This window comes from Eschrichtius robustus, chromosome 13 (genome assembly GCF_028021215.1).
Source record: "Eschrichtius robustus isolate mEscRob2 chromosome 13, mEscRob2.pri, whole genome shotgun sequence".
NCBI lineage: Eukaryota > Metazoa > Chordata > Mammalia > Artiodactyla > Eschrichtiidae > Eschrichtius > Eschrichtius robustus.
This window is the reverse complement of record NC_090836.1, coordinates 89546382-89825481: the sequence shown is the minus strand read 5'-3', so window position 1 is coordinate 89825481 and position 279100 is coordinate 89546382. Positions and strand designations below refer to the sequence as shown.

The 279100-nt window shown below is 40.3% G+C and overlaps 3 protein-coding genes across 8 annotated transcripts; 1 reads left to right on the top strand and 2 right to left on the bottom strand.

Moving 5' to 3' along the window:
- Nucleotides 1–68399: 68399 nt before the first annotated feature.
- C13H12orf75 (chromosome 13 C12orf75 homolog) lies at nt 68400–106669 on the bottom strand. Its single transcript, XM_068561047.1, has 6 exons — nt 106393–106669; nt 92073–92097; nt 74234–74269; nt 73333–73412; nt 71949–71984; nt 68400–69251 (listed from the first exon to the last, which is right to left on the bottom strand). The coding sequence occupies exons 1-5, from the start codon at nt 106436–106438 to the stop codon at nt 71980–71982; spliced, it is 192 nt and encodes a 63-aa protein (XP_068417148.1). The 5' UTR covers nt 106439–106669; the 3' UTR covers nt 68400–69251; nt 71949–71979.
- Nucleotides 106670–164907: 58238 nt separating this feature from the next.
- On the top strand, nt 164908–234892 carry APPL2 (adaptor protein, phosphotyrosine interacting with PH domain and leucine zipper 2). 3 transcript variants are annotated; one of them, XR_011075974.1, is made up of 24 exons: nt 164908–165152; nt 171680–171778; nt 182457–182516; nt 183069–183140; nt 187827–187914; nt 191021–191062; nt 191179–191237; nt 192382–192528; nt 195405–195487; nt 197594–197752; nt 199233–199421; nt 200713–200755; nt 200839–200895; nt 200996–201084; nt 205893–206051; nt 206214–206266; nt 207914–208088; nt 211834–211870; nt 212088–212228; nt 213033–213080; nt 214352–214706; nt 215523–215703; nt 233853–233962; nt 234569–234892. XR_011075974.1 is itself a non-coding variant. In XM_068560715.1 (21 exons), exons 1-21 carry the CDS (start codon nt 165099–165101, stop codon nt 214592–214594), a joined length of 1881 nt encoding a protein of 626 aa, XP_068416816.1. In that variant the 5' UTR covers nt 164908–165098; the 3' UTR covers nt 214595–215499. The 3 variants fall into 3 exon arrangements, 2 of the variants coding, with proteins under 2 accessions (XP_068416816.1, XP_068416815.1); XM_068560715.1 differs by lacking the exons at nt 215523–215703; nt 233853–233962; nt 234569–234892 and having other exon boundaries at nt 214568–215499; XM_068560714.1 differs by lacking the exons at nt 215523–215703; nt 233853–233962; nt 234569–234892 and having other exon boundaries at nt 214352–215499.
- Nucleotides 207951–278899, bottom strand: WASHC4 (WASH complex subunit 4). Of its 4 annotated transcripts, none has more exons than XM_068560713.1 (34): nt 278776–278899; nt 275451–275590; nt 274470–274523; nt 274308–274373; nt 273508–273553; nt 272978–273045; nt 269654–269736; nt 267973–268015; nt 267416–267519; nt 266698–266818; nt 265139–265262; nt 264907–265034; nt 263911–264071; nt 258767–258893; nt 254689–254814; nt 252752–252859; nt 252091–252237; nt 251887–251966; nt 250431–250536; nt 249749–249865; nt 248417–248585; nt 247647–247801; nt 245869–245943; nt 244050–244154; nt 238381–238515; nt 236360–236468; nt 232512–232578; nt 231955–232041; nt 229873–230020; nt 227442–227538; nt 226653–226849; nt 226231–226330; nt 224219–224294; nt 207951–208159 (listed from the first exon to the last, which is right to left on the bottom strand). In XM_068560713.1, the coding sequence occupies exons 1-33, from the start codon at nt 278834–278836 to the stop codon at nt 224227–224229; spliced, it is 3522 nt and encodes a 1173-aa protein (XP_068416814.1). In that variant the 5' UTR covers nt 278837–278899; the 3' UTR covers nt 207951–208159; nt 224219–224226. The 4 variants fall into 4 exon arrangements, with proteins under 4 accessions (XP_068416814.1, XP_068416812.1, XP_068416813.1 ...); XM_068560711.1 differs by lacking the exon at nt 207951–208159 and adding an exon at nt 221643–223880; XM_068560712.1 differs by lacking the exon at nt 207951–208159 and adding an exon at nt 221643–222991.
- Between the last annotated feature and the right edge of the window lie 201 nt (nt 278900–279100).

Below are 279100 nucleotides of genomic sequence, written 5' to 3'. Positions count from 1 at the left end.
AAACCCATGTCCCCTGCATTGGCAGGCAGATTCTTAACCACTGCACCACCAGGGAAGCCCTTTTTTAGCCTTTTGAAAGTATACTTTTACACCATACACAGAGAAGGCCCAAAGGGGGTCCAAAAAAGGTCTTGAAGGAAACCACATGATTCCTGGCTGCACAAAAGCATCCCAGCAACACCGTTCAAGCTTGAGTTGGCCACTGAGCAGCCCTGACCCTGGCCCCTGGCTCAAGCACAGGCAGCATGAGAGCTTTAGGACTTTACTACCAAGCGAGGCAAGTGGGACCACTGAAGAGCTTTCCTCCCTGCTTCCAAACACCATTCCTGGTCAGAGCAGAGGCTGGACCAGCCCCCTGGGGTTTACCAATTATTCGGTAAAGTACAGAGATTAACACTCTGTACAAATTTCCTCACATTGTCCTGCCTGGCTCTAAATGCTCCCACATGGGATAATCTAGAGATAAGTGACAGGAAAAGGATGGAGTATCTGGGTCTCCCCGTACATACACCCCAGTCATTCTGCTATTACCTCCGAACCACTCAAGATGGATGTGACCTTGTCTCACTTTCTCATTCTGCTACTTTCTGGCAAAAGCTAGAATTAGAAAGTCCTTTACCTTCTTCAGAATCCCAATGGAAATCCCTTCCTACTGGGGGTAGAATATAACCTTGGGGTTGTCCAGTGGAGCTTGTGGTAATGAGAAGCTGTCTTTGAGTTCTGCCTTTGTGGTGCCCAGTGATGAACATTAAAAAGGGAGCCACATTCTGGTACCGTCTTCCTTCAGCCCAGCCTGCAATCTGCTGGTGGAGATAAATGGGATAGATTCAAGATCTATATTGGGTAGAATTATTAGGACTAGTTGATGAATTGGATACGGGGGATTAGGGAAAGGAAGGAATTGAGATTGTATTAGTCAAAGTTCTCCTGAGAAACAGAACCAATAGGGTAGATATAGACATAGATATGTAGATAGCTAGATATAAACAGATATATAGAAAGAGATTTATTATAAGGTATTGGTTTATGCAATTACGGAGGTGGAGAAATCCCACAACCTGCCATCTGCAAGCTGGAGATCCAGGATAGCTGGTGGTGTATTTTGAAGGCCTGAGAGCTGGAGAAGCAATGGTATAGATTTCAGTCCAAGTCCAAAGGCCTAAGAACCAGCGGTACCAAGGGCAGGAGAAGGTAAACGGCCCAGCTAAAGCAATCAGGCAGACAGCAAATGCAACTTTCCTCCACATTTTGTTCTATTCAGGCCCTCAGTGGATTGGATGAGCGCTCCCCACATTGGGGAGGGCCTTCCACTTCACTGAGCCTACCAATTCAAATGCTAATCTCTTCCGGAAAGAATGTTTACAGATATCTGGGTAACCTATGGCCCAGTCAAGCTGACACATAAAATTGACCATCATAAAGATGATACCCAGGTTTTTAGTTTAGGTAACTAGATGCAAGGTGCTCTCATTTACTGAGATGGAGAAGACAAGGAGAAATAAATCTGGAGGTAGGAGAATCAAAGGGAGAGTAGCTAATCTCCCAGTTCCTGTTACACTGGGGAGCCTTTGGTACAACAGGGGTAGAATTACACAGAGGGGAAATTTGATTCATTTTATCAATGCAGTTTTTGGTGGTAGACCTCTTTCATCTACTAAAATCTTTGCATTTTGGAAGATCCATTTGCCTTTTGCTCACCTTACAGGCAGCTGAATGCCTGAGTCAAGAGTGACCATGGGGTCGTTTTCTGCAACTGTACAGTTAGCACCTGTTTCACCAACTTTCCCTCTCAGAATCCTGATGCTTTGCTCGTTTACGAAGGATGCAATCTTGTGCCTTATGCCTGGTGATATCAACCTCTTCAGAGTGTAGTGTAACTCTTTGCTTTAATTGGTTTGTTTCTTTTATCACTACTGCTCTGTTTGGGTTTGTTTGCTCTAAAGATTGAATTGTTTAAAAATTTAGCATCATAATTGTAATTCAAGAGCAAAATCTTAAAGTCTTCATTGTGCTTTGTGTAATGGATTAATGAAAGCAAGTAAACAGCCAGTATTACGTGGAGTAACTGAGGAAGGGCAATGCTTTGTTAGGCTAAGTTAACAAATGAAGTAATTTCATTTGAAGTAATTTTAATGGGATTTGGCGGTTGCTTTTTTGTCTTTGTTTTGGTTTTTTAGCAGAATGGAAGTCAATTTGAGGACTGAAAGTAATAGTGTTTTTCAACTTCAGTTGATCTGCCCTATGATGAGGGATTTTAAGAAAAGATTTGCTCTTATAAAGTGGAAAACCGTATTGGCTGTTAGAGGTTGTCAGTAAGGGCGGCCCCCAGGTCAGGTCCCGGAGGTCTGTCCCACACCTCCTGGCAGGGCTAGGACCAGCTGCTGTCCCCACCTCGTACTGAAGAGGTCAGGCAAAATCCCAAAACACTGAGCCTCATGACAGCTGTGCCTTGTTAGCATTGGTTCCAACTTATCCCTAGACTGTAAGTTCCCAGGAGCTTAGTGACAAGAAGTAGAGCTTATTACAGTGGATCTTTCCAAGCACTTAGCACAGTGTCAGTAAATGCTGGCTGTTCTCGTTCAAAAGAAGGAGAGGAAAAGTTACATATTTAGATGCGAATGTAGATATGGATGACGCAACACTCACGAATGGAAAAAAAGACTAGAGGAAGTAAAAACAAAGCATTGGCAAAGCTTCCCTCTCTGTAATAGGATGGCACTCTATTTTTTATTTTTTGCTTTTCACTATTTTCTACAATGAACGTTCGTTCATTCAGCAAATATATTTTGCATGCATACCGCATATTAGGCATTGTGCTAGGCCCTGGAGGATAGAAAAGTAAAATAGACACAGTCCCTGCCCCAGAACTGATATCCAGTGTGGAAGACAGACAAGGACAAAGGCAAGGTGCAGTGTACAACTTCAAGGTCATCATCACCATCATCTACTTCACAGACCTGGATATTTAGTTGAGTTTCCTGCAGATGAAAGTACAGAGTCTTGGGAAAGGGATGCCTTTTTGAATTCACATAAAACCATCAAATGGGGTCTCAGTGGCCATGAGCTATGATAGTGCAATATGATACGTGCAGTGATGAAAAAGAAAAGGTATTGTGTAAACACATCTGAAGATAGGCTTTAGAAGTAAAAGAAGGTTTTCCATAGGAAGTAACATCTCAACCAAACCTGAAAATCGCTATTACTTTTATAACCAGAAGAAAACAAAAGGTTTCAAAATTAGTATTGGCTATTACTGGATGATCAGCTGTTGAATACTGAACGTGAATGAAAGAATGAATGAATGAATACATGAAAAAATGAATACAAGATTTTTAAAAAGAAGAAAGATCAAATGACTGATCCACTCTACCACGAATTCAAAGAAGAATCACAAGTGGAAAAACAACTGCCCGCCTGTCAGTCCGGAGTTGTTCCTTTAAGCCCTTGCTACTCAAAGTGTGGTCCGTGGACCAGCAGCAGAAGCATCACCCAGAATTCGTTAGAAATTCAGAATCTCAAGCCCCACCCCGACCCACCGAATCAGAATCAGCATTTTAACCAGAACTAGCATTTTTAACACAGATGATTTGTGTGCACATTAAAGGTTGAGAAGTGTTAGTGATTCACAATCTCAGTTGCATATTAGAATCACCCAAGAGACTATACAAATCTAATTGCCCAGTGTAGCTGGGTGGTTAAAAGCACAAGTCCCAAATCTAGTTTCCGGGTTCTCTGGTTTATTAACTGTGATCTTAGGCCAGGTCCACGACGTTTTGGCACCTTGGTTTCTCCATCTACGTGGTAGCTCGTGGTATGTTCCCACTGGTTCCTATCTCCTGGTTTCCACGTGCTGTGTAATCCCTCCCCACCTTGGGTGTGGCTGGATCTAGTAAATAGAACACAGCAAGAGTGATAGGAAGTCATTCCAAAGATTAGGTAACGACTTCATATTGCCCACAGTCTCTTTCTAACGCTCCTCACTTGCTCTCTTTGATGAAGCAAGTTGCCATGTTGGGAGCTGACCTGTGGAAAGATCCACGTGGCAGGGAATTCCGGTCAGTCAACAGCCAGCAAGGAACTGAGACCATGAGTTCAGCAGCTGCAGGAACTGAATCCGGCCAACAGCCGGGCAACTTAGCTCGGAAGTGAGTCCTCCCCAAGTCTAACCTTGAGATCACTGCAGCCCTGTCTGACCCCTTGATTGCAAACTTATCAGAGACCCTGAGCCCAAGGAACAGCTAATCTACACCTGGATGCTTGATCCAAAAAAACTGGGAGAAAAAATGTTGGTTGCCTGAAACCACTACGTTTTGGCTACACAGTAATAGAAAACTAATATAATCTATAAACTAGCGACGACGGTAGCATTGCAAGGGTTATTGCAAGATTAAATAATTCCCATAGAGTGCTTACAACAGGTCCTAGCATATAATAAGCATTATATACATTTTGTTATTAGATATTATTAGAAAGCACTGATGCCCTCGGTACCTACTAAAGAATGTAAGTACTTTCTCAATCACCAAATGGTCCCAGCCTCCTTTGCATCCTGAAAGTTTCCCTCTCTACCTTCCTTGTCACTTAACTGCCACTCCTAGATGGCTTCTGGCAGTTCCTCCTCACCCTGATAAAATAATTTTTTTAAAAGCTGTTTCTAATCTGCGATAGGCTGGGAAAGTTAACAAATAAACTTGTTATGATGTGACTAAACTGCAAATCAATGGGCTCTGATTTAGGGTCTGGGGAGCTCTCCAACGAGCACAATGAAAGGTTGTTTTTGTTTGTTTTCATAACATCCTTTTTGATGCTCCAAGGCCCTTGCTGCTTCTAGTTTCTCAGCTATGTTGTAGTCAGTTGAGGCCACTAGATTTAGGAGATATCTCTGACTTTCTACCGCGAGATGAGTACATTCTGTATCAACGACGTCACTGATCGCAGCTCTGATTTTATTCATCCCCAAGCTCAGCTCCGCTTAGCCTGATCCAGAGTTTATTTACTTCAGCCAAAGAAATCCTTTGTTTTTAATGCCTCAGTTTAATCAAATTTAATTTCTGTCATTGGCTCTCCAGAGTCCTCATTTATACAGGGATTAAGGGAGACTTCCTTGAGGAAGAGAAGATTAAACGGAGATCCTGGGGATAAGCTGGATGTAAATGTGTGCAGGAGAAGAGAGGGGAATGGAAGATGGTTTACAGCAGAAGGAACAACTTGTCTGAATTCCCCGAGGTTGGAGGGAGCAAGGCAAGTTTGAGGAACAGAAGTGAAACCAGCATGGCTGGAATACCCTGTGTAAGGGAGGAAGGCACTAGAAGTGGTAGGGCCAAAGCATGCTGGCCCGACATCCTGGGTAGGAGTTTGGGGTTCAATCTAAAGGCACAGGCAAAACAATAAAGGGTTTTAAGTTACGGGTTAGCAAACTACAGCCCTGAGCCCTATCTGGCTCCCCACTTGTTTTGGTAAATACATTTTTATTGGAACATTAGCCACAGCCGTTCATTTACATAGTTTCTGTGGCTCCTTTCACACTACAATGGCAGAGCTGAGTGGTTGTAACAGACATCACAGAGCCTGCAAAGCCTAAAATATTTACTATTTGACCCTTTACATAAAAAGTTGCCGAGCTTTGTTTTAAGCTCACAGGTTCTATGATCAGAACTGCGTTCTATACAGATCCTGGCAGCTGGTTGAGAATGTTGACGTAGGGACAGACCCGCTACCACTTTCCCTTCCTTTCCACCCCAGATGGGGCTGGAGCACAGTGAACCATCTTTGTGTAAGAAAGAGCAGGGGGAAGACAGAGGAGAGGCCAATGGTTTGGATGATCCGCAGACAGGTAAGTTGGATCTTAACTTTTTAATAAACGGAAAGCATTTTGGAGAATAAGAGGGATGAAATAGAGATATGGGTGTTTTTTTCTCTTTCATTGATATATCAGGAAATGTGGTGGCACATTAAGTATGAAAAATCTAAACCGGGTGAGCAGTTTAAAAACACAACAAAAACGAAAAATCCATTCCTCCCGGCCGGACGTCTGTGTGTGCAGTGACCCTCTTGCCCTGGACAATCTCCAGAGTGGTACCAATCTAAGGGTGCCATGCTTCTGTGATCAAAAGGAAGAAAGTCACAAAGATGTGAAAAGACTACACTGGCTTAGGTCCTTCTTGGGTTTCCTTAGGAGCAGTTATTTGCTAAGAAAACAAAACAATTATTATCCTCTAACTTTGGTTGGGAGTAGTGGGGGTGAGAGAGAAGATGTGAAGCCAAGGGGAGTTGTTCCTTCAGGACAGCTGGCAGAGACCCAAAGTACAAAGTTGTCTACAAACTCTCGAATCAGTGTGAGACTTGAAAGAGAGCGATGTGCTGGCAACGTGGACCGGCCCGCCTTGCCAGAGTGGAATTGAAACCATCCGTCCATCTCATGCAGACATCATCCACTGGAAGGATGTTCTTATAAATCCCAGCCTTGGAGGCCATCTCCTCTGTAACTCCCTCCCCGTTCCCCTTCTCTTTCACTCCCCAAACCAGAGGAACTTAATAAAAACAGAAGGAACACGTCTCTCCAGAGCTTCCCAGAGCTGAAAGAAGGGGAGAAACAAAAATACACAGAGGATGACCATGACCCCTCTGGTCACTACTGATTAGGCTCCAGTGGACCCCACCCTTGTGACCCATTTGATCCAGGTCCTATCGTGTGGTGCGAGGTCCATGGATGCTGGGTGTGGACTCCACAGTGCCTGCAACAACAGGAGATCTCTGATCTAGCCACCCTTTACCTGAGCTACTCTGCCCACGTCCTAGCCAAGGAATTCCAGTTTGATTTATGAAAATCTGACCTCAATCCAGAGAACCTCCCAAATTAGCCCACAGAGAACACAGATAACTACATCCTGGATTGCCGCACTTGCACTGAAAACCAAGGATAAATCACAGCTACAGAAGTGGAGAAAGGAGTTTTTGTTCTGAGACAGATTCCACTGATTCCACTGGGGGGTCCTGACCTTGATACTCAAGGTTCTCCATAATCTGACCCAACTCTCCCAACTTTGTCCTTTTCAGTCCCTACACAAACACTGTCAGACAGATTTTGTCCCTCATTCATGCCACCTATACCCCAGTCCCCATCAATGCTCCAACCAGAATGTACCTTACCCTCATCAGGTCCCTCCATATCCAGGAAAACACTTCAGGGAAAGGCAGAAAGTACCAACATACCTGTAAAGAGAAAGAGACTCTTGCAAAGCTAGGAACGGTTTTCAATCCACTAGGCAACCAGAAATTTCATTTGGTAAATACAACAGGGTATTTTTTGCTAAAGCCTTTTGCCTCACCTGCTATCTTAAAAGAAACATACTGTTAAATCTTTTTCTGAGTCCACTGATATTGCTAGATGTTTGTGGCCTTTTCTATATATTTTTAAATTTATCTCCTTCATGGTAACATCATTCTGCCACAAAGGCATCAAAAGAAGGGGGTTGTTTCTAAAATGCAGCTGCAAGTCAAGATCCAGGACTGTATTTTAGTTCACTGCAAAGATGAAGGATAAACTGTTACTCCATAAATATTAAATCTTAGTTGGAAAGATACAGGTGATAAGCTTGAGATTGTCTCCACAAAAAAGGAAAGGAAAGAGCCCAGAAAATTTCTAGGTCAACATATATGTATTTGTCTGGCTGAACTTTCTCTAAAGTTAACTTGGAGTTCTGGTTAAAGTTTAATCGAGAAAAACTAAGATAAATTTATAATATTAGCCCTAGATCAGTTGTAAGCACTGCTCTCTCCCTCCATCTAGAAATGCACTCTTCCCCTGACTTCCTCTTCCTAGTGTTCCTTCCACCACACTCTGGCCTCTTCTTCTTATTCTACTTTGTAGGCTCATCCACTTCTACCCAACCATTGCATAATGGAGTTCTTTAAGACTGTGCTCTGGGCCTTCTTTTCTTTTCCTCTGTGTTCTCTTGAGGTAACTGCATGCATGCTCCAGGGTTTGGATAGCACCTCTAAATTGACAGCACCTGTAGAAGACTGAACAGTGGTCCCACAAAGACATGTTTGAGTCCTACCTGGTACTTGTGAATGTGACCTTATTTGGAAATAGGTTCTTTGCAGCTGTAATCAAGTTAAGGGTCTCCAGATAAGATCATCCTAGATTTCAGTTGGACCCTAAATCCAATGGTGAGTGATCTTAAAGAGAAAAGGAGAGGTACAGCAACACACAGAAGGAAAGGCCACGTGAAAACAGACACTGGAGTTATGCAGCCCGAAGCCAAGAATTGCCAGCAGCCACCAGATGCTGGAAGAGAGGCATGGATTCTCCCTTGGAGCCTCCAGAGGGAACCACCTCTGCCAACACCTTGATTTTGGACTTCTGGCCTCCAGAACAGAGAGAGAATAAATTTCTGTTGTTTAAGATGCCAAGTTCATGGTAATTTGTTATGGCAGCCCTCAAAAACTAACACAGCACCCAAATGTGTATCTAAGCTCACTGGCCTCTCTCTGAGTTCCAGACTAATACCTGTAACTGCCAACTTTACATCTCAGAGGAACATAAACTCAACATGTCCCTGATTTAATCCCACGTTTTATCCACCTGTATTAGTCAGGGTTCTCCAGAGAAACAGAACCAACAGGATAGAGAGAGAGAGAGAGAGATAAGAGGACATTTATCATAGGAGTTGGCTCACAGTTGTGGAGGTCGGGAAGTCACACAGTCTGCTACCTGCAAGCTGGAGAATGAGGAAAGCTGATGGTATAATTTAGTCCAAACCCAGAGCCCTGAGAACTGGGGGTCCGCTGGTATAAGTGCCAGAGTCTGAAGGCCTGAGAACCAGGAGCTCCGATGTCCAAGGACAGGAGAAGATGGACATCCCAGCTCAAGAAGAGAGAGACAGAGTTTGCTCTTTCTTCACCGTTTTGTTCCATTCGGGGCCCTAACAGGTTAGATGATGCCCACCCACATTGGTAAGGACAGATGTCTTTACTCAGTCTACTGAATCAAATGCCAATCTCTTCCAGAAATACCCTCACAGACACATCCAGAAATAATGTTCTACCAGCTAGCTGGGCATCCCTTAGCCCAGTCAAGTTGACACATAAAATTAACCATCACAAATCCACCCCTTGTCAACTTGACACCCACGTGCATCTCCTTAAACCATACTTCATCTCCAAATAAAGACATTAACAAGGTCATAATTCCACCTAACAACTGAAAATGCACTAACCCATTCCCCAGAAGAGAAGATACATCCTCGAGTGATGTCTACTTCTCTCCTTGATCTCCTATAACTTAAGGACTATGATGTAAAGTTAACAATACTTAAATACCATGGCATAAAGTCAATACATCTTATGTGACATGATAAGGGAATACGAAAGGAAAGAAAACAAAAATATTTGCTTAATACATGTATATAGACCCAAATGTATTCATAACAAAATAAGGCGGAAATACTCATGACAATCACAGTTCTTGTTTCTTTAACTGGTCATGTGGTCTTAGCCGGCATTTATAACCACCTTCTTCTACTATCCATTCTGTATTCCCTTTGCCCTCAGCAAACACCTCAGCTGGTCGTGGTTCTTCACCCCAAAACTTCACTCCTAAAGAGTTTGAGTCATTAGAAGTCCTGCCTGGATCGAGTTGCTGTAGTTTTCCATTGACCTTAGTCACAGGGCATGGTAATACTAAGAGACACCTTCAGGGATCCCCTGTATTCCAGATATACCCTTCCTCCCCTCCACTGTGCAGTAGCAGACCAATAGCCCCTTGGTCATCAGGATCCATCACCCCAGCCAGCAAAGTAACTCCCTTCCTTGCCTGATTAAAGAGGCATGAGGAGCCCGAAGCCGCCTGGCAGCTGTCTTAACTTCCAGTTCAATGAATCATTGTTGTGTCTCCTGGTGGAAACATTCCTCCCTCTGGGACTGTGACCTCTAGGCCAGCAGGGCATAAAGTCACAAGAACAGGAAGCTAAATTTTGCAAGCGGGTCACTAAGGGTAACAGTGAGAGGTGCCACTCCAATTTTTGCCCCCTGATTCCCAAATCTGTGAATCCTGGCTATCACAGAAACATATATGGGACGCTGATTCACAGCACACACTGGCTTCTGGAGAACCTTACCCCAACGCTGCAAGGTTCTGCCACCTAGCTGGTGCTGTAACTGAGTCTTCAAAAGACCATTCCACTGTTCAGTCAGGCCAGCTGCTTCAGGATGGTGGCAAACATGGTAAGACCAGTGAATTCCACGAGCATGGGCCCCACTTCTTTTGCTGTGATATGAGTTTCTTGATCCAAAACAGTGCTGTGTGGAATACAAAGATGGTGGATAAGGCGTTCTGCGAGTCCACAGACAGTAGTTTTGGCAGAAGTGTTATGTACAGGGAAGAAAAGTTTGTATACAGAGTGTCTATTCCGGTTGGACAAATGCAGCCCCTTCCGTGTTGGAAGAAGTCCAATGTAACCAACTTGCCACCAGGTAGCTGGCTGATCACCCAGGGGAGTGATGCCATGTTGCGGCTCAGTGCTGGTTTCTACTCTCGGCACACTGTCTAACAACCAAAGACCCTGACAATAAAATGGCAATAATGTCATGCTCTCCCTGATAGCAGTGACTGTGGTTTTTATTTCCGTATCCTCAATATCTAGTTTACAGCCAGTCTCATAGTCACTTCTCCGTGAGTGTTTATTGATAGAGTGATTGGATGTTTTTAGATACCAATTAGCCACACAGCTGTTCTGCAGATAGTCCTCAGAAAGTACTGCCACTTGACAAGGATTTTAAACTGAGGCCTTCAGGAAACGTGTAATTACTATTCCTGTGTGGTGGTTTGGGCTTCCAATAGCTAGATTTCCTGATTTTCCTCTAGGGAAATCAGGAAATCTCTCACCCCACTCGCACGCTTTGTGATTTGGGTGGGACGTGGACTGGATGTCCACCCCTGGCTATAAGCTTGGACAGTGACATAAACCTTACTAATCAAAGTGTCACACCCTGGGCTTCCCTGGTGGCGCAGTGGCTGAGAATCTGCCTGCCAATGCAGGGGACACGGGTTCGAGCCCTGGTCTAGGAAGATCCCACATGCCGCGGAGCAACAAAGCCCGTGAGCCACAACTACTGAGCCTGCGCGTCTGGAGCCTGTGCTCCACAACAAGAGAGGCCGCGACAGTGAGAGGCCCGCGCACCACGATGAAGAGTGGCCCCCGCTTGCCGCAACTAGAGAAAGCCCTCGCACAGAAGCGAAGACCCAATACAGCCATAAATAAATAAATAAATAAATAAACTAATTTTAAAAAAAAAGAATCAGATTTATATTTTAAAAAAAAACTACATTAAAAAAATAAAATCACAGCCTCCTGGACACTGTGACTGGCCTGATGACCAGAGATGGGCCTGTGATCCAATCCATGGTATCAGACCAATTAGAGCTGATCCTGAGACTTTGGTTTGAGCAACCAGAAAAGAGTTGATGAGAGCTGAACCCTTTTCCGCTGGTCTTGGGGAAAGGAGGTTGAAAGCCAGGTGTGTCCTGATGTCATCAGAGGGGAAGGATTCTGACAAGGAAGTGAACCCAGAGGAAGAAGAACCAAAAGAAAAAGGGAGACCAGGTCTTGATGACATTTTTTGAAGCTGCTAGAGCTAGCTATACCTGAACTCACCTTGCCTAAGGGCAGTTGCCATGTCACCCAACAAAGTCTTTTTTTTTTTTTTTTTTTTTTTGCCTAAACTATCTTGAGTTGTGTTTTCCATCACTTGCAGCAAAGAGGGCCATGACTAAAACTCTGAATACCTCTGCATTTTTTGATGCTTTGAATGTGAGAATTCCAACTGCGATACATTATACTGAGTAATTAATGACACAAGGCTCAAGACACCAAAGCAAGGGTTCCAAGTATTCAAAGACCCCTAGGGTGACATGTGAGGATCTAGATGGGTCAGAGAGTCATCGTGATATCTGTGAAACTTCCAAGGACTCAAACGGTTAAAGTTAATTGTATCTGAAATTCAGACATCTTGGGAGAGAAGTCACATTTATTATCCATACAGTCACCCCCGTTTCCATGATAACACCTAGTGAATCCCCATTCATTGACCCCTATTTATCCTCGATCACTTGTTGCTGTGAGATATTTGTGCTGGCGCTTTAGTCAGGAAGACATTAGCTAGGCCTAATTGCGCAGACTGTATTTAACAGACAGCCTGCGCCATCAGATAGCTCTGGAAAGAAAACAATAGAAGGCTTACCCTGCAACTCTGGGAATTCAGGTATGTAGTCATAAAATCTAATAATTTCAGAGCAGGGCGAGCCTTAGATGACCTGCTAACCTTCTCTATGGCCTGAAACGTTAAGTGCCCCCAAAGCCAGCTAATGAAAGACTAAACTCTTTTCCAACTGTTAAAAGATATTTTTTGAAAAGATAGAAATCACAACTCTCATGCAGATGTAAGATAAACACGCATCAAAGATTCTATTGTATTCATCAAGTAATGACGGAACCCTAAGGTATTAAATTGGTTCAAAGGAGACTGTCAAACAGCAGACACACATGTATGCAATCAGAAGTGCTGATTGCATTTCAGAAAAGCTGAAGTGCATTTGTTAAGACATGCAAGACTGGCTTCCTCCACCAGACGTTCATTTGCATTGAATGTGGACAAGAATCATTTACATAACTTGGGTTTTTTTCAACTTACAAAGTTATGAAACAGATCAAAGACAATGAAAGGTGCAGACCCCTAGAAAATTAAAGAACTCAAAGAACTGGGGAACGCCCAGCATTTCTTATAATACTCGTTAATCCCTTTCTCTCCACCATTCAAAGACTTGTGCAATTTTTCCTCTTGCTATATGACATTTTTGCTAACCGAATATATGTTGCCCATGCTATTTGAGCACTCTTGTGGCTTCTGAAAAACCTCACTGAACCTCAGTTTCCTCACTTGCAAGAAGGAAATTATAGTATTCATTCTGTAGGGTGCGCTGAAGATTAAAGGCACTGTCTGGGAAATGCCTGAGAACCGTCCCAGATACCCAGCACCTAGTAGTTTAGGGAAGAATTTGTGCTTCAGTAGAAAACTATGCATTGTCTAGAGCACATCTTTTGGGGCATCTGATTTTGATTCTATAGAGGAATCTGCCACTTTCATTGCCTTTGAGAATTTTTATGGCTCTGTACATTGTATATAACTGAGAGTAATGCAAGTAATTTTTGTCTACAGACATGCAAATAAATTGTCTGCTGGCGGGATAACCTGCCCCCTCCCTTTAAAAAAGGCAGTTTTGCAGTCATTTGCAAATTCATTTATTTCTCATCTGTCGAAGTCTCTGCATTTTGACGTCTCCCTGAAAGTGATTGTGACACCCATCAGAAGCTGTCTCCACAAAGATCACTAACACAACCCCTTGATAAGACAAAGCTGAGCTTATTGCTCACTGAGGCAAGGGAGAATGCCACCTTGCAAAACTGTGGCAGTGGGTCTGAGGAAGAGAGGGAAAGTCCGACGGTATTAAGAACTGGAAGTTTGATGTCAGGCGGGTTTTCAAAACAGGGCATTTATTAGGAGTGAGTAAGGATCATGGTTCTACAGTTCAGGGTTGAAGGACCTCAAAGCAAAGCATTCAAGGAATCTTCAGGACGAACAATCCATTTGCTTGGGCAGCAGGCTCCTGGAAGATCGTGCTAACGAAGACTTGGAAGAGCACAGAGTAGTGAATGTGCAGAGTGAGGTGCCGGTTGGCTCTCAGTGCCCTTATTAAGTGTGAGGATAAGCAGTTTGGTACCCAGCCTCTCTTGATGTCATTCTGCACCCTGAGCTGAAAGATAGACCATGAATAACTGGGCTGTAATTAATCCAGGTCTTTGCTGCTGCTGTTTGAAGTGTCATAATTGCGTGTCAAAATTCCATCAATAGTTCCATCCAAGTTTCCTGTGGTGGTTGTTTCAAACTCGATAAGTGTCAGATATTCCAGTTCTTTCTGCTGCACTTTGCGAGATCATTTGCTGCAATAACAGCTGAGCAACAGTATTTACAACTCTGGAGATGATGCATGTGAACATGGCCACACAGACAAATACTAAGGGAAGAACGATGATCAGAGTTCGTTATTCACTTCTTGGCCAGGAGCCCAGGACACCCAGATTAAACTAAGAACAGATTCTATCCCCCAGTCTGAAACATCTACAGAACCAGATATGGGGTCTTTAACAGAATTACCTAATTTTCCGATTTCTTTGTTTACTTCCCAGATGTTATTTTAGTAATATTAAAGATCCGAGAGAAGTCTGCAGGGATCTAAGTATGACATTCTTCCCCTCAAACAGAACACATCCCTCCTAGAGAGGCCAATATTATATTTAAGGCAGCTCTGTTCTGAACGACCACCTGCCCAATTTCATAATCCTGTTGGATGAGGAAGTGTATGATGTAGGAGAAAAAAATATTTGTCCTCTACCCTCTTAGGGTTAGTATCTGGGGCCTGCTAATTAAACTGAAAAAAGACAGATTAAAAAGAGAAAAAACATACCCATTTTATTTGATGTTAATATATTAACTTTTACATGCATGAAGGCCATCACAGAAGTGGTTAGACTTGGGAGCTTATATACCATTTTAACAAAGGGTGATAAATTATGGAGAAGTGACAAGACAAAGGAAAGGGGGTTGGGGAGCTCCAAGGGGTGATAAAGTGTGGGAAGTTTACTAGGAAATATGTGGTTATGTATTTGTTATACAGACAAGAGTCACTTTCCTCTTCCTGGTATAGGAAAGGGGAACACCTTTACAAATGAAAATTATGTCAGCAGGTGTTGGAGTTCTGGTAATGGGGTTATTTCCTATTCTTGTCTCTGCTTACATGTTAAATACACAATTTCTGGCCTAAAACCAGTTATAAAAAGTGAGGGAAGACCTGGGGTCACATCTGCCTCTTGATCTTCTCCTGAATGCTATCTAATGTTATAAAGAACCTATCCCTGAAGCCTCCCAAGTCCCCATCCTTTCTTTACTTGAGACTGGATTAGACTCTAATCTACTTTCACAGGGAAGACTTTGAGGATAGACTCCAAAAGACCTTATCCAACATTTATAGCTTTTCTAAACCCCTCTGATTTCCTATGAAATTTGGGGTCCTTTAAATCATCCTTGAGAGCTTCCAATCTTGCTTTCTTCATCCATTTCTTAGCATCTGAGGTTCCCACTAACACTCATTGATACAGACCAGTGAGTCAGTCCTGCATTACACATTCATAAAATTATTCTAAGTTCTTCTGCAAATTTCTCCCCACCCTGTCTGGGCTCCCAGCTCAGAGTGAGACCAGGGCTTGCAATCCACAGAAAGGAGGTTTGTCTGTTCTGCGGGAGGTTTAATTTTAAGAGACAACTGAGCTTAAGAGGATTCTGGCAGGCGAGGGAAGAAGAGCAAATCAGAGGGAGCCATAGGGCCAGGAGGAAATGGCAGAGTATAGAACTGGGGAAGAATGGTAGGACAAAGGCTTTTATTAGTTTCAAACTGTGATTTAGGAGGATTATAAGAGAGACTTTTTTTCTTTTGCTTTGGCCAAGGAATTCATTAAGAAAGTCATTTTGGAATCTGAACTTTCTTTATGCCAATTAAGAAATGAAGACCATTGGAAGTTTGAAGTTTTCTCCTTTTTTGAACTGATCTTCTCAGTCTTCAGGGCCAGCTTGAGGAAAGGGCTTATTTCAGGGCCTACACCTCTCCTCTTCCTTATAAATTTCTTCTTATTGATGGACAACAAAAGTGACAAAGACAGAGAGACAAACAAATTTCCACCAAGGATATATACATTGTTTTTCAAATTTGGACACTTAAGGAGGGTTTCTTAGGAAAGGAAATAAACTCAGCATCTAGGAGCACAGTGAAAGAGGTCAAAGTTCTAATCAATGCAAGGTCTACTTACCTGCCCTGTCATCACAAGCAGAAAGTCCCCAAACAGAAGGCTCAAAGGGCCTCAGAGGGCGTTCTGTTTCCCATTCCGGGACATTGGCCACGGCAGTGAGAGGTTGGTCCTGACTGGATCTCAGTGGGACCTCCAAATCTGTCAAAAGCTGGCTCCCCAAATATCACCAACACAACCTCTTGATATGTCAAAGCTGTTTATTGCTTACTGCATTAAGAGAGTGCCACCTCTCAAAGCTTTGGCAGTGTCTCAAAGAAGGAAAGATGAGGTCAGACTTATTGAGATTTGAACATTTGATTCAAGTCAGGTCTTTCAAATTCTCAGTTAGGATTGGGTAAAGATCACGATACAATAGTCCAGGGTTGGTAGAAGCAGCAAGGTGAAGATTTAAAGGTGAGGGATTCAAGAATCTTAGGATGGCTTTTTAGGGAAGTTCTTGTGATGAACAATCCAACTATTTGTTTGGGCAGCAGACTCCTGGAAGAATCAGGTTATGCTAATGAAGACAGAGGAACAGCACAGAGTCCCGTTCCTATAGACAGTGACCTGTGGCTTTGGTTTTCAATGTCTGATCTAATTATAAGGGTAGAGAGTCTGCATGCGCCCATCTTTTCTGTTATTCTCATTTAATTTAGGAGTTAAATAAAATCTTTGTCGTGAATTTATTTTACATCTGCATAAGAGTCATGATTTTACCTTTTTGGAAAATTTTTGTTAACGGTAGATACTCACTAATGGTAGTTGGAATTGTCATCATTGTTTATATAAAAGTCATAGAATGAGTGGACACAGATCACCATGTCCTGCTGCATATACAGGTCCAATCATTGCTTGTGTCTGTGATGTTCTTATCCTTTATAAACCTCCCAACTGGTTGGGTATTAAAAATCACATTGCTACACATTCCACATCTTTTTTGGCTTCCAAGCAAAATATTACATCCTCGGCCTAAGTCATGCCTCTATAGCAGGGGTTCTTAACCTTTTTTGTGTCACAGATCCCTTTGACAGACTAGTGAGGTCCCTGGGTCCATTCTCAAAATCCTGTTTTTAAATGCTTGGGAGGAGGGAAAAAACATAGGATAATTAAGGAAACCAACTACACTGAAGTATTATCAAAAAAATTTTAAAAACAAATTTTCAATATAATAGTGTAAGTTCATCTTTGTTAACACTTTAAATAACATGTTCCAGTAGCAGATCTGATCATTATTGTAATATAAAGCATATAGGATGTTTTGAGATACCTGCAAAACTGTAATGTAATATGGAAATATCTGCAGTTCTTGCAAATATGACTCTGGTTGGTTGTCTATCTCCTAATTAAAAGATGCACTACATTTCAGGGAAAAGTGAGTGATAATCAAGATGTAATTTTTTTCCCAATCAAGTTCATGGACTTCATGAATTCTACCCACAGACTTTTAGGTGTCCACAAACCCCAGTTTGGAATACTTGCTCTATAATCATTGACACTAATGGGAAATTTTAACAGGATTTTGAAAAACCAATTTAATGTGAGTCAATTGGAAAGCATGTTTCAGAGTAACGTACACAATATAACCTCACTGCTGTAAAAACAAAAACACAATGTGCCATGTGTTTGTATGAGGAAAGAAAAGATGTGGAGAGATACACACCAGCTGGTCACCTGGCTAGACAGGCAGAAGTGGGAGAGGACAGTTTACGTTTTCTAATTATAGTTCAATATTGTTTAATGTTTTACAATAAGTATATTCTTTCATAGTTATTATGGACTGAATTGTGTCCCCCCCCCAAAATTCATATGTTGAGGTCTTAACCCCCAATGTGATCCTATTTGGAGATAGGATCTTTAGGGACATAATTAATGTTAAATGAGGTCATAAGGGTGGGGCCCTAATCCAACAGGATTGTTGTCTTTAGAAGAAGAGGAAGAAACCCCACAGATAGCTCTCTGTTTCCACTTGCACAGAGAAGGGGCCATGTGAGGATATAAAAAGACCACCATCTACGAGCCAGGAAGAAATGTCTCTCTGGACACCAACCCTGCCGGCACCTTGATCTCGGATTCCAGCCTCCAGAACTATGAGAAATAAATATGTATTGCTTAAGACACCCAAACTGTGGTATTTTGTCATGGCAGCCTAAGTAGACTACAATAGTTTAGGGGGGGAAAAAAACATAATTTTTCAAATAGTCGATTTGAAATCCAAACCCAGAGTATTGATTGGCAATAAAAACAGTTATGCTCTGTGGTCAGGATAGCTTTGGTATCCTAAGAGAAAGCTCCCAGAAGGCTAGTCTCAGTCATTGCCCCTCTATATCCCAACCCCATACCCCATGTCAAAGTCAGAATCTTACAAAGCTGTCTGATACTCCAAAAACTGGGTTTCCCAGGAGGATTCTGACTGGTACCATAGTCTCCCTTATCTGTGGTTTTGCTTTCCATGGTTCCAGGAACCCACAGTCAACTGCAGTCTGAAAATATCAGATGGAATATTCCAGAAATAAATAATTCATAAATTTTAAATTGCGTGCCATCCTGATGAATTCTCATACCATCTCACTCTGTCCACCCAGGATGTGAATCACCCTTTTGTCCAGCATATTTATGCTATTTATACCACCCACCCATTGGTCACTTAGTAGCCTCTAGGATAGTAGCCTAATGCTACGTCACAGTGCCTATGTCACTCACCTCACTTTATCTCATCACGTAGGCACTGTATCACCTTACATCATCACAAGAAGAAGAGTGAGTAGAGAGCAATAAAATATTTTAAGAGAGAAACCACCTTCGCATAACTTTTTACAGTGCATTGTTACAGTTGTTCTATTACTAGTTATTGCTGTTAATCTCTCACTGTGCCTAATTTATAAATTAAACTTTATCATAGGTATGTATGCTAGGAAAAAGCATAGTATATATAGGGTTCAGCACCAGCTGCAGTTTCAGGCATCCACTGGGGGTCTTAGAACGCATCCTCCCCACAGATAAGAGGGAACTACTGGATTTTCCAGCCCCATCTTCCCATCAGCAATCCATGAGCCTTATTGACTGCATCATAGTTTTTTTCAAAAACAGCCTGTTTTTCTCAGCAAAAGAATAGTGTAAAAACTATTCCCAGCAAAGAGAATAGTGGGGGGAAAAAAGAGATTTGCCAAAGAATTTCAAAAAGCCAAGAAACTATTGTGTGGCATCATTTAATCTTTGGGTGGTCTCCCCCTCCCCACCCAACTTCTGCCTTCCTGGCCCTAAGTACTCTTGACTTAAGATATCTTGAAGATCACCAGAAACAGAGTCCTGTAGATCATGCATGAAGCCTTATCTTTCCTGGTTATGCTTTTATTTCAGAGGTCACCCATCCATGGCGCTCCAGGAGGCTTACGGCGTTAATGAATCCCTTACTGAATTTACAGTAGCAGCTTTCAGCCCACACATTAGTGCCACTTAGACAGAGATCAAATTTCCTTTTTAAGCGAAAACTTCAATAGCTCACAGATCAGCCAGCTGAACTCTCTCTCCCCAACTTCCAGTTTGAATAGTGGGGGGTCTCACCAAGCAGAAAGTAAAAACCAAATTCCAACACAATACTTCTCACATTTTAAAAACTTCCCACAGCTCGTTTGCAAAATAATATCTGTTAGCTTTATGAAGAAATGGGAGGTCTTTGCTCTAGGTTAAATACGGAATGCTTCTTAGCACGGTCACAAAAGTGTTTGATCAGTTATTTACAATTAAATAATCATTTACTAGCTGAGAGACCCAAAGAATCCATTTCTCTGACACCAGTTTCTTAATTTTAAAAAGGGAATAAAAGTACATGGTCTGCCTACCGCCCAGGACTGTTGTAAAGATCAAATAAGATAATAATATATGTGAAAGTACTGTTGGTGCTGGTGGCTGTGTTTGAGACTCAGGTGAACTATTTTGTTGGGCAAACTTAAGGCCACATAAGTGACCGTTTTAATAAATTGGGGGAATTATGTCAAGTCAATAATGGCTGAACATGAACTCAAAACACCTCAGTTTCTAATAAGACTAGAACTAAGATTCCTTAAAATCAGATCTGCATAGATCTGATAAATAAAGGTGAATGGACACAATTACGTCAGTGGAGGAATGAACCCCTCAGCTTCCTTTTCCAGAAAGAGAGGGGCAGAAATGGCCCCTACGAATATAACTTGTTAATGGTAATTCCAAAGCTTCCTGGGTCCTTGTGAAGCTCAGGGATAGTCACACTTTGTATCCCCATCAGGCTGGACGGGGTGTGATTTGAAAGCAAGTTGAGAGAGGTAGACAGGAGCGCCATCACGAGAGAGATGCTTTATAATCATATGCGTTTCGACTCTACTCTTATTGAGAATTCACACTGGTCCTTGGCAGGGGGGGATGTGTGTGTGTGTTTGGATATGTATGTGCTGTTTGGAGGCGGGGAGGTGCCAACAATTCCTAGCTAGACAATTAGAAGAAGGAAAGAGTCCAGGCTACAGCTCACACTGGTGTGGAGACTTTCAGCAACAGCTCACTTGGGCGCCCAGGACCACCACAAACTTCACTGTGAGGCTCAAGACTCAGCCAACCCAACCACACGCCTCTCTTCCCCAGACTGTACAAAAAACACTGCAGCAAAGAGCAACTGTGGACTGACCACTGGAGCAACACTCCGGGGCAATTTATCTCAAAAAGTCGGACTTAGGAAATGACCCACTTGCAGAGGTGGGATCCATCCTGTGGGTATAAAGAGGTTTTTTTCTGAAAGTTGGACACAGAGCACACAACAGAGGAAGAACGTACTCACAGAGGTGCCTCCACCTGGGACAAAGGACTGATGTGAGGAGGTGGGGATGCCCACGAGAGACCAACAGCATGCGAAGCATTCGAACTCCCTGGGGGCTCTTCCCTAAAATGGGAATATTAATAATTAGCACATATTTTTTCAATGTCTCCTTCTTACTTATCCTCAATCCTGCACTAAAGTCTGATGCTCAGGTAGAAACTTGAATGTTCAGGCTTTGCAAAATCAAGAGAGGGCAGGGACGGGCTGCATGGGCTGCCCATTTTGACCTTCCTGCTGCCATTGCAAGAACACAGCAGCATCCTAGCGAGGACATTGCGTCCTGTTGCTCAGACAGGAACCAGCACAACTGGGACCAGCAGAAGAACACACGGTGACTGTGACCCCGGAGCAGTTAAGAGATGTCCGATCCCTGTTTCCACCCCATCTTCTTTCCCCAAAACCCTATTATCAAAAGATAATCCCTTAAGACAGAGAGAAAACTGGAACTTTTGGTGGGCCAGAGGTAAATGACCTGTAATTTACAGTAATTATCGACCTGGTGTACACCTGGGTAGGTAGGTCTCTTCCTTTTCATCCAGGTGGACACTTGTGTCAGCCCTTACATTCTCCAGCCCTCACAACTGGATTCAATTCCATTCAGTCTGTATTGAGGGCTTATGTTAAACATGGTATTCAGATCTGAGGCTACAAAGCTAATGATGATAATAATAAATGCCATCCTATCATATTGATTCTACAGATGAGGAAACCGACACTCTGAGAGGTGACCTCTGCTGCTGCAACAGAATAAATGGCAGAAGAGGAATTTAGAGAAGGGCTGTGTGACCCTACAGAGTTTATCTTCATGTCATCACTGCATAATAGTCCTACACATCAAGTCCCATTCTCAGATTTACAGGATGCATCACTACAGCATCTGTATGCACCCCAAGGCGTCAGCATCATCCCCAAAGTTGTCTGTCCCATTGTCCCAGGCCCACCTTGCCCCGCCTCCTCTTCTCTGCCTTACATTCCAGTCCTCTTTGAGAGCCAGGGAGCTGACCCCAACCCCAGTCTGAGCCACCCTGCTTGACTCTAGCCAGGTTCCTGCCAAGAGCTCAGACCGCTGCACCCCCAGAACTCAGGTCCCTCTGCCCGCCATTGGAGCAGCACAGAAGTACTTACATCTGGGCTCCCTTCTCCGAGGCTCAGAGAATCCTAATCTATGAGACGAAGGTAGTATTATCTCCCGCTAAGGTTGGATGAGGTAATCTATGTAAAATGCTCAGTGCAGGCTTGATTCCTGGGGCTCCCATCTGCCTGAGTCTCTCGAGATCGTGCTTGGCCGAGAAGATTAGACCACCCTCCCCGCATAGCATTAAGGCAGCTACACTTGAATTTGGACATTCCTGGGATGCTATGCACGGCCAGGTCCAGGGCCTACCTCTGAAACCCAGCCAGTTTTCCCCAGCCTGCCTCATATCAGCCAAGTGGGCAGGGCTCTGCTTTCCCCCTCGGGAGCCTTGGCTGAGGTCCCAGCATGCCCACTCCTGTTGCTTTTCAACAGAATTTTCTAGAGTGATGGAACTGTTCTGTATCTGTGCTGTCCGAAATGGAAGCCAGTAGTCCCAAGGGGCTACTGAGAACTTGAAAGACGGTTAGTATGGCTAAGGAACAGAAATTTTCGTTATTTTTAATTAATTTTAATGTAAATCACCACATGTGGCTGAGGCTAGCGGCTAGCATCTTGGATGGCACAGGTGCAATGCATGCACACCCAGGTGTGTTCCTTGTGTCTCTGCTCCCAGCCACTACTTCACCCCACGGTGAGGTTGTAGCAACTTGCAGTGAAGTCCAGCCCCACCAGTAACTCACCAGACACTCATTAGCCCCTATAGATAAGCCTGTGATTACATCTAGTGTATTCACCTCTGCCTGGAGAAATCGACCTCCCAGGTAACAATGCTTTTAGGGGTCATTGAAAGGTGAGGAGGAAACAGACAAGCAACCCAGCAGCAGGGCTGCAGCAGCCAGAGCTGAGAAGGGGTGTATATAATTACAGATCCCAGAGCTGGAGAGGATTAGAAGTGCTACAGAAGTGAATGTCAGGCAACATGATATTCCACTGGTGCGAAAGGAGCATTTCTGTAGAGTTAGCCAACACTCTCTAAATCAAAAATATCTGCTGCCGAAAAAAAAAAAAAATGAGGGTGAAGTGAATCATAAACTAGAGTAAAATGGGATAGGAGAGATCATGCAGGGTACTTAAGCCAGCAGACCATACCTGCAAACCTGAGTGCCCACACACTACTCTGAAGACTAGATCCTTCATCAAAGGGACACGTGATTTAAATGGAAAATAGACATTGAAAAAAAGCAGAATAGGTTTTACAGATCAGGAAACCGGGGCGTAGAAATGCTATTTACTCAAGTTCAATGCAGCTTATAAGATGTGTAACAAAGTTATGACATCCAGGCGGTGGGACTCCAGAACCTCATCCTCAGTGACCCAGGGTTCACAAGAGGGTCAGCCTGCACCCAGCAGGAGAGGCCGTTTTAATGATCCTGAAATCAAGTGAGAGTGGAAATGGATACAAACTCAAAGCAATTTTAGTGCCTGGTGGATGTATGGGACCCAAGGGCAGAAGGGAGAGATTCAGGAATGGGAACCTGATTTAAGGATCAAGAAGATGACTTGGGTTTTTGATGTGTTGAGATAACTAAGTGGGAATGAGGAGGGGTCAGTTGGAGACATGGGGCTAAAACTATGGAGAGAGGTCGGGGCTGGGGATAGTTGCAAAGTGAACAAAATCTCAAAAGCACAGAGTATAAAGAGAAAGCAGCAATGTCCAAAGCATTGCCAGACAGGAGACACTGGAAGAAAACAGACATTAATTGCCCAGCACATGCCACTTTGCCAGGTGGGTGTACCGTTCATTATTTCACCCCATTATCCACATCATAAACCCTTTGGAGAAGCAATGTGAGAGCAAATAGTTGTCATGTGCCTCCCTCCCAACACCAGTTTTCTCTTTCTCTAGCAACATCCAACAGTTTGGGCTTGGGGGGTACCCCTGCTCCCACCCTTAATGTAAGGTATCCAGGGGAGCTCAGCTCCCAATGCAGGGATCGGTCATGTGACCTAGCCTAAGAAAACCAGCACTTCCCATCCCCATAGCCATAGTGATTGGTCCAGGGATTTGTGCAAGACCCAATCAGCTGCAGTGAGACCCTGTGACACTTTTGCTAGGAATTCTGGGACAGAGGCAGAAGGGCTTCCTTGGATTTGAAACCTGCGGGGTATAGAGGAGGGGGCACCCACAAACACCTTGCCTTCACCTGAAGTCTGAGAATGGAGTCAAAACTGAAGAATCAAAAGGGAGAGGAAGAAATTGGGTGCCTTCGAGTCCTGAATCAAAATATGCCTAAAATGGGAACCCCCAGCTTTTCCACTATGGGAGCCAGTAAATTGTTTGGCATGAATTTCTTAGCATTTGCAACAGAAGGACTCCTACCCGATGCAGACATGATCCCCATTTTCTAGCTGAGGTAAAGGAGGCTCTGAGAGATTAGCGAACTTGCCCAAGTTCACATGTTTATTTATTAAGTAATCAAGCCAAGATCTGAAGTCACTTCTTTACTTAGCCTGGCTAAAAGGAGCTGCTCGGGGGAGACAAACAAGATTTTTTATTGATTGCAGTGTGACAAACACGTGAAAAAATACACAACAGAAAGACAGGAGTGAAGGACGGACAAAGAGTGAAGGACGTTGTAAATGCCGCAGAACTTTTAATGATTTCTGAAGATTCTGAAAATCTGAGTTTTTCCTGGTTACCCCATCTCTCTTGCTGACTCCACAGAGTAGAAGACCATGGATGACTCTGAATACCTGGCTGACTATTTTATTTATTTATTTATTTTTTAACAGTTGATGGGAATCTTTCTTTCTTTCTTTCTTTCTTTCTTTCTTTCTTTCTTTCTTTCTTTCTTTATTTATTTATTTTTGGCTGTGTTGGGTCTGCGTTGCTGCGCGCGGGCTTTCTCTAGTTGCGGCGAGCGGGGGCTACTCTTCGTTGCAGTGCGTGGGCTTCTCACTGCGGTGGCTTCTCTTGTTGCGGAGCACGGGCTCTAGGCGAGCGGGCTGCAGTAGTTGTGGCTCCCGGGCTCTAGAGTACAGGCTCAGTAGTTGTGGCACACGGGCTTAGGTGCTCCGCAGCATGTGGGATCTTCCTGGACCAGGGCTCAAACTGGCTGACTATTTTAAATGCCAGCTAATTATAGGGCACTAATTAGAAATCATTTCATAGAAAACAAACTTATGGTTACCAAAGGGGAAGTAGGGGAGGGAATAAATTGGGAGTATGGAATTAACAGATGCACACTACCATATATAAAATAGATAAACAACAAGGATTTACTGTACAGCACAGGGAACTATATTCGATATCTTGTAATAAGCTATAATGGAAAAGAATTTTTAAAAAGAATATAGATATATACATGTATAACCAAATCACTTTGCCATATAACTGAAACTAACACAATATTGTAAATCAACTATACTTCAGTTAAAAACAATCATTTCAAGTATAACATCTCTTTGTTGATCTGAAAAAAAATTGATATTGGCTATCTATAAAAATAATTTGCATTCCATTACTAGGAAGAGTCATTAGTGCTGGGAAACCATGGGAAGCAAACCCAACCCATGAAGACCCTTGGTTTCAGAAGACAAACTAACCACTATGAATCAATCGAATTATTCAACCTCTTCCCATCAGAATAACCCAAAATGACTGGACTTAGGTGTTGAAGTAGCTCATCCACATCAACCTTCAAGAGGTATCCAATGGTTGAAGTTCCATATTTTCAAGGTCATGTCAGCTTTACATTCTTCTCCATAATATATGCATTTGTTTGCATATAAAAATGTTTTTAGGTATTTGTCAATTAAGTTACTTAATTTTTTTCAACAAAGTTTACTACTGACATCTACTCTCTGGTTTGATGCACCACATGCATCTTGCAACTTCTCACACATTTAACCCACCACCAAACACCCCAGGGTCTTACAGATCAGAGAAACTGGTATAATGATGCCCCGAAACTATGGGTTCGGCTGGCTGCTCATCAGGCACCTGTTCTGGGTACTTTACAACATTAACTCATTTAATTATCACAACCACCTGTGAATTAGGTACTAGCCGTAGTCTCATTTTACCCCTGAGAAAACCAAATCACAAGAGGTTAAATGACTTGCCCAAGTTCACATAAAGTGTGCAGAGTAGAATTAGGATTTGAACGTAACATCTAGCTCTGGACTGCTAGGCTAGCCTGCCTCTCAAGTCCATCGGTTCATGACAGAGAACCAACCTGCCATCTGTGGACTATAATAAAAGAGTGTGTTAGAAACAGACAGGAATGTAAACAGGCACAGACTTTGGAAGCAACTTGGCAGTATCTGTCAAAATTTTAAACGCTCACCCCCTGTAACCTGGCAATTCCATTTTTAGGCATCCATCCTAAAGATTTGTAGATACAGACAACAAGACACAGGATATGTGTCTTGCAGAGCAGACACAGCAGAGCTGCTCTTGCAGAGCTGCTTTTAAAAGGGGGAAATTGGAAAGAGTCTAAATGTCCATCCATCCGGAATTTCTTAAATTAACTCTGGCACATCCATACAATAAATTACCATCAGGTTGTTATAAAGAACAAGGTCAGTTTTTACATGTGGCATAGGAAATCCTCTAAGGTACGGGGTTAAGTGAAAAAGGCAAACTGTGGAATGCTATGTACAGGATGAGGCAGGGATTTAAGCATTTAGGTTGAAAACAACATAAAACAAAACCGTATTTTTGTACATGAAGCCAGGCTCCATGGCAAATAGTAGTAGGGATTTCTGTGTTTAACGATGGTTAATGATAGTTCCGAGAGGCTCCTAAGAGGCAAGGTAGTAAAGGTTACAATTAGTCACAGGCACGCCGGGAGGGTAGGAAAATGTCCCCCTTTTTCCAAGATGCTAGAGAAACCAGAAGAATATCCTGCAGGATAACGGGCAAATCAAGAAGGACTTTGGGGGGACGTTGCAGGGAATATGGAATAATGATAATCCCCATCTCAGCCCTTCGCTCCTAACTGTTCCGAAGGTTGTCTGCGTCCCACAGACAGATGTTCCAGTGGTTGCTTAAAGTCACCCAGCTACTTAGGAACTGAGCTGGCATGAGATAGCCGATGTCCTGTAAGTCCAAGGCTGCTCCACTTTCAACTCAGTCAACTCTGGATTGTTGATTCTTAAGTTGCATTCCAAGTGTTTTCAAAGACTGTCTTCAACTCTGGCACAAATTATACAAACAAACTAGAACCCAGGTTATCAGACTCCAGAGGCCCCCGAGACATGTTCAAGGAGAGCAAAAATGTCCTTCTCAATAAGAAGCTTTGGTTTTGCATGCTCAACCTGTGTGTGGGCTTTTAATTTTCAATTCTTGGTATTTTTCTCCATTCTGTTTCATTGCAGCCATCCACCAATAAATACTTTTTTAAACTGTGCCCACTCTCCTGGGCCATCGCATCTCTTCTGGTACATTCTGTCATTTGGTCACTCTGCTGCACTTTGTAGACCTTGTTTTTTTCCGCCTGAAACTTGAAAGGCCCAATTACATTAGCCCAGAGCCCGGTCAGATTACTGCAGGGATGCTGCCCTCTGCCGGCCACCGCCAGGCATGACCCTTTAAGAGGGACACCTGACTCTAGAATTCAGGCAAATAACAACAGCTATTATGTTCTGCCTCCTTTACATGGATTATGCCATTGAAGTCTCACAACAGCCCCATGACATTAAAAATTATTATCTACATTTTCAGGGAAGAAATCTGAATCCCCAAGGAGTTAGGTAACTTGCCCAAGATCACACAGCTAACAAGCAGCAGAAACAGTATTTGAACCCAGGTGTATCTGCCCTGCTAGCCATTATTTTATACTGCCTCCCAGAAAGGAAGATAGCTAACAATTTTTGAGCAACTGAAAGGTCAGTTAGTTAACTTAAAAAAACTCATTTTCTTACCTGTGGCCACATGACCAGTAAGGCGGATCTTCCGGGGTCCAAAGCATTGGCTTCGTCTCTGTCACTCGTGCAGATGCGCTGGCCCTAGGAGGTCGCTGGCAAAGGGCGCAGTGGACTGACAGCCTCCAGCTGCTGTGCCTTCAGCGTGTGCACTGAGGCCACACTCTTCTCGGGTTCACCCCACCAGTGACTGAGACCAGGCACGGACCAGATCCCGCCATTTCTGCCCAGTGCAGGACTCCTCTAAGGCCACCTCTGCTGGACACTTCCAGTCAGCCTGCACTGCAGCCTGAGGCTCTTTCCTACCCAGTCCCCCTTCCTGCCCTCATGTCACAGGTGTCAGACCCGCACTGTGGTCTGAGGGTCCCCCACCCACTCTTGCTCCCTGCTCCTTTATCCCTCACAGCTGTTACCCCCAGTAAATTCCTTGTACATCTCATGTTTGTTTCTCAGAGGACCCAAACTGACCCCATTTGCAGCTCCAGTCATCCAAGGGCACGTTTCTCCTTCAGTGGAACCACCGGTACTTATTATCGTTAGTTCCTGTATACTCTGAAAGAACAAAGTATCAAGAAAAGAAAACATCAAAGTTCCACGCAAATGCCGGATCTCTCCATGTGTACGCTAGGAGCTAGTGACGGGCCCATGGAACACCCCATGCCCAGATCAATCACACACACCTGGGGGTGGCCACTGTCTGTGGAGGTGCCAGGCTCTAGGATTCTTGCCCCATCACCCACCATCCCACATGAGGTGGTCCTGGCAAAACTACGAAGAGAGCACTGTTTGTTTTCACAGTCTGCCTACCTGCCAAGAGCCAAATTCCTTACATGCGTCCCTCCTGATCACCGTCTCCGAACGTGGAATCCCAAGTGGATCTGCCCACCTGGCACAGGAATTTATCCTCCACGGTGTTCTCACCTCCCTTCCCATAAGTAGATCTTACACCTTCCATTTAACTACCCATGTAACATGGATCAGATGCCCCAGTGGTCAGGCATCAGTTTGGCAATTTGGCGACGTCCCCCAGGTGAATCCAACACTAATCTTACCCTCACGTTGGTCGCATCAAGTGGAGGAGGTTAGCTGTGAACATCAATGACTATGCAGCAGGATAAACAGCCATGAGAAGCAGCAGTGGGGGGCGGGGGGAGTCTGGGATTTGTAATCGGAAGGCCTGGACCAGAGTCCTGCATCTGCATCTTAGGCAAGTTCCCCATCCTCACCCAGCCTCGTTTCCAATTTTTCTATAAGTAGAGACCCAGAGAACAGTATGTCCTTACCACGGGCCACATGCTCTGGTAGATAAGAAGGCTTTGAAGTCAGGCAGACCTGCATTTGACTCCTGGCTGGATAAACCTGAGCAACGGATCTGGTGTCTCTGCACCTCAGTTCCTCCATCTGTATAATGGGTACTAACACACATCTCGCAGTGCTGCTGTGACCATTAAGAGTGGCATGTATGTAAAGAATCTGTTCATAGTAAATATGAGATACATGGCTGCTATTCACCAAAATCTTTTGGTTAGAAGAAGAAAAAATCATAAGGTATAACTCGCCAGACAGAGGTTGGTTGTTACTGTTATTATAAATGCCGCAGAAGGAATGGAATTAAGGGGTCTGGAATCCAAGGAGAGGGGGACTTAGCTGAACCAGGGAGAGAAGAGTCAGGCTCTGGACAGGCAGAGGCGGAGGGGACGGCAGCCCGGGTGTGGGGACCAGCAAAGGCAAGAAAGCACAGGGCCTGCTGGGGAAGCTGCCTGGAGCCCATTCCCTGGGGGCCCTGTTGGGTGAGGACAAAAGAATCAGAGAAAGGAAGCCAGGACAATGCCTTCATGAGAGGAAAGTGTGGCTTGAGAGCTCATGAGAGGAAAGGAGGCAAGAGAGGTGCCTCATATCTCAGGCCCCTGGCAGCTTCCGAGGAGTTTATAATCCCACGGGGAAACAACACATGCTGTGGGCCCAATTAAATAACATGCAAGACACTGCGGGAAGGAGGGGAGAATGGTAGCGTGGCTACAGGGGCTCCAGAGTCACTTGCCCGGGGACAGGGGAATGAAGAGAAGATTCTATCAGACAGGAGGGAGGAGGCAGGTGTCCCAGGCCCAGAGAGCCAGAGCCCAGGAAGCAGCAGAGTCACACCAGGCTGCTCTTTCTATTTACATCACACTCGCCAGAACTTCCCATCCACTAGCCTGACCGCCGTGGGGCTGAGGTGGGACTAAAGGACGGCCACCCCTCAGCTGGCTCCACCACCACTTCCCCACCAGCCCGGGTGCGGCTGTGCTGCTGCGATGGGCTTTAAAGGTAGCAGGTCCCCTGCCGTGAGTGTTCCGACTGAGAGCCATAGCGAAGGGCAGTTTCATGCTGAGCCCACAGCGCGCATTTATTTTTTGCAAGTCCCTGCACAAGCCCACACTCCTGACTATGCCACAGACAGATAAATGCACATAACCACCTCACTCCCTCTGGGGCTGGCTCTTGCTGGAGCAAGCCTTGCACCTGGGAGGTACTCACGTGTGGGATAAATGAAGAAATAAGCAAATGAAGAAATAGATGAAAAGGTAGCCCTACTTCCAGTTGGGCGGGAGGTGAACTTCAACCTCCTTATCATGACCAAGTGTTGAGGAAATTCTACTGAAATTTACAAAACGTCTGGTGTGAGGGAATCTCTTGTGAAAGTGGGGGGCGGGGGGTGTGTTTAGCCTCCTGGAGGTAACAAGAGAGAAAACAGAGACAGCATCTGGATGCAAGCCACAAGAGCTTATGTCCTCAAAACTGGTGAGAATCTTGATAACAGCTGCCTATTTTCACCAGTTGTGGGGATGGCTGGGACAGGGGCAAGGGAGCGAGTGGACAAATAAACTGCAAGCTCAGAGAGACAAGGGGGCCCAGGCTACCGTCCACTGGCCTCTTAGTTCCCTGCAGCCTGACCTAGAAAAGCCAGTCGAAATGGTCCCAAAGAGCCGGCTCCCAAGACCCTGGGAGGAGAAGGAACCACCTGGCGGTTGGCAAATGGTCTCTTCCACAGGTTCAGCAGCTGCGCCCCACTCCCTGGGGAAATGGCAGGTACCCGCAGGGATCCTTTCAGTCTGGTGAAGCAAGACACCGGCAGTGATGTCAGGGAAATGCAGAGAGCCTGGCAACAAGGAAGGGCACCTCTTGGCAGCCGCTCTACCTTTATCCACTCAGTGGGGTTCAAGGCACTAGAGATGGCATTGGGACCACACTTAGCAGAGGAGACGCTGAGCCCTACGTGTTCCGGCGGGGGCATTTTAATGCGGAAGGTTCTTCCCGAGACTTTGGAAGGACTCTGCTCTGATGGTCAGTTTACCAAGGAAAGATATGAGGCCCACAGCAAGCCAGGGTGTGTTCTTGGTTACATGACAATTGGAACAGATCCCATGGGCTCAATTCCTGTTTGCGGACTGGACCCCTGTCATGTCTGGCTTTCCATGTGTCCAAAGCATGAGGGTTAAATTGTGTCTGTCAAGTTGGCTAGGCTCTGGTACAAACACTAGTTGTTGGTCAAACACTAGTCTAGATGTTGCTGTGAAGGTGTTTTGTAGCTGTGATGAACATCTACAATCAATTGACTTTAAGAAGATTACTTTTGCTAATGTGGGTGGGCCTCATCTCATCAACTGAAGGCTTCACAGCAAACAAATGAGGTTTTCCGGAAAAGGAATTCTGCCTCAAGACTGTAATGTAGAAATCCTGCCTGAGATTTCCAGCCTGCCAGGCTGGCCTACAGATTTTGGATTTGCCAACCTCCACAATCACATGAACAAATTCCTTAAAATAACCCTCTTAGTGTACACAGACATATACTGTATTCTATTGATTCTCTTTCTCTGGAGAACCTTGTCTGATACACAGGGTGGTTATTAACATTTCAGGTGTGAGGTGAACAGAGCAGTAGGTGTCAGATAAAGGGGTGAAGCCAAGAATACGATGCTCTCACACAAGTGCCCTGGGAGGTAGCTTGGGGCTGGAATTAGCCCCATTTTACAGATCAGGAAACTGACACTTGTCAGCGATGTGTCCCAAATCTCACATCTCATGGATGGTAGAGAAGAAATCTAAACCCTAGTCTTCTTTCTCCAAATGCCTTGTGCTCTTTCTAATACATCTCGGAACCACTTATAACCTATAACCAGTCTCTCTGTGCCACCCTCTCCATTCAGAGCACACCCTCGGGCCCCCTTTCACAGTGGAGCACCTAATCACAGACAGACCTCCATCACCTGAACTCCGGGCTGGCTCTAAGTATGATACTCCCTCACCCTCTCCATGCTGATGGCATGTCAGTTCTCCAGTACCCAAACACAAAGATACTCAGCCATCTTTTACTTCATCTTTTTCTTACTCCCCATATCTAATCACTTAAGTTTTAGAGGTTCAGCCTCAAAGATGTCTCACAAATCTGCCCCCTTTTTTGTACCTCCCCACCGAGACCACACATGCTCATGCCTTGGGTCCCTTCTCACCCATGGGCTGAGCACCGAAAACAGATTTTGAGAACAACTGAGCTCTTGTGGGATGGAAGAAACCAGTGGAAGAAAGTCCAGGTGCTGATTTTTGTGACCAAAGTCTTGGACTCCTTGGACATTTTTAAATGCCTTTGCTCCAACAATTCTCCTTTTATTGTCAAGCAACCAAAAATCACTTATCTACTATGTTTCAGATGCTAGGTGGGCTTGCTAGAGCATTTCTAAATGGGGACCATATCTCACTCCCTGGGGAGTATTTGGGGGATTTCCAGGGGCATTTTTTGGTCACAGTGCTGCGGGTTTGGGGGGATTTGCTGCTGGAAATTAGCAGGTGAGGCATAGGACAGTTCTGCACAATAAAAAATGATCCCCATCCCACGCAATTTTCAAATGTCCTGCTGGAAAGACATATAGATAAAAAGCTTGTTCATAATTTTCTGATTATAATTTTGTCTCACATATAAGTATCAAGGTACTGTTTGCACATTTTTAATATATAGTCAATGTATATTGTACACAAGGAATACAACAAGTCAAATGGAGATGGCATTGATGTGCTTGTTTGTGGAAAATCACTGATGTCAACACACTCAAGGAACAGCATGGGCTGCGTCACACCTGCACATTGGTCTGTGCTTGTGGGTACGGAGTAGGCATGCAACCGCAGTGTTGTGTAACTTTGTGGTCCGGCCCCAGCATTACATTCTGAAACACTACATGCCATGTAATTACAGGTTACTTTCCTGTTTTCCTCCTTTGTAAAACAGTTATGCAGGCGGGAATGTAAAATGCTGCATCCGCTATGGAATACGGTATGGAGGGTCCTCAGAACATTCAACACAGAATTACCAATGATCCAGAAATTCCACTTCTGGGTAGATACCCCAAGTAATGGAAAGTGAGGACTCAGATAGACATTTGTACATCCGTGTTTCTTGCAGCATGATTCACTATAGCCAAAAGGTGGAAGCAACCCAAGGGTCCATGGATGGATGAAAGGATAAACAACATGTGGTATAGACATACAACAGAATATCATTTAGTCTTGAAAGGAAGGAAATGATGACATATGCTTCAGCATGGATGAATCTTGAAGACTTTATGCCAAGTGAAATAAGCCAGTCCCAAAAGGACAAGTACTGTATGATTCTACTTATATGAGGTCCCTAGGGGAGTCAAATTCACAGAGACAGAAAGTAGATGGTGGTTGCCAGGGGCTGGGGCGAGAGGGAATAGGGAGTTGTTGTTTACTGGGTACAGAGTTTCAGTTTGGGGAGATGGAAAAAGTTCTGGAGCTGGATGTTGCCAATGGTTGCAGAACCATGTGAATGTATTTAGTGTCACCAAACGGTACACTTAAAAGTGGTGAAAATGGTAAATTTTATGTTACGTATGTTTTACTACAATTTTTTTTTAAAGTTATGCGTTTTATTGGTTTTTATGTGTGTATCAGCAGGATAGTAAAGAGGGCATTTCAAAATATTTGTTTTTAAAAGGAAACATTACAGGGAGAACAAGGTGTCTAGAATTTTATGCCCTTAGCGTTTTACAGCATATTTTATTTTGTCTGGAGACTTTCTGGCACCCCTTGAAATGTGTGGAGACACCTAGGCATCGCTAATGAAGGGCTGCGGATTGTTGGGACACAGAATGTAAGACCCCAGGGGACTCAGAAAATACATACTTGAGCTTAGGAGAATTAGGGCTGAGAGAAAAGCTACTCAGAATCCATTTAAGTTTGATGTGAGCTAGCACGTCTGGGACTGCAAGCATTTTATATTTATGGAGCTTGTCATGCTTCATGACCCAAAAGCTCTCTACCTGTAGAGTCCATTAGCAGAGGTAGCTACGGCAGAGTGCAAGTCATGTCTGCCTTGGCCACGTGAGAACTGTCCGTGTGATTTAGGACAAATGTCTTAACTCTGAGTCCCATTTGCCACAATCTGTAAGACAGGAGTAATATTTACCCACCTTATTATGAATACCTCCTATTTATTGGATACCTACTATGGGCCAGGTTCTTGGCAGACATTTCATCATTTCAGACATTTCATCATTTCAATCATTTAATCTTCACAGCTGCCCCGTGAGTTAGGCATCATCCTTATCATATAACTTAGGAAACCAAAGCAGACGCTGTCGGTCCCCCAGCCAACTCCTCCTGGCTCATGGGAGGGCATAAATGTCACTTCCTGTGTCTCTCTGGCTGCGTGAGCCTCCTCTGCCTAAAAACAGGCAGCCGGGAAGGGCCAGGGAGATGAAACCCCATGAGCAACCCTCAGACAACGAAGGATGGGAGTTGGTGGGTAAACAGTCCAGCACCCTCACGCGGCAGTAGAACAATCCAGGGATGTGCCCTGCTAAGTCTCCCAGAGGCCCCTGTGGGATTGAGACCCACTATTGGTTTTCCTCCCTTCCCTGCCTCACTCCCCACACTCCCCACTCTATGCTTCCTGGAATCAGCTCCCAAATAAACCACTTCCCTCAAACACTTGTCTCAGGATCCGCTTGCTGGGGAACCCAAAGGAAGACATCAGGGGAGGCTCAGAGAGTGAAGTTACTTGCTCGTGATCCCACAGTTAGAAAGCTTGGCTGAGCCCCAGTGGCCAGCCCACTCCTGAATGCAAAGCCCCTCTGCCTTCCACCTTCCCTGAGAGTTGGGGATTGAGCGAGATAAAGCCGATGAAGAGGAGGCCTCCCTGCACAGTAAATGATCATCATGTTTTCACCTGATCTTCATTATAGCCCTGGGGCCTGGATCAGCAGGTTAGCTCTAGGCCCACTTTATAGGAAATGGAGGCTCCTTGCACAAAGTTACTGGCTATTAGTGACCAATGGCAAGATGATTCTCTGCTCCTCCCAGCCCGTTCTCCATGTTTCTCTGCCTTTCTCTGTGACCAGGAGGCCAATACTACTGGACTTCATCCTCCAAGCCCCTCACCCTCTGGCTTCCAGGTGGGGTCAGCCAATATAAGGCATGGGCAGCAAGAGAGAAAAGGGGTGGGGGGTGAGGTCCCCTCTCTCCGAGGAGCTATAATTTTAGCAGTGACTGCATTCCTCTACCTGAGCCACAGCTCCTATCCAACCACTTTAATTTTTAAAAAACACTTGGATTTTCCCAGGTTTTATTAGAAATCTAGGATCCTGAGAAAGAGGGGAGGAAATGACAGATGTCTGCTGAGACCCCAGGACACCTTCCAAGGGCTAGTTTGCCCTGACCCTGTATCATGGCTACAGCTCTCATGCCCTTGACTTGCCCTTCAGCAAATGCTATGGCTTCTGGCTCTTGCTGATCCCAGGGTGTTTCTCATCCCCTACACACACCTCCATAAATCTATAGATAATCCTTTCATTACACCCTCTCCAGCTAACCCCTTTGAGGTACCATTCTCTTCCTTTCTGGGACTTGGACCTGAAGGGCTTAGCAACCAATAAGAGGGGGAGAAAATATAATCCTTATGGAGCAAATACCATTTTCCAGGCCCAGGACAAAGCTCTTTTCATTCATGACACTCACGGGAAGGCTGTGAGGTAGGTATAATTATGAGTCCCATTTCACAGATTAACAAACTGAGGCTCAGTCATGATACATGGACCAAAATCCCGGTCAGTTAGAATTGACAGTCCACATTCTCTCCCCTTCCCCACAAAGACTACACTGTTCTCTAGCCTGACTTGCCTTTATTGTAAATAACTGTTGGGACCACAGCCATCCAGCCTTGACCTGGGCATGTCAGGAAACCCGAAACACCCTGCCTGTGGCTAGGGTGTAGCATCTTTGTGGCCAATGAGCATTCCATGAATGGAAACAGCCTTTCCCTTCTGTGAGGAAAGGCAGGATTTCATATGAATGTGTGATGGCTGGCAGGGGGCCAAGAATAAGAGCAGGAAATGGGAGCCCGAGTGAGATAACTGCCATGAACATTAAGGGGAGGGGGCAGAATAAACAGAGGACTTTCAATTTTGCAAAGCATTGGAGAGCTCGTTGGATTAAGGAATGGCCCTTGGAGAGAACTGGGGGATATTAGGAAAAGGGGGAGACAGCCTTGGCAGGCAGCAGAGACTAAGTGCTGGTGGAGCAATTAAAGGGTGGAGCGAATGACTAGGAAACCACAGAATAATGCAAAACCCAAAAGCAGGCATCTGAAATGTGCAAAAGAAAAAAATAAATTATAAGGCAAAACATAGCCGACCAGAGTTTGTGCTTAGTAGCCGAAAATACTCAAAACAACATCTTGGAATGAGAAACACATGGATTAAGAAGCAACTGTCATTCGATTTAGCAGCTTGAGAAATGTGACTTGTCCCCATGGGGGTTTGGAGGAGGAACTAGTCAGAAAGAAAGAGTTCAGAATTCTAAATAAAGATGTGGGGCTGAACGGGCCCACAGGGGTTGCCCCAATACTTGACAATTATGAATAAAATCCAAAATACCAGATTTCACAAGGTCCATTAGAATATACAAAGTTTCTTCTCCCTACTCTACATCAATCTACAACTTACCCATTATAAAATACTGTCTAGCTATTTAGCACCTACATTCCAGACACTTTACATATATTATCCCTGATTCTCCCAACAACCCTACAAGTAGTAGTATTGTCCTCTTATACAGATTTGGAAACTGAGGCACAGAGTGTTTGAACAACTTGGCCCAGGTCACACAAGAGGTTGGTGAGAGGTTGAAGAAGGAAGGAAACCCAGATCACTCTCTCCCAGCACACTCCATTACCCCATGGAGAGTCTCAAAACCTAGGCTGTCTAGATGGCCCAAACCTCTGTTTTCAGAAGGAAAAATCAAGGAATGGAGAGGGGATAGAGGTGCCTATGGAAGTGGTGGCCCTAGAATTTGAGTGGAGATCTATGGGGTCTGGGAAGAGAAACCTTGAGATCACTGAACCCAACTCCTCTATTTTATGCCGACTTGATCCCAAGATCTCGAAGCTGTGGCAGCAAGGAAGCACATTTGTCAAGCACAGTAGCACATCCTCCTACTATTCATGTATTCATTCGTTCATTCAACAAACATTTTTAAGTGCCAAGAACTATGTACTATGAAACTATTTTTCCAATAAGCAACTGGAAGGTGCTCGATTTGCATTTTCTTTTGATTTGATCTTTCTTTTTCACTTTAGCACATTTCCACTGAATTCTCTGCATCAGGTCCTCAAATGCTCCTCCAAAAACTTTCTGCAATGAATAATCAGCAGACTGCTATCTTTAGAACATTTATGATCAAATAGCAGTCCCTGGTTTTCTCCAGTCGTGATTGTGTTTTCTGTTCAGTAACACTGACAGCTCTGAAAGCATGCATTTTTCTTTAGCAAATATGAATGGTAAAGGCCTCTTATATTCCCTTTTCTGAGCTGAGGAGGGTAATTGAAAGGGTGCTTTGTAAAAACTCTGAAAAACACATGGGTTTGGCTAGAGTTTTATTAGAAATCTAGAAACCTGGGAAGGGGAAATAAAACCATGTATGTTTGCCAAATCCCAAAACATTTTCCCCATTTGGTCAGATCAAGTGCCAAGTTCATGCTGGTCTACTCATCAGTAAATTTTTGCTGTGTAACAAATGACCCCTAACACTTAGTGACTGAAAGTAATAAACACTTATCATTTTCCCTGATCCTGTGGGTCTGCTAGGTTGTTCACCTGGGCCTCTGGCCTGGCCTTGGATGATCTAGGTTGCCACACTCACGTGTCTGGGACTTACCCGGGTCGAGTGGGGCCCCTCTCCTCTCAGGGGGCTGGCCTGGACTTCTCCACGTACCAGTGAAAGAGCTCTCAACAGCAAGAGAAGGGCAAGGCTCAGTGGACAAGCACTTTTCAAGACTCTTTTATCACGTGTGTTCCTTGTCCCATTGGCCAAAGCCTGTCGTGAGGCCAAGCCAAATTTCAAGGGGTGGAAAAACAGACTCCACTTCTTAAGTGGGTGGATCTATAAAAATACTGTGGCCATTTTTTTTCATATTCCCTCAGCTGCTGGGATTTTTGCTGGCTGAGGTCCCTCAACTATCAGCCCTCTCAGAAACAGCTCATGTTTTCCTGAAGAAAGCCACCTCACTCAAGGACGATCCTCCTTCCCAGGGGCAGCAGCCTGCAGTGGTAACTTGTCACTACAGGGATATAAAGGCTTAGCCCCTTGCCCAAACTTGAGACAAGTCTGACGGGTCATCCCAGCTTCACAGCTTCCCCAGTGGTCCGCTGAGGCCTTTATTGAACCTGAATTTCAGTCGAACTCCTCTGTCTGGTCAGTCCTGCTGACTTCCCTTCCACCACAGTTGTCCATCCTGATCACATCCCCCAGAAGACCTCTCACAATCTAATCTCTGTCCCACTGGTTGCTCCCTGGGGACCCCAACCTGACAGATGATGCCAGGAGTAGTCTGAGAAAGCAGATGCTAAAATGGACTCTGAGTTTGTATCACCTGCCAGCCAACAGGCAATGAAAACCCCATTACTGTTGATACGCAGAACTAATTTAGCCCCTGACACAGATGGCAATGAAACTGGTAAAACTTCCACCAGTGGTGAAATGGAATGGGATACTGGTGGAAGAAACGGTCCTAGAGGGTGTGACATATCAGGCTTTTGCAAAAGATGGAGGAAATAGTCATTATAAGGGCAATGGAATTGAATGGCCATCATTGGAAAACAATGTATGCTTTGGAAAAAAGGTAACAAAAGATTGTGAAAGACTAATAGTAAATAAAATTTTAAAAATAAGCACAAAAGCACAAAGCCCTCCTTAGCCTCATATAAAGAAAATTCTTATCTCCTGCAACCAAAGACTAAATTCTCAACCAAAAAATGGAAGGAATTGGGCTCTTGATGCCTTTGTGAAGCACAGCCGCTGTTGTCAGCTCAGATGTTTACATGAGAGAGAAATCAATTTCTGCCTAATTGAATATATCATTATTTGGGGTCTATTTCATATATAGTCCAAGTTATACCCTGCTACAGGCTGAATACTTGTCCCCCCAAATTCATATGTTGAAGCCCAATCCCCAATGTGATGGTATTAGAAGGTGGGACTTTGGAGAGGTGGTTAGGTCATGAGGATGGAGGCCTCAGGAATGGGATTAGTGCCTTATAATACAGGTCCCAGAGAACTTCCTTCTTCCTTCCACCATATGAGGACACAATGAGAAGTCGGCAGCCTGCAACCCAGAAGAGGGCCCTCATTCTTAATGTTCTATCAGCAAGTACCAACTGGGAAGCTCTCCAGAACAAACATCCAAGTTTCTTTAAGAAGTAAAGGGGAAAATAGAGATAGAGACAAAAATCTAGAGATTTTATCAACAAATCACAATATGGGACCTTATTTGGATGCTGACTCAAAAACTGTTAATAAAAAACCTTTCAAACGTGTGAGACAACTGGAAATACAAACATTGGCTGGATTATTTGGTGATATTAAGAAATCGTTGCTAATATATTTAGGTGAATTAATAGGCTTGTGATTATGTTAAAAACAAACTTCTAGGGGCTGCCCTGGTGGCGCAGTGGTTGAGAATCTGCCTGCCAGTGCAGGGGACACGGGTTCGAGCCCTGGTCTGGGAAGATCCCACATGCCGCGGAGCGACTAGGTCCGTGAGCCACAATTGCTGAGCCTGCACATCTGGAGCCTGTGCTCCGCAACAAGAGAGGCCGCGATAGTGAGAGGCCCGCGCACCGCAATGAAGAGTGGCCCCCACTTGCTGCAACTAGAGAAAGCCCTCGCACAGAAACAAAGACCCAACACAGCCATAAATAAATAAATAAAATTAAAAAAAAAAACTTCTAATATTTCAGAGATGTATACCGAACTATTTACAGATGGAATGGTATGATCTGAAATTTGCTACAAAATAATATTGAGGGAGATTAGGTGGAAGTATCGATAAAACAAGTTTGGCCATGATTTAATCATCATTGAAGCCAGGTGACGGGTACATGAAGATTTATCATATGAGGCTGTATATTTTTGTGAATGTTTGAAATTTTCTACAATAAAAGTTAAAAGAAAAACATGCAAAGGGACCTGATTTGATGGGTGGGTGGCTGGATGGGTGGGTGATAGCAGAGGGAGTTTATGATTCAGAGCCTTATGTTTAAATTAGGACAGGACCTCACCTAGTGGTTGGGGGCCCAGGAAGTGGGGAGGAAGTGGTAAGATAATCTGGGTTATTGAAGTACCATCCCAAGAACAAGGCAGGAATGTCATCAGAAAGACCTAGCAAGAGGTGGGGGGAAACCAGCATGGTAAACACATAGACACTTGCTGCTTATGACTGCCAGACTAATTTCCAGATCCCACCCACTGGCAGACACAGGGCACTCAATGTACTGCCAATACTGTGTAGATGGATTCCAGAACTGGGCAGGACTGAGCTTGCCAGTGAAGATCCCCCATGCCTACAGCCAAGCTCAGCAGGAGGAAGGCAGACAGTAATACCTGCAGTGGCTTAAGTCTCTGGAGGGAACACTGAGACAATTTTAGGATTGGAATGGGATTGCATAATAGAAAGGTTTGATTGCCTACCTTCCCTTTCTGGGAAAAGTGCTCAGTCTCTATGTGGTTTAGGCTACCATGTTGGAACCACATGACCCGACCCCTCTGGTCACAGCTGACCGATCCAAGAATACACACTTAACCCAAGGGGGAAAATATCCATAGACTGAGCTTAGTCCATCATATTTCTCCTCAAGAATGCAAACTAGTAAACCAAGAAACCAAGATGGAGAACTGCAGACCACACCATCCGATAGTAGAGGCATTGGATTTAGAAGGTCATTGCTGTGAACTGAATTTTTGCATTCCCCCCCACCCCACAAAAAAAAAATTCATATGTTGAAACCTAATCCCCAATGTGATGGTGTTTGGAGGTGGGGCCTTTGGGAGGTGATTAGGTCATGAGGGTGGAGCCCTCATGAATGGGATTAGTGCCTGATAAAAGTAACCCCAGAGAGCTCCCTCACCTCTTTCTGCCATATGAGGAATCAATGATGAGTTGGCAGTCTGCAATCTGGGAGAGAACTCTCACCGGAATCCAACCACGCTGGCACCCTGATCTCAGACTTTCATCCTCCAAAACTGTGAAAAATAAACTCCTGTTGTTTATAAGCCATCCGGTCAGTGGCAATTTGATATAGCAGCCCCAACAGACTAAGTCATGTGTTCCCAAAATATGCATGTGGGTTTGGCTCCTACTTACCTGTGTGACTTGGGGTGAGTTGCCTGTTCTCCTCGAACCTCAGTTCCCTCATGGATAATGGGGGGATAATAAAGGTAACTGTTTCAATGTGATTTTCAGGATAAAATGAAAATACTTATGAAATACTTATACAGCAAAAGTTTAATAACTGTGAGCTATTGTGACTCATACTAGCAGGGTTAATGCTACCCTAGGCTGTGGCTCTGTTTGTCCACGTGAGAGCAAAGGAAGCCAGTCACAAGAGACAACCACACTAACCTATGCTGAGCACTGCCTGGCACCAGGTACTGTGCTAAGTACTTGACAAGCGATAACCCACTGAAACCTCTCAGCCACCAAGAGTCTGACAATGCTCAGTTCACCAGCGAGGAAACAGGCACACACCGATTTGCCAGAAGTTCAGGAAGTGGCAATGGCGGGGATGAATATCCAGCTCCTGCTTCCTGAGCCTATGCCCTCAACCACTCTGCGACTCTTATGCAGATGAGGAAATGGGGCTCAAAGGAGATTATGCAGCCCCAAGAAATTGGAGGAGAAGGGAACCCCTGCACTGAGTGAAAGCCAGAGAGTGTGACTTGTGGCCCGAAAGTCTGGCCCCGGTTCCTCTGAGGCCCAAGCGTCTTAGTTTTCTGATGAAATAACGGTCGTAGCCCTTGAGTGAGCCCCCCTCATTTTTTTTAAACTAAAGTCTACACTTTATTCAAATTTCCTTTGTTTTTAGGTCATGCCCTTTTTCTACTCCTGGATCCCATCCAGGATACCACATACTTTTAGTTGTCATGTGTCCTTAAGGCTCCTCTTGGCTGTGACAGTTTCTCAGACTTTTACTGATTTTGATGATTTTACAATTGTGAGTACTAGCCAGGTATTTGTAGAATGCCTGTCCATTGGGATTTGTGTGGTGTTTTTCTCTTGGTTAAACAGCGCTTATGGGTGTGGGGAGGAAGATCACAGGATAAAGTGCTATTTCATCACATCATATCAAGGCTACATGCTATCGATGTGATTTATGACCATTGATGTTGACCTTGACATGGTGCTTTTTATTTATTATTTAATGCTGTTCTAAGTAAAGGAAAGTTGAAAATTTTAACTATTAGCATAAATTATAGTCCATCTTTATATTGTACAAAGATGTACAATCTAAAGAGCAAGTAAAGAGCACTTGACTCGTGCAGAATTACTAAAATTGCGTAATTCATATTTTGTAGCTCATACATGCATGTGTATTTATTTCTTCCCAGAACAGTGGGAATGCTGCTCAAAGCTGGCTCAAATGTTTTTATTTTACTTCTTGGTACGTGCACATGTGCACATTCTGCACGTGTAGAATGGAACTGGAACTGTGGGTTGTTCTATCTTTCCTTCTTTGTCATCATTTTCAACATAAGTGGTTGGCAACTACAAGGAAGTAACACATATCAGAAAGGATATGATTGGGTTTCTTGGTCATTTGTGTTTCTTGGAATGTGCCTATGGGTTGGAAGTTCCAAGTGGAACAAAAAGGGTGGCCTCTCCCGAGCCCCCGCTCAGTTGAGTGAAGTGTTCTGTTCTGCGTTCTGACTAAAACAACAGGAATCTCGATGTGCTTCAGTCACCCACAGGAGAATCCTCTGTACTAATCTGCTGCTTAAGGGGTCCCGGTGCCAGGAAAAACATAGTGTCATGGGTTTAATCACTCAAATGTCTGGCTATTCTAAGGGAGGTTCATTCCATCCCTACCCCATCTAACGGTTGCTCCTATATGGCATCCCGTTCACCAGAGTGAAGCCTCCGCTGCCCCGCACAGAGAGGGCCTTGACTGAGAGACAGGGGGCAGTACATGGCCAGAACAAGATGTAGTGTGGGGCATTCTCTTTTGAGAACATGTCCCCTCAGGCACGAGTCACAAAATAAACTGAGACAGGGCAAAACCACTAACAAGAGAAAAGTTGGAAACCCAAAACGTTGAAGAGAGTGCAAAAAGAGTTTTTTAAATGAGACCAGACTCAAAAATAAAGACTTTCTCCTCTACCCTGCCTGTTTTTCCACCCATCACCTCCAACCCTCAAATTTTGTAAAAAGCCATTTTAAAAAAACTATAAATTTTTCCATCTGAGGCAAAAGTTGTTAAATGGAAAGAGAAAATGTGGCAGAGAATACCAGCTGTCAAACATCTGAAGCTGACGGGTAGACCTTAGCCATCTCCAATTTCATCAGAAGAGAAACTGCCAGAGCCACAGCCAGACCCGAGAATTAACAACTGGGAAACTATATAATTGCCCATAAAACTCGAAAAGCCAACATGGACTTTAAAAGACAAAAGAAACGTGGATGATCCTCTTTAAATAAGGCAATAGCTAAGAGTAATGAAGGCATGCTGGTTGCGTGTGGAGAGAGAAGTACAGCAACTCCAAAATCAGAGTGCTCTGGGGCCATATCTGGACACCGCCACCAAGCAGCTAGTGACCTTGAGCAAATCCTTAGCTTCTCAATGCCTCGGCCTCTTCACCTGCATAAGGAGGGTGATAAAGATAGACCCTACCTCAGGGGGCTGCTGTGAAGATTCATGCACGGTGCCATAGTGGACACATGCCATAGGTGCCTATTACTCTTTATAATAAATGTAATTATAAAAAGAATGAAATAATGCCATTTGCAGCAACATGGGTGGACCTAGAGATTATCATACTAAGTGAAGTAAGTCAGAGAAAGACAAATATCATATGATATCACTTATATGTGGCATCTAAAAAAATGAACTTATTTACAAAACAGAAATAGACTCACAGACATAGAAAACAAACTTGTGGTTACCAAAGGAGGAAGGGATAAATTAGGAGTTTGGGATTAACAGATACACACTACTATATATAAAATAGATAAACAACAAGGACCTATTGTATAGCACAGGGAACTACAGTCAATATCTTCTAATAACCTATAAGGGAAAAGAATCTGAAAAAGAATATATATATATATATATATATATATATATATATATAGACAGAGTTTTATATACATATATCTGAATCACTTTGCTATACACCTAAAACTAACACAACACTGTAAATCAACTATACTTCAATTTTAAAAAACGTAATTATACAATTTTTTGCAATTATTATGACATAATTATAAGTAAGGAAAACCAAAGTTGTCCCCAAAGCATATGCAGCATATGTGACCATGGGAAACCTGAAAACAGAATGAGGGTAATTCCCAGGTCCTCAAATTCCAGAATCATGGGCATCGTGAAGGGGAAGGAGTGGGGCTTCTGCTACAGCTCCCCTGGGTGCTGTGAGGTACACTCCACAGCAAGGGCGCTGAATAGATGAAGAAAAGTGAAGGGGAATTAGGGCAGAGGGCAAGCGTTAGAACTGGTCGAGCACTGCCTCGGTGCCAGGCTCTGGACTGAGCGATGCACACACACACACAACCTCGTTTAATCCTCATGACTCCACAAGGAGTCAGGCACTACTGTCATTCCCATTTTACAGGAGACAAAGTCGAGATTTAGAGACACCTCATGATTTACTCAGGGTCACAGAGTGAAGGAACCCGGATTTGAACCTGAGTCGGCTTCCTGACCAGCCTGCACTGTCTTCCTGTAACACACAGCCATCTCCCTTCTACTGGCCTCGGTTTTCCTCCTCTGTAAAATGGACTTTGCGCTGCAGGCCTTTGTAGCACTCACATTCCATGGTTCTCAAGATTGTGAAAATCTCTTTCAACCAGGATCACCATTTTCCAGCCAAGGGAAAGAGGAGATGGGCCCTTTCACAAGCATGATCTTGTCTCTCAGGTCATTACAAGTGAAACTGCTTGGAGGATGATAATGTCGCCAGCACAGCACAGGGGCCCCACGAGGGGTCATGTCGGTGTCACACACTCGTGTCCGAGGCGCGGAGCTGAACGGGGAGGGCGGGGGGGGTCTCACCAGGAGGATGAAGGCCGGTGTTGAGCCCACTGAGTCCTCAATGCTAAGTCAGACCCTGAAGCCCGTGAAGGAAGTGGAGAAAACCGAAAAGGGAAGCACCTGTGAAACAGCACGTAAAACACTGACCAGCTAAAATGAGTTTTGCCTCCTTAAATAGGGTGATTGATTAGTCAAACTTGGAGTTATTTTTACCGAGACAGCACTGCACATGTGCAAGACGGGAGGCCGGGTCTCCAGGATGACCCGGGAATCTTCAGTCTGCGGAGCTCAAAGAATAGAAATGCTGCCACCAGAGCCTTTTACGAAGCAAGAAGTGCTTCAATAAGGAAAATCTGGCCTCCAGCAGCCCGAGTAGCTAATACGGACGGATTGGAGACTAGCCAATCAGCCTCCAAGTTTGAAATTCCCCTGACCCTGTAAATTTCTCCCTGGACCCTGGATCCGGGAGGTAGATTGGTGAGCCTTGCCTCCTGCCTCTTCGTCAGTCGATCTCACAATACAACTCCTTTTCTCAAAAGCTGGCTCCGTCATGTTGGCTTCTCTGAGTGTCAGGCAGTGAGCCCTTGCTGGGTAACACCCGGGTTCACCTGAAGCCACAGCCTGTCCACAGTCTATGAGAACCGAGAGCCCTGAGGACCCTGAGCTGCTGGAACATATTCCCACTGACTTCAAGATATGATAGTGATAAAGAAATGATGATGTTTGAATTAAGGAAAACATAAAAAGGCATCCGTTTCCTAGATGATGCTATCTACTAGCGCTTACGTACTTCATCTCAGTTACTCTTCACTGCTAGCAACGGGATGGGTACCATGATCTCTACTTCACAGATGGGGAAGCTAAAGTTCAGAGGGGTTAACCAACGTGCCTGAGGACACACAGGGAGCAGGGAGTCAAGCCAGGAAAGCAACCATGGCAGCCTGACCCATAGACCCTTGCTGAGCACCACACCATCCTGGCTCTGGAAGAGGGGCATTCACGCTCTCCAAAGGCTGGTAACTGCTAGAGGAGGTCAGCAGAGACATAGATATGAGGGGTCCCCCTCAAAGCTTTAAAGGAGAATGCCCTGTGCTGCAGAGTGAGTGAAGGTATTGGCAACATCCAATGGGAGTGGCTGGCGTACCCAGGATGCAGAGCACTATTGCAGGTGGAAATGATGGTATCCAAGATGTGCCAGGGACAGGGCCGGGAGAAAGGAGAACTAGCTGGGATATTTGAGACAAGGCCTCATATATGCACCCTCACACTCAGACACACACACACACACACACTCCCCAAGATGATGCAGTGCATCAAGGCTCCTCAATACGGACTTCCCCGAAGGAAGACAGAATTTGCTGAAAGACCTTTGTTGTTGTCATTGCAGTCATGGGTGTACTGATCCGTTTTTAAGTCCTTCCAGGTGGGAAAACAATGCTTGGTGTCGGGTGACCTGCTAAACCCCCTGGGTGAGGGTTTGGGCCAGCAGGTAGCCTCTGCTCTGTTCCCCTCAGCTTTTCCAGATGCCATCCAGGCAGAAGGCTTCCTGGCATAGCAGGGGTGGCCTCCTGGTGCTGTGTCAAACAAACCAGCTTTAGGATCCCACTGGCCTGGGGTCAGTTCTCTTCCCCTGCACTGACTACACGACCTCAGACAAATCAGTTCACCTGTCAGTGTCAGCTGCCCCGTCTACAGCACAGCAGTGGTGGTCCTCACCACACAGCTTTGTGGTGGGTTCGATAAGATAATACAAACACACCACTGAGCATAGTGCCTGATTTGTGCCTGACCCAGAGTGACCACTAAGGAAAGGGCGACTCTTATTTTTATTGGAAGACACAGAGCATTTTAGCACAGAAACTATCAAGCCCATCACACCCCCCTAAAACAAGAATATCAAAAGTAGAGACTGAGATCAGTTGGAGATTAGAACCTGCACTCTCCTCACATAAAAAAAAAGTCCAGATGTTGAGGCTAGGGTGGGACAAAAATGCTAATCCCAATGAACATAATATTCCCAACCATCAAAAAGGAACAACTTAGACAAGCATTTCTGGGTGTCCAGTAGAACTCAACAGGGGACAGCCTAAAATTCAAGAGGAAGGACACAAGTTCATTAGAATGTCCTCAAGTCGCCAAAAGCCTCTTCTAACAGCTTGACTCTCAACCACACATCCTTAGTCGAAAGAACATCATTTAAAAAGCCATCTGAGGGCTTCCCTGGTGGCGCAGTGGTTGAGAATCTGCCTGCCAATGCAGGGGACATGGGTTCGAGCCCTGGTCTGGGAAGATCCCACATGCCGCGGAGCAACTGGGCCCGTGAGCCACAACTACTGAGCCTGCGCGTCTGGAGCCTGTGCTCCGCAACAAGAGAGGCCACGATAGTGAGAGGCCCGCGCACCACTATGAAGAGTGGCCCCCGCTTGCCGCAACTAGAGAAAGCCCTCGCACAGAAACGAAGACCCAATACAGCCAAAAATAAATTAATTAATTAATTAATTAATTTTAAAAAAATTGTTCTGCCGTAAAAATGTTCACCATAACATATCTGATAGCAGCAAACACAAAACCTTAAAAAAAAAAAAAACTGAATTTCACATCAAAAAAAAAAAAAACGCCATCTGAGCAGACACAGGCCAGGAAAGGAAAGTCACTGTGCACGGGTCGGCAGAGAAGAATCTCCTCTCTGCAGCCAAAGCCTCCCCGCTACTCCTTTCCCCAATTAGTGGAAAATGCCTTGATCTTAAAGCCAAAATGAGCTGCTTCCATTCACATGGCTTTCACCAGTGATCGAGCAAGACCAACACGTCAGTCTCCTCAGGTACACCCTCCCAAGGGATGGGCTCCCGGGCCACATTTAACTCTGCACGTTAAACTCCCTGTGCTGTATCTTGGGAGAAGAATGAACCAGTAGTTTAAAAGGATCTTTCTGTACTGAATCCTTCCCTGAAACAGGCAATGGCAGAAAGGGCTCAATAAAGGCCAAGAAATGTCAGCCGGGGAAAGGATTCAACTACACGCATGCGCACCTGAGAGCCATATGAAGGCAAAGGGGGGAAAGAACTTAGGAACTGAAACAAGGATAGAGAACAGTGTATTTACATCTATTGCAGCATAACAAATGACTCCAAAATTTAGCAGCTTAAGATGATAACAGATGTTTGTTATCTCACAGTTTCCGTGGCTCAGGAACTCTGGGGCACCTTAGCCGGTAGTTTTAATTTATCTGAGCATGTGGTCCTCTGCCCCAGGCTACAGCAACCTCCACCTCCACCTTCCCCCCTTCCCCACCCAAACCTACAGTTCAAAGCAGCTGTCCATCTCCCAAGAGCTTTGGGTTGGATGATTGCTGTTGTTTTGTTTGGGGTTTTATTTTTCATTTATTTCCTGTATTCCGTGTTTTCCTCTAAAATTTTTTCTGAATTGATTGGGGTCTGGGTTACAGGTAGAGCTTTTGAAACCTGTGCTAATTCACTATCTTGGAAGGATCTGGAAATCTCTTGTAGAACTTTATATTTACAGTAAAGACCCTACGACCTGAATGACTCCAGAGACTGTCAACCAAAAAAGATGGCTAAAGCAGGGAATCTTTTTTTTTTTTAATGATACATACATACCTTGAGTATTTTATTTTAACTTAAAAACCAAAAAAAAACACACAAAAATTCCTGAAATATTCTGTTATTGCTACTGAGAGGAAATCAGTTCATTTCTTTTTATCATTAGAAAAGAAGAAAGGAAGGGAGGGAGGGAGGGAGGGAGGGAGGAAGGGAAAGGAAGAAAGGAAACAAACTAGTGCAATGTTAAGATGTTTGGGCCAAGGGTTTTTCTTTGAATATGGATGGGCTGATTGGAGTTCCATTCTTTCTTTCTGGCATAAATCACCACCGTTTTGCATTAGCTAAGATATCCTATTTCTGTTTCTTTAAAATGGAATAAGAACTTAAAGGTGCTTGTAAGTAATCTGATTGAAGAGTCCTTCTAAATTTTTGATAAATTTTTTCATCCCACAACTATTTTAATGAGTTTTTTTTTAGTATTTTTTAAAATTTATTTTGGCTGTGTTGGGTCTTCATTGCTGCACACGGGCTTTCTCTAGTTGTGGTGAGCGGGGGCTACTCTTCGTTGTGGTGCGTGGGCTTCTCATTGCGGTGGCTTCTCTTGTTGTGGAGCATGGGCTCTAGGGCACATGGGCTTCAGCAGTTGTGGCACACGGGCTCAGTAGTTGGGGCACGTGGGCTCAGTAGTTGTGGCACACGGGCTTAGTTGCTCTGTGGCATGTGGGATCTTCCCGGACCAGGGATCGAATCCGTGTCCCCTGCATTGGTGGAGGATTCTTAACCATTGCGCCACCAGGGAAGTCCCTTGATGAGTTTTTTAAGCATCTCATTTTTACGTTTTGAAACAGTCTAATTTTCATAAAACAACCCTTTTTCTACACTCATGTTTCATCTATTTTTAACATTTAAAAAATATTTTATTGGTAAAGAATTGCATTAAGTATAATTGGCGGGATAGTTCTGGAAACAAACACAATTCCCTCTTGGTAAGAACACAATAAGTTGGGAGAAAAAGTGCGGGGTTCTGTAGAGTAGCCCAGTAGCCACGGCTATTTAACACACCTTGAGCCTCATTCAGTAAGTTTTAGAGAGAGAAAGGAGAGTGTGGATGTACTCACATCCTCTGGCATGGTCAGAGGATGGCAAGACCATTAAATGGACATCAGTTACGAGAGGGTCTACACTACCTCTACCAAGGTATGATTTGGTAATCAGTTAATAAGTTAGAGACCTCAATGCAAGACAGTCACTCCTGTAATTGAAATACTTATCCTCTATTACAATTCAAGCACTTCTGGGGAAAATGATACATTAGGTGACTATCATCCAGAAACAACTTAAGTCAAACATCAGGGACTGGCCACAGGTGAGTTCTGAAAGCCAACCTCATCTCCTTTACAACGATGCAGCGTCCACTCTGTCCACTCCAGTCTTGCAGATGCCCATCAATTGGTACAGGATTCTCACCCTAGTTACTCAAATACAATGTCACTTTAACTACACTGGACACGGTTGCTCCCCTGTCCAAGACGGCATCAACAGAGGCAGCCTGGAAAGCAGGTTTCCCTCCTGGGAGGCAAAGTAATAAGAACATGGATTCCAACACTGGCTACACTGGTTGCTAGCTATGCAATCTTGAGCAAGATACTTAGCCTCTCTGAGCTTTCATTTCTCCATATTAAATGAGGATTTATTTGTTCAACAAGTGTTTCCTAAGTGCCTGCTACATGTCAGGTACTGGGTTAGGGCTGCACATCCATAATTAATAGACATAGTTCCTGCCCTGGTTAAGATTACATTCCAGTGGGGGAGACATAAATAAGTATAATTTATATTATATAGAATTGAGGTAAGTGCTCTGAGGGAAAGTTACAGAACATCATACTAGAGTATGGGAGAGGCAAATTCAGCCTGGAGAGGTCATGAGCGATAACTGTATTTACCTCATGGATTCCTGTGAGGATGAAATGAGATTGAGAACCTGAGTAGTGCCGGGCATGTGGCCGGAGATCTATAAATGGTCACTACTTCTGTTATTCAGCCACGGAAGATGTCAGCCTTGGGCGGGGGGTTGATGAGGGTATAGATGCCACGTTTCCTGCTCAACATGCCATTTCCGTCCTGTGTGTCTGTGGTTCATTCTACCTCAGAGCTGATGGGGGATGGAAAACCAACTGCTCTCCAGAGAGAGCAAGTAGAAAGAACAGCAAGTAGAAAGGCCTCCTGGTGTTTAAATGGAGCCAATAAAGGAAGGCTTCAGAAATATCCTGCTCATGAGAGGAAACCAGTTCGTTTCTCTTTATCATTTAAAAAAAGAAAGAAAGAAAGAAAGAAAGAAAGAAAGGAAGGAAGGAAGGAAGGAAGGAAGGAAGAAAGGAAAGAAAGAAAGAAAGAAAGAAAGAAAGAAAGAAAGAAAGAAAGAAAGAAAGAAAGAAAGAAAGAAAGAAAGAAAGAAAGAAAGAAAGAAAGAAAGAAAGAAAGAAAAGAAAAGAAAGAAAGAAAGAAAGAAAGAAAGAAAGAAAGAAAGAAAGAAAGAAAGAAAGAAAGAAAAGAAAGAAAAGAAAACTAGTGCTGAACAAATGAGCATACCTGTCCTTTACCAAACAACTCTTGCCAAGAAGAGAGCTCTGAGCAACTTGGGTAAGAAGTAATATAAAGGGGAGCATCTCAAAAATCTCCATTTATATCCTTCCAAAAGTTCTTCTGGCCATTTTCCCTGAGGATCCATCCCCACCTCAGGCTCCAATGAATCCCTGTATTCCCCTAAGGGGGTCTCTTCCCTGGCTGCACAGTCCACCTGAGGACCAACGCAGACTGGTTAGTTCAGAAAAAAAACTAAAGGAGACTAACATTCCTTCTCCATGAGATTTTTCTCCTTTTTCTCTCTTCCATTCAATCTAGAGAAGGATATTTGAATCTCAAAATCTCAAGCCTAGGAGAGCTGTGAGGAATGACCCAATATAGTCATTTTCAAATCATTTCTAGCAAGAGAACACTTTTTTTTTAATTTTTTTTTATGGCTGTGTTGGGTCTTCGTTTCTGTGCGAGGGCTTTCTCCAGTTGCGGCAAGCGGGGGCCACTCTTCATCGCGGTGCGCGGGCCTCTCGCTATCGCGGCCTCTCTTGTTGCGGAGCACAGGCTCCAGATGCGCAGGCTCAGTAATTGTGGCTCACGGGCCCAGCCGCTCCGCGGCATGTGGGATCTTCCCAGACCAGGGCTCGAACCTGTGTCCCCTGCATTGGCAGGCAGACTCTCAACCACTGCGCCACCAGGGAAGCCCAAGAGAACACTTGTGTCCAATGAAATTTTATCCAAAACCATAATGCAGAAAATGGGTAAAGTAGTATTTTTTACATAAATGTATTATTTTATGTTTTTCTTCCAGTTTTATTGAGATATAATTGACATTCAGCACGGTATAAGTTTAAGGTGTACAGCATAATGACTTGACTTACATACATCAGGAAATGATCACCACAGTACATTTAGCAAACATCCATCTCATATAGATACAAAATTAAAGAAATAGAAAAAAATATTTTTTCCTTGTGTTGAGAACTTGAGGATTTGCTCTCTTAACTTTCGAATATAACATACAGCAGTGTGAATTATATTTATCATGTTGTTAAAGGTATCATTTTAATTTCAAGTTATCTGCCATTGAATTTGATTGAGGTTCTTTGGATTAATCCAACGAATTATACTGTGGGATTCTGCATAATGTAGGAGAGTTCGGTCCTATATTAGCTTCAGCATCTAATTTGTGTTATTGCTGTTACACAGTTCCAAGAAGATCTTGATTTTCACAGTTAGGCAATGTGCCAGTAATTATAATTACAATTCGCCATCTTTACGTTGCACATGACAGAAACTCAGTTCAACTCAGATCAAGGAAAACAAAATAGAGGGAGCATTTATCAGTTCCCATAAGAAAGAGTCAAGGACTTACAGAGCTTCAGCCCTGGCAATCTTTTCATCTCCCCCTCTCTCCACCTCTCAACCCTGCTCTCCCTCAAGGTGGCTTTATTCTCAGAGAGCATCCCTGTATTGGAAGGAAAGGTGGCCTCAATAGCTGTAGGCTTACATTATAGTTAAAGCTATGATCATAAAGGGAAAAATTTTTCCCTAAAGTTCTGGAGAAAATTTCAGGGCAGATGCACATGCTCTTCTCAGAAGGGATGACTACAGATAATGAAAATAGGGAACTCTTCTTGACCAGGTTAGGGTCACATTGTCATCTCGGGATGAGGGAGGTTGTGAGGTCAGCCCTTCCCATCCATGAAGAATGGGTTTCCAAGGGGGAGGAGGGCTTCTGTTAGCAGAACAAGGGGAAAAGGAAAGGGTGCTAGACAGACAAAACCCACAGTACCACGGCTCACTTAATTTACATAAGTAGCTATACAGGTTAAAGCTTTCATAGCTCACCTTCCAATCTCAGTTTACTGGAACAGACTCAGAGCTTGAGAGATAGTAGGAATTAATTGGTCTAACAATGAATCACTAACATGAACAATTATTCACGTTCCTTAACTACTAACTGTTGTCTTAGAAGGGATTTGATGAACAAGTCTTCAGCCAATTTTGATTTTCCTTGTTTTGAAAAACCAGAACACTTTTCAAACATACCTTGAAACATTTGATGACAACATTTTTAATTACTAGAAATCTCAATTCCTGTCCTGTCAGATTGTTACGGAATACTTCAAAACTAATTTATTTTGCTTTGAATGTTCAGTCCACAATTGTGTTACAAGAATTTATCCACTAGCAGTTTCAGGCAAGTAGATGAGTGCTGGCCTAAATTGTTTCTAAATTTTAGTGTAACACTCCAGCTCCGTCAGTTAATGAGACTTCCACCAGAATTTTAAATATGTGCAGAGCTCTGGTCCAAAGTTGCATAAACCACGCAACATACGTTAAAAAGCAAAATGGTGGCGACCCCCCCCCCCTTTGCTACATGGTAGGATATGATACATTTGAGTCTTCCTGTTCTTTTTAATCAATTTTATTGAGGGATAGTTAACATGCAATAAAATGAACCCATTTCAAGAGTATGTTTCAATGAGTTTCCTAGATAATTAAAATTAACTTTAATAATGGTATTCTAGATTATAATCTTTAGCATTTACATGAGATTTAAACTTTCCCATCTTAAAAATAAGATCCCTGGGATTAACATGACCAGATATTTTTAAATATTATAAAGCTATAATTATCAAAACAGTTTGAGACATTGAAGCACTGTATTAGCTTGCTAGGGCTGCTATAACAATGTACCACAAACTGGGAGAAATGTATTGTCTCACAGTCCTGGAAGCTAGAAGTCCAAAATCAAGGTGTTGGCAGGGCCATGCTCCCTCTGAGACATTTTGGGGAAGGGTCCTCACCTCTTACTGACTTCTGGTGGTTCACAGGTACTCTTTGGCATTCCTTGGCTTATAGGTACATCAACCCGGTTCTTCTTCTTCGTACGACTGCCTTCCCTCTGTGAAGGGAGACATCTATCTCTGTGTCCCAACGTCCCCTTTTTATAAGGACAAAAATTATATTGGATTAAGGCCCACCCTAATGAACTCATGTTAACTTGATTACCTATGTAAAGACCCACTTTCCAAATAAGGCCACATTCTGAGGTCCTGGGGGTTAGGACTTCCACATGTCTCTTTCGTGGGATACAGTTCAACCCATAATAACCAGGAATAGCAGAGGAGGTAGAATTTTACCAGAATGGACCCAAACACCAAAAAATTAGAATGTGATAAAGGTGCCATTTCAAACCTGTTGAGAAAAGATGGATTATTCAATACATGATGCTTGAACAACGAGGCAGCCTTCCAGTTCTATCAACAACTAAGTTGTATACTTTGCACTGTGTACCTGATCGCTTCCCAGTTCCTGGCTCTAGTCCCTGGAGAAGCCTCACTGGCCTTGGGTTCTATGAAATACTCCATTGTCCCTCCAAAAAAATTCACGTTTTTACAAGGACTGGCTTGAGTTGGGTTCTGTAGCTTGCAACCATTTCAGAGGCTGATGGCCTCCTAACTGGGCCTTTCTTCTCACAATGAAAAGTTTATATGTCCTTCATTAAAAAACAAAAACAAAAAAAAACCCTTTCCTCTCTGTCACCCTGCCTCCTTGCCAATTCCATCTGGCTTCTCACCTCCACCTGGAAGTAGGCTATTTGAAGTCAGTTGGTTCCTTCTGCGTCTTCCATCATTCCAGGCCTCCCAGGAGAAGTGATCAGTCCCAGCAGAAGCTGTCCTTTGAGGGCCACTAGAAGTCTGCAAAGCCAGCTAAGATCGCAACTATTTTAAAACCCAGACATCAAAGTATTTGGATGGGATCCAGAGTTTCCTGCCTCCCCAAGACCTCCTTCCAGAAGAGAATCAAACTGCCGAGGGGGAGGAAAAAAACACCTTAATTGGACCTCTGATTCCCAAAACTGCTATTGGACTTCTTACTACAGAAAGGAGCTCCTTGGTAGCTGGCTTATTAAAATATTTTTCTGAAAATTGGTGAGATGGAGGGCAGCCCTAAAACCAGACAAAGCACACTTCACGCCAGAGGCTTTCTCTCTGTGAGGTTTCCTCTTACAATGTCCGGTTTTGCTTTTCAAACAGCAGCAAGAGCCCCCATCTATTGGGCACTTACAATGTGTCTGGCATGTGTAAGACTCACAAGATTAGATTCTTGAATCCTCTCCATGGCCCCATAAGGTAGGTTCTATTTTTATTCCCACTTTACATACGAGGAAACTGAGGCTCAAGGAGGTGAAGTAAATTGCCCAAGCCCACACATTTAGGAAGTAAGGAGCACAAATTTGAACCCAGGGTTTGTCTGACTTGAGTCTGCTCTCAACCACTGATCTGAGAATCCTAAGCCAAAATGTCTAAAGGCGCCAAGTGGGAGCAGAGAGGATGGTGTGGACCAGGTGGTAAGACATGGGGAGTGGCAGGCAGAATGGGGAGCCAGAGGGCCCCCATCTGAAGAAGGCACCAACTGGCAGCAGCAGCCAGTCCTAGCCCCATGGGAAAGTAGCCCAGTGTGGCCAGATTTTCCATTTTCCAAGAGAAACTTGAAATCTGGATTTTATATGAAATCTCCCAACTTATTTATTTATTTATTTATTTATTTTTGGCTGTGTTGGGTCTTCGTTTCTGTGCAAGGGCTTTCTCTAGTTGCGGCAAGCGGGGGCCACTCTTCATCATGGTGCACGGGCCTCTCACTATCACGGCCTCTCTTGTTGCGGAGCACAGGCTCCAGACGCGCGGGCTCAATAGTTGTGGCTCACGGGCCTAGTTGCTCCGCGGCATGTGGGATCTTCCCAGACCAGGGCCCGAACACGTGTCCCCTGCATTGGCAGGCAGACTCTCAACCACTGCGCCACCAGGGAAGCCCAGAAATCTCCCAACTTTTATGGGAACTGATTCAAATATTTTTAGAAAAAACATGGTGCAGCCTGGAAAACTGGCATCCGCAGTCCACTGTTAGGCAGGAACTCTTATTCCCCACTCCTCGTGTTTCCTGTGGGAAGAAGTTTACCTGGACTACCCCCAACCCCCTCATCCTTCCCCTCTGATTGGTCAGTTTCCAGGAAGGAACGGGGCTTGCTCAGCTAATCTCCATCCTCCTCCTGAGCCAGCCTGCCCTGGGGTAAAGCTTCAGAGAAAGGCTGGGTGGGAAAGTCCATCTATTCAGGGATGCGGCACTTACAAACCCACTTCCTTGAGAGCAGAAAGTCGTGTTCTCCAAACTGCTTTTGTGGTGTTTTAATTTCCTGTGGCTGCCATAACGAAGTACTACAGACTGGTACTTAACAGAAATGTAGTCTCTCACAGTTCTGGAGGCCAGAAATCCAAAACTAAGGTGTCAGCAGGGCCATACTTCCTCTGAAGATTTTAGGCAAGAATCTTTTCTTGCCCTTGCTAGCTTCTGGTGCCTTAAATGGATTTAAGGCCCATTTAATCCGGTGTGACCTCATCTTAACTAATTACATCGGCAAGGACCCTATTTCCAAATCAGGTCATGTTCTGAGGTGCTGAGTGGACATGAATTTTGGAGGGAGATGCTATTCAACTCAACAGATTTTTTTTAAGAGTGATATTTTAAGCTCCACCTGTCTGATTCCTGTGTCTAGCTCTACACTGGTTCCAACTGGGAGAGGAAGAAAAGACTGTTGTTTCTTTATCTCCTAAAAGTCCAGCTGTCGTATCTAACACAAATGTTGCCTATTTGCAATCTCTAAACCAGCGGTCCCCAACCTTTTTGGCACCAGGGACCGGTTTCATGGAAGACAATTTTTTCAAGGATGGGGTTGGGGGGGGATGGGTGGGATGGTTCAGGCGGTAATGTGAGCAACGGGGAGCGGCCGATGAAGCTTCGCCTGCCGCTCACCCCTGCTGTGCGGCCCGGTTCCTAACAGGCCATGGATCGGTACCAGTCCGTGGCCCGGGGGTTGGGGACCCCTGCTCTAAACCACACAGTAATGAGGTCATTTCTCTCCTGCATACTTTTTTCTTTTCTTCCCTGTCATTTCCTCTTACCTCTCTTTCTTTTTGCTTTTTAACCACTCTTTTGTTAGTTAAGTCTGTGACAAATATTGCCATGCTGTAGTAGAAAGTCTTTGAGGTTGTACAAACCTAGACTCAAGCCCCACCTTGCCATCTACCAGCCCTTCGGGCCTGACTCCTCGTGGAGTCAGGGAAGGCTTCCTGGAAGAGGTGGCTGAAGACGGGCAGCAGTGGCAAGACTTCTCGTATCCAGTCTCAACAGCATGAGTGTCCAGTTCCATCACCATCAGTGTCTGCACTGAGTGGCAGCAGCAGCGGTGGGATCTTCACTGGGGCAGCCCCCATGGGATGGCCTGGGCGTTGCTTCTGGCTGAAATAGCCTCAGAGCCTGACACTCTCTGCCTTCCTTCTTCTCCCTCACCCCGGATTCTTGCATTCCTAATATCCTTTCATTAATTCATTTTATGCTAAAATTAGTTAAGGCAGACTCTGCTGTTTCAACAAAAGCCCTGACTGTTATAGTAAATAGTGTCAGAGGTGGTCACCAGCCACGGACACTCGAGGACAAGGGCATCAAGGATGGATTTCTGGCTCGACTGGCTCTGGAGTTGGGAGATTACAGCTAAAATTGTAAGATGGGACTCTGGTAGTGCATGGCATTTCATGGGTAAATCCAGCAATTAAATTATCACCTGTGATCTCTGGAAACAAAATGTCCTTGAAAAGTGAAGCTTAAGCGGGGGGCCAGGGTTCACATGGCCATTATCCTGAGCAGTGCGATGGGCTTGAGGGATTCAAGGACTGTGGGTGGTAGAATGGATTATGGTCTCCACTTCTGTGTTCCTGTCTAAAAGGATTCCCCATCCTGGCAACTATAAGAAAGAAAGGATGGAGGGATGGAGGGATGGAGGGTGGAGGGCGGGAGGGAGGGAGGGAGGGAGGGAGGAAGGAAGGAAGGAAGGAGGAAAGAAAGAAAAAGAAAGAAAGAAAGGAAGGGGGGAGGGAGGGAGGGGGAAGGAACGAAGGAAGGGAAGGAAGAAAGGTAGGGAGAGAGGAAAGGAGGGGGGAGGGAGGGAGAGGGGGAAGAAGGAAGGAAAGAAGGAAGGGACTTAGATTCTAAAGTCTTCAGGTTAAGTTGAAAGACCATGGGTGAGACTTCACTCTAGGCTGGGTAGAAAGCTGGACAGATTCAGTATGTACTTTCCCAGCAACAGTATTGGTAAGAACTGGCAGTTTTAGGTAACAGGCATTGCAGGGCAGCTGCCTGTTTCCCATGAAGCAGCCATTCTGTCATTATACCACTCATCTTCAAAGTGAAATGGGCACCAAGCCCATCTTTCCCTGGAACGTCCTGTGTGCTGGTCATTCCCTAGCACGTTCTCTTAATACTCCCTCAGCTTTCTATGTGCTGTCCTCTAGTGCTCTATTTGTTTTTTAAAAAATCAAGTTCCAAAATGTACTCCCTCCCACCTTCAATTATCTGCCTCCATTAATATTGGACTTTATTTAAATTGTCAGAAGTTCAATTTTTAATTTCGCATGAGCAGCCCTTTGATCAAGAATCAAATGTGGGACTTCCCTGGTGGTCCAGTGGCTAAGACTCCACGCTCCCAATGCAGGGGGCCCAGGTTCAATCCCTGGTCAGGGAACTAGATCCCACATGCCACAACTAAAGATCCCTCACGCTGCAACTAAAATGATCCCGCAAGCGGCAACGAAGATCCCACATGCCGCAACTAAGACCTGGTGCAGCCAAATAAATAAATAAAAGATATTTTTTTAAAAAATCAAATGTAATGTCAGTTGTTGAATGTTCAAATGTTCACAGTACATATATTGAATTTCTTGACACAATACCTATTTTTTCTTTTTAAGATGCAATGTAAAAAAATTTGTCTGGAACTTCCCTGGTGGCACAGTGGTTAAGAATCCGCCTGCCAATGCAGAGGGCACGGGTTTGATCCCTGGTCTGGGAAGATCCCACATGCCACGGAGCAACTATGCCTATCAGCCTGTGTGCCACAACTGCTGAGCCTGCGCTCTAGAGCCTGTGAGCCACAACTATTGAGCCCACACGCCACAACTACTGAAGCCCGCGCGCCCTAGGGCCCCCGTGCCGCAACTACTGAGCCCACGTGCTGTGACTACTGAAGGCCATGTGCCTAGAGCCCGTGCTCCACAACAAGAGAAGCCACTGCAATGAGAAGCCCACACACCGCAATGAAGAGAAACCCTCACTCGCCGCAACTGGAGAAAGCCAGGGCACAGCAACGAAGACCCAACACAGCCAAATATATATATAAATAAATAAAACTTAAAAAAAAATTTGTCTATGAGAAAATCCATATGTTGGCTGTGTTCTCAACTTGATCTGTGTCCCCAGGTCTTTAATTTCTGTTGGTATCAGCAGCACAATGAATTTCGCAAAGGAGAATTGAAGGAGAGGCCAGTGCTTAGAACAATACAAGACATGAAGGGACTCAGTACGTATTTTTTGAGTAGATGAATACAGCAATGGGCAGCATAAGGAGCTACATGAATAGCTTTGGGCACCATCCTGGTTCCCTCATTCTCACTCCCCATTCTCAGACCTGGGAAAATACGTGGAGATCCCGTTTACCTGCAGACAATCACAAACTAATATAAATACTACATCTGCCCTTTTATCCTTTCTTCCCCTCCCCTGAATTTCCCAGGGCAGTCAGCAATGAAATAGGCTGACCTCACATCAGCCCCTGGAGAAATGAGAAGGAGTTATGTCCTGACTTAAGAAAAGTGTCTAGAAAAATATGTATAAATAAACACAGTTTACTCTTTGATATAGTGTATGTTTCATTATGCAAGTGATTGGCATGTGTTACAAATGGGAGTAATCCAAACATAAATAAGGATCCATGTGGTCCATGGCAATGTCTTTGGCACAGATCCAGTCTTGTAATCCTCATAATGTTGATGACGTTACTGAACACTTACTCCAGTCAGGCCATCTTCAAATCACTTTACATATATTAACTCACTTGATTCTCACACCTCTGAGAAGTAGAAACTATTTTTCTCTGGGCCTTTGGTTTCCTTGTTTTGTAAAATGGAAATAACATTTGTTCCTATTATGATAGGATTATTGTGGAAATTCAATGAGTTAATGCATGGCATGTAGGAAACACTTGATACCTATTGCTTTTTAATATTTTATCATAGTTACTTGTCTCCATTTTACAGATTAGGAAACTGAGACACAGAGAAGTTAAGTAAATTGCCCAAGATACATAGCTAGTAAGTGGCAAAGCCAGGGTATAAACTCTTGGCCATTATGAAGAAACTGATGAATCCTTGAATCCATGAATATATTAAGGAAAGTAAGATAAGGATTACTTCCCACCAGCAATAAAGGGGAAAAAATTAAGCTGCTATTAGAATTTGATTCCACCAGAGGGCAGTAAATGTATGCATTACATAGGCATGATCCTAGCCCATGGAGTTTGTCTTTTTTTTTTAAGACGTTAAACTCTGAAAGTTATCGCAGATTTTATGCCGATTGTTAAGGAAGAAATCAATTCAAACTATGTTCCTATCACCTTAAAGTGTAGAAGATTGCTGTGAGGGTTAAATATAATATAGTTTAAAATGTCTTATAAACTGTCAAGATCTGGTAAACTGATGAAAGGACTTCATCCATCAATATTCACTTCATTTTTTATTCACGCCTGTGAGCCTAACACTGCACTAGTGCTAGGGGTCAGGGTGTACCCGGCATAAAGGTCACTGAACAGTGAGAGACAAGGACCCTCCCCACCACTGCACTACCCCTCACTCACCCTTATTCTGTGTGTACACACACACACACACACACACACACACACACACACGGGATAATTCTGTATATAATTTTAATCTCTGCTTTCTGAAATATACTATGCATATTTTCCCATTGAGTTACATATTCTTCAAAAGCATGATTTTTCTGACTATGTAATATTCCTGTGTAGCTGACTCATAATTTTTATGTATTCCTTTATTGTTGAACACAGCAAAGGAAACAATCGAGTGAAGAGAAACTTATGAAATGGGTGAAAATATTTGCGAACCATATATCTTTCTGATAAGGGGTTAAAATCCAAAAAATACAAACTCAACTCAAGAGCAAGAAAACAAATAACCCAATTAAAAAATGGGCAAAGAACCTGAATAGACATTTCTCAAAAGGAGACATACAAAAGGAGACATACAAAGTACGTGAAAAGTGTTCAACGTGACTCATCATCAGAAAAATGTAAATCAAAACCACAATGAAGTATCACCTCACACCTGTTAGAATGGCCATCATCAAAAAGACAAACAGTAAGTCTTGGAGAGGATGTGGGGAAAAGGAAATCCTTGTACTCTGTTGATGGGAATGTAAATTGGTGCAGTCACTATGGAAAACAGTAAAGAGGTTCCTCAAAAAATTAAAAATAGAACTACCATAGGATCCAGCAATTCTCCTTCTGGGTATATAGCTAAAAGAAATGAAATCACTGTCTCAAAGAGGTATCTGCACCCCCATATTTACTGCAGTATTATTCACAATAGTCAAGACATGAAAACAATCTCGGTGTCTGTTGATGGAGGAATGGATAAAGAAACGTGGTGTACATATACAATGGAATACTACTCAGCCATAAAAAAGAAGGAAATCCTGCCATTTGCAACAACATAGATGAACCTGGAGGACATTATGCTAAGTAAAATAAACCAAAGAGAAATGCTGTCTGATCTCACTTGTAAGTGGAATCTTAAAAAAAAAAAAAAAAATGAACTCATAAAAACAGAGAGTAGAACAGTGGGTACCAAGGTCTGGGAGAGTGGGGGAAATGGGGAGATGTTGGTTAAAGGGTAAAAAGTTGCCATTATGGAGGATAAATAAGTCTGGACATCTCATGTACAGCATGATGACTATAGTTAATAATAATGTATTGAATACCTGAAATACGTTAAGAAAGTAGATTTCAAGGGATCTCATCACACACAAAAAAATGTATGGGAGATAATGTGTTAGTTTGACAGTAGTAATCATTTCACTGTGTATATCAAATCATGTTGGACACCATAAATATATACAAATTTTATTTTAAAATAAATTTTAAAAAATTAAAAAGCGAATGGTCTGTAATAGTCTTGATCTTCCTCCAAAATCCCCCTTCCCAGCAGCCCTCTAACCTCTACTATGACTCTCCCATTTGCCATCCTTTTCCAGCCACACTGAGTTCTTTACTCTTCTTCAAATATTCCAGACACACTTTTGCATGGGGCATTTTAACTTGCCAATTCTCCTTAAAATGTCCTTCTGCTGGAACCCACACGGGTAGTTACTTCTCCGTCATTTCTTTGCCTTCAAATGTCATCTTTTCGGTGAGTAATTCCCTGATTGTCCTATTTAAGATTAAAATTGCAATACCCACCTTCCCAACTAGCTCTCTATTCCCTCTTCTCTGGTTTAGTTTTCCCCATAGAACTTATTACTCTGACAACTACATATATATTTATTCACTTAGTGCATCTCCCCTCTGTAAAACCTAAAACACATGATATCAGGGACCTTTGTCTGATTTGTTCACCACTGCATCTCCAATGCCTAAAACAATGCCAGGTCTAGAGTAGACACTCAGAAAATAATAGTTTGATGAATGAATCAATGAATTAATTAATTCTGCTAATAATCCTAGAGAAAAATTAGAATAGATTTTGTCCCATTCATTGAAAATTTCCAAGGCACAGAAAAGCCAAATGATTTACCAAAGGCCTTAAATCTGTTCCAAAGATACTACTGCTCTAGAGAAGACACCACAGTCTGTCCCTGTCTGAGAGTCACAAATTATCTTGCTTTCACACCATTTCAGGCCATTTCTTCATAGTACGTTCCTGGGACCCAATTCTAAGAAGAATGGAAAAGAATATACAAGGCACCTGCATTCTAGGAAGTCTGCAGTACTTTGCTATTAAATATTTAGGGGATAAGCAAAATAGGTAATCGAGTGCTAAATTATCTAAGTGTTACAGACTCTACTGGTGGAGAAAGAAGTTTGTCTTCATTTAAGGGATTGCTTTAGTGGAGAGAGAAGTGGGAGAGCAATGTGAAGCAATAGGATGGCTTCAACATTATCAAAAACCCAATTACTAAGCACCTGGTTATACCTGGTGCTAGGATAGGCATGGCCCTGCCCTATGGAATGTTTCTGACCTTCCTAATGGAATGTTTTGTTTGGAATATACACTTCTGTTTCTTCATTTTCCTTGACTCTCTGTGTTGGTTTCTATGCATTAGATTAAACAGCCAGCCACCTCTCCAGTCTGGAAGGAGTGTCTCGTACAGGAGATGGACCTCATTGTTTGTCTAACAAACGTTTCCACAAATTGCGCTGTGTCTGAAAACTCCAAGTCTTTTGTATTATGGATTAAATGGGAAAGGCCCACCTTCACAAAACAGAACTGCAAGTATTGGTCATGCTTCCTACAGAGAGAGACTCACAAACCAGGAGTTGGAAGAGACCATAAGACAAAGCCTTCTGATGGCCCCCAGGTGACAGGTGAATGGGGGGACCCAGCAGGTAAACCTCACAGTTGCTTCTCTCCACAGTGGTTTCGCACAGGCTTCAGGAGAAGCTCCAGCACGGCCCATGATGCTCCCCGCAGCTCACCTTGCCCACCTCTCCCACCCCATTCCCACCTCCTCCCACCCACCCAGGATGAACGCCCAGCAGTTCCCCGACCACGCTGAGGGTCCTCAGGGCTCTGCGTCTTTGCACCTATGGTTCTCTGCCCAAACTTTTCTTCTTCTCCTGCCTATAGTTGGCTACCTGGTGCTCCCCCTTGTGGCTCTGCAGGGGACTGCTCTCTGGGGAGTCTTTCCTAAGCCATGAGTCTGACATAGGTGCCCCTACGCTGTGCTCCCAAAGTCATCATGGTCCCCTGGGCGTTGCTCTGTGTTTATTACAGGTTAACCAGTGTAACCCCACTATTCTAAAGAGCCCCGAATGCAGGGGGTGGGTCTTCCAGCAGTACCCTTGGTAACTAGTGTGCCCCAAGTGGGGCACAGCAAGAACTCAAGTGGTGACGATCGATAAACAACTAAAAATCAGAATGGGGTATCAGAACCCAATCTATGGAAAAGCACATCATTTTGTACTGCTGGGATTTATCATGTGCATTAAGTAAAAGTAATGTAAAGAAAATGTAAAATGAAATGTAAGAAAATGTAAACTATCTTCCTGGGAATGAGTTCCTTACATAACTTTTCCCTGCTGAAATTCTTCACAACTTTGGGCATAGATATGACATGACTACATAAAGCTCCCATTTGCAAAACGGAACCTGTTTTCTCCTCCTCTTCAAGCTCTTCCCAATTCAAAAGCCCAGAGAGATAACTTCCCAGTTGTACTAACTTAGCCCCTTCTATCATTCTGTTCCTCTCCCCAAAGCCTAGTCCAGATCACTTTTGAGAACTCACTTCATCAAGCCAGCCACTTTTCCATAAAATCCCAGAAGTTAGTTGTACTTGCCAAAACCAGATTTCTACATTCCAGAGACTGAAACAGTTCTTCCAAAACTAAATTCTAGCAGTCTCCTTTAACCAAGTCTAGGAATAAATGTCTCCTGATTTAGATTTCTTAAGAAAACCTTTTCTAATCAAAACAAACAATTTTATTAATCAGAAATTCTCTGAAACTCAGCTCTCCAGTACACATACATTTCAATAACAATCTTACAAAGAACAAGAATATAGTTTGAAAAGCTATTAACTCTTAAATTTCAGGCATTTTAAAGGCTTCTCCAATCTCTCACTTTTCTTTTGAAAGCTCCTAATGTTAGTAATTATTCTTCTCTAAGACTTTCACTCAAAATCTTTGTAATACTTAATAAAAATTATAATCATTAACCTTAAGACATAGGTAAGTGGGTGGTAAGTATTATTAACTGGTAAGAATCACGAGGTTCTAAATTTAAATGATGTCTAGTTGAAGGAAAATGGTAAGACTTGTCATAATATGGAAAACACTATTCATTTATAATAAAATTTGATGAAGTTTTAGGAATGCGTTTTAACTAACTTTTGAATTGGATTTTTATTCTGCTTGCTATTAAAAGTCAACCTAAGAAGAAAAAAAGGATGGGGTTTGTCAAGAGCCAACATGAAAAAACTACCAATGGGCAAAGCTTGAACAATTTGAGCAATAAAATAATGACTATAGTGTTGGATTATAACCTAAAGAAATTAATATCTATGAGTCCATATGGATATAAATAAATGATTGAATAAAAAGTAAATTGGGGAGATAAGACAAATATTCCTTAGAGAAGAATTCCAAGTAACACATGTAAAGGAACAAGGGAAGTAGAAAATCAGCATTGGAACACCACAGTATATGCTACAGGCAAGGTCCAAAGGTGAATGCTAAAATTAGTGGACAAATCTTTAAGGAGAAACAGGACATGTGCAGAGTCTCAAAGTATCTCCCCCAAAATAATTAATAATTACTGTGGTGCTTGGGTTTTCCCCTTTCCCTCTTGCTTTGAAGTATAACTGACCTACATTTTGTTAATTCCAGGTGCACAACATAGTCACTTGATATTTCTATACATTTCGAAATGATCACGAGTCTAGTTACCATCTGTCACCGTACAAAGATGCTACATTATTATTGACTATATTCCCCACAATGTACATTTCATCCCCGTGACTCCTTTTTTTGTAACTGGAAGTTTGTACTTCTTAATCTCCTTCAGCGATTTCACTCCTCCCCCCACCCCCTCCCCTCTGGCAAACAGCCGTTTATGTCTATGACTCTGTTTCTGTTTTGTTATGCTTGTTCATTTGTTTTGTTTTTTAGATTCCACATATAAGTGAAATCATACAGTATTTGTCTTTCTTTGTCTGACTTATTTCATTTAGCATAATATCCTCTAAGTCCATCCATGTTGTCACAAATGGCAAGATTTTCATTCTTTTTTATGGCTGAATAATATTTCATTATATACATAATACATAATGCTTATATATATAAGCGTGCGCACACATACGCACACACACATATATAAAAAATGCTTTTAACAAATTCCAGGGACTTCCCTGGTGGCACAGTGGTTAAGAATCCGCCTGCCAATGCAGGGGACACGGGTTCGAGCCCTGGTCTGGGACGATCCCACGTGACACAGAGCAACTAAGCCCGTGCGCCACAACTACGGAGCCTGCGCCCTAGAGCCCGCAAGCCACAACTATTGAGCCCGTATGCCACAACTACTGAAGCCCGCTCGCCTAGAGCCCATGCTCCGCAACAAGAGAAGCCACTGCAATGAGAAGCCCGTGCAACGAAGAGTAGCTCCCACTTGCCACAACTAGAGAAAGCCCGCGTGCAGCAACAAAGACCCAACGCAGCCAAAAATAAGTAAATAAATATTTTTAAAAATGGCTAAGATAGTAAATTTTTTTAAAAAAAGACAAATTCCAGAAATTTCTTGATACTCTTTCTTCCAGGAGGTTGAGCTTAATTCCCCTCTCCTTTGAGTGTGGTCTAAACTTATGATTCACTTATAAGGAACAGAGGATGGAAACAGTAAACAAGAAACCTTACAGTGGAAAAACCTGACAGACACCCCTATCCAAGTGATCGTGGTTAATATCACCAACAAGAAGTTATGTTGAAATCATGAGATATTATGATATGATGTGATGAGGGGGGCACTTCACCTCTTGGTGAAAAACAAAGAAAGACTGAGAAAAATGCCAGGAAGAGGAGACTCAGGAGACAGGATGACTAAATGCAGCAGAATGCAGTGCGATCTTGGGTTGGATCCTGGAACAGAAAAAGGACATTAATAGAAAAACTAATCGAATCCAATGAGAGGCTGCAATTTAGTTTATAGCATTGTACCAAAGTTCAATTTCTCAGTTTTGACAAATGTGCTATGTTTTGTAAGATGTTATTTAACATTAGGGGAAGCTGGTCAGACATAGAAAGACAAAGAAGGACAAATATCATATGACATTGCTTATATGTGGAATCTAAAAAAAAATGGTACAAATGAACCTATTTACAAAACAGAAATAGAGTCACAGACGTAGAAAACAAACTTATGGATACCATGGGGGAAGAAGAGAGAGGGATAAATTGGGAAATTGGGGTTGACATATACACACGACTATATATAAAATAGATAACTAATAAGAACCTGCTGTATAGCACAGGGAACTCTACTCAATACTCCGTAATGACCTATATGGGAATAGAATCGAAAAACGAGTGGATATATATGTATATGTATAACTGATTCACTTTGCTGTACAGCAGAAACTAACACAACAACATTGTAAATCAACTAAACTCCAATAAAAATTAATTTTTTAAAAATGAAGGGCATATAGGAACTCTCTGTACCATCCTTACACTCCTCTGTAAATCTAAAGTTATTTCAAAATTAAAAGTTTTCAAAAAGTTAATCTGTTATCTCTAATGGGATAAACTGCTGATGCTTCACCTAAATTCCATTATGGACACGTGGATATGGGACAGGAGTAGGTGTATCGTAATCATTTCTCAGTGACTCTAATCTCCAGCTTTATTTTTCAGATCAATTGGATGTCCCTCTAGAGGGTTGGGATAGGGAGGATGGGAAGGAGGCTCAAGAGGGAGGGGATATGGGGATATATGTTTACATATAGCTGATTCACTTTGTTGTACAGCAGAAACTACCACAACATTGTAAAGCGATTATACTCCAGTAAAGATATAAAAAAAAAAAAAATTGATGTCCCTATGATAGTTGTATGGACCAAATATATAAGATAATGCTTTCCTTCTTGTGAAAAATTTTAGTTTTTCATAGTAATCTATTTATACATTATTATTTTTATACTGAGGTATTGTATCTATACATCACAATGTGTGACTTATTTGAAAGTGTTCTTTTGAAAAATAATGAAGAAATCCAGGTAAAGAGGGATAAAAATGTTTTAATTGTTGAAATACACTGGTAAATTGAGTGATTTACATTTCAGTACTAAGTGGATACACATGATCACCATCAAATTAAGAACTTTCCAAATATCCGACTAACCATCAGTGACAAGTCCTTGAAAACAGTGTAGAATTAACATGATGAGATGTTCTGATCACACACAGGTAGAATGGGAGAATCAATGGCTATTAAGTATTTGTGGTTACATAAGCCTTTGACTAAAGAAAATAGGAAATTAATCAAAATGTACATACGGCATGCAAATCTCAACAGTTTAAGTATTGCCATGTAGTACATCGCTCCCAATAAAGAAACTCCTCTGATATTTAAATAAAGCTGAAAACCAAATAGTAAAAAAGGAAAGAGATAACAGTAAGAATCAATTTAACAATTTTACAGCTAAACATTAACATGAAGTAGAAATAGTGAAAGATAACAGACAAATATATTACTTTGGGTAATTCATCGATAGTGCCTTATTATTGTAAGTTATAAATAGATGAAGGATTTTGCTATATAAAAACTATCAAAAAAGTATCAGTGAAAAGACATGATCTTCATGAGCATGTGGGGATGGCCAGGGTGAGAACGCAGCTGGGGCACAGCAGCCAGCTGGGCAAGAACCCTTTGTAAGCTTGCCTTCCCCGCAGGTGGACCAAATATAGTTCCATATACGTGTGTTGTTTAACCAATTCCTTTCTAGTACCACAACATTCAATATGTACCCATGGTTTTAACTATAAACTAAGAATTTGGGGCGGGGGGTGGGGGGGCGAATGCTTAGAATTTCCTTGGAAATGTCTGTGCACGTTACAAAATCCCACGAAGCAAAAATTCCATCCAGATCTTGATGAGGAGGCTATGACGGCAGCAAACAAAAAAGGGAAAAGAGTTATTAACAAGAGCGAAAAGGCGCCACTTAGATGAAAACATATCAGCGTTAAGCCTGCAAATTATTTACTGATTTTCTTTTCAGTAAAACACACGTTCAACATCCGTCCAGTATTGATTTGAGACTGAATACGTGGCCAGCACAGTGTGACGCACTGATGACACTTAAATGAAGAGACAAAGTCAGGTGGAGAGAGAGACTTCTAAACTTAGAACCAAAATACAACAGGAGGATGCCTGAACCAAGCTACATGGCAACAGCACAAAGATACCAACTGCCCAGCCACAATCTGTCCCTTCCTTGTTTGGTCAGACCCTCTTGGGAAGAGGGGCGAGTCACCAACTTCACCTCGAGCTCTCCCAGGGGATCTGATGCAGCGAGCCCATCCACTGGCATTGGACAAGCATCACTGTGCTGGCAGCACTCCGTATACCTAAATGGGCATAACTTTCACCCTTGGGTCATCTAGGGAAGAAACTACACATCTGTATCGTGATATAAGTAACCTCGATTCTGAAATCATTCCTCAATTTGCTTCAAAAAGTAACCAAGTCAACTTTGAAGTTGGGTCACTGAGTGAGTTCGGTGGCTTTATTTCTAGAGAGGTTTTATATGTTAGGTCAAAAAAAAAAAGTGTCTCCAATCTTTTCCATAAAATGTCTCTTCTCATCGGGGTTTCTGCCCGATAATTTAAGCTCAGATGCCATGCATCCAGATGCCTCACAGATAAGTACCACAATGGACGCTTAGCAATTGAGTAAATGGACAGCCTATCAACTTAGAAAACTTTTCAGATAATTCAAAAGAGGCAAATGGATTGTTTAGCAACAGAGGTAAAGAATGGCGGAAATTGAGAAGAGAGAGGGATGGCAATAAAATAGTTTTTATTTTTACATTGATAGCCATGAGCAGTAGGGAAATATTCTACCTAGCTGTCTAATGTTATGCGGGCTGACTAACCAGCAATAGTGCTCAACTGTTATCAGGAAATTTTAGATCCATATACAAAGCTGGACAACCATCTTGTCTAACTCTGTCATGTAAAAACTGAAATTGGGTGAAGCTGGGAGAAGGTAAGGGATTCATCTAAGGTCCTGTGTTAACAGCAGAGCTACCGAGTCTCCAGATATCTATCTACACAGCACTTCTTCCCACTCTATTCAGATGCTTTTTGAAATACACCCTGTTTTCAGGAGGGTAAACACTAATATATGCTTACTTTCAACTAGATTGTCTTTTCTATTTGATGCAAATAATAAAACTACTGTTGCATCAGGGAAAACTGGCAGGGAACTTAGAAATCTACATGAGAGTTAGAACTCTGTTAAAAATACTAGAAATAGAAAATCTCCAGCAAGTTCCTAAAGAGAAGCTCAACACCCTAATGTGGTTATGGGCACTAGGGATTAATGCTCCATAATGTTGTAGCCTTGATGAGAGGGTCTTTGAAAAAGCAGCTGCCCAATACTGTTGTATTTCTTGTCCAGAAGAAACCAGTTACAGCTTCCATGTCCTTTTTCTCCAGTAGGAAAGCTTATTGGTCTCCACCTGTGAGCTTATTCTGCAACCCATCCCATCCCAGACACCAGCATCAGTACTGGTCCTCAGCCAGAAGCTGGTTCAATATCAAATCAGTCTTGCTTCTGATCTACCAATGGCTGGATTCTGGTTACAAAAGAGGATGATGGTGCAGTGATGATGATATTGATGGTGATGATGACAATGACAATTATAGCAGAAGCTACCATTTACTTCACATTTAATCCAACAAGAACCCTTCAATAAGCATCGGGGGAAGAAACTTGCCCAGCTAGTAAGTGAAAGAGCCTGAATTCAAACCAGGGTTGTTTGACTCCCAAAAGAGAATGGGCTATCTCAGGAGACAGAGCATTCCTGACCACTGGATGTTCAAAAGAGGTGGGATGTCATTCAGCAAGACTGAAAGACAGTGGGGATCTAAGCATTGCATGCATTTTGGTCCAGGTAAACAGAAACTCTTTTCCTCCATGGAAATGCTGCTCAGGATCTTTTAGAGACTAGTACCCAGACAGTAGTTAATAAATGAAAGCTATTTTTCTTCTGTCCTTGTTCTTGTTTGTCTTATAATTCTAACTCCAAGCTCTTCACCAGGTCCACAGTGCTTCATCTTTTAAACTTGGTCTATGATTTTACTATTCCTTCCTGAAAAACTGCATCTTTGCACACTGATGATTGCCTATCTCTACTGGAGTTCTGGTACTGGTACATCTTCTCTCTGTATATCAACTACCCCTGACTACTGTCAAACATTTAATATTGATCCTAATCTAATTCCCAACCTCTCTAGTCTCTCCTTGTCTGTCACTTCCAAGGTCCTAGCCCCTCAAAGACTTTGGCAATGAAGAGTGAAACCCTGGTAGTCTAGGCAAACAGCTTGTTCTTATTAAATGAATTAAGTTACATTCGAAAAAATATTAATGAAAAAAAAAGTAACTGCAAAGAAAATTGATCTAATCATTAAAGACCTCTTTACAATAAAATATATTGGGTTCCATAGATTTAACCACAAGATGAGACCCCTCCTCATACTCAAGTTCGAGATTTCTTAGAAATATAGAGCATTAATATCTACAGTTCATTCATCCAGGCTAAATATATAGAATTATTTAGAAAAATATACAGTACCTCTTGATTATTGTCATGATATTACTTTCTTCTAATCTTAAAAAAGAGAAAATTAAGAAAAGTTAAATGTTCAGTTATAAAGAATATATTCTAGTTTCCTACAAAACTACAAACAGTTGTGACATATATGTATTTGCTAGTCTAAATCACCGAGTAGAGAAAAACCAATGAGGAACAAATAACCATAGTATGTTAAGAAAAAATAAAGGCTTGTGTACAAATTAAATCAAATATTACATATATATAATTGTATGTGTACATATTAATAGTTCTTTAAAACCACATTATCAGACAACTGTACAGTGATTAGTAAGTCAGCATTCTTCACCACGAGCCACACTTAAAAATTTACTTAAGGGACTTCCCTGGTGGCGGAGGGGTTAGGAATCCGCCTGCCAATGCAGGGGACACAGGTTCGAGCCCTGGTTCAGGAAGATCCCACATGCCACGGAGCAACCAAGCCCGTGCGCCACAACTACTGAGCCTGTGCTCTAGAGCCCAAGAGCCACAACTACTGAGCCCATGTGCCACAACTACTGAAGCCCATGCACCTAGAGCCCGTGCTCCGCAACAAGAGAAGCCACCGCAACAAGAAGCCCGAGCACCGCAATGAAGAGTAGCCCCTGCTCGCCGCAACTAGAGAAAGCCCGTGCGCAGCAACAAGGACCCAACACAGCCAAAAATAAATAATATAAATAAAAATAAATTTTTAAAAAAATTTACTTAAGCAAGAAGCTATCTACAAGGCTGCAATCGTACCTATTATCAAAAGAACTTCATTAGCCCTGCAATTACTAACTACTAAAACTCAGAAAAAGGAGCCTCCACTTCATTTCATTATACAAAAGACAGTTAATTTTCTTCTAATCACCAGACTACTTATCAGTCACATTTATAATATATTATAGGAATGTACCTTTATGTTCTACAAAAACTCCATAAACTTACTGAAATGTTTGCTTTCATTTTCACACTGATCATCACTGAAATTAACAAGAAATTTAAAATCTCCATGGAGAATAACCAGGAACAGAAGGTAACTTTTGCTCTGGAATTACTCTCATCATGTGGGTGGCAATGTCAACAAATGATTACAATGAGCAGATATGGTTTTTCTGGGTTTTTTTTTTAAGGCCGCACCAAGCGGCATGCGGAATCTTAGTTCCCCGACCAGGGATCAAACCTACGCCCCCTGCAGTGGAAGCACGGAGTCTTAACCACTGGACCACCAGGGAAGTCCCAGCTATGGCTCTTATACACAGGTCACTGCAAGTCAGTAATATGTAGGGTGAGTCAGGCAAGCTGAAATATACATTTCATACGTTTTTCACAAAACAAAAAAATAAACATGTAGAGAGAGTAAACATCACATGGTTCTACTTACTTTTTCGCACAGTCCTTGTTTGATTGGACACCATACTGACAGCTTCAGATGGTAGACCAACATACACCCCTCCATAGTTTCTTGATGAAAAGAAGCAGAGATAGAAAAATCAGACCAACTACATGGTTACTAAACATTTGCAGAAAATGATGAGAGCATGGGGCCCTTCAAACAATTATAGAATTATTAAAATAACTCATGACTTTTCAAAAGTAGAATTCAGAATATTATTGTCCTTGGAGAGATCATTGTTTTTCTATGTTAAAAAAAGAAGCTATATATAAAAAAAAGAAAGCTGTGTAGTAGAATTTTTAGATATTTTACTTGCAATGAGAAAGAAGAGAAGTTGGGATTTTTAGAATTTAGTAGAGTAATAAATATCAGTAGCGTTGACATGTTACAGTTCATCAGTCAACATTTATCAAGAATTCAGAGTGGTCAATGTGGTATGAGGTGCTATGGACACACAAAAACACTTTACCTGTAGGTAGATATAAAGTGAGGAGGAAGAGAGAGAGATAAGGAGTAATGAGAGTGGAGTGCTGCTAATCAGAGGATGGAAGGACGGAGAAGGCGGAAGGAAGGAAGAGATGTCATCCAATTTGAGAGACCAGCACATCCAAAGGCCAGAAGATGGAAACTAGCACAAGCCGTGTGCACAGGACAAACCAAGCTTGTTTGGAAGAAGCAAAGATTATGGTCCCTGGGCAAGATATTTATCACACTGCATGCTCCTCCCTGTATTCTCTGTGCCAAAAGTTTTCCTGGTGGAATCTGTATTACTGGCAATGTGCTACAGTGGTCGATTAAATGCATGAGTTAAATTAATTCATGTTAAATTAAATCCATGAGGTGGGACCAAAATTATTCAAATTAAAGGTAGCTTCAACACCAAACATACCTCCTCTTGTCATCTTCTGTTATTGATTCTTCTGTTCTAAAAGATCAAAAACATTTGCTATGAGCCGTTTGGTTACACAGTCAGAGACTTCATTTTTGGCTCTGAGAAAAGAGGGACTGATGAGTTAAAGCCAGTTTTGTTTATTTCAGGTTCTTCCATCGAGTATTTCTGTAACACAGGATTCTCTCTTCACCTCAATCATTTATACACTAAGAAATTGGCAGTTTTCTACTTACCAAAAAGCGCAAATCCATCAAATGCCAACAAGTCCAATTGCTGAACAAAATCAAAAACTGAGGTAACCATAATGGAAAAGAATATAAAGAAAAGAATGTCCATATGTGTATAACTGAGTCACTTTGCTGTACAGCAGAGATAGGCACAACACTGTAAATCAATTATACTTCAATTAAAAAATGTTTAATTTAAAAAAAACAGAAAACACTCATTCAAGGGACAAAAAACAAAAAAAACAAAAAACCTGAGGGCAGCCAAGACTGGAAAGAGCACATAAATTGGGTGTCAGGAAGCCTGGGTTCTTGTCTGGCTGTGCCACCGCTCCCTGTGTGACAGGCCGTGGGCAAGTTGCCGGCCTGTATCTCATCTATAAAATAACGGGGTCGACCAGATAACGCCCAAGGTCCCTTCTAGTCCTAACACACTATGAGTTTGTGTCTCTTATGCCAGTTCAGCAGCACAATTCTAGGTATGAAAGATTTCCTTAGTGCAAAAAGAGTTAAAGTCAATTTAACTTTCTTTTATCTAAAAAAACAGCCGTTTTATACATGATCTACTGCAAACAGAAGAGGGAAATGTTCAAAAGAAATTTCTAGAGGGAATCACTACTTTAAAATGCAGTCTCTTTCCTTGAATAAGAGGACTCCATATTCTACTAGAATTCCTTGGCATATTTTTAGGAGGATCAGGAAGCTTACCTTCAAGTACTAGCTAGCATACATTAGTTATTTTTCTGAAAGAAAAAAAAAAAAAGACTCAAATGTATCTCGCTGAACTCAACATGTAATTATAAGGGGCTTCAGTTAAGAAGAAAGCAGACTGAAAACATCTAAACAGCTTCACTGAATCTTTTAATTGCAGGGATTGGCATATCATGGTTTCACACATTTAAAAGCTGTGAATGTATATATGTACATGATATTTTGCTTCATTGCAACAGCCCGTAAATCCGAAGTCTACAGAGAAAGGAAGTGGAGATTTGGAAATTATCTGTTAAACACTGGCCATGCACACAGAAAATACTCCAATAGAGGGCAAAAACCACCCTGCAATCTAATTTGTCCAAATTGAGCCCATAACCTACTTTTAATTATCAACTTCATTTATCTCTTGCTAAAGTTGGATCGTTTTTTAATTCAAAGGTGTCAAAGTCATATTGTATTAGAACTGGTGCTATGCTTATTGAAGTGGTATAACACTTTCAGGTGTTGTTTACCAGTTTTAATTAAAATGGATTTATAACCTGTTAGTACAGATACTAGAAAAAATGATGGTGACAAACTCGTTCAAGGTTATCAGAACTGTTTACTCTGGTTCTGAATGGCCAACATTATAATGAAATTGTTCGTGAAGCTGTAACTGGCAGATTTGGACATATACAATGTCTCATTTTTTCTCACAGATATTCTTTTCATATCCAATGACATATCTGTGTATTTTAAATCTTTCCCCTTTTGCCTAATCCAGCTTAAGGATTTATTCAGTGTTTTAAAATATATTTAACTTCCCCAAATGTAAAAAAATAGTGAATTATTTTTAATCTATTATCTCATAAATTATTCAATGCCCTAAAACCCAACTGTGTTCTCCTTGATAAAATTAATCAACAATCCTACGCATCTAATTTGCAGGAAATGATAATGTGGCTGACATATTTATTGGATAACAAATTAAGCTTCAGAGATATTACTAAATCTTTAAAAATACCATTTATAAAGACTTTTCAGATGTCCGTTCTTTTAAACCTTTAAGTAAGTTATAATGCCTGTCTTTGTCTACATGCTCCCTTCCTTCCACAAACAATTATTCTATGATACGAAGACTGGAGACTAAAGACTACATGGGTAAAAACTGCATCATCACTGAGTCCTTCCTGTGTGTCAGGTACAGTGCCAGACACTTCACATGCATCAGTGCTACTCCTCTCAACCGTTCTGAGAGTTTACAACTGAGGAAATAGGTTCAGAGAGCCAGGTAATTAACAAATATGCAAGACCAACATTGAAACCCCATCTATCTGACATGAAAAACATGCTCCACATTCGAATTCACCACTCTGCCTCTCAAATAGGAAGATGTGAAAGTCAAAAACACTTCCAGTGACAAACCAACATGTTGGTTTCCCCTAGAGTGGGCACTGCCTCTGTACCACTCTTGCAAAAGCTTTGAGCCTCACCTCTGTCTCACAACCTGCTTGTGTAACTGCACCAGGCACTTTGCTCGTAGGATTCTACTGTTTCCTTTAATCCTCATCACAATCCTGCCAGATGGGTATTAGCCACATTTAAAGATGAAACACTGAGGCTCTGAAAGGTGGAGTAGCATGACCAAGGTTACAAGGCCAGGTAATAGAGCCAGAATTCAAAACCAAGGTTGTGTGCTTCTAGCTCCTGCTTCATAAACTGTGAGCCCATGCTAATTTGTATCAGAGAAATACCCCCATCTCCCAAGCTGGATCTCTCTGATTTTTACCATCCCACTTGTAAGAGGGAAACAAGATGGCAGAATAGTCTTAGTCAATGTTTCAATAGCATTAGACCTAAACCTTTATGCTGCCAGGGACAATCAATCTTTGCAGAACTTGTTGAATGGCTACATAAATCATTTTTATCCCAATAGAAAACCTCTCCAGATCAGCAGTTACATTAGACTCTATTCATCTGGACAACCAGTTTGAAATTGAGGTGAAGTCAGAAAACCGCGGTTGGTCTAAACCAAATCTCCTTGCGGACAGAGAGGTCCAAGCCACAGTGTTTAGCTGCCTGAGAGACAAGTGCTGCCCTGTCCTGTCCAGGAAGACAGCATCCTCCCAGCCAGGGTGATGTGGTCCTGCCCCGACTGAACAGGCTGTAGCATTCGAAGAAGAAATGGTTCATCAAGCAGCAATAAAGATTCCTGGTAAAAGGAAGGCCCAGAGATGTTAAGCCACAGGCCCTGAAAAGCTGGCAAAATTGTCTCATGATTACTAGTGACTCCAGATGGGCATCCAAAAAATATACCTTCTGGTGTGGGGACCAACTTCTCTTGAAAGGGTGTTTCTTGTCGATAAAAAGTGGGCATTATCCCGGGACAGTTCAAAACTGGGGTGATAAATTTATCTGACAGCTAAGCAACTTAGCAAGAAGCTTCAGTCTTTAGGATTCTAATCCCTGGGGAGATTTTCAAGTTTTGAATAATGGCCTGGCTGTCCAAACACCTGGGCTGCCCCACCTGTACACCACTTTAAAGAATCACTGTACTTGTTTCCCCTCACGAAACATATTTTGAAAGATTTTGTTATCAACTGGCCTTACTATCTCACTTGCTGATAATTTTCTTAGACATACACGTGCCAAAGGGAGCCTCTGATGTGCACGGGATGGTTCCCACAGGGTGTTTGTGTAATGTGAATCCAAGGCAAATAAATCTTATATTTTGCTAATGTAGAGCCTGTGCAGCCTCGTTGTAGATTTCCGTTCAGTTTCTAAAGTAATGAAAATAGCCTGTGGTCCTCCTTCGACCCTGCCAATCCAGAGCATCGGGCTAGGAATTGCGCTCGGGCCAGATCACTCCCCACCACGGAGCCCTTGGATGAGCCACTGTTTTTCATGAGGGACTTGATTATTTTTCTTGTCTGGTCACTACAGCTTTAGTGGAAGGGCAGTGGCTATTGTGCAGCCTGCAGCTGTGACTGCTGACGGATCACAAGATTTGTTCCTAAAGCAGGGAAGGAAGTGGGGAGGAAACGCGGGACAGAAGGCCACATGGACTCCGCCTTGGCGAGAACAGCAGCCGCTGACAGAGTGTAGAGGGCCCTCGGTCACGGACATCGTGGCCCTATTTTCTGCTGGTACTAAAGACAAAGAATGAGATGACTTCACCCTGGAGTCTTCCCTTAGAAAACAGAGACTGAAGATTGCATTAGTCCATGCTGGAGACGACAAAGTGAAAAGGAGGCCGATTCACAGTGGAGGAGCTGGAAGAGGCCAGACCGCACTGCTCGGGAGTTAATTGGTCCAGATATCTCCACAAACTCGGCCTACCCGTACTCTTGCTCCTTTAGACAAGAAGCAAGTGGACATACCTCAACCAGGAGAAATCTCCTAGTGTAGCGATCCACTTCTAAATAATAGTTCTGAAGCCCAGTGCAGGAGTCAATGCCCAGGTGCCTACAGGCAGAGGCACTGAAAATGGGAAGTGTGAATGAAGGGATTCAGGGACGAGAACACCCCTGAGTCTACCATAAATAGGGAAGAAACCTTGAGAATAAGGCTTCTGCCAAGGGAACCAAAACACGGGGTTATAGGAGGCAAGGGACCAGATACCATCAATCAAATCACCTAAAAACAAAAAGTGAAAGGTAACTTTCACCAGTTTCTCTCCCCCCCTCCCCTGCTCCGGTCCCAATTTCACCACCATGCAGGCTGATGTCAATAAGGGGAAGGAAAACAAGCACAAATTACCAAGGGGTCGACAACTGGAAGCAACTACGTGGCCTAGCAGGACAAAATCTGCTCCGGCCAGGGAAGCGGTGCTGGACTCGCCCTGCGCACGTTCTGCAACGCAGGGGCGAGGACTCTGAGAAACATCCCCCTTTGCCACCCGGCTCCCTGTGAGGTTCTACCAAATGGGATGCTCAAGAGACATAAAATGCAAAAAGAGGGGAAAGGGCTGCTCTTTCCAGCTCTGCGTGCTGCTCCAGCCTACAGCACCCCAGCAGCTGGTTCCAGTTTCCAGGACAGGCCCTGTTAACACTCCTTTTCTGGTCACTACAGCTCAAGTGGATGGGCAGTGGCTACTATGTGGCCTCCAGCTGTGGTTACTGCTGGATTACAGCGCTCAGCTGTGATTACGCCAGCCTGGCAGTGCCCTCTCCCCAGAAGGCAGCGTCCCAGCCCCAGAGAACCGCTCCTCTTCCAGCTCCTAGATTCCAATAACCCCAACTTCCTTCCTTTGTCACTCCTGCCCTAGGAACGGTAGCCACTTCCTGTTATAACTCTCCCTACGATCTCAGTCTTCCTTTCTTACATCCTCAATCCTCCATGACCTGTTTAACCAATTCCTAATAGTAATTTATCTCTGCTGAAATATTTAATGTGGTTTCCTTTACCCTGACTGGACACGAACTGACACATTACTTGGTAGCAAGAGTGGGGTTTATCTCCCAGCCCTGGATTGAACGTGTCTCACTAAAGCATTTAAAGTACCTGTTATTTCCTGTTTATCAGGCCCAATTACTATGTCATCAGTGTATTGGACCAGTATGACGTGCTGTGGGACATCAGTAACATCAAGATACTGCAGAATAGAGGATGAACGGCAAGACTGTGATGGTATACTGTTGGCCTTGCCAGGTAAAAGCAAACTGCTTCTGTTATCCTCGCAAACCAGTTCAGAGGTAAAGTACTCGCCAAAGGTTGCGTAACAGGAGCTAGGGGCTATGTTGAGTGTTTTCAATAAAGATACCACACCTTGAACAGCAGCTGAAATTGGAATCACCATTTCATCAAGTTTACAAGAATCCAAAATCACTCTCTAAAATAAATCTGCCTTCCACATGGGCCAAAGAGGCAAGTTAAAAGGAGACATGAGAAGCGTCTTCATTTTTTCGAGTCTTTGGTGAGGGCACCAATTTCTGCAACTCCACCAGGAATGCAGTATTCCTTTTTGTATATTATTCTGGTATAGAAGGGAAATCCCATAGACTTCTACTTGACCCTTCCTACCAAGATAGCCCTTCCTTCTTCAATGTGGAGATTCTTCCAGTTGCCAAATACATCTACTCTGATTATGAACTCACAAACTGAGGAAATAACCAGAGTATGGGATCTGCATACTACTAGACTCACTGCAATTTTTAGGTTAGCCAAAATTCCAGTTTTTACCTGACCACTATAAGCCCACACATGGACTGATCGCCCATAGTGGCATTTTGGGTCCTCAGGTGTTAACAGCAACTCAGAGCCAGTGCCTAGAAACCTCTAAAAGGTCCAGGTACTTCCTTTTGTTCTGGACACAGTTGCTCTAGTAAATGAACACAAATCCTTTGGGGAAGACGTGAAAGAATATCTACCGTACATACATGTGACCGTGTTTAAAATTCCCTCAAGGGAATGTGGCCTTAATTACTCTGAGTCTGACGTGGGTCTGGAAACTGGGTTAAGAGGCTATGCCTTTCCATTGTGATGACTCAGCTTAGCTTTCTGGCTCACAGACCAGAAGTCTTCCTCTTATAAAATATACAGAGGGAGAAAATGAACCCTTAGATGCCCATCCTTCTCATCTATCCCTAGGGAGATTGTGATCAACTAGCTCTCATCAAGATTCCTTCCAGGATGAAACATTCTGCCTCTTCATCCCTGCTGTCTGTTATGGCGAGTGTGCCCACCTTGTCTTAGGTGGTTCAGTTCTTGGCCTCTGCTTCTCTGGGATCCTGTCACACCCAAGGAAACATATAACCCATCTCAAGGGCAGCATCTCCCAACTGTCATAGCCATGTTATAGAGGACAATCATCTTGGATGCTCCCTTCACTATGTGTTTCTCAATTGGCTCAGTCTCCTAGAGAAGGGGGTCTCCTCTGCAGTGGGGAGCAGCTCACACTTGAGAAAGTCACACCAGCTTTCCTCTCTCTTCAAGCCTTTGGATTCCTTCCTCTCCATCACACCAGAAAAGTTCTGACATACTGCTCCCCTGGTGAGAGCATAAGTTCCTTCTGTTTAGTTTCATCAACCAAGTTGACTAAACTGTTAAGAGTCCTAGCTATGCACCTAAATTAAATTAGATCTGGAATCTCTGTTAAATACAACAATATCAATAAATTCAGTCTCAGCATACACTGCTTCTCCTTGGTCTCACACCCTTAGAAGCCATTTCCATACATATTCCTGAGGATTCTGGTAGAAGAAAATGCACAAGCCTGCAATTACTTTGCAGTATAAGCTCTTTCCTCCCAGGTCAGACATTGTGCTTGTCCCGTGGCAGCACCCTGAGATCTGATTCTATTTGTGGGTCCCGTAGCAATAAGGGGTGGTTGCAGCAGGTCCTGCAGAGGACAAGCACCCCCTAGCAAGGCAATCACCCAGGCGAGGGGACCCAATTCCATGCCTCTTACCCAGCTGGTCTACCCCATTCTCAAAGGCCCTGCCAGGAAAACAGAAAGTTTCTGGCTGGCAAAGATGGGGAGAGAAAGTCAGCTCTTCATCATTAGCTTCACCTCAATTTTAATTTAGCCCAGTCTAGTGCTCTTGAAAGAGGAAATGGGAAATAGACGAGGCTACAACAGCTGTCTCTAATCTAACCAGGGACCAAATGGCCACAGACTACTCCCTGCAATGTGTACCTGAATCTAAAACAGCTAACAGAGAAAGCCCGGCCACTTAACACAGTCTTAATGCCTTAATATCACGGCAAATGCAACAAGATGAGAAAGTCACGGCCCCCCCTTGATTTCTGGAATCCCCAACTAGGTGAAGAGGAGGGGGGTGGGGTGTAGTGTAAAGAGGCAGGTAGGCTGGCTTTTTTTATTCAGTGGTGCAAGCAACCACCCATTTGAATAATTTTAAGGGTCTGGAAAGGCTAAGATTTAAATATAGTTTAATTTTACCTGTTGGCTAAAGTTACAAATTCAGGTTCTCTATTATCCATCATGTGTGCCTCGGTGTCAATTAAGGGAGAGGCACGTGAAAGAGGGGGCCGGGCCCCAGGGGAGGGGCTGGAACTAAGAGCTGGGGTTCAGGTATAAACAGCGTCCGTTTCACAGTTGTGCCCAGGACACATTTTAGAAGGAAGACTTACTTCTCAGGTCCAAAGAGTAAAGGAGCGAAGAGGTACTAAAAGACCTAGATTAAGTTTAGCAAGTAGTTCCTCCATTTTTAAATCCCCATGAGCCACTACTCTACAGAGTAAACTTGTGTAATAAACTTGTTTTTTTCCAGAGAGAGCATGACCGAAAGCCTCTTGGTAAATTGCTTTCTCTGGTCTCAAGACAGTGTCTTATTTCTGGGCATATACATCATCTGAAAATTTGTGGAAAGTGATGTCACATTTAGAAAGAAAATGTAATAGTGCGATAATTGTTTAATCAAAAGGTCACATCACATCTTTTGAAAAAAAACTTTTAAACCGCAAGAACATTTCCTAAGAACCATGGAGCATATGTTAACAATTTGGGACCAGGGTTAAAAAATACACTGGGCATTTAATTACCATCGGGTCTCTTTTCGTTAACAAAGACTTAGCTTCTTTTATCAAAGGACAGGTGTTGGAGGAGAAAGAATGTGTCAAAGTTAAAGCCACCCATTGAGTCTCATGATAATCTCCTAGAGTGAGATCACATGCTCCCAGTCTCTGACTCAGATTTTCGGCCACTGCATTCATAAAAATGTTTGCAGAGCCAAGTGTGATTGAGGGTAGACCACAAGTCCATCCTTTCCCCTCACTTTGGGGATTGCTGAAAAGCTAAATCCTCAGTTGATAGTTTAAAAATGACACATCTTGTTATAAAGCAGAAACTAACACACCATTGTAAAGCAATTATACTCCAATAAAGATGTTAAAAAAAAAAAATGACACACCTTTGCAGAGCGATATAGCGTTCAGTGATCCCTATCTTACCAAAGTTGCCCCAATTTGGGGCGATGTCAGAAAAAGAAAAAGAAAAAAAAAGCAACCGTTGGTTTCAAAACTGCTTTCTTATATCTCAGAGTTTCCACCAAATACTTCTAGCCTACTTCCTGTGAAGCCAGCATGGTGCTGTCCTCACACTTCTCACATTGAGTATCTATACTGATCCAGATTCTCTAGGTCACTGCACACCCATCTGCTTCCTACTAGCTTTGCAGACCTTCTCCTAAATGAACCAGAGACACTGAATTTCTCTCTAACCATAAAGCTCTGACTTCTTTTAAGTCAAGGTTCCAGAAGGTTAGCCACTTCCAAACCAGCTCCATGTCTGTGGTTGCTCTTTGGGGCTGGCTGGCTTTCCTCTGCCTGTCCTTCCTTCATTAATGTATTTTGTGCATATACCTCTTTAAAACTAACTATCCACACAGAACACATAAACCTTTCAATCAATTTATACCACTATGGTTACCATCCTATCAATAACAATCACTTCAATGAAGCGAGACCTTATTCAGAGTTACTATAGTAAATATAAACCACAACTTTTTTCTTCCTCAGTAGCACATGGTAATCAAAAATATTTTCATCACAATATTTGCTTAGTTTCTGGGTTGTATAAAATAGCTGTCCCAAGTGACCTACAAAAAAGGTTTCAAAGGTAAAATAATGGAAGCACGGCATGGATACATTATGTGCATTCTCTAGAACAAACACAGATGATAAACATCAGGCAGCCGCTAGTCGCTCTAATTAATATCTCCTCACGCATGGTGGCTACAGGTGCCTTAAAATTCAGAACGTTCTCACTGCCCTAGACTTCCAGAACGACATAGTTCTGTGGCAAAGAAAGGATTTATTTTTCACTTATTCATCAACAAAAATGTTCTAAATATAGAGCTATTCTTATTAGCGATGATCTAAGAAGCAGAAAAACAGGCTGCAGCCTTTTCTTTTTCCATATTTGCAGTGTCACTACAGAGGCCAAATTTATTTTGATTTGTAAACGGTACAATTTCAATATGGAAACCTCAGGAGATCATGCGTGTAGCTCCAATGATCTATTTTTAGTTACCATTCATGATCATCTTTTGGAATAAGCTTATTAATTGACAATGTTTACTTCCATTGACACTACCATCCTCCAGATAAAGTGGAATCATTTAATTTTCTCTATAATATGTTTTTATGATGACCCCTCCTTTTCACGGAGGTTCCAATCGATTCTACCAAGCATTTAATTACATATGATATTGGACAGAATTAACATTTTATCATTGACTGTTAGGGCCTATATGTAATCTCATTCATGTCTTCACAATTTCAAAACTTCTTAGGACAGTTAGCTTTAAGTCTCTCTCCTTGGATGGGCCCCTTTCTTTCTTCCAGGATGTACTACCGGAGAACATGAGTGACATTTGCTCTTTGTATGGGGTAATAGATCAAGAATTAAATTGCAATTTCCCTACCCCTCTTCTGTTCTCCTTCTAAGAAGCACACAGTGCTGGATTACTTCCACATTGGCTGTAGAAGTATCCTTTGCTACAAAGCAGGCAGGACTGTTCTCTCCCCTTTAAGAAACCTTGTTTTTCCCAGTTGTATCACTTTTCTCAAAACCTTGAGAATAAGCAGCTTGTTTTCCCTTGTCCCAGGGTCTTCAAACAGGAGACAGAGCCAGAATGCTCCCAACCTCCCCAAAGCACTCTTTCAGATGGGGCCAATTTCATTTTCACTCAAAAACTCTCCTCTTTGGCATCAGCCCTGCCATAACAGCCCCGGACGCACTAAGCATTGTGGCCCTGACTCAAAGGTTTTCTTCCTAACCATCATTACCTTGGACAATTTTAAATCCCAGGAAAACCACCTAAACGACCTCTTGCTTCACATTTTGCTGACTTCCTCTATCCCAGCAACTTTTACTGCTGCTCTAAGAACTTAAGCCCAGGGGTGCTCCATGGAGCTTAGTTCCTGCAATTATTTCACCTCTGATATTTTAGAGTAGACAATCCCACTCCTTAGGGAAAAAAAAAAAATCCTTCTTTCTCCCCTCCCCACAATTCCCAGGAAGCCTCCAGCCCATCCATGCGCCCAGCTCTCCCCATTCATCAGCCCCTTCGGGCTTCCCCTCCCCCCCTCTCCAGCATGTGCCTTGCAGTCAAGCATTTCAACCATACTTGCTGGTCACCACCAACCCCTCTCTGTCCCTGAATGAACCCACTCAATTGCTTCTCTGCCTGCTTTTATTCCACTGGGTCCCACCAAGGAAAATCTGACCATGTGTTGATGGGCAACCAATGGGAATGTGAGATTTCTAACCACAGCAAGGCCCTCAATGCACTGGGTCTTCTGCCATCAGGGGTTCATAACAGAGGCACTGCCAAATCTTTTCAACAACCCTTAAACCACCTAATAATTCTAGCTACCATTTACGGGCGGGGGGGCAGGATGGGGAAGCAGGATAGCAACACGTAATACCAAGTATTATCCTAGGAACTGAATATACTGTACTAATAACCATCACAACCATTAAGCAGTTACTTAACCTCTCTGTGTCCCATCTCCTCATCTGTAAAATGAAAGAGCACTACTGTCTTCATCAGCCTGTTGGGGGTACTGAATGAGATAATGTACTTAAAGTGCTGGAAATCACTCTATGGTATGCAGGTCTCAATAAAGATGAGCTATTAAAATTGAGAATGATGATGATAATGATGAAGATGGTTACCCTGAACGGTTATTATTATCCCAATTTTACGGATAAGAAGATTAAAGACACAATATCACACAGCTAGTAGAGGATGGAGAGCAGTTTAAACACAGGTCTGTCTGCTTCCAAAATGCATGCTTTTTCAATGCTACTTCCACCCCAGAAGACGGGTAGAATTTTTCAATGCTACCTCACTTCAGAAGACAGCCTTGCCTGCCATGTCACAGAGGAGAAACAAGGCTATCAGATACCCTCAGGCTTGTAATTAGGAGAGGGCTCAGCTGACACGGGTGTATATGACACGAGAAATTTATAAAGAATTCCAAGGAAACTCAAGATTAGAGATACATAATTTCATGTTTTAAAAAAGACAGAGCTTCAGCATGTTTCTGTTGTTGTTGTTGTTTTTAAAGATTCTTTTTTTTTGATGTGGACCATTTTTAAAGTCTTTATTGAATTTGTTACCATATTGCTTCTGCTTTATATTTTGGGTTTTTTTGGCCTCGGGGCATGCGGGATCTCAGCTCCCCAACGAGGGATTGAACCCGCACCCCCTGCCTTGGAAGGCAAAGTCTCAACCACTGGACTGCCAGGGAAGTCCCTTCAGCGTGTTTTATGATAACTCATTCCAAGATATTTTTCTCTATAGCTGTTACCTTCCATAACAATAAAATTACTTTGCCCAGAAAAAAACCTTAATGAAATATCACTTTACAAGTTTTAAGTGAAAGAAGTATTTGAATTACCTTGTTTAAATTGAGTGGCCATGAGCTTTTATGTTCAACAGCAGACATTAAATTTGAGTCAACTTGTTATTCAACATATATTTGGAAAATTCATATACATAGAATATATGTATTCTTAAAAATCAAGAGATTTTTCTGAAATAACATGGAAGGTGACCTACATGGAGAAGCTGCTTCTCTTCTGCCTGCCCAGTTATAATTCTCTCCTATTCTGCTAACAGCATCACCACTCTCCCACTGTTTAGCCATGTGGTTAGGTGAGGTTAATGACACCGATTGGCTGCAGCAGTGGGCACGTGACCCAGGCCCGGCCAATGAGAGCCCACGTTCCCCTGGCCCACTGACTGGTTCAGGGAGAGGCACCTGACCCCACGTCCTAGCCAGGAAAAGCCTAGCCCTAGGACTTTTGATCAAACTACGGGGAAAGAGAAGCTCTTTTTCTACAGGAATTATTAAGCTGATGAGATAGAAACTGGCCATCTCCATCACGACTGGGGGAAAGCTGCCTCAGCATGGAGCCAAAAACAGGAAAGGAGAGATGAGAGAGTTTCTTCCTGTCATTCAATCACCTGGATCCAGCTGTGACTAAGGCCTAACCCCTGGAAGTTTTCCATTACACGTGCCAATAAATTCCTTTATGTTTGTTTGTTTAGGCCAGTTTAAGCTGGGCTTCTGCCATTTCCAACCAAAAATATCCCAACACGACCTATTTGTGCCAAGTAGCTAAGATAATTCGCTGAAACAAAATAAAAGCATGGTTGATTCGCAGGTTTGTGAACATAGCCAAATGTCATCACATTGAATTCACTTCTGTTTTGTTCTGCATGTTAGTGTACTGTATTTATTTTTGAAAAGAGAGGGAGAGAAAAAAGAAAGTCTCACTCCCTGATATACATGTGGGTCTGTCTTATGATGATTAAATTTCTATATATCTTCACCCATGCTTTCCTCCTTATCTCAAGTTGCTAAGGGAACCCTTCTATGTTTTTAATCCTTCTTGCATGTCCTAGGATCTATGTACATTGATTATTCCCTCAGTCACACAGATAACCCCTCCCCAAACTACCCTCAGCTCTTCTTACTCAACTTACTTCTACCCTTTTGCCTATGGGTACACCTACCTCTCCTCCATGTAAAAAATAAATAGAAAAAGAAAAACAGACTTCAATATACAAAATCATCCATACACATAACTAGGCAGAAATAATCACAAAGAAACGGAAGAAAACAGTGTAAAATATTAATGATGATTGTCTCTGGTGGGAGGATAATAGCTGATTTTTTCTTTTTAAAAAAAAAAAATGCTTTTCCATACTTTCTGAATTTCCTTAGTATTCCTTTTATAACAGATATATTTCTTGGGACTTCCCTGGCGGTCCAGTGGTTAAGACTCTGCGCTTCCACTGCAGGGGGCATGGGTTTCAATCCCTGGTTGGAGAACTAAGATCCCACAAGCCACATGGAGTGGCCAGAAAAAAAAAAAAGAAGAAATGTATTTCTTAAAATATGCTTCCTCTTTAAGCTACTAACATCCTTCCATCACTTACTGCCTTTTTGTTGTAAAACACTCCTAAGTTCACTTTCACCCTGACTCCATCAGAGAACTCACATCACCCAACTGAAGCCACAGTCCCCCAAGTGACCAGTGTGGCTGTCACGCTACATGCACTGGCTTCTCTTCTCCCTTTAGCCCATGTGATCTCTTTGGATCATCAGCCATCCCTTCCCTTGGCTCAAGTTTGAAACCACAGGGTCATCTTCGCCTCAGATTTTCCTTTCCTTTACTTCCCCATTCAGTCATTCAACGGGTCTTATCAATTGTATTTCCGAGTGCACCTTGAACACACCACCTCTGCTCCTTTCCGGTGTCCTGTCTGCTGTCTAACCCTCTCGTGGCCTCAGCGCCATTAATCCCCTGTGCCTCCACCCCTCCCCCATCTCACATATCCCACTGCCTTGGGAGTCATCACCCTAAAGCTCAAACACAGTCATGTAATTCCCCACCTTAAAATTCTGAATGGCTCTTGAATGCATATAAAAATCAAGTACAATGACCGGCCTGGCACCAAAGGCCCTCCACAAGCCGGCTCCAGCCCACCAGCCTCACCTTCCACCTCTGCTGAGCCTACACCACAGGCTCAGGGCAGACTGGGTGACTTCCCAGAAGAGCTGGGGCTCTCCAGTACCCATGTGCCTCTTTTCGTGCTCTTTCTCCTGCCCTGGGTTGCCATTCTTCTCCTTCCTACACAAACTCTTGCTCACCATTCAAGACCTAGACAAGCATTAAATTTTGACTATTTTAATAATTAACACTTAAAATCACACTGTATTTTGGTCCCCAGTAGCCACTGACCTACTTCAGGGCAGAAATATCATTTTATTTGTTATTAAGTCCTGGCTTCTTGCCTATAGAAAACAGGCTAATAAACAGGTAAGTGGAGACATAGTAAAAAATCCCAAACCTTCCCTAGAGAACTGATTTTTATTATATATTAAGGGAGTAATCATAACGTTTCTGACTTCTAAAAAACAATTGTAATTCCCCCCCAAAGAATTTTATGTGGTCTGTACATTATGGTGGTTGCCCTATTTGAAGTTCTGTACTCTTAGCACCCATTATGTGAGTTTGGCCACTTCTTTTGCCTTGAAATCAGTGTCTTCAAATTTAAAACAAAAAGAAAAAATTTAAATCTTCATAATATAAGTTTAAATTGTCTTAATTTCTTAGCTCCTTTCATGGCACCCCCTAATTTCATAGCACCCCCCTAATGGTACGGTCAAGATTTATAAATCTATAGCTTCTGATTTTTTCTTAAAAAAGGGTTTGAATATACCTTTTGTGCAAGGAAAAATAATACTATAATATTCTTCAACTTTTTCCAATTAAATTTACCATATTTATTTTTTAAAGGGTCATTTATTGAGTAAAATTACGTCTTTTTAGTTATAGAACCTATGAGGTACACAAAGTCACAGAAAGTTTAAATTCTAGAGAATTCAGGATTTTAGAAAGTAGTTAAATGGCATCTCATGTCCTGGAGTAGTTAATGTTGACAAAATGTCCACAAAGGTATCACTAAATCTTCTTAGAAATTTCCATGCTTCTGAAAGGAAGAGGAAGTCATGAAATCAATCTCTCCTTAAAGAGAAATGATGGAATTCATTTGTTAAACACTATGTCCACAGCACGATACTATTAACTAGAGGGGACTTCTCTCAATTCCCAAGGGAGAAAAGACAAGGAGATAAATAACATTATAAGCCCAATATGACATATCATAAGACAGGTCCAAGCTGCTGTAAAAGTTCAGAAGAGGAAGACATATCCAGTAGAGAGATCCAGGAAGTTCTTCTCGTAAAGGATAAGATATAAACCCAGGAGAATAGATAGAATTTTCACAGACAGAATTGGAGAAAATGCCATTCCAGGCAGAGGGAACAGCAAAAAAAAAACAAGGAACCAAGACAGGAAACAGGAGGTCAGTTTGAGACCCTGAGAGTGGTCTCAGAGCAGGACTTCAGCTCACCTCTGGGTCCTTGGCCTCATTCACTCTCTAACTGCAGGCTGAAAGGCTAAAGGCTGAAACCTAAAGGGCCTTCCTATTCCCAAAGGATTCTGGGCTCAATCCCGTGGGCAGTGGAGACTAATCAAAAGTTGGGAGTGGGGCTTCCTTGGTGGCGCGGTGGTTAAGAATCCGTCTGCCAATGCAGGGGACACGGGTTCGAGCCCTGGTCCGGGAAGATCGCACATGCCGCGGAGCAACTAAGCCCGTGCGCCACAACTACTGAGCCCGAGCTCTAGAGCCCGCGAGCCACAACTACTGAGCCCACGTGCCACAACTACTGAAGCCCGCGTGCCTAGAGCCCGTGCTCCGCAACAAGAGAAGCCCGTGCACCGCAACGGAGAGCAGCCCCCGCTCGCCGCAACTAGAGAAAGCCCGCGCCCAGCAACGAAGACCCAACACAGCCAAAAATAAATAAAGAAAATAAATAAATTAAAAAAAAAAAAAAAGTTGGGAGTAGAGGGCCTAAAAGGGCAGGGGATTAATCTGGCAACAACATATAGAAAGGGGAGGGAGAGACCGAAGAGAGACCCAGATACTGCAATAACAGGAACAGGTAAGGATGCTGAACACATTGTTGCTAAACGTTTTGGTGATAAACTCAACCACTGCAACCAGGACACTGAAGCATTCTATACTGCCTCCTTTGTACCTAAAGTCCCATATAAAAAGCTTATTTAATTCCCACAAAACTTTACAACCCTATTCTAATCTCCGGATTCCTTTTTATAATTAAAAAAAAAAGTCCGACTCTGCTTTTGACGAAAGCTTTTAAGGCCCACCCCTCCGTTTGCCCCACAGCTGTGAAAGCCTTTAAGAAAGCTGGGAACTCGTACATGTGCGCTGGCGGGGGAAGATACAGACAGGCACTCCTCTGCCCATGCGCAGAAGCCCTCACCCCAGTCTCAGTCCCAATAAAAACCAAAGCTGCTCACCCCCTCCTTCACTCAGACTGAATGGACCAGTTCGGGAGCCACTCTGCTCTCCCCAGAAAGCCTCATTATGTGAGCAATACACCTTTTCCTACCCTCTTGGTGTGTGTGTGGCACCATCGGTCTTGACATCCAAACCAACTGGGGTGGCTTGGGCAGAGGTTGATTCCACAATCCATGGAGTGACCGCAAACACTCTTTTTGTTGTTGTCGTTCTTGGGGTTCTCCATCCCCACCTTCTCCCTCCCCCAATCCCAATGTCCAGCTCCCTAATGGCACTTTATTTTTTTTTCCAGAACTGCTGATTTTTATTTTTATTTATTTTTTTCATTGAAGTATAGTTGATTTACAATGTTGTGTTAGTTTGTGGTATACAGCAAAGTGATTCAGTTATATATTTTTTTCATATTCTTTTCCATTATGGTTTATTACAGAATACTGAATACAGTTTCCTGTGCCACAAACACTCTTAAATAGTGAACTACTGCAATGTCCTTACTCTACCTAGATTTGAGGTAGGAAGATGCAAAGAAGGGGCATGACGGAAACACAGAAAGGGTCCTGTGGTCTGAAGTTCAACTCAATGTTGATTACCTTGAATGGTCATATACATTCACTCAAACGCCTAATTATCGACTTTAAAACGATTCAGTGTGCATTTGGTAAATGCTTGGCTCCAGGCCCTCCTCACGGGCTAAACTCTAAGATGTTGCATAGTCATAGGAACTAGGTGCTTAATTCTCCCATAATCACTTGCTTGCAATTAGAAGAAATCTCTACACAAGCTGGTATAGAAACAGAGTTAAACATTTCCCTTTCTTAAAGTTCTGAGTTAAAATGCTAGGGTAAATGAAATGCTAAAATGAAAAGTCACAAATAAACCCATTCTTCAAAGAGCCCTTTAGTTATAAACCAAATGATAATCTTAATTTGTGCTCAGTACAGAAAGTACTTCCATGTCTTTTCAGCCAAACCTACACATCTAAAGGTCATAACCATGAAAACAGTGTCTTCCTTAGAAAGAGTTTAGAAAATCATAATATTAAGTACTTACACATCTTTAGCTGCTCCTGCAGGGCCTAGAAAAAAAGAAAAAGATAACTTTCCATTATCTTGATAGTATTGCTACAAAAATCTTAAGCCCAATACCCAACTAAAATAATATTTTATAAGAGATGAGTTGAGAATATGATTTTTTGAAAGATCATCTTAAAAAAAGAAAAGGAGAGCAGGAAAATCATAAAATCCAAATCTTCGGTTTAGAATTTATTCTGCCCATTTTTAACAATTCCTATAAATTATAAGGTGTTGTTTCTGAAAGGGATTTTACAGACCGCCCAAACTAATCTGCTCATTTTACAGATGAGCAGATTAGGAAACTGACAGATTTGAGAAATATTTTCTTTTCTAAGCCACACACCTTCTAAGCTAGTACCTACATGGAACTGTTATAAGTCACACTATGTACTAATCATAAAGTAAAGCAAAGTCACAAGACAAAATGGAGGTGATATCCTAAATGAATTAGCAAGACTCAAGGATGCCAGCCCAGCTCCAAAAGGAGTAACATACATTTCTAACTCTGCTCCTATTTGCTACTGAACCCTCTCATCTCTGCTTCCCACTCACGTGCCAAAAACAACCCATCTCTTTTGGACCCCAGTCCTATCACTTAACACAGATTCTCTGCCCACAGCACAGTTCCATCTGCACTTCCTCCCCCTAATATCTTTACCTGAACAACACAGAACTTGGTTCCAACTTTACAAGCCACATGGCATTCAGTATCCTTTAATCTCTTAAAACCTCACTTCCCTCTTGTGTCAAATGAGGAAAATAAGAACACCTTTCTCAAAGGTTATTGTGAAGTTCTTTAAAAGATGTATATCCCTATCAAAATACTAATGACATTTTTCCAAGAAATAGAACAAATAATCCTAAAATTTCTATGGAACCACAAGAGACCCTGAATCGCCAAAGCAATCTTGAGAAAGAACAAATCTGGAGGCATCGTGCTCCCTGATTTCAAACTATATGACAAAGCTATAGTAATCAAAACAGTATGGTACTGGCAAAAAACAGGTACACAGATTAATGGAACAGACTAGAGAACCCAAAAATAAACCCATGCATACATGGTCAATTAATTTATGACAAATGAGGCAAGAATATACAATAGGGAAAGGACGGTCTCTTCAATAAATGGTGTCGGGAAAACTGGACAGTCATATGCAAAAGAATGAAACTAAACTATTATCTTACATCATACGCAAAAATTAACACAAAATGGATTAAAGACTTAAATGTAAGACCTGATACCATAAAAAATCCTGGAGGAAAACATAGGTGGTAAGGTACTTGACACCAGTCTTGGAAATTAATGCTTGGATCTGATTCCAAAAGCAAAGGCAACAGAAGCAAAAGTAAACAAGTGGGACTACATCAAATTTTAAAAACTTCTGCACAGCAAAGGAAACCATCAACAAAATGAAAAGACAACCTACTGAATGGGAAAAAATATTTCTAAATCACATATCTGATTGGGGTTAATATTCTAAATATATAAAGAACTCATGAAACTCAACAGCAAAAAAAGAGAGAGAGAGAGAGAAACCAACCTGATTTTAAAATGGGCAAACATCTGAATAGACATTTTTCCAAAGAAGATATACAGATGGTCAACAGGCACATGAAAATATGCTCAATATCACTAATCATAAGAGAAATGCAAATCAAAACCACAAGATATCACCTCACACCTGTTAGAATGGCTACTATCAAAAAGACAACAAATAACAAGGATTGGTAAGTGATCTGGAAAAAAGGGGACACCAGTGCACACTGTTGGTGGGAATGTAAACTGGTGCAGCCACTACGGAAAACAGTATGGAAGTTCCTCAGAAAATTAAAAATAGAACTACCATATGATCCAGCAATTCTACTCCTGGGTATTTATCCAAAGAAAACAAAAACACTAATTCAAAAAGATATATACACCCCTATGTTCATTGCAGCATTATCCACAACAGCCAAGATTGAAAACAAGTGTCCATCGCTGGGTAAATGGATAAAGGAGATGTGAGATATATATAGATATACCTATATATAAAAGAGGCTAGAATAATAGAATTCTACTCAGCCATAAAAAAAAAAAGAAGGAAATCTTGCCATTTGCGAAAACATGGACAGACCTTGAGAGAATTATGCTAAGCAAAATAAGTCAGAGAAAGACACATACCATGTGGTTTCACTTATATGTGGAATCTAAAAAACAAAACAAATGAAAACAAAACAAAACAAAACAAAAATCAAAGATACAGAGAAAGGAATGGTGGTTGCCAGAGGGGAGGTGGGTTAGGGAATGGGCAAAACAAGTGACAGGGGTCAAGAGATATAAACTTCCAGTTCTAAAATAAATAAGTCATGGGGATGTCATGTACAGCACAGTGACTACAGTCAATAATACTGTAGAGCATACTTGAAAGTTGCCACGACAGTAAATCCTAAAAGTTAACTATGCATGGTGACAGATGGTAACTAGACTTATTGTGGTGATGATCTCACTGTGTATACAAATACGGAATCATTTCATTGTACACCTGAAACCAATACAATGTTATATGTCAATGACACCTCAGTAAAAAAAATTTAATAAATTTTAAAAATTATAAAAAGATGTAAACAGCACAAAGTCTGGCACATTAAAATAGCTCACTAAGTTGTTATTATTAGCAGTCACATTTTCCTTAATATCTCAATTTCCATATCTACGAAATGGGAATTAAATTAACTTCTGCACAAGTCACAGAGGTGTGAAAATAAAGGAAAATGTGCTACAAAATAAACAAATAAGTCTGCAAAAACATTATTGCCAAAATTGTAAAAACTGTACCCCAGTGATATTAATCTAGGATCTATAATTCTGCAAATTCAAAGCAGAGCATAAAGGTAATCAAGACTATGTCTCAAATAAATTCTTTTAAGGCTTTGACCAAACCTGAACTTTGTAACAAACTTGAGTCTTTACTCAGGGAAGAGTAACATTTCTGTTCCACAACTCTCATTAAAATTATATAAATAAAAACTGCTTTGGAATCTGAGATCATAAAACCAAAAAAAAAAAAATCCTAAAATTTTAAAAACCTTAACATAAGAACAGTGGAGTGTTTTGATAGGTAAAAATAAAGGATTAGTGCCACCAAAAACCCATAAAAATGAACATTTTATTTCAGAGTCAAAACAAGCATGAGAATCTGGAAGAAAGTCTAAAAAGAAAATAAATATCCTCATTTTCTTATTTTCATTTTCATGGAAAAGGACAGGGAATGACTGGGGGATTGCTGCACTCAGGGGAAGGGAGAGCCGGAGGTGTTGGGAACTGATTCCGTGAAGTCTTACAGAGAGAAGAAAGCGATCATGATGGGTCATGAGTGCTGGGCCTTTAGAGGTGAAGGGCCATTGAGCACAATCCACGGGGAGGGCACAGCAGACAGAAGCCGCCCCACTGTGTCTCAGGGAATGGCAGCAGGGTGGTAGGGAAAGAAGAGCGTGGAACTGGAAGGCAGAAGACCCAAGTAAAATTCCTGCTCCAGTATTTGTTTGACAGTCACTAGTTCACCCTGCTTCAGTTTCTAATACTGGCCCGACAAAGGCAGCTGAGAAGACAAAGTACAATAAATGGCTGTGAAATTCACTTCAAAACAGCCACGCGTTGTCTCCTCAGTACCTATTTTAATCAGCCACCAGGAACCCTGCATCCACTTCACCTTGACTGCCCCAGGCCCCAGGCACCCTTACGGCCTCTTCCCTGCTGGGTTCACCATCTAACATCCCAGCAGGCTCAAGGCAGATGCCAGGTATTACCTTCCAGAAGGAAGTCAGCAGGCCATTTCTTCTGTTCTCAAATGTCCCTCATTTAAAGGGCACCGTCTATTTAATAACTGCAAAGTGAAGGAGGCCAAGAAGTCAGAAACACTAAATCCAGTATATACATATGATTGTAATGTACACTCCATCTTTATTAAAGGGAAGAAGATGTGCATCTTCTTAGGAGCAAGGTAGCAGGGGGTTAATGATAAGCTTATAACCAGGGCAGGTAGAACACGACTCCCCGACACACAGCTTCACAGAGAAAAACGAAAAAAAAAAACCAACTGTAATTGTTGAAACCCTCAGCAAAACTATCAGAATATCTAGGCATATAAAATGTGAAATATCTCTTTGTTCTGCAAAAGTATAAAATTATTAGAAATAGAAGAAAAATTCTGATTACCCTCAGTGCAACATTTTAATCACACTTCACCTATGTATTCATTATAATTAACCAGACGGAGAGTTTTTCTCTAGATAATTCATGCAAAAGATCCTTTGACTACAACTATTCAGATAGTGCCAAAATCCCATTTGCTTTAAGTTATGTTTATGGTTCATGTGATTCATCATTTATTGAACAAATATTTATAGTGGTGTAGCTACTTCTTTCAAGCCGTCTGGGATAGAACATTTGTTCCTGTTAGTACCACTTTATTTCCTGCCAAAATGACTCTTTACTATTTGAACATAGCCGTGGTACCTTAATATAAGGGAGGCAAGGTAAAAATGTTTCTTGGGGGATAAAAGCACCACAAAATATATAGACCATTAGAATTTTTGTCAGTCAAAAGATTTAATGACTATTTTCCTAAATTGGAGTACTGATAATTATAATTTTAAATATCTTCCTAAAAAGTAGAAGGGTAGGAAGGGGGGAAGTAGAAGGGGGGAAGGTCTGCTCTCAGAAAAGTATCATATACAGTTCCAGTGACAAAAGTTGTAAATGGTTAGGGTATGTAAAGAAGAACATTTCCTTCTGAATGTAACTGTTTCTTTAACACTTAAAGATTATTGCTTGTTCACAATATCACTTCACTTCACCGTGATTATGTATACTGTTGGTTTTTTTTTTTGGCCGCTCCACATGGCACGCGGGATTCGCCGACCACGGATCGAACCCGTGCTCCCTGCAGTGGGAGCGTGGAGTCTTAACCACTGGACCGCCAGGGAAGTCCATACCTTTTATCAATAGTTTCGTCAAAAGATTTTAAAATTGTATTCATGATTCTCCAAGTCAAACGCCTCAGTCACTTAAAAATGCATAGCAAATTCAATTTATTTTAAACATTTAAAAAACTTAATCTGATATTGAGGAGTCATAGAAAGATATTTGATCTTTGTTCCCCATTCCTGGCACAGAGCTTCTAGAACCCTTGGAATTTCCTGAGAGATAGGGGTGATAGGAGGCTCTTTCATTCCAACGAGGAGACTCTTGGCAGCCCCTAGACAGCTTCAGGACGGGAGCTGGTCGCCAGAAAAGGCAAGGCTTGATTAGAAGCTTGGAACTTTCAGCCCCATTCCCCGTCCTCCTGGGAAAAGAGAGGGGCTGGAGATTCAGTTAATCAGCAATGGCCAATGATTCGATCAGTCATGCCTATGTAGTGAAACCTCCATAAAAACCCCTATAAGGACAGGGTTCAGAGAGCTTCTGAGTGGACCACATCCATGTGCCAGGAGGGGGCAGCCCCCAACTCCATGGAGACAGAGACCCCTGCACCTGGGACCCTTAACATGTCCTCTGTACCTCTTCATCTAGCTGTTCATTTGTGTCCTTTATAAGAAATTGGTATGTTTAAACCAGTAAGGAAAGTGCCTTCCTGAACTCTGTGAGGCATTCTAGCAAATTGTCAAATCTGAGGAGGGGGGCTGTGAGAACCCCCAAATTTGCTGCCAAGTCAGATGGCAATGCAAGTAAGCTGGGGACCTGATCGTTGCTACTGGCATCTGAGGTGAGACCATCTCGGGGGACTGAGCCCTCAAACCTGTGATGATAGACACTAACTCCGGGTAGGATCCTCAGAATTGAACTGGATGGTAGGACAGCCCAGTTGGTGTCCGAGAACTGGAGAAGTGGATAGCATCCAGAGGGAATAAACCTCTCAGATATTCTTCATGTTTTATAAAAATCTGGTACCCCCATAAAAATCGGGTACCCCCTGAACAACCTTGAAATGCTTTATGAATCATACCAAGATTAAATCGTGCTGTACTTGCTTCAGCAAATAATTATTTACACTCCAGGTATAGTTTGTAAACTATATTTTCTTATTTTATCCCATTCCCAGAACAAGTGCAGAAAAAGCCTTGTGTATTAGTTCCACAGGGCTGCTGTAACAAATCACCACTAGTTGGGTGGCTTAGATCAACAGAAATACGTGCTCTCAGAATTCTGAAGGCCAGAACTACAAAATCAAGGTGTCAGGAGTTCCCAACTCCCTACAGAGGCTCCAGGGAGGAATCCGTTCTAGGCCTCGTAGCATCTGGTGGCAGTAGGCCCTCCTTGGCATTCTTTGGCTTGTGGCCACAGAGTGCGTTCTCTGTTCTACACCTGTCCTCACACCACCTTCTCTCTGTATCTCTGTCTTCTCCTCGTCTGTCTCTTATAAGGAAACTTATCACTGGATTTAGGGCCTACCCAGACAATCTAGGATGATGTCCTCATCTCAAAATTCTTCATTTAATTATACCTGCAAAGACCCTTTTTCCAAACAAGATAACATTCACACATTCCAGGGATTAGGATGTGAACATATCTTTTTAGAGGTCACCATTCAACCCCCTACACCTTCTCATCCCTGGCCTCCTCCACCTCTCCAAAAACAGAAATTCCCTTTTGAAAAGAAATACATAGCAAAATTAATCTTGGGGGAGAATTAAGTTTAATATGACATATCATACATTCTGCAAACACAGACAAAACTTTATTCCTTGTGCATGAGAAAGCCAGTTGCAAGATACTACATCAGTTCAGTGATATTAAGTAGATATTTATAACATCTTGGTTCCTATAGACAGATGTTCCTTTGCAATCTAATCAGTCTTATAAGTTAAAAAGATTGAGCTGTACTGCCCAGTATGTTTTCAATATTGTTCAGAGTCATACATTTATTGTTATGAGTTTCCTTACATGTGCCAAATTCTAATACAAAGAAAATATTTATCTCTTTTAAAAGGTCACATACATCTGTACATTAGAGAATATAGTCTATTAATGCCTTTTTCATCACTGTTCTCTATGCACTTTATAGCTTTCATGTAACGTACTGGAAATATTCACAAGTAAATGAATTGCTAAATTACATATTAAATCATGTCTCCTTGTTCAGACTAAGTAGTGATAATTTAAACACACACACCAAAAAATAAAATTATGTATATGAAGAATTTCTAAAAGGTACTAAAGATTTACAAATCACTCTTCTTTCAGCATAAATCATCAGAAATATAAATGATTATGGCTCTCATGGGAAATAATAAAAAATGTGCAGAAACATTTTACTCTTTATTTGTTTTATAAAAGAAAAACATCCCTCTGAGAACTGTATAAACATAACTACAGAAAAATAAACAGAGTTCCCTCTAATTTTGACAGCTTGCTACATCTCCTCTGACCCATAATAGTTCTAAAACTATGTCATAGTCTCAATTTGGCCCAAAGAAGGAGAACAACAGCTCTTTAGTTCATCTAAAGCAGTGTCTATTTTTTAATAAGCCAATAAGAGATACAGATTCATAAGTCATTTCTTCAGTAATGGAGAAAAAAATTCAGGTCAACATGTCCTAGAAATATCATTTTTTTAAAGTGTAGTTGCCTTACAATATTATATTTCAGGTGTAGAACATAGGATTCAATATTTTTATAGATTATGCACCAAACTTATTAAAATATTATTGACTATATTCCTTGTGCTGTACCTTACATCCCTGTGACTTACTTATTTTATAATTGGTAGTTTGTACCTCTTAACCCCCTTCATCTATTTCACCCGTAACTCCACCCCCAACCCCTGGCAGCCACTAGTTTGTTTTCTGTATCTGTGAATCTGTTTCTGTTTTGTTATAGTTATTCATTTGTTTCATTTTTTAGATTCAACATGTAAGTGATAACATGGAGTATTTGTCATTTTCTGTCTGACTTATTTTACTTAGCATAATACCCTCTAGGTCCATCCATGTTACTGCAAATAAAATTATGTTAATGAACGTGGAAGCTCTTACAGAAAATCTCTTTGCTTACAGGTTGTCCTTGCTGAGTAGCTATGCTTTCAGCAGGTAAAAATGAATAAATAAAGGTAGCCATATAAGTATAGACATAAAGTAACACACTGACAGTTAGCTGCTATAATTTAAGCCACGTCTAGATTGAGCTGTAAGTGGCTCATGGCAGAACTTGGGTAATTCACTTGGGTCACCTTCACGAACCATTCACATGGTTGCAACATCGATTCTGGGGAGTTGGAACAAGTGAACCTCCTGATTCTGCTGCATCAGTGGTAACTGTCTGAGCAGAGGCGTTTCCACACCCCTCATCTTTCACATCACGTCAAACGCGGCACACCCAAGAGTATATGGCTTGCCTGCATCCTCTTACCTTCCTTTAGAGGAAGTAGCATCTCCTTCCAGTCGCCCAGGCTTTAACAGTTTGGGTTCATTTTTCCTTCTCCCTTCCCCTTCCTCCCTCACATGCAGCCCATCCTCAGCCTGGCTGGCTTCCAGGGGTCCCTGACATCAATACCTCCATCACTCACCGACGGCCCTCTCACTTCACTCACTCCTGACAACAGCGTTAAATTATGTCACTCTACATGCTCGCTCCTTCCTTCTATACCAGTCATGAATGTCTTTCCCTATGTTAATAATAAATAGCATACTGAGTACTTATATGAAGCACTGCTCTAAGCACTTTACATATATTAACTCATTTAATCCTGAGTAGGTTCTATAACTACTCTCCCATTTTACAGCTGAGGAAACTAAGGTACAGACAGTTTAAGCAAGTGGCCCAGGGTCATGCAGCTGATAAATGATGAAAGCAGGATTCAAACTAGGATTTTTTGGCTCCAGTGCCTCCTCTCAATTCTGAGGCCTTCCTGCCTCTCTGTCCTCCTCACCCCTATCCTAACTGTTCTTACTTCCAACACCCTGCAACCAACATGAACTACTAACCCAGTCAGGCCAGACTTCTCACTGCCCTGAAATGCACCGAACCCATTTCTGTCCCTATGTTTTCATACTGCTCTAAAAATGTCCTCCCTTCCGATTTCTGCTTATTCAAATCCTACCTATTCTTCGAAGTCAAATCGAGTCCCACCTCCTCCAAGCAGGCTTCCCTGATTGCTTAAGGTTTTATTTCATTCCCTCTAGTGTTACATCAGTCACAGGGTACATGATGAAAATTTAGGACTCAATTTTACACCTTCTTTGTTTCCCCAATATAGTTATTCATTCAACAAAAGAAAAAATTTTAAGACCCTAAAAATTCCACTGAAAGTTTGGATATTGGTCTAGAGGCTGAGGGTCCAGCTGTGAACAAGATGTGCGAGGCTCTCATGAGGCCTACCTTTGGGGAAGGGGAACAAAAAAGACAATAAATAAATTAACAAAATATCAGCTCTCCAGCAAAGAGTGTTTCAAACAGATAGAAAACAAGAATGAGTTCAGCATAAAGAACAGAAAGAAGGATGGTGGGGCTGGGACCTAAGTGAGCTGGGGGGAAGTAGCACAAGATATTAATGACTTCTTTGATGATATCAGCAAAATTTTATATTATTTCCCCCCCACATGGCCTGGACTAACGCTGAGCACAGTGGAAGAATTTTAATACTACCAAACCATTTACAGATGTAGATTAAGGCCGGACCATACCGCTACAGCAAAAGAAGAGAATGCAATTACCTATCTAATTGAGGATAAGGAGATAACTAACCTAAGTAATTGGACCCAAAAGAATTAGAGTAACTCCCTGGGTACACTGATAAAACAGGATAAAGAATTGTTAAATTCCTCCTCCATGCCTCCTCAGACTATTAGTATATAAATAACAGAAGAACCATTATAGAAACATTCTAGTAATAAGCTAAGTTATGGTCAGATAGCTGCCAGTTACACACCTCTGGTAGAAAACCTACAACTCACCAATTCAATCAACTACCATGAGCAGAACACTTCTGAAATGACTCTGCTCTGCAAAAAGCTTCTACAGCCTGCAAAATAGCCTGCATCGAAATAGGCTCTTGTAGATATTTGGAACCGTCCAAACTTTGAAGGGATTTTCTGGTTCACATAAAATAGGATTTTCTGGTTTACATTACAGACTTGCTCAACAATCTACATGTATGACTGTATACAGGAAACTGACCTGTTGTGGATCACCAGTTCAAATGCAAGGGTGTTCATGTCTCAGCCTAATTAGAGAATACATTCAAGGAAAAACAAACGGATAGAGAATCTGATTGCTGAGTGAGAGAGTGGTGGGGACGGAGAGCAGAGAAAAACACACAGAAAGCAAAAGCTCCCTGCCCTATAGCAAATGCAACTCCTTAAAAATGGACTCTTTATAAGTCAGAAAGAGAAAGATAAATGCCATATGATATCACTTAGACGTGGAATCTAAAATATGACACAAATGAACCTACCTATGAAACAGACTCACAGACATAGAGAACAGACTTGTGGTTGCCAAGGGGGAGTGAGGGTGAGAGAGGGATGGAGTGGGCATCTGGGGTTAGCAGATGCAAACTATTATATATAGGATGGATAAACAACAAGGTCCTACTGTATAGCACAAAGAACTATATTCAATATCCTGAGATAAACCATAAGAAAAGAATATAAAAAAGTATATATATGTATAACTGAATCACTTTGCTGTACAGCAGAAATTAACAAAATGTTATAAATCTACTATACTTCAATTTTTAAAAATGGACTCTTTAACCCAGATGTTTCTCTACAGTTTAGGGTCTAGACTCTACACTATGCAGGAAAAATGTACTGAATCTTCAATGAATGGAAAATACAAGAAGACCTTGTATAATTCTAGGTTGGGAAAAATCAAATTCCTACATTGAGAGGGTGATCTTATTAAAACATTAGAATGGAGAGAGCGCTTGTGTAAGCAGAATGGTTCTCATGATCCCATCTACACTGAAGCACTGATAGCTTGACTCCTCCCCAAAGACTTCTCCGATTAAACTAGCACCTTACTCAACATCTCCTGGGCATTTGGATGTTCGATGTATATTCTACTACACTTTGCTTTGCAACTGTTCTCAAATGGTTAATCTTCCTACCTAGACAATCAGCTTAAGAGGGGGAAAGTTTGATTTCATTCTACAATCATCCCTTGCTGGCTGCCCCTACCCTTGCCCTAAACTTTCCTAAAAGAGTACAAAGCTTTGCATATAGAGGTGGACTCTGTACAAGCTTAGAGTTAGAAATCTACTACAAAGGAAATCTAGCCTGAATTATCTAGGGACTGAATGATCTGATTCCTTCCGGCCATTTGACCATTGTACTGCATTTTAGCTTTTCCACATGTTGGACATACAGAATCAAATTTACTCAAGTATACTACTAAATATCAATTCGTCATAGAAACCAATTTCACCAGACAAAAGCCAAGAAAAGCAGTTGTCCAAATAGCTCAGGGAAAAGAGAAACAATTATCTGGTTTTACCTGAATTACTTAGGTAGTAAAACAGGGCTTACAATGGAGATTTCAGGTTGGGGGCATTATTATAAAGTGCAAATGCATCCTCTGAAAGTAGATTTGTCATGTTCTTATAGAAAAATATTCAAGGAAAACCATTTCACCTTCAAAGTGGTATTTTCCACTACTATATAATAATTACAGTACAGAGTACTGTAATATAATAATTACAGTACAAAAAAGTAAATGAAATGCCCACAGTAACGCAGCCAGCACAGTGCCAATGTCAAGCTTGAGCCTCACTCTCCAGACTCAAGTTCAGCACCTGCCCACCACCTTTCTCTGAACTTTTTTCCTAACCTTCCATCTCTCCTCCTTTCTGAAACAGAAGTCCTACCACCAGCTGACAGAGAATTTCAAAATAACAATGAACAAATCCCAAAGCTAGCCAGCTGGACTCACTAGCAGAGAAATATTTGGGGGGTGACTTCTCAGAGACAAGGGCAGAGCCATCAAAGAGGTGATGCAACAACTCCCAACTCAAATGTTTTCTCCTCCTTCATGTTTTACAGTCTGCCCTCGGTATCTTGCTCTTCTCTGAACATACAGTAATTTTTAGCAAAGAGCGAGCTTGAGGAGAGAACAGCACGCTCTTACAGGAGCTGTCCTTCGTGAACAAAAGTGAGGCTACTCATCAAGAAGACATGCATTTGGAGTGTTTTTTTTTCAATATAACTGTATCTCCCTTTACATAATAAGGGATGTGCTCCTGGGGCGGGGGGGGGGGGGAAGGTCAACCAAATATTTGTAAAGAGAATTATATTTTCTCTATTTCTTACATTACCATTGCAGAGCTCCCTTATCATCATTCTGGTTTAGCAGTTGAACTCCTCCCTCTATCCCCAAACCTGACAAGCAGTTCATTAATAAACAAAAATGTAAATGAAGTAAACTAGCTCCACTTTAAAGGAAATCTGTTACAAATCCTTCCTATGATTTCCTTTTTTGTGTATTGTGGTTAATGGTTCTTAACATTTTTAAAAGTAGGGTGAACATGCAGTGGAAGGCATAGGGCCACAGTGCATGTTAGATTGAGAGATATACACTTGACCCTTGAACAGCGCAGGGGTTAGGGGCCTCAACCCTCCACAGAGCTGAAAATCTGAGTATAACTTATGGTTAGCCCTCCATATCAGCAGTTCCACATCCTCGGATTCAAACGACCAAAGAGCGTGTAATACTATAGTATTTACTATTGAAAACTATCCGTGTATAAGTGGACCTGTACAGTTCAACCTCATGTTGTTCAAGAGTCAATTGTAATTCCTGGTGCAGGATATGGCCTTGACACTGTTCCAGGTTTCCACGCAGAGCTCTCTGGCCACTCTCAAGTAGAATCCTGTCCTTGCCTTAAGGCACTAGCTAAGCTAACTAACCTATGTCACTGTTACAGGAATTGAAAAATGTGTTCCCCAGTGGCTCTCTGCCTAACACAAGATTGAGAATTTAATTCACGATGGTAAAGGTTACCTGCAAGAGATAAACTTTTCAATGAATTATTACCTGCGTTCATTCAAAGCTCTAGGACTAGAATCCCACATATTTTAGCACCTTTTCTTAAAATATTCCATTTGTAAAAAAAAAAAAAAAAATTCCATTTGTGTGGTCACTGACAGCCAAAGAGGAATAACAAACTTGGCCAATTAAATGAGCAGATTTCCATATCTGATCCCATACGTGAACATCAAAATAAACTTTAAATAAATGAAAAAGGCTTAAATTTTAAACTTCCAGTAGGTCTGGGTTAAGGGAAGTGACAGACCCAAGGTCACAAAGTCATTGACAGGGCATCCACGCCCGCCTAGGAAATACTGCAGCATCAGAACGCTGTTCCCATTTGCTGGCTAGGATGGAATGTGGCATCTGATTGATCTCAATTGGATGAGATATGAGTTCTTTATCCAAAAGACACCAAAATAGGTCAGCAGATATTACTCAAAACAGATCCAGACTCGTAAATCAGTAGACACTAGCTGGGTCAAAGAGAACGGTTGAGTTTTGGAATAAGTCACTTGATACAAAGCCTGGCTGACTGCAGAAATCTATAGAAGACTTCCCCTGCCAATCAACAAAATGAAGAGGTGTAAACAGAACTTTCAATATTTTTTATTTTTTAAATGAAAAATATACGAACACATCACTACTAATACTAAAGCTCTGTCACACATATTCTAAAGCATCCTCAAAACTGCAGGTTCTCAGAGAAATCCTACAAGCAGCCCAGCGGGTCTTAAGCATCAAGACAGACTCGTATGAATTTTTAGAGCCCTGTTTGCAGTTCTTCCCAACGCACTAGCACCCCCCTCCCCCCAAAAAAGTCCTGAATTGTTCTGCTGCACTTTTCCAGGTGCAGCCTCTGGGTTCCGAAGGGCTGGGGGCGAGGCCTGCGGGAGCCGACTGCTGGACGAGGGGGAGCGGACACCGGCCAAGAGTAGGAACCCTCTCTCCCAGGAGGGTACCGGGTCTACGTGCTGCAGGGTAGCCCCGCCGCCAGGACTCCCCGCGCTCCCTCCGCAGGATCCCTCTGCAGGCTAGCCTCGTCCCGGCGCGACCGCCTCCCGCACAGGGGGGACATGCCCTGCTTTCGGTCTTTCCAAAACCGGACGGTCTGCTCCTGTCCCGAAAATGGGGACGGGGAGAGGGGCTGCACGCCCTCCCTGCCCGAGGTCCCTGCATCCTTCCTTCTCGCCGCCTCTCTCCTGGCCTCTCCCGCAGAGGCGGCCCGCCCTGCAGAGCTCCCCACAGCCCCCGAGTCGCCGTCACCGCACCCCCAGCCGCCCGCCGCGCTCACCTTGGCCCGCGCCCGCGCTGGTGGCGGTGGAGTTCCCGCAGCCCATCGCGCCGCCGTCCGGGGAAGCCGCGCTCGGAAGCTGGCAGCCGCAGATCCTGGGGGCGGAGATGGAGGCGGAGGGCGTCGCGCCCCTAGCGGGAGGCCGGCGGGAAATGCGCTGGGCGGAGGGGCGCGCGGGGACCGCCCCGGGGACCGCCCCCTCCAGCTACCGACAGGCGCAAACCTGGGCGCCGCAGGCTTGGGCGGGCCGGGACGGAAACCACCGGGCAACCCTCGCTCCCGCCCCGCCCGGCTCTGGGACCCAGCAGAACCCACCCGTCACCTGGGCAACCGCGGCGCCGGCCAATCCGCAGCCGCCTGCGGGCTCCCCGGCTGGGCATTGGTCGTCGTTAAGAGGGGGCGGGAGTTTAAAGTAGGTTTGGGGCGAGGGCGGGGCCGAGGGGCGTGGCCGGTGCGGGCTGGAGGGTCAGGCTGGGCGGCGGAGGATGCCCACCTGCCTGCCTTCCACATCCTCTTTGCCTTTTCTTCCTTTTCGCCACTTCCCCTCCCTGCTCCAGGATGTGGGGAGGAGAGGAAGTGTCAGGGAACAGCTGTTTTGAGCACAGTGGGCGCCCAAAATATGTTACAGACCGGCGAACACCGAAATCCATTTCTACTCTAACAGAAAACCAATGCAACTCTGTTCCTCCATCCACAGTTGCAACATAAGTCTTCCCCATGTTGGTCATATTAACCTACTCGACTTTAAAATGAATATCTGCCACAATTGTGATGACCTGGATCCAGAACCTTGAGGCAGGAGATGGATAGGCCCCAGGCTGAGCAGCTGGAATCTGTCCCCTGTGGACGGATACTCCAAGATAAAGATAATGGCAGGAGCAGAGAGGAGCTGAGTCCTGCTTGGATAGAAGATAAAGAGACCACATATTTCTTTTTTTTTTTTTTTTTGAATTTTATTTTATATATATTTTTTATACAGCAGGTTCTTATTAATTATCCATTTTATACATATTAGTGTATATATGTCAATCCCAATCTCCCAATTCATCACACCACCACCCCCACCCCCTGCCGCTTTCCCCCCTTGGTGTCCATACGTTTGTTCTCTACATCTGTGTCTCAATTTCTGCCCTGCAAACCGGTTCATCTGTACCATTTTTCTAGGTTCCACATATATGCGTCAATATACGATATTTGTTTTTCTCTTTCTCACGTACCTCACTCTGTATGACAGTCTCTAGATCCATCCACGTCTCAACAAATGACCCAATTTCGTTCCGTTTTATGGCTGAGTCCTATTCCATTGTATATATGTACCACATCTTTATCCATTCGTCTGTCGATGGGCATTTAGGTTGCTTCCATGACCTGACTATTGTAAATAGTGCTACAATGAACATTGGGGTGCATGTGCCTTTTTGAATTACGGTTTTCTCTGGGTATATGCCCAGTAGTGGGATTCCTGGATCATACGGTAATTCTATTTTTAGTTCTTTAAGGAACCTCCATACTGTTCTCCATAATGGTTGTATCAGTTTACATTCCCACCAACAGTGCAAGAGGGTTCCCTTTTCTCCACACCCTCTCCAGCATTTGCTGTTTGTAGATTTTCTGATGATGCCCATTCTAACTGGTGTGAGGTGATACCTCATCGTAGTTTTGATTTGCATTTCTCTAATAATTAGTGATGTTGAGCATCTTTTCATGTGCTTCTTGGCCATCTGTATGTCTTCTTTGGAAATGTCTATTTAGGTCTTCTGCCCACTTTTGGATTGGGTTGTTTTTTCTTTTAATATCGGGCTACACGAGCTGTTTATTTATTTTGGAGATTAATCCTTTGTCCGTTGATTCGTTTGCAAATATTTTCTCCCATTCTGAGGGTTGTCTTTTCGTCTTGTTTATGGTTTCCTTTGCTGTGCAAAAGCTTTGAAGTTTCATTAGGTCCCATTTGTTTATTTTTGTTTTTATTTCCATTACTCTAGGAGGTGGATCAAAAAAGATCTTGCTGTGATTTACGTCAAGGAGTGTTCTTCCTATGTTTTCCTCTAAGAGTTTTATAGTGTCCAGTCTTACATTTAGGTCTCTAATCCATTTTGAATTTATTTTTGTGTATGGTGTTAGGGAGTGTTCTAATTTCATTCTTTTACATGTAGCTATCCAGTTTTCCCCACACCACTTATTGAAGAGACTGTCTTTTCTCCATTGTATATCCTTGCCTACTCTGTCATAGATTAGTTGACAATAGGTGTGTGGGTTTATCTCTGGGCTTTCTATCTTGTTCCATTGATCTATATTTCTGTTTTTGTGCCAGTACCATATTGTCTTGATTACTGTAGCTTTGTAGTATAGTCTGAAGTCAGGGAGTCTGATTCCTCCAGCTCCGTTTTTTCCCCTCAAGACTGCTTTGGCTATTCGAGGTCTTTTGTGTCTCCATACAAATTTTAAGATTTTTTTGTTCTAGTTCTGTAAAACATGCCATTGGTAATTTGATAGGGATTGCATTGAATCTGTAGATTGCTTTGGGTAGTACAGTCATTTCCACAATATTGATTCTTCCAATCCAAGAACATGGTATATCTCTCCATCTGTTTGTATCATCTTTAATTTCTTTCATCAGTGTCTTATAGTGTTCTGCATACAGGTCTTTTGTCTCCCTAGGTAGGTTTATTCCTAGGTATTTTATTCTTTTTGTTGCAGTGGTAAATGGGAGTGTTTCCTTAATTTCTCTTTCAGATTTTTATTCATCAGTGTATAGGAATGCAAGAGATTTCTGTGCATTATTTTTGTATCCTGCTACTTTACCAAATTCATTGATTAGTTCTAGTAGTTTTCTGGTAGTCTTTAGGATTCTCTATGTATAGTATCATGTCATCTGCAAACAGTGACAGTTTTACTTCTTCTTTTCCAATTTATATTCCTTTTATTTCTTTTTCTTCTCTGATTTCTGTGGCTAGGACTTCCAAAACTATGTTGATAATAGTGGTGAGAGTGGACATCCTTGTCTCGTTCCTGATCTTACAGGAAATGCTTTCAGTTTTTCACCATTGAGAATGATGTTTGCTGTGGGTTTGTCATATATGGCCTTTATTATGTTGAGTTAGGTTCCCTCGGTGCCCACTTTCTGGAGAGTTTTTATCATAAATCGGTGTTGAATTTTGTCAAAAGCTTTTTCTGCATCTATTAAGATGATCATATGGTTTTTATTCTTCCATTTGTTAATATGGTGTATCACACTGATTGATTTGCATATATTGAAGAATCCTTGCATCCTGGGATAAATCCCACTTGATCATGGTGTATGATCCTTTTAATGTGTAGCTGGATTCGGTTTGCTAGTATTTTCTTGAGGATTTTTGCATCTATATTCATCAGTGATGTTGGTCTGTAATTTTCTTTTTTTGTAGTATCTTTGTCTGGTTTTGGTATCAGGGTGATGGTGGCCTCATAGAATGAGTTTGGGAGTGTTCCTTCCTCTGCAATTTTTTGGGAGAGTTTGAGAAGGATTGGTGTTAGCTCTTCTCTAAATGTTTGACGGAATTCACTTGTAAAGCCATCTGGTCCTGGACTTTTGTTTGTTGGGAGATTTTTAATCACAGTTTCAATCTCATTACTTGTGATTGGTCTGTTCATATTTTCTATTTCTTCCTGGTTCAGTCTTGGAAGGTTATACCTCCCCTAAGAATTTGTCCATTTCTTCCAGGTTGTCCGTTTTATTGGCATAGAGTTGCTTGTAGTAGTCTCTTAGGATGCTCTGTATTTCTGCGGTGTCTGTTGTAACTTCTCCTTTTTCATTTCTAATTTTATTGATTTGAGTCCTCTCCCTCTTTTTCTTGATGAGTCTGGCTAATGGTTTATCAATTTTGTTTATCTTCTCAAAGAACCAGCTTTTAGTTTTATTGACCTTTGCTATTGTTTTCTTTGTTTCTATTCATTTATTTCTGCTCTGGTCTTTATGATTTCTTTCCTTCTGCTAACTTTGGGTTTTGTTTGTTCTTCTTTCTCTAGTTCCTTTAGGTGTAACGTTCGATTGTTTATTTGAGATTTTTCTTGTTTCTTGAGGTAGGCTTGTATTGCTATAAACTTCCCTCTTAGAACTGCTTTTGCTGCATCCCATAGATTTTGGATCATCGTGTTTTTGTTGTCATTTGTCTCTAGGTATTTTTTGATTTCTTCAGTGATCTCTTGGTTATTTAGTAATGTATTATTTAGCCTCCATGTGTTTGTGTTTTTTACGTTTTTTTCCCTGTAATCGATTTCTAATCTCATAGCGTTGTGGTCAGAAAAGATGCTTGATATGATTTCAATATTCTTAAATTTACTGAGGCTTGATTTGTGACCCAAGATGTGATCTATCCTGGAGAATGTTCCATGTGCACTTGAGAAGAAAGTGTAATCTGCTGTTTTTGGATGGAATGTCCTATAAATATCAATTAAATCTATCTGGTCCATTTTGTCATTTAAAGCTTGTGTTTCCTTATTAGTTTTCTGTTTGAATGATCTGTCCATTGGTGTAAGTAAGGTGTTAAAGTCCCCCACTATTACTGTGTTACTATCGATTTCCTCTTTTATAGCTGTTAGCAGTTGCCTTATGTATTGAGGTGCTCCTATGTTGGGTGCATATATATTTATAATTGTTATATCTTCTTCTTGGATTGATCCCTTGATCATTATGTAGTGTCCTTCCTTGTCTCTTGTAACATTTTTTATTTTAAAGTCTATTTTATCTGATATAAGTATTGCTACTCCAGCTTTCTTTTGATTTCCATTTGCATGGAATATCTTTTTCCATCCTCTCACTTTCAGTCTGTTTGTGTCCCTAGGTCTGAAGTGGGTCTCTTGCAGACAGCATATATATGGGTCTTGTTTTTGTATCCATTCAGCGAGCCTGTGTCTTTTGGTTGGAGCATTTAATCCATTCACATTTAAGGTAATTAACAATATGTATGTTCCTATTACCATTTTCTTAATTGTTTTAGGTTTGTTTTTGTAGGTCCTTTTCTTCTCTTGTGTTTCCCACTTAGAGAAGTTCCTTTAGCATTTGTTGTAGAGCTGGTTTGGTGGTGCTGAATTCTCTTAGCTTTTGCTTGTCTCTGAAGCTTTTGATTTCTCCATCGAATCTGAATGAGATCCTTGCCGGGTAATCTTGGTTGTAGTTTCTTCCCTTTCATCACTTTAAATATGTCATGCCACTCCCTTCTAGCTTGCAGAGTTTCTTCTGAGAAATCAGCTGTCAGCCTTCTGGGAGTTCCCTTGTATGTTATTTGTCGTTTTTCCCTGCTGCTTTCAATAATTTTTCTTTGTCTTTAATTTTTGCCAATTTGATTACTATGTGTCTCGACGTGTTTCTCCTTGCGTTTATCCTGTATGGGACTCTCTGTGCTTCCTGGACTTGGGTGGCTATTTCCTTTCCCATGTTAGGGAAGTTTTCGACTATAATCTCTTCAGATATTTTCTCTGGTCCTTTCTCTCTCTCTTCTCCTTCTGGGACCCCTATAATGCGAATGTTGTTGCGTTTAACGTTGTCCCAGAGGTCTCTTAGGCTGTCTTCATTTCTTTTCATTCTTTTTTCTTTATTCTGTTCCACAGCAGTGAATTTCACCATTCTCTCTTCCAGGTCACTTATCCATTCTTCTGCCTCAGTTATTCTGCTATTGATTCCTTCTAGTGTAGTTTTCATTTCAGTTATTGTATTGTTCATTTCTGTTTGTTTGTTCTTTAATTCTTCTAGGTCTTTGTTAAACATTTCTTTTATCTTCTCGATCTCTGCCTCCATTCTTTTTCTGAGGTCCTGGATCATCTTCACTATCATTATTCTGAATTCTTTTTCTGGAAGGTTGCCTATCTCCACTTCATTTAGTTGTTTTTCTGGGGTTTTATCTTATTCCTTCATCTGGTACATAGCCCTCTGCCTTTTCATCTTGTCTATCTTTCTGTGAATGTGGTTTTTGTTCCACAGGCTGCAGGATTGTAATTCTTCTTGCTTCTGCTGTCTGCCCTCTGGTCTATTTCTCATTCTTGAGGTCAAGGAGACCTCCCAAATTACACACAGCAGAAAGTTTCCTCAGAGGTCAGAGAAGGGAGGGAGCACTAGACCATAGTATGCTCTGTCAACTACACTTTCTCTGAGCCCACCCATGCATGTCTATGCACATGTACTTTTTTCCTCCTAATAAATGCTTTACTTGTTTCACTACTTTCCGTCTTTTGGTTGAAATTCCTTTCTCCAAAGCAGACGATCCAGGGCCTTGTCACTAGCTACTGGCCCTCATGGTCTAGTGGCTAGGATTTGGGGCTCTCACTGCCATGGCCTGGCTTCAATGTCTGGTCAGGGAACTGAGATCCTGCTTCAAGCCACTGCAGGCCAAGGCCACCCGAGATCAACCTGAACTCTGATTTAATGACAGAACTCTGAATTTATGTGGCATCTTTCAACCTAATAGTTGGGCAAGTATTACTGGAGTCAGACTGTCTGAGTTAAAATCCCTGCTCCGACGCTTAATAGCTGTGTTACTTCAGCAAAATTACTTAACTCACAACTTATCAGTTGTTTTACCTGTAAAACAGCAATAATAATTCTGATACATGCAAAGCACCTAACACAGTGCTTGACCCTAAATAAATGCCAGCTCTTCTTTTTATAAACCTATTAGAAATGAGCACTATTTCCCTGAAAGTAAGGACTATCTTGTTTATCAACATGTCCTCCTGGCTCATAGGACAGACTCAATAAACGTTGTGTGAGATGAATTCAAGCCAGGAATTAAATCTCCATTTTAAATCCATTTAATATTTATAGAGAATATAGCCTGTGCCAAGTCCTTTGTTAAAATTACGTTCCAGGGATACTAACATGTAGGAGACAGTCTAACCAGGCAGACAGATTATAAACAAATTAATTACAATATAGCAGGGATGCTAACAGAGGAATACAGGGAACCCAGGGGATGCTGGGATACTGGTACAAAGACTTTCCTAAAAGCATACAGCTGTGTTTAGATGAAACCTTGAACTAGAACCAAGGCCCTGGTGGATGGTTGAACATGATCTTTGGGACAATGGTGAGGAGTGGGTAGTCCTATCATTCAGGATACAAAAGATACACCAGGCTCCATCTGAAAGTTAGGTATAGCTGGGTTCATGCTGAGATGGTAATTAACTCTTGGGCAAATAGGGCATTTTTGAGTTGTTTGCCATCTTAAAAGTGCTGCTTCTCTACCTTGGCCTCCACCATCTTGGTTCAGTGGCTACCCCCATACAAATACAGAATTGATGAGGGAGAAAGGGGGGAATTATCAAACAGCCAAAAGAAACACTCTTGCTTATTTCTTCACTGTGTGACACTGGAGCCCTAGAACACTCATAAGAAAGAGAAAAACAGACCCTGACATTCAGAAAATGGTCTGACATTCACAGCTAGGTCTTCATGTTCTCCTATTAAAGACAATTGCACAGAACACCAGTATCAGAGATGGTGGCTCAATAACTCTGAGGAAGTAGACCAAAAGTAAGACCACTCAGTTATCTTGTCTGAATATGACAAAAACAAAGTCACTGGCAAAACAAAAAACACCACCCAATCCTGACTAATACAAATTATTGCTACTTTTTTTGTTTTTACCAGTTATAATTTTAGCACTATTCCAGTCTTCCTGCCTTGTAGGTGAGATTCATTAAGGATATCCTGTCATAGAACTGTCCATGCCTCCCGACAACATCCAATCCAGAAAAAAAAGTGCTGCTTCCTTAAACCCCAACCAAAATCACCTAACTTGAACCCAGATCTTTTAAGTCCTCTTCTAACACTCAGTTACTGATATGCTTCATGGTTCCCCATGGTGTGCATTCTCTGTCACTATGATGAGCAATAAACCCAACTTGTTCAACTACCAGGATGTTCCTGAAGTTCTCTGACTGGAGGACATTGACCCTTGTAAATCATACATACTCTGCCTTATAAGGTTATAGAGTGTGCTATCTGCCTATTCTTTGGACAAACACTATTGGGTGTCTCATTTGTGCCAGCCACTCTTCTAAATGCTTGACATACAGCAGTGAACAAGGCATAGAGGAAAAATCTAATGCAAGGAGACAGATCAAAATCAAATACAAAATAATTTCAGATACTCCAAGTGCAATGGGAAAAAAAATAAAGCAGTATACTGGAATAGGTTCCTAAGAGGGAGGTCTGTGTTAGGTTGGATGGTCAAGGAAGGCCCCTCTGAGGAAGGGCTATTTTAGCTGAGGTCTGATTGATGAGAAGAAATTAGACATGTGAAGACCAAGGAAAGAGCATTCCAGGTAGAAGGAATGTGACGTGCAAAGTCCTGAGGCAGGAACAAGCTGGGTATGTTTCATAAATGAAAAAAAGGCCAGGATGGCTAAGCTAGAGCAGAAATGGAGGGGGTTCACTGAAGAGGTAGGCCAAATTGCACTGGGTAGGATGGGCTTTGGAAGAAGTCAAGATTTTATTCAAAGGGTGATGCAAAATCATTTGATGATAAGTTCCTAATAAAATGTCAGGCATACAGTAAGTGCCCCATGTTAGTCAGTCCTCTCCCTAACATGGAGTGAAAGAGTAAGTCTAGTGTCTGCTTTTTCCTTTTTAGGAACTTATTTTATTTCATGGACAATGGCTAACTGCATTTGGATGTTTTCGAAAAACAATGAGTCAAAAGAAAATCATTAATACATGCCTCATTTCCTGACTGGGCAATTTTAGCTTCTCTCTCTGTGCCAGTTTTAAATCACACCATTTAGCTGTTGCTTTCATTCTTCAAACAAGAACTGATGTGGTGTGAAAGAGAGAGAAAAGGCATGTGACTGAAATGGATCCGACAAGAAAGAGCAAACAAGGTGCAGGAGAACATGGAGCTCAGTCAGTCTCAGTTTTCATGGTTTGTCTTCTGTAAAGGACTCTCCACAAAAAGTTGGACAACCTGAGTTTTATTTTTGTTTTTCTCTTTTTCCCTGTTGACAGGCTGCAAGATGGCTGCCTCAGCTCTGAGTAGCTCAACCACCCATGACAATAGTCAGCAACAAAGAGGGAGCTTTCCCCCCTTCATATTCCTTTCTAAAGCCAGGAGGCACCCAGAGAACTTCCTCTCCCATTTCATTGGCCAGGATCAGATCACATGCCCCTTCCTGATCCAGCCACTGGGAAGATAAATAGGACATTTATAATTGGCTCTGGTAAGTTACAGTTTGCCCCGGTCATGACAGGAAGTACAGGATAGACACCTGAACAAAATTAGGGCTCTGCTGGCAAAAAAAAAGGAGGAATAATTAATAGCTGCTTAAATCAGTAGTTGTGATAGATATTACAAATGTGCCCCAATATCTAGTTGTCTTCTGGATGAGGCGTCCCACCCCCTTGAAGATGGACACAGACATGTTATTAGCTTTAGCCAATGAAATATGAGTAAAAGTAAAATATGACTTAGAGGCTCCATGAGTTCTGGTCTCCTGGGAGTTAGGAGTTAGGAGAGCAAGAGATTTATTACAGGAAACACCTGAAAGATACAGGGAAGAGGGATCAGAAGTAGGCAGGGAAAGCCTTTCAGGCTGCATTGCAGGTCTGTCACCCACAGGGAGGATAAGAAGAGAGGTCTATAAGGAGGACTGGGTAGGAAGAAGCCCAGACTGTGGTGCAGCTTCGAGAAAGTCTTAGCCAAGGCAGCAGAACTTCAAGTGCAGATTGCCTGTAAGGGTGGTTCCATGCTGGGCAGAGATGGCCAGGCCCTAGTATCCCAGCCAGGCTGCAAGCTGCCCAGAGAGATCTTGACCTCAGCTTGACTACAGCAGCAGATCCCGAAGATGCCAACAGTTGGGGACTGTCAGCCAGCTTCACCCCTCACAGCTGGTTCTCTCTTGAAGGGAAATCTGAGCAGCACATCTCCAAGCCTGCCGCGCATGCCGCGCGTGAATCTTGATTGCAAGTGCTAGATTCTCCAGCTGTGAGGACCCTAGAGGCACATGTGGAGGAGTTTCATCCTCCAACAGCCTGGAACCCTAAGTCACTGCATCAGGCAGGTCCCCACCCAAACCCCCACGAGACCTGCAGCATGAGCAAGAAAGACACTTCTGCTGTGTTTAAGCCGCTGAGATGTTAGGGTTATCATAATATACCAGTAGGTATATCATAACGTACCATATCATATCAAAACAGAGCATAGCATTTCATAACGTATCCCAACACAGATACAGCAACGAAACCTGTGTTTGGTACAATATACATTTTCAAATGTATGAGCATAAAATTGACCACAGTATTTTTCTTGGATTTTGATCTCTTTTATATCCATGGGTGTGCTCCCTTTTGCTGTCCCACAGTGTTTATTTGCACTTTCTTTTCTTTCTTGATTAGCCTTGCTCTAGATTTGTCCATTTTATTGGAGCTTCAGAGTCCACTTTTAATTTTTTTACCATCTCCTTTTTTGTTTTGTTTTCATTTATTTCCAGCCTTTATCTTTATGATTTTCTTCTTTCTAGTCTCTGAGTTTACTTTGTTATTTTTACAACTTCTTGAGTTAATCACCAAACTCATTTCAATAGTTCTTCTAAATATTGCTTATGCTGCATCCCAAAAGTTTTGATATTTCATATTTTCACCATTGTTCAGTTGTATTTTGTAACTTCCATTACCTATTAATCCGTGAATCACTGAGAACGTTTTTGTTTCCAAATAAATTTCTTTTTAAAATGCATTAATATTTTTACTGCTGATTTTAATTTGTCTTGGAAAGAATTATCACTATGAAAATGATGGTTTGAAATATATTGGGACGTCCCTTTTCATTCTCCATGTTTAATATTTGGACATTTTCAAAATATTTTCATATGGCATGTGCTGCTTATTCAGCCTATAAGTGACATTTTTTAACAGACAACATTGAATATATGTATCTCGCACCTCTCTGATTAAACCATTAGCTCCTTGAGGACAGAGATGTGTCTTCCATTTTTTATTTCCTTTAGTGCACTATGAGAGCAGGTAAAATGTCTTTGTGTGAGCGTAAATGGACAGGGGTGAGGGAGAGAGAAAGAGAATCATTCACTGTAAAAACGTTTTTAGCCCAAATGCCATTATTAATCTAGGACTGGTTTTTCCAGAGAACTTACATCATCGTTCTGAAAACAATAATAATGAATTTTTGAGCACTTACTGTGGGTCAGGCACAATGACAACTACTTTGCATGAATTATCTCATTTAATCCTCAAGGGGATTAAATTAAAATCCTAAGGAGTAGATTCTGTTGGGTGGTTCACAGACTTAATAGGAAGATTGGGAAGAGACCGGGGAAGCAGTCAGAAGGCAAGGGAAACTGAGCAATGGGGACACTGCAGCCACGGTGTGCTGTGCCTGTCCACAAGTGCCACTATACCTGCCACCAGTGGCACTATATTTGCCTCTGTCTCTATCCACCACTGCTGCTATCACAAACCCAACCCCACCCTCACTTAAGTACGTGCCACTCTGCGGCAAGATTCAAAGCCCCAGGAGGAAAAATCCAAAATGAAATGCTATGTAAGGTCAGAGAACAAAAGAAGCTGTCTCCCTTCCATCGAGAGAGGAAAAGGGGAGCTTTGCCTCCCATCGTGGCTTAGTAGGTGATTTCCCCCAAACCTGAGAGAGGGTTCATTTTCTGAGTAGTTTTAAAAGGCATTTATCTACTATAACATGGACAGCGTTTGACTTAAGAACATTGATTCCGATGCTCTCATCTGAGAGTGAGGAAACTCAGCAAAAAGGTCTATTCACCTTTGCTCCGTTAGATAGCAGAGCAAGAACTTGACACCCCCCACCCTCCATCTCCAGACTATACTGTCTTGCCTCTTTCATCCTTAAAGATACACTGGACCACTGACAACCCTCTGACTGTTCTCTTCCCTTGCAGATATTATTCTTCCTTTGGTAGACAAGAGATTGAGGGGTGTGAATCTTTGAACCTCAAATAACCATCAGATTTGGCAGGCGGCTTTGGCTCTGAAAACCTAGAACATCAGTTAGAACTCCGAGTTCCTGGCTGTAGAGGCAGTGTTGGCAGGTACTTAGCAGGAGTCCCCATCATGGGTAGAAGAGGACAGTCATGTCTTTCCCTGGTGACCGGCCACAGGCACATCTCCCTGGAGCTGAAGTTTGGCCTCAGTGGCTGCCACACCATCGGCCTCCCAGCTTCCAGGGCATTCTGACCTCTCTTGTTCCCCGATTCCCTCCCTTTCTCCCTCAGATCAGCCAAGAGCCAACCCGAGCTTCCAAAATGAACTTTACCAGGAAACCAAGAGACAGCAGCACCCACACCGTGATTTTTTCAACATAGAGAAGGGTAAATTTACACATCTCATCCTAACTAGATAACCAAGTATTGAAAAATACATCTTCCCAGGCCAGGGTCCATTTCCCTCCCACTCCTCCTCTGGTGTCCACGCTCCTTGGCTGGAGTAGTTGAAACAGAAATTCCCATCTCTTCCACAGTCCTAATGCATCACATAGCACGCCCAGATGAAGACTGCTTCCACATGCCCCTACTGCCCATTAGCCCTCTCACCCTTTGGGTGAAATTTGACAAAAGCAAATCAGGAAAGCATTGCCTCATGGAACTGAAAAGTACATACGCAAAGACTACTTCAGCTGTGCTTTGACAAGATACCAAAAGTCATGAGGACCCAGCTTCACACCATCTCTCAGCTCGGTCCCATTCTCAGGTCCCACTCAGTGGCCCCTGGTAGGATCAGACTCTCCACATCATGGCGGCCAAGACAGCTGCATGAGATCCTCATGTGCGCTCAAATTCAAGGCCAAAGAGAAAATTCATGCATCTTTTCTGGTAATTCCTGCTCAATTCCCAATTGTCACTCTGACTGAGCCATGTTTGCATCACATGCTCATCCATGAAAGAGTCATTGAGGACAAGAGGGTGTGGCAATTTGACTGACCAGGCTCACTTCACCCAGTCGCTCCACCCAGACTGCAGGGACTAGGCCTGAGGGCCGGGAAGAGCAGACCTTAGTCAGGCACCAAGGTGGGCTCCCCTTCCCTTTTCATTCCTTGCACTAAAGAGAGCCTTTTCAAGGGACTTCTCTGGTGGTCCAGTGGTTAAGACTCCGCCCTTCCAATGCAGGGGGCGCGGGTTCCATCCCTGGTCAGGGAACTAAAATCCCTGCATGCCCCGTGGCGTGGCCTAAAAAAGAAAAAAAAAAAAAAACAGAGTGCCTTTTCAGAATGTAAATCCGATCAAATCACCCCTTTCCCATCTTAGAATCTTCAATAGCTGCCCATCACTCTTATGATAAAAAACAAAAGTCCTAGACTTGGCCTCCAAGGCCAGTCTTGGTCTGACCTCCATCCCCCTCTCCTCCTGCTATGCTCCTCTTATCCCCTTCTTGGGTTTCTCTTTGTGTCCCTCCCACCACTACCAGTTTGCACTAGCTGTTCCCTTTGCCTGGAATGCTCTTTTTCTCTCCTCTTTGCCTAATTAATTCCTAGTTAGCCTTCAAACTTTACTCAAGTGTTACTTCTTCAGAGAAGCCTGGTCTCACCTCCCTGACAGGGTTAAGTTTCCCTGTTACAGAGCCTCTTTGTCCTCAAAGCACTTGTCACAGTTGCAGGTTTAGGTTTCTGTGTGACTCTTAGCTTAACCTCTGTGTCTCCTATGAGGCTATCTATTCATTAGCACAGAGATCAGGCTTGGTTTGGCTTCATCATTGTTTCTCCAGCACTACACTCAGTGCTTAGACCAAAGTAGGGACTCAGGAATATATGTGAGCATCTATCCATGCCACTGTAGGGCTGACCTAGAGCAGCTGACAGACAAAAAAACAAAATAAAACAAAACAACAACAACAAAAACCCACAAATAGATGTCCCCAAATCATCAGCTGAGGTAAGTGCAATGAAGAGATTCAGCCTCACAACAGGCTGAGATCAAATACACAAGTGGAGGAGCTCCTTACATGGTGATGGTGACTTTTAAGGTGACATCTGAGGGTAGGATGGAGCTAGGCTCTTAGAGCTTCTTGGCTATGTGTTTCATCAGCTATGACAACCTCAGGACTCCAAGACTTGGGGCTTAGAACCAAGGAACAGGCGGGGCCCCAAGAGTGGAGAGGAAAATGTGCTGAGCAAATTTCCTGGGATTTCAGAGCAAGAAAGGATCCCAGGAATTGTGGTCCAATGCCCTGCCATCAAGCCTCTGGGGCGACCCCATTTTAGAGCTCACACGATGTATCTACTTCTTTTTCTCTAGGTTAACATCTAATTACTTGGCCATTTTTAAAGAAAGGGACTGGGGCAGAGACCAAAAATAGGTATGTGATTTCAGTCTCCTTGTAAAGCACCCATTTTCCTCACCAAGCATCATTGCCAGCCCTCACAGTTTGAAGTTATTACATTTTTTAAATTGACCTACAATACACATAACATAAATAAAGCATTTTCAACTATACAATTCAGTGGCATTTAATCTTCATAATGTTTTGCAGCCATCACCATTATCTAAGTCCAACCATTTTCATTATCTCAAAAGGAAACCTTGCACCCGTGAAGTGGTCACTCCCCATCTCCCACCTTTATTCCCAGCCCCTGGCAACCACTCATCTGCTTTCCATCTCTGTGGATTTGTCTATTCTGAGTATTTCATATAAATGGAGATGTTATTGCAGTTTAAATTTGGGGTTATTCCATAGTATTTTTACATTATCAAAGCTTGTATATTGTTTTGTGTGCCCATGAATTTACAGACTAAATAGGTCCAAGTGAGATTGAGAATAAAAAGTGGTACTGGGAGTCAGTAGCTATTTATAATAATAATGAGGAGAAGCTGGGAAAATTTTGCAGCCGGCAAGTGGCAAACCTGCTTCTTGGGGCCTAATCAGCACCATGATGAAAGTTCAATGCACGTGTAAAATAAATAATGTCACGTCCTTTTCTCTGAAGCATGTCCTCATTTCCTACAGGGAGCTGTGAGCGTTTTCCTTGGGCAGCTAAACATTCAAGATGTGAAAGACAACAATTAGCCTGTGTAGAGTGGATGAGCTTGCCCTGATGAATTAAAGAGAGATCAAGCTAGAATCCAAACCAAGAACAGGAAGTAATTTGCCTGAAATTTTTTTTGTTTATGAATTTTTTTTACATGCTACTTTTGAAGATTTGAAACATGGTTAAATAATCTTCAATGGCTTAAGAAAACATGCAGTAACATTGACAAACAATGTTAAACTTGTAAATAACCTTTTACTTGAATTACATTTAAGATCACGTATTTTAAATTATACAACACAACCAAACCTTAGAGAAAACTGGGAATGACAGTTTAGATGCATATATATGAAGTTTTCCTTACAACAGGCTGTCATTTCTATAAGTTCAATATTTAAAAATGGGATTTTAACAGTTACGTATTTGTTTCTCTAAACAGGAAAATAAAAGGAAGCTTGATATTGAAATTCTCAAATCCACATTTCTCCTGAAAATCTCCTTTCTTCCAAAGGAAGTCCCTTCCTTCTGGATTATTTTTTCACAGACTACTTTAAATGAAACCAAACAAGCTGCATTGTCACCCCTTATGTTTGCCTTACCAATGTATTTGAAAGCCAAAGCAATACAGTCTAACAAGCTAAGGAAACTTTTTTCTTTAGTTACAACATGATCATTTCCAAGTGAATTGGCAATCCATGGAGATCAGTCAAACCTTTATGCTAGAATATCAAAAATTTGGCTAACAGGGCCAGACTGTCAATATCATGTCTAAATATAGTTGCTAATTGGCCTATCAAAGAGCCTCGTTGCCATGACTAACTAAACAATATACATGAATGGTTAAGATTAAATTGCTTGGAAAAGAGGGAAGGAACTGGAAGGTGAAAGGGGGATATTTAATCATTAGCTAAAGCACACGAAATTTGGACTCCTGTGTTTGGACACAAAGGGATTTCTGAAGAAAATGATTTCCACGTTCAGGCCCCTTTAGTAAAGAAAATCTTTCAGGATTCAGGGAGATAATAAGGATATCATTTTCTGATTTTAAATGCTTCAACAGATGACCAAAAAGATTTATTAAATTACAGATGTTTGCTAGCTTGAAGATCTTAAAATGTGATCTTGGCTACAGAGTCTCAGGCCAGAAACTTCCTCGACTAAAGCGATTCTAAATCCCAGTCTCTTACAGACACTCAGTCCACTCACCTTGAGTTTCTCCTTCTTCCCCCACAACCGGCTGCTTCTAACCTCTCCGTGAATCAGACTTCTCCCTACCGTGCTTTGTTTAATTCTGCAGAAATTCAGTTTTCTGAATGCCTTAATGATAACCTTGGTGAGCACTCATATTATGTTTATGATAAAACAGGGCAGGAAATTGAAGGCTTAGAACTTTGAAGTCAGACAGACATGGGGTCAGTTCCCTGTCCTGACATTTATAACTGAATAACCTAAAACCCCCTAACATCTTTAGACCTACCGTATGGCCATCATATAACAACGGAAAGCGCACAGACTCTTAGAGCCAGACTGCCTGGGTCCAAATCCTAATTCACCACTGACTAACAAGTTATCTAGGCACTCTCTGTCTCAGCTTCCTTATTTGTAAAAAAAGGGAAAATAATAGCAGCTACATCAGTAGGTTGCCAGGAGAATTAAATGAGCTAATATACGTAAATCACTTCAGTATCTGGCACAGGGCAAGAGCCACATAAGAGATTTCAGTATTAGTAGTCATAGTAGTAGTAGTAGTAGTAGTAGTAGTAGTAGTAGTAGTGGTAGTAGTAGCAGTAGTAGTAGCAGTAGAAGAAGAAGAAAAATGTTATTATGACTATTGCTAACAGTTTTGTGTGAGAATTAAGTGAGATCATAAAGTATCTCACAGAGTAAGCATTCAATCAGTAGTACAATACGTATTGTGTATTTCCAGCTTCAGAAAATATAAAGGCAGTGGGTGCTTATTCTCATTCATTTAACGATAAACATTTTTAGCGAGCAGTTATGAAATGCTGCACACTGTGGCAGGTGATGACCACACAGAGATGCAAAGATAGGAGGCCAATCCTCACAACTCTCAGGCTAGCAGGAAAGGAAATGTGCCATTGGTTGTTTTGGGTGCTATGGTACACATTTGCATGGGATTCCATGGCGCCCCAGATGGAGGAGATCAGAGAAGGCTCTAAAGGGGGTGACACTTGAGCTGAACCTTTAAATATGAATGGTCCAGTCTGATAGAGAAGACAAGGGGTCATTCCAGGAGAGAAAGCAGCCACCTCCCACACTGCTGCCAAGGCATCTTTCTGTCCCAACACACTTGATCATATCATTCTCCTCCTTTACATCCCATCTTGGTTCCTCACTGCCAAGAAGACAAAGGCTAAACTCTCTAGTTGGCATTCAAAGGCTTTGGACCATCTGACACTTCCTGCTTTGTAGCTCCATTTCCAACCACTCCTCTTCCTTAGCACTGTGTTCTGAGAACTCCAAACACCTTTGCTCACAGAGGTGCCCCTGCCTGGCATGTCTTCCTCCCTCTCCTCCATCCTCCATCTAACACTTTCATATTCAATCCTCAAGACCCATCAAAGGTTACCTTCTCAGCAAAGGTAACGTCTCCTGTCTTCCCAGGAAGAAATCATTCCTCCTCCCTCTATAACGTAGGTGCATTCCTTACCACATTGTATCATTAGGTCTTGTTTATTCACTCCCCCCCCCCAACACTAAAATACAAATTCCACAAGGTCAAGGTTCTATTCAACTTTCCATTTTCAGAGCTTAGCCAAACACATGGCAACCTCTCAATAATCTTGAGCTATTATTTCTCTGGTGGATGATGGGCAAATATTCACTAAGTCATGGAGTCAGTCAAGGAGAACTTGTTGAAGAAGGAGTCACTCAACCAGATCAGAGATCGTCCACAGCAATTTCGTGCAGGAAAATCAAGCAGCATTTCCTGACTTTCTCGCTCCTTAGTCTTTGGAGTTGGAAGAACTACACCTTTGGAGTCTCCCAACTCATGAGACCCAGTCCTGGAATTAGAGTTTCTCTTGCCATCCAGTGAGCTCTCATAGGTTATTAGAGACCATGACTTAAATTCCCCTCGGCAATAAATTGGAAGTAATTCCCACCTATTGGCACAGAATGAAATTCTTATCCTCCATAGCTGGCCAGGGACATACATGAGACCAATTCAGGCTCTGCCATTAGAAGTGGGGACTTGACCCTCAGATCCCCTCATTGAACGGTGCTGAGAAGTGCTTCACCGACATCACTGGGAATGAACTACATCTAATAGGAGAAAGCCTATGGCAGCAAAAGTAGAATAAGGGCATTTAAAATCAGCGACTTTGTTTTCTCTCTCGTTTGCCTTGTTATCAGGGTTGGGCTGCTGGAGTAGTCATATTATGCAGTCATGTACATCAAAAATTGAGATGGGCATTACCCACCCCATACCACCTGTGAAAGCTCCCATATGTACTTTTTCTGCAAGCAGGTCACCCTCCTGTGCCTTAGACTCCACCCCTGTGCTACCGAAAAAGACATCTCACTTCTATCACTTTCCTCTTTCCCACAGAGGTCATCAGCTTTTACCTCTTCTCTGGCTTTCAGAGTGAGAATATCTCCCCCAGTTGTAGAAATAAACTCTACTGTTCGATTCTATCCCCCTACTGTTCCTTCCAACTGTTCTCACTTCCCCAGTTTATGGCATACCTCCTGTCTTTCTAGATCTCTCTGTCTACTCATCATGAGTATTTGTTGAGTAGCTTCTAGGGCCTCTGGCCTTCTTCTAAGGTGGTGAGATTAGTAAAACCTCTACTTTCCACAATACTGTTAGGTATTGCTTCTTGCCACTGAAATCATCTTAACTGATATACTTGGTGACAGTAGTGGGCTGCTCTAGTTTGTTTTTTTTTTTAATTGCAGTATAGTTCATTCACAATGTTGTTAGTTTCTAGTGTACATCAAAGTGAATCAGTTATACCTATACATGTATCCACTCTTTTTAGACTCTTTTCCCACATAGGTCATTACAGAGTATTGAGTAGAGTTCCCTGTGCTCTACAGTAGGTCCTTATTAGTTATCTATTCTATATATAGTAGTGTGTATATGTCGATCCCAATCTCCCAGTTTATCCCTCTGGGCTGCTCTAGTTTTGACCTACCCAGAACTTCTTCTCCCTTCTTCTTATCACAAGAACCAGACTTTCATTTGGGTAACTCTCCATCTCCCATTCAGTGTGGTGCTGATGAGACTGTGAGCCATGATAGCTCACCAAGGAGAAGAATTGGTTCACAGTGGGCTGTGATCCAAGCTGGGCCAGTCCAGCTCTTCCCCAGGAATCTGAATCTTGAGCAGAGTAACACTAGCATGGAAAGTAGGTGGGGCTGAGTCATCCTGATGGCAATGCCTCGAAGAGCCTGTTCGTGGAATCTCCAGATCTTCCCTGCTTACTTTTTTCCAAAGGCCTGCTGTTAACTAACATAGTTAAGGCAATTCACCAGGACCCAAATTCAAGGTATATATGATTTTGATAAAAGGAAATACTCTTCGCTTTAAAAAACATTTATTTAATTTTAACTACTTTGCCATTTTTTATACATTTATCTGTGACAAATTCCTCCTTTGATTCTCTAAAGCTATGTCATTTCCTTTGAACACATTCCATTTTTTTAAAGTTAACCTGACTTGGTTTCTAACTATAACCAAAGGAATATAACTTATATAGTGACTAATAAATAGATAAATTAATGAGTACTTCTTCAGAAACCAATCTAGAAGTACAAACTAAAATATGCATCTCTTCTGTAGTTATCAGAGGTACAATATGCATTCTCATGCAGTTTGAATTCTTTCTTTTGTTTGGTTTTTTTGGGGGGCTGTGTCGGGTCTTAGTTGCAGCACACAGGATCTTCATTGCGGCACGTCGTTGCAGCATGCAGGCTCTCTAGTTGTGGTTTGAGTGCTCAGTAGTTGTGGCGCACGGGCTTAGTTGCCCAACCAGAGATCGAACCCACGTCCCCTGCATTGGAAGGTGGATTCTTAACCACTGGACCACCAGGGAAGTCCCAGTTTGAATTCTTAAAGGAGTAATTTCCAAAATGGGATAGTCCCATGGCTGATAAAATCCAAATTGGAATCTCCATGTGTTTTGATAGTGCTCAGCTTCTATTCCAATTGTTCCTGTGTATGTTTGGCAAAAAAAAATTTAAGCTTAAAAGATCTTTTGAGTTTTGTTTGATTTTTTTTTTTCATTTTAGAAACTGTGATGTGGTTAAAATAAAGCTTGATCTTCAGGCCTTGGGAACTCATCGTGTCCAGCACTTGTCACAAGCTGGGAGATGTTCTGGTTGAAGGGGCAGGTCCTTCCCTCTAAACTAAGGAATTTAATGGACCCAATAGTCTCAGGTCCCCCCCCCACACACACACACACCATTCATAATCTTTCCTAAGGGATAAAATGGACTCCAATTTACATTACTTTAATTAGTGTTCTTAGCAAGTCTGAATTTGACCAGCCAAGATTCACCCTACAGAAAAACACATTTCACTGCTAGTGGATGACAAGCTGCTCATGCAGGGAGCCCCAGAGAAGCTTCTTGGCAGGCTTTTTGACTTCTAGTTGTTTCCTAGAAGACTATTCAAAACCTCCACCCAAGGCTTTGGATAGCATTTTTCAAAAATGAAGTCTTTATCCCTGGACAGGAAAAATTACTGAAGGCAATTCACCAGGACCCAAGTTCAAGGTAAAGATGATTTTGATAGAAGAAAAATACTTTTAGCTTTGGGGAGCGGCAGTATTTAATTTTAACTACTTTGCCACGATTCATCTATTTATCTATGACTATCAGTTGTTTATTCTGGGCTCTGCATGCAGATCTGTAAGTACCTTGTTTAGAGACCACTTCACTCTGACACTCTCTCAGTAGAAACGTTTCCTTATTCTTATGATAAATTCCACTCATTGTCTTCCAGACTTGCCACCAGTTGCCTAGGAAACTTTTCTTCCTTGTGCATATTGGAGAATGTGTTTGTCTTTTTAAAAAAAATCTCTTTGGGGGCAGTTGTATATTGCAGTTCTCATTCTTATCAGGCAGTGGAAAGGTAAACATAGTTTCTAATCCTGATGCAACAAAGTTTCAGCCCAACATGGAAATGATGTATCTTAAAACATGTTTCGCCACATGAGCTAAGACAGTGGTTTCTAAATGCTAGTTCATGGATTAGTTTACATCAGAAATAATGGGGGAGCTTCTCTGAAAAGCACAAATCCCCAGGCCTCCCCTGATTCAATGAATCAGAATCATTTTAATGGAAAACATATTCTTTTGAAAGACTGAAGTGGAGCTACATATACTACATAAAAAAGATGTCCAGGAGACAGTGGCCTGGAAAAGCAAACTGCAGAATGGTGGTTATAGAATAGTCACATTTGTGGGAAAAAATATATATAAATATGTATCAAAGTTTCTGAAAGGCAATATACAATGATATATTAACAGTGGGATTATTGTAGGAAGTACAAAGTGGAGGAGAGGGGATTTACTTTCCACTTTCTACCCTTCTGCACTTTTTGTGTTATTTTAACCAAAGGCACATACTACTTTTGTAACTGAAATTAATCAATCAACAGTGGAAAATACATTAAAAGCCTCCCAGGGCATTCTAATCATCAACCAGTTTTAGGGACTGTTGCACTAGGAAAATGAGATAAAAGTCCATTAGTATAATTTCTCAATTAAAGGAATTGCACTTTCTCTCAAGATGCAAGTTCTTCTAATTATCCTGTTAGCACCAGGTCTCAAAGCAATGTTGACACTCGCTAGCACTATGTACACAGAAAGTAATAAAGGAGAATACATGATGGGGGAATAAACAAACAACTTACATTGAAATTTGGAGGTGGAAACATTATAGCTCAAGGAGAAAAAAGCCTTAAAACTACTTTTACAGGGATGGAGACTGGGAAAGTAAATTCCTATCTGCCATCTTATACGCCCTATACATAAAATTACTTTGTCTCTCCTACTTAAATGAAAAGATCCATAAATCAAGCAAAATTTTTACTGCTTTAGTTCCCTCCTGAAAAGTTTGATTGTCAATGTCCAACATTTTGAGTGTTATTATTAAGAACTATAATCGTTTATCATTTTGATAGGTCCTAATGAAATAGGCTGAGTCAACGCCAAACAGAATATTCTTTAGTATTCCTCAGTGGTAAAATTCCATTGTCACTAGCCAAAGAACAAGGATCTTCTCTTTAGATTATAGCTTTGAGAAACTAGCTTTAACACATTTTTGCTTTCCTTTTTCCTCCTCCATGCTGGACTCTTGGCTTAACACTCTGCCATTAGCCATTTAGAGATCAAAGCAACTTTACAAGCTTGCAGAAGAAATCTCAGGACAGAAATTCCTGCAGGTAGGAATTTAGAAAGGTACAGATTCTCAACTCAGGCCCTTGTAAAATTTCATAAACAGAAGCCTCAATTAAAAGAGAGTCCAGAGGCCAGAAGGGGGCGCTCTTACACCCCACAGGCGTAGAGCCCAACAGGAAGTAGAAAGACTTTCTCTTCTTGCCTGGAAAGAGCTCAGCCAATGAGAGACTGTCACTACTCAGCCAGTGAAAAGCCACTATACTTCAAATTTTCAATTCCTCCAATAGACTCTTTGTTTACTGTTGCCCTCCCAACTTCCTTTTCCCCTCTTTAAAAGAGTTCTCCTCTTCTTGCTATGTGGGGACTTGAACAGGGCTTGCCATGGTTGTGGGTCTGGATTGCAATTCTTTGGTGATCCCCCTCAAAAAACATTTTTTGCTGGAGAAATAACTGGCAGTCTATTTGTTTTAGGTCAACACCCTCCATCAGAACAACAGGTGGTACCAGTTCACCATTCGGATTCCCAGTGGCCACACCTAGAACTTTGATTCAGTAAATTGTGACCTAGGCCCAGAAATCTGACTTTTAGTCAGTGCCCAAGTGATTTTGATGCTCCTCATATGGGAACCACTGGAGACAAGTTGCAGCCACAGTACCAGTTCTGCACAGCCTCCCCCAGACATGAAACAAATAAACTTATGTGTTTAAGCTACCAAATGGAGGTTTCTGTTATTTGCGGAATCCAATAAAATGTACTTCTTAGCAAGCCAATGAGGCACCCTGTTGTATAGGGAAAAGAAAAAATACATATATGTTTGGTCATTCACATGACAAATGTATTTCTCATATATATTTGGTCTTCCTCTATGGTTCCTCGCTCACAGCTCCCCAAACACTTGGAGCTTCCTAAGAGTTGAAAGTGATAAAGGTGTCTTTTGTTATGTGAAAGAGTTGACTTTTGGAAAGCACCTAAGAATGGGTGCTGATTGCCATTGGAGCCAACCATGTGATTAGAGGGTTGGAATCTTCAGTCCTACCCTCCAGCCTCCAGGGAGGGAAGAGGGGCTCGAGGTTGAATCAATTACGAATGACCGATGATTTAATCAACCGTGCTTCTGTAATGAAACCTTCATAAAACCCCAGACAACAGGGTTTGGAGAGCTTCCAGGTTGGAGGTGCTGGGAGAGGGGTGTTCCTGGAGAGGGCATGGAACCTGGATGCATACCTTATCTTATACATCTCTTCCATCTGGCTGTTCCTGAAATCTATCCTGTTATAATAAACCAGTGATCTAGTAATGAACATGTTTTTCTGAGTGCTGTGAGCCACTCTAGCAAGTTAATCAAACCAGAGGTGGGAGTCATGGGAACCTCTGATTTATAGCTAATCAGTCAGAAGTCCAGGTAACAACCTTGAAGGGGGAGGGGATTTGGGCAGTCTTGTAGGACTGAACCCTTAACCTGATCTGATGCTGTCTCCAGGTAGATAGTGTCAGAATTGAGTTGCATTGTAGGATGCCAGCTGGTGTCTGGAGAATTCCTTGGTGCTATGAGGGAAATCTCCACCCACACATTGGAAATTGAATCTCAGAACCCAATTTGCTCCCTCACCCTCATTTAAGCGTCATGCCTGCTGATCATCAGTTTCTCTAAAAAGCTTCCTTTTCTTTTTTTTCCCACCCTTGTTTCCAAAGACTCTTCACATTTCACACTTTTAACTTTGGGATGCATCTCTCTCTATGCCAAGAAGTTTGTCCTACCTTTTTGTCATTAGTATTTTTTAAATGTGAATATGAGATGCCTACTTACAGATTGCTTTCTTATAAAACAAATTATAACATAATCCACTGTAAATTGAAAAGAGAGTTTACAGACAGCTTCAAAATTGTTAAGCTTTAGCAGTCGTTAATTCATCAATTTATTCATTCATTAAGCAAATGCTCATTGCATATGTATTATATGCAGAGTGATCTGCTAAGCACTGAAGGATATTCAAAGAGAATAAAATCCACCTTCTTCCCTGGAGTTAGAAGGTGAAAGATATACAAGCCTGAAACAGTTATATAATAATGCAAAGATAGAAGGTGATCAAGTGGTTAAAAAAAAAAAGAGGTTTTGCTAAAAATTTATTGTCATTTAGAAAGAATAGATTAAAGACCTAAATACAAGACCATATACTATTAAGACTCCCAGAGGAAAACATAGGCAGAACACTCTGACATAAATTGCAGCAATATTTTTTGAAATCCATCTCGTAGAGTAATGGAAATAAAAAAGAAAACAAAAATAAATGAATGAGACCTAATTAAACTTAAAAGCTTTTGCACAGCAAAGGGAACCATAAACAAAACAAAAAGACAACCTACAGACTGGGAGAAAATATTTGCAAACTATGCTACTGAAAAGGAATTCATTTCCAAAATACACAAACAGTTCATACAGCTTAATATCAAAAAACAAACAACCCAATCAAAAAATGGGCAGAAGATCTAAATAGACATTTCTCCAAAGAAGACATACAGATGGCCAACAGGTACATGAAAAGATGCTCAATGTTGCTAATTATTAGAGAAATGCAAATCAGAACTACAATGACCTCATACCAGTCAGAATGGCCATCATTAAAAAGTCTACAAATAATAAATACTGGAGAGGGTGTAGAGAAAAGAGAACCCTCCTACACTGTTGGTAGGAATGTAAATTGGTACAACCACTATGGAGAATAGTATGGAGGTTCCTTAAAAAACTAAAAATAGAACTACAATCTATCTACAATCCTGCAATCCCACTCTTGGGCATATACCCAGAGGAAACTAATTCGAAAAGATACATGCACCCCAATGTTCACTGCAGCACTATTTACAATAGCCAGGACATGGAAGCAACCTAAATGTCCATCAACAGAGGAATGGATAAAGAAGATGTGGTACATATATACAATGGAATATTACTCAGCCATAAAAAAAGAATGAAATAATGCCATTTGCAGCAACATGGATGGACCTAGATGTTATCATATTAAGTGACGTTAAGTCAGAAAGAGAAAGACAAATACCATACGATATCACTTGTGTCTAAAATATGACACAAATGAGCTTATCTACAAAACAGAAACAGACTCTCAGACATAGAGAACAGACTTGTGGTTGCCAAGGGGAAGGCGGAATGGGGGAGGGATGGATTGGGAGTTTGGGATTAACATATACACACTACTATATATAAAATAGGTAAACAACAAGGACCTACTGTATAGCACAGGGAACTTTACTCAATATCTTGTAATAACCTATAATGGAAAAGAATCTGAAAGATACATATATCTTATATATCTATATATATATCTAAATCACTTTGCTGTACACCTGAAACTAACACAACATTGTAAGTTAATTATACTTCAATTAAAAAAATCATTTTAAAAAAGGAAAGAAAAAATTAAAAAATAGAATGGAAATTACACTGGCAGGAACAATTTTCTAGGCAATTTTTTTCTAAATAAAATGTTTGCTTTAGCAAATCAAGTTTTTTAGACAAATATTTTTCAAGGGGAAATAGTCTATTTTGGAACAAGGAGGGTTATTTATAAAAAAGAGAAAGAGTCAGAAAGTATTTGCAGAAGAAAGCAAATGTTTCCATGTCCATCCCTCAGTTCCAAATGTCTCTTTATTATTTTTCTCAAGGGACCAATTAAGCCCTCAAATAAATATGAAGCTGAATTTCAAAACATTCCTGCAAGCTAGAATTCCAGAATGGTGAGGGGAATGATCTCTTATTATACCCTCTTTGTGTATGGACTGTGTACCCTCACCAACGAGACTGTGATTGCATTGGATGCAAAGACTGGTGCTTCCTCCAAGTCCCCGCAGTGTAAATTCAGTGCCTCCTCCAATCTGGAGCGGAAGAAAACCTTTTGAATTAAATTACTAAGAGACAATGTATGTGAAAGCACATTAAAGGCAGAGAAATTAATATAGAAATAAAGCTGTGCAGCTGTTATCAGATAAAAATGGAAATAGAACCCAAGAAAAACATTTTCACGCTTTTTGTTTCACTATACACTCACGTATTCCCTTCAACGTGTCATGCAAACCACATCTAGAAGCTACAGGTTTAGAGTAATAGAAATGTGACATAATCAAGGATCCAAGAACTCTACTTTGCAAAATGTCACTTTCTTTGAGCAGTAGAAAGCATATGGTCTTTTGCTAAACAAATGTTTTTTTAAAAGGCTATATCGAATGCATCATTTATCAGCCATACTTCTCCCATCATAAAATAATTTGACTTGTCCCTGAAAAAAAAACAAATTAAAATGTCAACTTTAGAATTGAAATTGACAGCTTCACAGATTTCTTCACTTCTTCCACAAATGCCAATAATGAACACCCTTGAGTGCAGAAAAGAAAGGGTGTTGTGTAGATTTGTTGAAGATACCCCCTGGACTTCCCAGAACATTCTAATGTCAAATATTTTGTACCATGTCTCATCCATATCCCTGGACTGGTCAAACCAAACATCTTTGTAATAAACGTCTATTGTTTTTTCTACTTAGGTCTCTTGCTTTGCAAGAACTGCTCCTGTCCCCACTTCAAGCAGGTGGCATTGTTGGTGGGATAGGCACATGACCCTTAAAAACATCAAAGATTATTGTGTTCTCTTGATTAATTGACCTCTATATTATTATGAAATTACCTTTAACCTTCTTTACTCCTGGTAATATAATCTTTGCTCAGAAATCTAGTTGGTAGGGTATCCATAACAATAAACTGATACGAAGTTTTGCACATCAGAGCTTATCTGACTTCACGATTTCAGGATTTTGAGGGAGAATAATGTTCAGAACAAACTCTAGATTTTTTCCTTCCATATCTTAAAACTGTGGTCAATATCCAAAGGCATTTTCATGAAAAATGGCCATGGGTATTTTCACTGGCTCTCATTTTCCCTCACTGAGAAGTGTAAGGCTTAAATTTTTCAGATGATCATAATATCTCAGGGCCTGACCATACATGGTCATTAAATATTTGGAAGGCTTTTTATCCGGATCTTGGCTACATTCCAATGGCGAATTAAATTCTGCTTCTTGAAATCTTAAAAAATCCCTTTACTTTTTTAAAAATTGTGGTAAAATATACATAAAATGTACCATCTTAACCATTTTTAAATGTACAGTTGAGTAGTGTTGAGTATATTCCCATTGTTGTCCAATATCCAGAACTTTTTCATCTTGCAAAACTCTATATCCATCAAACAGCAACTCTCTATTTCCCCTCTCAGCCCATGGCAACACCACTCTACTTTCTGTCTCTAGGAGTTTACCTTCCCTTTACTTTTCAAACCACATTTTACCTCATCAATATCAAAATATTAAATTTTTTGTAAAACTTAAGACAATTTGGAAATGTACAAAAGTAGAATATTAAATTGTTCCCATTCCCAATCCCACAGCCCAGAGATAATGACTATTAGCAGTTCTGTGTAGATGTAGCTGTGCTTTTATTCTATGCATCTATTTAGGAAGGGATGGGGGGGGCTTGAATTACATCCCCTCCTGAGAGATCACCTGATTACTGTGCCTCTAAATTTCATGGTCTTCCCACTGATCTTCACTCACCGTGGTTCCATTCTTATTTTGTGCTGTTCACGGATGATAATTCATGGACTCCAAGCCCCTCTCTCCCAAACGTGGGTGATTGTTACGTCTACAACCCACTCCCCTTGCAGGGACCAGGAAGTGCTTATAAATATGGGGCTTCCGTTTAGGACCTTATCAATTACTTCCCTTCTCAATACTAACTGAGAAAAAGTAGCAGGATTTACTAGAGGGGAGCATAAAAGATTTAAAATAGCTGATAATAAATAAAATGCTTTATTTAAAATAAACTGTCTACTGGGACTTCCCTGGTGGTCCAGTGGTTAAGAATCCACCTTCCAATGCAGGGGACGCAGGTTCGATCCCTGGTCAGGGAACTAAGATCCCACATGCTGTGGGGCAACTAAGCCCACGTGCCACAACTAGAGAACCCAGACACCGCAGCTGCTGAGCCCACACGCTCTGGAGCCCACATGGCACAAGTAGAGAGAAGCCCGTGTGCCTCATCAAAAGATCCCACCTGCCGCAACTAAGACCCAACGCAGCCAAATAAATTAATTTTTAAAAAAAATAATAAAATAAAATAAACTGTCTGCTAAATACTACTTTTCCGACCGACAAAAGGACAAGTATCCCATGTAAACTCTTCACAGGGGGTCCTACATGGATTCACCCTGTTTCTATCTTATTCCTTGGCCACGAGTCTGCCATCATTTCTGAGATGCCTCCTTCTTCTAGCCTCCATCTAGAGACTATCTATCTCCCCACCTTTCTGGAAATCACATCCCCTACTGGACAGGTTGTTCTCGCCCATGTTTCCTCACCCGCTCCAGCAGTACGTGCCCTGGTCTAAGCTGTTCAGTCTGAAATAACTCTCCAGGGACTCCAATAGGATGGTCCCCAGGCTTCCAGTTCCAGGTTTCCCCAACCTTGTGAGTTACAAATATGTTTCAATATTCTTCCAAACGTCCAGTTGGATCAGACACCCACATAGAAGCACATGGTAACACAACGCCTACCCCATATCTTGCTGTTACCAACATCTGTATTCTTTCAGGACTGGTTAACATAACATTAGCTGCTGGAACAAATACTCTCAAATCTCAGTAGCGTGACACATGAAGCCTACTGAGAATGTTCTTGGTTGGTAGGTTACCTTCCACATGGTCATTCAGGAGCCAGACCCTTTTCACCTGCGGCCCTGCCATCCCTCAGGCCTTCAAATTCCTCCACCGAGAATCCGCTGGAGTTCTCTACATTTAGTTAGCAGACACGGGAAAAGACACAATACATTGGCAATAAAGACAATACAAATGGCCCTCAGACATATAAAAATATGCTAAACCTAAGATGTAAAAATCACATCCACATTGGGATATACTTTTTCCTCTATCAGATTAGTAAACTATCTTACTGAGGGTTTCAGGAAAGAGGAATTTTCTACCACAAAACTGGGGAGAACATAAATTGATAAATCTTCCTGGAGACTAATCTGGCAATATCAAAATTACATATCCACATAGCCTTTTATCCCCTCATCTTATTTCTGAATATTCTTCCTACAGATATAATCACATGTGCAAATAACATATGTATTGAATTATTCATTATAGAAATGTTGGTAATTGTAAAAAGATTGAGAACAACCTGAAAGCATATCAGAGAAATCTGGTTAAACTGATTTTCCATGTAGTAATACCCTACAGTCTTTTAAAAAGATGAAGAAGTGCTTTATGTATTGATATGAGACAATTTCCAAGTTATATTGTTAAATGTAGAAAAGCAAGATGCTAAATAGAATATATAATATGCTGTTATGCTAAGATAATGTTATATTATTATAATATAATAATGCAATTAGAATATGCAGTTATATGAAAATAGGCTGGATAAAAACAAATGGATGGAATAAGGTCTGTATCTAAGTTGGTAGTATTAGATCAATGATATTAATGTCATTTTTCTTGGTTTTGAGCATATGCTATGCTTATGCTAGATGTTTTGGGGGGAAGCTGGGTAAAGTGTACATAGGAACCCTCTATACCATTTTTGCAGCTTCTTGTGATTCATAAACTAGTACAAAATATAAAGTTATTTTTAAGAAGAAATTGATACATGTACACATACAAATATATATTTATGTGTGAACGCATAAAACATCTGGAGGCAGGGATACACAACCAACTGAAAACATGGATTGACTCTGAGAAGGGGAATTAAGTGACTGGGGAACAGGAGAAGATATTTCTCTGTATTGTATACCTTTTTGTTCTTTATGACTTTAAAATCTTATTTAGGGACTTCCCTGGTGGCACAGTGGTTAAGAATCCGCCTGCCAATGCAGGGAACACGGGTTCTATCCCTGGTCCGGGAAGATCCCACATGCTGTGGAGCGACTAAGCCCGTGCGCCACAACTACTGAGCCCGTGTGCCAGAACTACTGAAGCCCACGCACCTAGAGCCCGGGCTCCGCAACAAGAGAAGCCACCGCAATGAGAAGCCCACGCACCGCAATGAAGAGTAGCCCCGGCTCGCCTAGAGAAATCCTGCGCAGCACCGAAGACCCAATGCAGCCAAAAATATATAAATAAAGTAAAATAAATTTTTTAAAAATCTTGTTTAAAAAAATACAGCTTTTCAAATAAGATTTTGAGCAGTGAAGGTACATGATGGAAATCAAGGAAGAAAAGTAAAAATATCAAAAGCGAAGAGCAGGTTTCAACCCTGGGTTTCTCAGAATGTGATCACCAGCAGTGAAAACGGTGCTTCTTCCTTTTAGAGTTCAGAAAAGAAACACCTGCCTTCTCTAGTGTTTGCTTTGCTCTTTCTTTAAAATTCATTTGCTGAAATGAGCATTTTTGTAACAACTGAGTAAAAAGAAGGAGTACCTAGAACCAGATAAATGTTAGAGAAATTTACAGTCAGTCATCAGCCAAGATCTAAAAGTAAATTTTTCTCTTTTTCAGGATACTGAGAATCATTTAATTTTTTTCTCTAGAGTTTGTTACATTAGTTCAGGGAAAGCATTGATGATTGTTCTGAAATTGTTTTCTAGCTTTTTAAGCATAGTAGATTCATATTCATATCCTTTATTATATACATTAGTGTGTTTCAAAAGCAAGGCATCTGTAGTATTTAGAAGTAGGAGATACTTTTGAAATCGACAGAGTAGTTTCAAGAATTATTGGGCAGGAGTATTGAAAGTATTTTTCAAATTAAAAATTATCAGAGAGACTAATTTTTCCTTTTTCTGGCTGAACTTTTAAAAATCAACTTCCATTTCATTCCTTACCTACCTTTAATAGATTATTTAGAGTGAGTAACCCTGGAACAGTTCCCATGACTGAGTCTGTAAATCGACACTAATTCATTCCAACAACTGAAAGCAGCATATGTTGGTTGCTATTTTCGAAAGAAAATTAAAGAAAGCGGCTGGCGGTAGAGAGTATTTCTTAATAAATAAGTAACGACTTCTCGAGGAGCCAGAAGTGGTACAGCATAGTAGATCCGAGAGTTAATGTTTGCCTTTTTACATTTTAAAGACACATCCGATTTAAAACCCACAAGTAAATTATTGGACACTTATATGGGTTTCTTGTGAAATTAATCTTTGTTAGTTAATGACCAAGTGCCTTCACCCATCTGAAAGGAAGGGTTTCTTTGGTTTACAGAGATTCCAAAGAGCCCTGGGCAGATGCGGAGCTGAGGGACACATTCACCCCTCCCAAGCCCCAATCTCCCAACCTTTATTACTGGCACCTCCATCCACCCAGCTTATATCACTCCTGGCTCTGCCTGCCGTTTACTCACAGCTAACGTTAATTTCTCCAAATCTCTAATGTCTCATTTGCAATATGAGACTCATAATATCTGCCTAATAGAATTGTAGGGTTTAAGTGAAATAATGTGTGTGAAGCACTCAATGCATAGCTAATGCTGACAAAGTAGCCTTTGATATCCAGGCACTGGTGTGCTCTCCTGCTGGACATAAAACATCTCACAGGATATTAACATCAGACAAGGCCACTCTGAGACCATGATAAAGCACAACAAATGAAGGTTGCATGCAGCCCACAGAATACCAAACATCCCCCGTCTCTGCTAAAGTCAGTGACTGCTACTTCCTTACCAATTACCATACAGCTTCATCCCCCGCTCTGGTCTGCCTTGCCTAGAGAAGATTTCTTGAAATGCCCAGTCGTGGTATGGTCCCTGCTTCCTGATAGCACCCAATCTAGAGTGGGCTCTTGCGTTATCAGACCCTCCCCAAGATTACCCAACCAACACCCAAATCCTGTTATAGTTTCTTTCTAATACCCCTTACTGAGATGCCCCATGTTTTCCACGGTGTGCATTGTCTCTGGCTGCCATGAGCAGTAAACCCAGGCTGTTCAACCACAGGTGCGTTGCTGATGGACTGAAGAAGCTCCTTTGGCTAAAGGATGTTGACGGTGCTCAATTAACGATAGTTATTATTTTGGGGAGTCAGTTTCTCTTCCTCTTGTGATATTGGAACATGCTTACAAAAGGTAAACACTGTGCTTCTCATTGGTGTTAAATTGGAAAATCCAAGACAGTCTTAGCTCTATGGTTCTGAAAGTCTGTGATTCTGAACTTGACACTCCCAGAGATGAATGGAGCTCATTAATTTATTCTATATTATTTCGTTTACAAATATATACAGACCAAACCTTATTGGTATGCCCACATACAGCACTGTTCTTAAATTTTGCCCTTGTAAAAATCAATTTCAGAAGAATGGTCAGAGCTGTGTGTTCTACATTAAATTGATGACATTGTGGGTTAGTTTCATGGAAAAAAAAAATCTTGGTGGTATTTTTAATCTCCTCTGGGATCACTGAGTGCTAGCTAAAAAGGAATCTCAAGGTATTACAGAATACTTTTCTCTTTATCTAGAATTCCCTGCATGGCAAGTGCCAGGTTATTATTTGGCTTGTAATCACTCTGTCCTTGTTAGTTCAGTATGTCCCAGATTTGAAATAATAGAAAGTTTTGGCCTTGTTTGTGTAAAGGCCTATTCTTGATTCAAGTGCAATAAAAGCCCCATAGGTCTGTAGGGGCATGTTGGTCCCTTAGAGCAGGGAGGGAGCCAGTGACCTTGGCATTATGAAGGTACACCTGAAGCGACTGTCAATAGACAGCTACTATTCCCACTTTAGCTTTCCTCTCCTCATATCCACTAGAAGATGGTTAAGGTTCCTTTTAATTCTAAAATTCTATCAGCCTAATATTATACTTTAAGATCCTTGCTCTAACTGACTGCCATTTTATTTTTCTCCATCCTGTAATATGATATAAATTCAGCAAACATTTTCTGAACACCTACTATATGCAAGGCACAATTTTAGACACTGTGGAGACTACAAAAATGAAAAAGACATGTCCTCACTCCAAAAGATCTAGAGAGTGGGTGGATGGAGGAGGATGACACAAGGATACAGACGAACAGGTTCATGCAGAGCGTGAAAAATGAGTTTGTGAACTCCTGTAGGGAGGATCCCTGTTAGAAGGAAACTGAGAGAGAGAAGTTGCCATGTAAGAGCTGTCAGCTGCTTCTCCAAATGGAAACAGCAAATCATCTTGGTGCAGAGTTTCTCAGCTTGGGAAGAAATATGTAGGTGGCTTCTCCTACCAGTGTAAATGGAAGGAAAGTTGTTACCTGTTGTCCTGAGGGAGGGTGTAACAGGACTCTGGTCTGACAAGGGCTACCCTTCAGAGGATCAAGGGTACTAAAAGCTATTAAAGAATGAATAATTTTTTAAAGATGGTATAATCATGACTCTTATACAAACGTAAAATGAACATTTGTCAAAGATTTTAGTTAACTCATTAATTAATGAAGTAGCCATAAGATGTTGCAATCAGTTCAAAAGAGAATTCAAAGTATCCCACTTACATAGGTCAATCATGAGTGCAAAGATAAACTTAGAAATAGGTGCAAAACTGGCTTCTTTGGGTGAGGAAGGGGAAGCAATTGTCCTTATAGCAGAGAGAATTTGCCTTTATCCACGGAAAAGTATAGTTTACATTGCTATTAGCTGTCTTCAAATTACAGTTATAAAATCCCTTAAAGACAGCAGAAGGCACAGAGCTCCCATACAATCAGATAATCCAGAAAGATGTGCCAGAAAACACCTTGTTTTGCACTGAAGCCAAATAGTACTCTTTTGGTTCATCTTAATGACTGAGACAATTTTCCCTACAAAACTCTAGGACACTGGGATTGTCCTGACTGAATTCAGGACTGAGAGAGAAAGGCAACAAAGGCCCAAGGAAGAGCTCTCCAGAGGGAACAGGAGACATAGGCTCAACAGCAAGGTCTAGGGTGTTGGTCCCGGCATGTGGCAGAAGTGGTCTCTCTGCTCTGGAGACCCCTGGCATGATGGACATGCTGCAGGAACGGAGACAGAGTATGTGAGTGTGAGTGTGGGACCTGGAATGTTGGAGACCACGAAAGAAGCCTGTGCAGGTACTTGGGACAACAGAGGTGTCCTACAGCAGCGGACAAGGACCCCATGACCCAGGTGGGCCATCAGTGGTGGTACTGATAATACAGAAAATTGGATCCCAAATAGACTGATTAGATTTTCTAGTTCTTCAGCTTCATGAGGCATTTGGAAATAGTCCCCTGGAGTCTGAATATTTCAGAGGAGGCAGAATTCTGAGAAACTGTAATGTTTAAAGAAAAAGTAAAGAATTGCATTTACAAATTTCTTAGACAAGAGTTCCAGGAGAGTGATAGGTATAGGTGCCGGATTGTAAATGGTTGAGGAGTGAATGGGAGGTTAAAAAGTGATGACAATGAGTGAAGTAGTAGTCCTAGTGATAATAATAATAGTAATAATAATAATAATAATAATAATATAGCAGATGCCGTTTTCTATCTATATAAAGCAATTAGAACTGGTTATTGTTTAGTCAGTTAAAAAAAATAACTGAAGCAGGGAATCATAAAAAATAGTTCATAGATACCTTAGGCATTATCTGAATTTAAAACACATAACTGTGTATACAGTCAACAGTCAATTGATACACTATAGCCAAAATTTTTACTTGAGTAAAGGTCTGTGATTAGAGTTCTGTATCATGTTTCTTGAATAAACCACACTCGTAAACCATTTTGTGGGCAGAATCCTTCTAGAACTTTACCATTTTTCCCAATCTTTTACACTAGTTTTGCCCATCCCTAATTTTGTAGCAATTCTTTTTAGTAATTCACTTTTATCAAATCTTTCCAGAACATTCATAAAGCATTCAAAAGACATTTCACAGAAACAACTCTCTTTTTGCACTTCTATGACATTGGTTTAGTAATAAATATGTAATTATTATAACAAGCACAAGTGGGATATACAGGTTTGGTTTGGGAACAATTGCAACTCAAAAGGTGGGAACAGAAGTGTCCAGCAAGCCATAGGTGTGTCCTGGGTGTCTGTCTGTATGTTTTAAGAGAGAATGGAGAGTGAAGTGTAATCAGATGGATGAATTAGGTAGATGGCGGTTAACAGAGCTTCTGTGAAATATAACATTGGTTGTGTTCTTACTAGGTCCAAGCATCCCAGTGTTGCTTTAGCCTTATCTCATTTAATCTCAGCAACCAATGAAGCTCAAAGAAGTTAAGTCATTTGTCCAGGGACACACCAAGTTAGTAAGTGGCAGTAACAGAATTTAAACACAGGATGTCTTACTTCAAAACTGGTGTCTTAACTCCTTCTTTACAATATTTCCTTTTGAGAATTTTGGGAGTGAACCAGAGGAGAGAGGTGAGGTAGCCTCAGGGGTGTAATATATATCAGCTGCTTTGCCTCTTGGGAAGATCACCCTAATTTTCCTCTGGGATCACACCCATTCCTTACTCTCAGGTCCACATACATCATATAGAATTTACCTCCTGGCCCTAGCTCTAGCAATGAACATGACCCAGAAATGACCAATGAGAGTACTTCATTCCCCTAACCACAGTGATTGGCTAAGATATGGGCACATGACTCAAGTCAGGCTAATGAGGGTCAAGCTCTAGTAATATTGGAAAAGTAGAGTACTTTTCCACACCTTAACCCCCCACACCCAGGATCACTAGCTAGGGACCATGGCAGCAGTCATCACTGATGCTGGCAAAATCCTGTCTGAACATGAAGTCAACATAGGAAAGCAGAGTGGTGAAAAGAAAGAGACCAGTAAGTAATCAGTTTTTGAGCTTCTGGATCTGGCCATACCTGAACTCTGCAATTCCTAATAATTTTTTTATTGTCTGAAAATATATTTCCTGTCTAAGTCTACAGGAAGACATGCATGTACAAAAGCACGAACATTTTAGCTGTGCAACCTCTTTTCAAATGAAATCTTATCTGGAATTCCAGGATATAAAATTGTAGCTGTTTAGGTTGAAGGTGGTACAGGGGGCCTGAGGGGCACAGACTGACAACCCCTGCTATGACAACGCTTTTATCCGACAAGTCTCTGATTTATAGTAAATGATGATGGGTCTTGACAAAGTACAGAATAGAATTTTGACAAACCTAACAATTTTTGAAAACTCTTTGTCAAATCTTGTCAAATACTACAAAGATCCATCAAAATGACAATCTGCACACTCTGCTAACATCATTACTTCTTTAAAACAAGCAGAAAATTCATTAAACTAAATGAAAAAAGAAAATGTAGAAAGATATGTCTAGCATCATCTCTCTCTCTCTCTGTTTTAACAATTGTGTGGCTTATTGGACAAAAAGTAGATATGGAACCAACAAGGTAATTTGACCAGGGCAACAATTTCAAAAAGACTATGTTAGAAAATAGAGAAGGGAGTATCTTTGGAGAGTTCAGGTCTGTATTTTAAGCACCTGCGGCTGCAACAGTACCTCTGAAAAGAAAAATGAACAGCTGTGATATGTCAGTGTAGACCATCTTAAGCAGTAAATCAACAAAATCATCATCGTCACCATCACCATCACCATCCTCATGACCACCATCACCATCATCATCATCAGTAACATCACCACCATCATCCTCACCATCATTATTGTCATCATAATCACAACCATCATCATCACCATCTTCATCATCTCTAACGTTCTGACCACCGAGCCTGTGTCGGACACTGTGTTAAGTGTGCCATGTGCAACAACTCATTTCATCTTCAGCGTGGCCCTCTGAGGTAAATACTGATATTACCCCTAAGCAATTAAGTGACTCACTCAAGGTCACATAGCAGGCAAGGGTCAGAGCTACGACCAGACCTCAAGTCAATCTGTTTCCCAAGTTCTTCAATGCAACCGGAGCTTGTGAATAAGCATTGGAATGTGAGGAGCCCAAATATCCCAGCACAGGCCCACAGCCAGTGGCTTCAGCACCCCCTGTAGTCTGGTCTCCCACCTTTTTACCCACCAAAGAAAAAGGACTGTATGTGTAAAGTTGCATAAGTCTGAGATTCATGGCACCTTATTCATGGTATTGTTTAGTTCAAAGACCTTGAGAGCAAAGATCATCTCCTTCATCTTCTCAGTAGTTCTGTGAGTTAAGGAGAGGTGGGTTTTTGAACTCATAGAAATAGACAGTAGAATAGACAGGTGGTTGCCAGGGGCTGAGAGTGGGGGAAAGGGGGAGATGTTGGTGAAACGGTCCAAAATTCCAGTTACAAGACGAATAGGTTCTGTGGATCTAACATGCAGCCTGGTGATGACAGTTAACAGAAGTGTATTATGTATCTGCAAGTTGCTAAGAGAGTAGATCTTAAATGTAATCATCACACACACACAAAAGGTAACTATGTGAGGTGATGGAGGGGTCAACTAACCTTATTATGTTAATTGTTTTACAATATATACATGTATCACATGATCATGTTGTACACCTTAAACTTACACAATGTTACCTGTCAACTATATCCCAATAAAACTGGAGGGAAAAAAAAGGAGAGGCAGGTTTTTTTATTACTTACCTCTATCCTAAAGAAGAAAACACAGATACAGAATATTGTGAAACTGTCCAGGGTTATATTGATACAAGGAATCCTTACCAGTAATAGTAATCTCTGTAATAAACCACTGGATTTCATGCTAGAAGGGACTTTGGGCCTGAGCCCTGATCTTTCTAGTTCCCAACTTGTGTAGTCTGGGGTCTAAAGGGCACCTTAAGAACGTGATCATAATAGCTAATATTTTTGAGCTTTTACAACGAGCTTTACATACATTACATCATTCATATCTTTCAGCAACCCTTTGCAGTAGGTACTATTATTTCCCCCATGTTAGAAAAGAGGAAACAGGGGTTCAGAGTGGTTTAGAAGCTTGCTCAAGATGACAAACCCAGGTGGAAGCAGAGCCAGCATTTAGAATTCAATCAATCCTACTTCCAATCCATGCTTTTAACCTGGTACAAATCAGCCATGTCCAATGTACAAAAGGATAGTGTTCCAATTTGTTTGTTTAGAATTGGAACATGTTTTCTCATAGAAACAATTTCTAAAGGGTAGGGCTCCCAGATCAACCCCCAGAGACTTATTTATGCCTTGGTGTTGTTCAAATTCTATTTGCAGGAAAAATTGCAGGAGCAAGATGTTTCAGTGACGGTAATGAAAGTAAATACAAAAGCAAATACAATTAATAATGTTTTTTATATCTTAAACATTTATCTAGGGAACTCAAAAATGACTAGAAAGGGTAAAGAAGGTAAGTGAAAAGTTTTGTTAGATTATGAAAATTTCTCCCAACCAATTTCAAGCACTTTAGAATTGATTACTGCTGGCCATTTGTTATGAATTTCCTATTCCTTGGTCCTGATACACCAGCAACATTCATCATATGAGTATCAGAAAAGATGAAGGTTTTCTTTTTTCCAGTTTTGCATCCAACTAGATAGGTATTTGATATAAAAGACAATGCATGAACTTTGGAACCAAACAGACGGGGATTAAAAATCAAAGCTCTGCCAAAGCAGAGAAGCAATTCAGAAATCTCAGCCCCGTTTTAGTAGGGCTTAGGTAAGTTTGTAAGTGGAAAGCATTGAACTTCAGATTTTCTCGTCATTTCTCTGAAGAAAATAGGGTGTAAGACTTTGGGTACCATATGTAAATAATACGTAGTTTGATGTTATTGTAAATTGAATTATTTTCTTTAATTCTTTTTTGGATTATTTATCATTAGTGCAAAGAAACACAGCTGATTTTTGTGCATTGACTTTGTATCCTGCAACTTTGCTTAATTCGTTTATTAGTTCTAACAGTTTTGTGTGTGTGTGTGTAATCTTTAGTTTTCTGCACGTAATATTATGTAATCTGGAAGAGAGATAATTTTACTTCTTCCTTTCCAATATGCCTTTTATTTTTGTTTCTTGACTAATTTCTCTGGCTAAGACTGCCAATACTACGTTAAATAATTGTAGCGAGAGCAGGTATCCTTGTCTTGTTCCTGCTCTGAGAGAAAACGTTTTCATTCTTTCACCATTGAGTATGATGTTAGCTGTGGGCTTTTCATATATGGACTTTATTATGTTGAAGTAGTTTGTTGAGTTATTGTATCATGAAAATATGTTGAATTTTTCAAGTTTTTTTTATCCTTTCAGTCTGTTTCTGTAATGTAATACATTGATTGACATTCATTTGTTGAACCACCTTGCATTGCAGGAATAAATTCCATTTGCTCATAGTATATAATCCTTTTAATATTCTAGTGAATTATGTTCGCTAGTATTTTTGAATGTATTTGCATAAATATTCATATGGGATATCCATTTGTAGTTTTCTTGTAACATTTTTGTTTGGCTTTGGTATCAGGGCAATGGCCTTATTAAATGAATTTGGAAGTGTTCCCTCCTCTTTGATTTTTTGCAAGACATTGAGGAGGACTGGTATTTATTCTTCTTTCAGTGTTTGGTAGACTACACCAGTGAAGTCATTTGGCCCTAGGCTTTTCTTTTTTGTGAGGGTTTTGATTACTGGTTCAATCTCCTTATCAGTCATAGGTCTGTTCAGATTTTACATTTCTTCATGAGTTGGTCTTTGTAGTTTGTGTGTTTCTAGGAGCTTTTCTATTTCATTTCAATTATCCAACTTGTTGATGTACAGTTGTTCATAGTACTCCCTTACAATCCTTTTTATTTCTGTAAGATCAGTAGTAATGTCCACTTTTTCTTTTCTGATTTTAGTTATTTGCTTCTTCTCTTTTTCTTTGTCAATCTAGCTAAAGGTTTGCCAATTTTGTTGATCTTTTCAAAGACCCAGCTCTTGGTTTTGTTGATTTTCTCTATCATTTTTCTATTCTCAATTTGGTTTCTCTCTGCACTAATATTTATTAGTTCTTTTTTTCTGATAGCTTTGGGTTTATGGGCTACTTATTCTTGATCTCTGCTAATGGACATTTTCAAGCATTATCTTAGATACAGATTTCAGTCAATTGCTCAGGAAGTTTGGCTCTACAAAGTATCAACCATTTATCATTTACTACAAAGGAAATGGTTTCTCTTTACGTTTTCTTGAGGACACACCCTTGGCACTTTCCCTGTGGAGGGGAAGAGATCCAATTCCATTACTTTTGGTAGACGGTGTAACTTCCTGGATGGAAGTCAGGAAAAATTCCTCTCTGGGACCTGATTCCTGGTAATGTCATCAACTATAGCCTGGCACCACAGAAGTTACTGCTCAAGGCTTTCTTCTTCATTTCATTTTCAATCCCTTTCTTGCTCAGTATGCCATGAAAGCCAGTGGTTCTCAATCTCATTTGTCTTGTGTCATTTGAGAGATGACCAAGTTTTCTAATGATTTACTCTTATGTTTTTAAATTTTAAAAGATTCAAGATTATCCTTCTAATAACTGCATTTTCACTTGTTTTCCAAAGTGCTTTCTTTAGTAAGAGAGAAAGGAATGGAATTGAAGCTAAACTCAAGGGACCTAAAGATTTCCTTAGAACATATGTATATGTATAACTGATTCACTTTGTTATAAAGCAGAAACTAACACACCATTGTAAAGCAATTATACTTCAATAAAGATGTTTAAAAAAAAAGATTTCCTTAGTACATGGGAGTGTCATGGGGAGGGTTGAGAACTCCTGGGAGAGCAGGCTTCATTCTTATGAGGTAATGCTCAGCATTTGGGAAAGCTGATATGAGGTGGGGGAAGGAGGTGGTGTGGGAGAACCCTTGACGAATGACTCCACTTGAAAAAGTAATACCTGGGATAATATTCGGCAGACGCAAAATAAAAAATGCTTAAAGCAATCACATGGATTTTGGAGATGAATATAAAGTGCTAAATGAATGACTTTGTTAAATGAATGACTGAGAAATTATCCCTTTCTCCATCCCCCTTTACATTTTATGGTTGAGAAACTGAGGAACAAAAACAAAACAAAAATCTGATTTGCCCAAAGTCATACATTTAGAATGTGACAATGCTGAGCTTCAAACCAAGATCTTCTGACTTCAATAACTGGACTCTCCACTTCAGGACACATTATATTAAAGAAAACATTAAAGAAGCATTTGCATCAAACATAAATATCTTGATAGAGTATTAGAACATAATAATGATAATAGCTAACATTTCTTTGAGCACTCACTAGGCACTCATTTAATCCTCTCAGTAACCTTCAGAGGTAGGCAACTGAGACACAGAGAGGCTAAATAATCTGTCCAAAGTCACACAGCTAGAAAGTGGCAGGGCCAGTATTCAAACCCAGGATCTGCATGCTTAATAACACACAGCCCCTCAGGCTAACTGAGTCTGCCACCTCTCAACCTCTTGTGCTGGAAACCCAGGTGTGGCTCAGCTAGAGGAAGACCCTGGCCAGGAGGAAGAGTCAAAAACAAAAGTTCCCAAGGAAAGTCCAAAACAGTGAGAGTAAAATTGTATCTGACTTATGAGATGGCAATCGTTCTCGCAAAAATGCAAAAGCAGAAGGGAATTAAAAGTAAGTTAAAAGATAGAGAAAGAGAATTAAACCATCTAGGATACAAAACCACTGGGCAACAAGAAGTTTTATAAGTTAAAGGTGACATTTATTGTTTGGGGAACTTTTATTGCATTTCCTTGACAATTACATAGTGAAATTATTTCACAATAGGCCATTCCAGTTTATTAGCACTAAAAAAAAAATGCCTCCTTCACATAGAACAAAACAGCCTAACACCATTGCTACTTTAATTTTACTTTGTCCTTATTTTTCCTGCTGAGAGCAGCGTATTTTGCACACGGCACCTTGTACCTTTCTCTTGGATGGACTCCGGGTTTCTCAAAGGCTCCCACCCCAACCGTAGGGAGGGTTATGTCACACTTAGCAGTGCCTCGGATAGCTGAATACTTTTTCTTTTCTTCCCTAGATTCTGATGAAATGGAGTCATTCTGTGTCTTTTAGAAAGAAGTGTCTTCAAATTATTTTGAATCCAGTTTTGACATGTGATGGCTTCTACATTTATAGTGATGGTTTTGTAGCATCACAATCTATGCTAATTTGTTATCCAGATGCATGATGAAAGCTTTATCAAGACATTTTTCACACTTAACTATAGGTCTTTTTTCAGCTTATACATGTGAGCTTATGTTAGAATGTATGCATGCTGGAACAAAATAGAAAACAAATTGGAATCTGAAACGTTAAATGGGTTAACCAGAATTTTAGAAACAGAGACCTGATTGAAATAAAAAGGTGTTTATGTGGGGTTTGTTGGGACTGCAGCCCAGGACACAGATTCAAGAAGCACTTGAATTGTGTTCTGCCAGACTACAAAATGGGGGAGGCTTATAAAGGCAAAAATCGCAAGGTTACAGTTAGTTACATGAGTTATTCATCAAGAATTATAATTGGAGCTGGCAAGAAATAAGGGTGTTTGTTAAGTAAGGGTTTGTTGGGGTCCGAAATGGTTGCATCGATACAAGGGGAGACCTTGAGACCATAAGGTTGTAGCTGTCAGGTGGTGTTCTGAGTATGGCCGGTGGTGTCCTTGGGTCTGGTATAGTACAAAGAAAGTTCAGGTTTTCAGTGGGGCAGAGACGTATCTGAGACCAGATCCTCAATGGTTGCCCAATTCCATTTCTGTCTGCCCGAACTGTGATTACTCCATTATTATTTCAATTTGTCATCCCATGTATGCAGTATAGAAAACTCCATGTCCATATTCAAAAGAGGCTTAGTAACTGAGGGAACCCGACATTGCCAGGAATGAGAAAATCTGAGTTCCTTCCACGATAAAGCCCCGTGATTTGGGAAAGCTAGCTAAATTTGTCAATCCATTTCCGCATTGGTAATTATAAACTGAGATTGATTTCATTGCCATCATTGAAGCTTTTCCCCCAGAGCTTTGATTACTCTCTCAATGAGATTATTTTCTATTATTTCAGCAGAAATTTCATATTGTGCATACATCGGCTAAGTCTGCAATTTAATACTTTTAATCTGTCCCTAAAAAGGATCTCTCCGCCCCATTCACATTATGATAAATTAGCTCTTTGTGAAAAGTATCCAATATTTCAGGGCGAAAAAATTGGACTAGGGCCATAAGTGGTCTAGCCAAGTTTCATCACTGAAAGTAAGGAATGATCGTTGTATTCCATTCTTTCCTTCTGGTTCCTTGGGGTACACAAAACAGGGAGGGGGAGGGTTCTCCTTGTCCATTCCCTTTCTCTCTAACTCTTTGCTTGAATGCACTTTCTTGAGCCAAGCATCCCTTGCCTACAGTGGCGAATGCTCCCAGCAGTTGGCTTTGGGCTTGTATCTGCTCATTTCTAAGAAGGTTCTCTTTATCTATGAAGGTCCCAAACAAAAGTTGTTTTCTATGAGGCCTCCTCAGGACATCCCTTGTGACCCTCTTCCCCAGAAGGTTTAATCATTCCTTCCTCCAAATCCAGTAACACTTTGTAACCACCACTGGTACAGCACATAAAACATTGTACTATTTTTATTTGGGGAGGAACTCTTCCCTATTTATCTCTGTATCCCCAGTGCCAAGATTTATGGCATGTATATCAGTGCCAAGCATAATGTTGGGACTTATTATTGAATTTATTAAAAACAATACAGTGAAGTTTTAGGGACCTCACTTCATGTCCCTGATTATAATAAATATCGTGAGGAGAAAGATAGGTTTTCATGGCAGAGACTGTTTTCAATCTTCATTTTCCCTTTCCTCCATTGTAATAGAACACCGATTTGTGGCTGGGCATATGGCAATGCAGAAGAAAGGTTGGGTTCCTCAGCCTCCTTTGCTGCTGGGTAAGGCCATGTGACTCAGTTCTGGCCAGTGAGATTTAAGTGGAAGTGTCATGTGACAGTTTCCAGGAATCCTCCTTAAAAGAAGGCAGGCTTGCACCATTTACTCTTTCGTCTTTGCCCCTTTTTTACTTTCTCCTGCCTGGAATTTAGATTTGATGGATGGAGATGAGCAGCCCTCTTGGATCATGAAGTGACCTTTGGAGTCTCCGTATGGTAAAGCATCAAGATAGAGGAAAAACCTAAGTGTCTGTCTGTGGATGGATGAATGGATAAAGTAAATGTGAAATAGTTAAAGATATATTATTCACTTAAAAAAGAATGAAATCCTGCCATTTGTGACAACATGGATGAACCTTGAGGGCATTATGCTAAGTGAAATAAGCCAGACAAGGACAAATACTGTATATTCCACTCACATATGGAATCTTAAAAAAAAAAAAGTCAAACTCATAGAAACAGAGGAGAATGGTGGTTGTCAAGGGCTGGGGATGGGGTAAATGGGGAGATGTTGGTTCAAGGGTACAAACTTAGTTATAAGATGAATAGGTTCTGAGGATCTAATATACTTCACAGTGACTATAGTTAATAATAATGTACTGTATACTTGAAATATGCTAAGAAAATATATCTCGAACTTCCCTGGTGGCACAGTCGTTAAGAATCCGCCTGCCAATGCAGGGGACACGGTTTCGAGTCCTGGTCCGGGAAGATCCCACATGCCGCAGAGCAACTAAGCCCGTGCGCCACAACTACTGAGCCTGAGCTCTAGAGCCCACGAGCCACAACTACTGAAGCCTGCACGCCTAGAGCCCCTGCTCTGCAACAAGAGAAGCCACCGCAATGAGAAGCCCTCGCGCCGCAACGAAAAGTGGCCCCCGCTCGCCGCAGCTAGAGAAAGCCCACGCGCAGCAACGAAGACCCAACACAGCCAAAAATAAATAAATAAAAGTAAAAAAAAAAAAAAAAAGTAAAAAAAAGAAAATATATCTCAAGTGTTCTTACCAAAAAAAAAAAAAAAAAAAAAGTAACTGTGTAACATGATGAATGTATTAATTAACTTGATTGTGGTACTCATTTCACAATGTATACATATATTAAATAATCAAGTTGTACAATTTAAATATATATAATGTTGTCAATTATACCGCAATAAAGCTGGGGGTGGAATTAGAGAGAACCTAGATCCCTGAGGACCCCGCAGAGTAAAGTGCTATCCCGCCCCTAGACTGCCAATTCTGGGCTTTTATGTAAAGGAGAAATTTCTATGTTGTTTAAGCCATGGTGATTTGCGGTCTTTGTTACTCACCGCTGAACCTAATCCTGATATTGTATTGCATTTTGCTGCTTCCAAGTTGGCGTGTTTTGTAATAATATCTAGAAACCTTCCCCCAGAGGTTTAGATGAATCATATCTAGAATCTCTAGACTAGAAAATTAAATTTATTATATCATCAATTATACACCCACATGCCTTTGGGGCATCAATTAGTAGCTTTTGTTATTGAGCTTACTGTATGCCAGATTCAACGCTACACTTTAGATGTATAATTTTATTTAATTATTTTAAAAAGCTTATGATGTAGGGACTTTTATTATCGTCTCCCTATCAGTGAGGAAGCTGTAGATTAGAGAAGCTAAGTAAACAGCTGGCCAGTAACCAAGGCAAGGCAGTCATCCCTCTAAGCCCATGTATTCACTGGATACTTGCTGCAGCACAAAGGGCTGAGGAGAGACAATTCCTCCGCCCGCCCACCAGAGAGCTTTACTTGCAAATCCACTGAGCGCCAATGCTGCAAATACCAAGAATTCCAGGAGTGAAATTCTGCTATCAGCAGGGTGACCTGGATACACGCCCGGGAGAGATCCAGAGAAAACTGAAGAGCGAGGAATCCATCTGCTGATCTCTCTAGAGAGAGCCAGAGGCCAGAGACACTCACCTCTTCATGAGTAAATTGGTGGGGGGAGTGGGAGGTGAATGTGGGATTGAGGGGGTCTCACAGCACAGGCAGAGTTGTGGAAATGAAGTCTGAAGTCAGAATGACACAGGCACACAGAAACCATCAAATCAGCTCCATATTTAAAGATTAGAGGGTCAAATGCCTGAAACTCATATTCAACAAGAAAGGCATTCAGAAAAAAATGATTTATACCTTTTGCTACTCTGACCACAAGGGTAACACCCCAAACATACTGAAAGAGTAATGCCAACTGAAAATTGTCACTTGCCATCTACCTCTACAAGGATTAGGTCACTAGCCGCTGTAATCACTGACCTTTAACATACCCTGAAAGGAGTTTGGGGTGGAGATTAGGAATGAGGCACTCTGTGCTCTGGGAAAAAATGGCAAAACAGGCTTTCCGATAGTTAGATATTTTCAGGAGAAGATTTTATGAGCCCAATTCTTTTATCTTCGCATATCCAGGAAAACACTAAAATCATTAACAGTGACATCTATTCCTCATGACTAGCCACAGGCCTCTGCCAAAATGTGTGTCTGACTGCATGTACCCCCTGCCCCTTCACTAAAATCATCTATACTACTGACCTTGTCCCACCACCTCTTTGGAGCGGTTCCTCAGAGCTCTCTGAGATGCTGTCTCCCGGGGTATAGTCCTCATTTTGCCCCCAAAGAACTTAACTCACACCTCTCACGTTGTGCATTTTTTTTTCAGTTGACAGTGATTACTTTCCTTTCATCATCCAAGGCACAAATGCTCGTTCATTCAAGAAATAGGGACTGAGGCACTACGATGTGCAGTGGCTTTGCTGAGCAGGGACTGGGACACGCAGTGGAAGGGACCCTCCAGGACGGCGCTATTAGGTGGGATACCCATCTGTAAACAGATCTGCACAGTGCAGGGTGCCACACACTATCATGCAGGCATGCACAGTGAGAAGCATACCACCTTAGGGTCAGTGAAGGTCTCCAAGGTGGAGCAGGAGGGATGGCTAGGAACAAGTGACAAAGACGGGAGTGTACGCGCCTAAGGAAGGGAAGCGCAAGTGCCAAGGCTCAAGAGAACCTGTCGCCTTCCAGGAATTGTGCTTTCTTAGAAAGGCTGGAGCCCAGGTGTAAGGAAAGAGAGTAGCTCTTAAAGTGATCAGCTTCGTGAAAAGCTATAGCAAATTTACATTTTTTGGTTGACAGGCATTTGGAGTTCCTTCCCTTGCTTTTCATGGTATTTGAAACAGGTAGTGGTTTCAAACTCCCCTCTTCCAAAAACAATGCAGTGAATCACATTGTCTGCTACTAGCATCCATCCCCCTTCCTTCCTAACAGACCACATTTCCTCGTTCTTCACACACGTCCACTCCTATCCCGCATGACTCTGGAAATGCTGATTCATCACTAGGTTCAGGGGTGGATGCTGGTTAGTCTACAGAGGCTGGTGAGCTACCGATGGTCCTGCTGCCTGTTTTTGTAAATAACATTTATATGAAAACAGCCACACCCATCATTTCCTATGGCTGCTTTCGTGATACAACAACAGAGTTGAGTTACAGAGACTCTATGGCTGGCAAAATCTAAAATAGTTACTGCCTGGTCCTTTTCGGAAGAAGTTTGCTGACCCCTGGTCTAAGCCAATCAGAGCATTGAATTCCCCTGGCAGATGGTATTGTTCCAGAGGTGGGCTTTTTGCTTACATTAGACCATCAGATTAAAGAGGAGAATTCATATTTCAAGCTTATAACAATGATTCCCTCACTGCTATCAGATGATGCCCTCGGCTGCTGCTAATAGCCATCTTATAACAATGAGCTGCTCTAGACACAGCAAAACCAAGAGATGGAAAGGTCTGCGTCCCTGATAATGCTGTTGAGCTATTAAAATCAGGCAACCCTGAAGTCTGCCCGATCTCTGGACTTAGTGTCACGTGAGATGATACATTTCCTTATTATTTAAGCCAGTTTGAGTAAGGCTGTCTCTTCCTTGGAAGTAATAGCATCCATCGTTGCTATATGAGTAATGCCATCTTGTTCAAAGACCAGACTCACAAGAAGCTATGATACCTAAAGCATTGTCACAAACCCAGAATAAAACAAAAGAGACAGTCATAAGAATCAGCACCGTCATGAACCCACACACAGTGCCTGCAGGGAGAGTCAAGAGGCGGCCACACACCCTTACCCAGAGTTGACTGAAATTTTTTGAAAAGTAAAGTTCCCAACTCAATTAACTCAAGATGGTTTTCAAAGAGTAGCAGATTCGATAAAGGAAATTGGAAACTGGGGGAGTGGGGAGGTATATTACCAGAAGACGTCCCTTTGACTTCAGAAAAAGTGACAGGTTACTGCCTAAGAGGAAGGAGAAACAAGAAACAGAAATAAAACAAAACCAAAAAAAGTAACTCATGCCAGTTAATATAGAAGCCAGAGCTCCCTACAAAGCAGCTTGCAATAGCCCCAGGGATGACACTAGTTATGTTAGATGTTCATAGTTCATGCTTATATAAAAAATGGTCTTGACACACCAAGAATAGAACTATTCTTGAATGTCCAATCTACTCTGTTTAATAAGGCAAAGAAGATCAAAGGCTCTTTTTTTTTTCCCAAGATTTTTGACCCTCCTCAAAAAAAGTTTTCTCTTAATAACAAACTGACAATTCAATGACATGGGAAACACACCCTGTTCCTAAAATGCTAGATCAAAGGAATCTTTGCAAGAAGAGTCCCACTTCAAGACACATCTTCACTGGTTCCTGGACCAGAGGATTGGACTTTTCTAACTATCAAACGCTGAGTCAATTATACATTTTTCCCAGAAAGTAAGGCTGAGGTATAGAATCACATTTTTGATTTGCAGGGTGGGAGTGGGAGTGCAGTATAGTGAGCAAAGCAAATGCATTGGAGTCAGGTGGACCTGAGTCCAAGTCCTAGTTCTACCTGCAAACTAGCTATGTGGGCCTCTCTTTCCAAATACGTAAGACAGGAATAATGGTACATACCTTGCATGGTTGCTGTGAGACCTCAATTACATGTAATATATTATAAAGTATTAGCACACCATCTGACATATATTAGGCCTCCATTTATGGGAGCTATCTTTATCTATTATTGTTGCAGTAGTTGTTGTTGTTATTCTATTCCAAGTATTCCAAAATATTCTATTTGATAAGCGAAGTTGCTGTAGTGTTACCGAGTCCAAGCTCACTCTGCTTGCCCCACCACAGGCCAATGAATCGGGAGATGAGGTGCTGAGGCAAGGAGTACGACTTTATTCGGAAAGCCGGCAGACCGAGAAAGTGGCGGACTAGTGTCTCAAAAGAGCCATCTTATTGGGGTTTGGATGCCAGTTTCTTTTATAGAACAGAGAGGGGGAGGAGATGAGGAAGTAAAGTAAAAAGGCCATAAGTTCTGCAAATATTCCCTGGAATGGGCGGCCTCGGGGAGGGGATGTGTTAATTTCTTCTTTCTTGTAACCATCCACAGGTGGGCGGGGTCCGGATGTTTCCCTGAACAAAGGCACTTTGGTTTAACCTTCAGGCAGAGGGGAAAGGTTCCCCGAGGCAGGCCATTATATACAGACAGTATCCTTTAAGTGAACAAAAGCAATGGGAAGCAAAGGTTAAAGTAAAAGAAACAGATCCAACATGTAGTCAGATTTGGCTCTTCCCCGTTACAATAGGGCAGTCTCAAGCTGGAGATGACCATCCCATCTGCCTCCTTTAAATCTTCAGTGACCTCCTGGAGAGCAGAGTGCGCCAAAGTGCTGTGACCGAGAGTTGAGTACTCCATGTCGAGGTTCTCCAGTGAGGATTCTGAGTCCTCCAGTGTCAAAAATAATGACTTAACAGCAGTTTATTCAGGAACAAGAATTCCATGGCATCCTATTCATGGATTGGGAATGATTGCAAGTGGTCATTGGATCCAGCAACCCACTGCCACTTCCAAGGTGTCAGAGTTCAGCTGGGGTCATCAGTTGAATTTAAAAAGTGCAGTGAGAGGCTGAGGCAGTTGATGTGGTCAGTCTAGCCTCTAACATGCCCTGGAGGGACCCAAACTATTCAACAGTGACTAGCACTTAACAGAGATGTGTGGAAATTAATTATGACTTCTGGAGACTAGGAAGTCCAAGATCAAAGTACTGGCTAATTCCTGGTGTGAGCCCTCTTCCTGACTTGCAGAAGGCCGTCTTCTCACTGTGTCCTCACATGCTGGGGAGGGAGCGACCTCTCTCTCTTCTTCTTGTAAAGCCACTAACCCCATCATTAGGATCCCATCCCCAACTTATCTAAGTCTAATGACCTCCCAAAGGCCCCATCTCCAAATACCATCACACTGGGGGTCAGGGCTTCAACATATGAATGGGGGAGGGTGCCTTACTGGGTCCCTAGTATGACCCTTATGAGACTTCATCACTTAAACAGTTCTACAATTCTCTAAGTCATAAATAGCTCCTGAAAGTGAGACTGGTCAGACTTCCTAAAATATTTGTTTTTTAGCCATGATTAAGTGTGAAATATTTCATCTCAGCTAGGAGAACATGGGGAAAATCAGCTCTGTATGAGTAAGAGTTCTTTAATACAGAGACTTCGTGACATTCCTCTCTCCTAAAGAACACTTCGAAATTACACGAGGGCAGAAGGTCACAGAGAAGTGAAGGGAGGATGGAAAATTGGCCTATGTCACCCAGAACTCAAGCATCCAAACAGTTCTGTTCTCTCGTTCCTTAGCCTGAGCTGAGCTCTGGAGCCAACTGCACTCCAAACGAGACACACACAGTTTTGATTACCAGACATGATATGTGTTACAAGGAAATAAACCTCTAATTTGTAAGAGAAACAATTAGGGGAGGGGAAGAGATTGAAAACATTGGTCTGCACTGAGTGATTTCCTTGAGCCTAAGGGGAGTTACCTCTGGAGTAATTTAGTGAGAAGGCCTGAGCTGGTGCAGGGGCCAAAGAGCTGGTTTCATGTTCACTCCATGTTGATCTCTGCAGTGGTTGGAAAAAACAAAACAGAACAAAACAAAACAGCTCTGGCAAGATCAAGCATCCATCTCTTGGTACCTGAGAGCAAAGCAGAGAAAGAGAATCCCCAGCAGAAGGCGGAAGCAGAGAAAGTCTTAAAATATGTAGGACTGATTTGGTTACCTCTTGGGAGGTGCAGAGGAAGAGGGAGGAAGTGAAATCACATTTCTCGAGAGCTAACTGGAATATAAGGTCTTAGAAATAAGGGGGCCTGCCTCTCTTGTTCACCAGTGTGTTCCCAGCTTCTATCATAGGCCCTGACATGCAATAGACACTCACTCACTATTTGTTGAAGGAGGGACAGACATGGCACAGAGTCCATTATATAGTGGCATCCAGTAACTACTTTTGAAAGAATCAATTAATTAATGAATACCTACTGCATGCCAGGCATTGTCTCATTCTTTCATTCAATTTACAAATATTTTACTGAGTGAGCTCCTATCATTTGCCAGACACTCTGCTGGACGCTGTGAATTCAAAAAAGAAAAGAGACAGTTCCTGCCCTCAAAGAGCTTACAGTCTTGTTGACGTGGACCCACAGGCAATGGCGATGCAATCTATAATGACCACAGGCTATATCAGAGTGCAGGCAAAAGTAGATGAGGTCTTAATCTTCCTGGGAGAGTCAAGGCAGTCTTCACAGAGGAGGCAGCCTTTGAACTGAGACTTAAGATGCATGGAGAATCTCAGACATTTCAGGCAATGAGGTTGGTGTGAGAGAAAATTACAAGTTCATCCTTGGAGGAGAAAAAATTCTGTGGGGCAAATAAGTGGGAGAGTGAATGGAGAAAGGAAGGAAAGGAGGCTTCAGCCTGATTTATTTTAAAGGGTCTGGTATTTCATTTAAAGCAGCTTGAACTCACCCATTGGTTTAATGCTCTGCTGTCGGCTGTCTTGAAATTCTCAATAATTTTATTTTTCATACTTTATTTTATTTTTAAAATTGAAGTACAGTTGATGTACAATATTATGTAAGTCACAGGTGTACAATATAGTGATTCACAATTTTTAAAGGTTATACTCCATTTATAGTTATTATAAAATATTGGTTGTATTCCCTGTGTTGTACAATGTATCCTTGTAGCTTACCTTATACATAGTAGTTTGTACCTCTTAATTCCCTACCTCTATGTTGCTCCTCCTCCCTTCCCTCTCCCCATTGGTAACCACTAAGTTGTTCTCTGTATCTGTGAGTCTGTTTCTTTTTTTTGTTATATTCACTAGTTTGTTGTATTTTTTAGATTCCACATATAAGTGATATATATGGTATTTGTCTTTCTCTGTCTGACTTGTTTCACTTAGCATGATACCCTCTAAATCTATCCATGCTGTTACAAATGGCAAAATTTCATTCTTTTTTATGGCTGAGTAGTATTCCATTGTACATGTATATGCCACATCTTCTTTACCCATTCACCTGCTGATGGAAATAATTTTATCTCTGCACTTGTGTTTCGTAAGTGAAGGCCAATAAGACAATGGAGCATACCCACCAGCAGAGGAGGTATATGCAAGGTGCACATCTGCATTACCTTGCTGCTTCATTCACATGTAGTGTTTGTGAAGCTACATGAGCACAGAATTCCAGTGGGCCTACTACATGTGGGAGTTTAGTGACTCAAAGCTAGTACAAGGTAAGCATATTATGGAAGGCATCAGCACCCACTGAGTGTTGATAGACCATGTGCATTTTAAGAAGTGAGAGAAAACAGTTCGGCTAGTTTTGTACAATGGGCTATAAAAAACAAATTGTATCATTTCAGTGATTCCTCATATGAGTTAAACACTCATGTTTGCATTTAAAATGGGCATTGAACAATGTAAAGATGAACAGTGAAGTTCACGCTAATCATTTATCATTCGAATTTTTCTTTCCTTAGGACGTTAAGTGATAAATAAAAATATCATGACATGTTGAGAGACAGACTGCCAAAAAAGGGAGGAGACTTTATATTTTAGTAAATTTAATGGCACTTTTCCCTTGCTTTCTGAACATTTCGCACCAGGCTCCACAAAGTATGTAGCTGGCCTTGGTGGAGAGCCATTAAAAAAATCCTGAGCAGGGAAGAAACATGACAAGACTATTACTTTAGAAAAATAACTCTCAGCAGAGGGTGGAAGTTAATATAGAGGGAGGCACAACAAGGAGAAAGAAGATCCGTTATCATGGTCACACTGGCAAAGGATGGTACGGTCTGTGCTAGGGCAGGGCAGGGGGATGGGGAGAAAGGCGTAGAAGTGTGAGGAGTTCATGGGCAGAGTTCTAGGGCTGGATAAGTCATTCCATGGGGGAGAGGACTCCAGACTTCTGGCTTCAGCCACTGGCTGAAGTCATTCACTGAGATGTGGAATAGAAGAAAGAGAGAGTATGTGATGGTGAGGGAGGAGGGATGGGTTGAAGGGGAAGGGTGGTCTGGGAGAGGGGGTAGACTCTTCATGCCTGGATCTATGCAGTACTTCTCCCTCTGCCTTCTTCTGGTAACTGACCCCACCTCCTCTGGCCTTGAGGGTGCAGTCCTGACCTGGGCTGAGTCCGTCATGGCATGAGGAAGCGTGTGCACATGCACACACACAGTCACAGCTAGCGGTCCAAGGAGTGGGTAGGTAGTGGTTGGTCCAAGGAGTGGGTAGGTAGTGGTCTTAAGGCAGGATCATCAGAGTCCTTAACTAGGATATTTCAAACTAAAGCTGGGAGACATCCCTTTCCTCTTTGGTGCCAGAGGTGAACGTGCAACTGCCAGCAGATATGGTCTAGAGACCCTGAGACTCAGGGCTGAGAGACGGAAGCCAACATGGAGAGGATGACCAGTCAGGAGCGAGCCCCGAGGGCTTTGAGTTCCTCCTTCTGACTGTTCCCAGCTTCACATCTGCCCTTCCTGGTTACACAATCTCAGAAATCCAACCTTCCCTCACTCCCCTCCACTCTCTCCCAGCCATTTATATTTTCCTTAAGCTCATTGGAGTTAGGTTCTGCCATTTGTGACTGAAAGAGTCCTAATTAAAACAGGACAGGTGGCCAGGCACCCATGGAAACAGGCTGTGTTGATATTATCATTCCCATATCATAGAGAAGTGAACTGAGGCTCAGAAAGTTTGGATAACTTGCCCGAAGACTCACAGCTAGCATACTGAGATGCCAGGGCTCGGATGCAGGTCTAACTCCAAAGTCAGTGATCTTCATATGATGCCACACTTTCTTCCTAATCTGTTCATTATTCTTAGCATTCTTTTCTATAAACACGGGGCTTCAAGTTTAGGTATATTCATGCTACTGAACTTCCAGTTTTCTTGCTTAATGACCAAAGCTATGAGGACCAGACAGTGATTTCTCTGGAGCATTTCCCAGGCTCTGACTATTCCCACTTTATAATTTACTGGTAACAGAGGGCCTAGTTGCTAACTTCGCAGAAGTCTAAAGCCAGTGGCCTTATGACCAAGACTGTTTTTCCTAAACTGTCTTGTTTTATGAGTTCAAATGGAAAGTCAAGTCTTATCTCTCATCAAGGAGGTGATGATAAACTGAGCCCATGGCTTCAGAACTTGAGAACATCTCTCTGGGAGCTTTTCTCAAGCTTGCTTCTCAGTTCATTGTCACGTACTTGTCTTCTTTTTTTAAAAATTGAAGTATAGTTGATTTACAATATTATGTTAGTTTCGGGTGTACAGCAAATTGATTCAGGATACATACATACATTCAGATTCTTCTCCATTATACATTATTACAAGATATTGAATATAGTTCCCTGTGCTATATAGTAGGTCCTTGTTTTTTATTTTATATACAGTGGTGTGTATCTGTTAATCCCAAACTTCTAATTTATCCGTCCCCTCCCCTTTCCCCTTTGGTAACCATAAGTTTGTTTCCTACGTCTGTCAGTCTGTTTCTGTTTTGTGAATAAGTTGATTTGTATCATTTTTTTTAGATTCCACATATAAGTTATATCATAATAATTGTCTTTGTCTGACTTACTTCACTTAGTATGATAATCTCTAGGTCCATCCACGTTGCTGCAAATGACATTATTTCATTCTTTTTTACAGCTGAGTAATATTCCATTACATATAATTCCAATCCCAGGCGTGGGATTACTGGATCATGTGGTAAATATTTTTAGCTTTTTGAGGAACCTCCATAGTGTTTTCCATATTGGCTGCACCAATTTACATTCCCACCAACAGTGTAGGAGGGTTCCCTTTTCTCCACGCCCTCTCCAGCGTTTATTATTTGTAGACTTTTTAAAAAATAAATTTATTTTATTTATTTTATTTTTGGCTGCATTGGGTCTTCGTTGCTGCGCACGGGCTTTCTCTAGTTGCGGCCAGCGAGGGCTACTCTTCAGAAAAGAACAATCAGAAAAGAACTCCTTCATCCTCCTCCATTTCATCCACCAACCTACTGTCTCATGTATCAGCCTGAATGCACTGTCCCTGCTTCCATCATGTGTGACTTGGATCCCACTCCTTTTTGTCTGCCCAAGGACTTTCATCCTGCAGTTGTCCCTTCACCCTTCTGTATCTTCAATTTTCCTCCCTACTCTATTGGATTATCCTCATCAGTGTACAAATAATCTAAGAAATACAGTCTTCTCACCCCTCAGTTTCTCCCAGACTTTTATGTTTTCTTTAAGCAAACTGGAGTTAGGTTTCTGTCAGTCGCAACTGAAAAAATCCTGATTAATACAGGACACATGGATAGGTACCTATGGAAACAGCCAGTGTACTTTTCCCCATTGGTCTTCAATGGGTAAAAAGAGTATAGCTCCATAGAGTTCATCCTTTCTCTCCCCAGAGGACACGGCAACTCTAAATTGTTCATTTGTGTACTTTCTTGTCACCAACCTCACAGCTGTCCAGGGATTTCAGATATAGTTGGGTGGATGTTTGAAATCCACCCTCACAATAGTTTAATAGGGACCAATATTTTTTTATTTTTTTAATTTTTTTTAATTTATGGCTGTGTTGGGTCTTCGTTTCTGTGCGAGGGCTTTCTCTAGTTGCGGCAAGCGGGGGCCACTCTTCATCGCGGTTCGCGGGCCCCTCACTATCGCGGCCTCTCCTGTTGCCGAGCACAGGCTCCAGACGCGCAGGCTCAGTAGTTGTGGCTCAAGGGCCTAGTCGCTCCGCGGCATGTGGGATCTTCCCAGACCAGGACCCGAACCCGTGTCCCCTGCATTGGCAGGCAGACTCTCAACCACTGCGCCACCAGGGAAGCCCCAGGGACCAATATTTTTAATGAAACATTTTTAAAACTTTCTAATGTTTACATGAAAATTCCTCTTACATAGTTTTGCACAGATTATCTGTTGAAGAGGAGAATATTTGGCTTCAGAATTTAAAGGAGGGTCATAAAAAAGACAGTAAAATGAGTGAGAGATACAGTGCTTAACATCGAGCAGTCTATATTTATTAAATGAATGAATAATTGGATGAATTAATGAATGAAATTAATTAAATTGACAGTTTGCAAATGTGTTGTATTCCCAAAATTGGTTTTGTAACTTAGTTGGTTTGAATTTGGGATGCAGTATTCAACGGAAACGATTTTATAAATGGTACTTAAGTGCCAAGAAATCCCACTAAGGCTGTTTAGCCCATAATATAGCAATAAAATGTAGAAAAGTAATGGCATTGTGTCAGAATTCGGTTTAAACAATTTGGAATACTGGTGACTGAGGAAAAGTAACTTTAATTAGGAGAAGCGGTGGTGCATGAAAAATGTAGTAATTCTGAAGGGGACTTCTGAGACCTTTCAAGTGTTCTGGAGGGTACTGTCTCCTTTTTACATCTATTTTCAAATAAAAATGCATGCATTTCTCTCCCTAGGCACAGTCTTACACTATTCTTATCATCAGCATGATCATTATTGTTTGCTTGGTAGGCAATTAACAACTGTTGTGTTTCCAGTTGGATGGAAGGGTAGGAACAAAGCAAGATGGAAGGTCGAGGGAAATTTCTCTTAAGTAATTGGAAAAGAGTTGGAAGAAATGAGCATGTCATAAACAGCAAACTTGTATCTGTTATTATGTGTCTCAGTATTCAGAATAGAAGGAAGGTGACACAGAGAAGCTTAGTATTTATAGAGGAAGTAAGACCCACACGTAGAAAGAAAAAGCACTACTGGGTAAGTCATGTTGGATGACAATCAAGGCGTTGCCTGTTCAGTGACCTTTGGGGCCAGGAAGGGAGCAGGAATTGCTTGAGTCTGACCTCGTGCAAGAGGATTTCAGTGAGAAAAGAGTTGGAAGAGTATATGAGGTGAAATTAACTGAATGGTACTTGATAGAAAACACAGGAAAAGGATGAAACACGGTGTGAGCATGATTCTACCCAAGAAGAAGGAATATGGTGGGGAAAGGATGCTGGATGATTTCCCCATGGAGCTACACGATGGCTCAGGAAAGGTTAGTGCTGATCTAGAGCCGGACAGGGAATAATGAATGGCCTTGGAGTTTTCAAGTGATCAGGCAGCATGTGATCAGACTTTCAGAGGTGTTGGCAATTCAGATTGTGCCTTAATATACCTAGGTGTTTCTATAAAACACAGAATTTGTATTATTTTACCATATTCTGACCGTTTTTGTTTGTTGTTGGTGTATTACACAAATCTTACAGATTCCTAAAGAAGGAGATTCTGAAACCCTTGCCTTTGGTATTAAAAGATGTCAAGTACTCCCCCTTCCCTCCTTCTCTTCTTTCTTTAGCTTTCTTTCGTTAACTGACTCTGACCAAATCACTTCATTCTTTGGGTCCCTGATTATTATTATTTTTAAATCTCTACGACAACACTGAACTAGATCATCTATCCCTTCCATTTCTAAAAACTTGATTATGAAACTTTCCAAAATGACAAAACACAGCAATCACGAGGACGAGCCCTAATAATATTGGCCAAATTAAATAGCTGTGGTTTCCCAAAAAGTTACTTCTAAATATCACAGATGTTTCAGTTACCCCCTTTTTTCCCCTAGAACTAGTTGATCTCTCTACTCTCAGAGCTGTTACGAGGGCACTGAGATTTACGTAGAAAAAGTGGTGCGGGAAGCGCGGGATTTTCACACAGCATTTCACAGATTTTCACATCAGCAAAACTGTAAGCTCCTATCTCCTTGACTCAAAAAATCTGGAGAGCCACACGTAGATAAAACCTTATCTTTCCGCTCTTGAGTTCCCCCTCCTGGGCTTTAGATGCATTGACCGGCATAAGATTCGGCCCCTTAACTGCTGGGCCTAACACCCTTCGCGTTCGCTGGGCGCCCGGCTGACCCATGGGGTCTGCGGTTTCCCGCGAGAGGTGGGCGCGGGAGGAAAGCCGGGCCGCCACACTTCCGGTGGCAGGGTCGGGCGCTCGCCACACTTCCTGTTGATGCGGCTCCGCTGAGGGCTGGGCCGAGAGGAGGGCCGGCGGGCGGGTGGCGGCGGTCACTCACTGGCCAGGCGTGGGCGCACGCGGGGCCGCCCTGGGCACAGAGCGTCGTCCGCCTCGTCGCCTGAGCCTCGAGCACCCTCGGCCGCCGCGTCACCTGCCCTCCGTGCTTCCGTCCGGCCCTCGGCCCCGCCGCGCGGCACCATGCCCGCCGTGGACAAGCTCCTGCTAGAGGAGGCGTTGCAGGACAGCCCCCAGGTACCTCCCGCCGCCCGGGTCCCCCTCGCCCGAGGGCTTGAGGCCGAGGAGGCCCTTCCAGCCCCGGGGTGGAGGCTGGGAGTACGCCGGGCCCCCTCGGGGGCGAAGAGGGGGCGGGCCCGGCCCTATGTCTTGAGTCCGGGATGCTCCGGGAGCCGGCATCCCTCAGGCAGAGCTGGAGACGCCGGGAAAGCTCCCCGCGGCCGGAGTCTTTGTGTCCCGACCCCCTTCCAAACTCAGCTGAAACCGAGGCTGCTCGGCCTACGCTTGGGCTCCACCAAGTGCCCCGGGCAAATCATCTTTTTTTGCCTCAGCTTTGTCGTAAGATAGGAAGAATAATTGTACCTGCCTCCCAGAGTTGTTAGAATTAAATAAGGAAATGCCTGTCAAGTTGTTCGTGGGCAATGCCTGGTACAGAATAAGAAGTCAGTCTTACTTATTATCATGACTACTACTGATATGATGGGACCTGGTGGATTTAGGACCAGAGTGGGATGCAGAGAGCCTAGACCTCTTCCCCAGCGGTGCCAGACCTCCCCTTGGCCCTGTTTTCCCATTCGTGAAGAGGAAATTACAATACCTGCCCTATTTGCCGCACAGGGGAACTTCATTAGCGAGCGCACCCGAGATGAGAATCAAGTCCTTTGAGCTCTGCAGATGAAAGCTGGTGTGTAAATGTAGTAAATGAGTGCAGAATGACGTTAGTTCATAAGTCAGTGCACCTTTCCCCAGGGAACCTTTGTTCTCCTTCATTAACATTTCCCCAGCTTCATATCTGCCCTAGAGGCTCTGCATCCTTGGGTTATTTAAATACCTCTCTTTATTCCCTAGTATCTCAACTCTTGAAAAATTAGAGTAAGAGTAACCTGTTTTCCTTTCACCGTTTCTCTTCCCTTTGTGCTTCCTTTCCATTTTCTTCTTAGTGAATTGTGCCTCCCCAGGATGATCCCTTGATGGACTTACCAACACCCACTCTGCATCTCTCCAGTTCAGAATTAGTAGTCAAAAGGACTGTGTGCTTAGTTGCCTTGTGCCCATTTCTTTGTGATCTTCTTTACATAGGCAAGTAAGAAAGTGTAAGCAAGCTGTGATTTTTTTTTTTTCTTTAATTGTTATCCGCTGGTCTGATTGACTTCTCAAAGGCCTCTCTGAAGTCTCTAAGCTTCTGGCATTTTAATGGGATCAAAGCCCTGGGTAGAAGTCATTTTGTCCATCCTCACACCTGTTGCGTGGGATCTGAACATAGTATTGTGGAGTTTCTAATGATATCATTTTGAACAGGGATTTCCACTTGCTTTGTAGTTGGAGAAACTGAGATCCAAAGATATATTGCTTTCCTAACTGAACATGGTGACGGCTGAGCCAGGTTAGAGAAGTGGCACTAACTGATTCTCCATGTTGCCCTCACCGAGGAGTTACATTCGGAATTTTTGGCTCTCACATCAATGAATAGACACCGGTTCTGAGTTGTTTACAGGATGTGCTCAGCTGTGAGGTAGGAGACAGCGGACTGGCAAACGAGTCAGGACACTTGGGTCCTAATTGTGGCCCTAACACTAACTTATCATTTCATTTGGGCAAGTCACTCATCCCCATCCTGTGACTGGCTGGGTTTTCTCATCTGCAGAATGAGGGTCACGGAGCGGATAATATTTAAGGGGCTTACAATTCTGTCATATCTGCATGATTTATAACTGAGCTTGTATGAGGAAGAAGAGGTTAAGAGGCATCGTCATTTCTGTTTAATGTTCCTCTTTACGTAGGGAATTTGTCATTGCTTTTGAGACGTGGGTGTCACCCTGTGAGGGTTCTTGGTGAGGTTTGAATGGAAGCAAACTACCAGGAAGGTCTTTGATAACCATCAGAGCATATTTAGCACTCTTGTATGGGGTATGTGCCTAATGCAGCTTTACTGCCAAGGAGATTCATAGACTTGTAACTGGAAGGAATCTAATCCAGCTCCTTAGTTTTATCTGTAAAGAATAAAACCAGTAGCAAACACCTGTGCCATACATGCATTTTTATGTGCCAGGCACTGTTCTCAGTGCTTTACATATGTTATCTTATCTAATCCTTTCAACAGTCTTTTGAAGTAGGTCCTCTATTAAAATTACCAAGGAGCTGAGAAGTTAAATAACTTGCTCCCAAGATTATACATTATCAAGTGGCAGAGCCGGGATTGGAACCCAGGCAGTCTGCCTATGTTGTTCAAGTTAGCCCAGCTACCTAGCACCTGGCTTTTCTGTCATCAGTGCCCTAAAATGTTTCACTAAAAGGAAGTGATCTTAAGAAACCATCTATTGTTTGTTTCCTCTTGTTTTATGTAGGGTATTTATGAGGGTTGCTCCAGTAACCTGGCTGCAAAGGATTCATTAAATGAACACAAAAGCTTTTATAGTTGAGCTCAGTGACCCAAGAAGAGCTGAATAGCAGTTGACTGACCTTATACACATCTATTCATGCCCTTTTCAGTTCACAGTGCTGCACAGTGTATTATAAGACTAGTCTTTGTGCATACGTGTTTTATTTCTGGTTACCTCTGGTGTATGAAAGACGAAACATTTTAAGGATTAAGGTACTTGTCTCCACTGCTGTTTGCGAGCCTCTGTTCCTCGCTAGGTGCTGCTAGCTGCTGGGAACATAATGACAAATAAGATAAGAGTGCCTTCCCTCCGCTAGTTCACAGTCTGTTCTGGGAGACAGATAAGGAAAGCAGCAGTTGCAGTACTGTGTGAATGCTGCTGTGATAGGAACACAAATGCTGCTTTGAGCTGCTGCAGCTCGCACCTCTCCAGGGGCTTATTCCCTTTCCTGTAAGTAGTGTGCTTTTGAGATAAAGTGTAGCACTGTTGCTTGCTGTTTTGTTACAATATTTGTTTATTTCCTTTGCAGTTGGCACAGCTGAAGCACAGAGAATTTAAAGATTAGGTTCTGAGATTATTCAGTGGGAGGTCCAGCTGGGAAACCAGGCCTTTTTTAACTCAAGCAGGATGCCTCAAAACATTACCTGGTGGTTTTGTCTTAATTGTGGAGGGCTTTTGTCCTGCTGTACTCTTTGTTTATGATACATTTTCCTTTCAGTAGGCTTGGTTCTACTGAGACATTTCTCTCCCTCTCCCACACTGTGGGAATAAGAGTTTTAATTGTTTTTACCTTAAAAAAAAATATATATGTATAATATTTATACTTATATATGATAAATATTAAAACATTTAAAATATATTTAAATATATATAAAATATACACGTGTGTGTGCGTGTGTATATTTTACAATCACAGCTGTTAAAATTGTGCCATTATATAACTAGATGCTATTCTTAGGAGTGAAAAATGTCTAGGACTAGTTTATTAGATGACACCCAGTTTCTTTATTCTAAGATAGAGGGTAATGTGGAGCTAAGGCTAAGGTGTTTGGTTTCGTTTTTCTGTCCATGCATACTCTTGAGAGTGTAGGGTAGTAGAAAAAGGACGGAATTTAAATCTTGATTCTGCAGGTTACTCAACCTCTTTGAGTTTGTGATTCAACATGTGTAAAATTAGAATAAAAATAGTTGCTTAATTCTTATGAAGAATAAATAACATATGTAAAGTATCTTCATGCCTGCATATTATAGTAACTCCATAAATGATTGCTGTTACTGTCTTTATAAGTGATATGCACCAATGTCTTTCGGAATTTTGGGGGAACTTTCGAGCAACTGGTATACCTTTGCCTGGTCCTTGGTCTTATTCCTTCTTTAGGTCTCAGAACATTCCTGTTCTTCCAAATATAAGTTTAAGCAGATGCGGAGCTGATAAATGTGGATATTAAAACAGTGTCTGAGATAGCAGGGTATGTTTTTTTTCAAGGATGATCATGGCCTAGTTAAGTTAGAAAGGGAAGACGGGAGTGTTTTTGTCAGTCCTAATGGATGTCATGGGGAACATGTTCAGAATATAAAGAAAAAAAAACTTGTGATGTAGTTTTGGCAGTTATCACAGGTGAGAGCATGACAGTAGGATGACCCAAGAGAAGTCAGCTCCAAGCAGTCTGCATCCTGCCTCCAGACAGGACGGTGGGCTGTGGGCCAAAGAGCATGCCCACTGTTGAGACCCACCTTTGCTAGGTGGTGGATGCAGCCTCTTGTGGTGGAGAAAGCATGGCCATTGGTACCAGCCAGACCTGGGTTTACATCCCAACCCTGCTGCTTCCCAGCTGTGGGAGGTTGAGCAAGTTTCTTAACCTTGATGAGCCTCAGTTTCATCATCTCTAAAATGGGATTAATGTGACTGTGGTGTCTACCTCATAAAGTTGTCGGAAGGATTAAATGAAGTAATATTTAGTGCTCAGAACAGTGTCGGACACATAGGAAGTACAGAGTAAATGGTAATTTTAGTTTTCTTTCTACTCTCTTTATGGAGGACATTTATACAAGCCCTCTCTTTTCATCCTGTGGCTCATTTTCCATTCTATATATTTTATTTCTAAGAGTATTAAAAACAATAAATAGGACTCAACTAAATGGACATCGTAGTATTTAAAAAATTAAATATCCTCAATCCAGTTGTATCACTCTTTTTCATTCTCTTAGATATAATGTTATAGCAAAGAATGGAACCAGAATCATCATAAACATTGAAGGACTCCTCCAGCATTGGCGCCATGAATACCAAAAGATTCTCTCCTATTAGATGACATTTATAGATAGCTATGTAGATAATAGTGTTGCTTTAGTGTTGAAATAAAATCATACATGTGAAACCCTTAGTGTCCAACATGTTATAAGCAAAGTTCATTATCTTCTTCATAATCAGTATCATCTGCTATCACTGTGTATTAGGCACTGGTAGGCACTTTATGTAATTCATTACCTCTAGTGTTCCCTGCAAATTAGTGTTAGAGCCTGAATTTGGACCCAGGATTGACATGGTCCTAAGGGGATCCCATATCCTTTGAGAGGCCCCAGTAGACTGTAAGCTCCTGGAGAACAGAGTTGGTCTGATCACCTTTGAATCTCAGATCCCAACACAATGTTTCATCAAATATTGGATGAAGGCGGAAGTATATACATGAATGAATGTAGAGTGATAGACCAATCACTGTAGGTTCTCAAAACGTCTTTTAACAATCTTTTTTTTTTCAAATAGTATATTTTAAAGAGATGTAATAAAGAATTCTAAACCGATGTTTTTCACCTACTCACTGACATCTATTAATGGATTATGAGATCCAGTGGGTCACATCCATGATTTTTGTTTTGTTTGTTCTGATCCTTCTGTTGATAAGAATTGGTACTGAAGAGAGTACATTGGTCTGAGAGCAGGTATTTTTAGCCTTAAAGACCTCGGGCAAAACCAGGATAAGCATGTACTACTGTGAAGTCCAGCAGAGTTTGTCAACAATATCAAAGGTAGAATGATTCAAACGTCGGGGTTCCTCTTCCAGTTTATTGGGGGTGCTTTTGGGTCAGTTATTATTCTCTTACCTGAGATAGGTTAGAAAAAGAAAGAAGGAATTGAAATTCATTTGCAGGAAAATAATGAACCTTAATGGATTGTTCTTTGTAAGGTGCCTTTGGTATCATCTCATTAAAGACATTTCTATAGCTTACTCTCCATTCTATGCCTAATGGGTTATTTTCTGAAATATAGATCCCATTATCACTAATGTAGTATTTTAAATTCCCACTGTGCTGGGGACATTAACAAAAGTCCCTTGAATAGATATGGTCTCTTATGTGGTCCCTTGATACTTCTTTAGACACCATCCAATATATAAATATTTCTTTAGTGCTTAGCGTATCAGGCACTACGCATGAAAATGGTAGGAAATACCTTTCATCTAAGACATTGCTCAGCTGCTCTCGAAGCACTGAGTAGTCTTCCCAAAGGAACTGAGCTAGCATTCTTAAGTTGGTATTTGAGTTTTGTGCCCAGAGCTTCCACTGGTGGGCCCATGGTACATGAAATTTCCTGGTCATGAGTTTGAAAATTGGTTGAATAGAATATGACGAAAGACATGGAGCCTGACTGTAGTATCTTAAGTGGAAAGAATGACACACCCCTGCAAGACGTCCAAGATTGCAGAAAACCGGACAGATGGTTAACTGCTGTGATGATGAAGTGCTGGGTGACCACACCCTAGGTATGCACACAGGCCAGACATTGAGTTCAGTTTATGGGCTTGAAGGGAGAGACTGCCCTTTTTAACACTTATTTTATTGGATGGACTTTACTGGTACTTAGGTAGAGGCTAAAGTCGAGACAGGTAATAGCCCTTGAGTCTTCTTAACCCTTTAAAAATTGGCTTTCTTTCCCTGGCCCCGATACTCAAACTGTATTCAGTTTGCCCTCGCAATGTAGTCTAAAGGATTAGAAAAGGAGTTCTGAATTAAAGCTCTAGGAATCAGCTTATATTAGTATTAGCAATAAAAAAGTAAAGCCAGACAACAGACATCTTCCCTCCCCATATCTCTGTGTGCGTGTGTTTGTTTTACCTCCATTGTAACTTTTCCACTTAGAAATAAAATTGACCTCTTTTCTTGCAGACTCGCTCTTTACTGAGTGTATTTGAAGAAGATGCTGGCACTCTCACGGATTATACCAACCAGCTGCTCCAGGCGATGCAACGCGTCTATGGAGCCCAGGTATCCTCCTGCCCCCTCACCTGGAGAGGAACAGAGTGGGAGCTCTCTGCTCACCTTGAACTTCTCTCAGGAGGTTGAGAGATTTGAGTCAGAACACCACCATTTAAACTTTTGAAATAAAATCACAATTGTTTTTCTCTTCTGTTCACCTCAAAAAACTGAGAGCAGTTTGTTTTCACAGCTTAAGAAATAGGGTAACTTTTCTGTAACTAGTAGACCCAGTAGAAAGGTACCACATAACTGCTTTTTAATTTTTAAAAAAATTCTACTCCAAAGGGAAACATTTGAGTCTCCTCTTCCTCCTTGTGAATGAGTGGGTTCAGTATTCTGAGGCATGGCTCTTTGTCTTTCTCATAAATGGTCAGTCTTAGATGTCAGTGTAGGCGAGTAGAGATGTTTTTTCAAGGGCTTCCTCTGAAAAGACTTGAGTCACAGTTCTGGAACTGTTGGGTGGCTTCTTTGTTTTGAGGAACAAATATCTCTGCCTTGCAAAACCATGGAAAATAAATTGCTGAGTAGCAAAAGTGAAACTTTTTAAGATCAAGAAATGCCCATGTGTGTTACTTTCTAAGAGAAAACTTGTGAGTTACTTAAAAATAAAATTTGTTATGTTACACATCAAAATATTATGGCAACCGATACTTTTCATTATTGATTCCTTGCCAACTTAAGCCTGTATCTGTTAATATGTTCCTTTTTCTCATTGACGATCTCTAAATAAATACCACATTCAGTGTATAATAATAATATATCAATAATCATGTATACTCATTTATTTTACATAGCTCTTAATATTCATATATAATCATTTATTATCATGGTTTTATTAATCATTCATTCATATCATATATGGGGAAAAAAACTCAGCTCTTGCCATTAGGGAGCTTACAACTGGGTTGGGAGACAGACAAAAATAATTACCAAAGAGTGTTAGAGGTGCTAGGAGAGAAGGGTCACCTAACCTGGAGGAATTGTGCTGGGCACCCAAAAGGAGGATGATTATGATAGTTGAGACTTATTGAATACTTCATAGGTTCCAGGTGCAGTTTCAGGGGCTTTTACATGTAATCATTTCACTTAAATTCCCTAACTCTGAGGTGGGTGTTGTTATTATATCTTCATTTTGTAGGTCAGGAGATTTAAGGATTCTGATGATGAATGACTTTCCAATTCCACCCCATTAATACATGGTAGAGCAAGTCAGCCTGAAGCCAAAGCCCAAACACTTAACTACTAAGCATAAGGGTGGTAGCCTGAGCTAGGGAAGTGGCAGTGGAATTGGGAAGAAGTGGATTGGTGACTGATTCTATGTGAAGGGGTTGGGTGGGTGAAGGATGAATCAAGAATGATGCCCACGTCGGTGTCATCATGGCTTGCAGGATCTTAGTTCCCTGAACCTGGGCCCTCGGCAGTGAAAGCGCAGAGTGCTAACCACTGAACCACCAGGGAATTCCCCTTAATTCTTTCTTGAGAGGCTGATTTTGAGGTGTCCATGGGACATAAAAATGGGGAAAGAGATCTTGTTGAAAGTTCAGATCCAGAGTTCAGGCTGGAGATAGATATTTGCAAACTACTGTATTATAGAAGTGTAACTTGATTAATTGGAACTAATTTTAACGACCAAAAGAATCATGCGCTCATTTGTGATTTTGCTCGTTTGTTTAGGTAAAACATTTAAAAACTGGTACATACTTTGTCGATTTTTTAAAAGCCCTATTTATTTCTATTATATGTTTTTGTATTTTTCCCTAACTATTCAAAATTTAAGGGAACAGAAAATTTTTTACTGAGCTTATACCTGCTCTTTAGTAGTTTGAATATTGTTATTAAGTGATTTGTCTCATGTTTAATAAGAGTCCCAAGACTTAGGGACGGTGACTCCGCCACTCCCAAGAGTCTCTGTCCTGCCTTTCCATGTCTGTCAGAATCATTTCCTTGGAGATGTCCAGATGCTCTCTTATGCGTTTTTTTCTTTTGAGCCAGAAAACTGCATTTTGCCAAAACTAAGTGGGTCTTGCATTCCAAGAGGCTGTAACCAGCTTTTACTTCACATCACATCACATGATTATCACATGGGTTACTGGCAGAAGCCCTTCCTTCTGCCTCGGCATTTCCTGCAGCAGAAGCTAGCAAGAACGTCTGGCTAGTGCTGCCAACTCAGTGACAGATACAACCAGTGGTCAGTGGCATTCAGATCGGCTGGGTCAGGGTCAGTTGTTTTTCAGGTTTATTTGAACATGTTTTGTTTCTTTTCAATTAAATTAAAAAGAAAACTTTCTAACTCCTCTTTGATCAGTTTGTTTATATGTATGTATGAGGGTGGGAAGAAAGAAAGAAAGAAAGAAAAGAGTTACCAATGTTTTCATTCAACTTTTTTCCCCAAAGTTATGTTTTCCTGTTTTTATTTAACATTCTTCCTTAAATATTTTACACCTAGACGTGTTAAATTACATTAATAGAGTTTTATAATTTCATTTTTAAAAAGAGGCACTTAGTAAGATGTTGTTTTTCATTATTATATTATTTAAACCAGATTTATGCTGCTGATAAATGATAAATGTTCATAAAAGATATTTAAAATCAGGCCACATGGTAAGTTTCTGGATTCTGATATAGTGAATACTATTTGGACCTTAGTTTTAGAAAGAGGAAGAGTAAAAAAAACTAGAGGAAAGTTCTATGAACAGTTTTGCTGATTTTGGCTAGTTTGGGGGAGATTTTAAATTTTATTTGGCTTAAGCAGTAGAATGAAGCTGTAGGCTATAAGCTGTTTTCAGCATTTTACAGCAGTCCCTGGTCACATCTGGTCTCCTGATTGTCAGATGTGCCTTTGCACATGGGGGAACTGAGTATTCCATCATGGGTCATCTGAATGAAGGAAGCCGTACACACTTCTCATGCAGCAAGAGACGGCTTGCTTAGAAAGCTCTGCTATCTTTCAAACTATTGACTAAATTTAAAACTTCTATAGTGTCTGAATAGATGCATGGGTATACGTATTCAGTAAAATCTGCTCAAATTTTGCATTTAATGCATTTGATATACTTGTTTTGATTCTGTATATCTACCGTAATTTTGTTTCTTTCCTAGAGAGGTTAAAATTTTAAAAAATCTTTTCGAAATGGATTTTTTAGGGTCTTACAATGAAATTTACTTACGTATTCTTACTTCTCCTCTCAGACATTGTATTGAGAAAACGGGAAGGTCAAATGATGTTCCTAGCAGTATTAGTGAAACCTGGCATCTCCTGGAACCTGTCTTTCTCCTCCAAAGGATGACAAGCCTCTGTAGTTGGTTCCTTCAGTCTGGATGGAATTTTTTATTTGTTTTGTTGATTTTTTTTTTTTTAAGTACACTTTGGATGGAATTTTTCCAAGTGAGAACCGTGGTTCAGGCTCTCTCACTTCCTTTCAGCAAAGCAGGCTTACACAGACACAGTCTCATCTCTGCAGCTGCTCTGAGCCAGACCTTTGGGAGTGCAGAACTCCTGACCCTAAAATGTAAAAGCCCACATTGGAGTTGCGAGTAGTATCTTTTCAAACTGGGGTGAGACCGTGGGAGGGGATAGGAGTAAAATACTTTGAAGGGAAGATATGCATACATTTGGTATTATAAAGAAGAAAATATTTTTCTTTAGAAATGATAACATATATAGATATCAAGCTAAATAAGTTAATGTTCCCCTTGGGAAACAGAGTAGTGGGCATCCAGGAGTGTGAGCTTGTGATAGGGGAGAGAGAAGGATTTGGGAGGCAGACAGGATCAGAACTGTATATTTTAATAATAAAAATATTATTAGGCACATAAACATACCACACACTAGACAAGACACTGCCTGTGTATAATTTCATTTAGCTTTCACAATAAAGGAGAGGTATTATTATTATTTTTTTTTTTTAAATTGTATTTATTTATTTTTTGGCTGTGTTGGGTCTTCGTTTCTGTGCGAGGGCTTTCTCCAGTTGCGGCAAGCGGGGGCCACTCCTCATCGCGATGCGCGGGCCTCTCACCATCGTGGCCTGTCCCGTTGCAGAGCACAGGCTCCAGATGCGCAGGCTCAGTAATTGTGGCTCACGGGCCCAGTTGCTCCGCGGCATGCGGGATCCTCCCAGACCAGGGCTCGAACCCATGTCCCCTGCATTGGCAGGCAGACTCTCAACCACTGCGCCACCAGGGAAGCCCGAGAGGTATTATTATATAAGAGAGGTTATGTAACTTGCCTGTGGTCACACAGCTGATGAGTGGCAGGAACAGAATTTGAACTCAGGTCTTTGACTCCAAAACCTCCACTCTCACTCTGAACCTCTGTGCTGTACTCTTTTGACATACTGGTCTCTAGAAATGGCAGCAGAGGCTAAGGAAGTGGGAGTCTTCAAAGGTTGTTCTTGTCACCATAGAACACCCACACTTATCAGCCTAACAGCTTTGTGGTGTGTTATGGGTGGGAGCCAGCTCCTTTTTGTATCCCAGAGTAACTTCCCTTGTTTAATTGGTTTTTATCCATAATGGTTTCAATCAGTGCATTTTAACAGCTCTCAAAAACAGTCAAATTGAGGTTTCTATGACAGGGACAGAGAAATATGTGTGTAGCTTAAGGCATTCAGGAGTAGAGAGTCCCTGAGTGGTTTCTGGAAGCAACTTCAAAGACCTGAGTTTTTGCACTTGATTTGCATGTGGGATCTACAGCCTTCCCTCATTCCAGCATTGAAGGCTTTCAGATTAGTATGGAAGATTATTCTGGGCCAGGCTCATTCATTAGGTATGAGGTTAAGTGTGTGACCTTAGATGCATCAGATCTGAGTTCCAGTCTTGACTTGGCCACTTGCTGTGTGACCTTGGGCAAGTCACGTGATTGCCTGAGTTTCCTTATTGGTTAAACAGAGGCCATAATAATACCCACCTCATAGGTTGTTATTAGAACTAATACCTGTAAAGTATAAGATCAGTCCCTGGCACGAAGTGCTCGCTGTTAACATAACCACCTTCTAAGCCTTAGAATAATAATAGTTATGATAGCACTGTACCCTGGGACTGCTACTTGGGTTAAATAGAAGCTTGGTCCTCTGATCTTGATGTTCCTGAAGGAGCAGTCTGTACCTGCATTCCTCACTTCCTCACTGCATAGTTGATATTTGCTCCTCCGGCTCCTCAGTCTGGGCTCCATCCCCCACTGGCAGCACAGGCTGCTTAATGCCTGGTTCATGGCCTCTCTCCACCCTCCATCCCAGGCAGCACCCGATGCTATTAACAGTGCCCCCTCAAAACTGTCCTTCTTTGGTTCCTGTGACAGTGTCTGTCCCGAGTGTCTACCCACCATTCTTGATTGTTCTCCTTTCCTGGCGCCCTTTTGCTGCCTGCCCCTTAAGCCTTGGTGTTCTCCAAAATTCCACAGGAGTCCTTCTCTGGTTAGTCTCTACTCGTTTCCTGGGCAAAGTCACTTCTTCAGCAAAGCCTGGCCATTTCAGAATCTGTTTCTAGCCCTCGTCTCTAGGTCCTTATTCCAAACGACTTTTGCCTATTGTCACTGTGGAGAGTGAGTTTTCAGCTCTTACCTGGGCTGTTGCAGCACCGTCCTGAGCAGTCTTTCTGCCGTCAGGGGCTTGTTTTCCCCTTCAATCCATCCTGTACTCTCGAGCTACCACATGCAGACCTCCCTTCCCTCCCTATCTTCACCTGCTTCCGTGGCTCCCTGTAACCACAAGGCAGAGGTAAAAACTCCTCATCAAGGCACGCAAAGCTCTTCAATGAGCTGAGTTCCAGCCTACTCCTCTAGCTTCGTCTTTGGCTGTTCCAGAACGTGCCAGGCCCTCTGCACATCTCGAGACTTTGCTGTGCCCTTCCTGCTTCCAGGACTCCACGTGGACCCCTTGCCCTGGCAAATGGCCTTCCCGGCAAATGGCTTTTAAGACTGACCTCAGGTCCGAGGTGTCTGACACCTTTTCTTTCTTCCTTTTCTCCCTTCAGACCAAAGCGCCCTTCAGCCATGTGCCCAGATGCCCTGCACTCTTGTTGGTCAGAGCACTGAGGGACAGTGGGGGATTTTCTTTCCTCCCTGTGCACTGTGAGCTCTGAGAGCAGATTGTCTTTGTCTCCAATGGCCAGCACCTTCCGTGGCCCCTCTCAGTGTTTGATAAATAGGTGTTAAAGGAAAGACTGCATCCGGGCCACCTCGACCAGACCGTCGGCACACCCCCTCTGTGCGCTTTATTGTCCCTCCCAGATCTGTGTCCCCTTGTCAGCGCCTTAGCTCGGCGCACTGCCATCATGGGTCATCCAGTCTAGGGTCCGTTCGTCTTGGACTCCCCCTCCTTCCTCATTCACTCTAGCCTGTTGGTTTTTGCCTCAGCCATACCAGGCAGATCTCTGCTACTTTCTGGCTGGGGCTCAGCCTTTTTTCTCTCTCACTCGACTTCAGGTGGTCTCCTGACCCTCATGTCATCCTCTTTTTCCACCACAGCCATTCATGATTTTTCTTCTGCTCACATCTGACCTTGTCATTCTCCTGCCAAAGTTCCTCGGGGCTTCCCTGGTGCTGGCAGAATAATGTCAGAGTCCTCAGCAAGCGTCCCCACATGGCCCGCCCCAAACACAGCTCTCCAGCCTCTGTCCTTGCTATGTTTCTCACCACTCCCTCTATGCGCCGCCCGCACCCACCCCCCCCGGGGCTCCTGATCCAGTGCGACCCCCTGACCCCAGCTTTGGGGTAGCGCTGTGATGAATGAGACTCTCAGCCACTTGGCTTTAGGTAACATTTCTGGCCAAATGTTTGGCCTAGATCAAAGCAGTGCCTACACTGTGACTTTGACTCTAGTGGATTTCCTCTGCCCCTGCTCCTGGCCTCTCCATTCCTGCCCAGAGGCCTTTGGGTGGTTTCAGGTGACAGTTGCAGTTAGCGAGCGCTCTGTGCCACCATAAGGTAAACATTCCTTTGCCCAGAGCTCAGTTTTCCTTCCGGGTTTGTTAACCACTGGTCTTTCTGCCTTGGCGCCAGCCTTGGGAATTTCTGATGAACATAGGATATTCTGTCGGTAAACCCTCCGTCAGGTTATCTCTTAAGGCTTCCTGTGAGGCACCCAATAGCATAGATAGTAACCAGAGAGCTTTTCCAGAGTGTCGGACTCTTACTCGCAGAACTCCATTTAGAATCTACATTTTAGGCCACCACGTTTGCTGGACTACAGCTAGAAAAGTATGGGATTTATGCTGATATCTGTAGCCCCTGTGAGGCCTGCTCACTGAGTACAGTACTACTAAATACAGTTTTGGACTTTGGATCAGAATAGTATGGTGTTAAGCACTTGGGCTTTAGATTTTGAGTCTGACAGATCTGAGGTGAATCGTTGCCTTGGCAGTTACTAGTTGTGTAATTATAGAGAGGTATTATCCTTTCTGAACCTTTTTCTCCTCATTTGTAAAATGAGGGTAAGAATATACCCTACCTCATAAGTGCCTTGTAAGAATTAAATGTAATAATTTATAAAAAATGCTTAACAGCAATGTCAGGTCCCTAAAAAAGACTCAGTAAATGTTAGCAGCTATCTTTTTATTGTTACTGCTAATATTTACTCTTCACGCAAGTTCCAGTTTTGCAAGTCTTGTTGCAGAGATAATTAGGCAGGCTTACCTCACAGGGTGTGTATTAATTAGGTAGAGCATTTCATAAAACCTTTGTGTACAGTAGATTAAGTGTGAGTAAGATTAAAGTTGGTCTATTTTCATGTCACGTGTTCTGTATAGGAGAGGTTCATTTCTTTTCAGGGCAGTTGACAGGCCATTTTAGACATGTATTGTTTGTACCCAGTGGAATCATGCTGGTAGAACAGAATCTTGCTGCCTGAAATCACACACATCTGAAATACATAGCACTTTCAGAAAGTATTTCTAGGAGAGACCCGGCAGAGTCCACCGTACACAGGAATTTTGGAAGCACTTGTCCTTGTTGTGTGCTGTGCCCCTTCTTCCTCGGCCTCAGTGGAGTTGTGCGCATGGCACATGAGTGCCCCCCATTGGCCTGGGCACAGTCGGATGCTAGCAGCTCCCTGGCAGGTGTGTCCACTACACGTGGGGTGCTTGCCAGTACCTTCTAAAGGAGAGAAGAATTCAGGTAGCCTGTGGCGCTTGCTTGTTATGAAAGCACGGAGGGTGGTTATCATATCTGTTGACCGGTCTCTAAAGAATACAGATATGGGGGAGTAATATTTTAGACTTAGCTAAAATAAAGAAAAGAATGGACCAGAAGAGTAGAAACTGTTCCTTGAGTCTGAAGGATTGTAGCTTCATGGAGAGCCTCCTGAGGGAGCTGTGGCAGAGGACGGCTCTTTTGAGACAGTTACTGTCTAAAGCAGGATCAGTACTTTACAGCCCTTGGACTGGCCTCTTATTTTTGTAAATAAAGTTTTATTGTAACAAAGCCATACTCATTTGTTCATGAATTATTTATGGCTGCTCTTGTGTTGTGACAGAGACCGTATATCCCATTAGCCAAAAATAATTGCTATCTAGCCTTTTACAGGAGAATTTTGTCAACTCTAGCCTAAGGCAATGGCCTTCTCAGGTCTTTTCTCTTAGCAGGACTTGGGATCTTAGTAGTGTTTAAGAGTGTGGATTTTAGACAGACATGAATTCACATCCCAGCCCTGCTACTAACTAGCTGTGTGACCTTGGGCAGGTGGCCTAACATCTCTGTGCCTCCATTTCTTCTGTAAAATTGAGTTACTAATTAGAACATGCCTGACAGGGTTGTCAGAATTAAATGACATAATGCCTGGATTGCAGTTAGTTGGTATCTGGCATGCATTAAGTGCTGTGTAAATGTTAGCTGCTATTGTTAGGATGATTCTGTGGGTCTGCAAATCATAGTCTACGTGGGGCTGCCTGGGGAGGCAGATGCCAAGGTAACTTGAACAAATCCATCTTAAACGCACTGCTGCTAACTCAGAGAAGAGGAGATGGGGATTTTCTGATACAGCAGGGTAGCAGCTCAGTGAATGGGCTAAGACCCTTGTTCCCATGCGCCCTGATCTTCAAAACAGCACTGCTAAAGATGGTCAACTGGCTGTTTCCTGGCTGACTGCTTTATGCCTGTCCACTCTGTATTTTATTGCCCACCATTTGTGATGTTGCCTTACAGGGTTAGGAACTATTTCTCCCCTCACACTATGATTCCAGGTATTGTTTAAAAACTTGAAATTTATATGAATCTTCTAACCTTGTTTGTTCCTTCATTCATCAAACATTTGTGGAGCGCCTGCTCTGTGCTAGGAATGGTTGCATGCTCCTGTCTAGATCCAGGACATAGCACTTCTGGATTTGTTTGTTTGCCCTCCTCTTGGCTTTGTGACTGCCAGCTCTGGTTAGTTTTCAAAGTGGTGGCACCCCAGTAGGATGCCAAAGCCAGGAATTATCATTATGTTTGCCTGACTTTATTCTGGGGGAGAAGAGAGAACGCCACGTTTCAGGGTCTACTGATGGCTGTTTCTTGGGGCAGATGAAGGAAGTCAGGGAACAGGTTGACCAGTTATCTGCAAAGAAGGCCCAAAAAACATAGGATTAGGTTCTGATGGGTCTTGCAAAGGAGGCCCATGAAAAATAAAACAAGCTCCGGCAGAGTTCAGGCCTTACCCCTAAGGAACAGCAAACCCAGGGGAATTGGAAAGGAAGTGGAGGCCAAGGCTGGCCAGTGCCCTCCCCTTATCTGCTCCAGGTCAGACCCAGTAGCTCCCTCCCTCTCTTAGGAATACACCCTGAACCTAAAAAGAATCCTTAACTGAGCTTTAAAAACGTAAGACACGTTTTCTAGGCTGGATGTGTTGATGATGGGAGGATAGTGGTAGACAGCTGCTGCGTAGCTGAAGATCAGAGGGATAAATACGAGAAGAAGAAAGTGGACAGTATTGGCCAGTGAAAAACAGCACAGAAAGGGCCTTCCCAGGCATTGTAGCTGTGCTTCTGTGTTACCGTCCATCATTACTGACCTAGTGCTATAAATTTGGTAGAATCTGACTGTGTCATAATGTTGCTTAAATTCCCACTGCACTTAAAGTCTGCAACTGGGCCATGGAGCCCCGCATGCCCTTGCTCTGCCTGTGTTGCCAGGCTTGTCTCATTTCCATGCCTTGCACCCCATGCTCCAGCTATGCCCTGCTTTATAGCTCTTCAGACAGGCAGGGTGCTTTTACATGCCTGCCCCTCCTTCTGGAAAGCTCATCCCCATGGCTAGCTCCTGGTCTTTCTCCAGGGGTCTGCTTAAAACATCTCTTCCATGGTCTTCTTGAGGACCATGCAGATCCTCCAGTCAGAGCTTCCTACTGCACCCAGTATTTCCTTTGTGGTTCTCATCATGCTTGTAACTATTTTTTAGTGTCTGCTTCCCCAGTAAACCCCATGAGGGCAGGGACCACGTCTTTGTTGGAGGTTTGGCACATGTTAGTTGTTTACTACATTTGTTTACTGACTGAATGACCAGAAGGAGCATCAGTTTATAAATGATGGGGAGGAAAAAGCAAGCTTTAACCTTTTAATTTGTTTTGGTCTTGTTTTCCAAATAATTTCTGAACAAAATATTTTGTTATTTTACAGATACATACATATTATGTTTAAGTGATTCTCTGAGGTGGCATTTTTCAGTGACTGTGTATGCACTGGACAAATCTTACTTGCTTTTCTCTTCTCCCTACAGAATGAAATGTGCCTGGCTACTCAACAGCTTTCTAAGCAACTGCTGGCATATGAAGAACAGGTAACTTGATATATATATGGCATATAATGCTGTGCTTAGGACTCAAGCGGAGTTCTTATAAAGGAATTCTCTAGAGGCAACCTTTAGAGACCTTCCCTCCTTCCTTTCTTTTTTTCCACAGACCATTTCCATTTTTTCTTTTGTCTTGCCTTTTCCTATCCACTGATAAATTCTGATGATTGTACCAAAGTCTTTATGATGTATTCTTATTAGCCTACAGAAGTAATCAACTGCCCTGAGGGTTCATATTTTTCGAGGGACTACAAGTGAATCAACACTAAGAATTCCAGGAAATAAACTGAAAGATACCATTATATCTAAACAGAAGGGTGATGACCGACAAAGGAATAGCCTGGGAAGGGCGGTTGACTGCGTGGCTGGGGCAGAACAAGGGGAGAGCTCTAGTTCTCCGCAGTCAGACGCTCTGACATGATGTGCTCTTGGGAGAAGAGAGGAAGTCGAGGTGGAGGGCAGGGTATTATGGGGCAATGCTATAGTGCTGAATTCCCTAGCATTCAGTTAACACCTGCCACTTTTCTTCTTTGGTCGTAGAATTTTGCTCTTGGCAAAGGCGATGAAGAAGTAATTTCTACACTCCACTATTTTTCCAAAGTGGTGGATGAGGTAAGATAGCCACATGGCAAAATTTTATTTGATTCTTTTTTGAACTTTCTTTCATCTTTATTTTGGCCCACTTTTTATTTTTAGATATCTACTTAAATATCTGAGAAGGTATCTCAACCTTATCTTCCAAGGTTCATTTCATAAAAGAGGTTGTATGCTGTTCCATTTGTTTCTGGTTTGAGGGGAAAGGCTTTGGTATATATGAACAATAGACTGAAAGAAAGACTTCTAAGAATTCAGTTTCCTAAGGAGGGAGAATTAGTTTCTCAGGGCTGCTGTAATAAAATTACAAGTAGGTGGCCTAAAACAATAGAAGTTTATTCTCTCACAGTTCTGGAGGCCTGAAGTATGAAATCAAGTTGTTGGCAGTGCCACGTTCCCTCCAAAGTATCTAGGGGAGAATCCTTCTTTGCTTCTTCCAACTTCTGATGACTCTGGGTGTTCCTTGGCTTGTGGCAGCATAACTCCAATCTCTGCCCCTGACTTCACATGGCCTTCTCTTCCCACGCCACCCCCGTGTTTTTTCTCTTCTGTCTGTGTCTTTTCTTCTTATAAGAACTCTTGTCAGTGGATTTAGGGCCCACCAGGATAACCCAGGATGGTCTTATTTTGAGATCCCTTACTGAATCTGCAAAGACCCTTTTCCCAAATATTCACATGGTGTTTGGTATAAACATATCTTTGGGGGGAGTGTGATTCAACCCACTACAGAGAGATTCTTACAACTGTTTTTGTAGCTGTATTGTATAATACATTTGGAATATTTGTGAAAAGGAAGTATTGTTATAGGAAAAAGTACATAAATCCTAATTGTACAAACCGAGCTCAGATGCTACTGGTGTGGGGCAGAACCCTCTGCCGAATTAGGTAGGTGTGAACTGTTTCGTCTTCCAAGGAGTGTGTAGTGCCTACCGTAGAATATCATCATAGAGAATACGCAAAAAAGGCAGTGCACAGATGCCATTTCACTGTGCAATCATTGATATGAAGGTAACGCTATCTTCAGTTCATAAAATGAGAAACTAACGTTCATATAAAATTGTACCAATTGCCTGTTCATTCATTCAACAAATCAGTTCACCGAGGCATTATTCATTCAACAAACATTTACTGACCACCTACTATTTAGCAGATGCAGTTCTAGGCGCTGGGGATATAGATACAAACTGTCCACTTCCTTGTGATCTTTGTCCTCTATCCCACTGCTGTGGCTCTTTGAAGTGTGTGATAATATGGATGCATATCTATTCCATATCTATGGATGCATATCTATTCAGAAAGTAAATTTTTTTGAAGGTGGGGAGAAGAATTTTTCTTAATTAACAGTGAATGAATAACCCAGGGGGAGAAACAGTAGTCTACACCCACTGAAGTTATGTGTTTTCTTGATTAGAGGAGATTTGCTCAGGAAATGTGATTAGTTGTCAAAACCCTAAACCAGGATTTCTACTTTAAGATATTTACTCAGAGCTGTATTTTCATGGGTGGGAATGATGATTCTCTTTTTTGAATTAATTTTTTATTGAAATATAGTTGATTTACAATGTTAGTTTCTGGTGTACAGCAAAGTGATTCAGATATATGTATCTTTTTTTCATATTCTTTTCTGTTATAGTTTATTACACAATATTGAATATAGTTCCCTGTGCTATACAGTAGGACCATGTTGTTTATCTACTTTATACATAATAGGCTGTATCTGCTAATCCCAAACTCCTAATTTATTCCTCCCCTCTTCCCCTTTGGAAACTGTAAGTTTGCTTTCTATGTCTGTGAGTCTGTTTCTGTTTTGTTAATAAGTTCATTTGTATCATGTTTTAGATTCCATGTATAAGTAATATCATATGATATTTGTCTTTCTCTCTCTGACTTAACTTCACTTAATATGACAATCTCTAGGTCCATCCATGTTGCTGCAGATGGCATTATTTCATTCTTTTTTATGGCTGAGTAGTAGTCCATTGTGTGTGTGTGTGTGTGTATACACACCACATCTTTATCCATTCATCTGTCAATGGACACTTAGGTTGCTTCCGTGTCTTGGCCATGTAAATAGTGCTGCTGTGAACATTGGAGTGCATGTATCTTTTTGAATTAGAGTTTTCTCTGGATATATGCCCAGGATTGGGATTGCTAGATCATATGGTAACTATTTTTAAGTTTTTTAAGGAACCTCTATACTGATTTCCATAGTGGCTGCACCAATTTACGTTCCCACCAATAGTATAGGAGGGTTCCCTTTTCTCCACACCCTCTCCAGCATTTAGTATTTGTAGACTTTTTAATGATGGCCATTCTGACCGGTGTGAGGTGATAGCTCATTGTAGTTCTGATTTGCATTTCTCTAACAATTAGTGATGTCGGGCATCTTTTCATTTGCCTATTAGCTAATGACAATTCCTTTAGTGGGGAGTGAATCATTCCAAAAGGATGGAAGCCTAGAATTGTGGTTTAAAGGCAGTGTCATGGCCTCCTGGAAGCTTAACACTGTGAGTTTTTAAACAAGCCTCTCGATGTCAAGACCTAAGCCAGTGAAAGCAGTTAACTCAGGTGGGAAGAGTAGAGTAGCTTTTGAGGTGGTTTTCTCAAAAGGTGGGCCTACATCAGGTTGAAAATTTTTCAAGAGAAGTAATTTGACTCAGAAATTGAAAAATCCAACTAAAAGTAGAGATTTGTGTTGCTTATATTTAATAGAATGCATTGGATTCAGGTGTTCGATGTCTTAGGCATACAGAGATTTTTTTATCCTTGGTGATTGCACCAAAAGCAAGGTTTCTAGATTACTTCCTTTTAGTGCATCTGAGACAGGAAATCTTTGACATTATGGATTTCATTGCCCAGTATGTGTCAGACCCTCTGCTCTGAGTGTTTCCTATTCATGTTTTGTTTTATTGTCAAAAGAGCCATGCAGGGAAGATGCTGTCAACGCCCATTTTCCATGTGACGATACTGAAGTGCCAAGAGGTGGTCTGTGCTCTTCGCACTCTCCTCGGCAAAGGTGCTGTGTTTGGAAGTGGTTATCCCTTACCTCTCAAAGCCCCAAGGCAAAAAGTTGGTGACACAGACCACTTGATCCTTAAGAAGCAGTAGTAGAGTAGCTAGGAAATTTGCTATTCTTGAGGTGCATAACCACTGGAAAAAAACCATTTAACCTCTCTGAGTTTTGTTTTTTTTCATCTGTAAATGGCAGTAGCAGGACAGACCACTTAATTAGGCTGTTATAGAGGTTAAATTAAATAATTATATCAGAGCATTCGGCGCAGAGCCAATTCATCTAATTAACTGTTAGTAAAAAAAAAAAAAAACAGTACATTTCTTATTGAAGTTATTCAGGAAAAGTAGTTAACACATTCTATCCTAATGCATTTTTTGGCATGGCTGGCTTCATGTGTTCCCCACAGAAAAAGCTGCCATTCTTTGGCTTGATTGAAAGATAGGGAGAACATTGACTTCTTGGCCTGTCACTCCCTGGCCTGACAGATGGTTGACCTTAAGCCAGTCTTCAAGCTTGTCAGAGCAACCTCTGCAAGCACAACCCTGAAGGACCAGATCTGTTGGGGGGAGATCCGTGTGCAGAAGGGGGATTCGGACATGTGACTGCTATCACTGCTGAAAGAAAACTTTGCCAAATGTTTACTCCACAAGATGACTGCTGGGTGATTTCCCCTTATACACCCAACAGGAATCCCAGAGCATCCTCATAATATCTGGAAGTCTGGGCCTTCCACTGTGTTCATTACTGACTACCACATGTTTAAAGTTTTGGCAGATGTGTGAGCATGAAAGACAAACTCTATATCCCAGACAATGTGTTGGAAAGAGCATGGATTTTAGATCCCAGTAGCCCAGGATTAAAATCCCAGCTGTGTCACTTAGTTGCTCTCTGGATTTGGGGATTTATTTGACCGCCTGTAAAAATGAGGATAATAAATAACAGCCATCTAACAGAGTAGGTGGGAACTAAGTGGTATAAAGCACGTAAAGGTGGCACACAGAAAGAGCTCAAAAGTGGTAGTGCTGATGGTGATAATTTTTATTTCTCCTAGACCATTTACAAAGACAGGATTTAGTAAGGCCTTGAGGTAGAAGGGGAGAAAGAATCAAGGGCTGTTAAAATTATCTAGTGAGGAGGAGCACATTTGAATACAGCCTTCTTGTGCTTAGAAAGGTCTGAAATCTGGCTGAGTTATTTCCGCGGGGAACATTCTTTCTCCAGAGCAATTCCCGGGCCCCCAGTGTCTGTAGTTGCAGGGTTAGTAGGTTCCCAGCAGGCCTGTCTTTCAGGGGTGACTTCAGCCCCCTCTGAGAGTGAGAGAGCACACAGAGGCCCGGCAAAGTGCTGACCTGTGCTGCCAGCACATCAGAGCTTTCTCCCTCTCTAGGCGGGTGTGGCTCACATCAAGAACACAGAGCCACAGTTTGCACAGTTAACAAACAGTAACTGTGGGCTCGGGGACTCTTTTAGCAAACTTAACGGATGCCCCGGTCAGTTAGAAACTTGCATTTAGTTTTTAATACCTCTTAGCTTCTGTCATTTACTGCTTTATGAAGGGTATTTATTTGCTTAAGGAAGTCTAACTGAGCTCTTTAACCACATGGATGTGTTCAGTGTGATCCCTCAGTGAAATAAGACAGTGTCAGTAATAGTGGGTATAATTTTCTTCAGTAGATTTCTCTTTCTTTCAGCTTAATGTTCTCCATACAGAGCTGGCTAAACAGTTGGCAGACACAATGGTTCTACCTATTATACGGTTTCGAGAAAAGGATCTTACAGGTAAAGTAACTGAGTTCAGTGCCATATACTTTAAGAATATTAATTCATTTAATAGTAATTTTTACTGCAATTATTTCTTTAAGTGTGTGGATCATTGAGAAATGCCTTCTTTTTCAGCTTTTATTAAATCTTCACTATGTTCTTGGCTCACCTAAAGGAAGTCACAGGCCAATAAGAAAACAGACTTGGAAACAGACAATTGTAATATTATGTGATGAGGGCAGCAGGACAGAGATGTACAAGGAATAGAAATGGCACACGGAAAGGCGTGATTACCCTTTGAGGATGAGGTGCCAGCGAAGGCTTCCCAGAGAAGAAGATCTCTGAGCTGGGTTTTGATAAATAAATGTTTACCAAGTAGACAAAGATGGCGAGGCTTATATTACAGGTTAGGGGACATTTGTAAAGGCATGCTGTTCTTGGGGAGCCATGAACACTTTGGAATGTAAAGTGGAAGGCTTGGAGAGGGAAGGGCAGAGTGGGGACCATGCTTTAAATGTGCTAGACTCTGGGGGTACAGCTGTGAACAAGGTATATAGGGTCCCTGTTCTGATGGAGCTCATTTTAGTGAGTGGGAGTATCTGTGACTAGTTCAGAGAGCCTAGTTGATCTTTTGGATTAATTTTGGTTCTTCAACTCAAATAAAACTTCAGAATAATTTTATATCATTTGAAATCAAGGTAGTCAAAAACTAAATATAAAAAAGAATAAATAATCTTGCAAAAACTTAGTTGATACTACAAAAGGGAATGCAGATTTTCTAGTCCTTTTGTCCTTTCTTATTTCATTGAAAATATTCATTGCATAGAGAATAAAGAATTGTATTTTCTAGAACACCAATTATAAAACATTGCAGACCAAAAAAGTCTAAACCTGAGTGCTGAAAGATCTGTTGTTCAGTATAGTACTTCCTGTTTAAAAACAGGAAGTTTAAAACTTTCTTTTTAGGCAGAAAAGATGCAGTAAATGGAAGGCCAAATCTTAAATATGAAGCTTTTTTTCCCCTCACTTTGAGATCCCCTGTGATCAGGTCACCTGAAGCCTATGGGGGAAACAGTAGAACTGGCATAAACTCTACCCAAGGGCAGAGTGACAGCACTAACACTTGGTAAATAAAAAATAATAAATAATATGTCAGCTTGTATAAAGAGAAACCTTGATTGAGAAGGGTTTTTAGTGTTTTTTAGTGTTGCTCATCTGTAACCGCAGGTAAAACCCAAACTTAAATGCGGTCATGTGCTGATTATCCAGTAGTAACTGAAAGCCTCATTGACTGCATTTTTAAAAAGGATTTTCTCTAAATGAAAACATTAGAAATGTGTGGGGATATCATTTAAAAAACAAACTCCAAGTCTTTTAGAAACAAAATAATTACCCCCTAAGACTTGTATTGTCAGATTGATGTCTTTCAGGTTTGTTTATGGGAACCTAGGATTGAGAATGCCCAGCATTGTTGATGATGTGGCCTTTGTTAGTCCAAAAGGGCTCAACTTGTGGATTAGTAGTATCAGTAGTATTTGCCCAGGATGATGATTTTTTTTTTAAGAAAATAAAACTGTCTAGTAGTAGTAAAAGGAGAAGCTCTTAGTATCTATGAAAAAAGTTAATCAAGGTATACTTTTCTGCTGACACCAAGACAGAAATTTGAAGTGTTTGGCTTGGGTCATACCTGAGTCAAAATCAGAACCAAATTAGAATCTGGCATCCCCTCTGCTTAGTGGTGTTTTTTTTTGTTTTGTTTTTGTTTTTTAACATTTTTATTGGAGTATAATTGCTTTACAATGGTATGTTAGTTTCTGCTTTATAACAAAGTGAATCAGCTGTACATATACATATATCCCCATATCTCCTCCCTGTTGCATCTCCCTCCCACCCTCCCTATCCCACCCCTCTAGGTGGTCACAAAGCACCAAGCTGATCTCCCTGTGTTATGCAGCTGCTTCCCACCAGCTATCTATTTTACATTTGGTAGTGTATATATGTCAGTGCTACTCTCTCACTTCATCCCAGCTTACCCTTCCCCCTCCCCGTGTCCTCAAGTCCATTCTCTATGTCTGTGTCTTTATTCCTGTCCTGCTCCTAGGTTCATCAGAACCTTTTTTTTTTTTTTTTTTAGATTCCATATATATGTGTTAGCATACGGTATTTGTTTTTCTCTTTCTGACTTAACTTCACTCTGTATGACAGACTCTAGGTCCATCCACCTCACTACAAATAACTCAATTTCGTTTCTTTTTATGGCTGAGTAATATTCCATTGTATATATGTGCCACATCTTCTTTATCCATTCATCTGTCGATGGACACTTAGGTTGCTTCCATGTCCTGGCTATTGTAAATAGAGCTGCAGTGAACATGTGGTACATGACTCTTTTTGAATTATGGTTTTCTCAGGGTATATGCCCAGTAGTGGGAGTGGTGTTTTATCTTACATTTTGTTGCCTTTTTCATTTACCCACCAATATAAGTACATAATCTGAAGACAATACAAGAGTTATTCAGGAAGCTATTTAAAATTGATGAGGAAGAAACTAAAACTGCTCCAACAGGAAGTAGAAGATGAGAAAGAAATGAAAAATTAAAGAATAGAAAGGCAGAAAGCAGCCCCATATCAGAAAGAGTAAGAAAAATGTGGAAAATTTAAAAGCTGGAGGCAGTTTTGAGACAAATCGAAAAACAATGTAGAAGATGTGAAAATGCTTTGCTCTGTTTGACAAAGTAAAAATGGATTGTTTTAGAATCGTAGAAAGTGTCACTTCCTTTTAAATATCTCTGTGTTTTAAAATTTTTAACCTTGGACAGTCATTGCTCTCACTAACTTTTTGGTTTTTTGGTGTTAGATTTTGTTAAGCCGTCCTTGTGCATGATGGGTGTGGCACCCACATGGGGTAATATTTATTGGTGTTGGCTTGTTGCAAGTACAGTATACTAGATTGCTTCAGATTTCTTTCACTAAAACAAGCATCCCCAGGCACCAGGACCCGAGGGTGCTGGCGGAGCTTCCCCCTTTCCACGCACATATCTTTATTTTCTTGGGAAAGCACAGAGCTCTGGGTTAGCGTATTTTATTTTTCTTTGCTTTAAGATGTTTCTTTTCTCTTGTTCAGAAGTAAGCACTTTAAAGGATCTTTTTGGACTCGCCAGCAGTGGTAAGCATCTTCTCTGTTCTTGGTATGTGAGTTTAGTATGTCTGTGGGAAGAGATGCTGAATGAATGTTCTTGCCTTTCAGCCCATCTGGGTGCTAAAATATCTCTTTATTTTTAGAGCATGACCTCTCAATGGCAAAATATAGCAGGCTTCCTAAAAAAAAGGAGAATGAAAAGGTACGAATACCTACCTTCCATTTTTTCACTTCATTTACTTAAGCTCCTTTTATGTTTCCGTATTGTGAATTTGTGGCATTGAGGGTGTCCTGATGAATTCTTTTTTTCTCCTATACATGGATTTAAAAAAATATAAATTTATTTATTTATTTATTTATTTTTGGCTGCGTTGGGTCTTCGTCGCTGCACACGGGCTTTCTCTAGTTGCGGCGAGCAGGGGCTACTCTTGGTTGTGGTGCATGGGCTTCTCATTGTGGTGGCTTCTCTTTTTGTGGAGTATGGGCTCTAGGCGTGCAGGCTTCAGTAATTGCAGCACACAGGCTCAGCAGTTGTGGCTTGCGGTCTCTGGGGCGCAGGCTCGGTAGTTGTGGCACACGGGCTTAGTTGCTCCGCGGCATGTGGGATCTTCCCGGACCAGGGATCGAATCTGTGTCCCCTGCATTGGCAGGCAGATTCTCAACCACTGTGCCACCAGGGGAGTTCCTGGATTTTTAAAATATTTATTCCAAACCTCATAAGTAGACTTCTTCTCTGTTCTAGCTTTTTTCAAACTGGTTTATTAAATGTCAACTTGGAACCATTGTAAAATGATAATCACATAATGATTCTAACTTAAGCTTGATAGCTCATATGGTTTTCTGACTCACATATACTTGGGCACTTGAACTCCTTGCCCTGGATGTTGACTCTGATTTTTTTTTTTTTTTTTTGACTCTGATTTTTTTAACTCATGCTCTCTAGCTTTTTAGCTGCTATAGATAATATCGAATATTTTCAGGCATATAGCTTTTACTTCTGTTCCATGATTTCCTGGGAGTACAATCTTATGAGTGAACCAAAATATTTATGGCTTTGAATGCATGCTGCCATATTGTTTTCCTAAAGGATTGTAGCTCTTTGTAGTGCTACCAACAGAAAGTATTGTCTTCACCCCAGTGCAGCCTCACAAACGCTGAGATGCCATTAATTTGGTATTTTTAATTTGGATTTTTTAAAAACTTGAGGTGGAATCTCATCTGCTTTTTATTTGTCACAAAAATTGTTCTAATGAATAAACAAACATGTTTTGAAGTTGCATGCTCTTACAGAATTGCCCCTTGCTTTGGACAGCTTGATGTTTGTTTTCCTTTCCCCTTTTAACCAGGTGAAGACTGAAATTGTAAAGGAGGTGACAGCTGCCCGGCGGAAACAGCACCTTTCATCCCTTCAGTATTACTGTGCTCTCAATGCGCTGCAGTACAGAAAGCGGGTGGCCATGATGGAGCCCATGCTGGGCTTTGCCCACGGACAGGTAGGGTGATCCCTGTCCCTGAGGCGTCAGACCTAAGCCCGCTGTGGAGAACAGCATGGCATTCTGCTGACGTAGCCTATAGGAGATACTGAAGCATCATCAGAGAAAGAAACACAGGTGCACAGCCTCGCTGGAAATTTCTGAGATTCAGCACTTGGAGAGCTTCCAGAGGGGCTGGGTCATCATTAGTTGGACTTACTAGGCTATACGTGCAGGAAATGATGGCTTTGATCCCAAGACTCCTATGGGGAGGAGCTGGCATGACCCTTTGTGTCGGATTCAAATGAAAGCCAGGCCTGGTCCAGGTTTCTGAGAAGCCGCCGACTCCCAGGTTGGCGGAGCTAGGCGTACAACCCAGGACTCCGCACGATCCTTTGCTGCTCTGTGTGGTAAGGGTCACCCTCAGCTGGGCTGTTCTTTAAGGATACGTTGCTGAGGTTACTGCTGGCACCGTGGCATCTGGGGCGTGGGGAAATGTTGCCACTGCCTGATGAGGTCTCTGTAGAATATTTATCTGGCTTCTTCCTCCCATTTCGTGGGCTACTGAACGTTTGTTTGCAGGGAGGCTCCAGTTTTGGGATGGGCCCTTGACCGTGCGGCACTAGCCCTCACCCTCCATCCCTGCCCTGCTTCAGCCCCACTTAGGTTGGCTCCAAAACCTCACTTGGGCATGTGAGAAACACAGCTGGGAACCTTCTCTCAGTTGACAATCTAGGAACATAAAAGAATGTGAGGAAGCAAAATGTTGAGAAGAAAAAAAGCAACTTAAAAAAACCACATGTGAGCATCTATTTTTTAAAAATACATTTTAAAAATACATATATTTCAAAAGAATACAATATCAGTTTCATTCAGGGAAAAGGAGAACAAGAGAGGATCTTTAAACATCTAAGCTCAGCTGTCTGTCTTCTTCATGTGGTTATTTTATTGTTGAGTGATAGGAACACTAAGGTCAGCTTGGTGTCTTTAGAGGTAGTATTTAACTAGAGCAATAAAATCATTCTGTGTCAGCTGAGTAAAGCTGGATTAAACCAAAAACTAGCACTGTGCAGCTGGGGGCTTCAGTCCTCAGCAAATCCTTGGGAGCTCCCCCCGCTTCCTCATAATGGGCACTGTGTCCACACGTGTATACTCGCTCACTCTCTGTCACCCTTCCCTCTCCTGTTGCACCTCTGCCCCTGCCGATGTCCTGGCTTTGTTGGAGAATGCCAGTACTCCTTTGTTGTCTCTGATTAATACCTCCTCTCACATCTGTCCTCCCTGATTGACATTTCTTGCCTTTGAAGCAGTAATTCCTGCTCAGTTAGAGACCCTGAGTCAGGGAGGGACCTGGACTCAGCATCTCAGAAAGATGAACTGCTCCAGGCCTGATGGATCAGTGCTTGGGGAGCTTGGTTGTTTAGAGGAGGGTCTTCACAAGTCCTAAAGGATGGGTTTGATACTGGCTGGTTTCACTCGCTTCCATGGCCAAGGACTCCACCACTTCTCCCAGCCTGGACACAGTTGGGGAGGACAAGACATTGGATGCAGTAGCACCAGTGTAGCCCCCGTGCCTAGGAAGTCAGAACAGAGCACACCGTCATTGTTGGGTGGTGGCAGCGTCATTTTTGAGGACTGAGGATGGCATGTTTCATTTTTCATATGAAAAGTATGCAGATTTCAAGACAAAAGACCAAATAAAAGTCTCACCCTGCAGACTTTTTCATCCTGATGAAAACTATAGTTCCTTCCTAAAGACCAGGTTGTTGTCTGACACCATGAATCTTTGGGATGATTCTAAAGCATTCGCTGTCCTACTGCCTCATCAGCCCTCTTTAACCAATGCCCATTGAGCATCTACTTTGTTAGTTGATGGTCATATGACCCTAGTGCTTCCTGCTGTTCACAAAGGGCCATGAACTCAGGTCTTTGGATGATGTTGCGCTGAGTGAGACTTCTCAGCACCACCCACCTTATTGGAGGTGGTTTGACTCCATTCCTTCCTTCCTTGGCCCTCATTAAACAGGTTTCCAATTAGACCGTGATTCAGTCCTCAGGCCTGCATACAAACTGAGGTTTTGTTATCTGTGTACAGGTTCGTGAGAACACAAAAATGAACTTTAGTGTCGTGTTTACAGGGTAAGTACTACATAATGTGGCTGTAGAAGCCAGTGTCGTATCCCTTCCTTCCATCCGTTCATTCATCAGGTTTTTTTTAGGGATTGCATGAGCCCCTGCCTTAGGCATTTACAGAATAGTAGAGGAGCTAAGACATGGACTTAGAGTATAAAATCCAAGGATTTCAGGGAGGGGAAAGAGAGAAAAAGCCACCTTGATGTTGTGCACTTAGAAATGTAGAAAGCTTATTTAACGGACCTTGATATTCAGCATTTCAGGGACCCAGAATGGCATTTACGGTGTTATCTCTGTATGGTTCAAAGATCATGGGGCCAGAACATCTCCCTGCAGGTATACCTTGCATTAGGATAATCATGATCATTGTGTTTCTGTACTGTGAAAACTAAGTACATTGGTGTACATACTTCCCCAGGGTGTCTGGGGAGCCAGGTGTAAGGAGTCAGAACTGTGCTGGTGACACCTACTAGCCTTCTAGAGGTGAGAGGTCGATCTCCATGCCCACCACCCAGGGCAAGAGCTGCTTCCGGATCAGAACGTTGGGGAGCAGGCTTCACCCTCCTCCCTCTACAGATACACCAGGGGCTCTGGGAGTCAATCTCAGCCGGTGAGGTGGGGCTCAGCAGAGAGGCAGCAAGTGCTGCCGGCAAGGCGGGGCCAGCCAGTGTCTGCTGCCCCTGTGCTGTTAAGTCTCACGTGTCATGAATTCATCGATCACCTTGCTTAGACACTTTTCAGAATATCATAATTATATCTTTCAGATTAACTTTTTTAAGAAGGGAGCAGAGATGTTTTCCCAAAGTATGGACAGCTTCTTATCCTCCGTTGCAGACATGGTTCAAAGGTAATGCCACACTCCGGTTTGCATCTCATGTATCTTTCCTCACATCCTGCAGCCTGTGTCCTCTCTCCTTGTCAGTGTCTCTCTGAGCCATTACTAGGCCATCAAAGTGCAGCACCAGCTGTTCCCACAGTTTTGTGACTGGGCGTTGAAAGCCCCGGCCACACAGCCTGCTCCCGAGGGCTGGGTCTAGTTCTGTGAGTCGTGCTTCTGCTGCCTGACCAGGCACATCTTGTTACAGGGGCAGCAGGCAGGGCTCCCAGTGGAATCTTGGAGCACAGGAACCTCCTGGTTCAAACGGCTAAAGCATTCAGCTAAGAATTCTAGTTTTCCTATCCCTTACGTTGTATCCTGGTGAGTAGATAAATACTGCTGCTCCTGTGCCACTAGGAGGGGTCTTGCTGCCACATTGCTGTGCATCAGCAGCCAGCCAGCCCGAGTGGCCAAGGAACAACGTCTAGTGGTGGCTCTGGGCTCCGCAGTCCTTCCCCGGGAGGTGGACGCCTGGCCTCGCTGCATCAGGGTGTAAGAATTCGGAACCCAGCCTAAACCCAGACGGGTGGCATTTCAAACCACCCCACAGTGCCGGGGCTTTTCTTTTAGTCCCTACTTCACAGTGATACACTTCAGGCTTTTTTCTTGGCTCCTTCACACACACACGCACACACACACACACACACACACACACACACACACACACACATGCTTTTTTTAAAATTAAATGAAACATGATTTAAAATAAAAATCTTCGAAGGGAACAATTGAAGGTAGTCGCTTTTCTACCCTGTTCTTTGAGTTCTGGGAGCCTTGGATTAGCTCAGAGTTTTTGAGCCTCCCTGTATGGGTCGGGGAGCAGAGGGGGGACAGTTACTAAAAACTCCCTGGAGTTGTGTGCATGATGTCACATTGGTTCACATGAGGGCTTTTCTGGGGGAGACAATCCTTACCTTTCATCAGATCTTCAAAGAGGCTTCTCACAAAAGCTGAAGGACCTAAGCGGTTCTGTATACTTTTGGCTCCCTCCATCCACTTCTGTACAGCTTAACTTCTTTTTTCTCATTCCATTCTCTCAGCCTTGGCAATGACAACCCCGTTAAACTAATGAAGTTTGTTGGTGGAGCCCCCGGTCGTTCCATTCAAATATCAAAATAGCCAAAATTAACTTGGACTGACCGCTTGCCTCGGGGTTGCATTAAACAAGACACAGGTAGTATACACTGTGAACCTCTAAGAGGAGAATCTGGAACATACAAGCCCAGTCTCACTCACCTACAGCACACTTCTGAAAGGAAATGCTGAGGAGCTCACTCTGTAACACACTAGACTCGCTAGCCCCTAGGGCTCCTCCTGATTTCAACATTGGAATTCAGTCCTACCTCCTTTACACAGTGGAGAAGTGGAACAACGCCTCTAGAGTTTGTTTTCTCGGATGGAGGGCCCATTTTGGCAGACTGTGTTTAGGACTGTCACCCAGGCTGTCACCCCTGGGTGGGGTAGCTGTTGAGGCCTCACGTTATGGGGAGAAAGGGCAGCTGCTTATTTCAAGCTAAAGCTTCCAGCTTTTCCACGCCTCAGACCATGGGCAGCCGGGCCGGCCAGCCTGCATCTCAGAGCAGTTGTGTGGCTCTCATATAAGGAAAAGCATTGCTCTTGGCTTTGATGTTGCACCTTGGTACCACCTCCTGGTCACTTTCCGGTCTCCAGTGGCCATCCCCACCATTCCTGCCTAAACCGGGGGGTGGGGGCCATGAATGACTGCCGTTTCCTTCTTGCCTTTAGGGCTCTTTCACAGGCTGCCAGCCCATGCGGCTCCTGAGGATGGGCTCATCTTCTAAAACTTGCATCAGCAGTTCTGAGCCTGGATACCACTGTGTCAACAGAGAAATTATTTAGCTGGGTTCAGGCATTGTCCAGTGGTATTCGTTACGCTCTGTTTGAAAACGACAATCATATAAACACTTTTGGTAGCACAGACCGGAGTCCCTGTGACCTCCAGCTTTCAGAGCCTCGGAGGTGGAGCGTCGTGCCCCCCTGTGTGAGGCAGGAAGCCGTGGGGAGGCTCCACCATCTGCTGTGATGAGTGACTGACCTGACACCTTGTGTCTCAAGCATCCAGGTGGAACTGGAAGCGGAAGCGGAGGAGATGCGGGCATCCCAGCAAGAATTACTTTCTCTTGAGGAAGCTGTTTACACTCCAGACTTGGATGCGGCTGCACCCCAGATCAACAGGAACCTCATCCAGAAGGCTGGTTACCTTAATCTTAGAAAGTGAGAGTTCATTGCCTGCCTCTTCTTCTAAAATCTGTGTTCCCTGGGAGTGGCTAAACACCTGTTAAGTGCCCCATCAGAGGGCGGGGGTGTGTGAGGTTGGGTTAGAGCTCCCGCCACGGCGCCCCTCCTGCCTGGGACATAGGAAGTGTCTGGGCCCAGATCCCAAACTGCACTGAGAGATGGGGCTTGAAACAGTCGTGTGAGTAGAACCCAGTCAGTGCGTGGACTCCAAGACACCACAGGCTGCCCTTCCCTGGTCACCGTGGCCATTTGACATAGACTGCTCTTCACTGTCACCATCCTAGACCATTGAGACCCTTCCCCAGACCCCTGACGGGTGAGAGCAGTGTGCCAGTGACACAGCACTGAGGCCAGAGTCTGAGGGCCAGGAAGCTTCCAGAATCATCCAGGTTCATACAGACTGAACCCCATGTATAACCCTCAGGTTTCAGATGTTCACTATGAATTAAAGAGGTGCCCAGGTTTGACTGTGCCTGAGAGCAGGTGGGGTTGTTGTCAGGTGCGGTGGTGAGCTCTGACTTTGGTCAGACGTCCTGGCCCGGCTGGGCCCCGCTGTCCCGTCATTTCATCTGTAAAATAGAGCTGAAGATTGCACCTACTTCGTAAAGTTGTCACAAAGATTGAGTGAGGTAATTCCTAGCAGGTATAAGCACTCAAATGTTAGCTATTAACCATTTTTGGAAATTGTAATTATTGAGGCAGGAAACCTAGTGCCCCATACATAGTCGCTACTCAGTAAATACCGAATCAAATAAATATATTTGATATCCCCCAAATGGAGGATGTGTGAAGAGGAATTGCCAGCTGTTTTCTTACCAGGTTAGAGCCTTTCAAAGGTCTGTAAAGCTCATTGAGATCACAGGCCAAAGGTCTCCTTTAGTTCTGTACAGATAGAAAACTCCACAAGGTTCTGGTTTTATTTGCCAGGAACTAGATTTTTCTCTTGTAAACAGCCCACAGAAGCAGCATAACATTCAGCTGGAGCAAAACCCAATCTGGTATAAAGTGCCCAGGATTCGGGGGTGTGCGCTGTGGCCGGGGTAACCCTGGTGACTAGCTAGACTTAGAGCAGTTCAGCTCTGTGTCTTAGAGAAATGATCTTCCAGGTTTTCAGTTCCCGATGGTGATGGACTAATTCCGTTTCCAGATCCTGGGTTTAGAAGCCAGAGACTGGCTGCAGTGGGGGTGGGCGCCCCTTGCCCCCACCCTGGAGTTGGCTGTGGACCGACTGGCCTTTCCCGTCTGAGCAGAGCCCATCAGCTCCCAGCTCGTTCAAGCTAACCTGTACCTCTCCTGCCACTCTTTGCACTTGAATTCTTTTCAGAGAAGTTTTGCTTTAATGTAAAGCAACACATTATTTCTAAAATGCTACCAATACCCATAAAGAGGCAACAAGACTGAGGTGCCTCTCATGCTTCCTAGTACTAATGAGCTTTTCACAACACAATTCTTACAGTAAAACAGGGCTGGTCACCACCACCTGGGAGAGACTTTACTTCTTCACCCAAGGCGGGAATCTCATGTGTCAGCCCCGGGGCGCCGTGGCCGGAGGCTTGATCCAGGACCTGGACAACTGCTCGGTGATGGCGGTGGACTGTGAAGACCGACGATACTGCTTCCAGATCACCACTCCCAATGGAAGAGCGTAGGCCACACGGGTTTTATGTGGGAGGAAGCAGGTGCAGCGACCCCACTTCTGCCCAGGGCCTGCTAGGTCACTCCTGTGTGCCAGCCCTCCACGGGGGAGGCCCCGTTCTGGGTGGTGGTGACCTTTCGGGAGGGTGGTTTTATGTCCTCTTTAAGCAAGCACACAGGACCATATGGAATCCAGCCTGCCTTATCTAAGAAGTCCCAGAGAGGATTTGTGTGTGGCTGTGGAGGAGAGGCGACGTCCATGTGTAAGACGGCAATAGAAGGAGCTGTTTGTCAGCGGAGACTCAGAGAGAGAGGGGTGGGGCCGTAGCCGCTCCTTGTCTGTTCTAGACAAGCCTTTGTGTCCACATCACGGGGTCGGGGGGCTGAGGGGGAGAGTGGGTGCCTGCCCGAGGAGTCCGCTTCCCCAGCCGACACAGGAGATGTGAACAGGACGTGCCACTGCAGCAGAGTTATTCGTCAGCACTCTGTCCCCACATCTGCCGTGCACCTCGGGCCCAGGAGAGGCCATGTTTGCAGAATGGCAGCCGTGTATCATCACAGTAGATCCCATCCCAGTGGGACCCCCTCTCACTTAGAGCAGTGGTTTCAAACTGCTCCAAGGAGTTTGGAGCCCCATGAAGTGCTCCAGGCTTCACCTGCTTGGGGGAGAGGAGTGGCCCCGTTCTCAGTCAGAGCTGCTCTGCTTGCATTTGCTTTCTCTGTTGGGCTTCTGAGTTGAGATTTTATTTAAACAGTAGCACGTTCATGGCGAGGGGGCAGCGCTGGTATGATGTAGACCATCTCTTCTCCCAGAACGGCAGAGCATTTTTAGACATCCTCCTCCCTCTCTGGGTGATGGTAAATGACCTGGGAATGAAGATTCTGGGTTCTAGTCACACACAGTCCCAGGCTGTTACGTAAGTCCTCTGGGCCTTGGTTCCCTCAGGTAAGAAATAGGGATGAAATCCATGTTCCCTGCGTCCTACAGATGAGATGAGGAACACGGACTGGCACGTGTGGAGTGGAGCCCCTGTAAGAGTGACGCCTCCGCAGAACTAGAGCAGTATTATCTGTATCTTACTCCTGAGTGACGCCTCCGCAGAACTAGAGCAGTATTATCTGTATCTTACTCCTGAGTGACGCCTCCGCAGAACTAGAGCAGTATTATCTGTATCTTACTCCTGAGTGACGCCTCCGCAGAACTAGAGCAGTATTATCTGTATCTTACTCCTGGCCCGCTGCATGCAGATACTCAGTCACTGAGGTCCGGGAAGCACTTACTTAGATGTACTTTATTTCAGGGGAATAATCCTCCAGGCAGAAAGCAGAAAGGAAAATGAAGAGGTAAAGGTTTTGTTTGTTTCACTTCTGTTCTAGTATAGTGGGTGACTTTGGGATTCAGCAGGTTTTTTTCATGTCATCTACAGTGGATATGTGCAATAAACAACATCTCCAGACAGATCTACCTGACTGACAACCCAGAGGTAATTCACAGCTGCCCTACACGCGTCTCAGCTCTTTTCTCAATGTGAAAGGTAAGCGTCCACCTCTTGCAACTGAGCGTGTCTTCCTCTGGATTTTTAGGCAGTCGCCATCAAGTTGAATCAGACGGCTCTCCAAGCAGTGACTCCAATTACAAGTTTTGCAAAAAAACAAGAAAGCCCTTGCCCCAGGTAACTAAAGGACAGAAAAAAACTAGCTTTTGTGGAGCCAAACTGTGTATTAGGGATTTCACCTGTACTAGGAATTTCATCCTTACAGCAGTGTTCTGTTCAGCCCTGTTCTACAGAAGCAGTAACTCTGACCAGGAAAGGGAAAATACTTTGCCCATGTTCACACCACAAATGAGGGGCCGAGTCAGAATTCAAAGCTGTCTGCTTTCAATGTCCACCTCCTTCCCCTGGACCATGCAGCTGCAGCCTGAGCACATAGGACATGCATTGAGTATCCTGCTAGTCAGGGGTTCTCCCCACATTTCGTATCAGCATCAACAAAATTATGGAACCAAAACAAAATTTTTTTAAAATAAGGAAGAAAATCACCTTTTATGTGTCCATGTTATGGTGCAGGCCTTATCATATGTGCATTTATTTCACATATATATTTTTCATATTTTCACATTTTTCATAATTGTTCCTTTACACACTATTCCATCATTTATTATTATTGACTATTTGAATATTTAGGTTGCTTCCCCTTCGTTTGCTGTTGTCATTTATAGTGAGCATTTTCACACATACAGCTTTCCTCGTTTTGAATACTGCTTTAGGATTTATTCCAGGAATGCCATCTTAATGGGAGTTTCCATTTGATTAAATAATAGAAGGCTGTATTATCTGTTATGCTAATGAAAGCATGGCATCACAGGGCAAGTTGAAATCATGACTGTATTAGGCCTCCATCTTTAGTGGCAAGGTAGAAAGAATCCCGTTATATGTTTTACAGATACTGTCTAATGACTCCAGAAGAAAGTTGTCAGAAAGCTCAGAGTGGTTGAGTAACTTCCCAGGGTCTCAGTGTGGTGCAGTGTGGAGCCAGTGCTCGCACACCCAGCCCTGGGACGCCAGGAGGAACGGCCCGAGAGAAAGCAGAGAATAGGCTGAGTCCGATGGTGAAAGAATTAGGTGCCCTGCTGAGGAGCCACAGGCAGGGGAACAGAACTGCAGGCTTTGACAAGAGGGGAGGCATAGTCAGAACCGGCTGGAAAGACTGCTGGGCGGCACCTTCTGGGAGATAGCAGGTGGGGCCGGAGAAGGGAGGGCAGCGAGGCCCCACGGGATGTCCCTGTGATAGTAGCTGTGGAACAGAACATGAGAACCTGAGCAAAGGGAATCAAAATGGGGACGAGGCAACAAGTCTGAGAACACTCCAGTGCCATAATTTAAGGGTAACAGTTTACACAAAAGTAGCACGCTTACTGAGTGCAGCTTTAAGGAAAGCACTTTATAAATGGAAATGGAAATACAGATCCGGCCAGTGGGGCTAACCTGTGAGCATTGTACTGGGTAAACGTGTCTGTCTTCTCTCTGTAAAGCCACACGAGTGTTAGAGGGACATAGTGGAGAACACTGCACTAGACTTGGAGTTAGGAGACATGGTCTTAATAACAGCTCTGCTCTGAACACAGCTAGATGTCCTTGAGTGGGTCGTCAGCACTCTGGGCCTCTGTCTCCTCAACTTTGTGATACAAGATGAGTGAAATCAGACCACCTCCAAGGCCTCCTACCGCTCTAAAATGCTGTCTTTCTGGGGTGTAATCAGAAGGTGTGACTGGTTTTCTAAAAAAACAGTCTGCAGCTCAGATTTATTTATTCAGTAACTGATTTTTCTCCTCTGTTCTACAACAGAATAAGTAAATCACATTCTTAGAAAGGAACCCATAGAAGGGATACAGAAGAATCCCTAGAAAAAAAATGACTGTAGCCAGACAGCTGGATCAATGCAACGACTGGAAGGGTGACAGATGTGGCTGCCAGATGATGGCCCCAGAGCAGTGGAGGGGCAGGGCAGTATCTCTCTTAGGGTCAGCTCATTAGAATAAAGAGATGTTCTGATGACAGTGGGAGAATGAAGCAGAGAAACTCTGTTCTTGGGAAGAAACTGCTGTTCACTTCCAAGCAAATTTCATGTGTGGCCTTCCCTCATTCTGCAGTTACTTATATCTAATATTAATTCATTTATCCAGCTATTCAACAAATGTTTGTTGAGTGTCCAGTATGTGTCGAGGCGCTGAGCTAGATCATGAAACTTACAGACTTGTAGGAGAAGACAGGCAAAAGGTAAACAAATACTGAGTTAAAATACAGGAAAGCACTATTAAAGATGAGGGTGCTGTCATGGAGAATAAGGAGGAGACCTATTTAGGGCCTGTCTATAGAGAGAATTAAATTGAGAAGTAAGAGATGAGAAGTAGCCTCTCTTGCAAAGAGCCAGAGGTAGTGCATTCCTGATCCCAGCTGTGGAGGCTGAATGGCAGAGAAGAGCTTGGTGTCTTTCAGGAGCTGAAAGGAGATCACTAACTAGACAGTGGTCGGCAAAGGGAGGTCATAGAGCAAGACGAGGTTGGGAGGGAGGGGGGCAGAGACAGATCATGAAGGAAGTCAGGGCAGGGGTTTGGAGAGCTGTGGAAGGGTTTTAGAGGTAGGGGTGTGTGAGAGAGAGAGCGAGAGAAAGATGATCCACTTCACATTTTGCAAGGTCAGCTCTGGCTGCTGTGGAGGACACACAAGGCAGAGCTGGGCAAGCAGGTATCCAGTGAGCGGTCTGTAGCAATAGTCCAGGAGAACACGGTGGTGTCTTAAACGGATCATGGCAGAGGAGATGAAAAGTAGGTGGATTGGGGACTTACTTTGAAGGCAGAATCTGTAGGACGTTTGTTACGTGAGATGTGAAGTGGAAAGAAAGGAACAAACAAAGGATGACCACAGTCTGGGTTGAACACCTGGGCAGTTGGTGGTGATACCAACCATGATGACACCACCATGAAGACATGAAGAAGAGTTGGTAGTCAGTATCAGGAGTTCGGTTTACGACATAAGTTTGAGACGCTTGTGAGACATTCCAGTGAGTTGTCAAGTAGTCAACTGATATAAGTCTGGAGGGCAAAGAAAATGTCTGGGCTGAGCCTCTGAATTGGGAGCCCATCAGCACGGAAATGGTGGTAGAAGAGGTCAGCTAGGGAGAGTGTAGAGGGAGGGAAGTGGAGCCTGGGACAGAAGTCTAAAGAACTCCAACATGTGGATTAGAGGAGAAGAAGCCTGCAAAAAACACTTAAGAAACAGCAAAAGAGTAGGAGGAAAACCTATAATGTATGGCATCAGCACAAACCAAGAAAGGAGAATTTCAAGGAGGAGAGGTCAATTATGTTAGATGCTTTGGGAGACCAAACAGGATGATGATCCCAAAGTGTCCATTCGAGTTGGTGACATGCAGATCACAGGTGATGCTTTAATTTGCATCATTTCCCTCCTCTGTTCAAAGAGTCTTCAGTGGCCGCCTACATGCAGAGTCAAGTTAGACCTCACCCGATGGTGTTAACAGCCCTCTACAGCCTGGCCCCATCCTGTCTTCGTTGTGTGATCTCCCCTCATACCCGCTGGGGAACCAAAATCTTGGGACTCGCTTCCTTCCCTTGAAGCTTCTACTCACACCTTCCTTCCTCCAGTGCTTCACTTACTATATCATACTCCTCTCTTGAAGACTGGATCATATAGCAGATGTGATTCATTTGGGTTACTGAGGCAGTGTAACACTGTGGGAAAGCACTATACTGGCAGTGAGGAGACCTCAGTTCTTAATCTAGCTAACTCACCAGGTAGCTGAGTGCCTTCAGGATTACTACTCAGCTTCTCTAGAGGCCTCGGTTTCCTTTTCTGTTAATAACTGAGGTTAAAACTAAGCATCTCTCCTTGCAGTGACCGTCTACCATTCTGTCTATTGTGCTTGTATCCATTTTCCATTCATTATGCTCATTCGTCAGATGATATTATAATAGTTCCATACAACCTATTTACTTATTGACATACTTGAGAAATTTGAAATACTGATACACAAAATATCAAATGAATGGAAAGATATTGAGAGTCTTCTTATGGTTCAAACAATGTAAGAAATCAGAATACTTTTACATGATTTGCCCCTCAAAGGTTTTTACACTCTAGCTGAGGAGAAAAGATTATAAACATGAAAGGTTAAATTACAGTATTCTGACACTGGAAGAGAAGAAACATGGAGGCATGTGATTAATTACTACATACCGTGCTCTACTTTTACGTGCCACAATCTCAAAACAGTACATGTGGGCACAGTGCTCAGGAGGCACATAGAGATCCAAGACTGTCCTCGTGGCTTACTGAGAAGAACCACAGGACTGCAGAGGAAGGAGAGGGTCAGGCTGGCTTGAAAGGCCTAGTGGATGAGTGGCGATTTGAGCTGGTGTTTGAAGTGCAGGAGAGAGCGAGTGAGCAGCAGACCTGCGACGGAGTTGGAAAAGAGAAGCACATGTGTGTTTGGTGTAGCTCTAGTGGAGGATGCATTAAGGGAGGGGGAGAGGGAGACCTTCAGGAGAAAGGACAGCCAGGTGGTTGAATGCTAGGCCAAGATGTATTATTCATTCAGCTCACGTTTTTGAGTGCCTACTATGTACCAAGTAATAAATATGATTTAGCTATAGCTCCTGCCCTCAAAAACCTGTCTCAAGGGGAGAAAGATACAAACAGGAAATTAATAGGTAATACAGTAAGTAGTCTTAATGCAGAATGCCGTGCACCAGAACAAGCTATAGGTAATGTGGAGATCTGAGGGATTTTAACCATGGACGTGAATGACATTTTACGAAGATTTATTGGTAGAGTGGGTTAAATCTTCTCCCTTATCTACTTGTAAAAGTTACATCGGCATTCAACAAGTATTCATTTGATTGTAAAAGCTTAAGGTTAAAAGGGATTAAAAAAAATTCTTTTTTTCCTATTTTGTACTCCAGCCAGAACATGAAAAGTTCAGAGGTGGAAAATGACAAGATTGTTCCCAAAGCAGCAGTCATTATACCTGAAGCTGAACAACTAATTGCACCTGGAACACCTATTCAGTTTGACATTGTACTTCCTGCTACAGAATTCCTTGACCAGAACAGAGGGAGCAGGTATGGGCTAAGGGGGGTTATCTCTGAGAGAACTGAAAATAAATTTAACGTCTCATGTCCCTACCCACCTCCAGAGACTATCACCTTCTGACTTAGAGTTCAAGTGTCATGTGTCCCTTTAACTGAAACTGTCAGGATGTTTGACTCTGGCTATTCCCCTAGGCGTATCAACCCTTTTGGTGAAACTGAGGATGAGACATTTCCAGAAACAGAAGGTAAGTGGCTAGTTCTGTGTACTTATTCTTTCCCCGGCACAAAATGACCAGGGCCATTGAAATAAGATGTGAAGTCATGTTCCAAAGAGCTTTGACTTGAAATATGAATTGAAATTACGATCCACAGATGTGTGTTCTCTGTGCAAACTCACTAGGACACATGCAGTTAGGACCGTCCTGGGATAAACACTAAGGGAAGGCTGACAGATTTCCTGCAGCTGTCGTACCATCAGCCACATCCATACCCTTTTTGTAGCTCCTGCAGAGAAATGCTGCCAAATCTAAATCTGCTATAACATTACTGCAAAACAAAGTCCAAGAGGATAAAATCTGGGTGAGTCGTAGACATGCTATTTCATTTTAGAAAACCAAAAACACAAATAACTCATTCTTAAATTTGAAGATGACATGAAAAAAAAATGGTATTTAATTTGTTCAAATTCAGATTCTGATTTTTGTTGTTTGATTTACATTCTTACAAGGTACATAAGAACACACTCAGTAGAGCTGACCATAACCTGCTACTCCAAAGAGCTACACTTCCCAGCCAAGGCAATTTAGAAGTGCTGGCAAGACCTCATTTTACCACAGCCTCTCCTTGACTGAAGCCTGAGAATGTCATTAGAATGAAATGCCACTTATTTAAATTTAAAAGTAGGACTTGAGAACTGGCATTCCTTACAGCTTTAGGTAAAAAAAGAAAAAATGATGTTAATAGGCTCTGCATCAAATCTGACTCTCTGCTTATATCTAGCTGACTTCTCACACAGTCCACAGTTTTTTAACTGTCTACACAAAAAACTTTCTAACTTGTAAAAATTAGCTTCATATGGGAGTAACCATTTATAACATACCAATTATATTTTCCTAATTAAGTTTTTTTAACCCTTATTTTTTAGGGGCAAGGATACTCATAGGGAGGACAAGTGAAGAAAAAGTAGGCTTCTTAGTTTCAAATGGTGAATTTAAGTGAATTACTGTTCTTACAGAAAAAAAAAAAAAAGATCTTTTAAACCTTCTTCATGATCTTCCAGTTGTGGCTGCTGTTATTCAGTTTGTCAGGTTACGTGCCATTATCAAGAAGCCAGTACTGTCAGCTCACTAGCCTCAAATAAGCTAATCAATAGTTCTGCAATCTCCATTAGTTTATGGAACGTCACCACTGCCCTTCAGTAAATGATGTGCATGAATTGAATGAAACCCAACATCAGGTCTTATTTTCTTCTATAAGAGGACTTTATCAGCGGGCCAAAGTAATGAATGAATTTTCTGTTGTCTAGTGGAAAAGCTCTTATTTTCAGAGAAAAGGTAAGATGCATATACTGCCACTTACACGTAGTCAACCTAGAGTTTTCATGCTAGAAGGATGTTCATGTGGTTTCATTTTATACATGAAGAAAAAGAGGTACTTTTCTAGTCTAATGAATAGTTCCAAACAGACAAAATACGGACAATAGGAGATTCAGAGCTTTGGCAATTTGTGGCTTATATAAAAGCAGAGTATTCAGAAGTTTTGGTAGAAAGCCCTCCAGAAAGCAAGGCAAACCCAGGTCTTCAGCCTGTTCTCAGACCAGCACATGTGCCTCTGGTATGCGCATCGACAGGCAGGAAGTGAAATGATCCTGAGCAGAAAATGCTCTCTTGCAGATTCTCTTTTGCAACAGATGTTTATAGTTCGGTTTTTGGGATCAATGGCAGTTAAAACAGACAACACTACTGAAGTGATTTACGAAGCGATGAGACAAGTACTGGCTGCTCGGGCTATTCATAACATCTTCCGTATGACAGAATCCCATCTGATGGTCACCAGTCAAGCTCTGAGGTACATTCAGTTCCGTTTTCAGATTTTCTTACAGCTTCGACTGATTCCCCTTTGAAAGCACGTTTAACCATCTAGAATGTTCACAGTAGAATTGTTTGATTAGATTAAGTAAAGATGCTACTCATGTTTCTGCTCCGTTTTTTACATTTTGGTTTTATAAGATACATTGGCTAGAAGAAGTGCCCTTAAAGACAAGAGCTGGTATTTTTAGCAACTGGTATCTTTAGTGGTGAGTGAATTCTACCCTGTTGGGCGTAAAGATGCCATCACTCGAGAGTTACTCTCTGTATCTCAGAGCTTGCAAGTGGAAGGGTTTTTGTGTTTTCTCTTCCATCTCTGAGAGTACTATTTATAAAAATTAAAAACTATGAAAACAGAACAGGAGCCTGCCTGAGGTAACTAGACCACCACAAGGAAAATCTGATTAATATTTGTTGGGCTGAAAATAAAGAAGCCAAGTCATGTTAACTACATGATTTGGGGTTTCAAGTAATAAGATCCGTATGAATGACGGCAAACAACAGTCAAGCTGTGGCTGCCGTGGGCATTAAGACCTGTGCTGTACAATACTGTTGCTACATGTATCGCTTGAAACCTAACTAACTCGTCTGAATTGAGAAGTGTTTTAAGTGTAAAACACATACCAAACATTTAAGATCTCATACTATCCCCCCCAAAAAAGAATGCAAAATAATTTTAAAATTAATAATACACCTAGCTGGTAATATTTCCAACCTATTAAAGTGTATTAATTTCAGCTGTTTTCACTTTTTTTGATGTGGCTGCTAGAAATTTTTAAATTACATATGAGGCTTACACTAAATTTCTGTGGGACAGCAGCACTGCTTTAGAGCCTTACTCCTGACTTTGGCATTTATTAGCTGTATGAACTTGAGCAAGTTACTTAACCTTTGTGCCTTGGTTTCTTCAGCTATAAAATGAAAACAACCATATCCACACCCCATAGTATTGTCATGAGGAATAAATGAGTTAATTCAGGTAAAACATTTACAGCTGTGATGGGCACATAGAAAGTACTCAATAAATGGTAGTTTCAAAAAAGTTAATTAGTACTTCGGCAAAAATCAGAATATAGTTTCTTCCATTTATTAAAATCAGTCCTTTTCATTTGTTATAAACCTTTTATTGAGAATGAGGTTCTTATGAATAAAACCTTATATTTATTTAAAGATTTTTCTCTAAGTATGTCCTGGACCTTTCATAGGCATTGAAAGCTTTCATAAGCTACAAAGCTTATGATAATCTTTCTTATAATCACCACCAAAAAAGATCAGAGTAAATATATGTAAAAGCAATGTGAAAAACCGTAGTACATCAAATAACACTATCCCCAAAAGTGCAAAGACAACCCACAGGATGGGAGAAAACATCTTCAAATCATTTATCTAATAAAGGTATAGTATCCAGAATATATAAAGAGCTCTCACAAATCAACACAGAAAAAACCCAGTTAAGAAATGGATGAAAACCCAGTTAAGAAATGGAAGAATGTCTACTTGAGTTGACATTCCTCCAAAGATATGTAATTGGCCAACAAGCACGTGAAAAGATGCTCAGTGTCGTGAGTCACTAGGGCAAAATGCAAACCAAATCCAGAACCACTTCACACCCACCAGGATGGCTATGGATTTTTTTTTTTTTTTTTTTTTTTTTTTAAGAAAGTAACAGATGTTAGCAAGGATGTGGAGAAACTGGAACCCATTGCTTGTGGGCATATAACATTGTTCAGTCACTGTGGGAAATAATTTGGCAGTTCCTCTATGACTTAAACATAGAATTCCATTCCTGGGTAGATACCCAAAAGAACTGAAAACAAGTGTTCATATAAATATAATAGTACTATTCACAGTAGCCAAAAGGTAGAAATAATCCAAATGTCCATCAAAAGATGAATAGATAAACAAAATGTGGTATATACATACAGTGGGATATTATTCAGCCTTAGAAAGGAATGAAGTACTGGTACATATTACAACATGGATGAGCCTTTAAAACATTATGCTAATTGAAAGACAGACACAAAAAGCCACATATTGTATGATCATTTATATGAAATATCTAGAATAGGCAAATCTATAGAGACAAAGCAGATTAGTGAGAAGCTGCCAAAAGCTGAGAAGAAAGTAGAATGGGAAGTGACTGCTTTAACAGGTATGGAGTTTCCTTTTGAGGTGCTGAAGATGTTCTGGAACTAGATAGTGGTGATGGTTGTACAATGTTGTGATGTGTTAAATATCAATAATGGTAAATTTTACCATACATATCCTTGTATGGGAATTCATGTTTTGAGACAATTTAGAAGTCACACAGAAAATCAGATCTTAAGCAAATCCAGGTTACCTGATGTAGACAGCAAACTTAAAAGTTCCTCACAAAATATGATATGAATGGTTTAAATCTTCATTTATAGAAAAATTTTACAAAATATTTAAAGTTATCCCAACTTGAGGGAAATTGTTGATGATGCAAATTTTAAAAATCATTAAATTCATACCCATTAATAGGGACATAAATAAAAATTTATTTATTTAGCTTTGTAGCTTAAAATTCCATACACATTTTCTCATTTTCTTAACCACCTCTTTGAAATATGGAGGTTCTTATCCCAATTTTACAAAGCAGTTGAGAGAAGTCCGGGTGACTTACACAAGATCATAAAGTAAGTAGACAGGTTGGAATTCAGTCTTAAGCCCTCTGATTACAAACACCGTGCTTTAAAAAGTATAACTGCATACCTTTCAAATTGTAACCATTTGGGGGGGACAGCTTTATTGAGATATAACTTACATACTGTACAATTCGCCCCTTTAGAGTGTTTTTTAGTATATTCAGATTTGTGCAACCATCAGCACAAACAGTTTTAGAACATTTTCATCATCCCCCCAAAGAAAACCCATACCTGTTAGTAGTCATTCCCTTTTCCCCTGCAAGCTGCTCAGCCCTAGCCACTAATCTTGCTGTTTCTATAGATTTGCCTATTGCTGGACATTTCATACAAACAGAATTATAACCATCTTTTTAACAGATTTTTTGCTTTCACTTATGAAACTTACAGCGAATCAATAATAATTTATATACACAATACCATGTGTTAGAAAGTAGAAATTTTTACCTATATATAAAATAACATTAAATTCTCTAATGCAGTTAATTTTCTCAGAGACACTGATGATGCTTAAAATGTTGTTAAAGAATTCATGTAGAATACCTTCTTAAAGTGACTCCTCCTGCACCCAAACCGATAGGGAATAGTTTTGTTAAAATCCCTTCACTGTCGTCTCACCTCTACCCCATGTTTTAAAAAAAAAAATGGTTAAACTTAGAAGTATCCATTCATCCAGTACTTTAAGGGAAACAGACTGATAGTGCCGAGATGGAGGCTGTACGGAATAAGATCCATCCACGTTAATTTTCTGGAGAATTTTCTAGAGAATGATAATGCAGCCTTTTTGGATAAGCACTAAACTACTGTGAAATTCTCTATTTGCTATAATCTTCCATTAAAGATACCCTGAGGTTTAAGGACACAGGTTCAACAAAGGCAGAAATCACGCTCCCTTTGGATCGTCACATGGAGCTATCTATCTCACCTCGCCCTCAACTAGGTCTCATACTTTCATATTTCGAGGGGTTTTGTGTGATTTTGTTCTGAACTTGTACAAGCTCATCTAAGGATATAATGTTATCCAACATTTGTGATACAATGAATCTCTTAAAATTTCAGGTTGATAGATCCTCAGACTCAAGTAACAAGGGCCAATGTAAGTACCCTCATGCATGCTAATTTCAGTGATTACTCCTTAATTCATCTTTGTAGCCACCTGAAACACAAAGTAGGCACTTAGTAAATTTTATTTGCCAAATTAAACGTCACTAACAGTGCACTTTTTTCATGACTTTTGCCATGGAGAATGATCTTGTCTGTTTTTTAATTCCAGTTTGTTGTGTGATATTAGGTCTGTTCCTGTTTTTTTCTAGTTTGAACTCACCAGTGTCACCCAGTTTGCTGCTCATCAAGAAAACAAGAGACTGGTTGGCTTTGTGGTCCGCATGCCCGAATCCACAGGCGGAGAGTCCCTGAGCGCATATGTTTTTGAAAGCAACTCAGAAGGAGAAAAGGTATTGTTATTTTCTTCATCTTAAGATTCCATAATATTTCAGCCCAAACAAAGATACTTAAAGGGTTATTTTACACAACCCCCCTGGATATTTAGTTGACTGTTCTTCAGGTCCCCATTGAGTAGTTTAGATAATAATACCTCCTAGCAAGGCCCCACTGAAAGAAAACTGGAGTATAATTTCCTTATGGAAAATATATATCAACCAAAATAGAGTGAATGAAGAACTTTAATGGTGAAATGTAAGTGTTTAGTAGAGATATCAGGAAATGTTTAAAGCAGTTCCTCTCAAATTTATTCTTTTTTAAAAAATTAAAGGAAAACTTACAATGGAGAAAATCTGTTCTCAGAGAGCAAACCAAGGAAGCAGATGTCAGGAAAGTACATCTGAACTGTTCTTTTCTTTAGTATGAAAAACTGCATTCACTACTTAGAATTAATCAAAATGAATCAACCCTTCTTTCAGGAAGTATCTGTTTACCACTGTGTATGAACGTGCAGTGGTTAAATATGGTTAAGAGAGAAAGGAAAAAAGTATCCCGGTAAGAACTTTAAACGATTTAATACCTTCAGTTTTCACTTAACCTGGATATTTTTTGTACGCACAAACCGGCAACAGGCGACCAGGACAGGTGGACGCTAGTGTTCAGAGCCCTGTGTGCTGAGTCTCCTACAGCCAGGTCCTCTGTCCCCATGCCGACGTGAGCAGACAGTGACCTCGCTGTACTCTCATAATCACATTTCTTTCTAAAATTCTTCATCCTTTTCTGCCTTTGCCAAGCACTACTTTTCTTGTCTTTTGCAGATATGTTATGCTATTAATTTGGGAAAAGAAATCATTGAGGTTCAGAAGGTAAGGTGCATTTCAGTGCTGGTTTAACAACAACTCAAAGGCTATCTTTACACTTAGATTTCTCTCAAAAAGAGAAATGATGCTCACTAGGCAGGGTGGCCAAGTTTGGGATTTCCTTTTAAGCCTTCTAACTACCAGGCATTTTTGACCAGCTAGTTCCATGGTCACTGGTAACACGTAGAGTTCTTAGTATCACTGCTGCAGCTCCTACTGTTTTATCAGTTTTTTTGTTTGCTGTTGTTGTTGGCTAGATTTCCTTTCTTTCAAATTAAGCTGGTACAAACCTCAGCATCTACCATGCGCTCTAAGGCCTTTCTCCTCAGAGTGGTCCCAGGCCCAGCAACATTGAGACGTTACCTGGAAGCTTATTGGAAATGAAGACTCTCAGACCTGTCTTTCAGCAGTTTGCAATCTTTCATTTACCCAACTAATTTTTGAGATTAAATTTTGTATAAGAAAAACCCTGGAATTACAGCAGTGAACAAGGGGCTTCTGGTTCAGCACTGTCCAGTAGAACTTTCTGCAGTAATGGAAAAGATCTATTTAATATGCAGATTGAAACGTGGCTAGTGTGACTAAGGAACTGGATTTTTAATTTTTAATTAATGTAAATAGTAACGTGTATTGAATAGCTACTGGGTACCATATTTGTGCAACTCTGATCTATCAGGGAGGGGCAGACAGATCAAGGACTAAGACCAACATAATGAAAAAATAGCAAGCCCTGCAAGTTTGTATTTCATGGTGTAGATCAGAGTTGGCAAACTTTCTGTAAAGGGCCAGATAATAAACCTTTCTCAGCTTACTATCTCTGTTGCCAACTACTCAACTCTGCTGTTAACACAAAAGCTGCCATAGTATGTAAATGAATTGGCATGGCTATGTTCCAGTAAAACTTCATTTATAAAAACAGGTGGTGAGCCAAATGGCCATAGTTCGCCAACTCTTGGTATAGAGTAAAAGGAAAAGAATGAGTTTAAAGGTCAAAGTTGTGAGGGAAGTTCCTCTCTGGACTCTTTCCAGAAAGATGATTCTGAGTTGGCTATGTAAATGATATTTTGGCTGAGAGGTAGGAACTTGGCCTAGTTTCTGGAGGAAGTAATTCAGTTGAGGGTTTCTTTAGAGATTCAAGGAGACCCACCTGAAGGCGCACGCAGACGAGTCAGAAGGAGTGAGGCTACATTACAGAACATAGTGACAGCCAAGCCAAAGGGGTTTTAAGTGCATTTTAAGCATTTTCTTTTCTCCTTCTTAAACTCCCATAACTTCAGGATCCAGAAGCATTGGCTCAATTAATGCTGTCCATACCACTAACCAATGATGGAAAATATGTACTGTTAAACGATCAACCAGATGACAATGATGGAAGTCCAAGTGAAAATAGAGGCGCAGAATCTGAAGCATAACCTTCTTGCGCCTTTGGGTGAGGAGCACCCAGGAAGGAGAGCTACCTCCTTAAGTGTTTTCAACTTCTCTGATACATACAGGCACACCACTTGGTTTCAGAATGCTGACAGCCGCTTGTGGAACGTACTATTGATGCCTTGATACTGAGACTTGGGAGGGAAACAGTAAGAAATGGTTGACAACATACCCATCTACAAATGTTATTTTAGGTGCTTTGTGGTAAGTCCTTTTCTTAGATTGCATTGTTCAGCGTTCAGAATGAAAGCTATGGAAAAAATTCATTGTTCACTTTATTTCAGTGTCATCTCTTTTCAGTTTCCAGTATCTTTTCAAAAAATGGTAAAAGCCTAGATTTATAATTTGATAAACACTAAATATTTCCTATTAATATAATCTATTTTTGTATTTTACTTAATGAGCTTTAAGTGCCTGTCATTCTGAAAATTGTATATTTATAATCAAGTTTGTCTCATAATTGGGCCTAATAGCATTAATTTGTGCAGTTAGGTGATGAGCCCTGTGCTTCGAGGCTCGAGCACTAGCAGAAATGCAGGTCTAGTTTTGGTAATTGTTCAAACATCATGCAATAAAAAGACAAGCAGATGAGTACCACAAAAGATGTTTAGTTTTACAGTGGAACCTTAATGAACCAGCATTCGCATTCAGAAGTTTATGGTCCTTTAGATACTGTTTTTAGGGGCGGATCACCATGGACAGGGTGCAGCTCTACCAATTCCTGTTTCTTCTGAGCCAGACCCTCCTTAAAGAAGGGACCAATTAACTTTAAAACTCACTTGAAGCACAGCTGCCCATGGGGCTTGGTATAAAAGTTCCTTTTTCCACCCTGACATGTCTGGTTCCAGGCATCCCAGCCCACTAGGAAACAAGTATAATTATCTTTAATTGGTACAGTATGTTTAATTATAACAGAGTTCAACAGAAATATCACTTTCTTTGTAATAAATTAACCTAGCAATAAAAGCTAGCAAATAAAAACTGTCTTTGTTTCTTCTGCTTTTTGTGGTTATTTTCTAGAACATCCCTGAAAAGAAACTAAAGTTGGTTCTGTAGCTTTAACAGTTAATTCCCAAAAGAAAACCAGGACATCATACTGAAATCACAGCAGAGGGGATGTACTATGCAACATGAGTGGAATAACGTGATCTCAATGCCAAGTTTTTAAAAGGTGCTGCTCTTAAAATGGTGGATTAATAAGGTAACTTTCGCAACTCAAAATTAGGTTAAAGGGTTTAACTGAGGAATCCACTTTTATAATGCGTGCACCGTCAGAGACACAGTGAGCTAGTCAAAACAAACAGTATGAAATTATACACCATAAAATCATCAGTTCAGTGTTAACTAATGTCTTATAAATTTCTATATCGTAATCATAGTAGATCAGTAAGTTCTGACAGGCTTCAAGAGCCACAGTCCCCTGAATTCTTGCTTAGAATTGTTCAGGATGGGAGGAGAACAACATTGTTAGAAACTGCAATCAATTTTTTTAATTAAAAAAATTTTAATAATGTGTGGCCTACGGAGAAAAGACTAAACAAACAGAGCTACCATATGATCCAGCAATCCCACTCCTGGGTATATATCTGGAAAAGATGGAAACTAATTTTAAAAGATACATGCAGGCAGCACTATTTACAATAGCCAAGACATGGAAACAACCCAGGTGCCATCAACAGACAACTGGCTTAAAAAGATGTGGTGTGCATATATATAAATACACACACACAAACACACACAATGGAATATTATTCGGCTATAAAAAAAGAATGAAATATTGGCATTTGCAGCAACATGGATGGACCCAGATAATATTATACTTAGTGAAGTCAGTCAGTCAGAGAAAAGACAAATATCATATGGTATCACTTATATGTGGAATCTAAAAAATAATATAAATAAATCTATAAACAGAAAAAGACTAAGACAAGAAAACAAACTTTACCAAAGGGGAAGGCGGGGTGGGGTAGATAAATGAGGAATATGGGAATAACAAATACTAGTATATATATAACTACTCTATGTAAAATAGATAAGCAGCAAGGGTTTCCTGTATAGCACAGGGAACTATATTCAATATCTCGTAATCACCTATAATGGAAAATAATTTGAAAAAAATATTGATATATATAAATGAATCACTTTGCTGTACACCTGAAACTAGCACAATATTGTAAATCGACTGTATTACCCAAAAAAACCAAAACAAAACAGTGTGGCTTAACTAAGCCACAAAGCCTGCAAATCATGAAAAACCAAAAGACTGAAATCCAATACATTAAAACTAACTTCACAAAAAAACACAGAATGAAAACACAAAATTAACTGAGCATATTCAGCAAGCACATATGACCAACAAAAATTAGTATCCAGAATATACAAAATATTCCTACAATTAGTAAGAAAAAGATAAATTGAAAAAAAAAAATAGAAGTCATGAAGGCATTTCATAAAATAAAAAATAAAAAGGGCTCTTAAACAGAAATATGTTCAATCATATAAAAATCAAGGAAATGCAAATTAAAACCACACAGATAACTGACTACAGACTGCAGAAATTAAGCTGCTGGTAGGGATGGAACAATGAGGAATAATCTCACCTACTGCTGGGATAGGAGAACAGTTTAAGCATTCTCTCCAATGAACTTGCAGGTACACCTGGCCCTACCACCTAGGAGATTCATTTGTGACACTGCAGAAACTCAACACACGTACCCAGAAACATGTACAATGATGATTACAGCAGCACTATTCATAGTATCCCAAATTTGGAAATAACCCAAATCTTACCTACAGACTAAATATAACACAATATGAGGGAAATAAAGCTAAATAAACTATATAGCTATATGCATCAACACTGATGAATTTAAAAAATGACAATGAATTAAAGAAGTCAATACATTTATATTATTAACTTTACAAAAACATGCAAAACACCATATTTTTAAAAATATAGATGGTTGTAACCCCAAAGAAAAGCACAGTGTGCACTGTGGTTTCCTCTGCAGTAGAAAGGGGAGGCAAGACCTGAGGAGGAATAATGGGAGCGCCTAAGTTGGTAGCAATAAGCTCTTAACCTACCTGGTGGCTACACAAGCATTCTACTTTCATTCACTAAACAGTACATTACATATTATATACTCTTTTGTACATGCATCATATTTTTTAATAAAATTTTTAAGTTTAGAAAGAGTGGGTGACTTTCAACTTAACTGAAATGTGTGTTAATGCACATTAAGGCCCTCTGAAAATAAGTGCCATGTAAATGAAAGGTGGGAGGGTGGAAAATGAGATTGTTTTTTTTGAAGATTTAAGCATGCATTTTATTTTTAGTAGATCTTTCTTTATTGGAGTATAATTGCTTCACAATACTGTTAGTTTCTGTTGCACAACAAAGCGAATCAGCCATATGCACACACATCCCCATATCCCCTCTTGAGCCTCCCTCCCATCCTCCCTATCCCACCCCTCTAGGTCATCACAAAGCACTGAGCTGATCTCCCTGTGCTGTGCACCAGCTTCCCACTAGCCATCCATTTTACATTTGGTAGTGTATATATGTCAGTGCTACCCTCTCACTTTGTCCCAGCTTCCCCTTCCCACTCCCCATGTCAAGTCCATTCTCTATGTCTACCTCTTTATTCCTGTCCTGCCCCTAGGTTCATCAGAACCTTTTTTTTAGATTCCATATATATGTGTTAGCATACGGTATTTTTCTCTTTCTGACTGACTTCACTCTGTATAGACTAGGTCCATCCACCTCACTACAAATAACTCAATTTGGTTTCTTTTTATGGCTGAGTAATATTCCATTGTATATATGTGCCACATCTTCTTTATCCATTCATCTGTTGGTGGACATTTAGGTTGTTTCCATGTCCTGGCTATTGTAAATAGTGCTGCATGAACACTGTGGTACATGTCTCTTTTTCAATTATGGTTTTTTCAGGGTATATGCCCAGTAGTGGGATTGCTGGGTCATACGGTAGTTCTACTTCTAGTTTTTTTTAAGGAACCTCCATACTGTTTTCCATAGTGGCTGTATCAATTTACATTCCCACCAACAGTGCAGGAGGGTTCCCTTTTCACCACACCCTTTCCAGCATTTATTGTTTCTAGATTTATTGATAACGGCCATTCCGACGACCGGCATGAGGTAATATCTCATTGTAGTTCTGATTTGCATTTCACTAGTAACAAGTGATGTTTAGCATCTTTTCATGTGCCTCTTGGCCATCTGTGTGTCTTCCTTGGTGAAATGTCTATTTAGGTCTTCTGCCCATTTTTTAACTGGATTGTTTTTTTGATATTGAGCTCCATGAGCTGTTTGTATATTTTGGAGATTAATCCTTTGTCTATTGTTTCATTTGCAAACATTTTCTCCCATTCTGAGGCTTGTGTTTTTGTCTTGTTTATGGTTTCTTTTGCTGTGCAAAAGCTTTTAAGTCCCATTTGTTTATTTTTGTTTTTATTTCCATTACTCTAGGAGGTGGGTCAAAAAAGATCTTGCTGTGGTTTATGTCAAAGAGTGTTTTTCCTATGTTTTCCTCTAAGAGTTTTATAGTGTCTGGTCTTATATTTAAGTCTTTTAATCCATTTGGAATTTATTTTTGTGTATGGTGTTAGGGAGTGTTCTAATTTCATTCTTTTACATGTAGCTGTCCAGTTTTCCCAGCACCACTTATTGAAGAGGCAGTCTTTTCTCCATTGTATGTTCTTGCCTCCTTTGTTGTAAATTAGGTGCCCATACATGTGTGGGTTTATCTCTGGGCTTTCTATCCTGTACCATTGATCTATATTTCTGTTTTTGTGCCAGTACCATACTGTCTTGATTACTGTAGCTTTGTGGTATAGTTTGAAGTCAGAGAGCCTGATTCCTCCAACTCCGTTTTTCTTTCACAAGATTGCTTTGGCTATTTGGGGGGTCTTTTGTGTTTCCATACGAATTGGAAAATTTTTTGTTCTAATTCTGTGAAGAACGCCATTGGTAGTTTGATAGGGATTGCATTGAATCTGTAGATTGCTTTGGGTAGTATAGTCATTTTCACAATATTGATTCTTCCAATCCAAGAACATGGTATATTTCTCCATCTGTTTATGTCATCTTTGATTTCTTTCATCAGCATTTTATAGTTTTCTGAGTACAAGTCTTTTGCCTCCTTAGGCAGGTTTATGCCTAGGTATTTTATTCTTTTTGTTGCAATGGTAAATGGGAGTGTTTCCTTAATTTCTCCTTCTGATTTTTCGTTGTTGGTGTATAGGAATGCCAGATTTCTGTGCATTAATTTTGTATCCTGCAACCTTACCAAATTCATTGATTAGTTCTGGTAGTTTTCTGGTGGCATCTTTAGGATTGTCTATGTATGGTATCATGTCATCTGCAAACAGTGACAGTTCTTCTTCTTTTCCAATTTGTATTCCTTTTATTTCTTTTTCTTCTCTGATTGCTGTGGCTAGGGACTTCCAAACCTATGTTGAATAAGAGTGGTGAGAGTGGACATCCTTGTCTTGTTCCTGATCTTAGTGGACATGCTTCCAGTTTTTCACCACTGAATATGATGCTTGCTGTGGGTTTGTCATATATGGCCTTTATTATGTTTAGGTTCCCTCTTTGCCCATTTTCTGGAGAGTTTTTATCATAAATAGGTATTGAATTTTGTCAAAAGCTTTTTCTGCATCTGTTGAGATGATCATATGGTTTTTATTCCTTAATTTGTTAATATAGGTGTATCACATTGATTGATTTGCATATATTGAAGAATTCCTTGCATCCCTGGGATAAATAAGCTAGCCTCACCAATTTTCATTTCCCAGCATTGCCTTTGGTTGTTTAGCCACCTGTCAGAACTACCGTTAGGGAAGAGCAGGACCTGCCTTACACTGTCAACACTTAGCTGAACCATTTAAAAAGAAATAGTTTTTATAAGACCAACTCAAATACAGACAGTTTATCTTCAAACTTTTCAACAGCTAATAATTATATGACAAGTGTATTTCTGCTTGTAAGAGCAATGATAATAATAGCTAATATTTATAGTAGTTAGTTTCCTAATAAAGTGCTTTATACAAATTAAATCCTCAAACAATCTATGAGCTATATTATTACACCATTTTATGCCTGAGGAAATGAAGCACAGAAAGGTTAAGTAACCTTGTAAGCAGCAAATCAGGATTCAAATCACAGTCTGGCTCCAAAATCTATGCTTCTAACCACTATGTGCTATGTTACTAGCACACAGAGAAAACCAATCTCCAAACGCTTCTCTCAATACATTAATCTTTGAAGATTATTCTGATATTCAGTAATTACATCAACTTAAAAGTGCATCTTTAATGCCTTATTTACCTTTTGTACACATTCTGAAATGATTACTGTAATACTAATTTTATATAGGTGGTGCTTCTGGGTACAGAAGTGCTAACTTTTTTTCCCTCACGTTAATAATAATGAGGGCATTACCAAAGAACGTGTCAGTACACACAGATCTTACCTACACTACAGAATGTACAGTCCTTAAAGGTGATCCCAGAATTACGACATCAGATCTGCACTGATTGGGAGATAAATTTCATCTACTTTCCTGAGTATGTCTCCACTGATAGGAACAACCAGCGCTATCCGGTAAACTAGGTGGTAAAGAAGAACCAAACTATTACAATAGAGGGAAATATCCATATACTTGTCCAAATCGACCTTTCATACAGTATGTAAGAACTTTTTGTATAAACCAAACTCTCATTTTGCTATCACCATCTCTGAGTTCACTGCATAGTCCTATGACTTCACGTAATCTCTACAGACCCACTTATTCTGGATTCCTTTTTTAAAACTGAAGTCTTTGACAACCTGTTAAATTGTTCCTAACATCTAAAAACAAAAAACTGTAGCATTAAATCTTTCTTAAGAAAAGGTATACCATCAGTCTGAAACTTCTGCACCTTAAGCTGGAAGAAGAACTAAAATTATTAAAATTGGTTAAAGTCTACCTTTTACGTTTGGCCAATCCATCATAAAAGAGTAACGTGACAATGTATGTGATGGTATTGTCTCATCTTTCCCACAACCTTACAAACTTTTCTCCTCAGAAGAGAAGGAGCAGCAATCAGACTTTTTGAGCAAGAACATTTTCTCCAGCATAGTATTTAAAAGGCTCTCCTTTATTATGATTGTTTCAGTTCAAGTCATGACTGCAAATGGCACTACAGCATTGCAAACTAATGATCCCTTCCCAGGATTAAGATTTAAAATTAAACATTCATGTGGGTTCTTTTATTTGAAAATAGCAAGCAACAGAAAGATTAAGAATATAAAAAGGAAAGAAAATAAGTCCACCTGGGATACAAAGAGGAGCCAGTACCAGTTTTATACTTGAAATTTTGCCTATGTGCAAGCAAGTATTTTTTTAAAGAGATTCCACACACTATTAGATCAAAGGGAACTCCAAAAAGATCAATATTAAGAACTACTGGTTTAAGACATTCAATTTTGAACATAAACATCCAGAGGAAGTAAATTTTTGAAATTGTATTTATTAATTCTATTATATCAATGCATATTGTATTCTCTTAGAACTGGGGAAGAGGAAAGCCCCACTTAACGGAGATAACAAACTTGCCATCTTTTATAAAATTTAATTAGAACTGACAATATTATGGTTAGTCCTTAATTCCTGAGAATTTGAACATTAAGTTTTCTGTGAGTTTACAACAAATGCTCACACTGATTTTTAAACTGCAGTTATGTCTGAAAAAAATGAGAATATTAACATTAATACATTAAGCAAGGAAAACCGTCATCTAAATGTGTACATCAACTTAGGTGTAAAACACTCAAGCCCTGTTGCTCTGCACTTTTTAACAGCATTTAAATATGCTTAATCTTTTCAGAGATTTTATTTCAAATAAGTAAACTTATTATACCTCATCCAGACTGCAGTGACATTATTTTGAACTAAAGGCAAAATAATAATCTGTCACATTTTTCTCAATTGTAGGTATCCATGGAGTCAGCATGTGAACTCTATGTAGTACTGATAAAATAACTGACATGTGTGGGGATAATGACAGAGACATCTGATTCTCTTCTATTTAGAATTTCTATCTCTATTAAAGGAGATGATTTTAGGGAAGTCAGAGAAGAAGAACAGAAGAAACAATACTGTTGCTATGAAATGGTGACCAATTTGATACAATCAAATGCAATATCATTAATATAAACATTTACAATAATGAAAATATAAATTATTAATTATGCAGCATGCTTTAGGGCCATTTCTACAGTTAGTACAAATTACAAATATTAAATGCCTTTAATCCATCCATTGTACATAACTCTGTAAGTCATGTTTACATAATAAACAAAAAACACTTCCTACCTATTCTGTTTCTTCTGAACTTTAACAGTGAAAGTGTTATCTTGAGCTGGGAAAGTTACCCTGACCGTGATCAATGAATACACACAGGGCATTGTACACCCGTTCCAAAAGCTGGAAATCAAACAACAATGTTAGAATTACTTGCAGGATTTACCCAAAGAAATGCTTAATAGGCAAGTGCAATGGAAAAATCAAGTATTTCCTAAAATGATGTTAGTATTACACATAAAGTTTTAAACTTTTTTGTCTTCACTGTAAAGGTATCATTGTATTATATTAAAAGACTATAGGCCATGATTAACCATTTAACTGATATAATCTTTACAAAAATAAAGCTAATAGCTTGCCAGGAATTAAATTTACTCAAAATCTTTACCTTTTAAATCAGTAAGTGATTTAGTTTATTAGAACTTTATTCTCACAGTGGTAATTTTTTAAAAGCCTGCACAGTGCTTAATCTGATTTCTTAGATTATACTTGGTTTAAAGAAAAAGTCTGCCCAAACCATCATCAAGACTTCAGTTCAACCTAATGTAGAAGAAACCTGAGTTTGGATGTAGAAATAAGAATTCATTCAATTTTCTCTGCTATCATACATAATGCCTTCAGCCAAAAGTAAAGCTTCAAGCAGGACTCTATGGCTTTATCTGTATCTTCTTCCCCTTGAGTATTAAGTAAATCTTAAATTTAAAGCAGTTTTTGGAGGTTAAATGTTCTCAAAGCAATGTAAACTAGTTATAAAATATCTCACCACAGACAGCAGCAGCTCTTGTGAGCCACATGAAATTAACAATGAATCAGTTCACACTGTACAAAAAGGGTACGTAACACTTGTGCCTCACCTCTAGTATCAAAACCATCTTCATATATCCCTTTTATAAGAATATTGAAATGTATGCTTCATGAATTTCAGGCTCAATTCCTTTTGTTTAAACATTACTGGCTGTACATAGTATATGCACTGAATTTCCAATGACTGAGACAAATATGGATCAAAGACCTATACAAATACAAATTATAAACATTCATGTAGATTACAAGAGGTCTGAGGTGGCAGTTTAGGAATTTAAGTTAACCCTTCTAAAACTTCATATCAAATAACTGTTCCCAGGCACATCTAGCCAAAGTCCAGACAAAAATCTGATTTTAAAATCTCATTCTCAACCTTTGAAAAGTAGAGCCTTCGGAAGAAGAATGGACTTAACTTTAGAGCACTGCCTTAGAGAGTTGCAGCATCTAAATATTTCCCAGAGATGTGACCCAGGAAACACTTGGTTATTAGCTTATTAACATCCATTTCATATACAATTCTGATGATTTCATAGGGGCAACGCATACCATCAGTATCATTTGACAACAGGATCTGCAGACACAGTGCTGTCGGACAGGTCTCCGTTGCTTGTTTTAGTCTCTTCTGGAAGCATGAGTGAAAATAATGGACATATTTATGTTCATTTTAAAAAATGAAGTAACTAAAATTAAGGACCAAAAAAAAATAAATTAAGGACTATATTGCTAAATTTCAAATTAAGAAAATGCTGCATCCACCAAATGTTTCTCTAACATCACAAATTATATGTAGTTTATTTACCTTAATTTTTTAGAAATCTAGGCTAAATATTGCAAATGTAATCGTTTTGACTGGTTTGTAATAGTAGTGTAGAATTGTGAGAGAGCAAAACTGCATCTGAGGTTTCACACTGCACATTCCCCCAGCTGGGCCAAGAAATTGTAGTGCTATTATTGATAGAAACATGGTTACAAGTTCATGTATAAAATTGTCCAGAATGAATAACTTTCCAATTGTATTTATAATTTATTTTTAAATGCAGTTTTTTTATTATGACAGTGATAAAATGAATTTCTGCCTTTTGTGCAAAATGTCATATATATATATATTTCATTAACAGAGAAAAACTATTTAATGTTTTCAGCAACTTTGACAACATCTCTGAGCAAACTTTAGCTAAAATAGAGTCCTAAAACAGAACCACCACCCAGCATCAGGCATGTGGGTGACATACATTACCCAAAACCCTAGAGAGCTCCTTAAGAACAGCAGTCCAAAGCAGGAGCTCCACTGAGACTGAAATGTTTGTTTTGTCTTAATGCTTTAGGCCTTAAAGTAAATGGCAATCCACCTGCAGAATATTCCTAGTTACCTAGGCTGGAGACAAGGTTCTGGCATCATGAAAGGCCTGAGAAGAACGTAAGCAATAACTCAATGTCTTCACAATTTAGATTATACTGACTCAAATTCTTCCAGATGGCTTCGCTAAATATTATTTTTAAATGAACCCAAACATAACATATATATTTTTTTATTTAATAAATATTTAGTATCTTCCAGGTAACAGCCAGCAATCATTCTTCAAGAACATGATTATTATTCAGTCTAGATTCCAAAAATGCCTGCATATGCTAATAGTACTGATGGAACATTATCAACAGGGAATAGGGTAACTGATATAAGTGGTCTACCCAAATGAATCACCTCTATTCAGTGTGAAAAACATATTTATTTTAAAATTTAACTGGCAAAATAAGATTAACAAAAACATCACGTTTTATGAAGTATCTTTTATTCTTGATCTGTGAAATACAAGTAAGAAAAAGGAAAAAGAGCAAACATGAAACCTGTCATGTTGCTGTACCTAGTTTTAAGCTTCCAAAGAGGAAACCTAAGTTACATAATTTCCATAACAGAAAAAAGGAAATATCCATTCTTCAGGGGAGACAATTGTTGCTAAATTTCAAATTTGAGAGAAATGTACCACGAGGGTCCCTTAAGTATGAAATGCTGAACAATTTACACCCACAAAGAATATAATGGACAGAATCCTCTCCTTAATGACTATCAGCTATTACGGCTCTACTGCTCTCTAATTCTCCAAGGCCTGGCTGTGGAGGAGCACCGGAGGCTATTACTGTGACGCTAAAATGGCCTTGACTATTTTATGTCTCCTTCATCACCTGCCCCATACATTCAGTCAGTGTCCAGTCATCAGCAGCTCTGACTTAAGCCAACATTTAGTCTCCTCCTCTAATTTGTTCCTTCTTATCTGATACAGTTGAAGGATGAAAGAAAAAACCCTAAACTTGGTAAATTTTTTTTAAATTAAGAGAAGATGAACTGAATAAAGAGTTATCTCAGAATGAAAATGCATAAACTATGTTAAATTTCTTTTCAGTTTCACAAATGATCCCCTTAGGCTTTACTTCTTTAAAAAGACATTTCTAGGTCTATATTATTTTTCAAAAAGAAAAGTCTGACTAGATAAATTGGGGTATTCGTGTCTACTATTAAAGACAGATTTATTGGTCTTTCCAAATTTAAGCCACTCACTGACCTTCTTTCTCTTTCTTTTCTTGGTTTTCTTCAGCTGCAGTCTTGTCAGCTCTGAAGAAAATTCTTGCACTGCTCAGTGAGAAACAGAGCAATTCAAATTCCTAAGTAAATTAAAAAAATTAGAAATAAAAGCTGAAAATACTTACTTCAGTAAAACATCAAAATTATATTTAATATCTCATTATTTCTAAAAAGCTCTAGTGAGTGCAAATCGCAAATACAGAAACTGAACTGTGTAATCCACCCATTTTTTAAGATATGAGTCAAATGGCTTCCAAATACCATTCATTTAAAAATATACTCTTATGACCACTATTCATCTCACTTGTTAAAATGGGAGTTTCAATATGATTTATGTTTCTTCAGTGATCAAGAAGTAATGGGTATTAAAAAGTCAAAGCAGATCTGACTGTTACTCTCTACCTGTAGATAAACATCCAGTCGCTTCTGAGTGAGATTCATGGTTTGTAGTAGTTTTTCATCCTGACTAGTTGACTGCACATTCTGTTGCTTAGCAACTGCTCTTATCTCCTTCAGGTACTTCTCTCTAACAGACTGGAACCAGTGAAGTGAGTCAAATTCCTGGTACTGATCCAAAAGCTTCAGAATATAAGCCACACCTAGAGTCACCAGCAAAACCAAAACGAAATTACAACGTGTAGACAAGTTATATTCTACTCCACCAGTAATTCCTAAAATTAAGCTAACCATTTTGAATTAACCCTCTTTCAAATTACATTTTACAGCACAAATGAATAAGTTTAGCAACATGGCTTAATTCCTCCTTAAAAACATATAAAGAACTAAAAAAAAAGGCCAATCAAGAAGAAATAACATGGCTATGAAAATCACCAGGAGATAACATATGGCTGTAAGGGTGGGGAAAAACTTCCACTGCTAAATAGACAACTAGGAAGCTACAGGGAAACTAAATACAAGATGCTCAAACTGTAAATAAAACCACAACAAAAACAAAGCCTAAATAATTAGGTCCAACCACTCTTAAGTGATTAGCAATACCAAAGGAGCATGAACAACAGTATAAATAATGGTCAATCAGATGACCCAGCCAAAACATAAACAGTAAATAAACACTGCTCATGAAAAACAAATCTACAAAGAGCACATAGCTCTATTCTCAAGCAAACATTTTGAAAAATCCATTGTAAGGTAAACATAAAATTCATGAGAAAACAATTCCACTAAGCTTACCCATGGCAAAGCCATCATCAGTAAAGGCAGCTCCAATTTTATTTTTTTTATTCAATTTCTCCTTGCAACTAATGGAATGCTCTACAAAGTTGAGGGTCTAAAAAGATATAACAGAGAAACAATTGTGCTAAAAAATCTTCAGTTCCTAAAACAGACATTTCAAAAATTATAAACAGGATCTCTTCTAAGCTCCTGTCCTTTTGATTTGAAACATTTCCCTCATATAAATAGCCTCTTGGTGAGGTCATAATCTGTATAAGTATCTCTTAATGGCTCTTCTTTCCAAGTCCTTTAAATATGAGCACTCCCTCAATCACCACTTAACCCAAGCACAGTGCTTTTGTGTATGGTTCATTCTAAAATATTATGCACATTTAACAAATGAAGGCACTGAGATTTGAGAGGTTTTAGTAACTTGCCTAAAGTCATACTCTAAATCAAAGTTGTAGTCAGAAAAGTAGGCCTGCTTTACTTAAAAGCTCAAGCGCTCTTAAGCATGGCAGTCCTTACTTCTGCCCACCCAATTCATTCTACAATAGTATTTCTTACCATATTCTCGGTTTAAAAGGCTTAGTAGTCATTTGGATAAACAAATTCCCCCCAAAAAAGCACTTCCCTAAAAGTTTAGCTCCTCTGAAATACCTTATCTAATCATAGCATTTATTCAACAAATATTTACTGAAACTTAATAATAATAATACCAGGCATTATTAAATAATTACAATAAAAAAATGAATACCATCAAAGAGTTCACACTCTATAGAGCAGCACTCCTGGCAATGACAGAAATGCTGTGTATCTACATTGTCCGATACAGTAAGCCACTAGCCACATATGGCCACTGTGCACTTGAAATGTGTATGGTAAAACTTAGGAACGGAACTGAATTTCCTTATAAAATTTTAACTAATTTACATTTAAGTAGCCACTAGGGGCTACAAGAGGATAGCACAGCACTGGGATAGAGAGAGACCTGATTAAAAATAATTATGGTACAGTGTGATAAGTACTATAATAGCTTACATTGGAAACAAGATTATCAAGTTCCACTTTTTTTGCCTGTAAAACTTACTTGGCAGTTAATCACATTTTATAAAATCTTCGTCAACTGTTACTTAAATCTTCTTTAGATATCTCATTTATGTTTGTCTTCTTTCTGGAATTAGATTATAAACTCAAGGACACAAGAATAGCGTCCTATACTTCTCTTCTTTGTAGTGTTTGTAATCCCTCTTGTTTTCTCCATCACTAACTGAATTCTGACAGCAGCTCTGCAAAACTAGACTCTTCCTCAGTCCCACAAATGGTTTGCCATTGCTGTTTACCATGAATTCAAATTAAAGAAATATGGTGAGAACTCACCGTGAGTTAACTACACTATTATCAAAGTATAACTAAGATAGACTCGCCTCCAATCTGACACTTCATATTCATATCTGAAGATGAAAAGATAATGCCTATCAGATAACTGTGGACATTTTTGCTACATAACAATTATTATAATAGAGCATTAACAATTAACATATAAAAAAAAGACAGTAGAAAGGAAAATGCGTGAAGAAAAAAGCTGTCCATAGGCCATCAGCTACTTTCAATGGATAATAATGGTTCTAATATGTTAGAACATATGTGTTAATTCAGGCAGCAACATGAAAAGTATTACTTGATCAAAGTTAGATGTAATCAAAAGCTATGTGTGCTCAGTGATATTTAGATTTTAGAGCTATCCATTTACAAATTTTTTATGAAAGAGCTGTGTTATAGAAACCTTTATAGAAAAATAACTCTTATTGCTAATATATACCTCTCTAATCTCTCAACTCCACATTTTCCCCACTGCGATTTTGGTTAACTTGAGCTATTTTTAAGATGCCAACTACAGAATTAGAGCAAAACATACCATATACTACAACGAGAAAGCACTAAAATTTTAGCTTAGATGTTCATACTTACTACCAAAAAGACAGAAGTTGTCCTCAAATAGTATGCTTTTAAGAAATACTTCATATTGTAACGGTCTATATTAATCACTTAAAATGATTATATGGTATAATTCAGCCCAAAGATTATATGGTGTGTGTGTGTATGTGTGTGTGTGTGTGTGTATATATATATATATATATATATATATATATATGTGTATATATATATATATATATATATAATAGTGTATACTCAAGTAATTTTAATCACACTAGGATTTCTCTGGCTGTTATGAACAAATAAGAATCTATCTGAACTATGAATAAGTCTCATTCTGCATAGCTAATAAGTAAAAATTCTAGGCTGCATTCACTGAGACCACATTTAGTTTTATCTACAACCAGAAAGTCAACAATATAGTCTGTTTGCATTTCCTGCTGTAAAAAAAACTGGATCTATTTATTAATACTTTTTCAAAAAAATCATTTTGTATACTAAAAATACTCACCAGAGGTGGAACAATGATATAGAAATTTCGGAGATGTATATTCTTCGGCCTTCGAAACTCTGGAGCAAAAACATCCACAAGCATTTTGAAATACTCTGTGCCTTCGGCAGAATTTCGGGTGTGATCACTGAGGACTGAATCCAAATGCCTAAAATACAAAAAAATTATTTACTTGGTTCCTTTCTCAAAAGAAGATGTGGCTTTTAAAATCCACTTCTCATTAGTTTAGATGAGAGCACTCAAAAATATGAAATATAAGACATTTCTAAGTAAACTTCCTTGGGGTTCAGAATGAACTCATTTTTTTATGGACAGAGGCTAATCAATATGATTTAATTAACTTAGTCCCTAAAACAGAATATGTAGCGTCTCTTGGAACTTTACAGAGTTTTGTATTTCTTCTTCTCACAATGAGCCCTGTAGAATTCCATTTCATTGTAAATAAATTCCTTTTCATCTTAAATCTCTTCACTAACACTTCTTCTATACCTCCTTACCTCAACTGAAACCCATCTCCTTTTGAAGAACTTAGCTTCCCACTCAACCTTCAGAAATATTAGCTGCTTTTTCTCCTACATTCCTTATGTATAGCTATTACCACTTTCAAATTATTATTCCCCCACCACTAGACAGTCTTAGAAATCTCTCCTTTGAGACTCACATGATCCAACTATATCCAACTACCCCCTCCTGAAAGCAGGCATCTATAACGGTTTTAACCACTGCTCTACATTTATTTATCTTGGACTATGATACCTACTCCAGTTCTCCTCCATCATTCTAGAAGACTTAATGTCCATTTAGATAATCAATTCATTATCATAACCTCATAACTCCATGACTTCACCTGCCATGAACTTTCCTTCACTTGATGAGTAAACATTTTGGGCGAGACTACAAAATAGGTACTTGCCATTACATTGCATCAGGGGGCCCTATAATGTCAGCATGTCCTGTTACTGGTGATGCTAAGTTTGACCACTTGGTTAAGGTGGAATACATCAGTCTCTCCATTGCGAAGATGTTTTTTTCCCTTTGTGTTTAATAATCAATTTCTGAGATAATTTTTTCATAGTGAATGAATACTCTGTTCTCCAAAAATGTTTGAGAACCCAATGTTTTGACGATTTGTCTCATTTCAAGTATTACAGGGATGGTTGCAGAACTGTTTTTTTCCCTAAATTTTCTCATCCCTTCTATATTTACTAGCTGGCTAGCACTGTAAAAAGGAACTTTCCCTCTGCTTCTCCAACTTTTCTTATTATCACTATACTCACGGTTTCTTTTTTAATTCAATGTATTGTAAGCAATTTCTACCATTATTCTTTTTGATATTCAAATTGTCTCCACTTTGCCCAGGGGTGCCCCTTCATGCCTGACTCAATAAGTGTTACAATTATTAATAATATAACTTAGTTTTCTAAAGACTTTCTTAACAATTCTGCATGCCTCTCTCAAGTTTTAAATTGTTTTCCAAAATCACTATTTACTCAAGTCTGTAGATCTGCACTGTCCAATAAGATAGTCATTAGCTGTTTAAATTTAAATGAAATAAAAATTTTAATTCAGTTCCCTAGTCCCATTAGCCCTATTTCCAGTATTCAACAGCTACATGTGGTTGTGACTACTGTACTGGACACTGCTGCTCTAGATTACATGAAAGGAAGGACTAGTATTCTAGAAATGTGTTGGCAAATAGAAGTATTTAAAAAGAGTACAAAGAAATAAGTGAAATTAGTTTTATTAATGAGATATTTGGCATTCTTTTTTAAACACTAAATCCTCAAAATCAATTATGAACTTTACACTTTAGCACATTTCAATTCGGACTAGACATGTCAGGTGTTCAACAGTCACATGTATTAGAGACCATGGTCTAGAAGATCCCTTTTAGGGAAGTTGGATAGACATCAGAATACTGTAGTCTTGAAAACATTATATTTCATAAATTGAGACCATAACTTGCATAGTAAAAACACTGACATATAAGTTTATATATTACCCTCCAGCCTTGTCTTTAGCATTTAAATGAACATATACTTTTTAAATCTCCAAATTTAAATTATTCCAAAATTAGATTACCTAGCTGCTTTTAATGTTTCTTCTGCAAGACCTTCTTCTTTTACTAGTTCTTCAAAATTTACAATATCTTCAAGATCAGGTACAAATCTACATAAGAATTTGGGAAAGAATTTATTAAGTTAAATATGTGCAATTGACACAGATATGAAAGCAGTACTGGAAGACTCTAAATTTTTCAACTGTATCTTTGGAAAGAATTTTGCATTTCAGTTATATTATTAATATCACTTTAGTTCCATAATTGAATTTTAGATATATGAATAATCAAGTTATCCTTAAAAATCATGTAATCTATAGAACCATTCACAAACTGTACCAATAAAAGAAATTAACTATAACTTTAAGAGAAATAAAGCTTTTCAACGGTCTGCTGTAGTCTTAAAATTTGAGAAAAAATTTAACTAGTACAATTAATGATTTTCTTCCATATTTATCTCAAAATATATCAACAAAAAAAGAAAAAAACCCTCTCTACAATATTACTTATAAAAAACATAGATTTAATGACAAAATTTCTAAATGGCATAAACAAGGCAAAAATATGTTTGCATCCATACCTAATGGCATTGCTGCTACAATGAAGGCCACCAGATCTTATCATCCGTACATAGCCCATAGCATTACCTTAAAAACCACACACAAAAAAAATCAGATGTTTATATAAATAACTCTAAGTTCTAATAATCAGGAATACAGTTATTTATAGCAATTACAAGGTTTCCACTCCTAAGTAGCAAGAGATTTTGCTGTATTTTACACTTCAGTTTTTGCTCCATAAAAATAAAACTTACATATTTGTGCACTTAAAATATAAATGTACATATATACATCTATATTAAATATTTTTAAAATAAATGTAACTTTCACTTGTAAAGTCATTAAATGCTGACTACATTTTAAAAAATCAAACTTTAGTATATTACTAGATCAATAATTTCTTCACTCACATTAAGTATGTGTCTGTGTCTCTCTCTCACTCTCATACACACACACAGCTGGAAGTGATATTCAGAAATCCTTATCTGATGCCTCCCAAACTAATATCTCCAACCTGGGCTACTCCTCTAGGCTTTTTTATCCAATGCCTACACCTACATGTCTAAGAGAAATTTTAATTTAGTAAGTTCAACTCAAACTCAAGATCTTCACCCCCAATTATATTTTCTACCTTAGAAACTGACAATTCTATCCTTCCAGTAGCTCAGGCCAAATGCGCTGAAGTCATCCCTGACTCCTTCCTTTCTCTCACACTTTATATCTAATCAATGGGCAAATTATGTTGGCTCTACCTTCAAAATGTAGCCAGAATCCAACCAGTTTTCACCACCTTCACAGCTATCACCCTATTCCAAACCAGCACCATCTCCTGCCTAGAAATGCACTATGCAATGGCCTCCTGATCTCTCTACTTCCACCTTTAGCGTCCCACCCCTTACAATGTTTCCTTCGCATAGCGGCTGGTGGTTCTTTTAAAACTAAGTTGGAGCATTTCATTCCTTTTCTGAAAACTCTACAATAGCTTTCCATCTCAGAATAAAATCCAAATTCCTAACATGGTCATCACAGCCTTGTATGATCTTGCCCCTTGCTGCTGTTCTGATACCATGCCCTACCATTCAGGTCTTCACTAACTCCATTCCAGCCCCTGACTATTTCCCAAAAATGCCAAGCAGACTCAGGAATTTTACATTTACTGTCGCCTCTTTCTGGTATACTCTTTTCCTAGCTATGCATGCACATGGCTTATTCCTCCATGTTATTTAGGTTCCTGCCCGTATGTCACCTCCTTAGAGCTTTCCCTGAATATCACTAAATAGCACTGCCCAGCCCCACCACATCTCCTTACTCAGCACCTATCATTGATAAATTACATATCTCTTTGTGTCTCATCCCACTAGAATGCAAGATCCATGATACAGCTTTTGTTTTCTTCACTGCTCTATCCCTAGAGCCAACATTTCCTACTCAAATGAAATGAAATTACTTGGGAGAAAGAAGAGACAAAAAGGTAAGAAGCTGTTAATATTTCACAACCATATATTACAGTAATATGTACTTTATATACATAATCTCATCTGATACCTTTTAAAACCCTCAAGTAGTATTACTGAATCTATTTTAAGGCTTATCTCAATATGAGAGATGATGTTAAAATGTCTCTTTATGCATCTTAGACAAATCAAGTATCTAGTGTGATTGTTTTCCTCCAAATTGTCAAACTGGTATCTGGCTGATCAAATGTGCTAGTGAGAAGCAAATAGAGAGTAGCAGTTAAAAGCAAACCTCTGAAGCCAGACTAGTTGGGTTCAAATATGGACTCTGTACTTTTTAGCTATAAAACCTAGGTCAAGTTATAAACTTTGTGTCTTAGTCTCCACATCTGTTAAATTAAGCTCTAAAGGGGCAAAGACTTTGTTTATTGTCATAGGTATCACCAGCACCTAGGAACACTGTGTTGTCCTCAATAAACCTGTGGAATGAATAAATGGAAATAACATTTACTTCATAACACTGTTGAGTTTTACATGCATTAGAACATATAAAGCACTCAGAACAGCCTTGGCACATAGTAAATAAATGCCCAATAAATGTTAATGGTTGTTAATTATTTCAGCAGGCAAAGGAGGACTTAGACAAAAGGACTTCTCACTTTGCTCCCGGCTCTGAGATTCCTTACTCCTTTTCTCAAGAGAGTGAAGAGACTCAAAAGCACATTACAATTTTTTATAGGCAGAGGTAAAGAATTCATATTTCCTAAGAAGAGAATAAAGAATAAAATGCTGGAACAAAGTAAAAAGGATAATATGCGCCAACTGCGGAATACATGCTAGTGGCAACAGAGGTGTCGTTATTTTTTGTGTGTTGGGGGAAAATGTGTATTTTGATGTGTATTGGGGGAAAATGACTAGCATACTAAGCTCATGATTTAATGATAATTTCATAGTACAAAATTATACTTTTAAAAAATATAAAAACATGAAATAAATATACTACAGGCAGTATTCACATGGGGGAAAAAACTCAGATACTGGTATATGAATTAAGTGAAGTTTTAAGCAACACTGCTCCAGAGAAACAGCTCTTAATCTGAGGCCCACGGACTCTGACTTTGAGCACCTGAACTCCAGTGTATTATATGCACAACTGTATGTGAACGTGCATACGGGCACTGTTCTGGGAAAAACAAAAATCAATCCAGAGCTTTCATCAGATTCTCAAAAAGGGTTAAAAACTACTGCTCCAAAAGTTTACAATCTAATATGTCATCAAATATCACTATGAATAAAAAAGTACTTATTTGAAAATACCTTATTATTAAATTGTTTAAAATTAAAAATTTACTAAGGTAAAATTCTCTAAGTTCTTGTACTAATACAAAATAGAAAGGCCTAATATGTAAACCAATTAATTTATAAAACTTAAGCTAGTGCTCACTGACTTTACTACCTAACTAAATGCTTATAATACCCTTCCCACTAGTAAACTTAAAGCCCCTTAGAACAAAGGCTATTTGTATTCTCAGCATCTAGAAAAATATCTGGTATAACAGAGCCTTTATAAATGTTTGATAAATGAATGAATGAATCTCAGGAGCCACAATTTTACCAAATTATAGTCAATAAGAATTTACTAACTGCTTGGTGTCTGCAACTGTGAAGAATACAAAACACCTTTGAACTTGGAGCCAAAAAAGTCCCAGCAATGCCACTTCTCTCTCTTGAGTTTCTCTTTTTTCATCTTTCAAAACATGACTACATGCCTATCTCAAGGGTTACTGTGCAGATATTAATAGAGATAATAATATGTGAAAAGCTCAAGTAAGCATAAAGTTTTTTTAATCTAGGATTATTTTTCAATGCAGTTCTTGTTTTTAAATATAGTATTACACATTTCAGAAGCCAAGTTCTACTTGTAAGCAGAAGGGCAACTCAAGAAATTATATATAAATATGAAATGATGTAGCACAGAAAAATTATTAGTTAACTTCACATAAACATTTCACACATTTGCATTTAGGCTTAACTTTTAAAAGTCTAAAACACTGCCTTGAACAGAGTAGGTACCCAATAAATAGTTACCAGTTGACTATTTACCATGAGTATGGCCTTTGAGATGAGTAGGTTATTATATTTTTAATTTAACTGAAGGGCTTATCCACAAAAAGTTATTTATATTATTTTATTTATAAATATTTCATTTATTTAAATTACAATCTCTCAATTATTATTATGCACCAACAGTCTAATCATACCTGAAAAACTTTTGGTAAGAAAAGGAAATTATTAGTGAAATGAAGCTGAACTCGGGCACTCACATATTAAGTTTATTCGTATGAGATACTTAATATATGAGATAGATTCTTGGGATTTGTACTTTATTTCCCAACACTTTTACAATAACTTACCAATCTGGCTGATGAGTTGCCTGAACTGATCAAGGTAGCTTTGTCCCTCTGGGGTTATTCCAAGTTTTCTGATGCCTCGATTGAATTTTTCTGCTCTTTCAAAAGGATACTAGGGAGATAATTTGAAGACTACCATTATTAACAAAGACCCCTAAAACATAAAATGCTTACCATGACAATACCACTGTCCTTTCTAATTTTGTATTTCCATTGTGCTTAAAAAAAAGTCACTGAACTCTAATGACAAAAAATTTATAGCACAAAAACTACCAACATTCAAGGTCAATATAAACTAAATAAGGAGAATAATTATTAATGCCACCAAATTTAGGTTTTCCACCACCATTAGTTGTCTCCCTAGACCCAACTACTCTGTCAGATAGATAAAAGAAATCAACTCCTCCTAGAAACATTCGTTCAGAAATGTGTGACTAAGTTTCCATGGTCTGAGAAGTATCAGGGACTTACAGTTTTTCGTCTTAGCTAATTAAAAGATTTCGAAAATTACTCATTTTATATTAATAAAAAATGGAAACAATACTTATCCAACAACAGTTTTATTATTTATTTCTCTAAACACTAGTAACTTCTGTTCCAATAAAGATGAGAGTGAATATAATTTTGTACTGATAACTGTAATCTGTAATTTTAATAATTATTTCACCAGAAAGTAATATTTTGCTGCTCTGACACTGAAAAGAACTAACAACTAGTGTATAAAAGGGCTGGAACTAGGTGATGCTTAAGATAGTTCTGGATGTGGCAAATCAAACGTAAGATCCATCTAAGCCTGTTGGTTCTCCATCCACATGGCTATATGCCTCTGTACTGTTACCACTTGCAATTCTTCATTTCACTATGGGAAAACTTAGCCCTGAGGGTGAAGGGAAAACGACATTATTATAAATTATAGATGGGACTGTCAGTTGGTACAGTATTTTTAGAGTACTTGGCAATATGTATCAGAATTTTAAATACTCATATTCTTTGCCCTTTTCCTCTTCAAGGAATTTGTCTTTCAAAAATATTTGAACACACAGATAAATGTGCAAAGATGTTATGTGTAGCACCATTTGTAACACAGAAAAATCAGAAAAAACTAAATATCCACTCAGTAGGAGAAGGTTGAAGGAATTACAGTATACATCTTTACTATCAACTCTTTAAAAGAATGAGGTAGACCTATAAGTACTGACATGTGATAAGCACACTGCAAAACAGTATGTTTAGTTTTAGTCCATTTTTGTTAAGAAAAAAAAAGCAATTATTTGTAATGCACAAATACATATTTATCACACAGACATCTGGAGGGCATCACATGACACTGTTAATAGCAACTGCCTCCAGAAAATGAAACTGGAAGGAAAGAGAAACGAGGGAGGATATTTAGTTTATGCACTCTATATTGCCTAAATGTTTCAAAATGAGTATGTTCTGCTTGTGTATTATTTTAAAACAAAGAAAGGTAACACCTGACTACATTGATCATTTAATTTTTCCTTACACTTTTGTTTACAGTGAATGCAAAGAGTCAGAAATTGCGAGGGAAAATATAGAAAATAGGAAGCCAAATCAAGGAGACATTATGTGAAAAATAATAAAGAAAAAAAACACCCCAAGAGAGTAACTCATAATGAATTTAGCATAAACATTTGCCATACAGGCAAACCTTGGAGATATTGCAGGTTTGGTTCAAGGCCACCACAATGAAGCAAATATCGCAATAAAGTAACATGAATTTTTTGGTTTCCCAGTGCATATAAAAATTATCCTTACACTGCACTGCAGTCTATTAAGTGTGCAATACCATTATGTGTAAAAAAAATGTACATGCCTTAATTTAAAAATACTTTATTACTAAAAAATGCTAACCATCATCTGAAAACACAGGTTTGCCACAAACCAATTTGTAAGAAAGGCAGTATCTGAGAAGCACAATAAAGCAAAGCACAGTAATATAAGGTTAGCTTATATACTCAACAGTTGAATCAAACTACCTTAAAAAGAATATGTAAAAATACCTTATGATCATTTTGGTCCTTGATTTCCCTGAAAAACCGAATATCTTTAATCAATCTGGATTTGATATGTTCATCATACATAAATTGGCTAAATATATAGAACTTCTTTTTCAAAAACTGGTAGGTGAAATTAACCTATAAAATTAAAATTTCAAAAATTGGAGAAAGTTATGAAAATTAATTTCAAATCAATATTACTGAATAAAATAGTCTATTTATAAAGTCTAATTCATGTTGGACCTGAAATATTTAAATAAATGAAGTTTTTTTTGCCCAAGTTTACAGAGCTTTCTAAAAGCTCCCCTTAAATATTTTTATGATACAAAAGGAAAAAAGAAATCTAAAAAATGGAAAATACTTTCATAATAAGACTAAGAGCTATAGTAAGAATCATAAACCAGATTTGACACTCTAGTTTTCAAGTCATAAACCACACTCAGAAGTTTCTATGTTCCACCATTCATAAGATTACTTATTACTAATCTACATGTCTAAAATGATACTAAAGTAAGAAACATGGTGCTCTTTGACCTTTCCTGAAGGAAGAGAGTAAACATTCAATTATTTATCCATAAATATTTTGAGCACCTCTTATGTGCAAGGCAATGTGCCTGCTCTCATGCTAGACATGGTCATCATCATGAAGTGTATATTCTAGCAGGACAGGCATTTTAAGACAAGTATATGTTAAATAAACTATTATATCTCACTGCAATAATTTCTAAAATGAGAAGGGTAGGTGTTCTAAGAATGGGTTAAAAGGTCCTGACCTAGACTCAGAAAACACTGAAAAAGTAGGCTTGGAGCTGAGATTAAAGTCAAAATAACAAGATTAATTTTGACCTATAGATGAAAGCCTTGTACTAATTTCCATCCCCACCACCCTCAAATATTACTAATATATTTTTGCATATGTATGCGCTTTTTTTTGTTTCTATTTCATTTATTTCTGCTCTGATCTTTATGATTTCTTTCCTTCTGCTAACTTTGGGTTTTGTTTGTTCTTCTTTCTCTAGTTTCTTTAGGTGTAAGGTTAGATTGTTTACTTGAGATTTTTCTTGTTTCTTTAGGTAGGCTTGTATAGCTATAAACTTCCCTCTTAGAACTGCTTTTGCTGCATCCCATAGGTTTTGGGTCGTCGTGTTTTCATTGTCATTTGTCTCTAGGTATTTTTTGATTTCCTCTTTGATTTCTTCAGTGATCTCTTGGTTATTTAGTAACGTACTGTTTAGCCTCCATGTGTTTGTGTTTTTTACGTTTTTTTGCCTGTAATTCATTTCTAATCTCATAGCGTTGTGGTCAGAAAAGATGCTTGATATGATTTCAATTTTCTTAAATTTACTGAGGCTTGATTTGTGACCCAAGATGTGATCTATCCTGGAGAATGTTCCGTGCGCACTTGAGAAGAACGTGTAATCTGCTGTTTTTGGATGGAATGTCCTATAAATATCAATTAAATCTATCTGGTCTATTGTGTCATTTAAAGCTTCTGTTTCCTTATTTATTTTCTGTTTGGATGATCTGTCCATTGGTGTTAAGTGAGGTATTAAAGTCCCCCACTATTACTGTGTTACTGTCAATTTCCTCTTTTATAGCTGTTAGCAGTTGCCTTATGCATTGAGGTGCTCCTATGTTGGGTGCATATATATTTATAATTGTTATATCTTCTTCTTGGATTGATCCCTTGATCATTATGTAGTATCCTTCCTTGTCTCTCGTAACATTCTTTATTCTAAAGTCTATTTTATCTGATATGAGTATAGCTACTCCAGCTTTCTTTTGATTTCCATTTGCATGGAGTATCTTTTTCCATCCCCTCACTTTCAGTCTGTATGTGTCCCTAGGTCTAAAGTGGGTCTCTTGTAGACAGCATATATATGGGTCTTGTTTTTGTATCCATTCAGCCAGTCTATGTCTTTTGGTTGGAGCATTTAATCCATTCACGTTTAAGGTAATTATCGATATGTATGTTCCTATGACCATTTTCTTAATTGTTTTGGGTTTGTTTTTGTAGGTCCTTTTCTTCTCTTGTGTTTCCCACTTAGAGAAGTTCCTTTAGCATTTGTTGTAGAGCTGGTTTGGTGGTGCTGAATTCTCTTAGCTTTTGCTTGTCTGTAAAGCTTTTGATTTCTCCATCAAATCTAAATGAGATCCTTGCCGGGTAGAGTAATCTTGGTTGTAGGTTCTTCCCTTTCATCACTTTAAGTATATCATGCCACTCCCTTCTGGCTTGTAGAGTTTCTGCTGAGAAATCAGCTGTTAACCTTATGAGTTCCCTTGTATGTTATTTGTCATTTTTCCCTTGCTGCTTTCAATAATTTTTCTTTGTCTTTAATTTTTGCCACTTTGATTACTATGTGTCTCGGCATGTTTCTCCTTGGGTTTATCCTGTATGGGACTCTCTGCGCTTCCTGGACTTGGGTGGCTGTTTCCTTTCCCATGTTAGGGAAGTTTTCGACTATAATCTCTTCAAATATTTTCTCTGGTCCTTTCTCTCTCTCTTCTCCTTCTGGGACCCCTATAATGCGAATGTTGTTGCGTTTAATGTTGTCCCAGAGGTCTCTTAGGCTGTCTTCATTTCTTTTCATTCTTTTTTCTTTAGTCTGTTCCGCAGCAGTGTATTCCACCATTCTGTCTTCCAGGTCACTTATCCGTTCTTCTGCCTCAGTTATTCTGCTATTGATTCCTTCTAGTGTAGTTTTCATTTCAGTTATTGTATTGGTCATGTCTGTTTGTTTGTTCTTTAATTCTTCTAGGTCTTTGTTAATCATTTCTTGCATCTTCTCAATCTTTGCCTACATTCTTATTCCGAGGTCCTGGATCATCTTCACTATCATTATTCTGAATTCTTTTTCTGGAAGGTTGCCCATCTCCACTTCATTTAGCTGTTTTTCTGGGGTTTTTTCTTGTTCCTTCATCTGGTATATAGCCCTCTGCCTTTTCATCTTGTCTATCTTTCTGTAAATGTGGTTTTTGTTCCACAGGCTGCAGGATTGCAGTTTTTCTTGCTTCTGCCATCTGCCCTCTGGTGGTTGAGGCTATCTAAGGGGCTTGATGGGAGGCTCTGGTGGTGGGTAGAGCTGACTGTTGCTGTGGTGGTCAGAGCTCCATAAAACTTTAATCCACTTGACTGTTGATGGGTAGGGCTGGGTTCCCTCCCTGTTGGTTGTTTTGCCTGAGGCAACCCAACACTGGAGCCTACCTGGGCTCTTTGGTCAGGCTAATGGCAGACTCTGGGAGGGCTCACGCCAAGGAGTACTTCCCAGAACCTCCATTGCCAGTGTCCTTGTCCCCACGGTGAAACAGAGCCAGCCCCCGCCTCTGCAGGAGACCCTCCAACACTAGCAGATAGGTCTGGTTCAGCCTCCCCCAGGGTCACTGCTCCTTCCCCCGGGACCCGATGTGCACACTATTCCATGTGCGCCCTCCAAGAGTAGGGTCTCTGTTTCCCCCAGTCCTGTCGAAGTCCTGCAATCACTTCCCACTAGGCTTCAAAGTCTGATTCTCTAGGAATTCCTCCTCCCGTTGCCGGACCCCCAGGTTGGGAAGCCTGACGTGGGGCTCAGAACCTTCACTCCAGTGGGTGGACTTCTGTGGTGTAAGTGTTCGCCAGTCTGTGAGTCACCCACCCAGCAGTTACGGGATTTGATTTTACTCTGATTGCACCCCTCCTACCGTCTCACTGTGGCTTCTCCTCTGTCCTTGGACGTGGGGTATCCTCCTTGGTGAAGTCCAGTGTCTTCCTGTCGATGATTGTCCAGCAGCCAGTTGTGATTCTGGTGCTCTCGCAAGAGGGAGTGAGAGCACGTCCTTCTACTCTGCCATCTTGGTTAATCTCCTGTACGCTCTTTGTAACAGTCTTCATCACCCAGTTATAGAAAGGCGTGCTTTCTCAGAACTTTTCTTGTGGCTTAAACACTGCTTTTTCTTGATCTCCTCAGCAGCAGTAGTCTTAGAAGTAGTCTCTTCTTTACCCTTTCCATTCTTTTTTTTCCATACACTTGTTTATTTATTCATTCATTCATTCATTTATGACTGCGTTGGGTCTTTGTTGCGGCGCGCAGGCTCTCTCTAGTTGCGGCGAGCGGGTGCTACTCTTCGTTGTGGTGCGCAGGCTTCTCATTGTGGTGGCTTCTCTTGTTGCAGAGCACGGGCTCTATGGCGCGTGGGCTTCACTAGTTGTGGCGCACGGGCTTCAGCAGTTGTGGCTCGTGGGCTTAGTTGCTCCATGGCATGTGGGATCTTCCAGGACCAGGGCTCGAACCCGTGTCTCCTGCACTGGCAGGCAGATTCTTACGCACTGCGCCACCAGGGAAGCCCATATCCTTTCCATTCTTAATAGTGGGTAACACTGCCAGCCTCTGATCGTATTTCTTCTATGCTCACCTCATCATCACCAGACATCAGGAATTTACATTCATTAGTGTGGTTAATTGATTAACAACGGTTTTTCCTGCTAGAGTACAATTATTATGAGAGCAGGAAATGTCTGTTTTTCTTATCCCAGTGCCCAGCACAGTGCCTGAGACACATAAAATATGAGCATAATTATATCTGTTACATGAATGAGTGTTTGACAGATGAGGTCAAAGAAGAGTTTGATCCTTAAAGGTTCAGAGTTTATTCATCCTGAAAGGCTCAGACATCTCTACATGGATGACTCCTTGTTTTAAATTTGAAACTCTGACTACCTATGTCCCCTTCCTCTATTGATAACCACTAACACAGAGCTCCAATCACATTACTTATCAGCTCAAATACTTCAATGGCTTCCCCACTACACTAAAATGGTCCCTACGTAACTTTCCAGTCATGTAACTTCTCCCTATTCCCTTACTCCCAAATACACTTAATAACACTTTACTATTTAAACATTTGCGTTCTTCTTTCCTCAAGGAGAAACTGTGGCCTGAAAACCAGGTAAATTTAAAGACTTCTCTTTTTCCATTGAAGGAAACATAGCATATAAGCTCAAATGACTGTCGCAAGTGACTGAATGCCCATTTCTAAGAAGATTCAAGATATTTTTTCAGCAAATTGCTATTTTTATGGATATCAAATAACTAGTAAACGCCTTCCCAAAAAAAGAGCGTGACTGATGTTAAATAAACTATCAATGATTTGCTTTCAGAAGCAACTTACAGAGAATATCAAACAATCCACCCAGATATATACTTATGCTGATGTCCTCAAATCTCCAACGTTATTTATAATGATGATCTTAAGATGGTAAAACATTCTAAAGTGCCTTTTTTTTTTTTTTAAGATTTTTTTTGATGTGGACCATTTTTAAAGTCTTTATTGAATTTGTTACAATACTGCTTCTGTTTTATGTTTTGGTTTTTATGGCTGCGAGGCATGTGGCATCTTAGCTCCCCAACCAGGGATCAAACTCGCACTCCCTGCATTGGAAGGTGAAGTCTTAACCACTGGACTGCCAGGGAAGTCCCTAAAGTGCCTTTTGAATTACAAAGCTTCCATCACATCTAACACAATTTCAGTGACAGACATTTTAATTATACCAAACAGAAAAATGGAGGTTAAGGTATAATATAAACAAGCAATAATGTATATTTACCAGAATATTTGATGAAAAAAACTATATTTCAAACTACCAAATTCAACAGGGGTCTATTACCCACACAACCCCCCTCCCAGAAGGTTCTTACTGTTGTATTCATGATTCCTGTGCCATGTGTTCGAATTGAATTAGCAATATGCCGAATGTTAATAGTGTTCAAATGTTTATTATTGCTTGTTCGCTCAATAAAAATCTGTAATGAAACAAACACAATCAATAGCAAACACTGACCAGTTAACCCAAGAATTTTAGAATTTTATTTTATTAAAGATAATTGAAAAGTCATTCAAAAAGATAATACAGTCAAAGCAAAGGAATAAACAAGATAATCTCTAAACAATTATTTTTTGTCTTCTTTATTTTACTAACTTGCACTATTGAGAACCAATTCTTTGCCCCTCAGCCTTCCTACATTAAAAAAATTTTTCTTCCACGCACATTTATGGTCACCTTATCTTTGACAAAGGAGGCAAGAATACACAATGGAGAAAAGATAGCCTCTTCAATAAGTGGTGCTGGGAAAACTGGACAGCTACATGTAAAAAAATGAAATTAGAACACTTCCTAACACCATACACAAAAATAAACTTAAAATGGATTAAAGACCTAAATGTAAGGCCAGACACTATAAAACTCATAGAGGAAAACACAGGCAGAACACTCTGTGACATAAATCACGCAAGATCCTTTTGACCCACCTCCTAGAGTAATGGAAACAAAAACAAACAAATGGGACCTAATGAAACTTAAAAGCTTTTGCACAGCAAAGGAAACCATAAACAAGACAAAAAGACAACCCACAGAATATGAGAAAATATTTGCAAACAAAGCAATTGACAAAGGATTAATCTCCAAAATATACAAGCAGCTCATGCAGCTCAATATCAAAATAACAAACAACCCAATCCAAAAATGGGCGGAAGACCTAAATAGACATTTCTCCAAAGAAGACATACAGATTGCCAACAAACACATGAAAAGATGCTCAACAGCACTAATCATTAGAGAAATGCTAATCAAAACCACAATGAGGTATCACATCACCGGTCAGAATGGCCATCATCAAAAAATCTACAAACAATAAATGCTGGAGAGGGTGTGGAGAAAAGGGAGGGAACCCTCCTGCACTGCTGGTGGGAATGCAAATTGATACAGCCACTATGGAGAACTGTATGGAGGTTCCTGAAAAAATTTAAAATAGAACTACCATATGACCCAGCAATCCCAGTACTGGGCATATACCCTGAGAAAACCATAATTCAAAAAGAGTCATGTACCACAATGTTCACTGCAGCACTATTTACAATAGCCAGGACATGGAGGCAACCTAAATCTCCATCGACAGATGAATACATAAAGAAGATGTGGCACATATATACAATGGAATATTACTCAGCCGTAAAAAGGAACAAAATTGAGTTATTTGTAATGAGGTGGATGGACCTAGAGTCTGTCATACAGAGTGAAGTAAGTCAGAAAGAGAAAAACAAATACCATATGCTAATGCACATATATGGAATCTAAAAAAATGGTACTGATGAACCTAGTGGCACGGCAGGAATAAAGACACAGACGTAGAGAACGGACTTGAGCATATGGGGGTGGGGGGAAGGGGAAGCTGGGACAAGGTGAGAGAGTAGCACTGACATACATACACTACCAAATGTAAAACGGATGGCTAGTGGGAAGCAGCTGCATAGCACAGGGAGATCAGCTCGGTGCTTTGTGACAACCTAGAGGGGTGGGATAGGGAGGGTGGGAGGGAAGCTAAAGAAGGAGGGGATATGGGGATATATGTATACATATAGCTGATTCACTTTGTTGTACAGCAGAAACTAACACAACTCCAATGAAGATATAAAAAAAAATTTTTTTTAATAAAAAATTTTTTTCTGAAACTCACTCACTTGATTGTTGAGATTATAGAGGTATCGAGACACAAATATATGAATGTTTCTCATAATTTCCAAGACATCCAGGCCCTACAAAACAATCCACAAAGAAGTTCTATTATTATTAGTTTAAAATAATCAGACATATCAATATAGTGACTTACTGCTTATACCAAGTCTCCCAATATTTTTAAATTATTTTAAAGAACAACTATACAAAAAGTACAACCAAAGGTTAAAAAGAGTCTTCTGACATGTACAATTAGGACTATCTACTTGGGGAAATCTGACTGCTTGTTATCTTATTCCTTCTGTGTAGACAGGAACGGTTAAATTTAAAATTTTGAAGATCCATGACTCACAATCATTTCACCACCACTCTTGAGAATATTTGTCTTCCCAAAGATCTTTTCTATATTTTTTGCAAAGTAAACTAATGGCCAGATTCTAAAAATAGATTTTAGAATCTATTTTAGATTCTAAAAATAGATTTTAGAATCTATTTTAGATTCTAAAAATAGATTTTAGAATCTATTTTAGATTCTAAAAATAGATTTTAGAATCTATTTTAGATTCTAAAAGATTCTAAAATAATAGCCAGATTCTGGCTATTATTCTATATATAATAGCCAGAATATGTGTATTATATATAAACAGTATATATTTATAAAATATATACTATTTTTCAGGCATTGTGCAAGGTTCTTTATATGGAATTCTCCAATATGAGGTATTCTTTTTAATTCCACAGCTGAAGAAAATGAAGCTAAGGGAGTTCCGCAAGGAAGCTAGGAAGAGGCAGAACACAGGGATTTAAAAATATCTAATTCCAAATCCTTATGCTTCTTTTAATCATACTAGACCACTTTTAATATACAAGTTACCTAATAAGAATCCTTCATTCTTACTACTCTAATACCTAACGGTATCATATAAACTGTTCCATAGCTTTTCTAATTGGGGCTCAAAGTAATATCACAATACCCCTTTGATTAAGTTTTTATTATAGATTTTCTCATGTTTTAATCTAAAAATTTATTTACTCATTTTTTTCCTCCCACATGAGCTGAGAGTGTTTTTATTTATTTCTGTATCCCTCAATGTAGTTCAGTGTCTAGCATGTTTTCAGTAAATATTAAATTTATAAATAAATGAATGAAAGGATATACAAACTGATCCTGCAATTGGTCCCTATATATGCAGTAAGATGAATGAAAAATTATGATCCTCAACTTTCGGAACTGAATTAAGATTTTTTGGTAAATATTATCTGGATTATCTTAGAAAGAATTACATGCAAATTAACTGAAAACAAACCTCTGCACTCATGAGATACTGCCATACTGTAAATTAGCTTATTGAATTAGTAAAGCTAAATACTTGTTTGCACTCATTTTAAGACAAATACAATTACATAAATTTAACCAATTTTCTAAGATATTAAAGCTTATATATTGTATCTAGGTTTAAAATCCTTAACTGTCACCTTGATTAAACTTTTTAAAATACGGCAGAAGTCGCCTCACTATCCCAGCATGTTTCTGAAAAGCTGTATATAAATCTATGTATATTTCAAATTTTCAACAAAAGGAAAAGTATAAACATTTGGAAGGCTGTGGTAAATTCTTTCATAAAGCAAATTAGCACCATCTGATTTTTTATTCTTCTCAAGTATGAGGTTTTTTCTTGGAATATAAACACATACTAAATAAAGTAAAAAGAAAAAATTTTTCTTAGAGAAATACTGTTATCATGCCACAATCAGACTATACTAAGAACAGTTTATACTATACCTGTTCCAAAGTCTGACTAGGAAGATGTGCCTCGGTCATAACCAATCCATAACGCTGAGTAGCTAAATTTCTCATTTCACTGTAAGTGGCCCAGTCATGAAGAGCTACTGTTGTTAGATTGTAGAAAGTCTTGTCTAGGTAGTGAGTTACATAAGCTTCAAAAAAAAAAAACGATCAAAACTTTTCTGATTCATGAACAGTAGGAAAGGCAGAGAAATGAAACTAAAAAGGAAACAACTTGTCTTTGAACATTAAATTTCTTCCTTTAAAATAAGGTGCTAGGGGGCTTCCCTGGTGGCGCAGTGGTTAAGAATCTGCCTGCCAATGCAGGGGACACGGGTTCGAGCCCAGGTCTGGGAAGATCCCACATGCCGCAGAGCAACTAGGCCCATGAGCCACAACTACTGAGCCTGCGCGTCTGGAGCTTGTGCTCCGCAACAAGGGAGGCCGTGATAGTAAGCGGCCCATGCACCACGATGAAGAGTGGCCCCCGCTTGCCACAACTGGAGAAAGCCCTCACATTGAAACAAAGACCCAACACAGCCAAAAATAAATAAATAAATAAATAAAAAATAAAGGAATTCCTTTATTTATAAATAAATAAATAAATAAAGTGCTAGGAAAATAAAAATGAAGAAACAAAAAGAAATTCAAGAATAAATGCACTAAAACAAAGAAAGATTTTCTCAAGGTTTCGTTTTTGTTATTTTCTCTTTAACAGGGCAAACAAATATAGAATATGACCCTAAGAAGGAAACCAGAACACTCACCTCGAATGTCAATGAAACGATTGAAAAACCGAATTGGATTCAGAGAGAAAAAAAGGGCCAGGTCTTTCATGCCAACTTTGAAAGGGTTTCTGTCATCCAGCTTTAAATGAGTATGCACAGAAAGTCGCAGGTCCTTCTCTATTTCTTTGCACAACTTGTCCAGCAAATGCTATTCACAAAAGAATTGCTATCTTAATTTTTCAAAATAATATTCTAATTGTATTACTCTTCTAGGTGTCTTATGTTCTCACTGTTAGAGCTTTAGTATCTGTGCAATGATGAAAAAATTTGTCAAACTGCTTTAAGAGTCTAAATACTCTATGGTAAAATATTATTTTATTGGGAGAGTGAAATTATTTTGCTATCTATTGAAAATCAATGATTTTTTTTGACCAGGGAGCAGTTAGATGAGTTCTAATGAATTCATTACTATTTTAAGTATAACACCCTTGAAAAAAAAATCAAAAGCTAACATCTGATGGCTTCATTACAAGGAACATGAATACACAATATTAAGCATAAAATTTATAGAAACCAGCAACAAAGGAGGAAAGGTTCTGAGAATATGCAAGAGAGGAAATTTTTTAAAAGCTTCCTTTTAATAATCATTAAAAAAAAATCACAAAACTCACTGAGCTAAAGGCAATGAAATTAATCATTTTTTTCTGGTGTACCACGGGGTTCTAAGTACTGGCCAGACATGTATTTTATTTTCTAAATACAAGTATTTAATATGAGAAATTACATTTAAAAATTTCACAATTTTATCAAACCTATATAAGGTTTATATTGTGAAGTTTACTCATTTTTAATTCCTCCCTCCATATAAAAATACTGCTAGTTGGAAATTTAATTTTAAAGATATCAGTGTTTATAATACACACTTCATTAAAACAGGGATGGATGTACTATACTGCATTCAAATTATCTGTTACACAAGTAATAGGCTTTATACTTTTAAATATAAAATATTTCAGTCATTAGCTTTCCAAATGAAATCCAATAAAACATTAATAGTTAAGTTACCTTAACTATATGACCATTAGCTGCAGACAATAGTCAAACCAATTTTGCATTTGCATTCTTCTAATAAACAGAACTTTAAATTCAAATATACTACTTACTAAAGTAAAAAAAAGTTTTCCAAATACCTAATCTGGATTTCTATATTAAAAATTAGGAATTAAAGACCAATTTAGCACAATAGTGATAGTTCCTTTGTGATTTACAATAATAATCTTAAATTTGTGAAAGCCTGCTTCAATCCAAAAAGTTTTTCTAAACATTGCATTCTAGACACGTTTTAAGCTTTTCAATCTCAAAATATGTTACCTCATTTAAAATTTCCATGATTTCCTTGTCATAGCAATCCAGAAGTACTTCATAGGATTCTAAATGCCTTGCATGCATCATAGCAGGTACACAGTCACGTAAAGCACTGAACATGTACTAAGACGAAAAGTAGAATGTACATGAATTTAGAAAAATTACATCTCTAAATTATATTACAAAGGTTAATTATCTACCTTAAAAGACAAAACCTCAATCTGAAGGCTGTTTTTTTTACATATGACTATATTACTTTCCTAAGTAAGAGTCGAATTTTATTCTCTAAAGCATATACTTTAAGTATACAAAAAATTCACATTAACTTATCCTTTTCCTACCTTGATCATTCAAATACACTCATTTCCATAAAGAAATGGAAAGATCTGAACAACATATAACTTACTGACAAATAAGTCATATTATTTTGACACAAACTAAAACCCAGTGCAATGAGAATGATTAGGAATATGAGGGGAAGAGTGAAATATATATTAATTCATTAGTAGCAATATAAAATTTATCTACAGACTATATAAATTGTACTGAATGTGCATAGCACTGTTAAAAAACGGCATCAGCAGTTTTAAAACACTTTATTAAATGATCTATTTTAAAATTAATTAAAGTGGTTTACACAGTGACTAAAAAAATGATGGGTTTATTCTTTACATTATTCTTTACTTACATGTAATCTGGCTGCATCAACAGCATTTTCATATACATCATCTAAATAAATTGGGAAGACAGCTCGATGCCAGTATAAAAAACAACAGTCACATTGTGTTTGGACTCTACAATGTAAAGTAATTATTAGTGGTACCAAAATTCAAGTAACCCCCAAAAATAATAAAAGGAATGACATTATATATCATAAGGGTAAAAGCTCTGTCTTACTCATTTTTTTGTATTCCTTACATCATTTAACCCAAAATTAGTATAGAAAAGCCACAAAATAAATATTTTTCAAATTGAACAACGTTAACAAAACACTCCAATACCCGACACTGTCAGAATTCTGCAAATACACTTCAGTTTTAAAGCATACTTAAGAAACAATATAGGATGGGATAGGGAGGGTGGCAGGGAGGCTAAAGAGGGAGGGGATATGGGGATATATGTACACTTACAGCTGTTTCACTTTGTTGTGCAGCAGAAACTAACACAACATTGTAAAGCAATTATACTCCAATAAAGGTATTAAAAAATATATACAGATAACTTTTAAGGAGTTTAAAATAAATTTATTTTCAATATTATTTGATATGACTAGACTTACAAGACCTGCATCACATGCACCTGTCTCAAAGCTGAAACGGAGACCTTTCAAAAAACTGTGACCGAAACAATGACAACAACAACAAAAACCAGTCGCACTCAACCTGTCTATAATCTTTGCTAAGTGACTATTTCACACATTATTGGGCAACAAAATGATCATTAAATATCTTAGAGTAAAGAAGGCTCAGTATTTCTACCAAGGGTGGAAAGTTAAATGCCACTAACTACAAAAATCTGAGCTTCTTAGTACAACAAAAACATCATGTTACAAATATGAGCATTAAATACAAATTGTGCTGAAACCTTAATTCGGCTGGGAATCAAAATTCAGAAGACCCACTTTCCCATTAAGAAACTTACTGCTTACTTAATAAAAAGAAAACAATAAAGCCACAGGAGCTATATAAATAAGTCTTCCAAAACCTAATTCATCTTAGTGACTGGCTAACCAACAATGTAATTCAAATTCATGCCCCAAATAAAATTACAGAAGACTATGTGAGATGGCTCTAAGTCTCACAAATAGATGAAGTCTTGTTATAAAGCAGCAATTTTAAGTCCATCAGAGATACGCATCACAACAATCACAATATGTTCCAGGGTCTGCCAGATGCTCTAAGGGCTATATCACATTTTCTCATGTGAGTTCTTCCAAAAGCTACAGCCTTACTGTAGAAGCAAAGTTAAAGAAATATGATCGCTTGTCACAGTCTACTTTTAGTCATGCTAAAGAAGTTATGAACAGGAACGAATGGTCTACCTAAGTTATATTCCTTGTCTTGCTATCCTTTAAAAAAAAAAAAAAAAGCCCTGATGTTTCCATTACCCCTATCTTTTGAGTATCATTACATATACCTACTTACCTTTCTCTAAGTTCACTGATAAGATCCAGCTTTTTCATGACTACTTGAAGTGGAAAGAGTTCTTCATCTTTAAATGTTTTCTATCAGGGAGGGGAAAAAGGCAGAGAAGTTGCACTTGAAGGACAGGTTTCTTAGGTCAGTAGTAAGGGAAGTGTGAAACCTCAGATCTCATTTTTATTCCATAAGAAATAGCAATACATTTACCATTTGTGTGCCAACACTTAGTGCCAAAGAAACAATAAGTCGTCGTTGCTTTGTGCTTGGTCCATTTAGAGTGTTTTCAGCCAAAACTAGAGCAGAAAGCACATCAAGACGCTGTTCACTATATTTTTTGTCAGAAATTACTCTTTTCTTAAAGATAAAAGAAAACAGGAAATATCAGCTTTAAATCTGAGGCAATAACAAAAGACGCAGAAGAAAAATTTCTCAGTTATCTTTTCCATGATTCAACTTAAGAGCACTCAGACAAATACTTTCCCCGTTCAGCTTCTTGTGATAATGTTAGATGCTTTACTGCCATAACATTATCGCTGAGCACTGTCAGGGACAGCAAATTACTAGGCATACTTCAAAATTACCGTATTAATGTAGTAAGAAAATCATTTCTTAAAAGAAGATGCATCATATTTTTAAAATGCATAATATGTCATTTTTTAATAGAACTGTGTTAATGCTGCAAGTTCAGAGTAAAGATAACCCTGATCACTCTAAGCAAAATCATAAAATACCATGGAGATTATAACCAAGAATACTGTGTTTGAAGAAACGGAGTACACAGGTTTAACTAGAAAACACAAATAAAACAACAGGAAGGGCAAACGAGAAAGATAAGATAATTATGCTGAATACATACTAACTTTCATACCTTGGCCACAGAAATAGAATTAAGAGCCTGATGCTGAAGATGCTGTGTTATATGTGAGACTGAATCAGCCACAACCAGGCTTCTCCTGTAGAACATATGTTCTATTGCCTAAAAAGAATCAGAAGTGATTTTATGAAAATCAACTTAAAACGTTTAGGCAAAATTACAGCATATCTTTATGACCTTGAGCTAGGTAAGACCTTTGTAAATGAGAGGCAAAAAGCACTACCATAAAGGATAAGACTGGTAAATTCAACTATATTAAATTAATGATTTCTATTTATCAAAAGTCACTATAAGGAAAATTAAAAGACAAGCCAACGTATGAGAAAGTATCTGCCACACACAAGGGATTAGTACACAGAATATGTAAAGAGACCAAACAAATTAAACACTTTTTTTTAAAAAAGGCAAAAATTTCAATAGATAACTGAACAAAAGACATGAACATATTTTTCACAAAAGAAACACAGTTAATAGTATTAGACAAGATACCATCATTAACAATCAGGGAAATGAATGTTAAGTATAAAATCATTTATAAACACCAATGTGCACGTGCACACACACACAAACACACACAAAAGGCTGATGATACCAATGTTGGCCAGTTAGGGAACAATGGGAAGTCTAATATATTGTGGGAGGTGTGTAAACTGATAGAACTACTTTGGAAAACAATCTGGCATCATCTTGAAAAGCTGATTATGTACATATCACAGAACCCAGCAATCCACTCACAGGTATACAATACTTCAGAAAAACTTCTGCACAATTACACCAAGAGACATATACAAAAATGGCAACATTATTTATAATAGCAAAAACTGGAAAAAAACCCAAAAGTCCATCCCCAGGAAAGCTACACAATAATGAAAATTAATGAACTACAGCTACTCATCCCAACATGGTTAAGTTCAAATAAAAAATTCTGAGTAAAATGAACCAAGCCAAAGAATACATGAAGAATACATTAACACAAATTTCAAAAACATAACTAAACAATGAATGGTTGATAAATTCATTCATATGTGGCAAACTAAAAAGAAACAAGGGAATGATAAAATTCAGGGCTGTGCTTCCTCTGAGGAGGTAGCATAGGATGCGATCAGGGAGGGACAACACAGGGGCTTTGAAAATATTGGTAACATTCTATTTCCTAAGTGGGATGATAGGTTTTTAGGTGTTTATTATTTTTAAAATTATGCTTATATATTAGATATAAGATATATATGCATCTATATATACACTTCTGTATTTGTATTTCATAAAAAATAACTGGTAATACCTTAAAGAAAAAAATGCTAAAAATCTAAAGACACAATCTCCAAACTATCTTTATTTCCTAACAAATCTAAAGCCACTATTAGCAGAAATTTACTAGCGAATCTTTATTTCAGTTTTTACAAAAGGTTAAAAGTGGGCTCTCCTGCCTGTAAGGAGTTTCTTTTTTTTATTTATACAGAGTATGCTAAGAAGCATTTTACCACATTTTCAAAAGTATTCAAATCCCAAAATTATAACACTTTCTCTAAATTACAAAATAAACAGCCTCCTGCTGACTAGCCTCATATACATTTGAATACTATAAAATAATATTAACGTCTCATGTATTTTTAAAACTCATGCAACATGCTTAAAACTTCCGTGAGTAAAACTTTACCAATACTTAGGTTAACCTTTTCATTTTCCTTCTTTTCTCTTTCACTACATGTTCACTTTTAATAAAGTTTATTGGCCATTCATAGAAAATTACTCAGAAATTTCTTTCAGTGGCTAGTTCCGTTATCCAGCTGAGAGATAAGTACACTTTTCCATAATTTTTTTATTCTCATCATCATCAAGAAGTCAAATCTTAACCAAAAAAAAAAAAATCCTGCTTTAAGCTCACATCATCTCTCAATTATAATGGCAAGGTAAAATAATCTAAAACCTACCTTGAGAAGTTCAACAAGCCTGCATAATGCCTTAACTGATGTTTTGGTCATTGGCTTTTGCATGGACATGTAGAGATTCATTGTGGTTTTAATAATGGTACTAATACTATATGCATATAAAAAGCCCTATAAAAAATAATATAAAACATTGATTATAATCACAAGAAAAGGTTTCATTTCTTCAAGATTTCATTCTCTATGTAATAATAATTCTTCTTCAACTTGCCAATAACTAGTGTTTTTAAAGTTCATTTTAAAGTCAGCTCTTAAGATTTTGAAATATTCTTTCTTACACAATGTTATACATGATGGTTAAGTTTCAAAGCAGCCCTTAAAAGTTATGTAACCTATCACTTACCAGAAGTTTAGTACGGTTGACATTACAGCATATAACCACAGTTAAAGAATCTTTCCATTAAAACAAAACTTTCAGAGGAACGATTTGGATGTCAGGAAGATATCTATTCATCCTTATCTTACCTGCCAGGCAAGAGGATAAAGACTCTTATCTGCTGCAGCTTAAGACAAGAGCTGAGGACTCTAAGGAAGTAGGAATTGAAAAATGAGAAGGAGAAAGAGAGCTGCTCTCTGGCCAGTACAGATATCCAACAGTATTTCTCAGTTCCAAGCGAATCCCCGTTTCTTTTTCACCCAGGCCAATCCCTACTATCCATCTGCTACCATGTCCCCTGCTTATGCTGGTGCTATTCAGACTTTCTCTCCTTCCAGCCCAATAAGAACAGATTCTCTCCTATCCTTCTATTTATGAAGGAAGCCACAGGTCTTTTAAGGTTTAAAAACAAAATTTAGTGCTAGTAAACCCAGGGAAACAGTATAGAACACAAAACAGGAAAAAGGGTATTACCTCTCAAATATATTTTCATTTAGATCCAAAAAGGACACAGAGGAACATAATGATGGAGATTCTTTAGGTTTATAAAGAGGGACCAAAAAAGATACTTGTACAGTTTAGAGATGAACTACGTTATTGTGAATATATCCAATGAGCCAGGGCAGAAGCTATATGCCAGTGATCCTCAACCTTTTTCTCCTGCTCTACCATCAGTAACAATGGCTCACTAAAGGAGTGATACTCAACGGGGGGAGAGGGGATTTTTGTGAACCAATAATAGCTCTGTGGTGAAGAGATGGGATAAAATTAAGAGAACTAAGAAATGAGAGAGAAGGTAGCATCCTAAGCGGTGACAATAAGACCAAAGCTTGGGGCATACATGCAGGAGAGAGCCACAAGTCTTACCCTTGTCAGCTACAGGACTATTACACCAGACTCTGCCCTAGTGCAGCACTGGGAAAAGTTAAAAAGCAGAGACAAGGAACAGCAAAAGTATAACTCTAAGGCAGGTTAAAAAAAAAAAAAAAAGGGAGTTTCTTTTTTGTGGGGGAAAGGGGGCAGAGAACTCATGGACCAATAGCACACCATTCCTTGACGGTCATTAATTTGTGAAGGACATACATGAAAGATGTATTTTAAACATCTAAATGGGGAGGGGGGAGGTCTGGGGTCTGTTTCTGTTAACTGCAGAATAATCTGGACCAACCTTTCCACAGAAAACAACTAGGAAATCTGGGCAAAACATTTTTAAAATCTCTTGAAAAGCATCAAAGAGCTATCAAGAAAATAAGAAAATACAAGGCCAAGACCTGGGAGAAGACAGAAACCCAGAGACACGAGCCTGGCATTTGTGGCTGCTTTCCCACAGAGGCATCTGCCCATTCCCAAAGAGGGTAGTAAAGACAGAAGCCAAACGTGTCTTTCAACAACCCCCACAAGGGAAGGAGGGTAAAAATACGAGTTCACGGCCCATCAAGGAGGGGAGGGGGTCCTGGCAAATCACCTAGGCTCTGAGTTGGGTTCTTAAAAACTACCCCCTAGAAAGTAAGCGTGAACTAGAAAAGACAGCCATCACAGAATTTAGGTCCCACTTTAAGTCATCTCAATCCATGACTGGGCTGAGGTGATCTGGGTGCTACTTGTCCTAGACTAGCTGTGTATCAGAAGCAAAAATTAAATCCTCTCTGGAGGAAGAAAAACAATACCCAGATCCTCAATTATATCTACAGTTTTTCCATATACAACATGCGTTATTAAAAATAACAAGGCATACAAAGAGATAAGACATATCCAAAAACAAACAACGACAACAAAAAATAGCTAATAGAAAGATCTAGATAATGAAATTATTAGACACGGGCTTCAAAATAGTTATGTTGAATATGCTGAAGAAATAAAACACAAAATTATTTCATAAAAGAACTGGAAACTATAAAAAAGAAACGAACTGAAAAGTAAAATAATTAAAATTAAGAACTCAGAAAAAAATAAAAGAAGTCAGCAGATGGGTTTAATAGCAGGTTAGATGTAACTGAAAAAATAATTAGAACAGAAAGAGAATAGAACAGAAATAGTACTTAAAGAGTTAATGACTGAGAATTTTCCAGAAATTCCAGAAGCTCTACAAATTCCAAGCAGCACAAACACAAAGAAAACCACACATAGGTTCATCAAAGTAATAATATCGCTAAAAACCAAAAAGTAAATCTTATAAGCAATTAAACAAAGACACATATTGAAAAAGCAACAAAACTGACAGCTGACTTCTCAACAAAAACAAAATTTAAAAAATTCAATGAAATACTAACAGGTATTCTGCAAGGAGAAAGATGAGGAGATGCAACAAGGATAAAAAACAACAGAATGGGTAAATATATGGGTATATCTAAATGAATACTATTAAAAACAACAGCAACAATGCCTTGTAAAATTTAAAATATATACAGAATCAAAATACACAGCAGCAGCACAGGTGAGAGAGGGATAAATAGAATTAAAGTGGCTTAAGATTCTTTTACTGTCTGGAAAGTGGTGAAACTACTAATTTATATTGGAGTTGAATGTTCAGTAATGCATCTTAGTATCTCTACAGTAACCACTAAAAAAACAGTAAAATACTGAATTAACAAACCAATAGAAGGAAGAATGAAATAATAAAAATAATTCAAAAGAAAGCAAGAAAGGAAAAGAATAGGGACACAGAACAAGTGAGACAAATAGAAAGCAACTAATCAGGTGCTAATTTTAAATCTAAATATCAGTATTGACATATACAGAAAACGGTTTTATAGGGGAGAAATACAGGCTGCTTATAGGAGACACACATTAAATAAAGAAGTCAAACAGGTTGCAAGTAAAAGGATGGCAACAGATGGACCATGTAGACCTTAATTAAAAGAAAACTGGTACAGCTATGTTACTATCACAAACAAAAGACCTATGACAAAAAGCATTACTAGAGATTAAAAGGGACATGTCACAATGATAAAAGGTTTGACTCACCAGTAAACTATAACAATTCTAAATGTTATGCACTTACTTCGTCTCAAAATATATAAAACAAAAGCTAACAAAGCTACGAAGGATAAATAGAAAAATCCACAATAATAGCGGGAGATTCTAACCCAGCTGTCTCAGTAACTGATAGAATATTCAGACAAAATCACTAAAAAACATGACCCTACTTGATATATATAGAACACCACAACCAACAAAAGGCAAATTACATTCTTTTTACGTATACATGAAATGTTTGCCAAAGCTGTCCACAGGCTGGGCCACAATGCAAATCTCAACAAACTTCAAAATATTGGAAGTATTTTAGTATTGCTAGAAATCAATAATAAAAAGCTAACTAGGAAACCCTCATGCATTTAGAAATTAAGAATTTTATTTCAAAATAACCAAGAGAGCAAAGTAGAAATCACAATAAATTTTTTTTAATATTCTGAACTAAAGAATAATAAAAATACAACACATCAAAACTTATGCGATACAGCAAAAAAGTCATGCCTTGGAGGGAGTGTAGAGAGTTAAATGCATATATTAGAAAATCTAAATTAATTAAGTCAAACAGATCCAAACATACATAACCAAATCAATTTTCAGTTTTAAAAACAAAAACACATCCTACCCTTTACAATTTATTCAAAGTGTACCTTCTGTACATTGGATTAACAAAGAAATGACCCCCCCCAAATATTCTAAGTAAGAAGATGCAACTACCTGTATAAAAACATTACATCTATTGGTGAGGTCTTCAGCAAATTTATCCATTCTCTGCTCTTTAGATAAAATAGATTCCATTTTCATCATCCATGAGCTCACAAAGACGTAGTAAGACTGTACATCTCTAACAAAGGAAAATATTGAGGTTATTCAGCACAGGAAAGAAAATTTACTTCCATTTCTTCATACTGGATGGAGTATTTCTCTGCAGCAGCCACTTCATCTTTCTTGTTTTCAATATATACATATATCATATATACAAATATAATTTACTTAAGCAGCAAATATTTACTGAATGCCCATACATGCCAGGCACTGTTTCTCAGTACTAAAAACAAAAAAGGGCAGTAAACACAATAAAAAATCTCTGCCCCCGCGAAGCTTACATTCTAGAAAGGAGACTTGTATAATAAAGAAATCAGAAACTGAAATCTGTAAGATGCCAGATATGTGCTATGGAAAAAATACAGCAGGGAAAAGAGCCACTGGGGTGGTAAGTACAATTTTAAATACAGTGATCAAAGTAGGCTTATTGTAAAGCTGATTTTGAGCCAAGATTTGAAGAAGTTGAATAAGTAATCCATGCAAATATATAGATGAGAATTTTAGGAAAGTAAATAACAAATGCAATCATCCCAAAACAGCAGTTTTTCTGGCATGTTCAAGTAATAACAAAGAAGTCAGTATGACAGGAGCACAGAGGGCAGAGATGAGAACAGAAAAGATCAGAGAGGTACAGGGGTCAGGGGGTTGGAGGAATAGGAAAAATGGAGAGTGGAAAGAGGATTTGTGTAATGCCTGGTAGGGCAGTAAGGACTTCAGTGGAAAGCCTCTAGAGGATTTGAGTAGAGTGACCTACTCTAACTCTGAAGAGGATCAATATCACTTTGACTGGTATGTTGAAAATAAACTATAAAGGGGACAATGGTAAAAGCAGGAAAACCACTTAGGAAGCTCCTGTGATAATGCAGGAAAGAGGGGATGACAGCTTGAACCAGAGATGAATGGAAGTTGTCAGAATCTGAATATAAAAGCTAACATTTACTGAATGCTTACTATATATGCCCAGCCACTGTTATAAGCACTTTACACAAATTAACTCATTAAACCCTCACATTAACCTTATGAGGTTAAGTATTACGATCTCCATTTTACAGAAGAGGAAACTGACACACAGAGAAGTAATGTGCCCAACATCATACAACTAGTACACAGCCGAGCCAGGACTTCAGCCCAAATCTAGGAAGCTTTCCCATCGTGGAAAAACTAAATAATATAATTCTACTAAGCAGGCTGCTTACTAACACTAAATCACTGTATCAATGCATCTCAAATTAGTCAAGATGAGAACTTTTAGCCCACAAGCTATTTAAGCTATACTTCTTTATTTTAAAAACAATTAAGTTTAATTTTAATTAATTCAATCAAATCTGAGAAAAATTATTTCTTCTGAGCCAGGATTCCATTAGACAAAAGACACCAATAGCTGCACTTCTGGCTTTGCCTCAAATGGCACTAAAATGTATTATTTGACTTGTGGATGATTTGATTTAGAAGTCTGAAACACAGAGTAAGAGCAGAGTCCTAGGGCAATGCCTCCACTTTAAGAAGAGGCTGTAATCAGGACTCAAGCAGGGATACAATGCACAGAAGGGAACAGTAAAGTCACGCGCAGGGACAGAAGGAAGAGGCCTACAACAGCAATCAAGTTGATGGCAATAACATTAAGACATATCATAATCATAACATAACGTTACTGATTAAGTCAGTAACATTAAGAAGAAGGCTAGGGGCTTCCCTGGTGGCGCAGTGGTTGAGAATCTGCCTGCCAATGCAAGAGACACGGGTTCGAGCCCTGGTCTGGGAAGATCCCACATGCCGCGGAGCAACTAGGCCCGTGAGCCACAACTACTGAGCCTGTGCGTCTGGAGCCTGTGCTCCGCAACAAGAGAGGCCGCGATTGTGAGGGGCCCGCGCACCGCAATGAAGAGTGGCCCTCACTTGCCGGACCTGGAGAAAGCCCTCGCACAGAAACGAAGACCCAACACAGCCATAAATAAATAAATAAATAAATAAAGGAGTTCCTTTAAAAAAAAAAAAAAACCTGTTTAAAAGAAGGAGGCTAATACACAGTCAAGGGCAGTCAAGAATCACTCAGTTTTAGATCACACTACACGGGATAAAGCAGAGGTTTGTCCGTCACTCCACCCATCATTCCTATATCCAGACACCAGATAATCTTTATCTCCTGTAAATATATAAAAATGAAACTGCTTCAAGTTTTAAAAAGCCAAGTTAATTGACAAAGTGAGTCCAAAAAGGGTCCTGTCAGACTGTCAGCTTCATTTCAAAGAACAAACAGGAGAAACACTAGGGAGAAAGAACAAATCTCCTGTCCTGATATAAAGCACTCAACAGTGTCAACACTTGTACATCAACTGGGGGTTTGAAAGAAAGGTTCATACCTCTACCCTCCAAGGGCAGTATCCCCAGCATCAAAATGGTTGTGAACAAAAAGCAAAATGCAACAACCTACAAACCTTGGACCCTAGTCAAAGAGGTGGCTGGGGCACTTGGCCACGTGGGGTCTAACGTATGGTGCGGAGGCAGGAAAACTGTCCCCCACTGCTTCCTCCTCCTCCACAATGAACTCTGGAGCCTGACTGGGACAGCCCTTAGTCACTTCCTCAACTTTTTCTAAAATGTCAGACAAAGCTCATGCTGATCACACCATCTCCTCTCTCCTGGGTTTCACTTTAGTGTTGTGAATTTTAGGTTTCTTTCGCAGTTATGAGGAGAATGAAAAAGACATTGCCCCCTTCAGCTCAAAGGAGCTCTATAGTGACTGCAGAGAGGTATGTTTTTGAAATTAAAGAATTTAGAAATATTGAAATGTTATCACACGGGGGAGGGGGGGGTCTTTGAAAGTCAACTTATTCAATCTTTTACATAATAAGACTCAGTTCCTCCAGCACCTTGGACTGATGGTCATCTGTATTCTGCCTACGTAGCTCTAGTGAAAGGGTACATTACCTCTCAGGGCAGCCTACACAACTCTGCCACAAAGGCTCTAGAGTAGGACGGGCGTGGGTTTGCATGCCTTCTCTGATACGTTCCCAGCTGTGTGACCTGGCAAAGTTCATTTCTCTAAGCCTCATTTTCCTTATCTGAAAATGGGGTAAAAATATAGAGAAACACTACAGAGTAGTGTTAAGAGCCTGTGCTCTAGAGTTGGACTTCCCAGCTCTGCCACGTATTAGCTGTTTCAATTTGGGTAAGTTCAATCTCTCTGTGTCTCAATTTTCTCACCTATAAAATGGACGTGACAACAGTACCTACCCTCATAGGATTTTCTGATGATTAAAAAAGATGATACACATGAAGTTCCTGGAATAGTTATTGGCTTATAGAAAGCACAGGGTAAATATTAGTTGTGACTTTGTTATTTCCCATATGAGAAGACTGTTACAGGGTTTACAAAAGACAATGTGTTTAAAGCCTTTAGCATAATGCCTACTACACAGTTATAAGCTTAATAATGTTGGCAATTATTATTAATATCTGTCACCTTCACCTTTTGGTTCTAATTCAACTTCCTGGAGCCACAGAGATCAAATCTGTTCCCTCTTCAACCTGAATGCCCTTCAAATATTTAAAGAAATCTAATACATCATTCCTCAGATTTCTCTTTTAAAGGCCAAACTATATAGAGACTTTTCAATGAGTCTTCAAAGGTCATGGTTCTCAGATCTAACAACCTGATCAGGTTCATCTGGAGATGCGACAGTTTGTGGCCCTCTTAAAATGTGGCACCACCAAACACTCATTATAATCTGACCAGTAAGAATTTAATGGAACTACCAATTCCCCTAGCCTAGATATTGTAACTACTAGTTTCCATAACTTGGGTATAGTTATTAATGTAATGTAAGTATGAACTGACAGTTTTAGCAACTGCATCATACTGTTAAAGAATATTAAGTCTCTGGTAACTAAAACATACACATCTTTTTTTAAATTACTGCTACGAAGCCTGGTCCTGTCCCTCCATCCTACTGAGTTCACCTCTTTAATCTAAATCCAATCTTATGTCTTTATCCCTCCTCAACTCTGTTTCAGAATGTACTGGAGAGCCCTGAAATCTCTGCCATGAGTAGTCCTGCCTGAATTGACTTGTCACTCTCCACTGACTTTAATTATAGGACTTGGGAGTACTAAGAGATGCTTTAGGGGATCTCGTATATTCCAGATATACTCCTCTTTGCCCCACTGTACAGGAGTGACCCAATTTCCCCTCAACAGTCAAGATTAACAGAAAGTAGGTAAATATCCCTATTATCCTTTAACCACGTTACAGTTAAAAACTGTCCAGTACAGGGTCACTGGCAGAGTCCTGTGTCGCTTCACTTAAAATCTTCATCCCAGTCAACGTGAAATTTTAGCAGTATACTCAAGTGACAATGTACAGTAAATTTAATTGTTAAGGCTATGTGATGAGAACATGGGGGCTCATTATATTATTTTCTCTATTTTGTGTATATTTGAAATTTTACATAGTAAGATAAGCTAAAAGATGTAAGTATCAGAAGAAACTAAGAGTTAAAAGTGTTGTTTTAGGAAGCAGGACGAAGGCACAGGGGGGAATGGGGCAGAGGACAATCATTTTTTTCCTTTGAACCTTTAGTACTTTTTAACTTCTTAAATATGTGCATACATTACTTTCATTAAAAAAAAGAAAAAAAAGGAGTGCATTAAAGTCAACTCCTGCAAAAATCAACATTGAGTCATGTACACACAATGTTCTAAATGTCATCAACTGGCATCTACTGCAGAGACTTCACATTACACACAAAAATATTTAATGCACCTGACAAAAAGTATATGAATGTATGCACACATATCTGTATTTCCATAAAGTATAATTTGCCTACATCTTAAATTGAGTTTAAGCCTAAAACATTTAAAACAAAAAAACACTCCTAGAAAATAAATCTCCTAGAGATTGCCCAACATTTTCTCTGGTAATCAGTAACTATGTCTGATCTTGTAATTCAAATGCTTCCTGCATATTTACAATCAGTGTAAGATCTGAAAATATAAACTATCTAAATAGTTACATTATGGGTACTTATAAAACCTACTTGGTAAGTGACTGAGCTTTCTGCTGTAGGAAAGTATCTCTGTATATTTTAATGGCTTGAAGACTTTTTCTATCCAGAAGTTTGGCAGCTGCTGGTATTTTCTGGATCAAAAAATTGTCAGGAAACCAAATAATATTAGCAGTCAGAGTGATGGCTGGTACCTGAAATAGGAAATGAAAGAGGAGGGAAATCATTCAATGCAGGTTAAACAACAAACTGTTTAATAATCCCACAACATGCAAGGGAAGACAACCTATTTCAAGAAAAATAATGATAAAAAGATACTCATTAATATGAGACAAGTTATGTTAATGTGGCACAGAGTAAAGGCATTCCTATACCTGTTGTGGAGCATGACACTAATTTTATTCTGCCTAAATATTAAACAACACACACACATACACTTACACACACAGATTTTCAGATGAATAAAAATATGCAAAAATTAAACAGAAACTTGAGTCTTCATGACCTTTACTTTCACTCTATTTTAGTGAAAAAATACAAAATAAATATTCAAGATGGCTGGGTTCTCATGGTCACATATCACTTGATTCTATACACCATCTAAATTTTCAATTTTGAAAACAGGTGCCACATCATGGAAACAGCAAAGACAAAGAAAAAAATTGTTTTAAATTTTTTCCTACTTCAATAATGAGAATGGGTGGCAAGAAGAGAAAGCGAAGGAAAAGAAAGAAAAAAGTAGTAATAGCAAGTTAATGTATAGGAAAAAATGTGGAAAAGCATCCACTAATATGTATTTCTACAATGTGGAATTATGGGGTATTTTCATTTACTATGTTACTTATTTCTGGAATGCTTAGATTTTTTTAAATGAATATTATGATATTATTTTTGTAATGATTATTACAAAATATTACAAAAATTATTATTTTTGTAAGCAGGAATAAAATACATTTTAAAATACCCAATTTTATCCAAAATCTTTTCCATCTATTCAAATTGAAAAAAATAGAAGTTGCAAGTTCTTACCTTCTTACAAATGTCCAATAAAGACTTATAAAACTTTTTATCAACAGTTCGAAAAATCTGAAAGTGCAATACAAACAGTCCACAAATTCCTACATACTTGTCTCTCTGGTCAATTTCAGAAGGTTCTCCTTATAAAACAATAACATGAGAGAAAAACAGAATATACTTAAAATTCTGCTTTAAAGGAAATGAAAACTTTTAAATGAAAACCAAAAAATGCATGTTACATTACCAAGTTTGGCTTCTACATTTGCAAAAATTGAGCGAATACTATGTGCAAATTCTTCAGCAAAAGTGCTATTTTTTGACACAGATACTCCTCCATTGAGAGAATCAAACTGCTGTTCTATACAGGCCTAGACAGGAAACATTTAGAGAAATTTACAGTCTCATAAGCTATTATGACTTAATATGCTATTAAACAGATTTAAATATAGAGTGATAAACTCCTACATTCATCATTTTGATTTTACTAACACTGAGGCCCAGGTTTTTACCTTAACCTAATATCTAAATCCTTCTAAATGGGAAATGTATATGTACTTATACATTTGAGTACCCCTTATGTGAAAGTAATAAAACTGAACCAAAATCTATAATTCTACATGAAGAGATACAAACAAGTGATGCTTGGTGATGTATAGAAGGTGTATCTGATGAAGCATGGGAAAGCATGCTTTATTATTTTAATTTGCACTTTTAAGAGGAGACTTTATTTTTTCTGTTTACAATTACTTTCCTAACACTTTATTACATTATGTGGAGAAATGGCTCCTGGAAAAAGAATCAACAAAAAAATTCTTCTGAAATTAACAGATTAACAGTTAAATTGGTATAAACAAGAGTTGTGATCATTCTGTAAAAATTGTGATCATCTAAAATATAAATTAAAGGTAACCTTGAAGCAGATTTCAAATGGAACATACAGTTGACCCTTGAACAAGTGGGGGTTAATCCCCGTATAATTTAGAGCGGGCCCTCTGCATCCACAGTTCCTCCACACACTTGCATTCAGCCAATAGTGGACTGTGTAATACTGTAGTGTTTACTATTGAAAAATATACATATGTAAGTGGACCTGTGCAATTCAAACCCATATTGTTCAAGGGTACTGTAATGCAATTTCTGGTGGATACTACCCAAAGCTGTGCCATCCAACAGAACTTTCTGTGATGATGAAAATGTTTTATATCTGTGCTGTCAGATATGATTGTTAGCCACAGCTGGGTTTTCCCCCAGCTTTACTGAGATATCACTGGCATATAACATATATAAGTTTAAGGTGCACAGTGTGATAATGAGATTACATGTGGCTATTAAGAATTTGCCATGTTGCTAGTGTAGCAGAGGAAATGAATTTTTTTTAATTAATTTACATTTAAACAGCCACATGTGGTTAGAAGCTACCTGGATTGTGCAGATGCAAATTATATTCCCTGAGTAGGAAATTAAAACAGACTTATAAAAGGCTCTCTTACTAACCTAAATCTAGAGGTTAACAACAAACAAAATGCTTGACACAACTACTCAGATACTAACCCTTGAATAGTTTTATCCTTTTACATAATTTAAAAAACCCTTATCACAAATACAACCAGTATACTATTAATTTCATTTGCTACTAGATACTGATATAACTATATTTTAGTACATTAACCATGTTGTAAGCCTAAGCACTTTTAAAGAAAAATATAGTCACAACAATATGCTATAAAAGTGACCCACTACAATTCTGAGATGGGTCTACTAATATATAAGCCCATTTATTATAGCCTGATACAGCGCTCATACCTGAAATATCATTCCATCAAGTAACTGCCCTTCTAGCTTCAGCAAGAACTTTTCAAATGGCTTTAGTTTTTCTTCCTGAATTCCAAATTTTGAAGGGTTGTGATGGACAGATTTCAGTAACCTTGTAGAAAAGTAGGAGAAACACCTTTGATTTGCCTAATAAATTCTTGTATTAAAAATATTCCCAGAAATCAAAGTTTTATATTTGTATCACTTGTTTGGCTCTACACATTTGAAAATTTGAACAAAAACAATCCTAACGTATTTAATTTTCTAATCATACCTTTTTATATCATCTTAAATTCAGATCTGGTGCTCTCTAGATAACAGACATTTAGTGAATGCTTATAAACTGAATAAAACAAAATGCCTTGACTTTAAAAAGTTCTGGAGTATAAAACAAAATAAAACCAAGCTGAGAATAAACAACTATCATTCATATAGAACAAGGAAAAAATGAATCCGAGTCCTAAGGTAGTCAAATTAACAACTACACTTTAAGAATTAGGATGCTTTATACAAGTATATCATACTCGCAAAAACCCTACCTGAAATTAAAAGAATGGTTACTGTCTTCAAAGAAAATCTGACATGAGATCCTTCTAAATACAGATTTCAGGTCTCCTAATGGATCTGTACTATTTACATTTATTTATTTTTTACTAATACATTACCTATACAAAGTAAGAGAGTATTTTAAACATTGGAATTGGCTCACCTTTTGTACATAGTCCAGTGGTCTTTCAATGTGATATGATTATCAATAATTTCATCCAGGGTAAGCAGAACTGCTAACAGCTCTCCCAAGTGCTCATACATAGTCTGTCAAAAAACCTTAAATGATTATCATTTAATCACTAGTCAGAAGTTAAGCTTCATGTGGATTTTTTAAGTTAAACACACTTGGGCTAATTACTAAATTAAAGCAGTGGGTAAATTAAACTACAGATGAAACTGTTAATCCTCAGATGGAACCATCAGCCTTACACTGGGAAACCCTTCACCCAATATTTCATCCTTAATCGTGATACTGTAGATTCTCTGAAGAGACCACTTGGAGAGTCTGCATTGGGCCAATACTAGGAAGAGTTACACTGATAGTGGGTCAGTAATGCCTCATCAACTTCACAGATGAAAGAGAACAAATGCAAAAAAAAAAAAAAAAGAGCTCCTTTAAGAGCCTTGCAATAATTGTTGTACTCCCCAATCATACAAACGCCAAAGTAAAATATACTAAAAATTACAGTTTTACAGGTCAAGTTAAATTACTTTTACCTGAAAATGAACTCCAGTTGTCTCTATAATTTTGGGTGCAATCCTGTAATAAAATAACACCCAAGTTAAAAAAAAAAAAAAAAAAAAAATCTCCTTTTTTGTCACAGTTCACGTTTAAGGAAAACACATAAAGCAGAAGCTCTTGGAATTTTAATATGTATTTATTTTTATTTAGGCTTTAGTCACTAAAATTTAAACGACCCAAAGAATTATTATCATATTCCACTTTCCCAAGCAGATAACTTGTACATACAGAGTCTGGGCTCTCCTTGCCTACACCCAACTCCTCAGTGGGTAGGTATATGTCAATATGCAGCCCATGAATAACCTTAGCCATTCAAGCCTAAAGGATCTAACTTGGGATGGCGCTAAAGAAATAACAAAACTGGTATTTATTTCTTTCTAAACTATGAGAATTTCTCAATTTTCAACTAGAATCTTTGTTATCCCACCCGAACTGGCATTTGGGAACTAGACCTCTGTTCAGTTGCATTTATTGCTAGCATTCTCATTCCTACTGAAAAAACAATGCATACAAATGGGATTATACCAGAGTCAAAAGCCCCAGGATAATTCAATTTTACTTCCTAGAGAGTCAATCTACTCAACAGTAAATAAATTAATACTTGTATATCAAAGCATATATAAATATCCCACAAGATAGAATATTTAAAAAATTAAGCACAAAATTCAGACAAATTTCATCTTTCAAGGGCAGCAGTGTGGTAGTGGGGAGTCTCTTTGAATTCCACACCAAGTACAGCAGGGGTTGGGGAGAGCTGTGCTCTCATTCCCTTCTGCCATGAGGAGACCGTCAGTGAGAGCACAGAACATAAAATAAATAACTGACTGACTGGAAAAACATGCGAATGAGAAACAGTTAACACAGTCTTTCACTTTATAAAGAGAGTTCAGATGCAGCATGGTATAGTAAGAACAACTATGAATGGACTGGTGACCAAAAGAGCAGTACCTAACTTGCTATGGAATCTTGGCAAATAATTCCTTTGGGCTTCAGTTATCTCTCTTCTCATAATTGAGAATCCCTAGTCATATACCTAAACAAAGTTCTGTAACATTATAATTAAGTAGTAAATGGGAAAAATTTTAAGTATACAGTTTTAATCAAATGCAAGATATTACTTTGTGGTGGTTAAAAATACTAAGGGCTCTATGAAAATTTGGTCTTTTTCTTGATTTAGGGCAGTGGTCCCCAAACTTGGAAGAGCATTAGAATTACTCACAAAAATTTTTCAATGTAGATTACCTAGCCCCACTCCCCAAGATTCCGCAGCTTAAGAAAAGTGTCACATGATTCTAATCCAAGGACCCTTCAATGTAAAGGAAAGAGGAAATATGTAGAGAGAACTTGGTACATATACTAATTCTATATTAGCCTTTTTCTATACAATCAGATTTCTTTAAGATTATTCTGTCAACATTCTCATTCAGACAGATAATGGGCTCATTCACCATGGCAGAAACTGTCTTACTAACCTATGGATTACACACATCAAGTAGTGTTTAAAACATCATGAGTATTCAAAGAACGCTGAATAAGTGAATGAAGGAATGAGTGAGTGAGTGAACAAACGAAAAACTTTCAGATATTTAGCTAGTTTAAGAAAAACATTTCCTGCATCTCTATTAAAAATGTAAAAACATTTCTAAAATCCATTACTTGTTACTGATATAGAGGGCAGCCAACTGATGGACTACATTCATCACCACTTCATAGCACCTCGTAACAAAACAAGACAGTTCCTGAAATGACAAGTTGAGTATATGTTACAAGTTGAGTAAATGTCACTATTTCTGACTGAATTTTATGGTAACAATGCTAAACAAAAACAAAACAGTTTTCTACTAAAACTCTCCAGTTAACCTGCAGCAAGACAACTTCAAGCATCCTTCAAGCAATCAGTTCTTAATTCACCTCCCAACGTTATTTCTACCTCTTTGCCCCTACAGCATTTCACGCATCCTTCTATTTTAAGTCTTGTTTTCATTACTCATATAATTCCTAACTGACAGAGACTGTCTTATTCCTTCTTTGAATGGCCACTGCCCAGTATGGTGGCTAACCCTCAACTGCTTCCTCAATAAATGTCTGCCTATTAAATGAATAAATGAGTGAACATCTGAATGAATGAAGAAGCTCAGAAGCTGCCAGTTTAGAAAGTATGACAATGAGGGGAAGAGGTCTTCAGAAGTCACTCTGAAATAACTTCAAATGTTTATTACCTTGAACCTTATCTATAAACAGGCTTGGCACACATCAAGTGAAATATTAATTATCCCAGAAATATGTTTGTCATTAAATAGTTAACTCACATCTATCCTAAAATATTTAGAACCTAATTAAACCTATGGCTGCTCTAAACTGTAAGCTCTATGAGGGCAGAAATTTCTGTTGGTTTTGTGCACTGCTGTATCCCAAGCACCAAGAACAGTTTCTAACATATGCTAGGCTCATGAAACATTTGTTGAATGTTTAAAAATGGAATCAAATGCAGCTGTTAGATCCACAATTTAAATTTTTTGAAAGTGAAAATAATACATTTCAATTTTATTTAAACAGCTCTAGTTTTACATTTCTTATTAAACTTCTAAAAGTCTAATAAAAGCAGGGAAAGAACAGAAAATGCAGGACAAATAGAAAGCACAAAACAAAAAGGCAGAAATAAGTCCAGATACATAATACACTATTTATATAAGACAAATAGAAATAAAATTAACCAATTAAAACACAGAAATTTTCAGATTATATAAAAAAGCAAAATCCAGAGCGATGCAGTTTTAAAGAAACACAACTAAAACATAATGACACTGAAAGGCTGAAAGAATAAAAAGAATTCAAAAAAAGAAAATGCTAACTAAAACAGAGCTGGGGCAATGATATCAATATCAAACAGATTTTATTAGCATTACTATAGCTAATGACCATATATGTAATTATATGTTACATACATAATTATTATCTCAGCTTAAGAAGGTCACCACACAATAAAAGATTCCATTTACTGGGAATTATGAACAATTATAAACTTGTATGCACCGAATAAAACATCCTCAAAATAAGAAATGCAAAATTTGACAAAACTAGAGAAACGGACACATTCACTTCAACCTTGTAAAGTAACATTTCTTAGACTCCTGCCCAGCAGGCTTCCTGTTAGGTTCTGCCAACAGGTGGCATTAAAAGCAGACTAGAAGGCAGGAAATGGACATCCTTCCTACTTCTTGCTGTTTTTATCAACATAATCCAGGCAGGAGCAGTTCACCCCAGCAATGGCAGCTTGCCCCAGGCTCCTGCTGCTTCCAGCACTACAGAACCAATCTTCAGTTTTAAACTCCACCAGCAGCAGCCAGGCAGCACTGCTTCCTCAGAGGTATGATACTAATTCCCTAGGGCTCCTCCTCGTATACCTCCCAGACTCTGGCAACCCGAACCTTTTCCCTTTTATACCCTAGATGTAGAGGTGATATCTGCTTCCTCTGGCTTCCCTCACTGTTTTTTCTTTCAGCCCTCCAATTCTTATGGAACCAATTCTCTATATTAAATCTCCTCTTTTTTTTTTCTTTCTTTCTTTCTTTAATTGAAGTATAGTTGATTTATAATACTGTGTTAGTTTCAGGTGTACAGCAAAGTGATTCAATCATATATATTTTTTTCAGATTCTCTTCCATTATAGGTTATTACAAAAGACTGAGTATAGTTCCCTGTGCTATACAGTAAATCCTTGTTGTTTACCTATTTTATGTATAGTATTGTGTATCTGTTAATCCCACACTCCTAATTTATCTCTCCCCACTGCCTTTCCCCTTTGGTAACCATAAGTTTGTTTTCTCTGTTTGTGAGTTTGTTTCAGTTTTGTAAACAAATTCATTTGTATTTTTTTTTAGGTTCCACATATAAGTGATATCACATAATATTTGTCTCTCTCTGTCTGACTCACTTCACTTAGTATGATAATCTCTAGGTCCAGCTCTGTTGCTGCAAATGGTATTACTTCACTCTTTTCTATGGATGAGTAATATTCCATTTTTGTATATATGTACCACATCTTCTTTATCCATTCATCTGTTGATGGACACTTAGGTTGCTTTCATATCTTGGCAATTATAAATAATGCTGTATCATTGGGGTGCATGTATCTTTCTGAATTAGAGTTTTTGTCTTTCAGAATATATGCCCAGGAGTGGCACTGCTAGATCGTATGATAGCTCTATTAAATCTCCCCTTTTGAAATACCTCATGTGATTTGTTTTCTGGACTGAACCCTGACTGACACATACCATCATAGAGGATAATTTCAACAAAATGCTCTCAGTTAGGTAAGAAGACCAAAAAAAGTAGTAAAGATATAAAAGATTTGAATATAGTAGCATGCTTGATTCAATGAAATATATCAAATCTTATATCCAACAATCAGAAGGTAAGTGGGATTATGGGTACTGTTTCCTTATCTCCAATTCTTGCTTTTGTCATATTATATAAGCATTGCTTTTATAACAGAGAAACAGAAGTTATTTCATTCTTTTGATAAACCAGAAAACCTAGAATAACTAAAACTTTGCAGTGATGAAAAGCATATCTAAACTGAAACATCTGGTTAGAAGCATCATGTGCTGCTGCTTTTAAACCTCATCACTGCTCACATAACAGCTTAATGATCTCCATTAACAACTTTTTCTAACATAAAGTATCTTTTCCTACCAGGTACAAAATTTAAATTATTTTAAAAGGCATGGTGATAAACTTTCCATAAATGAAATTATACAAAGAAACTTATTTTGATAGCTTATCTCACTAAAAATGCTACGAAAATCTTCCAGGAATTACAATCTCTTTAACTATCAATTTAATCCATCGCCAACTAAGTATCTTACCCTCACAGTACACATTCTTAGCATTTGAAGGTTTCATAACTCTTTTCTGATTATGTGTGATTTACTCAAACTTTTCAAAGAAAAGGCTCAATAAAAAGTAAAAACCATTTACCTGTAAGAATGAAATAAATCTCCCCATTTGAATTTGGCAATCACCTTCCACCATGCTGGAATCTGTAGCTTTAAAAGGCAACATGAAGAATATTTCAATTTTTTATTTTAATCAACACCAAAAGAAAAAATGTGATTTTTATTCATTAGGACATCTTCTAATCTGCATAGTATTGAAAACAGAATTTTTACACTGAAGAGAAAAATGAAACAATCATTAATCACACAATTAAAAGTAACCATCTGTTTCACAACTTAATGAATTCAAGGAGAATCATCTAGCTACAGTGCTTTGTAATTTATAAAAATATCAAAATAAACTTCATACAGAATTTGCTGCTGCTTCATCACTGAGGTTTTTTTACCTGTTTACCAAACAAAAAAATAAACCAACAAAAAATCTGAATGTTTATTTCCTCACACTAATACTTCACATGATCATGACAGTCCTAGAATTGCCAGTTAACTTTTTGTTCATTTCAATCGCAAAAGAAGCATCACAACATTACAATGTGAAATTTTAAAACTTACCTCCTTCTCCATAAAACAAGAGACCATTATAAAATTTAGTTTCAGCCTGTTTAAAAAAAATTAAAATAATTTTATAAGGTTGCTATTTTGTTTTTAAATTCCTAAGCTCTCTTAGTTATCCCTATTTAATAGTAAGCCGATGACTACATCACACACATAAATTCACTTAAATTCAAAAACTGCTTGCAATATAGGTAAATGCAATTTATCTTTAGAGTACCAAAGATATTACTGATACTCAACCTTATTTCTTGATTTCTTTAGCCTTTTCTTTGTCTTATCTGACCACTCTGTAATTTCCCACATCCTCCCACTAGTTCAGGAGAGAAAAAGCAACCACATAGTATCAAAAAGGTAGAGAAAAAAAGATGAAGTTTACCATCTTCCACCAGAGTTTTAATGGCTCATGGGTGAGGAAACATAGAACATATTAAAAATTCAAAGCTTTTAAAAAAAATCAGTTATATCCAGAAAGCCATTATATACAACAAGCAACACAGAAGGAATGCAGACCCAGACTCAAACCATTATTACCAGTAAAATGTTAGGTGAGTGACACTCCTTTAGCTTCGGTTTCCTCATCTATTCCTCACGTACCTCCTGGGTGGTTATTAGCATTAACGGGGTTAGCATGGTGTTTGGTACACAGTAAACACCCAGTGAATGGTACTCATTATTCCTACTATTATAAAGATACAGTTCATTCAACATTCACTAAATATTTATGCACACTGTACACATATAAGCACATATTTGCTTTTAAATCATGTTTTTAATGTCTTAAGAGTACAAATAATTACCTCATATTTTAATTTCTTGATTTCACAACAAAGTGCAGCATAAACAGTGATGACTTTGTTTAAGACCTAGTTTCATGAGTAAAAACACAAAAGGAAAAAAGTAAATTATAGCAGATAACTAAAGCATTTTAAAAACAGATTTTTAGGTTTAGGAATCTGTACCTTGTTTTCAGTCTTTATGAGTTCCAAAAGGGAAGACTGTTCATAAGGCAAAAGCTACAGAAACAAAAGAAAATAAAATTTTTTAATTTGAAAAAAATCATGAAAATTCTAAATACACAAACTGAGACTATCTCTCTTCTATGGAAACTTGTGTTCGACCCTGTACTCAGCACTAGCACTACGCCAGATGGGCAGTGACTGCTAATGGCTATGGGATTTCTTTTTGGGCTGGTGAAAATGTTCTAAAATTGACTCTGGTGATGGTGGCAAAATTCTATGAATACCGTAAAAACCAAAGAATTGTACGATATATGAATTACATCTCAGGAAAGCTGTTATTAAAGTAAGACTACATGTGACTTAGGACAGTGTCTAGCACATAATAAGTACTCAATAAATGTTAGCTATTAAGCGCCAACAGTTTCAAAGATAAAACAAAACAGAACTACCTCAAAATGGAACAGAGCAGGAGTGACTTATTTTATATCTTAAAAAAATCACTCCCATATTAAGATCCCCTAAATAGCATAAGGGAGCTTTTGGGAAATCATGGAAATATTCAGTATCTTGATTGGGATTATGAGATACATGGGAATAGATGTTTGGTTAAATTCACTGAACAGTATTTTAAATCTATGCATCTCACTGTATGTAAAATAACCTCAATTAAAAAAACAAGTAAAGCTTGAATATGCTATTCCAATCCTCTTCATTTTCTGATAATGAAAAACAAGTTAGCTCAAAGAGTTCGTGTCATTCTTTGACACTAAAGACTTTGAGTTTGTGTCATTCTTTAAAAAGGAAAACAAAAACACATGCATGGCTTAGAGAAAAGGAAATTAACCATTTTTCTCCAAGTTTATTTTAGTTCTTTTAGATTCCAAACAATAAAAATACATATCCCAATTTTGAAAACTGTTTTCAAGATACAGTATGTCCTGAAAAAGTATACATAAATTAAAAAATAAAACAAAATCAAACCTTTAATGCTATAGGATCAAGATTGAAATCCCAAACATCTCCAATTGAATCATCCAGTGCGTCCTCAATTCTTCTCAATTGAGAGGTATACTCCTCAAGAAATTTCCCATAATTCTTAAGCTGGACTTCAGCATGAATTTCTAAATTTAAATTTTAAAAGTTTGTAAGAAGTATAAGTAATGAATTACAAGACATTTACTTCAAATAATATCAAAAGTCACAGCAAAGTAGATACTAAGCATTGTTAATGTATCACTTCAGAATGTCTGGACTTCTTGAAAATAAAGTTTTAAAGTTAAACAATAATTGAACTTTCAATCTTTTCCAAATAGATACGATAATTGTAAAAACAGTAGATGTTACCAATTAGAGATATCATCTTAAAACTGCAACTTTAAAATACTATGAAAAAGTTACTCCATAATCTAAAAAATGTGAATAATGCCTTAGACAACTCAATGTCCTGATTCTATGTTTTAGTCATAAACAACTTTTTTGTGCAAAAAAAAAAAAAAAAAAAAAAAAAATCATGACCTGATTTAGGCGCAAAAATCTGTGTTGTCATAGAAGCAAAATTTTAAAATGTAATGCTTAATTACACAGTAAACTACGTCTAAAAATACACCTAAATATTGTTTTTTAAATGGTTTTAGACCTGCTTCATCATATTATTCCTGTAATGCCTCAAATTTACCAAGATATTTTGTTTTAATTATTTAACTATCATAATAGAATTGGAAAAGCCACTAAAGGACAGTGAGTACAGAATACTGTGCTGATATTTACAGAATTTACACATTAATAGATGACTCTAGGAACTCACTGGAATAATCTGGACAATAAAAGTTTGCCTACTCAGCAAAGTTAATGACAGTAAATATTCCACCTTATTAAACATAAGAATTCATTACTCATTCCAAAGGCAGCAAATTCAACTCCAACTCAGTTTCTTTTATTGATGTGAATTACTTTATTCAGTCGCTGTCTTCTAAAAAAAGTAAAAATTTTCTCTCCTCAAATTAGCAATGCCAAGCAACTCTAAGATAAGGTATGTTCTAACTCATTAAGGATAAAGACCTAGCTTCACATTCTCCCCTCTTTTGCAACTAATGCTCCAAATCAGGTGGATCAATTAGTTCATTAAGGTTCCCATCTCATTATAGTATTAATCTAGGCAATTCTGGGAAACAATTAGTCTAGATATGATTCATATTCCAAAAATTAATGAAAACCAGGCACAGAGAAGAGAGGTCCTCTCTTCCCTACAGCTTAAATTTTAAAAACTGCATTAAGATTCTCGAAATCCCAAGTACACGTCTAATTTTCAGTTACATGGGAAATGACCAAAGCTGCGTTTAAACAGCAAATGAGTTCTTAAAGGCAATGCTAGAAAAACATGCCAATGAATTATTCATTTAGTCTGTTTGGAAATTCATAAAGTAGCAGGCAAGAGAAAACCTGTAATAACATTAACGTTCCTTGCTGATAAATTTTTAAATTGGTAAAAGTTAAAATAAAAAGATTTGAAATAAGAACGCCATAATGATTCAAGAGTAAAAAATGCAAAAACCTATGTACATGCTTATCTCTTCCAACAGACTTAATTCCTTGTTTTATCTTTGTATCCCTAATAATACCTACCACAGTTCCTGGCATGTGGAAAAAGTCTTTTGAGTGAACCAGATCATTCTGATTCAACCTTTTTTTCAAACCCAAAACATATTTTCATTCCAATATTTTGCAGATACAAAAGTAGGGAACCTCTGTCCATAAAACTTCATACATGACAAGGTGCAGTTCACTTTAACAGTAAATACAGTTATCTTCTCCGTAAACAAGTTGGAAGATTCAATACCACCAGGATGATTTTTTCATGCTGCATAGGAGCTTATAACTTATGGAATGTTTTATGAAAAACTGCTAACCATCCTGAATTAAGCTCATGCTTCTTTGAGAGGCTAATAAAACCTAATTACATCTAATGTGCCTGTCTTTTATAAAATTATGCAAAATTTACACGTAATTTTTTAAAATAAATTTATTTATTTTATTTATTTATTATTTTTGACTGCGTTGGGTCTTTGTTGCTGCGCGCAGGCTTTCTCTAGTTGCAGCAAGCGGGGGGGCTACTCTTAGTTGCGGTGTGTGGGCTTCTCACTGCAGTGGCTTCTCTTGCTACGGAGCACGGGCCCTAGGCGTGCGGGCTTCAATAGTTGTGGCGCGCAGGCTTCAGTAGTCGTGGCTCGCGGGCTCTAGAGCGCAGGCTCAGTAGTTGTGGCGCACGGGCTTAGTTGCTCTGCGGCATGTGGGATCTTCCCGGACCAGGGATGGAACCCGTGTCCCCTGCATTAGCAGGCAGATTCTTAACCACTGCACAACCAGGGAAGCCCTACGCCTAATTTTTAAAAATTACATTCACCTTTTGAGAAAACTACATTAAAAAAACAAATTCACAAGCAGTATGTTCCAATCTCTCTTATATCACCTATGCAGATTCATATCACCAAAGATAAGAAACAGATCACCAATTTGCATTCATCTTCGGTAAACTTTCACTGAAATAGTTTGGCCTCTCAATTTTGCTGCGTGGAACTGAATTTGCTAGGTTAAAATGAGACAATCCAATTTTACTAAGTAAAATCGGAAGCAGATTTGCTGTAATTTCTGAAACCTTTTTAGGTGCGCTGGAAACTACAGGACATCACTTTTGAAAAATACCACTTAACGTAAATAAAAGGCATGGGAGGACATAAACTGACATTCACGTGTTTATTTTTTTACCGCGAAATGAGTTCTTTTTCGCTATCTTCTAGCGAAGATAAGCATATGAATACGAAGGTAAAAACACTCAAACTTCCAAAAGTTGGTTTGGGAGGAAAACGAAGAAAGACAGGAAACCGAAACAGGAACCCGGACCTCAGCCTCACCTACAACTGCACGCTCTGAGGATCTGGCGAAAACCCCGGGCGGCCAGAGACAAGGCAGCCTCCGCTCCCCGGGCTGCGGGCCTCCCCGGGCGTGCCCCGCCCGAGCCCCCGGCTGCACGAAGTGGACGCCGCGCCCCCCGGGCCACAGCGGGCTCCCCAGGACAGTCACCGCCCCGAAGGCCGAGCCCTGGCCGGGCCTGACCCAGCGTCGCCGGGGAATCCCAACACGGAAAGTTAGGTTCGCGAGCGCGTCCCTCTCACACCCCGAGGCGCAGAAAATGTCCCGAAGTGGACCGCTGCGCGCCGACAGCGACGCAGAGCCCTCCCGCAGGAGCGCTGCCGGGGCTGAGGCGGGCCGGGGAGCGTCCACCCGCAACCCTTGCCTGCCGCTCCCTTACTCTGTGAGCCGTCGTCAACGCGGTCGAACTCCCAGTCCGGGGACAGAGTCTCCACCGCCATCACGCCGGCGCCTCCCACAGTCACAGCCCGGACCAGCCTTGGCGACGACGCGGCCTCACCCGGGCTGCTGTAACCGCACGTGACTTCCGGCTTCAGTCCCGCCCCCGCTCGCGAGGGCCGGCCGGGCTCGTTGCCCCTGCGGGTCGCGGGGGCCGCTGGGAAAGCGAGTCCTCCGTGGTGGCTCGAGGAGGTTGCCGCGGCGATGGCGGTGGTCCTCGCGGTGTCCTCCCGTTCTTATTTGGGCCTCGCCACCGTTCAGTGCAC

Bases quoted from the DNA above. Each gene is read 5' to 3' on its own strand.
- C13H12orf75 (XM_068561047.1), bottom strand. From the start codon at position 106,438: ATGGGCTGCGGGAACTCCACCGCCACCAGCGCGGGCGCGGGCCAAG. The intron at 74,270-92,072 runs GTAAGTACTTAA...TTGATCTTTTAG, and splicing joins GCAGGAGCAGCTAAAGATGT to AACAGAAGAATCAATAACAG. The intron at 73,413-74,233 runs GTATGTTTGGTG...CTTTTCATCAAG, and splicing joins ACAGAAGATGACAAGAGGAG to AAACTATGGAGGGGTGTATG.
- APPL2 (XM_068560714.1), top strand. From the start codon at position 165,099: ATGCCCGCCGTGGACAAGCTCCTGCTAGAGGAGGCGTTGCAGGACAGC. The intron at 187,915-191,020 runs GTAAAGTAACTG...TCTCTTGTTCAG, and splicing joins TCGAGAAAAGGATCTTACAG to AAGTAAGCACTTTAAAGGAT. The intron at 200,756-200,838 runs GTAAAGGTTTTG...TGTCATCTACAG, and splicing joins GCAGAAAGGAAAATGAAGAG to TGGATATGTGCAATAAACAA.
- WASHC4 (XM_068560713.1), bottom strand. From the start codon at position 278,836: ATGGCGGTGGAGACTCTGTCCCCGGACTGGGAGTTCGACCGCGTTGAC. The intron at 265,035-265,138 runs GTAATGTAACAT...TTGTTTTATAAG, and splicing joins AAATGTAGAAGCCAAACTTG to GAGAACCTTCTGAAATTGAC. The intron at 227,539-229,872 runs GTGAGTATTTTT...ATATCTTTTTAG, and splicing joins ATATCATTGTTCCACCTCTG to ACCCTCAACTTTGTAGAGCA.